Here is a 265973-nt window from a genome sequence, read left to right on the forward strand (position 1 = left end):
AGTGCCCGTGAGGCAGTGGGGACTGTGGGTTGGATGCTTCTCACAGCATTAAAAAAATCTAAAGATAAGAAAAACATGCCCCTGAAAGAGACATAAGAGATGTCAGCACAAGAACATGAACTGTGAACTGCTGTGGAGTCATTGAAGAATGAAATGGCATTGAGAGGAGGCAGCACAAGAATGCTGGCTGTGAGGTGCCATTGAGGAGGCAAAAAATTTATTGGTGACTGAAATGGCATCACCACAAGGTACTGTGGAAGAGGTAAAGGCCAGAAAGGACAAGGATGGACCCCTGCAGAAATCAAAAGAAGAGGCAGTGTGAGAATGTGAGCTGTGAGGTCCAGTGGAGGAGGTAAAAGATTACTTACAGAATGAGACAGCATTGCTGCCAGGTGCTCTGAAGGAGGCAAAGGCCATGGAGGAGAAGGACATACTCCTGAGGGAAGCACAGGAAGAGGTGTCATGAGAACACCAGCTGTGAGGCATTGTGGTGAAGGTAAGGGACCTACTGAAGACTGAGCTAGCATTTCTGCAAGGCATGGTAGAAAAGGTAAAGGATGTAGCAGAGGAGGCAAGCGGGGGAGTGGAGAGAAAGGTGCATTCAGCCCTGGAAATGGAGGAGCTGGAGAAGGATGAAGGGGTGGTGCTGGGGGCACTGACCCCTCCTGTATTGAAAGCATGCCCAGGGGTTATAAAGAAAATAAAGACACAGCAGCTGAAGGTTCCTCCAGGAGAGGTGCAGCCTCCTCCCCAGGTCGTGGAGCATTCTAGCTCCACCTCTACACTGAAGCTGAGCTGGTGGATTTAGGCTCCCAGTTTGGGCAGAAGCCCTTGGAGTCAATATCAACTTGACTCCTGTGTCTGTGGAATTTCAGGGTGATGGAATTGTTCTGTTGTGATCAGAGATAGGAAAGCTGGTTTCCCTGACAGTTCAGCCTGTCTTGAAGCAAAGATTACAAAATACACATCAGACTCTAGGAAATCACTCCCTCCTTGATTGGCTCATGGCTGCACTTTGTGCTCTGTGGCCCAATCTAGGAGATTTAGCATCCTCCCCTGGTAGATGGTAGGTGTATGCTTTACTACAACTGGTGTTATGGGAGCTAGGCATAAGAAATGCCATCTATAGCCCAGAGAATCATGGCCCAGATGAGGAGCCTTTTACTGCAGGGATGAGAAATGCTGTGTTTCAAATGGCTCCCATTTGTTTCAATGGTCTCTAGTGGCCATTCTTGCTCCTCACTTAGGGCAGCCCATTAAGTGAGGTGACATGTACAGTAGCAGACTTAGGAGAGGCCAAAGCAATGAGATCATGGAAAGAAATAGGTCTGCCACTCACATGAAGAATTTAAAGGGCCCCATGAAGGTTACAAGGCCCCAGATGTGGGTTGATTTAATATGGGCAGGAGCAGATGGAAGGAAATTAGATGGGAAGTCAAATAGAATCTTAAGGGAGCTGTGGCAACAATTGAAACCAGAGCAGCAGTTCCAGCCATTAAGACCAAAGAGGCAGAGGCCAGAGCCACAAAGACTGGCCTGTGTGTTTGCAAGACTTCCTGCTGGACAGCAAGCCAACCTCACTTGAACCCACACAGGAAGATGATTTGGGAACATGGTTTGACTGAGGGGAAAGTCAAGGTACCTTCCCTGAGGGACCAGGAGGGGACCGGAGGCCACATGTTGAAATAGCTATCTATTGGTTCCCAGTGAACATACAAGGTGTCCTGGCTCTGGTGGACATAGGGGCTGAATGTTCTCTGATTCATGGTAACCCTGAGTGGTTCCCTGGGACCCCATTATCCTAGATGGATATGGGGGTAAGGCTATCAGAGTGAAACAAGCCCAAATCCCTTTGGGAATAGGGTGTCTACCCCCAAAGGTGTACACTGTGCACATCTATCTGATCCTCAAATATATTTTGGGGATTGATATCCTGCAGGGTCTACGGTTGCAGACCACTGCAGGTGAGTTCAGACTGAGAGTACATGTGGTGAAGGCAGTTGTGAGGGGACATGCTAGGCACCTGCCCATAGCTTTGCCTGTGCCTCGGTGGGTGACTAATACCAAACAATACAAACTGCCTGGAGGGCATAAAGAGATTGGAGAAACTCTCCAGGAGCTGGAAAAGGTGGGTATTATAAAGCCTACCCATAGTCCTTTCAGTTCTCCAGTGTGGCCAGTAAAAAAGCCAGATGGCTCCTGGCATATGACTGTGGATTATAGAGAACTGAATAAAGTCATACCCCTATGCATGCTGCTGTCCCTACTACTGTAGTCTTGATGGATACCCTCAGCCATGAACTAGGAGTATACCCTTATGTGGTAGATCTTGCTAATGCATTCTTTTCCACTGATATACAGAAGGAAGGTCAAGAACAGTTTGCCTTCACATGGGGAGGACGGTGATAGACTTTCACCGTCCTTCCACAGGGATACCTCCACAGCCCCACCATCTGTCATGGACTTGTAGCCCAGGACTTGGAAGCATGGGAGAAACCACCAGTGCTGTGGCTATATTTATACTGATGATGTCATGCTCACATCTAATTCTTTTTAAGATCTAGAAGGTGAAGCACCTAGAGTGCTACAACATCTTCAGGAGAAAGGATGGACTGTGAATAGCACCAAGGTTCAGGGACCTGGTTTGTCTGTCAAATTCTTGGGGGTCGTCTGGTCAGGTAAGACCAACAATATACCAGAAGCGGCTATAGAAAAGTCCAGGCCTTTCCTACCCCTAGAACTGTAGCATTGTTACGGGAGTTTTTGGATCTTCTAGGCTACTGGAGAGTGTTTATCCCACACTTGGCACAAATTCTGAAGCCCTTTTAATGGTTGATATTAAAGGGATTGGGATGAGACATGTGTATCTGCCTTTAGTATAGCAAAATGGGTAGTCAAGGCCTTGCAGGTCTTGAGTGTGATAGACCCATCAAGGCCCTGTGAGCTGGATGTTCATGTGATTAAAGATGGTTATGGCTGGGGTCTCTGGCAGAGTCTTGAATGAGCTTGCCAACTTATTGGATTCTGTTCACAACTCTGGAAAGGAGCAGAGGTATGATACAACTTGATAGAAAAACAATTGGCTGCCATGTATCACACCCTGCTGGCTACAGAACCCATCATTAGAATGGCCCCAATAAAGGTAATAACCACCTATTGCATAATGGGGTGGGTACAAGACTGGACCCAAAGCCAAGGAGTGGTGTGGCATAAATTCCTACACTGGCCAACTAGCGTGCATACCTATGGGTATGCAGCATAGTGCCCTCTCTACTAGCCCCTTGAGTGAAGAACTCCAATGCTTATTGGGGCCAGTGACATATACTAGTGAAAAGCAGGAAGAATTTACTTTAGAACCATTAGTAGAAGAGAGTCCTTATCAAGAGGGAAGAGCCTCTATACCCAAAGATGCATGGTACACAGACACCTCCAGCCAAAAAGGTGCACTATAGCTTTCTGTCCTAAGACTGAGACAATATGGCTGGAAGACAGTGAAGGGAAGAGCAGCCAATGGGCCGAGTTGCTGGCAGTGTGGCTTGTGATCATCCAGGAGCCCACCCCAGCAGTTGTCTGCACTGACAGCTGGACTGCCTATCTGGACTTGATGCTGTGGCTACCGACATGGTGCCATGCCAATCGATTGGTCTGTCACCAACCCCTTTGGGGACATGAGTTGTGGCCTGACTTATGGGCCTGTGGTCAGACTAAAACAATTACAGTATGTGATATGCAGGTTATTTGCCAGTGGCATCCCCAGGAAAAGATGAAGCAGATAAATTGGTCCAGGTACATTGTCAGAGAGAAACCCTGCCTCTGATATAGCCCAATGGTTACATCAGTGTTTGTTGCATGCAGGGCAAAAGACAATGTGGGCTGTAGCCCATTGGTAAGACTTGCAGTTGACCTTTGAAGAAGTCAGCAGAGCCTGGCAGGAGTGCATTGTATGCTTTAAAAGGGACTTACACTGAGTCCCATAGCAACATGGGACAATAGCTAAGGGGTGATACCCCTCATTAGGTGGCATATAGACTATATTGCGCCTCTGCCCATGTCAAAAGGGTGCCAGTATGCCATGACTTATGTGTACACAGCTATTGGACATCTGGTTGCTTTTCCTACATGTTGTGCAGGCCAACAGATGACCAAAAAAGACCTTAGAATCTCTTTGCAGCCTATGGTCAACCACAGGTAATTGAGGGTGATCAAGGCACCCATTTTACTGGACATGCACTACAAGAATGGGTGCAACAGCTGGGAATCAAATGGAAGTTTCATGTGCCATACAATCCTACTGTAGCAGGCATGACAGAGAGATACAAAATTTGTTTAAAATCTGGACTGAAGTCAGGTATCAGTAGTCTGCAGGGATGGTCAGTCTGCTTATGGACAGTGTTACAGCATTTGAATGAGAAACCCCAAAAGGGAGCCCTGAACCCTGTAGACATGATAATGCATATTACTGCCTCCCCTATTCAACTGCAAGTACAAACCAAGGAAGAATTGTTGAAGCCGAGGTATGGCCACCAGAATTATATCTTGTTGCTAGCACCAACTGCACTAAACCCTAGAGACACATGGATCAATGATGGCTGCCTCTCCTGGCATCTTGGGGATAAGGCCTGGAAGCTGGCCTCCTGTGTATTCCTGGAGTAACAGCAGAGTGACCCTCAAAGATCGTAGTAGTATATCCTAAACAGCCAGAAAGTAGTAGCATCTTAGTTTTGGAGTTTTGTTTTATCATTATGGCTGGTGCATTCACCTCCAGTAGCACTATATATAGACCCCTCAGGAATAATCCCCATGGGGAGAGGAGTAAAGGTATGGTATGCTAGACCCGGACAGGATCTCCTTCCTGTCACAGTCCTATCAGACAACCACTCACTTGCATGTATCCTACCTGATGGACAAGATTTGCCTATGTTGGTGTCATTAAAACATGGTCTTACTGCCCTTAAGGTCTTTGTGGATTGGGCACACACCCCAGCAAAAAAAAAAACTGCTACTCGATAGAGTGCATGGAGCTCCCTATCTATACCAGTACTAAGTGTAAGTTTTGATCTCATCTAGGTAGAACTGGTTTTGTATATACTGAAATAACCTCCTCAGACTTGAGGATTATTATAATTTTTGTTACCTGTATCAAAATTTTGTTGTGCCATTATTTTTTGTTATTCTGTCTATGTTGTTGTTATCCTCTGCTGCTGTTGTGGAATCTGGTTACAATGATCCAGCTTTCTCAGACAGGAACCATTGCAGAAGACTGAGGGTGTGTAAATTGTGAGGTGAGAATCCTGGAGAGCTGGAGTGTGGATAAAGTGAAGGTTGCTATGGCCAGGATCCTCACCTGAACCTAAACTTGATGATGTAATTGGCCTGCTGCTAGGCTACTGCTTCCACACCCTAGGCAATGAGCTATTATTGATTGAGTCACTATATAAAGAGCTCTGCCCAGTGCTCCGAGTGGAGGCAGAGAGGGAGGAGGATTACAGACTACTGGATGCATATGTAATTCTAGTGCTCGACTCATCGCCAGGAGAACAAGCCAGGTAATAAACCATTTCACCCCAAGAACGTTCCATTGTCATTCCTCATTCTCACTGAATCTATAGTGAACTTGCCCAAGGCTAAAACCCATTGCCAAGACAATATGTAAGTTTCTGCAGCTTCCATTTTTACCCAACATTGTGTTTTTGATATTTTTCTGTAATCATGCATGCAGATTTACTTCAATAATTTTAATAGCTATTATAGTAATTATATATTATATATAATAATATTCCACTGTGTGAGTAAGCCATATATTAAGAAATAGTTCTGTTTTTCCATTTTTGTTGTTGCAAAGAGTGTTCAGTGGCCATCTTTGTATTGCATATATTTCTTTGTACATGTATGTAAAAGTTGAGTATGTGCATCATGTTTTTCTTTTTTACAATATCTTCCAGGAATGTATAAATGATTCACCTTTCTTTACGTCTCACAAAAATTTCATATTATCTGACTGTTGCGTGAGGGTTTTAGCCCCAGCTTTATTCTCACAGTGGGAGGTTGAACACTGGAATTATGTCAGCATCCAACAGTCTGCAGGTCTGTAATCCTCTTGCTTTATATAGAGCAATTTATATAGAGCTTTTTATATAGGGCAGTTTACCTTTTGCCCACATGTGCGTAGTGAGCTAGCTTACTAGGGCCAGGTAAGAATCCTGGCCACAGGAACCTTCACTTTATCCACATCCTAGTTTGCTAGGTTCGTTAAGTTATAAATATGCAGTAAATTTTATCAAAGTAGTTTTACTTCTACTTCAATGTTCATATAATTTTTTCTCATTTAATATATTTATTGTAGTGACTTATATTAGTAGCTATTCCAAAGTCATCTTTACATTTCTGGGTGAATGTATTTCTTAATATATTGATGTATTTGTTTATTTAGGATTTTCCTGTTTAGTTCATAAGATCTTCCTGTATTTTGCTTTTTTTGTTCTGATCTAGTTGTTACGTTAAAATTATACTGTCTTCATAAAAATATTTTTGGAACTTTCCCTTTCATCTTGTTCTTCTCAAGATCTCCCCTATTTTTCTGTTTCCTGCAGTTTTCTTATGCTGTACTTGTATATTAATTTCTTTTTGTCTGACTGTACTTTAAGAATAAGAGATTTTGTATCTTGTGTTAGCTCTGGAAAATTCTAAGCCATTAAAAAAATATTTCCTCTCCCTTATTCTCTCTGTTCCATCAATTGGGAACTCATCTGTTATTTCTGTTGGGCATTCTATTTTATCCTCAACATCTCTTAACTTCTCATTTGTAATCGCCATACTTTTATAATTTCCTCCACATTCCAGATAATTTCCTTAAGTCTATTCTCCAGTTCAATCATTCCTCTTTAGCTTTTATGTGTTTAATCATTTTAAGAATTGTGATTTTTTTGGTTCCTTCACATTTTTATTCTATTATCTCCTATACTTGTGGATATAATGCTGTGTATGTATCTTCTGACTTTGGCCAGTTCTGATATATTTTGAATTTTTTTAAATGAAAGCTATGTGTTCTACTACTTTTCTTTTTAAAAATAATTCCTTTCATATTTTAATAAAAATACTTAGTAAAACATAAAGTTATCTGATATTTTTACTTTCTTCCTCCAAAGAGTAGAACATCAGACTGTTTTAATTTAATTTTCACCAAATTTTCCCAAACTGAATATTATTATTTCATAGAGTCAATGTTTGTTTTGATTTACCCACTTGTGTATTAACAGTTTACATCCAATTTCTTTTTAGTTTTAATTTCTTTCATTTTGGGGGACATCCTTTAGACATCCTTTCTGTGATCATTTTTTGTTTGTCTGAAAATGTCTTTTATATTGCCCTCATTTCTGAATGATAGTTTAGTTATAAAATTCTATGTCGTGTAATTAGCTTTAGGTGGTTTGAAGTTACTATTACACTGTTTTGGCTTCTATTGTTACTGTAGAGAATTATGTTCTTAGCTGTTTTCTTCCTTTTCAAGCTGTGGTTAATCTCTAGATACATTTACTGTGTTTTCCATGTCAATGGTGTTCAGAAGCTTTTCTGACATATTTCTAGGCATTCATTTTGCTTTATTTATCTGCTTGAGTTACATAGTGTTTGTATCTATGTAAACTTGAAAATAAAAATTCGGTTCTGGAAAACTCTGGCCACTATTTTCTAAATGTTCCTTCTGTTCCATTATTTTTATTGACTCATCCTGGAACTCCTATATTTTTCCCCTTATTTAAAATATTATCTTTCATCTTTTCTATCACTGTGTAGTTCCTCAATTTACAAGACACTATTTTTCTGCTTTGCTGTTTCTAATATCTTGTATAATTGACTGATTATTTAATTTTAAGTAACACTTTTTTGAAATTTATTGATATTTCATTTTATTTTTGAAAAATACAGCCAGTTTCATTTTGTGGGTGAATGAGTTGTTACTTTCTAATTTGAAATAATTTAAAGATATTTATTTTATATTCTATATTTAATCATTTCTTTCTCTAACATTCTTGAGGATCTACTTCAAGAGTCTTTTATTTCTCTTGTGTTTGTGACTGCTTGGTAGTTTATTCACATGTTCTCTAATTTTGAATTGTAAATTGATGTACAGAGGTAGAGGGATAGAGAGAATAGAACTTGACTTGGAGCATATTACAAAAATACTGTTTTTATCATCTATGTAGACAAATGCATAATTTTCTTTTAAAACACACTTTTATGTTTGGGGTACAATTATGAATAGAAGTAATCGTATAATTTAATGATTAATTTTTGTTTGGGAAATATCTCAAAGAACATAATAAGAAATCATAATAGAAGCACTTGATATAAATAGAAAATTGTCCATATGTTGTGTAGTGTGATGACAGCTTTACAGAAATCACACAATAATTATTTCCTGCAAAAATGGGAAGGCAGCCAAAATATGGGGAATGTGCACTGTAGTGATAGTATTGAGTATTTCCCCCTCTTTAGATCATATAATTCATGTTTAAAGAGATTAAGGTACTTACCCAAGGTCTCAAAGCTAAGTGATAGACTTGTTCTCAAATTTCAGTTTATTTGACTTCAAAATCCACTTTAATCTCGACTCACGCTGACTCCCAGTAAAGCCTCCTATGTCAGAGGCTGCCAGGTATTACACATTGTTTGATTTTTAGCTGGGCACACGTAGCCAAAATACAAATTACTTTTTCTACCCCACTTTACATCTTGGTATTATCATGTAGCAGAATTCTCTTCAGAGGAATAGAAGTGATATGGTATGTGAGACTTTCAGATACTGACCTTAAAGAAAGAGGCATATGCTTCACTTCCTCTACTTTCATTCTTGCCGGAACACAGATGTGCTCACAGAAGATCAAGTTTAAGGATATGACTGTGTTAAAAAATTAGTTTTCATTAAGGAGGCAGACAATTTTGTTATTGCCATTGTTAGTGTCCTTTTACTAAAAACCTAGTTTAAGTCAGTTTTTAAAATATAAACAGCTTTACTAGGTTTGATCAAAAGTGCATTTCTCTCCCCATTTTATTATACATTGTTTTTTCAATAGAGAAGTAATGTTAATAAATTATTTTAAATAAATTAACATTAAATAGGAAATTACAGAGAAAAAAATCACATATAAAATTAACACCCTTTCATTTACATTTTGTGATTTTTCTTCCACCCATTTTTGTAAGCTTTATTTTTAAAAGAAGATATATAGACAAAACTACCAATAATAGAATGTCTTGATTTTTTTCTCATTTACATTTTAAATTATATTTTTACATATTTCTACCTTGTGGTTAAAATTATTTTAAGTGAGTGCATGACACTCAGTGGAGAGACATTTATTTAACTGGACATTTTATGTTGTCCAGGTTTTTTGTTGTGATAAATCTCATTTCTACCACATAGTAAATGTGTAAATTTTAGAAAGTCACCTCTGGGTCTCTCTTTCCTTCTCTGTCAATGAGGATAATAATAGTTCTTACATGTAAAACTCTAGAGAGTATTAAGTGCATGCGTGCATTGTTTAGAGCAGTTCCTTACATGATAAACACAAATAAAACAAAAAAAATTGTTTTTATCAAATTTTTTGGAATGGCTTAAGTTTATTCAACAACCCAGACTTGAGGAAGTGTAAGCAGAAACTAACTTTGTCCTTTCCCCTGTTCTCCCTTCCAACCTGTTCTTTTTTCTCTTAGATGGAGATCTCAGGATTTTACTGTCTCTTTTAGATAACATCTCTGTTTTGGTGATAGAAAGTATGGGCTAGTCTTATAATTATCCCATTATTGCAATCCAATCCAGTGAAATAATGAAAACTTTACATTCTTATCCAACTTAAAGTTTCTCTCTTCCTGTCCTTGTGCCTGATCCAGACCAGGAAGCCTGGAGTGGGAGAAAGGAGGTGTATTACTTCTTTCATAATATCCTATCTCTCCCTCCTCTCCTACTTTCCAATAAAAGTTGCTAAATAATGAATTATGTTGGAATTTTCCTTGTTTGCTTCAAATTCCCTTTTTTTTTTTCACCCATAAAAAGATACTGTGTCTGATTTAGGGCTAGAAGAGAAAAAGTCTATTAATATGGGCCTTCTTACTTCACAAGAAATGGTTAGTTTATTCTTTTCCTGACAATTAGCCAATCATTCAATTTTCTTGCAGAATTCTTTACAGTTTATCCATGGAAGAGTCACTAAATTTAAAAAAATTCCTGATGATTAGATGTGGGCTCATTATCAGCTGAGTAAAATTTTTAAATTGCAGTTTTGCTCTTCTTTTTCCCTATTCTGTTCCAAGTAATGTCTTTGTAACAATTGTTCTTTATAGCATACAAACTGATAATAAAATGTTACAGCAAAATTGTTAGCAATGTAGCTTTTACTCCAAGTTATGATTTTTATTTCTACTTAATATTTCCTAGTAAAGTCCATTTCTTTTGGATTACTATGCCATGTTTCAAAGCCATCTTTTGATCGTGGAAAACACGTAAAAAAGTCTAAGGTTTCTGGCATTCATAACAAGGATTTGTTTCAAAGCCGTATCTTTCATCAACAGTGGAAAATAGATTTGTGTCCCTGTACCCATTCCATATTCTATCTGAAAAATGGAATAATCAGTGAGGGGAAGAGTATAAAAAAAGACCCACTTAGCTGAGCTAAACATTTGAAATATGACTATTAGGAGACCACACAAGTAAGGTTAAATTTTCCAAAGCTTCTGGAGTTAATTTGTCTTATAAACCACTGGACTGATGAAAAACTGAAATAGTGCATGTTCCAAAATTTTGTGAAATTCTGTATCTCACAGATGATGAATGGAGCCATGACACAGGTATTTTAAATTTTTTGGCAGATTAAAAATTTTATTTTAACCGTTATTACAATCAACATAATCTTTTAAGGATCTAAGAAACAATGTCAAAAACTTTTGCACACTGTAAGATTCTACTTAGTGTTAATTATTATTAACAATTTTTGCAATGTTTTGCTAATGAGCACAAAAGTACAAGTCAGAAAAACAAAACTGTTAATTCATAAGAATATGTAACCTAGTAACTTATTCTATGTGTGTACTAATACAATTTATGAAAAGGAAAATCAAATTATTTTGCAAGATTGTTGAACACCAGAAAGTAAATTAATTTCTAAAGGTTTTCTTAGGTAAATAATTTTCTTACAGAAATACTTTAATTAAATTCATAGAGTAAATTTTTACAATTATATATAGTATCAGTTAGCCAAAAATATGAAACATCTCATTTCTTTCTTAAAGTACATTTATCACAGAAAACTGGGCAATATTTAAAATAATTAGAAAATCATCTATATCTGCATTATCTAAAAGCTATCTTCCTATTTGGTATATTTCTTCCCAGTGTTGTGTGTGTGTGTGTGTGTGTGTGCATACACATACGTATTTCAATATTCTTGGGATCATATTATATTTAACTTGGTACATAGGCATTAACATGGACCTTCTAGGCTATTAAAAAGTTTCACAAATGTCACTTTTAATATAGCCATAATAATAAACTGAATGTTTGTACCCAAATTTACATATTAGATCTAATTTTTTAATAAATATTTTAAAATTTCTGTACATAAAATTTATTTTACATTTAGCATAATTTCCTTGGGGTAGATTCTGAAAAACAAATGTATCACTATTTTTAAAGAAATCTTAGCAAGCATCAACAGACGTCATCAACAAAAAAGGCAACAATTCTCAATAATTAATATGCTTAAATTGTTTCTCAAGTATACCAACTCCTTAGAATCACGTGAGATGAGAAAAATCTTGCAATAATTTTCCTTGAACAAGTTTTACTTTTGTTTTCCCAAAGTAAACAGCAGTATCAAAGGGTCCTAGCCCTTTGCAGATGTTACATTAGGGCAAATTTTACATTCGAAGAACTGATTGAGATAAAGAAAGATGTATTTATCCTCTTATGTCAATACTATTCTTGTCTAGATCTTCTCTTTCCTATCTAGACTCCCTTTTTGTTTCCCTGGATTTGGAGTTAAGGGCTGTCATCACTCAAGGCACTTCCAGGTTTAGGGCTATATTCTAGCTGTGTGGGCTAAGGTTCCAACAGCTGTCTTGTGCTTTCTCACCCTTTGAATCAAAGGAGCTTCAATTACTAAAAAACAGTAAAAGAAAAGTAGAACATTTTGAAAATTTAGGTTGTGATGAAATTTTCCAATGTTTTACTCTGTGACTCTTTAATAAGTGAAGGTGAAAACCTATAAAAAGTAAAGTTCTTACAGGAAAGGAATTAAGCTGAATTTAGATGCCTACATTACACTTAAAGACAGTATAACATATTGGCAAATTAAAACAACAGGATTAATGGCTTAAATTTCCCACACAAACTCTTTTACTTTGGGCCACTCAAGGTTTTTGGTTATTTAATTTAGTGTAAGATAGATATAATAACATCCATACCCCCTACCAATATCATAGTTTTATTGAGAACAAATAATGTGTAGGACATGCTTCATTACAGGGATAAATAAAATTGTTACTCTCATACTCCACTTATTATTCTAACTTTTATGGTGAGGAGAAAATGAAGGTTCCTATGACCAGGATTCTCACCTGGCCCTGGTCGGCTTGCTCAAGACCATGGTGGCAGTGCTGAGGAGAGACTGAGATGGGGGTAGGGGATGGGGGGCAGAGGGGCCCAGAGGCAGAGACCAGCTTGGTGTGTGCAGACTCGCTCTGAGTGGATGGGATTCTAGTGATGACCTGCCACTGTGGGAATAAAGCTGAGTATAACCCTTTCACCCTAAGAATGTTCCACTGTCATTTTTTCAGTCTCATTGAATCCATAATGAACTTGTTCAGGGCTGAAACCCACTGACAAGACAGGAAAATTATCCTGGGTTATGTGGGTGGGCTGAATATAACAACAAGCGTTCTCAGAAGAGAAAGGCAGGAGGATCAGGGTCAGAAGATGTGCTATTTGACAGATGATAGAGTGATATGCTTTCAAGAGGGAGGAAGGGACCTTGAGCCAGAGAATGGAAGTGGTCTCTAGAAGCTGGAAAGGCAAGGAAACAGATTCTCCTCTAAAGCCTCCAGAAGGCAGGCAGCACTTCTGATACTTTGATTTTAGGATTTTTGGCCTTCAGTCAAATATTGCTCTCCTGACACCATCAGGAGGGTTGTAGGGAAAAATGGAAATTCCCATAGACAGGATGCTCATCGGACCCACTGCACAAATGCAATGCTATCTCATGCTTATGTAATACTTGGCCTACTGAGCAGGTGCATGCTTACACACAAGTTGGCAATGAGCTGATATTGTCTGTGCTGCTATATAAGGGCCTCTTCCCAGTGCTCTGTGACTGTGGATTACAGACTTGCTGCATGTGGATGCTGCCAATGTAATCGATTGCTCAACCAGCTGCTTGGAAAATAAAACTGGGTATGAACCCTTTTCCCAGTGCTTTGTTGTTGTTTTTCATTCTTGCCAAATCCAGAGTGAACCTGCCAGGAGCTGAAATCCTCCAGCACTGCAAGGGTGTTGCAGTAATCCAAGTGAGACATGATGGTGGCTGGGCCAAAAGTGATCAGATACTCTTAAGTTGAACAGGCAGAATTTGGTGAAAGACTGAATGTGGGCTGAGAGAAAGAAGAGCCAGGGCTGATCTCAAGATTTTGGCTTGAGTAATTGGAAATATGGAAGTGTCATCGAGAGGTGGGTGGGAGGAGCATGTTTGGGGTTATAGGCGCATACCCAGAGCTAATTCTGGTTGTGTTAATAGGGAAGAGAATCAGCTGATAATGTAAATTTGATATTTAAAGCCATAATACTGGATGAGATCACATAAGGAGAGAGTGTAGAGAGAAGAAATCTGGGGATTAAGTCTCAGAGTACTCTGTGATTTAGAGATAAAAGATAAAAGGAGGAACCAGAAAAGGAGTCTGAAGGGCCATCAGGTAAGAGGTAAACCAAGAGAATAGTATCCAATTAAAATATTTATTGAAGGAAAGATCACAAAATCCAACAAATACTCCTGGTTAGTCAAAGAAATTGAAGCCTGAAAACTGACCACTGGATATAAAAGTGTTATGTTATTAATCATGTCAACCAAAACAATTTTGGTGGAGAATTGGGTTCAACAATGTGATCGGAGTGGCTTCAAATGTAATGGGTGGAAAGGACCTGGAAACAGCAAATTTAGCTAACACTTCCCACTTTTTTTGTGAAAGAGAAAGAGCTGAAGACATGATCAATGAAGGGTTTTTAAAAGGTTGGAGATAAGACAGCATGTGTGTGTAGATGTAAAAAATTTTGGCAAAGAAGAAAAATTAATGACATAGAAGAGACAGGAATTACTGGAGAACATCCTCAAAAAGAGTAGGGGACTGAGATTTTGGGCACAAGTGGAGTGGTTAACCATCTTAGGTAGATGGTTCATGCATGGGAGCAGGTAGAGACTGGTGTGTAGGTGTGGTAGTGCGAGCATGTGAAAAGGCTATGGGTGCTTCTGTTTTGTTAGTGAAGCAATGTCATCAACTGAGGGTGAGGACAGGGTAGGGAGAGTACAGAGGTTTGAGGAAAAGAAAGGACTTATTATAAATGCAATTATTGCCCTCATATCCTACTTAAACATCCTTTTAAATAGTAGAAAATTTTTAAACAAAGTATTTTCATTGTAAAAGGTATGAAAAATTCAGATGAATGTAAAGTCCTCTGTGAATCCTGCTCTCTGGTTTCCACCCACCTACATTACTTTTTAGCCCACTACTAGTTAGATTGTGTGAAACGCTTTAGTAGCTCTTTCATAGACTGAGAAGACACCAGCTAAATATGGTAAAACAGAAACAGCACAACGTGTAAAGAACTTGGGCTCTGAAATCAGACAAAACTGGATCTGAATTGGGCTTTTCCATTTTCTAGCTGTATGACCATGGGTGAACTACTTAAGCTTCTTTGGGCCCTGGTTTTCTCATCACTGAAACAGGGATATCACTTTGCACAGCTATGGTGAAGGTTAGAGAAAAATATATTTAAAACCCATATCCCAGTGCCTGTCACCTAATAAATAGTAGCAATTATTATTGATGATAATGAGCACTGGTAATAAATATGCATGTGTGATCCTCCCCCTCCCTCTGTTCCCAGTGATCCCAGTGATCCCAGTGGCATCTAAGAATTGTTAGAATTGGGATACCGGAGAGAATGAGTTCAAAAGCTCAGAGATGAGGTTGAAGAGTGAGACAACTGAATTGAGAATGTGGAAATGTAAGGTATTTGATAATGACGAGGCAATGCATGACCACAGGTGTGAGTGGCTCACAGGGTGAAAGATGAGATTATTGGCAGAGGGGAGGGCTTGGAAATGGAAGGCCAGATAGCAGAAAGAACATCTGTGTGAATATTGAAATCACAACAGTTATTACATGGATAGTATTAGAGGAAAATCACAGTGATCTCAGAGTGGTCCTCAAACTATCGGCGCCAACATGGCCTGAGTACTTGTTAGAAATGCAAGTTCTCAAGTCACATCCAGACCGCGTGGGTGGGGTTTTGTCTGATACACACAGGATGGAGTTTGAGAACTGTTTGTACTGGTAGCACAGAAGATAGGAAAGTTAATTGCTTGGAGAAATAGGAAGAATTTTAATGAGGTAGCATTTAAACTACAGTTGAAGGTTTTGCAGTTAAGTGACAAAGGCCTTAAAATTAAAGATAGTAGTATTTGTCAAGAAAAGCTAGAATCATGAAAAGACCTCGGGTATGATCAGATGAAATTATGTGAAGGTGTAAAGTGTTAGCTGTCAATATCAGAAAAACATGCCTTGCTAAGAAGGCACTGTTTCTTTCGGAATCTTGATAAAACATCACAAACTTCTATTCATTTACTTTTTAGTCATGGATATTAGGCTCAGCATAGCGTGAGAGCCTGGACAGCAAGTGTAGCTGCCTTGGCATACCAGCATTTCCCACGATTTCCCAACATGTCTATGGAACATAGGAGAAATAGTTCAGTAGGGCAGCTACAACACAGTAGGCGACGAAAGGTAGCTTCCGCTCTCCGTCGCAGACCGCGGCGCCCGGGGTGGGTGTATTCTACCAACAGCCGGGCGCCTCCGGGGGCGGAGCTCACGCGGGCTGACGTCACTACCGAGCGCCGGGCGCGCTCCATTGGCGGCGGATTCGAATGTTCCAGTCGGGATCTCCGGGCCGGAGGGAGCGCTTGAGCGGCCGCGTTGTTCTAGTTGTTCCAGCGGGCGCGAACCCCGGCTCGGTGCTGGGGGATCTCGGAAGCTAAGGCGGCTGGAGCCTGAGCGAGAGGATGGCTCTGTCCGCGACAGTCTCCCAGAGAAAGCGGATAAAGCGGAAGGCTCCCCGCGGCTTTCTAAAGCGCGTCTTCAAGCGATGGAAGCCTCACCTTCGTCTAGAGTCAAGAGGCGACTTACTGGTGAGATTCTTTCCCTGGTGGGGCTGGGAGTGGGGCAGGAGGAGGTAGGGAAAATAACCCAGGCCTGCCTTTCGCCGCCCCGCGCAGGGATAGCTTTCAGGCCTGCATGATTAGGCAGGTTTGCCCCGGGCTGGCGTGGCGGCCCAGATTCCTGACGCTTAGTTGTGTATACAGGGGCTCTCTGAAATGTACGTTTTGTTTTGTTTTGTTTTTTAACCGGACGCTATTAGCCTCATCAATTAAGGAGAAAACGAAGCTCCTGCTTATAGCTTTTAAACATCACTATTTTAGAGCACAGTCAGGGGAAAAGTGTGAAAGATACAATCTTAAAATAGGTTTTGGAATTCAGGCTGGGTTATTTTTAACTGTTGTAAAAGGCGTTACTGCCATGCGTTTTAAGTGCCTCTCCTTGCCTTCCTCTTTTCCCCCTGTTTTTGCGTCGTTAATCAAACATATATCCCTATTCTACTTTAGCTTATTATTTTAATCCTTATCCAAAAGTTTATTTTCAAGCAGTATGCTTGGAACTGTGTTCATTTTCCTAGGCAAATAGAATGCCTGTTCAGTTTTCAAGCCAAACCACTAATACTTTGACTCATAATACCTGCAGTATCATCACCTAATAAATAGCTACAGCCATATCGCTGTGTAATATTTGTTTTGAAATAAATTGGGAGTGTTTGTGTTGAATGCCTGGGACATACATCCCTTCAGCAGGATGAACACTGTTTCTCTAGGTTTAAACCATAGGCACCTTCTGTCCTTGTCACAGAGCCCTTTGAGTAAAGGAGCATTGTTAAGTGGGCACCTAATTACCAGGAGGCCAAGATGAAAAACTGGCTAACAAAGGCATGTGGCATGGAGAGTGTCTTCGGAATGCATAATTCCATCTGTTCTTAAGCTACATTGTTTTCTTGCTTTACTGTCTCCCCATCTGTTGCCTACTTGCAGCGTTTCTTTTTTTTTTTTTTTTGTCTATACTACTGTAGAATTGTATTCACTCTTCCTTTATTTGGTGTCTGAAGCCAAAACTTTTTTTTTTCCTTGGAAAAGTAGCCCTTCTAATATTTCCTGCTCTCTTTTTTTGGTCCTTTCTTAGACCCTGTAAAAAAAAATATACTGTTTTGTGCACACTCCTATTCCCCTACCATGGTGGTAGTAAAGGTGGAACAAGTAAGCTGGGTTAAAGTGGAATTGATTTGCAAAACATTTTTAGGTTATTTATTCTGGAGTTTTCACTGGTGCTGGGATTCTAAATGGAGGGGGAATAAATGTACCTGCTCAAGAGTATCTAGGAGACTACCAGCTGGTGCAGATTGGCAAGTTTCTTAAAGTAGTCAGAATCCTCCTACATTTACCCCTATATGCCCCAAAGTGAGCTGATGGCAGGTGGATTCTATTATGGAGCAGGATCCAGGTGGTAGCACAAAGGAGAGGTGAGATTCCAAACAGTTGCAGTAGTAGGAGAAAGGAAGTTCTTTTGGCCATTATCTATTCCTTGTATGCTTGTCTTTAGCTTTCATTGTATTCATTTCTTTTCCATCGTCTTGTAGATACCATGCATCACCCTGGTTTCTTGGCTTACAGTTTTTTGCTTGCCCCTGACACTTCATAATCTTACCCAGCAGGTAGCCCACATCATTCCTAAACTTTTCTACAGTTAAGTAGTCAGTTTTTATCTCTGAGCTTTGATAGTTTCAAGAGTGTGCATCAAACAATTTAGCTGTTGGGACTCTGTTACTCTTCTCTAAGAGTTTCACATGTCAGTGTTGTCTCCCAGTATGCTGTCTTGCTAATGGGTTTCAGCCCCGGGCAAGTTCCCTATGGATTCAATGTGCCAAAGAAAATGACAGTAAAGGGATCTTGGGGTGAAAGGGTTAAACCCAGCTATATTTCCATGGTGGCAGGTCAATCACTAGAATCCCGTTCACTCAGAGCAACTCTGCATGCAGCAAGCTGGTCTCTGCCTTTGGGCTTCTCTGCCCGCAAAGCCGTCCCGCACAGCTGTCCCCTGGGCCTCTCTGCCTGCACAGTCGTCCCTTGCAGCCATGCCTCTGGGCCTCTGTCTTCGGTGCTGCCACCACTCCAGCTTCTGCTCCGCTGTCCTGCAGTCTTGCATCCATACCACCGTGTCGCCCAGACCGCTGGGCGGAGCTCTTTATATAGAGTCAATAGCAACGTATTGCCCACATGTGTTTAGTGAGCTAGCCAACCAGGGCCGGGTGAGAATCCTGGCCACAGGCACTTTCATTTTTTTCCTCAATGCTGTGCAACCTTTTGAGGGGAAGGACCTTTACCAGTCTCCTTTTGTGCCTACCATTATTTTTAACAACAAAAGTAATCAACTTTCATGCTCTCTTTTATATATGATATTTCTTCTGCCTGAAGATGTCCTCACTCTACTCCACTTTGCAAACACCATTTTCAAAATCGAGTTCAAGTGCAACTCTCAGTTAAGCCTTCCTTAATATTAGAAAGGGTCAACTTTATCTTCCTCTGTCATCTATCATCACACATTGTCTCCAATTTTTTTATGGGTTGGTTCTCCCATTGTACTAGCAACTTTGAATTGGGAACTTTTTGTGTTCCTAGTGTTTGTAATACCTGAAACATTCTGAGTGTACAGTTAATGCTGGGAATTCACCGTGTGTGTTTGGAATGCTTGATATACATATATATGGATTGTTATTTCTAAATATTGTACTCATAATTTCCTTGTGTTCATAGTTATTCTACACAGACTTTTTGTTTTATGCCTCATTTAATTGTGTATCCCCAGGGAGTACTAATGAGTACATCTGTTAATTGAAATAAATTGTTCAGCTTTCTCGTGGTTCATTTAGTTTTTAGTTACCACTGAAAAATGCTGTGCAAATATTTGGGTGCTTATGGTCTATGTAAAATTCAAAGTGCTATGATGAAGGGAGGAAGAGGTCAGGCTGGCTTAGTCTTTTGATCAGTTGAGACTGTAAAGAAATGTGTATTTCTTTGTAAATTATGTTTTGATTCACCTTTCAAGCAAACTAACCCCTTCCCCCCACAGTAAATTCATGATGGAATGGCTTATCTTCTTGAAATTTGAATACCTACATAATACCTTAAACTTTTATTCTGATCATTTTAATTTAAACCTTAGTGACCTTGAATGGCATTGCTCAGTTAACTGTTTATGACAGAAGAATGGGTTGCTTAAAAAATGCTGTGATATCAGAAAAAGTAATACTAATTTGTTTTAGTATCTATGGCTCATGCCCACGAAGAGGAAAGGACTTTCTATGTAGGTCAATAGCATGAGCCAAGTCTCAAAACAGAATGTAGTTTATGTGGGATTGACTTAAAAACTTTTTGCCTAATTTGGGGAAATGTGGAGGTATCTTTGTTCATGCAATAATAATTATTGACTATCTGCTATATACTGGCCATGGGCTAAAGGTCACTCGGGATACAATGTTGAGGAGATAGACATAGTTTTTGTCATTATACTATATCGAGGAGGACAGTGTATGGTGATAGGAAACTCAGGGTGCCATGGATCTACATAACCTTACATACTGGTGGTGGAGGTGGGGGTTGGACTTCTCAGAGTTTACAAACCAGTAGAATGTCAGTAGGCTGGTTTGCATTTGAATCCTGAAAGAAGGTCAGAAGACCTAGTATAGAAGTGGAACCTGAGAAAAGTGAGGTGAAACTGGAAAAGCTTGTCAAGTGGTGTTCAGTATTAAAGAATTTATTCTGAGGGCATCTGGAAGCTATCTTTAGAAATAGAAAATACAGATTAACAGAGGCAATTGTGCCATATTATGGAATAGTTTTTGTTGCAAAGGAAATGGTGATAATCATTGAAAGCTTGAAAAAAAAACTGATGTGGTATAATATAAAGAATTTGAATAGGGTGTTTTATCTCATAGTTTTTGTGAGAATTAAAGAAAACAGTACATCAAAAAAGTACCAAAAGAATATCTCCATCGGTAAGTTCTTTTGTCTGATTAAATTTAAATTCCAAACCCCTATTTTCACCAGATAATTACTAAAGCATTCTTAAACATCTGTAACAGTCAACTTAAGGTTTCTGCATAATATAAGTAATTTAAAGCACCACATTACCTAGTTAACATTTAATGAACTGTGGGGGAGTGGCTGTGTGCAGTACAAAAGATAGTGAATTAGGTTTTGTATATTGTTCTAACTGTAAAGTGTGTGTACTATTAAGTAAATGACCAAAGAGACTGTATGTTTAAAGATAATACTTTTTTGGATCCAAGTTGATAGTGACTTCAGGTATCTGATAGAAGCAAAGGATGGGGAAGATGTTACCAATAATTTGAATAGAAGAGCACTAGATGTGATCCTGGAGGGAGAATTGAGATAGGACTGCAGCTCAGATTACATTCTCTTGCTTGAATTTTGTGCACTAGTTTAACTGTTTTCAAGATGTGTGAATGTAGATTGAATAGCACTTTTTGGTTTGGGTGGTGACTTTTGAGTTAATTACTTAGCAAAATGCTCATGTACTTATGTAGATAGGTTAAATTGTGTGTGTGTGTGTGTGTGTGTCAAGTAATATACTTATATGTAAAGTAAAGTAAAAATATGCAAGAAATGGGTAACCATGGATGACTGGGGGATAATGTGGAAGGGGACTCTTTTTGACAATTTACCTTTTTGTAGACTCTTTTGCTTTATATTTTTATTTTGCCATAATTACAGATACACAAGAAGTGGCAAAAATAATAGAGAATCCCTATATACCTTTTACCCATCTTCCCACAATGCTAACATGTCACATAACCACAGTCCTTCATGGACTTTTAAATTTTGTACTGTCTACTTATATATTTTAAGTAATTTCTTAAGAGACTTAAAGATTATTAATAGTAAATATTATTTTGATATTGTTGGATGACAAGTAACTTGACTTCTATACATATACTTTTCAATTCAGTAAACTTAGAATTTCAATTATTAATGTTTTTGAATAGCTATTTCAAATTAAATATCTGGTTAAAAAATCTTTAGACCTTGGATTGTAGAATGAGAGATGATTAGCCTTAAGTAAAGTTGTCCGTATGTTTTGATTTTAAATTTTGGGGAAATTTTAAATTACATTATAAATTTAAATTTATTTGGAATTCGAAGCAGGAATTTGTGATGTGATAGTCCCAGATAAGTTTTGATATAATGATGCTTTACAATGTTACTGACTGTGGCCTTTGTTGGCCTTACATAGTCTTTTCTCATATATTGCAATAACTAAGTCTCTTTTGCAGGGAATCTAAGATGGACCCTATGTTAAACAGAATTTTGTGTTCCTTTAAATAGAAGTTAATTGACTTAATCACAGTAGTAAATAGTACAACATTAAACTTTGGGATCTTTTATTTTTAAAAGTCATTATTTCAAAGCACCAATGTTGGAGTTTAAAATTCTCAACGAATTTTGTCTCTTAAAGATGCATTTGAACTGTTTACTGTTTGTTCGTCGATTAGCAGAAGAGTCCAGGACAAATGCTTTTGAGAATAAGTGTGGAGTCATCAAAAAGGAGCATGTACAGGCTGCAGCAAAGGTAAAATCCTACTTTCTTTTCTTGAGGAAGAATTAACTTAAAAAGTGTCACCTGGTTCACCAGCTCTGCCTGATTTAGATTCCTTGCTCAGCTTTGTTAACTGGGTTGATGTTTTTGTTTTCATGTTAGTGGATTTTAATTATGGAGTTAGATTTATTTTTATTTTTTATATATCTTATAGATTACTGATAGATTCATGGCCCCTGCTTTATCACAATTTAGGGGAAAATGAATGTTTGCTGTCTGATAGGTAGTAGGCTATAATGTATAGCAAAAGTTTAATCACCTTGAAATTTATCAAAACTTTATTCTTGATCATTACAGTTTTCCTAATCACCTAAGTACTTGTTTTTCTAACCTTGTCTTTGAGATTTGAGATACTTATGAATCAAATCTCTTAAATAAGCAGAGGAGATGGCTTCTCACTGGTGTTTCTTTATGATGTAAGAATGTGATGCCTAGGGCAGAATTTTTCCCAAATACATTCTCCAAATTGTATGTTTCCACTTGATGTTATTAGATGTCCCATCACGAAAAGCTTTGGGGGTCCGATTAGTTTAGATACCATACTATTCTTCCTTGAATAGTCTCAATGTATTGTATATAAAGAGCTTGTTTCTGTAAGAATATGGAAGAAATTGGCAACCGTGGTTTACTTGGGGATGATGTAGGAGAAACATTTTTACAGTCCATTTCTTTGTAGAGTTTTTACTATTTTTTTATTTTCAAATAATTATAGACATGTAGGAGGTGAAAAAATAAAGAGTTCCCATGTCCCTTTATCCAGCTTTCCACAATCTGATTATCTTTTTTATGTAACTATAATTATGTAAAGTTATGAAAGGTTATGAGAAGTAGAGCAGTAAGGATACATATTGAACTTCATTTAATTTAACACTTAAAAGTTTTGAGTATATAAACCACCTATCATTTTGTAGAGCAGGGAAGTACTGACCTAGCGTATAGACCTATTTTTATCTTTGATGGCCTTTGTGGAAGCCTAGAAATGTGCATGACCTGGCATTTTTTTAGGGGTCATAAAATTTTTTGCATTAGTAAGCATCCTAACAAATTTCTAAGTCAATTTAAGTATTTTTCTCCAAGTAAAGCAAGGCTTAAGAGCTTGAAGGGTGTATGTTTTAAATTTAGAGTTTTTTTGTTTTTATTAATAAGTTTTAAGCATGTTTACCCAAAGGAAGACCAGTTTTTTAAAAACAATTTGGTTATGTTCTGGTCTAATGATTCCTGTCTTTTATAACTAAAGATCTTGTTTTATTTCTGTCATGGGCTGTATGTTTTGAAACTTGTCTACCTAACAAGTTTTCCAGTTTAAGATGACTAGTCTTGGTTTCTAAGGTAATGTAAGTCCAGCTAATACATGAGAAAGTTGGTGCTGGAGTGGATTTGTTTTGCTTTATGGTTGTTAAAACCTTGTTTATAATAGTACTTTAAGTTTTTGAACATTTTTAAACTTCTGGACTACTAAATTGTCTACAGACCTCAAGCTGGGAACCATTAATCTGGATACTTTTGGCTTAGAGTAGAAGACATTAATAAGTGTTCCTAAAACTAGATTTTGAGAATATAGGCATGTTTCACATTCTTTGAGAGAAGTAGATTGAGAAGTCAAGACCAAGTATAAGGCAAAAGATTCCCTAATCACCTTCCAAATTGATCTTACAAATTCAGTGTTGTGTATTATGCACATAGGACTATTTAACTTTTTGTTGAGGAATTATGTTTTATTTGCCATAGGCATAATATGAATCTTCATTTTTTTCCCCCCTCACAGGTAATTCTAAAGAAGAGCAGAGGTTAGAAGTCAAAAAAAGAGAAGTCAAAGAACACAATTTTGAAAATTATATGGTGTATTGTTTTAGGTGGTGACAGATTGTGAAAGCAGTTTTTATGTTTTCAGCTAATATTGTGTATTATTAAACTTGGTTAGTAGAGGTATGTGTGTATTTGTATATTTTTTTTTACCAGTATTGAAATATCTCAAGCATGTAGGACCATGTAACTTTTTTTTTTTTTGAGGCATTATGTTTCATTCATTTCAAGTGGCCTCTAGTTCCTTTTATTTCTATTTTGTTGGTATTGTAAATGTTTTACATATCAAAATGAAATCTTACTGCATTAAGTAGCTTGAAGAGATATATTTCATAGAATTTATAAGGATTTAGATTTAGCCACAACAAACTATGGAATCAATTTAATTTGAAGAAAGATAAGTACAGTGAAATCTAGGTACAGTTTAAGTATTTAACTCTTTAATGCCTTTGCATAAGCGATGTAATCTTCTTTTATGTTATGTAACTGTTCAACAGTAAACATCACCAAAAACTCATCTCCCTTCCCAAACCAAAAAAAAGTTTATGGAGTAAACTGACTTATTTTCCTCAAGGCACACATATTTAATAGATGGATATTTTATTTCCCTTAAGGAAGCCTTTAAAAACCTATTGTATATCATCTAGTAGTTATTATTTTTAATTTTGAAATAATCATAGACAGCAAAATAAATTTGCAAAGATAGTAGAGAGATCCCCATGTACTCTACATCCCATTTTCCCCCAGTGGTTACATCTTAGAAATTATAGTACAATATCAAAACCAGGAATTTGAAATCAGTACAGTATGTATGTAATTCTGTACCATTTTATCACATGTGTAGATTTGTGTACCCAGCATGACAAGAGGGAGAACTATTATTTCATTACCACAGAGTTCTCTTTCATGTTGTCCTTTTATAAATTACACTGAGACTCCTATGGCCTCTTCCCGCCTACCCTGCTCCCACTATACCTAAATCCTGGCAACCACTGATCTATTCTCCATCTCTATAATTTTGTCATTTTGATGGAATCATATGACTTCTGGGGATTTGTTGTTTTAACTCAGCATAACTTCCTTGAGATCCATGAAGTTGTTGCATGTAGCAGTTTGTTCCTTTTTATTACTGAGTCATATTCCGTGGTATTTACCACAGTTTGTGTAACTGTTCATCCATTGAGGGGCATTTTGATTATTTCCAGTTTTGGCTGTTAAATAAAGCTGATACGAACAATTGTGTACAAGTTTTTATACAGATACAGGTTTTCATTTCACTGAGGTAAATTCCCAAGACTGTGATTGTTGGACCAAATGGTAAATACATGTTTAGTTTTAAAACTGTTTTCCAGACTGGCTTTACCATTTTACATTCCCATTAGTAGTTTGATTTGAGAAATCTTTCTTCACATTCTCACATTTTGTTACTTTTTTATTTTAGTTTCAATAGGAGTATGTCTTATCATGGTTTCTAATTTTAATTTGCATCACATACTAATGATGTCTGTTTTCATATGTGCCATCATTTTTTTCTTCACAATCCATTTTTTCTCCAGTTAAGTATCATTTCTTTTTGGATATTTTCTTAATCCTGAATTTTGAGAGTTCTTTATTTTAGGTATGAGGGCATTTGTCATATATGGTTTGCAGATATTTTCTATTCTATTGCATACCTTTTATTCTAATAACAGGGTCTTTTTGAAGATCAGCTTTTTAATTTTAATGAAGTCCAATTTTTCTTGTCATTCTAGTGCTATAATGTTTAAGAACTGTTCACCAAGCTGTAGGTCCTGAATATTTTCTCTTATTTTTTAACACATTTTATAGTTTGTTTTACGTTTAAATCTTGGATCTGTTTTCAGTTAACTTTTGCATAAGCTGTGAGGTTTAGGTCAAGATTCATTTTTCTGTGTGTGTGTTTATGAATAATTGTTTCAGCACCATTTTTTTTTTTTTTTTTTTTGCAAAGGGTCTTTTCCTCCATTGAATTTCTGTTGCACTTGTGTCATTAATCCATTGTTCATAGTTGTGTGGACTGCTCCTGGGTCCTCTATATTCCATTGATGTAGTTCAGTCCTTCCCCCAATAATATACATAGCCTTTATGACTGGCTGAATAATTGGTATTGAAATCAGGTAATTTCTCTTGGTTATTCTTCAGAATTGATTTGGCTTTTGTAGTTTCTTTGCCTTTTCATGTACATTTTAGAATAATCTTGTTTGTAGCTACAAAAAAAATCTTGCTGAAATTTTGTTAGGAATTACATTAAATATGTTTATCAATATGGGGAGAATTGACATCTTTACTAAGTTGAATCTTCCAATCCAGGGATATGGAGTATTTCTACATTTATTTACATAGTTGATTTCTTCATCATTGTTTTGTAATTTTTATTTTTATCATTTATGTTCTATTTAGAGAACTTGTTATTCTTTTAGGGTAGGTCTGCTGGTGACAAAGTTTCTCAGTTTCCTTCATCTGAGAAGCCTTGATTTTCACTTAATTCTTGAAGCAAGTTTTTTGCTGGCTGTAGAATTCTGGGTTAACAGTTCTTTTAGCGCTTGAAAAATGTATCAGTTCCTTCTAGCTTCCATGCTTTCTGATGAAACTGCTGAAATTCAAAATGTTTTTCTTACATAGGTAATGCATTATTTCTCTGGCTACTTTCAAGATTTTTCTGTCATTTTTTAGAAGTTTGGCTGTGATGTGTCTTGGCACAAATTTCTTTGGGTGTATTGTGTTTGGCGGTCACTCTGAATCTTTGTGTTTATTGCCAGATTTGGGAAATTTTCAGCCGTTGTGTTTTTGAATACTTTTGGCTGCATTTCCTTTCTCCTCTCCTTCTGGGTCCACGAAGACACAAATGTAAGGTTTTTTTTTAAATTCCGTAAATTCCTGAGGCCTGTTTTTTATTTTTGTTTTTTGGTCTATTTTCTCTTGTTTAAGTTGGGTAATTTCTATGTTCTAATTCGCTGATTGTTTCCTCTGTTACCTCTGTCTTTCCCATTCTGTTGACCCACTGAGTTTTTGCTGGTTAGTTCTCAAAGTTCCATTTACCTTCTATATCTTTGCTGTGACTTTCTATTTTCTTCCATTTGTTTCAAATGGTTTATAATTACACGTATTTTATGATGGCTGCTTTGAAATCCTTGTTTGATTCTAACATATGCCATCTTTGTGTTAACATTTGTTTTTTATTCAGTTTGAGATCTTAATTGATTTTTGGTATGATGAGTGGTTTTTTATTGAAACCTGGGCACTTTGGGTATTATGTTACAAGACGATCTTAATTATTGTGCTGGCATAGGACTTCTTTGATACCATTCTGGTGGATGAAACATGGTATTCATTGTCTTGTTACTGCTTGTGTGGGTAGAAGTTCTGGTTCTCTTAACCTCTGTCAACAACCAGTGATGGGGAAGGAGAGGGCTGTCTGCCCTTGTTTCTGCTGGGCAGAGGTGAGAGTTCAGGTTTCCCACGAGGCCTTTGCTAATACCATCCAATTTGGGAGGGGGAGGGCATTTTGTTAGTGCTATCTGTCTGTTACACTGATGTGGGAAGGTAGTCATGTTACCCTTGAGCAGTAGGGAAGTCAGAAGTGTACTAGTCTCTGATACCACCCCATGGGGAATACGAAGGAGTTCACTGTTACCGCAGCATGGTGAAGGAACACCAGACTAATACATGGTCTTAACTGACTCTATGAGGGCTTGCTCTCATTATTATTGAGTGGTGAAAGTCCTGCCTCTCCCACTGGGTGTCTGATACCTCTCCAACAAGGAGAGGGTGAGGTTCCTTGTTACTGCTGGGTATGGATGAAATTCTGGACTCAGAATAAAATTCCCAGCTTCCCACTTGGTCTTCTCTGACACCACCTTGGTTAGGGCCATTTGGGATTATGGCCTGACAAGAGTAGTTTAGACTGTCTACTTTTGCTGATGGGGGTATGAAGTGGCTGCAGTTTTTATCCGTGGTGTTTGACTGGAATAGGTTGTTGCCTAAAAGTTTTCAGTATTGCTCGGATGCCCCTTATCTTGGTTAGAGTAGGTTTTGGGGGGCTTTTCTGTTTCACCTTCTTGTCTGTGCCCATTGGTGTTTCTGAGTTGCCAATTTGACTAGTATCCATTCTGGTATAAGGAAAAAAGAAACCCAGGGAACTCACCATTATTTTTTTCCATTGGTCTGAAGTTCCTATCTAGTCTGCTATGTTCAGTCAACTTTTCAGTCTCCTTATATTTGTTTTATATATATATATATATCCAAAGTTTATAGTTGAACTTGGCAAGAAGAACAGTACAGTTGCTCTACTTGAAAGTGGGAGTCCCAGTAGTTATTTAAGAAAAAGACGTAAAGGAAGTTGAGGAGCTAAGTGAAATATTTTATTAATTCAATTGACCCTTGAACCACACGGGTTAAGGAAGCCAATCCACTGTATAGTCAGAAATCTGGGTCTAACTTTTGACACCTACAAAACTTTATAGCTTGTTGCTGACAAGAAGCCTTGTTGATAATATAAGCAGTTGATAAGCACATGCTCTGTATTTCTATGTATTATATACTATATTCTTAACAAGCTAGAGAAAATCATAAGAGAAAATGTATTTACTGTATTCAAAAAATCTGCATGTAAGTAGACCTGCACAGTTCATAAACCATATTAAGTTTAAGGGACAAATGTATTCTGAAAACAAGAGTTGGTTCTTAGTTTTATTTAATAATGGTATGTTAATAAACTCAATTTTCTTTTTTTTCTGAAGTTATGTAACTGTTCAGCACAATTTGGAGACAATGAGAGTTCAAGGATATTATAAGGAGATTGAGATTCTTGAAATTACTTAAAATAATTTATTTGTGAGATTAACTGAACTTTTCGCTTGAAGCTTGGATCCTAAAACTAAGACAGTTTTGGCTTGCTCCTTTTAATGTTCCTTACATTAGAAAATGCCTCAACCCTTCCCATCATTACTTATTTTCCTCTTTCGTTCTGTCTGATGTGCATTGGCAGATGGGGAACCTACCACATCTATCACTAGCTCGAAGTAAGAATTCCTTATGTTAGTAAAACTTAATGGCCCCTGGACATGCAGTAGTTTTCTCTTTATTTATATCAGCTACATTAAAATGAAATACTTCTCTTGTTAGATAGAGTGAGGGATAGAGTTTTGAGATACTTATATGTAAAAACCTAACAGTTTGCCTTATTTTCTTGACATATTTCTATGTGCAATTTCCTTTTGTGAGTCTTGCAGTTCCTTGTGTCTTAACTGTGGACATTTTTTGCTTAGTTTTTATGTGATGCATGTTTTTCATCATGATACTTTCATACATTCTGTATTTAAAGTGTGTCTGTGGTAATCCCCATATACTTTGGCTTTTGTTCTTTTATCTAATATACTATCCTTAATCAGTAAATGTGTTTGTACCCCTTTTACATTTAAAGTAAGTGCTGCTACATTTGGGTTCATATTTACCATTTTACTATGTTTTCTATAGTACCCAGTTGCTTAAGTACCTTCCTCGTTTTTTTTTCTTTTAACTTCTATGTTACCTTCTGTTAGCCTAGTAATATATTCTTACACTAGAGGTTATAATATAAATTACTGATGTTGTAACCTTTGTTAGTCTGCTAGTTCTGTATGTAGTCTTATTAAAGATTATAATATTTGTCTTTTTTTAAGTTGAAATAGTGTTATACAATATTGGTTTCAGGTGTATAACAGTGATTCAGTAATTATGTATATTACTAAATGCTCACCACAATGTGTAGTTACCATCTGTCATACGAAGATAAGTATATACATACAAGTGAACAAAACAAATAAGATAATTACAATAGTATTGACTATATTAATACTTTATGCTGTACTTTCATCCCTTGACTATTTTATAATTGGAAGTTTATACCTGTTTTTCCCCTTCACCTGTTTCACCTGCCCTTCCCAATGGCAACCACCAGTCTATTCTGTGTTTATGAGTATTTCTGTTTTCATTTTTTTTAAAGTTTCCACATGTAAGTGAAATACAGTATTTGTCTTTTACTGTCTGACTTACTTGCTTTGCATAATGCCCTCCAGGATCAACCATGTTGTTGGAAATGGTAAGATTGAATTCCTTTTTATGGCTGAGTGAATTAAATTACATGTACCACATCATCTTTATCCATTCATCTGTCCATGAACACTTATGTTGCTTCCATATCTTGGCTATTGTAAATATTGCTGTGATAAACATAGGAGTGCATAAACCTTTTCTAATCAGTGGTTTTGTTTTCTTCAGGTAAATTCCCAGAGGTGGGATTACTAAGTTGTATGGTATTTGTTTTTTTAATTTGAGGAACCTGCATACTGCTTTCCATAATAGCTGTACCAATTTACATCCCCACTAATGGTGTATAAGGGTTCCCTTTTTTTAATTTTTAATTTTATTTTGGTATCATTAATCTCCAATTACATGAAGAACATTATGATTACTAGGATCCCCCTTCACCAGGTACCCCGCACAAACCCCATTACAGTCACTGTCCATCAGTGTAGTAAGATGCTGTAGAATCACTACTTCTCTGTGATGCACAGTGCTCCCCATGCCCCACCTCCCCACATTATACATGCTAATCATAATGCCCCCTTTTTCCCCACCCTTATCCCTCTCTTCTCACCCATCCTAACCAGTCCCTTTCCCTTTGGTAACCGTTAGTCCCTTCGTGGGTTCTGTGATTCTGCTGCTGTTTTGTTCCTTCAGTTTTTCTTTGTTCTTATACTCCACATATGAGGAAAATCATTTGGTACTTGTCTTTCTCCACCTGGCTTATTTCACTGAGCATAATATCCTCTAGCTCCATCCATGTGGTTGCAAATTGTAGGATTTGTTTTCTTATGGCCGAATAATATTCCATTGTGTATATGTACCACATCTTTATCCATCTACTGATGGACACTTAGGTTGCTTCTGTATCTTGGCTATTGTAAATAGTGCTGTGATAAACATAGGGGTGCATCTGTCTTTTTCAAACTGGTCTGCTGTATTCTTAGGGTAAATTCCTAGAAGTGGGATTCCTGGGTCAAATGGTATTTCTATTTTGAGCTTTTTGAGGAATCTCCATACTGCTTTTCACAATGGTTGAACTAGCTTTCATTCCCACCAGCAGTGTAGGAGGGTACCCTTTTCTCCACAATCTCGCCAACATTTGTTGTTGCTTGTCTTTTGGATGGTGGCGATCCTTACTGGTGTGAGGTGATATCTCATTGTGGTTTTGATTTGCATTTCTCTGATGACTAGCGATGTGGAGCATCTTTTCATGTGTCTGTTGGCCATCTGAATTTCTTTTTTGGAGAACTGTCTGTTCAGCTCCTCTACCCATTTTTTTAATTGGATTATTTGCTTTTTGTTTGTTGAGGTGCGTGAGCTCTCTATATATTTTGGATGTAAACCCTTTATCGGATCTGTCATTTATGAATATATTCTCCCATACTGTAGGATGCATTTTTGTTCTATTGATGGTGTCCTTTGCTGTACAGAGGCTTTTCAGCTTGATATAGTCCCACTTGTTCATTTTTGCTTTTTGTTTCCCTTGCCCGGGAGATATGTTCATGAAGAAGTCGCTCATGTTTATGTCCAAGAGATTTTTGCCTATATTTTTTTCTAAGAGTTTTATGGTTTCAAGACTTACATTCAGGTCTTTGATCCATTTCGAATTTACTTTTGTGTTTGGAGTTAGACAGTGATCCAGTTTCATTCTCTTACATGTAGTTGTCCAGTTTTGCCAGCACCAACTGTTGAAGAGACTGTCATTTCCCCATTGTAGGTCCATGGCTCCTTTATCATATATTAATTGACCATATATGTTTGGGTTAATGTCTGGAGTCTCTATTCTGTTCCACTGTTCTGTGGCTCTGTTCTTGTGAGAATACCAAATTGTCTTGATTACTGTGGCTTTGTAGTAGAGTTTAAAGTTGGGGAGCGAGATCCGCCCCACTTTATTCTTCCTTCTCAGGATTGCTTTGGCTATTCAGGGTCTTTGGTGGTTCCTATGAATTTTAGGACTATTTGTTCTAGTTCGTTGAAGAATGTTGGTAATTTGATAGGGATTGCATAGAATCTATATTGCTTTGGGCAGGATGGCCATTTTGACGATATTAATTCTTCCTAGTAAGATCATGGGATGAGTTTCCATTTGTTAGTGTCCTCTTTAATTTCTCTTAAGAGTGTCTTATAGTTTTCAGGGTATAGTTCTTTCAGTTCCTTGGTTAGGTTTATTCCTAGGTATTTTATTCTTTTTGATGCATTTGTGAATGGGGTTGTTTTCCTAATTTCTCTTTCTATTAGTTCATTGTTAGTGTGTTAATTTCTGTGTGTTAATTTTGTATCCTGCAACTTTGCTGTATTCTGATATTATTTCTAGGAGTTTTTCAGTGGAGTCTTTAGGGTTTTTTATGTACAATATCATGTCATCTGCAAATAGTGACAGTTTAACTTATTCTTTACCAATCTGGATTCCTTGTATTTCTTTGTCTAATTGCCATGGCTAGGAAAGGGTTCCCTTTTTTATATGCACTTTTAATTATTTCTAGAATGTTACAACACTTAAACTCCATTTATCTACTTCTGCCTTTTAACTGTTTTAATTTTACATATGTTAAACCACATAAGACACTAGGATTAGTATTACTTGGGACTTCCAGTATTCAGCAAATATATCATTTTTCTAATTACCTAGAAAACATTCTTTAATATTTTAATGTTTACTGTCCATTTCTTAGTTTAAATTCTGTTCTCTGAAAAAATATTTTGCCTTTAAATTTGGATGATATTTTCATTAGGTATAGAATTCTACGTATGGTAAAGTTTTACAGCACTTTAAAACTGGTATTCCATGCTCACTTTGGCAGTACATGTACCAGAACTGTAATGATACAAAGATGATTAGCATGTCCCCTGGGCAAGGATAGCGTTTAAATTCGTGAAGCATTCTGTATTTTTGCAGGAGAAGTTAAATAGAAAAAATGCAAAAGTTGAATTCTTACCAAGAAAGGATAATCTTTCATGATATGAATCTTGAATATATTAAACATTTTCCTTTGAATGTTTTATTTGCTTATTGCGTATTAAAAGTTTTTCTATTTTCTATTTAAAAAATGATATTCCATATCTTCAGGCTTCTGTCATTTTTTGAGAAATCTGTAAGTCTTAAAGCAGCAGTGCCTTTTTTATTAGTAAAGGTTTTCCTTTCTAGTTTTCAGGAATTTTTCTGATTAATTTCCCTAATTTTTGTTTTCATTTTTTCATTTGTCTTCCTTTTTTATACTGTTTGATGTTCCTGAATTTACTGAAATGGTAGGATGGTATCTCATCAGTTTTGGAAGTTTCTTGGCTTTTTTCTTTTCAAATACTGGTTCTGCCATATTATCTCTTTCCTTTTCTGGGATTCCAAATATGTGTTATTAGAATACTGACTTTACCCCATGTATGTATCTCTTAGACTCTTCTATATTTTACATTAAACTTTCAGTTTGGATAGTTCTGTTTATTTTTTGTCTTCTCTGTTTCATCTGCTTGGAAACCCACCTAACAGCTTCTAAATTTCAGATCTTATTTTTTCCCCAGTGAATGCCTGCATTTGATTCATCTGAAATTCTTAATTAAAGAAAAAATCTATCTTGCTTATCCTGTCCTCTGTTCTGTTGGGCATACTATTTTTTACAAGTAATTGTAAATGAATTCCAGTATTTGGGTTATCTGTTTTGTTACTTGTTTTTTTTTGTTTGTTTATTTTTATGTTGGTATTAATATACAATTACATGAGCAACATTGTGGTTACTTGATTCCCTCCATTATCAAGTACCCACCACATACCCCATTACAGTCACTGTCCATCAGTGTAATAAGATGCTATAGAGGCATTACTTGTCTTCTCTGTGCTATACTGTCTTCCCCATGCCCTCCCCCCACACATTATGTGTGCTAATCATAATGTCCCTTATTCCCCACTCCCTCCTTTCCCATCCACCCTCCCCAGTCCCTTTCCCTTTGGCAACCATTAGTCTATTTTTGGATTCTGTGAGTCTGCTGCTGTTTTGTTCCTTCTGTTTTTGCTTTGTTCTTATATTCCACAGATGAGTGAAATCATTTGGTACTTGTCTTTTTCTGCCTGGCTTGCTTCACTGAGCATAATACCCTCTAACTCCATCCATGTTCTTGCAAATGGTAGGGTTTGTTTTATTCTTATTGCTGAATAATATTCCATTGTGTATATATACCACCTCTTCTTTATCCATTCATGTACTGATGGACACTTAGGTTGCTTCCATATCTTGGCTATTGTAAATAGTGCTGTGATAAACATAAGGGTGCATATGTCTTTTTGAAACGGGGCTCCTGCATTTTTAGGGTAAATTCCTAGGAGTGGAATTCCAGGGTCAAATGGTATTTCTATTTTTAGTTTTTTGAGGAACCTCCATACTGCTTTCCACAATGATTGAACTGGTTTACATTCCCACCAGCAGTGTAGAAGGGTTCCCCTTTCTCTGCATCCTTGCCAGCATTTGTTCCTATTCTCTTCTATGTTGGCTATCCTAACTGGTGTGAGGTGATATTTCATTGTGGTTTTAATTTGCATTTCCCTGATAATTAGCAATGTGGAGCATCTTTTCATGTTCCTGTTGGGCATCTGAATTTCTTCTATGGAGAAGTGTCTGTTCAGCTCCTCTTCCCATTTTTTAATAGGGTTATTTGCTTTTTGGGTGTTGAGGTGTATGAGTTCTTTATATATTTTAGATATTAATCCTTTGTTGTATATCTCATTACAAATATATTCTCCCATACTGTAGGATGCATTTTTGTTCTGCTGATGGTGTCCTTTGCTTTACTGAAGCTTTTTAGCATGGTGTAGTTCCATGTGTTCATTTTTTATTTTGTTTCCCTTGCCTGAGGAGATGCATTCAGGCAAAAGTTGCTCATATTTATATTCAAGAGATTTTTGCCTGTGTTTTCTTACAAGAGTTTTATAGTTTCATGACTTACATTCAGGTCTTTCATCCATTTTGAATTTACTTTTGTGTATGGAGTTAGACAATCCAGTTTCATTCTCTTGCATGTAGCTGTCCAGTTTTGCCAACAGCAGTTGTTGAAGAGGCTGTCATTTCTCTGTTGTATATCCATGGCTCCTTTATCATATATTAATTGACCATATGTGCCTGGGTTTATATCTGGGCTCTCTAGTCTCTTCCATTGATCTATGAGTCTGTTCTTGTGCCAGTACCAAATTGTCTTGATTACTGTGGTTTTGTAATAGGGCTTGAAGTTGGGAAGCAACATCCCCCCTGCCTTATTCTTCCTTCTCAGTATTGCTTTGGCTATTCGGGGTCTTTTGTGGTTCTTGTTACTTGTTTTTACTTAGTTTTTGTTCATGTAGTTCTTTTGGCATGCCTAGAAAATGTAGCTCAAATGCCAGATACTTCTTTTAAAAGAAGTTCTCCAAAGAGGGATCATTCTTTCCTCCATTATGCAGACAGAGTAATGGCTGATAACCCTAATGTAATCACTGCCTATGTTAATCTCCTTAGTTGTAGTTCCGAAGAAACTCAGTTCACTTCTTGTTTGCCCTTGGCCTCCAGGTGTTTTAACTGGGACGTTGATACATTTTTTTGTGGCCCTTCTGGCCTGTGCTGAATGCTAGTCTTTGACACATGAGCATGCCAAAGACTGTGCTTCACTTGTCAGTCTTATCCGTTGAGAAAAAAATTATTTAAGTGTCCTGAAGGAAAAACTGATCTTGTAATTGAAAGTCCATGGTCTCCATCAAAAGCTCTGCTGCAACAGCCTGGAATCTCACCCTCCTTCCCTTATTTAGAATTAGCAAATGTCTCAATGGTAAAATCAGCTGCAATACTGGCTCATCTCTTTAAGGTTCTTCCATATGGAGTCGTAGTTCTTCCATTTCTTGGTTGCCTTAGCACATTTCACTTGTCTTCACATAAATGATTTCTGTATATTATCTTGTTTTTTTTTGTTCTTAGAACACTGGTTGGCCAAATTTACTCCCAACTAGGATGCTAGGTCAACCAGTGCTAGGTGAGAATCCTGGCCACAGGAACTCTCATTTTATCCACACCAAGTAATTCAAGCTGGCAGGGTATATTCTGTGTTAAGGCAATGACATCAGTGTTCTGGTGGATTCATAGTTAATGTGCACCATCGAAAAGGTTGAGGCACACTTGGGGACAAAAAGTTGTACTTAACTCAAGAAGTAACTTGTTTCATTTGTAGACACCATATCTTGATCTTGTGTTGTATTGGTATTTGTCCACTAACTCTTCAAAGGCAGATGTTTTTCTTTATTAATGGAGGTGTAAATTTTTGAAAGACTAGATTATCAGTATATGATATACATGATACATTCTTTGGTGAATTATCTGCCTTGTGATAGCTCTTGGGCTGTCTTAAATTATACTGTTGACCGTTGAATACGTGGGGACTTGGGAGCACTGACATCTCACAGTTGAAAATCTGTGTCTAACTTTTGGCTCCCCTAAAACTTAACTACTAATATCCTGCTGTTGACTGGAAAGCTTACCGATAACAGTCGATTAATGTAAATGTTGTATGTATTATATACTGTATTTTTAAACTAGAGGAAAGAACATGATTTTACTAAAATCATAAAATACATTTGTAGTATCATTGAGTCGATCTGTGCAGTTCAAATCTGTGTTCAAGGGTCAAGTGTATTGTATATTTTTTATTTTAGTTGTATATTCATTATTTTGCCAAGTCAAGCATAAGCTCTTCTAGTACAAGAGCTTTTAATTCTTTAATTCCTTAAGGCCCAGTTACAAATTTTTATTTAACCTCCATTACAACGACGGGATTTTCTTGATAGAGGTTTAGTTTCGATTTTTCTAGTTACACATAGCCAATGGTAATGCGTCTTTATATACATTCATGATTTTACTAAACTCCAAGGTAATCCAGAGGAAAGAATGTTACTGCATATTTTAAGAAATCCAGATAACTGTTTCAATCTTGCCACTAACTACACTTAAGCAAAGTAGTTTCAATTTCTTCCTCTATAAAATAAAGGATTTGAAGGCAATAGATTTTAACATCCCTTCTAAGTCCTCAAAAAATTTTTTAAAAAAAAGACTACTGGTTTCTGAGAAAGCTAACCTGGAGAATCTTCTTCTATGTGGATATATTAGAGCTCATATTGTCTTAAATCCAAGAATTGTACATGATTATAAGACTTCTGAGCTCCCTGTATCTTCAATTTTGCTTGCATTAAGAGCCCAAAAGAGAGAAACTTAACTGATAACTTTTCTTAAATTTGTTGCAGTTAGTTTTTTCTTATGTTCTCTTTGCATTTCTAATTCTTCCCCTATGATTTTCTTTAGAAAATCTTATACTGAAAGTAAGCTTTTTAGAATTGAAATCGCTCTTGATTGATCTAAGGCTATATGCAATAAGGAGAGGAAAACTGTGGGTGATAGATGTTTTAAAGATACATCTTGGTGAAGTTGGGATAGTTTTGTGTTGTATACTTAAATTTTATTTTAAAAATATTTCTAATTGTCACAGAAATATATATATATATATATATATATAATTTTTTTTTTACTAGCTGCCCAAGTACCAAAAAATTATGCTTCCGAAATCTCTTGATGTCGATTCCGCACGAAGAGCATACGAGCTGCCCCACGTGTGCCACTCACGACAGAAGCCCTTTTTAGAAATATATTTTAAAATAAAAATTGCCTATATCTGTAAAGCCTCATCTTGAGGATTCTTTTTGGACTCAAAATCACCAAGATCTCTTCTTTTGTGTACAGTAGCATTGCATAGAGATAATATACTCCTAGGTGGAGAGTATCTGGGATTGGTATATTGAACTCATAACTAGGAAATCAGCTGAGGAAAGTGGTCTATGTTCAGATTGGAGGGATTTCATCAGCAGGCCATCTATATAGGGTAGAATAACAGACATCTTAAACTGGTGGCCCAGGTACTGTATTTGGCCTAAATAGAAGTTTTGTTTGACTCACATAGTTTTCTAAAAATTAGATTTTAAAATTAAATTTCACGTACAAAGGTAATTTCTGGCTTTTTTTTTATTTTGAAAAACTAGGCAGAATGGCAATATATCCACAACAGTTCAACCTAAATAGCTTCTCCCTTCAGATGAAGAAATTTTCTGGTTCACTCTGCTTAGTCAGGACTGCTTTACTTATTAACTTCTACACCTCTGTAGGTATTTGAGTTACACTCTTTTGAAAACTTAAAAGTTGGTATTTTTCTTGACCTTGGCCAATTTTAGTGGCGTGTATAGCCAGGACACAGTTATATTCTCTTTCTTATCATGGTATTTTCCAGTATTTTTTCAAGTTTCTGGGACCAGTTTGTACCTCTGGTTCCAAAGCTTGCTCAATTACAAGTGCAATAGTGGCAGCCAGGTCTTTAAAGAATCAGGTCTTGGGCAGTAGTGCAAGGCAGAGTAAACTTACCCAAGTATATCTCCTATTAACGCAATATCCCATCTGAAAGGAGCTCAGATTTCTTAAGATTTCCTGTATCTACGCAACTTGGATTAAAACATGTCCAATTTGCAATTTCCCAAGGAAATGTTTTAGCCTCTCTGAATACAGTACATCGATAATAGTTATATATAAGATTTGCTTGTGTATATTCAGCTCCAAAGGGGCCTTCTCAAACTACTTATCTCAGTGTTTCTTTATCCTTTATGGTAGTGTATCAGGAACCATGAAAGCACAGTTATTTGTCTTGCACTCAATACATTGCATCCTGACTCCAAGAGTTTGACAGGCATGGTGAAAGTGCACTCTAGACTTAGTTCTAGGGAGTCTCCTAGAGGCATCTGTTACTAAACCTGAGATTTGGCATTCTGGATGATAGCCCTGCAAACATACTACTGTGCCTTCACTCAATTACATATTTGTGAATTGAATGAATGATAGAAGCTAAAAACTGATCCCTTTTGGCCTAATGTTGCCGTGTCACATTCAAAGAAACAGGAACCTGTCTTCAAAAGTTTTCAAGACTAATGCAGATGGTAACTAGTCTTTCTTAAAGGCACAGGATAGGGTTTACTCTAACATTTCACCCAGAAACTTCTAAAGTTTTTCTTCAGATTGATTTCCCTTTGGAGATTTGCTGAAGATTTCTGCTTTTACTCTCTAGAGTACTGTTACCACCATTTTTCTCTTGTGTTTAATAGCTCTTCCTCTTCCCCTGCACAGAACCCTCAGATATCCTAACTTGTGAGCACAGGACCCTCCGTGTCTGTTGGTGCCCCCATCTCACATCCTTTCTAAATGTAACTTCCCTGTCAAGATTGCTTTCATGAGTATCAGCTGTCTTGTGAATGAGTGAGTAAAACTGTTCACTTTATTACATGTTAAAGGAATCTTGAATGAAGGAAATTTAGTGTGTTTCTTACCTTGTTCCCCATCAAATCTCTCATCCATTCAACATGGCTTGAGAGACATGAGGGATGAAAAAGTGTGGGATATATAAGGTAAATTTGATACCTGGGAAAATCATGACAGTAAAACTTAGAAGACACCCTTATTTGTCTGATAGTTGAGGAATTTAGTCCTTTCTGATGTTATTTATAATTATTCAATTAAATCACAAGTCAGGAAACTAAGATTCAGAGAGAAGTAACTCGTAATCATGCTCAAAATTGCCTATGGTGGATAATTTTCATATAGACAAAAAGGCTGAAAATACAGGTCTTGGTGAGTCTTGAGATCTGGGTGATGTGAAATGACTGGGATTTATTTTGATAGAACCACAGGCTATTGGGATGGTAGTATTATAATGAAAGATCACCTAGCCTAATCCTTAAATTTGTAAACTTGGGCGTCAATGATAATTAAAATGGAATTGTGACCTAGTCTTTACATTTTCAGAAATTTACATGAGGTTAAATCATAACTAGGATATAATGGTATAAAGAAAAATGTGTATAAAAATATATACTTATCATGAAAAGAAACTATTCTAAAGCTACCATTTAGTATTTCAGTTACTAGTAAAGCAAGAAAAACATGTCTGTTTTTGTTTTCCCTAGCTATGATCCACCAAGCATTAAATGAAAATGAGCATTTTTATGTTTTGTGGCCATATGAGGTTTTTTAACCCATATTTTGTGGGTGAGGAAATTACTCAATTGTGAAGTCCAGATTTCTGATTAAGCAATTTGTTTTTAGTGGACTTTTAAATCAAATTTTATCTTTGTGCATTCAGACTTAAGCCCACCAAGATTTAAATGAGGAGGAAAACATTTCATTTTAATCACTACTGACATTAAGTTTTAAGACTTTGCAGTTATAAAAACAAATACTAAAAATGACTCAAATTTGAAAATAAAGTTGGAATTTAGTATGGCGTTCTTATATGTATATACTATGCAGGGAAAACAATGCAATCATAAGTTCTTATTCTATATATTTTTAAAAATTACCTTACTCTTTATATTATAAAATCCACAATATAAAAAATACTTCTTTTTTTTAAAAAGCTTTTTATTGAGATATAGTTGATACACAATATTGGTTTCAGATGTATGAGTATGATTAAAAAGCTTGTCTTCATTAGTTTCCTCGTGTAAACATTTTGATTAATGAAATGACAGTTTTTGAGACTAAAATTTTTAATTTTAGAAAAAATTTTGAAATTTTAGTTGTAAGTTAAACCACAAATTCTGTCATTAAAATTGTCATTTTAAAATATACTAATATATTTAGCTACAAATACTGGCATAGGGCACTTGGGGGATGAAAGGAACAGGTTGGTGAGGCAATCAGATTGGTAAACTGATTAAATGCTCCTAACTCTGTAATTTTGTTCATAGAGCACCCTCTGCTATCATTTGTATTATAACTAGTTTGTTCAGGTTGCCCAGAAAGAACATAACTAATTTCAATAAACTCTTACTTATTTTCAGTGATATATGTACATTTTTGGTTAATTTAGGTTTTAAGTGTATAAATATTAATGAACCATACCTGTATAGGTATGTTTGAGATCTACTCATGCCTTTATGAATGTTATTTTGTAAATAGTTGCTGAATTTGTAAGTGTATACCATACACATAATTTTAACTAGTTAGGACTAGACATTGGTAAATCATATCAGGTTTGTTTATTTAGTACTTGATACGTGCTGAGCATTCACTGAAAGAATATTCCTGCATTCAAGAAGTTTACCATCCAACTATAGAGAGTATTTACTGTTGAATTTGCTTAAATATTAGCAAATAAAAATTAAAAAACCTATGGTCACAGTAATCACCATGATAGAATTTGGATCAGAAAGGCTTTCTGATACAATTTTTTTTGGGTGGCGGGCAACCAAATTCAGACTTGGAAAAGTATAATGGAGGGTTGAAAGTTGGCAGAAAACACATAGGAAATGGTACAGACAAGGAAGAAGGAATAAACCATAAGAAGAACTCAAGATTAGAGTGCAGGGGCATGTACGATGATATGGAAGAGACTGGAAGACTTGCAAATGGTGGGAGACTCGAACCAACAGAAATTTAGTTGGTGCAGGGGATAGAAGGTAGTCAGTGAGGTTCTTTGAGCTGGTTTGTAAGTTAAGTAAGTTGTTTTCTGAAGATTATTGTAGTAACTATGAGTTGGTTATGAGATAAACAATGAGATAAAAAATGAAAAAGCTGAGTTTTGAGATAGCAGATACTAGATGTTGGAAAACAAAAAATCATCTTCAGTGTCTAAGTCATTTCAGCTTTTAATTTTAACTAGTTAGGAGTAGGTATAAGTGATTTAAAGCATGATCTAAAGGACTTTCTGAGATGTTAAGATAGAGGTTATAGAAATCGCAAATATAGCAGCTTAGACAAAAAGGGGGAGTGGGCAGTTTAAAACTATTACAGTGGCTCAAATGTTTCATCAGGGACCTGGGCTCTGTCTTTCAGACTTTGGGGTGATGGTCTGTCTTCATCTTCATGAATATTCCCATAGTTTCAGTAGCTGCCATGCTTCCATATATCACCTATGTATTACATACTAGGAGAAAAAGAAGATGAAAGGGTGGTGTCTATTACAAGAGAAAAAGCTTTTCATCTTGACTTGAACTTGTTATATCACTACCACTAGTATTCACAACTCTGCTAGTTGCAGTAGAATCTGGAGAAAATGATTTTTTAAGAACTTTATTGGGGAATAATTGTCAAATAATAATTTCTTTTTAAGATTACACATATAAGTGATACCACATAGTATTTGCTTCTGTATGGCTTATTTCACTTAGCATAATGCCTTCCAGATTTATCCATGTTGTCTCAAGTGGCAGGATTTCATTCTTTTTATGGCTGAATAATATTCCACTGTGTGTATATATCATATTTTCTTTACCCATTCATCTATTGAATATTGAAAGATATTTAGGTTGATTCCATATTTTGGCTTTTGTGAATAATGCTGCAGTAAACATGGGTGTGCAGATATATCTTTGAGATACTGATTTCATTTCATTCGCTGATATATCTTTGAGATACATTTCAAGGAGATATCATTTCCTTCAGATATATACCCAGGAGTGGGAATCCTGGGTCATATGGTAATTTGTTTTGTGTTTTTTTGAGGAATCTTCTCCATAATGGCTGCACCAATTTACATTGCCACCATCAGTGAATAAAGGTTCCTTTTTTTCCAAATGTTCTCCAACATTTGTTATCTCGTATTTTGTTAATAGCCATGCATCCTAATAAATGTGAAGTAACATCTCCTTATGGTTTTGTTCTGTTATTCCCTGATGATTATTGATGTTGAGCACCTTTTCTTATACCTAGTGGTAATTTGTGTGTCTTCTTTGGAGAAATGTCTGTTTAGATCTTTTGCCCATTTTTAAATTAGGTTATTTGCCTTTTTGCTATTGAGTTACATAGGTTATTCATATATTTTGGATAGTAACCTCTATTGGGTATATGGTTTACAAATGCTCATTTCTGTAGGTTGTCTTTTCAATTTATTGGTGGTTTCCTTTGTTGTGCAGAAATTCTTTAGTTTGATGTAGTCCTACTTGTTTATTTTAGCTTTTATTGCCTGTGTTTCTGGCGTCTCATCTAAGAAGTTACCAAGATCAGCATCAAGGATCTTTTTCCCTATGTTCTTTTCTAGGGGTTTTATGGTATAAGATCTTACATTTAAGTATTTTATCTATTTGGGGTTATTTTTTGTTTGTGTTATAAGACAGGGATCCAGTTTCATTCTTTTGCATGTGGGTGTCTAATTTTCCCAATACCATTCATTGGAGACTCTCCTGGTTGTGTTGTCTTGGTGCCCTAGTCAAAAATTAATTGTTTATACACATGTAGGCTTTCTATTCTGTTCCATTAATCTCTGTGCCTGCTTTTTATTCCAGTACCACCCTGTTTTGGTTAATATAGTTCGAAATCAGGAAGTGTGTTTCCTCCAGCTTTGTTCTTAGGTTTGCTTTGGCTATTCAGCGTCTTTTGTGGTTCAATACAAATTTTAGGATAGTTTATTCTATTTCTGCAAAAAGTTCCATTGGGATTTTAATGGAGATTGCATTGAATCTATATATATAGATCTCTTTGGGTTATATGGACATTTTGACAATATTAACTCTTCCATTCAAGAACATGGGATATCATTTCATTTATGTATGTCTTTAATTTCTTTCATCAACGTCTTACAGTTTTCAGTGTTGAGGTCTTTCACCTCCTTGGTTAAATTTATTTAAGTATTCTTTTTGACACTTTGTCTCGCTGAGACAATGTTTCTCCATTCTGTCATTTAAAGGATGGAGAAACATTTAGGTAGGTGTCTGGCAGAGGAGTTTTGCAGAGCCCACTGATTGTACAAAAAGATGTATTCAGCCATAATATTAAAGCCTTAACATATTGGGCTGAAGTTCTTTCAGTTGTTTTCAATACTGAATGAGAACTTTTGTTACTGGTTTTGATCCTATTGCTTTCTCAGACTGTGTGGCCAGAAGAAAACAAGATTACACCAGCAAGAAAGTATAGAAAATACATGTATTCTGAGCACCACTTTATAAATATGAAAAATACTACATAAATGTGTGGTTTCAAATATTTTTGCATTTTAAATTTACATTCCATGTTTATAATGGTTTTAACATTTAACATCTTAAATTATATTTTCAAAATTGTTTATCATTTAATTCTCTTTTTAATACCATCTGTGATCCCAGGTGAAGGTAAGCCTTCAAGAATCAGTATACTTATAGCAATTTTATAATAGGAAATAAATGTAGTCAGATTATCAGGTATACATAGTACACTTTGTTCCCCAAATTAGATATGTAATATAGGTGCAAAATTGTACAGCTGAAGGTACTTAGTCAATGAGATCACTGGTAAATATTCTTGAAGGTTTTAAGAATGGTACAATCAGTGGGCTCTGAAGGTACATGGTTGTTTGAAATATGTTTTGGACAAGTCTCCAGTGATACAGAAGAAGTTAAAATGTCTAGCTAAAAGATTGAATCATTGAAGTACAGAAAGAACCAGCAATGAACTTGCTAAGTGTCTTTTTGGAAATGCAATCATTTCATTGTTACATAAGTCTCCCAAAGTGCTTTGGGGTATTATCAGTAATATAGATTTTAGGCCCTTGAGTGATAAAATAAAATGTTACTTCTAGTCATTTGGAATTTTAAATGTTACTTAATTTCTAGGTGTAGCTGAGTCATTTTTCTTCTTGGTTTCTAAGGAAGGCCTCAAAGCAATACTTATATTTTAGTATAGTTGAATCACTATGTAACAACGCTACACATGAAAAATAAGGTGTAAGATATAAGAGATATCAAAATGTTTGTCAAAATATTTTGGAATCTGAAATCTTATCAATGTAACCCTCAAAGATTGAATTTTTTTTTACAAAATTATTTATACAAATTAATTTTATTCTAAAACTTCCAAGGGCCAAAATAAATTAGATGAACCTTTAAAGTACTTAATTTGTGGACAAGATAATAAACATTAATAAGTACCTACTATTTTTAGGGCAGTATGCTAGAGGGATGTAAAAACCACTAAAATACATTCTTTGCCCTTAGGAAGTTCATAGTTTGAGCAGATAATACACAAAACGACTCATGACGCAGGACAGTTTTAATATTTACAGCCATTCCAGCCATAAAAATCTATGCTGCTAACATGACTGTGTATTTTGTTTATTGCTGCCTAACAAATTGCCTGAAAATTTAATGGTTTAAGACAGCAGCAATTTTATTATTTCTTATGATTCTATGGATTGCTTGAGGCTCAGCTGGACAGTTCTGTTGGTTTCACTTGAAATCTCATACAATTGCAGTCAGATGATAGCTATACTGGTATGTACAGCATCACTTTTACATTCATTGTGTGAGGCCCTCTGGTCTTCTGCAAGTGGATTCTTTATTCCCATCATGTCTCCTCCTCCGGCACAATTTAATGTTGGCTCTTTCTCCAATGTTTTGGAATTGAATGCTTTACATCATGTATTAGGGCTACATTAGTGAGAAGGTGGATATTTTTAGCACTCTTAAGTCCTGGGATCAGAACATCTATTTTCACAGTGTTCTGTTGGTCAAGGCAGTCACAAGACTAGCCTGTGCTGGTGGGATGGGGTGGGGAAATAAGCTCCACCTCTTGATGTAGTCAGTGGAGGCTATTTTTGGAGATGAGCTACCGCACTGCCTGACTAGGTACTTAGTCAATGAGTACCTAGAGTCAACTCTCTAGGCCTTAACTGCTGTGAGAGTTCTAAGAAATAGAGGATTCTCTGAATTTGGGTGACTGAGAAAGTCTCTAAGGAATAGCTAAGTCTTGTTCCTGAGTCAAAAAGGCCGAGCATAGAGGAGAGAGCAGGGAAGGGGAGTGGGATTATGAGATCCTCTGTAGGAAAAATAGCAAATGCAAGATACGCAAATGATAAAGACATTAGAATAATAAGAGTTCTAGTAATAAACTTGATCCAAAGTAATAGTCATCATAGCTAGCTAGCATTGTCTGTTTCAACTAATATAGAAAGGACTGGTGAAAATACTTTGGAAGTAGATGTTTTTAAAGGCTAATAGAATGCTTAATAGGGGGCATTTAACAGCAGCAAGTCCAGTGACTCTTTAAAATTGAACTGTTATGGGCTTAGAAATAAGATGGTGAAATTTGATTTGGAAGAAATCTTGGTTTCCATCAGATTTGAGATTTTATTCAGGTAGCTGGACAATGCGAGAAAAATGCTGCATGCTATTTGAATATAGGACAAGTAAGAAAGGATAGGTGCTACACCTGTGGTGTGCGGGTTCATGGTGACTGAACTTATCATATTCATTAGTGTTGAGGTGAGATAGCTCAGCAAACAGTATGAATCTCTTGAGAACAAGTAAGTCTTGACCTTAGAGCAGTTATGTATGCTGTGAAATAAGAGTCTAGTATGAATTCTTAATAAAGCAAATCATTACAACTGCCCCCATTTTGGAATTTAAATAACAAAACCGATTCCAGCTATAAGCAATAATTCCATCCATCTACTTAACACTTTCATTGGTAATTTGTATGAATAGTTTAATACTGAGAAAATAAAACGTATAAACTTCTAATTTAAAAAAGTTCTTTATTAGGCTGGAAACTGTGTTCTTGTTACATGCATTGGCAATATTTCTGTGTCACAGATTATTGTTTTCTACAAGATATCCCTAAATCATCTGGAAAAACAAGCATTCCCACTGACCAAGTCTTTTGCACCCAGTGTTCTTCAGTTACTAAAGTTATAATTAAACTTTCATAATCATTTATTCACTCAGCAGACATTTATTGACCTCATCTATGAGTTAGACATGGTCAAAATGACTTTTGAACTGTACCTATGAGAAGGAGTCGGCTGTGGGCAGATTGGGGGGAGAGAGTTCCAACACAAAACACAAAGTCCCTGAAGAGGAAAGAAACCTAATGCACTCAAGGAACAGAGAAAGCCTTGCTGTAGCATGCTGAAGAAGAGGTGAGGCCAGATAATGGGTGGCCTCTCAAGCTGTAATAAGGACTGAAATTTATTCTGAGTGGGAGGGGAAGATGTTGAATGTTCGGAGCAGGGAAGTGACATAACTGTAATTTACCTTTTATAAGGATCACTTCTGATTATGGATAGAGGAGCAAGGGTCAGAAAGCTATTTCAGTAGTCTACAGTGGTGATGGCAACCTGGAGTAGGTAGAAGTGGTGGGATTGGTGAGAAGTTGGATGCTGTCTACCTCCCACCCGTTTGTCCACCCCATCCTTCTTGCCCGCTGACTGCCCCTTACCACGTCAGTGCGACACTGGTAAGTGCCTGTCCTGGGCCACACAGCTCTTAACGTCTTTTGATTCAAGTTGTTTCTTTTCCTTTTCTTCCTCTATTGTTTCCTGCCCATTTTTCTCTCTCTCTATTACTTAGCTAATATGCTGGCCTTATAAAGACCATCTTATTCCCATTCACTGATAGTCTAATCCTATACTTCTTTGAGGAAGCATATGAAATGGCCAATCTTTTCTAATTTACCCAGCCTAGGAAATTTAAAATATTCTGATCTGGTCTTTCTTTCCTATACAGGGGCCTATAGAACTGGTTCTCACTGTAGCCTTGCCTGGTACTGGAAAGGTCTCAAATTGTAGTGGCTCATCTAAGGAAACTATCAGTAAATGCAACACTCATGCCCTGAAGCTGGAATTGGTCTAGATAATTAACCCAGTTTTGGTTTTGCTGTGTTAAGAGTCTTGCTTGGTGCTGGGAATGAGTGAGTAAATAAATGAATGGATGAATGGAAGTAAAAATGGTGCATAAGAGGAAATTTTCACATTCTAGATCAGTGCTTGGGACCCAGGTGGACACATGTCAAGCAGCACACTCTTCCTGTGAAACTGGGTATCTTTCAAGGTCAACATATTCCTGACTTGGAATTTCAACTATCTCTAGTTTGATGCATTGTTTACATTAGTAATAATAGGGCTCGTTTGTCATCCTTGTCATCAGTGTTCTCAGGTAAAAGAAACGCAGGAGCCAGCTGGATTCCTCTAGTAACAGTACTAGAGTTGACAGAGCAGGGGTTCAGGATAGCTTAGAGAGTAGATACTGCAGCTGAGGTCCCGGAACTGGGTATTTCTTAAGACTGCCCACTATCAGAATTTCTGTGGTTAATCAGTCAAATGCTTTTAGCTGTATTATTAAAATAATTAAATATTCATAAAGGCAAACTGAAAGGCACATAATACTTAATCATAGGGATGGCAGCATAAAAGTTCCCCATGGTGAGGAAAGTGGCATTGATTGGTGAGAAAAATTAAGCCTGTGTGCATGTATCTGGAGGTAAGGGTGATGTTTTGTTTCTGTAGGTGAAAGAGCTCAGCAGTACATCCATTAAATTCATTAATTAAATTATATTTTTGTTTTAGATTCTAGGATTTTGCAGAGAGAGTGAGGATAAAAGAATGCAGGATCTTTATCCGAGTGGTATGGGGGGATATGTGCATTGAGGAGACAGAGCCCTTCTACCCAGACCTCAATTCACAAATATATCCCATTTGTATTGCTGTTTTTCAACTAAAGTTATGCAGATGGTTACAGAGATACAATTTAAGGAAAAGGATGTGTATGTTTATGGACATATGCATCCGCAGTTAACTGTTCACTACTTCACATATTCATCAATTAATTTTCTCCCCAGCCTCCTACTATAAAAGAAAAGTCCAGAGTTGCTACAGACTTGAGCTAGGTTAGAGTTGCTGCTATTCAAAAACTTTATTGGTAAAATGCAGTACCAGACAAGTGGTATCACCATCTACTTAATTTTCAAGAAGTGGTTCTTAAACTTTCCTTTTGTGGTTAAGTGGAGATGGGGAGGGACAGAGAAACCTGGTAACAGCTGTTGTGTTGCTAAACTCAGATTGCAGAAGGTGATAGTTAAGTACCTTGCCAGAATTTTTATCTAATGTTAGTTTCTTGTTCCACAAAATTGGAACTGCTAGGAACTTTTCTCAAAAACATTCATACTTCTAAGAAATGTACTTTAAATCCATCTTTTGAGTTGTTTTGCATAAGTAAACTACATGCTAACACACCACTCAGTGAAAGAGCACTAGCCAAACATCACAAAGTTTCAAAATCCAATTTCCAGCTCCTCTGTCAGAAAGTAAATAACAACAAAAGACTTCAAACATAAGTCAGCCAGAACATTGGAGAACCTTCATATTAACTTTCTTTGCATAACAACTTAAGGAAAATTTTGTGAATAACCCACAGTGGGGAGCACAATCCCATAATAATCAGAACATACTGCCCAAGTTACATATTATGACAAGGTAAACATTTGCTTAAGAACTCCATTAAAGCAGGAAGTGGTATGAAATAACCAGGGGATGCTCTCCCATCTTTGAAACCCCAAATTAGCTACAGCCTTGGCTGTGCCCAGCATCCTCAGGGTCTGAGTACTGCAAATTATCTCATCCTTTGGTTCAAAAAAAACAAATTAAACTTTCCACCAAAATACTTTTAATTATTAATCTACTAGAATGAAGGTAGGAATAGGTATGCTGCATGGATGCTATTTCTGACTCTCCTGTACTTCTTGCCATGTAAGTAGTATTTATAAGCTGGCCATACATTGGTGCAATTATTTATATATTCACTTAGTACTTTTCTGCTGAAGACCACAATATGATTGATCACTTGTGGAGTTTCCCAGCATGGATGCAATTCCCAGGTAATTATTATAGTACCATAAAACCATGGTACGCCAGCTTCATTATAGTAGTTTTACACTTAGCTATAACCCCACATACAAGGGCCATTAAAGTTAAAGTGTCCCTTGAGTTTCTAACATTAAGTTTGTTTCAACCACTACAGATGGAAGTAAAACAAAAAGTAATGTGCTGCCTTAAGCACTCTATGCCTGAATAAGGCAAAGCTATAATGGTGAGATGGAGATGTTTTATCATAGTGCTTCAAGACTCAGTTCTTGCTGTGATGTATTGCCCAGTGTGCGTTGCCTACTTAGAACAGCGATTAGTAATTAATCTTATGTTGAAGGTATGAAACTGAAGTTCAGAAGAGGATCAGAGCCATAGATACATAGAATGCAGAATGTCAGACCAGACATATTTATGTGACAATTTGAAAATACGGAGGAAAAGGAACTCCATCTCAAATTCTTTATAGGATAAGGTCATCTATGAGTAAGCCTGAGTAAAAAAGCAGCAGGAGAAGTTACCAACTAGCATTATAAATGGAAATACATTATATAAAGAAACTTAAAGAATTTGACCTATTAAATGTAGAAGAAATACTTTATTGCATTTTAAGTTATGTCTCAGCATTTTTCTTTTTGGCATATAAATAGTTGGCATTTTAGTATCTGGCCTTTTTATGCAGGTTACAAATCACATGTTACTCTTATTCACTGAGAATGAAAAAAAAGTTAATGCTGAAATACAAATAAGTTAAAGTAACTAATAAATCTATTCAATAAGCATTGAGTGCCAGCTTTGTACCAAGTTGTCTGTGTGTGGAATGTGGATTACAATCTAGGAAGGTAAGAGTCTCTGTCTCCAAGGAGCCCCACATTGCATGAAACTCGCAGTACAGGATCCCTTGATACCAGGAGAAATTCCTTTGTTGAAAGATTTTGAGGTTAAATCTTAAATTATGAGGTGGATACTTTACCTTTTTCTCCTTATAAGGTGTTCCTTCATGGAAAATGGGTAAGTTTATTGGAAGAACACTATAGGAGATTTTACTAATACTTGAGCCTGAGGCCTACATTATACAGGCCTTGGGAATAAAGGAAAGATACTGGCCTCCAGTGCTGTCAGGTTGGCCTTTTAAGTGAATTTAATGTTCTTGAGTTTTATTATGCTGCTCTGCTTCTCCTGAAGCCTACACTGGTTTATTACAACCAATGTGGTCTGAATTCCATCCAACATTTTAATACCATTTATCAGTGCTGAACTCAGTATTGCTTGATAAGTCAAATTTGTTGCAAATCACTTCCAGTTGTACAAATACATTATTTACTCATAACTGGTAAAAACTTAATGCTGTCATTAAATTAGTTGACATGCTAATGTAATTACCTGGGCTGGGAGTCTGGGTAAGTGTGATTATTTTGGAGAAATATACTATTGAAAGAATAAAAGTATAATTCCATGAAAACTATAATCTTTGACAGTTATAAAGTGGGTACTTTCCAAAAATGTGTTTCATTTTATTCTAACAATTTTTATTTTTCTGACTTTTTTTAAAGTCCCTATAACTTGTCTGAAGTTTGGATGCATTTAAATATTTCTGTCAAGCTTGTCCTTACCAGTTCCAAATGATCTACCCTCTAGATCGAGTTCATGGGTTATGCCACCAATCCCTAAAGTCATGGGTGAAGTTATTCATTGCCAGGTGAAAAGCTATGGCATAACTCCAATTTGGACAGATACTGGTAGTTGATTTAAGCTTAGGAGCAGAAGCAGAGAAGGAGCCAGATTCCAAGATGAAGTGGGAATAAGGCTGTCATAGTACTAAAATTTCCCAGATCCAGTGGGCTGCTCTAAAATTGTGTATTGAGTTTGAAGTAATGAGACCTCAAATCTGGTGCTAATTTAATCCTGAAACCCACCTGTAAGCTTAGTGATGAGCAATGGCCCTGCAGTTGTCTCTAATGCCTGTCAGGGCAGAAGGGGCTCTCTGCTTTAAGCTGAGTTGTCACAAAACACGTGGAAAGGACTGATGAAGAGACTGATAAATTCTACTCTGGCATGTAAATCTCGTCTCAGGTGTCTCCTTGAGGTCATGGGTAGGGGGTACCCCCTGTCTTAAGCTCATTACATAATGCAGAGTAGGCACAAAATATTTCATTAATTTATCTCATAAGTACTTACTAAGTTCCTATTATGTATCAAGTATGGTGCACCTAGTGTACAGGGTATATAGTAATGGCCTCCACAGACATACGTGCATGACATTGTGGTCCAGGGTTTGTTGTGTTTATTGATTTTTTTAAACTTTAATTTTGTTTGTTCAGTTTGTTCTGACATAATGATAATTAACACAGGAAACTTTGAGTCACTGTTGGTAGTGATATTCTTTCTCTCTGCATTATCTTAGGACCTTTACTGGCATCTGAGTCACTTCTGTTGCTGGTAGTACCAACCAAGAGGGGCTCAGCCCTGGGCCTCACACTTCTTTAGAGATCTAGCTGATAACTAGATATCCCAAACAAACACATGCACACACACACACACACACACACACACACACACACACACAATTTATTAAAGTACAAATGGGCACCTTTGTTACTCATGATCTAGTGTCCAGGCCTCATTAGAGCAACCAGGAACCTTAAACATCCCCAATATCCACTCTTAAGACTGTCATTTTTCAGGCCTCTTTTCCACTATTTTTTCCATATGTTCTGACTGCGTCTGAATGTGGTTAGTTTGTAGATTGTGCTGCTCTTCTTTGGAAATGGATATGGCTTCAAGGTGTAGGGAAGACTTTTTCCACAGCTTTATTGAGATAGAGATATAATTGACATGCAGTATTATGTAAGGTGTTTAATGTGTTGATTTGATACACATATTGCATTGTGATTATCACCTTAGTGTTAGCTAACACCTCCATCGCCCATTTGATTGGAAGAAGCATTTAAGTAATTGGGTAAAATAACTTGTCAAATCTGTGTTAGCATGAATAAAATCAATTTTTGTTAACATAATTTCATTTTTTGGTAGTGCCTAACATCTTTTTTTTTCTTTTTGCTGCTTTTTCATTCCAATTTGATTCTGAAGGTACAAATTAGTACAGTACTTATATTTACATGTGGCAGCTAAGGAATACTGTGCAGTATTTAGCAATTCATATTTCCTTAAATTTCTATATATGTAAGTACACATGTATTATGTATAAAATGTGATGTCAGTTATAACTAGACTGACACTGTGTCAGTGTTAAAATGAAGAATTGCTAATAGCTTCATTTTTATTAAAATATTTGATACATTTAATTTTCAAAAAATAAAATTTCAGCATTTAAATATTTTATTTAAATTTTTTATATGAATTATAATTTGTATGTTGCCCTTTGCATCCAATAGATAATTTTGACTACTTTAGAAGAAAGTGTTTTAAAAAATATGCATATAAGATAATTTTAATATTTTGATTTTTGAAGTTAGCTTAATTTAAATTTTTATAATATGCTCATATTTTGTACATACTTATAATTATATTTTTTAATTCTTAAATTATTACTTCCAAAAAGCATATTTGACTAACAGTGCAATAGTGATTTTGTTGAAGATAAGAAAAATGATTTTTAGAAAATAATTTATAAGTTGTATAGTTATTTTATTACTCAGTTCATCCACAGTCCACTTACACAACTATTTTAATTCTTAATTATTATACTGGCCTTTAGTCATATAAAAACAGTTCTACACATTTTTCTGTTAAGAAATTGTATTTGTCAAAGTAAGAGGATAGAACATACTTTACTTAAATGTTGCCTTGACTTCTAATTGTTAAATACATGGAATATAGTATGTTGATCTCCATTTGTATCCTTATCCCAGGGCTCTCCAATGTTAGGATTCACCAGGATAGCTGTTTAACTGGTAATAGATTTCATGATTTTATTTTTCACAGATTATTGCAAAATTGAAGTGATTTAAGGAAGAATCTTTCAAGGGTTTACTTCAGTTTGCTGATTTTTCTAATGTCCAGTTCTGATGGCCACCATTTTCAGGGCACTATCTCTACAGACCCCTCATGTGGCATGAGCTCTGTAAGAGTTGCCAAGATATTACTGTGGGTGTAGAAACTGCATGCATATCTGCCCCTGCTATCTTGCCTCTACTCTTTTCTCTTGATTGAGCTTCCCAGGATTCTGTTGATCTTGCTCCAGGATCTTTTCCTCTGATTTAGCCTTTGTATTGATGATGTTTTGGGGCAGTTGGCCAAGTTTTTAATTTGGCATCACCTCAAAGTGCTACATTTGGTACCATCTACTATGTAGTTCACTCACACACTTCCTGCCCCATCTCCTTAAGCCCCCAGTGATCATTCTACCCACTTCCCATTTGTGGGAGAAGAAAGAATTTTGAAAGTAAGCTGAACTTTTATAGAACCAAAATTCAATTGATAATGTGTAAAAGTCATAAATCAAGAAATTACAGTATAAATGTATTCTTTTGAAATACACGATTTTTGTCAAAGGTGGGAATGAGATTCAGGATTTGACAGAGCAACTTATCCATTTTAAACCACTCTGTACCATGTGAGTTTTTAAATTTGCCGCTCACATGATCTACATTAAGTTCAATTAATCTTTGGCCTTCTGCCCTTTAAGAATAAGAGCTCAAACACACACAGTCTATGTAGTTAGATAGGAAACAAAGGCTTTCTTCTTGGGTACTATGACATCTGCTCAATCAGGTTGATTGATGAAACTCCCAAAGTATATCGATGGAAGGAGAAAATCCCTTGAGGCGAATGTTGCCAATCTACTGCAACATTGTCCCAACCCCTCCTCAAACTAGCAGTGACTGAGTTAAAGTGGCAAAGTTCTTTGTTGCATATGCCCTGTATTATTTGACCATGTTAGACCCTATCCTCAGAACATAATGGTCATCAGTTCCATTTGCCAATTTCCACTGTTTTTTGGATCCATTCCTGTACACTGTTCACCGAGTCAGTGTATGGATATTCCTGTACACTGTGTCTTCTATTTTAATGGGCATGTGCTTCACAGGTAGGCAAGATTTTTAAACAAATTAGTGTTTATATCTTTAAAAAGATTAAATAGTTGGACAGTGTACACTAGAGAAATCATCTACAAATTGACTGGTTTTCCTTTTGTTTTCAAATAACTTATTCTTTCATTCAATACTTTGTTTTCCCAATCAGCTTCCTTTAGGTAGATTCTAGGGTCACAAAGATGAATTGATACGACCTTGATACTAGAATAACTCATAGTCTAATAATAGTATTTACAGTTTCTCTTGGTAAGTAGTATGATTGGTATATAATAGTGTGGGAGCACAACAGTGGGAAACAAGATTAAAAATGACATTCTCCACTTGAATGATGTAGATGTTTTTGGAATTTAGTTATCATAGTAATACCTTTGAACGTGATCACTAATTTAAAATCAATTACTTATTTACTACAGATAAATTACATCTTTTTAAATGAGTTAAGTAATTTAGTGTCTAGTGAAAGACTATGTCTGGACTATGAATCCTTAATTGTAGTTGTTAATTCAATAAATAAGAAAATGATTTTCTAGTTTTTCTTCCTTATAAATCAATTCTGAGTCTTTCTACTTTCCACTAAGAACCTAGTCTAACCCTATTTTTTTTTTTTTTTTTTTGGTACTATTTCCTAGTGAACTCTACCATAGCCTTTTTTGGACATGAAGTCTGTATCCCCAGACTAAGCCATATCCTGGCCACTCCAAATAAATGACAGTGAATAAAGTAAACTCTGATGTATGAAAAAGTAGTTAGAGGAATCAAATATATATATAATTTTGTGTTTTATATCCAGTGTACCTTCACTTTGGAAATTGTATGCAAATTATAAAGAGAGTTGCTTTTTTTTTTTTTTACTTGGGTTTTCTAACTAAAGAAAGAACCTATCATAATGACTTTGCTGTCTTCACCATATTAAAACAGTAAGTGCTTTCATAGATTTTAGTATACTTACTCTTTTCTGAATCAGCATCTAAAGTGAGAAAGAAAATACCTCTCTACCTTTGGATTTTAAGACTAACAGCACTAGTGTATGGACAGAAGATGTGAAATTAGTTAATATAATTAATTTCTTTCAGGAAAGGTGGTATCTTCCTAAACCAATAACTAAGTGGTTTCCAGCTACTGCAAGGCTTACATAAACTGCTTTGGGACTCCCAATTACTGACACGTATATACTTGTCAAAATGCCTAGATGAGTTTCTAAATCAGAGACTAGACTTGATCTGAATTGACAGTTGATATATAATTCATAAGGGCTAGCAAAATTGCCCATGTCCACTTTCTAAGCCCAACTACATATGTTTTTCCCTTACTACTCCAGTGTAAACCTGAATCCTAGACATTTTGAGACATATTAGACAGACCCCTACTTACTTGTATTAAACAGAATTGAGTGTAAATAATATTTATGACCTTGTAGACTACTTGCCTGAATTCACCTTAAAAGACAGTTTCATTCTGCTTATTCAGCAGTTTCACCATCTACAGTAGCACTCACGCACGCGCACGCGCACACACACACACACACACACACACACGCACACACAGAAAAGTACACCTGGACCAAGCCAAAAAGAAAGAAGAAAAGCATAATTCACCAAGGAAAGAAATGTATGAAGGAAGGTGACTAAACTGAGACTTCATACAACTGTTTATTTGTCATAAAACCATCCTTGAACTAAGATATAAGCACAAGCATTAAGTGAATGACAGTTGTTTTATTGTGTTTTCAACATTTTCAGTTGTATCTTAAAAAATACCAGATGCTGTCCACATGATGCCAAACATATGGCTTTTGGCTGTGCTCTTGTGATCTGTAGTAGATTGCTGTAATGAATAGAGCAGAAAAAAAGCGATTTACAGATAGCCCTGGCCTGAGTGGCTTGCAGCTGGAGCTAATTTCAGTGAACTGATGGCCTCTTCCCTCCAGCACCTTCTATTTTATCAAATGCCACATACTGTTTTTTGAAGTGGTTCTTGTAGTGAATATCACAGATGGAGAGCATATAGGACATTTTATTGTCTGTTTTCTGACTAAGGTCAGGGCCTACTGTTGTTCATGTTTGGGTGGAGGATGTGTTCCATGGGACTGTTCAAGAAAACTAATGAATTTCAGCTGTCTAAGAGATAATGTATAAGATGTTGCTCACTTGGTTGACATACTTAGAGGCCGTTAGAGTCATGTGGGCTCTTAGTCATTCATATGGTGCCTCCCAAGTGTGTCTTTGCACCACTTACTAACTGACATATCACCTGGAAAGAAGATAAAAATGGTAAGGAGGAGAATGAATAAGTGTTAATAATACACAATGTAATTGTGATTGTGTATGTAATTTTCTGCCTCTTCTACTAGATTTTAAGCTTCTTGAGGGTATAAAATATGTCTTGTTCAACACTAAATAGCCATACATAGTCCAGAGGCTGGTATATAATGGGACTTAAGTATCTGCTGTATGGGTGGAAAAGCAGGCATTCAAAGAGTTTCCATAGATTTGACAGTTATAGCAGGAGTCAATGACCAGTATATGAATAAGGCTGTAGATCTCTTCTGTCTCCTAATTTTTCCTAAAGTCCTTTTGTTTTAAGGTCCATCTTTGTTGCTCTTTGTTCATATGATGTCTTTCTTCTAACTGCAGCATAATACTTATGTGTGCATTTGCTACATTTTATCTATCACTCCCTAACTGATGGATGCCAAGACTTGCTCAAACTCCCTTCATCACAGGATAATTTCCAGCAGTCTCTACTACTGCCATGACATTGTGATAAAGGAACATGTGGGAAGCAATTGCTATCCACACTTGCAGATGGGCTGGTTAAGTCATACTTTCTGTTTTTCCTTTTTTAATTGGAGACTGTTCCATGAGGTTGCTACCTCCTTAGGCTTCACTTAGGAAACCAGGCACAGATTTCCCCAAACCATTTCTGGGGATTCTGTTGTCCACAGCTACCCCATCCAGTTATGTCCCAGAGATGAGGGTATATTTCTTTTTCCTTTCTGATACAGCTTCATTCAACATACTCAAACTAGTTTACATTGTCAAGGCAATTAATATATATATATATATATTTTTATGCCAGTTATCTTGACTTAGCTTTTTGAATTCCATGATAATAAGCACTAGCAAATCAAAACCAGTATCCCACATCTGTTCTTGCCTTATTATAATTCATTATATATAATGCAGCCAAATGTTCTTTTTTTTAAGGAACTTACTCAGTTTATTTTTATGGTGGCAAATATACATAACAAAATACCATCTTAATTTTTAATGTACAGTTCAGTGGTATTAAATACATTCATAATGTTGTGCAACCATCACCACCATCCATCTCCATAACTATTTTCATGTTGTAAAACTGAAACTCTATACTCATTAAACAATGTCTTCATTCTCCCTCCTCACAGCCCCACAAACACTGCTTTCTGTCTATGATGTTTACTATTCTAAGTAACTCATATAAATGGAATCATTCAGTACTTGTCTTTTTTTAATTCTGCATATAAGTAATATCATACAGGATTTGTCTTTGGATTATTTTATAATTTATACAATTCAATAAATTGTATAGTGCCCTCAAGTTTCATTCATACTATAGCATATGTCAGAATTTCCTTTTTTAACACTGGATAGTGCTCCATTTTTTGTATTTGCCACATTTTGCTTGTCCATTGTCAATAGACACTTGAGTTGTTTCCAAGTTCTAGCTGAATAGTGCTACTATGGGTGTACAAATACCTCTTTGAGAACCTGCTTTCAGTTCTTTTGGGTACATATACAAAAGTAGAACTGCTTGATCATATGGTAATTCTATTTTAATTTTTTGAGAAACTGTCATGTTTTTTTCTATATCAGCTGTATCATTTTACAATCCCTCCAACAATACACAAGGATTTCAGTTTCTCTGCATTCTTGTCAACACTTGTTATTTTCTGATATTTTTGATAGCCACCCTAATAGGTATGAGGTGGTATCTTGTTACAGTTTTGATTTGCACTTCACTAATGATTAGTGATGTTGAGCATCTTTTCATGTGCTAATTGACCATTTGTATATCTTCTTTAGAGAAATGTTTATTCAAGACTTTACTCATTTTTTAAATAGGATTGTTGTTGAGTTTTAGTTCTCTATATAGTCTGCATATCAGTCTCTTATTGGATATGTGATTTGCAAATATTTTTTTGCATTCTGTGATTTGCCTTTTACTCTGTTGTTACTGTCTTTTGATACATAAATTTAAAAATTTTTCATGAAGTCCAATTTGTCTATTTTACTCTTATTAACTGTGCCTTTAGTATCATATCCAAGTAATTTTTGCCAAGTCTAATGTTGTAAAGTTTTGCCCTGTGTTTTATTCTAAGGGCTTAATAGATTAGGTCTTACATTTAGGTCTTCAATCCATTTTGAGTTAATTTTTACATAGTTATGAGGTAAGAGTCCAACTTCATTTTTTTACATGTGGATATTTAGTTTTCCCAGTGCCATTTGTTGAAAAGACTGTCCTTTACCCACTGAATGGTCTTAGTATTATTGTACAATATCACTCGGCCATATGAGAAAGTTTATTTCTGGACTTTCTGTTCTATTCCATTAGTATCTATGTCTGACTTTATGCCAGTACCAAACTGTTTTGATTACTCTAGCTTTTCATTAAGTTTAGAAATCAGGTTGTGAGTTATCCAGATTTATTCTTCTTTTTCAAAACTGTTTTGACTATTTGGGACCACTTGAGATTCCTTGTGAATTTGGGGATGGATTTTTCTACTCCTGCAAAAATTCTCATAGGGATTTTGATAGCGATTTCATTCACTATATAGATTGCTTTGGATAGTTTTGGCATCTTAACAATATTAAATCTTTCAATCCATGAATATGGGAAGTGTTTCTATTTGTATTTTCTTTAATTTATTTCAGCTGTGCTTTGTAGTTTTCATTACACAAGTCTTTCACCTACTTGGTTAAGTTCATTCCTAAGTATTTTATTTTTTGATGCTGTTGTAGATGGAATTGTTTTTGTAATTTCCTTCTCAGATTGTTCATTATTGGTATATAGAAATGTAATTTATTTTGTTTATTGACTTTGTATCCTGCTACTTTTCTGAATCACTTATTAGTTATAACAGGTTTTTGGTGGAATCTTTAGGGTCTTCTACATATAAGATCATATCATCTGTGAATGGAGATAATTTTACTTCTTCCTTTCCAACTTGTAAATCTTTTATTTCTTTTCCTTGACTAATTTTTTTCTGGCCAGAACTTTTAGTACTATGTTGAAGAGAAGTGGAAAAAGCAGGTGTCCTTGTCTTGTTCCTGATGTTAGAGGAAAATATTTTAGTCTCTCACCACTGAGTGTGATATTTACTGTGGGTTTTTCATTTATGGCTCCTATTATGTTGAAGTAGTTTTCTTCTGTTCTCAGTTTGTTGAGGGTTTTTATCATGAAAGTATGTTGAATTTTGCCAAATGCTTTTTCAGTGTCAATTAAGATCTTATGTCTTTTTTCTGTCTTTCTGTTAACATAATTATTACATTGATAGATATTCATTTGTGGAACCATCCTTTCATTCCAAGAATAAATCCTGCTTGGTATTTACGGTGAATAATTCTTTTTTTCATTGATGAATTTGGCTTCCTAATATTTTGTCAAGGATTTTTGCATAAATGTTCATACTGATCTGTATTTTTCTTACAGTATCTTAGGCATTGGTAGCAAGGTAATGCTGATCTCATAAAATGAGTTAGAAAGTGTTCCCTTTTCTTCAATATTTTGGAAAAGTTTGAGAATGATTGGTATTAGTACTTCTTCAAATGTTTGGTAGAATTCACCAGTGAAGCCATCAGGTACAGGAATTTTCTTTGTTGGGAGGTTTTTGATTACTAATTCAATCTCTTTATAAGTCCAGTTAGATTTTCTATTTCTTTGTGACTTAATCTTAGAAGGTTTTGTGTTTCCAGGAATTTATCTATTTCATCTGGGTTACCTGATTTTTTAGTGTTCAGTTGTTCATAGTGCTGTCTTATAATCTTTTTATTTCTTTATAGTTGGTAACAATGTCCCAACTTTGATTTTTGATTTTAGTAATTTAAATCTTTTTTGTTTAGTCCATTTAGTTAAAGATTTGCTGATTTTGTTGATCTTTTCAAAGAACCAACTTTCTATTTCAATTGATTTCCTCTATTGTTTTCCAACTCTCTGTTTTGTTTCCTTCCATGTGCTAGCTTTGGACTTAGTTTTGCTCTTTTTTCCCCCTAGTTTCTTAAGATGTTAAGTTAGGTGTTGATTTCAGGTCTTTCTTCTTTTTTAACATAGGCATGTATAGCTAGAAATTTTACTCTGAGCATACTTTCACAACTTATAAAACTTACATCTCAAAAGTTTTAGAATATTGTGCTTTTGTTTTTATTCATTCCTAAGAATTTTCTAATTTCTCTTCTGATTTCTTCTTGACTGATTCTTCAAGTGTATGTTCCTTAATTTCCACATTTTTGTAAATTTTTGCTTTTCTTACTGATTTCTAAATTCATTCCTTTGTGGGTAAAGAAATACTTTGTATGATACCTGTCTTTAAAATCGATTGATACTTGGTTTTTTGGCCTAACATATAGTTTATCTAAGAAAATGTGCCATATTACATTTGAGAAGAATGTGTGTTCTGTGGTAGTTGGGTAGAGTGTTCTATATATGTATGTTTTGTTTTGGCTTTTTGTTTTCCAAGCTCTCCAGTTCCTTTCTGCCTCTGGATCTATCCATTATTGAAAATGAAGTATTGAAGTCTTTGACTATTTTTGTGGAATTATTTCTTCCTTTAATTTTGTCAATTTTTCATATTTTGATGATCTGTTATTAGGTGTTTAACTGTTTATAATTGTTATATCTTCTTCTATTGAAATTTATTAACATATAATGCTCTTTTTATCTTGTAAACTCTTTTTGGATTTAAAGTCTACCTTTTCTAATATTAGTTTATTCACTCTTCGCATGGAATATATATTCCATTCTTTCACCCTTAACCTATTAATGTCTTTGGATTTAAAGTGAGTTTTTTGTAGAGAGCAAATACTTGAATCATATATTTTTAATCCATTCTGCCAATCTCTGTCTTTTGGCTGAGGAGTTTAACAAATTTACATTTAAAGAGATTATTAATAAGAACGGATTTACTTCTGCCATTTTTCTGTTTTTTATATGCCATATAGCTTTTATCACCCCTCATTTCTTTCATTATTAAGTTCTTTTCTTTATTTGATACTGAAATATTTTGCTCCCCTTCTTCTTTCCTTTTGTATATTGTTGGGGACGGCCTTTGTCTTCTCACATGTTTGCAGGCAGAATGGGAAAGCACCTTCCCCTGTGTCTGAATGCAGCATGGGAAAGCACAAGCTTGAGAACAACTGGTGCAGCCCTTGGAAGTTATCTGCCCACAAAAACATATCTTGTCCTCGAAGACGAGCCAAGACTCCTCATTCTGAAAATAGGGAGACCTTGAGGATGTGTGAAAACACCGTCCCTGCTTACCAGGCAGCTTCTAAGAAAATCAACAAGGTGCTCTGGCCTGTTACCCCCTGAGATGGGAAAGATGAGTATAGCACTTGGCTGAGGTCCGAGAAAGGCAGTATAAAAATACAGATGCTGTGCCACTTCAGGGCTGCAGCCATTGTCTGTCTGTCTGTGTTGTCTGTGTTTTTTGTTCTCTCATTTCACCCAAAGAAGATGAGTGGCACGTTACATCTGGCGCCCGACGTGGGACGTCCTCTCAGAGTGAGTTGTACATTTATTCAGCTCCACGCCTCCCCTTCAGACTGTTCGACTTTGACAGCAGGCACCGTCAGTATATATTCTACAGATAATTGATTTGTTTTTATCATAAGGATTACATTTAACATCCTGATGTTATAACAATCTAATCTGAATTTTTATCCATTTAACTTTAATGGCATATAAGAACTCTGTTCCTATACAGTTCCATGTTTCTCCTTTCTGTTATTGATGTTACAGATTATATCTTTATATATCATGTGCCCCAAAACATAGACTCATAATTGTTTTTTGATGAATTTATCTTTTAACTCATGTAGGAAAATAAAAGTGGAGCTACAAAAAAAAAATTACAATGATACTATCTTTTACTGTTGCCCATGTGTTTGCCTTTACTGGAAGTCTTTATTTATACATCTGTGAGTTGTAGACACCTTTCATTTCAGTCTGAAATTTTTATTTTTATTTTCTAGCATATGTTTCAGGGCTTATCCAGTGGTAACAAACTCCCTCAGCTTTTGGTTATCTGAGAATGTCTTAGTTTCTTCCTCATTTTTAAGGACAGTTTTTCTGGATATAGAATTCTCAGCTGACAGTATTTTTCTTTCAACACTTTGAATATATCAACCCCTTGCCTGCTGGCCTTCAAGGTTTCTGATAGGCTGATAATCTCATTGAGAATCCCTTATATGTGATGAGTCACTTCTCTCTTGCAATTTTCAAAATATTTGTTTTTGCTTTTGACAGTTTGATTAAAATGTGTCAAGGTGAGTCAAGTATTTGGCCTGTAATTTAGCTGCTTGTTCTCATGAAGTTATCAGTTTCTTCTTAACTGCTTATCACCAAAATCTCCATTGTTTTTAGGAGCACCAATAGGCTTAAACTTCCCAGACCCTGTTTCAAATAAAATTAATCCTTTGGGCAGATTTTTAGATCTCTCATTCTTATGGACTGCCTCTCTGTCTAGGCAAAAAAACTACTGCTTTGAAACTAGAGTTCCTAAAGTAACCCCCCAGCTTTAGGAGCAGGCTGTTGGTTATGAGTGGGAGCTTCTGGTATTCTGGGCTTGCCTGTGCTGGCAGGAAACATCCACCCACTGAGTAATCTGGATGAAAGCTATTGAAGATCATTTTTTTAGTCTGCCTGCCTAGAGTGGAATCTCCATCCTATGAGTTGGGGTTAGGTGGAAGAAGGGAGTCCTGATCCTTTTGGCTGCATTTGCTTGGCTTTTAGCCTCTGAACTGTGAAGGTGGGCTATTGAGAAATGCAGGTGGCCTTCTTTTCCTGGGAGAGAATGTAGAATGGGAGGGAAGAAAGAGTCCTGTTTTCTTGGCTACACCTGCCTGTAGGAAGCTTCTATCACATGCAGCTGGAGTTTAGGAACAAGTGGAGTAAGTTATGACTCAAATACCACAGATTCTCACTGTTCATACTGAGATTTAGATTTTCTTGAATAAATATTTCTTCATTTGCTGTATGCCCTAAAAACAATTTCTAATTTAATTGATTATTTTAAAATAATTCCAACAGATATGCTTTTCTGGGGAGAAGTCTGTAGAACTCCTCGTGCCTCCTTTCTAGAAGTAATATCACCTACATGTCTCTTGATAAGAACAAGAATAGTAAATATTGGTAATATTTGTTGGCTATTAATTGTGTCCAGGAATTGAGATGTTTATTTCACTTAATTATCTCCTTGGATCTTCATTTGCTTTTTATATATTTTTTTGGTTTATTGTTTATTGCCTGTTTACTACAATAAAACTTAACAGAAGCAGGGTTTTTATGCTGCTTTATATGTCCTCAGTTTCCTGAAAATGTGATATGCTTGACACATGGTGTGTTCATACATATTGGTTGAATAAATTAATGAAAGACTAAATATATTATTAACTGAAGTAGAGTCTATTATTAGTTCCATATTTAGAAGAGAAAATTGAGGCTTATGGAAGTTAAGCAATATGCCCAAATCCATAGATCTTGTAAGTGAAGTGCCTGAAATTGAAAAGTAGGTTTATCTAACTTCACATTTTGGGCTTTTAACTGCCACTATATTTAGTCAATACTAATATGACGGATGATGTCTGCTTGATACTTCCTTTTTCCTGCTCAAACAAGAAGCATTTTTCTTCTTTCATTATTACTTTATTAAAAACACTTTGTTGATCTACACTTGGCACTAATAGAAGAATCTAGAGATCATACTGATAGAACAAGATGGAAAAAGAGGGCACAAGGAGTGGTTAAAAGAAGCAAAGGACCTCAGATATGAATACTGTCATCCCATCTTTTTTAAAAAACCATAGTAAGTACTGTTTTGTACATTTTTAGGTTAGTTTATAGCAACCTCCTTCAGCATGGTGAATTGGAGACAATTATATAAGTGTAAGGGAAAGGAAAAGTTTATTGTATGATAGACTAGAATATTTTCTTTTAGGGGCAGGAATAATTACTGATAACCTTATTAGGCACCTTTCAGTGTGTCCCTGACTATTGGAAATTTCACTGTAGAAAACAGTGCACTACAGGATTTCATTTCCATTGTTTATAATCCTCTGAATCCTGAGTATGCTAAAATATTACTGAAAAAAAGTTACTATAAGAATCTAGTCATCTTTTTTTAAGGGATGATGAAAGCCAAGCAGAAATGACATTTATGAGATGGGAAAGAGTTATATAAGAACATTAGGATTATTCATCTAAAGAGAAAAAAATTGTCATTCAACAATTACCTAAATGTTTTAGAAAAAATGTTTTGTGTTTGAATTTTAATTAATAAAATTCTTCTAAACACTGTGCAAATGAAGACAGATTATGGCTTTGCCCAGTAATGATCATCTTAAATATTTGTGAACACAAAAAACTGCTAATAACCCAACAAGGACTCAGTGGCTTTGAACGTGTATGCTATTTCTTTGGATAATTATGCAGCCAAAATAATCATCTATTTAATTAGTATCAGATAACAGATTGTTCATCTTCATTTGGATAAAACAGTAATGCTATGAAGTCATGTTCTAGAGAACTGATCTTTCTGGTGTTTAACTCCAAACACTGAGTTCAGCTCCAAGTTCTAAAATTAAAATGTGCTGAATCTGCAAAATCTAACACTTTTTGAGGTTTTTCCATGGCTACTGTAACTAAACACATTAGACACAGGAGAAATTGATGTACTAAAAATAGTTTTGGAACCCTAACAAATATATAACAAAAAATACCCTTCTTACCTATTTTCCAGAGAAGACTATTTTTTATAAGTACATGGAATACATAATGTGGAAAATAAAATGCCATGTATATAGGCTTTTGTGTGTGTAATTGCTTTATTTTTTACATGGTCATAACAACTCTGGTCATGGAATTTTGGGTTACTATTGTACTTTAAAAATATGACCACTATTTGAAAGTTCACTGAGTATAGTGCAGATGAATTGGAGAAACAGAATGGAAAAAGGTGCCAGAGCTATCTTGCTTAAACATTATCATCCATACCTAAGACACCTATGGAACAGCTAATAGATGATATTTCTTTACTATGGTATCCCAATTCTCCCTAAATAATATTTAAAAACTTTTATATCATTTGTTTCTAATTTCTAATCATTTTGTAGTCAATGCATACTCATATACCTAAAATAACTTTTTCTCTGAAATACACTTTTCTTGTTCTTTTCTCTCAATGAAGACGAAACATAGGTTATCCTGTTTAATGTGTGCAAAAAATTATATAAACACTTCTGAGTCATTTCAAGGCTAAAACGTCATAATTCCTTTAGTATTTCTTCTTAGATGAACTTTATTATCTAAATTTTAAATTCTTTATCTCCTACTCTTCCTTTCTATACTATACTTTTTAGTTTCTTTTTAGTTTCTTTCTTTCATCTCTCATAAAAAGGATATAATGACTCTTTAAAGCAACATGAGGCTAATGTCAAATAAATGTAAAGGTATTTGCATTTGGAAACCTCACTTGTTATTTCATCCTAGCAAATCCTGAGTTTTTCAATGAAAATTTGCCAGTGTTCAAATGATTTTGGCTTAGCTTCAAATATAAGTCTGATATTTTACCATCATTTTTATGTGTAGTCACTTATTTACCATTTTGTACTGGATAACACAGAATACTTGGAAAGTTACATAAAAAGCAGTTTATCCAACTCTTAATTATTTAGGGGTTTGTGAACTGGTTTAGTGGTTAGTTAAAAGAAAAGATAGTGTATTTATAAAGGAAAAAATATAAAAATTTTACAAATTGCCATGAACATTTCCTTATTGGGAAGAATTATTCTTTGGGTCATATACATCAAAAGATATAACAAATTATTCATCCACTCATGGAAGTACTCTGCACCACCGCCAGGGCCAATAACAGAACTATCAATACAGGGAGAGTGGAGATATGATGTGTGCAAGGGACACAAAAGGAGGGAGCACAAGGGGGAATTATAATGTGGGAAGAAAGAAAAAACTATATTTAGAGTAACATCTGAAAGGATAATAGATTTAGGAATAAATTAACAAAAGAACTGTAAAACTTATACTCTGACAACTACAAAGCATTGTTGAATGAAATTTAAGAAGGCTTAAAAGAAATGGAATTCTATCCCATGTTCATGGAATAAGACACTTAGTATTGTTAAGGATGTAATCCTGCTCAAATTGGTCTATAGTCTCAATATAATCCTCACCCAAATCCTAGCTAGTTTGTTTGGAAAATAGACTCTTTGATTCTAAAATTCTTATGGAAATTCAAGGGACCTCGAATATCCCAAACAGTCTTAAACAAGGAAAATGGAGGTATGCAAAAGAATTAAGTTGTATGCCTTTAGTCACATACAAAAGTTAACATGCATCAAAGATCAAAGTATGAGCTAAACTATTAAACTCTTAGAAGCAAACATAAGTGTAAGTCTTTGTGACCTTTGATTATGCAATGAGTTCTTATATAACACCGAAAGCACAACCAGCAAAAGAAAAATAGATGAATTGGATATCATCAAAATGAAAACATTTGTGCCTTAAGGGACACTGTCAAGAAAGTGAAATGACAAATCAAATAATGGGAAAAAATGTTTGCAAATCATATATCTGATAAGAACTTTTATCCAAATATATAAAGAACACTTACAATTAAATGATGTAAAAATGAATCACCAAAATAAAAAATGGGCAAAGGATCTGAATAGACATTTTTCAAAAAAAGATAAACAAATAGCCATATGCTTGTCCATGACTATTCATAGCAACATTATTTATAAGAGCTAAAAAGTGAAAAAGTAAATATCCATCCAGCAACTAATGAATTGATTTTAAAAATGCAATATTTTATGCCTTTGGAAGATGTACATCATACAGTAGAATATTTTCAGCAAAATATTTTTATACTTTTCTAGAAAAAGTGTAACTATGGAAACAAAGATCAGTGGTTGTCATGGGTCTGGGAAAGGAAGGAAGGAGTGAACAAATGTAATTCTAGGAATTTTTAAGGCAATGAAACTATATGATACTGTAGTTATATATATATATATATATATATATATATATACACACACCATATTGTATGTTTGTTAAAACCTAGAGTGTACAACACAAAGAGTGAACCCTAATGTAAATTGTGTACTTTACTTAATAAAAAAAGTATCAGTAATGACTCATCAATTTTAACAAATATACCATACTAATGCAAAATGTTAGTAATAGCATAAACTGTGTGGAGAGTGAGAGAGGCGTTACCTGGGAACTCACTGTACTTTCCACTCACATTTTCCATAGAACTAAATTACTCTGAAAACAAAGTCTATTGTAAGAAGAGGAATGAAGTACTGATTCATGCTGTAACCTGAATGAGCCTTGGAAACATTATTCTTAGTTAAAAGAGCCAGTTGTATGAATTTCATCTGTATGAAATGTCTAGAATAAGCAAATATAGGGCAGAAACTAGGCTGGTGGCAGGGATGGAGGAGTGCGTGGTTAGTTGAGAGGAAATAGGAAGTTGCTAATGGCCACCGAGTTTCTTTTTGGATTGTTGAAAATGTTCTAAAATTGATGGTTGTGTAATTGTGTATACTAAAAAACATTGAATGATACATTTAAGTGGGTGAATTTTATGGTATGTAAATGATATCTTAATAAATTCACTTTTTAAAAGTAACAGCAATTAAGTAGTTAATTGCTTGCAGTAATTTGCCTGTATTCTGCATAGCAAAGCTAAAGACTTCTGCTAGGTACTTCTAGTCCTTCTCACTATAGGTGAAAACAGAATAAATTCTAGTAAAGTCTGTGCATGCTCTTGTTTTTCCCTTTACTATCTTTTAAAATCAATCCAATTAACATCAACCTATGCAGTGACAAGTCCCTCTAGGTTATTTGAAAGTATTTGGAATGTAAAGATTATCAAAAGGTGTGCCAGGAAGTTTGTGAACCATAAAAGAGTGAATATGATAATTTAAGTCATTAGTATGTTTTTTTTTTTAATGAAATGGGCCAACTTCTCAGTTAAAATGTATTAAGACTTGAAGAAACATCTTTTGGGGTCATCCAGACATGCAAACTGTAGCTTTAGCCTTCTAAATTCTTGAGATTGGGATCCTGGGAAGAAAACCACCATCTGTACACTGGTATAGTGTTTTTGTTTGGATTTGGTAACAGCTTTATTGAACTGAAACTACAGTTGACCCTTGAATAATATGGGTTTTGAAGTACATGGGTCCACATATACATGGATTTTTTTTCAATAAATATATTGGAAACACTTTTGGAAATTTATGACAATTTGAAAAAACATTTTCTTTTCTCTAGCTTTATTGTAAGAACATGGTGTATAATACATTATAATATACAAAATATGTGTTAATTAACTGTTTATGTTATCAGTAAGACTTTTGGTCAACAGTAGGCTATTAGTAGTTATGTTTCTCAGAGTCAAAAGTTATACACAGATTTTTGACTGCACTGTGGCTGGTGCCCCTAACCTCTACATCGTTCAAGGGTGAACTATAGTGTTAATTAAATAAAAGGAGAGAGAGAAGCCAGGCAGAGTTGATAAGTTCATAGTGGCTAGAAAGAGGGAATAAGTCCTAGTGTGAAACCAAAGTGACGAAGATTGGAGAGATGATGAGAGAGTAAATGTTAGGAGAGGGTGGGTGGCAGGTGCAGTTTGAGGTACTCTGAGTCAACAAGAGGAAAGAGAGTTGCTATGTGGGATTTTTATAGGATTCTTATGGCTCTGGGCTTAAGGGGAGTAATTAAAAGCACTATCCTGGGATATATTGGAGTTCATGAATTAGAACAGACTTTGTAGCAAATCTGGTGCAAAATATCTTCTCTGTATTTTATTTAAGATTTTTATTCTTCAGATGACCTATGAGAAATAGGGAATAAAAGGAAAAATAACTGGATCCTGGCTTTAGAAGAGTTTACAAAATTTGAAATAATAGACTGAGATGATAAATATGAAAGAAGTGGATAATCATTGACTGAAATTTGTGTTGCATAATCTTTTTTCTTAAAAAAAACCTGACAGTGTAACATAGGTGGTTTCCTCTTTGAAGGGCTAAATATGTCTTTCTTATTGATTCTTATGTGTAAGCCCTAAATCTACTAAAGTTATTGGCTATACTTAGGCTTTTGAAACAGAATAAAGTTTCTAATATTTGTTTTCTAAGTTTGCAAATAGCTTTTTGTAATGTTCTATTTTGAGTATCTCACAATCTAATAAAGTTAATTTTTCCTTTCTTAATCATCTTTACTTGACAAGAATTGGGAAGGTTATAAATTCTGTATGTGGACAAGACTGGGATCAATTGCTGACAACAAGATTTTGATTAGAAATAATAAGAATCTATGAGAACACAAATGTGAAAATCTTCTGGTGGAAAAAAGATAACAAACCTAGGGTGTTCACTCCATCTCAGTCTTTTCAACCCTGTAACCCACCAAACCAACTCTGGAGAAGTTATGTCAGTGGTTAAGAAAACTTGGAATGTTGTTTTTGACATGGTCTAATGAATCCATCTCATGCAAGTTCATAAATAGTGTGTTAGTTGTAAGTCTATTAGTTTGTAAGTCTATTACTATAAAAAATAGAAGCAAAATTTTTTGTCTTATATACCAAAACTTACACATGTTGAAATATATTTTAAAATCAGTATTTCCAGGAAATTTTCACATACATATTCCCAGAAAAATAACCTACGATGAAATAATTTTTCAATACCAAGTAAATTCCAGATAAGGTGATGGCAGCTCCACTATCATTAATAGCTCTTAAAATAATAATGTCAACTCTGGCTAATTGAATCCCTGGAGCTCTAAAGGCTCAAATTAACACCCAGCAGCTTGTGCCTTGGCAAGGGATTGCCAATATCAAGGCAGAGCAAGTCCTTTTATAAGAGAGCTAAATAGGGATGAGAAGGAGCATATTCTTAGTATAGGAAATTCTAAATATGACACTCCTCTGATATGGAGATTGAAATGGTTGATGCACTTTTATCTCTACCAAACATTTCTTTTTCCTTTCACAGAAATCATACATGCATACAAAAAAGCAATTATTTACTCAGTCCAGTTTTATTGCATGCTTACAGTGTTCCAGGCCACTTCTCTAAGAACAGGAATGAATATGAAAAATAATACTCTTGACATTATACAGTTTACATTCTAGTAAGGGGAGATAGATGATAAACAAATAATTGAATAAAACAAGAAAAATGTCAGATAAGATATCAGATAGGGTACAGTTTTCTATTGATGCTATAACAAGTTACCATAGACCTACTGACTTCAAACAACATGTATTTATTATCTTGTAGGTGTGAAAATCAGAAGTCTGAAATAGATTTCACTGGGCTGAAATCAAGGTATCAACTGGGCTGTGTTAATTCTGGGGTATCTAGGTAAGTATCCATTACTTTGCCTTCCCAGCTTCTACAGGCCTCCTGCATTCTTTGGCTTGAGGTACTTTCTCCAACTTCAAAATGCAGTACTCCAACTTTTATTCCCATCATTTTATCTCCTTTCTCTGACTCTAACCCTCCTGCTTCTCTCTTACAGGATCCTTGTGATTATATTGGGTCTACCTCTTTAGTCCAGGCTTATCTCCCCATCTCAAGATTTTTAACTTAATCACATGTAAAGTCATTTTCATATTCATAGGGGGTTGAGAATTTGGAATATCTTTGAAGGGCCATTATCCAGTTTACCTTAGTGGTAAATGAGATGCAGTGAAGTAATGTGGATAGTTCTATAAAATGATTCTGATTTGCTCTTTTAGTTGGTCAAGAAAGTCTATGTAAACAGGGATATTTAAGCTGAGATCCTTATGATAAGAAGGAACCAAAACTTGGAAAATCAGGTGGTGGAGCACTCCAGGTAGAAGACAGAACTAGAAACAAGGAAAATAAAGAAGGTCAGTATGCTGGACCTTAGTTACCTACTAGGAAAGCAGTATGAGTAGAGATAGGAAATTGATATGAGTAGAGATAGGAAAGGTAAGTTGAAGTCAAATTATGTAGGATTTAGTAAACGGGGGTAAGCAAACAGATAAGTATATTTGCATCTGGTACCTTCTCTAGGCCACAATTCAAGAGAGAAATGATAGGCGCTGAAACTTTACATAACTACATAAGAGGTATATTAGGTAACCTGATAGAGAATAGCAACTGAAAATCAAAGCTGTGAGTTGTATAGATTTAACAAAAATAAGCTTAAAGTTTTGGCAAGATGTGGTATGTCTACTGACTTCTTGAAGTTGTCGAGTCTGCAGAATCTATACCAAATCATCTGCAAAGATTCACTAGAGGGTCAATTAAAAAAGAGGAGATTGACTTTAGAAATGGACACTGTGGCAATTTATGCAGTCATCAGGAAGAGACTTCGAAGTGAAGTTCCATTTCAAGGCCAAACTGGGAAGCATAGGTTTTTTCCATGAGGGATAGGACTCCCAGTCAAATGGATCCTTCAGTGGGAAAGATGTTTGACAAGTGAAAGTTGCATTAAAATAGGGACATATCACCATGGCTGAACTGCAGGTCCATTTTTCAAATTCTTAAGTCTTTCTAAAATGGCATCCTATTTTCTTTCTTAGGAAAATGGGAAAATAATTTAGGAACCTACCATTCATTCCTTCCTGAAATTTAGAGGGTTTCTGTGTGGGGGACTGAATACAGTTGGGATTGAAAATATAATCACCCTTTATTCTTTTTATTATTCTTTTTTTTATTAAAGTATCATTAATATACAATTTTATGTTGGTTTCGAATGTACATCACAGTGGTTCAACAGTTCCTGTGTGATTTTGAATTATTGTGCTCTTTTATCCCCCTTCTCCCCACACCCATCCCAACCCCTCCCCTGGTAACCACTAGTCACTTCTTGGTGTCTGTGAGTCTAATACTGTTTTGTTCCTTCTGTTTTGATTTGTTCTTATATTCCACATATAATTGAAATCATACAGTATTTTTCTTTCTCCTTCTGGCTTATTTCACTGAGAATAATACCCACTAGATCCATCCATGTTGTTGCAAATGGCAGGATTTCTTTTCTTTCTATGGCTGAATAGTATTCCATTGTGTATATGTACTACCTCTTCTTTATCCATTCATCTACTGATATACACTTAGGTTGCTTCCATATCTTGGCTATTACAAATAGTGTGATAAACATAGGGGTTCATATATCTTCTTGAATCAGGGATTTCGTTTTCAGGTAAATTCCAGTAGTGGAATTACTGGGTCAAATGGTATTTCTACTTTTAGTTTTTTGAGATACCTTCATACTGCTTTTCACAGGGGTTTCACCAATTTGCATTCCCACCAACAGTATAGGAGGGTTCTTTCTTCTCCACATCATTGCCAGCATTTGTTGTTTTGTGTCTTTTGGATAGTGGCCTTTCTAACTGGGTGAGGTGATATCTCATTATGGTTTTAATTTGCATTTCCCTGATAATTAGTGATATGCAGCATCTTTTCATGTGCCTGTTGGCCATCTGAATTTCTTCTTCGGAGAAGTGTCTGTTCAGGTCCTCCACCCATTTTTGAATTGGGTCATTTGTTTTTTGGCTGTTGAGGTATATGAGTGCTTTATATATTTTAGATGTTAACCCCTTATCAGATGAGTCATTATTAATATATTCTCTGATACTTTAGGATGTTTTTTTTGTTCTACTGATGGTATCCTTTGCTGTACAGAAGATTTTTAGTTTGATGTAGCCCCACTTGTTCAGTTTTGATTTTGTTTCCCTTGTCCAAGGAGACATGTCCAGGAAAAAATTGTGAGGCAATATCTCATTGTGGCTTTGATTTGCATTTCCCTGATAGTGAGTGATGTGGAACATCTTTCAATGCGTCTGTTGGCCATCTGTATTTTTTCTTTAGAAAAATGTCTCTTTGGGTCCTCTGCCCATTTTTTAATTGGGTTAGACCAATTATTTACTAAACAAATATGAAGTTATAAAAAACAAAAGTAGTAAAATAACTATACAGTTAGTCAAGGGATACACAAAATATGTAAATTATGACACATACATAAAATTGGGAAGAGGAAGAATAAAAAAGTGTACTTTTATATTATGTCTGAAATAGAGTGACCATCAACTTAACAGAGACTGTTACATACATAGGAAACAATCTATGAGACTTATGGTAACCACAAACCTAAAGCCTATAGTAGATACATGAAAAATAAATAAAAAGAAAATCCAAGCATAACACTAAAGAAAATCCTCAAATAACAAGAGAAGAGTATAAGAGAAGAAAAAGGGAACAGAGAGGAACTACAAAATAACCAGAAAACAATACAATGGCAATAAGTACATACCTATCAATAATTACCTTAAATATAATTGGACTAAGTCCACCAATTAAAAGACATAGAGTGGCAGAGTGGATAAAAAAACATTTCTATCTATATGCTATTGGTAAGAGACTCATTTCAAATCTAAAGACATACATAGATGAAAGTGAAGGGATGGAAAGATATATCATGCAAATAAAAGAGAGAAAGAAGAAGTAGCACTACTTATATCAGACAAAATAGACTTCAAAAAAAAAGTAATAAGAGACAAAGACATCACATAATGATAAAGGGATCAGTCCAACAAGAGAATATAACAATTGTAAATATAGATGCATCCAGCATAGGAGCACCTAAATAAATAAATATATATAATACTAAAGGACCTAGGATGAAATAGCAACATGATCATATTAGGGTATTTTAATATCCCACTTACACCAATGGACAGATCATATAGACAGAAAATAAATAAGAAAAGTTATTAAATGTCACATTAGACTATATGAACTTAACAGATATATACAGAATGTTCTACCCAAAAGCAGCAGGGTACATATTTCCCTCAAGTGCACATGGAACGTTCCCCAGAAGAGATCACATATGAGGACACAAAAAGAGCCTCAATAATTTAAAAATATTGGTATTTCAAGCATCTTTTCAGATCACAATGGTATGAACCTAGAAATCAATTACATGTACAATGCAGCAAAAGAGGTTCTAAGAGGGAAGTACATAGCAATACAGGTCGACCTCAAGAAACAAGAACAACACCAAATAAACAGTCTTAACTCACAACTAAACAAGCTAGAAAGAGAAGAAAAAATGAAACCCAAAATTAGTAGAAGGAGAAATATAATAAAGATCAGAGTAGAAAAAATAGGGAATAATAAAATAGAAAAATATCAGTGAAGAGCTGATTCTTTGAGAAGGTAAACAAAATAGACAAACCCCTAGCTGAACTTACCAAGAAAAAAAGAGAGGACACAAAATCAGAAATGAAAAAGGATAAATTACAATTGATACCACAAAAAGACAAAGAGTTATTGGAAGATTCTATGAAAAATTATATGCCAATAAATTGGGCAACCTAGAAGAAATGGGCACATTTCTAAAAAAATACAACCTTCAAGACCTAACCCAGGAAGAAACAGAAAATTTGAATCAACCGATTGCCAGTAACAAAATTAAATAGTTTTTCAAAAAACTAAGAAAATTCCAGGACCATATAACTTCAGAGCTGAATTCTACCAAACATTTAAAGAAGAGCTAATACCCATCCTTGAAGTATTCCAAAAAATAGAAGAAGGAATACTTCCAAATTCATTTTATGAGGCCAGTATCACTGTAATACTAAAACCAGACAAAGACAACACAAAAAAAGAAAAAGACCAAGATCTCTGATGAACATAGATGCAAAAATCCTCAACAAAATATTAGCAAAAAAATTCAAAAATACATCCAAATGATCACCCATCATGACCAAAGTAGGGCTTATTCTAGGGATGCAAGGTTGGTACAATATTCTTAAATCAGTGTGATAGAGCACATTAACAAATGGAAATGTTAAAACCATGTGACTCTCAATAGATGCTGAAAAAGCATTTGATAATATTCAGGATCAGTTCATGAAAAACTTACAAGAAAATGGATATATAGGGAACATAACTCAAATAAAAAAGGCCATATAAGACAAACCCACAGCAAACATCATACTCAATGGTGAAAAGCTGACAGCTTTTCCTGAAAGATCAAGAACAAGACAAGGATATTCACCCTCACCACTTTTATTCAAGTTAGTACTGGGAGTCTTAGCCATAGCAATCAAACAAGATAAAGAGATAAAAGCATCCAAATTGGTAAGGAAGAAGTAAAACTCACTTTTTGCAGATAGCATGATACTGTATATAGAAAACTCTAAAGACTCCATCAGAAACCTGTTAGAAGTAAACTGGATTCATGAAAGTGGCAGGGTACAAAACCAATATACAGAAATCTGTTGAATTCCTATATACTAACAATGAACTATTGGAAAGAGAAATAAGGAAAACAATTCCATTTATAATTGAATCAAAAAGAATAAAATACCTAGGAATAAACTGAACAAAGGAGGTGAAAGACCTGACTGTGAAAACTATAAGACACTGATGTAAGAAATTGAAGGAGATACAAATGAATGCTCATGGATAGGAAGAATTAATATTATCAAAATGGCCATCCTGTCCAAAGCAATTTACAGATTCAATGGAATCTCTATCAAAATTTTACTAATGATATTTTTCAATGAACTAGAGCAAGTAATCCTAAAAGTCATATGCAACCACAAAAGACCCTGGATAGCCAAAGCAATTCTGAGAAAGAAGAACAAAACTGGAGGCATTATGCAACCTGTCCTCTAACTATACTACAAAGATACCGTAACCAAAACAGTATGGTATTGGGACAAGAACAGACCCATAGATCAATGGAACAGAATAGAGAGCTCAGAAATATACCCACACATTTATATTCAATTAATATATGATAAAGGAGCCATGAATATACAGTGGGGAAAGACACTATCTTCAATAAATTATTTTGGGAAAACTGGACAGGTACATGCAGGAGAATGAAACTGGATTATTGTCTAACTCCATGCACAAAAGTAAATGCAAAATGGATTAAAGATCTGAATGTAAGACATGAAACCATAAAATTCTTATTTTCAAAAAAAGATAGGCAAAAATCTCTTGAACATAAGCATCAGCATTTTTTTCTGGACACATCTCCTCGGGCAAGGGAAACAAAAGTAAGAATGAACAAGTAAAACTATATCAACTGAAATCCTTCTGTACATTAAAGGACACCATCAATCAAACAAAAAGGCAACCTACAGTATGGGAGAATATATTCATAAATGATTTATCTGGTAAAGGATTAACATCCAAAATATATAAAGACCTCATAATACTCAACACCAAACAAACAAACAAACAACCTGATTTAAAATGGGTTGAGGATCTGAACAGACATTTTCCCATTTCACAAAAAATACAGTTGGCCAACAGGCAAATGAAAAGATGCTCTACATTGCTCATCCTCAGGGAAATGCAAATCAAAACAATGAGATATAACCTCACACAAGTTAGAATGGCCACTATCCAAAAGACAAGAAATAATAAGTTGGCAAAGATACAGAGAAAGGGAACCCTGCTGCACTATTCTTGGAAATGTAAATTGGTGCAGCCATGTGGAAAACAGTAAGGAGGTCCCTCAAAAAACTAAAAATAGAAATACCATATAACCAAGGAATTCCACTTGTAGGAATTTACCCAAAGAAAATAAATCCCTGATTTGAAAACATATATGCACCCCTATGTTTATTGCTGCATTATTACAGAAGCCAAGATATGGAAGCAACCAAAGTGTCAATGAAATGATGAATGGATAAAGAAGAAGAGGTTCATATACACAATGAAATATTATTCAGCCATAAAAAATAAAGAAATCCTGACATTTGTGACAACATGAATGGACCTAGAGGCTATTCTGCTAAGTGAAATAAGCCGGGGGGAGAAAGACAAATACCGTATGATTTCACTGACTGGTGGTTAACCATGGGGGAGCTATTGAGGTGAGTGGGGGTGGAGGGTGAAGGGATAAAAGGGCACAAAAATTCTCAATCTTAATTTAAATTGGTCATAGAGGTAGTATTAAGCATGTAGAATATACCTAATGATTCTGTAACATCTTCCTATGTTGAGATATAATAACTGCTCTAGTGGGGTGAGAATTTAATAATATGGGTAACTGTTGAACCACTGTGTTGTGTACTTGAAAAAATATAAGATTGTGTATGAATTATACTTCAATAAAAAGCTGTCTCAGCTTACTTCTTTGTTAATCAGATAGAACCACCAGTTCTAGCTTTGTGACTGAAATCACATTTTGCTGATAAGAAAGCGGAGAACAAATATTGTGGAGGTCACTATCATTATATGCCACAGCATCATTACAAGTTTTGTTTTTTATGTTAACTCTGCAGGTAATCCTGTGTTTAACAACTATATACCATTTTGTATTAGATTACTGGGGCTGCTGTAATAAAATACCACAGAGACAACAGAAATTTATTTTCTAATAGTTCTTCAGGCTTGAAATCCATGATCAATGTACGGCAGATTTGATTTCCCCTGTGGCCTGGCCTCTCCTTGGCTTGATATTGGCCATCTTACTGTGTCCTCATATGGACTTTTGTCTGTGCATACATGTCTTTGGGGTCTGTTTCTCTTCCTCTTCTTATAAGTATGCTTGTCATGTTGGATTAGGCCCCCACCCTTATTTATCCTTATTTACTTCTTCAAAGGCCTTTTATCTCCCAAATGCACTCCCATGTGGTAGGTAGGGCTTCAATTTATGAATTTAAGGGGAGGATCCACAACACTTAACACAGTCCAAAATACTCTTCCATTACCTGCAAAAGATATGCCAAACCTTCACTTTTCTTCATCAATCAGCTACCCATCATTTCTTACTGTGCTATAGAAATATATACCCTTGAGTTCACTCTCACAGAGAAATAGGGATTACCACATATGAATCTCTTTTTTTCTCCCCTTTTTTCTTCATTTGAAATTTTACCTTCAATTGCTTTCACTCATTTACTGTTTCCTCTTACTACAAGTTGAGTACTAACAACAGTAGCAGCTGAAAATTTCAATTTTAAAACATGTAGAATGAATAGCATCTTCTGAAGTAGAAAAGCTAGAACAGTGTCAAATAACCACCATTAATTATTTTCCCAAGGTTTGCAGAATGCTTTTCAGCACAGTAGGAACTTTAGCTTTCCCTGATGAAGGTAGTGTTTTGTTACTATATTCAAGGTAATGACAACTTTTCATGTTTTTCCTTCAGAAATAAATAAGTAAATCTTTCTAATTTTATCAGATATGTGGTTGTCCATCAATATTTGAATGACATCACAATGACATCTAGTGGCTGTAGAAATTTCTTTCATCTCTAAAAAATATATCTTTAAGAAGATGATATTTTTAAGCTGGAAATAAGAAAGGAGAATGAGTCATTATAATATAGTCATATTTACAATATGTTTTGTTTAGAACCTGCCTCTTTCCCTCCCTCTCCTACATCTATTCCATTATAACCAGACACAAAGGATGAAGAAAAATTTGACACCTGATCTAAAGTGTCATATTGATGTCCGGTGTGATACTTCTTGGAAACCCTCTAGAGTGTGCAGAAATGAGTGGCTTGATACAAGCATTGATAACTATCCTATAGAGTGACTTTCAGGTAAGAAACTGAGATCCACATCCATATGCTCTAGATAATTTTAATAAGAGAACCATATCAAAGTCATCTTTTATGTATTTGCTTTACATAAAGTACAAACAACAGGAAAATCTCTTCAGTTTTGGAGCATGGGATGGGTGGTGGGTGGTGGCAGTGGGTAGCATAAGATATTACCTTTTAGGAATATAGCATTTTCCAAATAAGAAAACACGGGATGAATTAGTAAAACATAGCAATCAGTAGCAGGTAAAATATATTTTTTATCACCCCAAGGAAATATGTATTTTAAGTTAATCTTAAATAGCAAATTTAGATTCTATAAAAGGATTACATTAAAGTTTTTATTTAACTCTTGGAAGAGATTGCATATTAAGAAAATTTCTTCAGATTCTTTATGTCCTTTTACTTTTTATAGCATGGTAAATATTATATATACAAGTTAGATTCTTAGCCTACCAACATCTGTTCAATCTAAAAAATTTTGACCAAAACGTCTGAAAAATATTCTCCAAATTTTGATGTCTTGTCAAAATAAATACTTCATTTTGTGAGGTTCATCCAGAAGACCACACAGAGATAGACTGAATTCCATTTAATTTATAATTTTTGAAGGACAAGGGGGCTGGGTCAATCATGATATTTGAATATGTGGTTGTACAAAGTCTAGATGATGTTTTAGACCACTTACACATGTTATTCAGCTAGGAATTATCCTAGATTACTACTTATATTTTCCAGTTGAATTTAGGGATTTAGAGTTTCATAAAGCAAGTATTGAGTTATTTCCCACAATCCCAAAACATAGTTGAAGGAATGACTAGGACATGTGAGTGTATATACCTCTGTGAACGTGAGATAATTTGTGGGGAAGGGAATTAGAATGACATGGGTAGATTCAATTCTCAGTTCCTCACTTTGTGATAATCTTTCCGTTTGAGCTGGAGGATAGACCATTTTCATCTGGAGACATGATCAATCCAGATCTGCACCACTATTGGAGGTGCTGTGCTTTTGTATTAAATTTTCAGAGGGGGTCATATTCCTATTCTTTTGTTGGATGATAATTTGCTGAATTATTTGACTGGATGAATTGTGCAACAATCTTTATGACTCTGAAGGTCATGCATCTGAGCTGTGCAACAAAAGCAAATACTAAGGGAAGGACCATCATCAGAGTTTGTAGCCCTCTTCTAAGCGAGGATCGTAGAACCCTAATTACATCAAGAGAATAGATCTCTTTCTCAATCCCTAGTGCCTACAGCAGCTGATATAGGGGCATAACCAAATTACATAAATTCTTATTTTCCTTGTTTATTTCCTGAATCTCTATAGTAATATTAAAAATTCCAGAGAGATTTGTAGGAGTATGACAATAGATATTCACCCTAGAGAGGTCAGTGTTGTATCTAATGTGAACTATAGTTTGAAATACTTCTTGTTCAAATTTTTTTCTATCTTGGTATCATTAATATAAAATAACATGAGAAACATTATGGGTACTAGATTCCCCCCATTATCAAGTCCCTACCACATACCCAATTATAGACAGTCCACCAGCATAGTAAGATGCTGTAGAGTCACTACTTGTCTTATCTACTATACTGCCTTCCCCGTGCCCCAGGCTACATTATGAGTGCTAATTGTAATGCCCCGTTTCCCCCTTTATCCCTCCCTTCCCTCCCACCCTCCCCAGTCCCTTTCCCTTTGGTAACTGTTAGTCCATTCTTGGGTTCTGTGAGTCTGCTGCTTTTTTGTTCCTTCAATTTTTGCTTTGTTCCTATACTCCACAGATAAGTGAAATCATTTGATACTTGTCTTTCTCAACCTGGCTTATTTCACTGAGCATACCCTCTAGCTTCATCCATGTTGTTGCAAATGGTAGGATTTGTTTTCTTCTTATGGCTGGATAATATTCCATTGTGTATATGTACCACATCTTCTTTATCCACTCATCTACTGATGGACACTTAGGTTGCTTCCATTTCTTGGCTATTGTAAATAGTGCTGTGATAAACATAGGGGTGCATATGTCTTTTTCAAACTGGGCTCCTGCATTCTTAGGGTAAATTCCTAGGAGTGGAATTCCTGGGTCAAATGGTATTTCTATTTGGAGTTTTTTGAGGAACCTCCATACTGTTTTCGACAATGGTTGAATTATTTTACATCCCCACAGGCAGTGCAGGAGGGCTCCCCTTTCTCCTCATCCTCACAGCATTTGTTGTTCTTACTCTTTTCTATGTTGGCCATCCTAACTGGTGTGAGGTGATATCTCACTGTGGTTTTAATTTGCATTTCCCTGATAATTAGCTATGTGAAGCATCTTTTCATGTGCAGAGCATCTTTTCATGTTCCTGTTGGCCATCTTAATTTCTTCTTTGGAGAAGTGTCTGTTCATATACTCCACCCATTTTTTAAAAGGGTTATTTGCTTTTTGGGTGTTGAGGCATGTGAGTTCTTTGTATGTTTTGGATGTTAACCCCTTGTTGGATATGTCATTTACAAATATATTCTCCCATACTGTAGGATATCTTTTTGTTCTGCTCATGGTGCTCTTTGCTGTACAGAGCACTTTAGCATGATGTAGTCCCATTTGTTCATTTTTTATTTTGTTCCTTGCCCAAGGAGATGCATTCATGAAAAAGTTGCTCATGTTGATATTCAATAGATTTTTGCCTGTTTTCTTCCAAGAGTTTTATGGTTTCATGACTTACATGCAGGTCTTTGATCCATTTCGAATTTACTTTTGTATATGGGTTTAGACAATAACCCAGTTTCATTCTCTTGCATGTAACTGTCCAGTTTTGCCAACACCAGCTGTTGAAGAGGCTGTCATTTCTCCGTTGTATATCCATGGCTCCTTTTTTGTATATTAATTGACCATATATGCTTGGGTTTATATCTGGGCTCTGTAGTCTGTTCCATTGATCTATAGTCTGTTCTTGTGCCAGTACCAAATTGTCTTGATTACTGTGGCTTTGTAGTAGAGCTTGAAGTCAGGGAGCATAATCCCCCCTGCTTTATTCTTCCTTCTCAGGATTGCTTTGGCTATTCAGGGTCTTTTGTGGTTCCATATAAATTTTAGAACTGTTTTCTCTAGTTTGTTGAAGAATGCTGTTGGTATTTTCATAGGGATTGTATTGAATCTATAGATTGCTTTAGGCAGAATGGTCATTTTGTCAATATTAATCCTTCCTATCCATGAGCACGGGATGTGTTTCCATTTATTAGTATCTTCTTTAATTTCTCTCATGAGAGTGTTGTAGTTTTCAAAGTATAGGTCTTTTGCACCCTTGGTAAGGTTTATTCCTAAGTATTTTATTCTTTTTGATGCAATAGTGAATGGAATTATTTTCCTGATTTCTCCTCCTACTAATTCATCATTAGTGTATAGGAATGCAACAGATTTCTGTGTGTTAATTTTGTGTCCTGCAACTTTGCTGAATTCAGATATTAGATCTAGTAGTTTGGGAGTGGATTCTTTATGTTTTTTTATGTACAATATCATGTTATCTGCAAACTGGGACAGTTTAACTTCTTCCTTTCTAGTCTGGATGCCTTTTATTTCTTTGTGTTGTCTGATTGCCATGGCTACCACCTCCAGATGTATGTTGAATATAAGTGGGGAGAGTGGGCATCCTAGTCTTGTTCCTGATCTTGAAGGAAAAGCTTTCAGCTTCTTGCTGTTAAGTATAATGTTGGCTGTGGGTTTGTCACATAGGGCCTTTATTATGTTGAAGTATTTGCCCTCTATACCCATTTTGTTGAGAGTTTTTATCATGAATTGATGTTGAATTTTGTCAAATGCTTTTTTCAGCATCTGTGGAGATGATCTTTTGGTTTTTGTCCTTTTTGTTGATGTGGTGGATGATGCTGATGGATTTTTTGAATATTGTACCAATTGCATTCCTGAGATGAATCCCACTTGATCATGATGGATGATCTTTTTGATGTATTTTTGAGTTTCGTTTGCTAATATTTTGTTGAGTATTTTTGCATCTATGTTCCTCAGTGATATTGGTCTGTAATTTTTGTTTTTTGTGGTGTCTTTGCCTGGTTTTGGTATTAGAGTGATGCTGGCTTCATAGAATGAGTTTGGGCGTATTCCTTCCTCTTCTACTTTTTGGAAAACTTTAAGGACAATGGGTATTAGGTCTTTACTACATGTTTGATAAAATTCAGCAGTGAAACCATCTGGTCCAGGCATTTTGTTCTTAGGTAGTTTTTTGATTACCAGTTCAATATCCTTGCTGGTAATTGGTCTATTCAAATTTTCTGTTTCTTCTTGGTTCAATCTTGGAAGGTTATATTTTTCTAGAAAGTTCTCCACTTCTTCTAGTTATCCAGTTTATTAACATATAATTTTTAATAGTATGAAAAGATCATAATTCTTTGTGTTTCTGTGGTGTCGGTGGTGATTTTTCCTTTCTCATTTCTGATTCTGTTTTTGTGTGTGGACTCTCTTTTTTTCTTGAAAAGTCTGGCTAGGGGTTTCTGTATTTTGTTTATTTTCTCAAAAAACCAGCTCCTGCTCTCACTGATTCTTCCTATTGTTTTATTCTTCTTGATTTTATTTATTTCTGCTCTAATCTTTGTTATGTCCCACCTTCTATTGACTTTGGGAGTCTTTTGTTCTTTTCCTAGTTTCATTAATTGTGAGTTTAGACTGTTCATTTGGGATTGTTCTTCTTTCCTGAGGTTTGCCTGTATTGCAATACAATTCCCTCTTAGCACAGCCTCTGCTGTGTCCCACAAATTTTACAGTGTTGAATTATTGTTGTCATTTGTTTCCATATATTGCTTGATGTGTGGTTTTATTTGGTCATTGATCCATTGATTATTTAGGAGCATGTTATTAAGCCTTCGTATGTTTATGGGCTTTTTGTTTTCTTTGCGTAATTTATTTCTAGTTTCATGCCTTTGTGATCTGAGAAGCTTGTTGGTACAATTTCAATCTTTTGAATTTACTGAGGCTCTTTTTGTGGCCTAGTATATGATCTATTCTTGAATATGTTCCATGTGTACTTGAGAAGAATGTGTATTCTGTTGCTTTCGGATGGAGTGTTCTGTAAATGTCCGTTAGGTTCAGCTCTTCTAATATGTTGTTCAGTGCCTCTGTCTCCTTACTTATTTTTGGTCTGGTTGACCTGTCCTTTGGAGTGAGTGTTGTGTTGAATTCTCCTAAAATGAATGCATTGCATTCTATTTCCCCCTTTAATTCTGTTAGTATTTGTTTGACATATGTAGGTGATCCTGTGTTGGGTGCATAGATATTTATAATAGTTATATCCTCTTGTTGGAATGACCCCTTTATCATTATGTAATATCCTTCTTTGTCTCTTGTTACTTTCTTTGTTTTAAAGTCTATTTTGTCTAGTACAAGTACTGCAAATACTGCTTTTTTCTCCCTATTAGTTACATGAAATATCTTTTTCCTTCCCTTTGCTTTCAGTCTGTGTATGTCTTTGGGTTTGAAGTGAATCTCTTTTATGCAGCATATAGATTGGTCTTGTTTTTTTATCCATTCAGTGACTCTGTGTCTTTTGATTGGTGCATTCTGACCATTTACATTTAGTGTGATTATCGATATGTATGCAGTTATTGCCATGGCAGACTTTAGATTTGTGGTTACCAAGAGTTCAGATGTAATTCCCTTACTATCTAGTAGTCTAATTTAACTCACTTTGCATGTTTTTACAAACACAACCTAAAGGGTTCTTTTTTCTTTCTTCCTTTTTCTTTCTCCTCCATTCTTTATATATTAGGTATCATATTCTGTACTCTTAGTTTATCCCTTGAATGACTTTGGGGGTAGTTGATTTGATTTTGTATATGCTTTGTAATTAATTGTTCTACTTTCTTTACTGTGGTTTTATTTCCTCTGGTAACATCTTTAAGATTACCATACCTTTAACATACCTTAAGATTACTTCCATCTGCAGCAGTCCCTTCAAAATGCACTGTAGAGGTGGTTTGTGGGAGGTAAATTCTCTCATCTTTTGCTTATCTGGAAATTGTTTAATCCCTCCTTCAAATTTAAATGATAATCTTGCCAGGTAGAGTATTCTTGCTTTGAGGTCTTTCTGCTTCATTGCATTAAATATATCATGCCACTTGCTTCTGGCCTGTAAGGTTTCTGCTTAGAAGTCTGACTATAGCCTGATGGGTTTTCTTTTGTAGGTGATCTTTTTTTCTCTCTCTAGCTGCTTTTATTAGTCTGTCCTTATCCTTGATCTTTGCCATTTTAATTATTATATGTCTTGATGTTGTCTTCCTTGGGTCCTTTGTGTTGGGAGATATGTGCACCTCCATGGCCTGAGCTATATCTCCTTCCCCAGATTGGGGAAGTTTTCAACAATTACCTCCTCAGAAACACTTTCTGTCTCTTTTCTGGTACCCCTATAATGCGCATATTGTTCCGTTTGGACTGGTCACACAGTTCTCTCAATATTCTCTCATTCTTAGACATCCTTTTTTCTCTCTGTGCCTCAGATTGTTTGTATTTCTCTTCCCTAATTTCTATTCCATTTTCCATCTCTTCTACTACATCTAATCTGCTTTTAAGTCCCTCCATTTTATGTTTCATTTCAGAAATGGCATTTCTTAATGATTGAATCCCCATCCTAAATTCATCCTTGAGTTCTTGAATATTTTTCTGTACCTCCATGAGCATGTTTATGAATTTTATTTTGAATATTGGTCAGTTCAGTTTCATTTGGACCTTTTTCTATTGCTTTTGAGATTTTTGTTTGAATCAGTTTCCTTTGACATTTCATATTTGTATGTGGTGCCCTCTAGTGCCCAGAAGCTCTAGTCTCTGGAGCTGCTCAGCCCCTGGAGTGATATTGCATTTGCAGGGGTGCAGTGCTGGTGCTTGGGGGTATGAAAGAGCTGTTTCCTGCTTCCCGGATGCTTTGCCAGTCTCCACTGCCAGAACCCATTGGGCAAGCACACAGGTGTAAGCCACTGAGCTTTCCATCTGTAGCTGCCATAGGCAGGGCCTCCCTCTGGCTGGCCTGATGCCAGGGCAGGGTCTGCCTGTTTGTGAGCTGGTGCCAGCAGGCCAGGAGGAAGGTGCAGCAGGCTGTGTATCACACTGGGCCTTGAAGCTCAGTAGCCTGCCACGGGAATGGAGCACCTGATGTTCCTGAAAGTTCCCAACTTGTTGGGCAGAGTGCACCCAGACAACCTTGTCCACCTATCCCTTCTCCTGCACAGCAAGCTCCATGCAAACCCCACCCTTTCAGCCATCCTCTCACTGCTAGGAAGCTTCTCAGACCGCCTGCCTTTCCTTTGTCCCAGAGTGACTGAATGTGGATCCCTGTCTTCTACAAATGGCTGGAATCTCAGTCTCTCCAAGTATTCTGCCTGTCTTAGTTTTCCAACCCCACCAATCTCCAGAACACCGTGCAATATAGGTTTGTGCTCCCAAAGCAAATCTCCAGGGCTGGTGTTCAGCCTTTCTAGGCTTTCACCCCCTCCCCACTCTGTCTGTTTCTCTACCTCCTGACAGTGAGCTGGGGTGCAGGAAGGGTTTGGGTCTTGGCGGATCAAGGCTTTGGTATATTACCCTGTTTCATTGGGTCTGCTCTGTTCTCAAGGTGTATGCAGTCTGGTGCAGTCTTATTTCCTGTTGTTCTTCTAGAATTACTTGTATTAAGTATATTTTCATATTATATTTGGTTTTGGGAGGAGATCTGTCTCCCCTCTCAGGCCACCATCTTGAATCCGTCTCCTTCTTGCTCAATTTATGAACATCTTGGGCAAGGGGTTTAAATGTCTTATAGAGACTATATAGTTCTGCTATTCTCACAGCATGTAGGACTCACCTCAGTCTTGGAGTCTTCCATATAGAGTAAAAAAGAGTTCTGTTAACAACTCAGAAATGTAAACTAGCAAAGAGGAAAGGAAAAACAACAAGCTAGGAAAATGGAGTGGAAAAAAACAAGCAAATTAAAGTGTGACAATCTGTAGTTATGGTCACTTGAATCTTAATCTGTGGGTCTTGTTTGGAACCTGCTCCTTCCTGTGGTTGTCCACTTGTTCCTAGGCCTTTTATAGATACTACCACCTCCTGAAAACTTTTTCTGGGGGATTCCAAAGAATTCTCACTTTTAAACTCCCAATGGGAGAGCACAGCAGATATCAGATGGTAAAATAATGGTGTATTTTTTAGCAGGGAGACATGGATCAAAATCTATGCCCCAGAGTTTGCGAGGGCTTGCAAGAATCTGTCAAGGTCCTTTCAAATGTAATTTTAAAGCATTTTTCTCTTCCAAAAAATGAAGATTCCAGGTTTTAGGTCATTTAGATGTGGTTTGGGAGAATGTCAAAGACAGCTTAACTCTTTTGGAAATAAGGCTGAGTGTATTACATGAGTTCTTTGTAGTACTTTGACATGTTGAATTGAAGTAAGATAGTATACAAAATTAGGGGAGAAACACTCAAATGCATAAATTGAGATGTAACAACTTTATATGGACAGAATCAGTAATTTCTGCCTTCTTGGCAACACTGTGGGTGTGACCATCAAGATTATGAGAATCAGAACATGAACCCTTGGCCAAAGAATCCCAGGAGTGTCAGCTAGTTTGGCTGGTTTGGTATTTTAAGAATCGACTTTAATGATGTGTAATTTACATACAATTAATGGTATACATTTTAAATGTACAGCTTGATGATTTTTAACTAGGATGCAATCATGTAACCTCCACCAAATCAAAATATAGATCATTTCCATTAACCAAAAAATGTTCCCCTATGCCCCTTTTTAGCCAATATTCCCCTCTTCTCTAAGCCCCAGGCAAGTTATGATCTGCTTCAACCCAGAAATGAGATTGTATTATCTAGAATTTCATGTAAGTGGGCTAATATAGTATGAACTGTTTTATTTCTGAGTTCTTTTACTCAGAATCATTCCTTTTAATTGCTTAGTCTTCTTCCTTTTAATTACTGAGTCTTCTTCTACTGTGTAGATACATTATACTTTGTTTATCTGTTTACCTGTTGATGGATGTTTGGTTTGTTTCTAGGTTTGACTACTTTGTATAAAGCTTACATGAACATTCATGTACAAGTCACATAATTTGTGGCCAGAATTATTTCAGTATATACTTTCTGACTATAGAGCCAATCATCAGCATTCTGTACTATTGTCTGTGCACATTCCCAGTGATTTGGCCTGTTGTGAATTCATGTGACATAAGGATTTTAGTGAGGGCTTCTGTTTGGCATAATCATTAACTGGGACATTGTGGTCACCTTCCAAGTGTTTATATCATTTACTTAGACTGTCTCATTGCTTGTATGCCATTGATAAGAACTGTCTCACATGGCCACTTCTAGCTTCAAGAGCATTTAAAATGTCTCATCCTTTATGATGTAGGTAATCAAAAATAGGGGGTTGGAATCATATAGTAGTTGAACCAAATTTTTGTCCATCACACAACTTTACTAGACATAAACAAATCTCTTTGTTTTGAGAGTATGATGTTGTTTTAAAACAATTAGTATACTAGGGAATAATTTGAACATAGTGTGTGTGACTTTCACATTTGCTAATGCATGATTTTTCTGCAAAAAAAATGTGTGAATGCAGAAAACTGCATGCAACCAAACAAAGCCATATAGAAATACAGAAAATGCACATGTGTAGACACTTCAAACATCTACCAACTACCTCAGTTGACTTTGTGTGTTATGAACCACATCTACCTGCAAATAGTGTTATAATTTTCAGTCTAATTCCAGGTAACTTTCATTATACTACCTCACAACAACTCATGAGCTGCAACCATTCAGATTCCTACTCCCACAAAAAAGCATAGGTCTTTTTTCAAAGTAAAGAGCCATACATATTGTAACCACTTAACAAATGTTGCCATTTTTGTTAAGTTTCTATCTTTTTTAAGGACTCTTTTCTTAAAGCAATTTTATTTACAATAAAGTTGAGAAGGCAGTATGGGGATTTCCCATATACCCCCTTTCCCACACATGAAAAGCCTCTCTCATTATCAACATCACTCACTGGAATGGTGTGGGTTTTTTTTTTTTTTGTATCATTAATCTACAATTACATGAAGAACATTATGTTTACTAGACTCCCCCCTCACCAAGTCCCCCCAACATATCCCATTACAGTCACTGTCCATCAGCATAGTAAGATGCTGTAAAATCACTACTTGTCTTCTCTGTGTTGCACAGCCCTCCCCGTGCCCCCCACACACTATACATGCTAATCGTAATGTCCCCTTTCTTTTTCTCTGCCCTTGTCCCTCCCTTCCCACCCATCCTCCCCAGTCCCTTTCCCTTTGGTAACTATTAGTCCATTCTTGGGTTCTGTGATTCTACTGCTGTTTTGTTCCTTCGGTTTTTCTTTATTCCTATACTCCACATATGAGTGAAATCATTTGGTACTTGTCTTTCTCTGCCTGGCTTATTTCACTGAACATAATACCCTCTAGCTCCATCCATGTTGTTGCAAATGGTAGGATCTGTTTTTTTCTTATGGCTGAGTAATATTCCATTGTGTATATGTGATGGAATGGTGTATTTTTTTTTACCAAGAATGAACCTACATTGACACATCATAATTACCCAAAGCCCATAATTTATCTAAGGGTTCACCTCTTGGTGGTGTACATTCAATGGGTTTGGATAAAATGTATCCATCATTATAATGTTTTACTATTTTCACTCCCCTAAAATCCTGTATGCTCTGTCTATTCATCTCTCTTTTCCCTACCCCTAAACATTGATTTTTTAAAAATTGTATCCATAGTTTTGCCCTTTCCAGAATACTATGTAGTTGGACTTACACAGTATTTAGGCTTCTCAGATTTCTTCTTTCATTTAGTAATGTGCATTTAAAATTCTTCCATGTTTTTTCATGGCTTGATAGCTCATTTCTTTATAGTGTTGAATAGTTTCCATTGTCTGGATATTCCACAGTTTATTTATCCTCTTTCCTTCTGAAGGACATCTTAGTTGCTTCCAAATGTTGGTGGCTATGAATGAGTGCTGCTATAAATTTCCATGTGCAGTTTTTTCAATCCTTTAGGTAAATACCAAGGAGTGTGACCTCTGAATTTTATGGCTAAGAGTATGTTTAATTTTGCAAGAAACCACCAAACTCTTCCAAAGTGGCTGTCCCATTTTGCATTCCTACTAGCAATGAATGAGATTTTCCGTTGCTCCACATCACTAACAGCATTTAGTATGTTTGTATTCTGAATTTTGACCATTTGAAGGTTTATAATGGTATCTTATTGTTTAATTTGCATTTTCCTGATAATATGTAATGTGGAGCATCTTTTCATATGCTTAGTTGTCATCTGTATATCTTATTTGGTGAGGTGTCTGTGAAAATCTCTGGCCAATTTTTTAATTGAGATGCTTTTTTCTCTTTTTGTTGAGTTTTAAGAATTCCTTGTATATATTGGATAACAGTCCTTTATCAGATGTGTCTTTTGCAAATATTTTCTCCCAGTCTGTGGTGTGTCTCCTAATCTTGATAATGTCTTTCATAGGGCAGAAGTTTTTAACTTTAGTGAAGTCTGGCTTATCAGTTATTTCTTTCATGGATGGTCTTTAGTTTTGTATCTAAAAAGTCTTTGCCATACTTAAGGTCATCTAGGTTTTCCCTGTGTTATTTCTAGTAATTTTATAGTTTTGCATTTTACATTCAGGTTTATGAACCATTTTGAGTTAATTTTTGTGTAGGGTCTAAGGTCTGTGGTTAGATGCATTTTTTTGCATGTGGATGTCTAGTTGTTCCAGTACCATTTGTTGAAGAGAGACTATCATGGCTCCAATGTATGGCCTTCACTCCTTTTATCAAAAATTGGTTGACTATACTTATTGGGATGTACTTCTGGGCTCTCTATTCTTTTCCTTTAATTAATTGGTCTATTCTTTCATCAACACCACACTACCTTGATTACTGTTGCTTTATGGTAAGTTTTGAACTTGTATAGCATCAGTCCTCTAACTTTGTTCTTCTATATTGTGTTGGCTCTTATGAGTCTTTAATTTTTCCATATACAATGTAGAATCAGTTTGTTGATAGCCACAAAAAAACTTGCTGGGATTTTGATTGGGATTGCATAGAATCCATATAACTGGCTTCTATCTTTTAAAAATGTGTAACTAACAAAGTTTTTGAGTAATGTGCTACAGACCCCATTTTCTCTGTAAGCCTTGTGTTTTTGTTGAACAATTTTGCACAGTGAGGTTTTTTAAGAATACAGATATGTGTTGTATCAGAACTCACTGTATGCATAATGGGTGGACTTTGTTGAAATCTGTAAGCTTGTTTTACATGAAACTATATTTTTTCACTACTGAAAGTCAAAAATAAAACTGCTTTTTAATTTGTATTCCTCTATCATTTTAAGGGAAGGAAGAACACAGACCTTTTAGAAGAAACCATGCTGGCATTATCTCACCTTTGTCCTAACAAAGTTTCCAAAAACTTTGAACTATCCTAGAAGAATATTCTTACTTTTTGGGAAGCTAATATTCCTCAGGAAAACCATATTTTCTCGAAATTATAAAGCTAGGCATTATTTCAATATTATTTGCTACAAGACTTTGATTATCAGAGTTAAACTCACTTTCCCACATACCTACATAATGGCACATATGTATCTTGGGATTTTATTTCATAGTCAGGTGCTAAACCGATTGGAAAAGCCCGTGCCTCCTCTGTACTCAGTAAACTACTACAGGGCTTGTTAGATTATGAGGAAAAATGCAGAGAACTTGAATGTATTTGAAAATAATATCATAGAATTTAGTTATTTGGTTGAACATGACTCTGTAGTTTGCAATGATGTACTATCAACATATTCTAGCAGCTTCAAAGAGTTAGTATGTTACTTTAGATCCTTAACAGAATGGTTGGGTGGAGGGAACTATCATAGAAAGGAGAACTCCCTGGAAGTTATCTTTTCAATTCTGTGTGTGAGGACACATAATCACATGGGAGCATTCAGCCTTGCTGAATGGGGCAACTGGCAAAATGAAGGAGGACAGCAACTTTGTGCTATAGTGAGTGATTATTATTTATGAAAAGAGAGTCTAAAGTCCTCTTCCTCTTTCAGTATTTCCATTTACTGACAAGGAAAATTGCTCTCACTAGTAGAAAGTACCTTGCTCTTGTCCCAATATAGGAACTGACAACTGTGCATCTGCTTTTTGTAAAGTTGGGTAAATAATTTTTCTTGTTATAAAATCATTGCATACTCACTTTAGAAGCTTAGAAAGTGCTTATGAACAGAAAAAGAAAATAAAAGCCACCATTAAATCTACCACCACTATAACTTCTGTCATTATTTTGTATGTGTTCTCATAATTCTGTGTATATATACAGACATAACTTTTTTTCAGTTAACATAAAGGGTACACATAAATCTCACTCATTAACTATTCTTCTTCAATATGTTTAATGAGTACATAATATTTTACTTTTTGTTTGTACAGTAATTAGCTTAACCTGTTACTTATTGTTGGACATGTAATTTTTTCTTTTTTTTTTTTTACTTCTAAATAATGCCTCAATAAATCTCTTTATTAGTATCTCTTACTGCAGGGCAATGATTATTTCCTTAGGCTGTATCTCAGGAAATATACAAAAATGCCCATTTTCTGCACATTCTTGCCAAACTAGAGTATCATTATTATTTATTTTCTTATTTGATCAGTGAAAATATTCTGATAATTGTTTCTTTGCTATCCAGTTAGGTTGAATTTTTATAGTCATTTTATATTTCATTAGTCATTTATATTTCTCCCTCTGCAGGTTTTTTGTGTGTGAAACAATTTCTGTTGGAAATTTCTTCAATTTCTAAGAACTCTGCTGAGTACACGGAGAATAAGCAATCCAGAAAATATCTCTCAACTGATGCCCCAAACTTGTTTCCTCTCTTGTTAAAGAAAACAGAAGTATTTGATTTTCACATATATTCTTCATGCCTCCATGCCTGTCCATGCTTGTCCTTCTGCCTGCAATATTCTTCCTTACTTGAGGAAAACTTATCCTCAGACTCTAAGGACAGCTCATGTTTATTCTCTCACAGTATTCTGTGGCCTCTGTTGTCTCACTTATCGTGGAATGCCTGGCTTTAGGGTTGGTGAACTTGTGTCTGTATCTGGAATAGATTGTGAGCTTTTTCATGCAAAGACATCTTATTCCTCCTGTGCCTCCTCCTATCCTTAATTTATTAGCACAGTGTCTTCAACATATCAGGTGTATGGTACATATTAAATTTATATTTACAAATAAGCGATGAAGGGAAATATAAGTGAAGCTCAATTTGTCATTTTATAACTCTCTTAAATGAGCTGAGCCTGTGCTCAATATAGACAAGGAAGATATTTAAACTTTAATTCGTTATAAGATTGCTTATGTATGACCCAGTCAAATAAAATATAAAAAAACACATGTCAGTGTGATTTACATATTTACACTGTTCATTGCCTCTATCTTGGCTAGACATTGGACACATGGAGCAGGGAGCATGCTATTTTGCAGATGGATCTAATATTTCCTCACTGTGGGTCCTGGTGAGGCAGCGATGTTCACTGCTTCAGGAAGAGTTTGAACTCTCTTCAAAGCAGTGGGTGCTGGGAGAAACTAGATGTTGCCATCTGTGTAGCTGATGTCTTCAGTTCATCTAGTGAATGTTCTACAAAACAAGAAAGACCATCATTTTATTATCTTCCTCGCCCCTGTCCTACACACTCGCACACAGACATGGTCAAGCCAGCTGAAATCATTACCTCAGGGGCAGGAGAGGTTTTCCCCCTATTTTATCCTAAGTATTCTTAAGGAAGCCAAGGAGACTGTTCAGTAGTATAATATTTGGATTTTTATGAGATAAACACCTGTTGACTTAAAAGTATATCATCTTCTAACCCACTGGATGATTAGAAGGAGGACCTTCTCTGGGGCCTGAGTTTGGCATATTGAACACTGACTTTCCCTTTTACCTCCCAAATGTTCTGACCCCAGTGTTTTTTTTTTTCTCTGAGTATGCTCATGTTAGATCACATTTTAAAAAGATGTACAACTGAACCAGTGAAATAAGACAGAGCAATGGCTGAGATTCCCTCATCCTTCAGGGATTTTTTTTCCTGGCCAAACAAAATGTCTGAAATTTCGGGATTGTTTCTCCAAACAAATGCTAAGCCTCATTATATTGTTGAAAAGACTACAAATGGTTCTCCTTTGTTAACATTGTTAACAATTTCAAGTAAAGTGTCTCTTGAGTAGTCCAGTTACTTGAAAGGTATTATGGAGGCTGTGTTATAAGTACTCTTTTTCCCTATCTAAGCTTTCTTCTACTTTTACTTCTACTCACCAAATCCCTTCTCTCTTTTTTTCTCTGAAATTTGAAAACTTTTAATGATTTGTTTCTTAACTATGTCAACTATGTAGCAGTGTTGTCAACACGTAAGTCATAAGTGAAACTTTACTGGGGATGAGATCTCCGAGGGAAAATGTGTGTAGAAAGATCTGAGGATACAAGATAATGCTTTGGAGCACAGGACCCTTAAGGGGTGAACAGAAGGAGAAATTAAGAAGCCTAAGATGGAGTAGCTGGAAAGTTAAGACAAAAATCAAGCTTATACAAACCAAATGAAGAATTTTATTAAGAAAGAAGTAGTGATTAATGCTGAGAGCACTTGACATTTTAGTAAATTTTCTGATTTCAAAATGAAGCTGGAGAGCTTACCAAACAATATATTTTTATGAGAGTCTTAACAAACTGCTCTGCTTGGAACTGCAGATTTGTCCTGAGTTCCTGTAATCTAAAATACTTTTAATCCTAGCTGATTTGTATGATAAATATGCAACTCATGTTGTTCCAGGCCAGAGCCACCTGGAGGAAGGTATATGGAGATGAATTTTAGAAATGAGCAATATTTCCTTAGCTCTCATTTTTATTTTTTGTTTTGAGACTTGACTCTATTCAGTCTTTCTTACTTATTTTGGGGAATTATGCTGGGAAACGTACATGTGCTCTCTAACAAGCTCTCAAACATCATTGGTAGTCATAACCTCTAGCCTGTGCACCCCAGTAGCACTGTTCTTGGGAAATACTGCCACTGCAGGCACTGTTAGCTGTGCACGGCATTCCACTCTCCGTGGATCTGGGGTATGGCTGATACCTGGTACCTGACAGTGGTGCAAGGCCATGGCGGAGTATTTTGTTTTCTCAGTATTTTTTTTCCTTAATGGGTACATCCTCAAGGATTGGCTTGAGCTTCAACATCTTAGAAATTTTTTTGAAAAAACAACTTTTTTAGTTTTGTTTTCTTTTCTAATTTGCAGTTCCTGTCTCCCTAAAAGAGATACATCAGGTTGAATCAGGAGACAAATCTGATTAGTAGCAGACACCTTGTACGCACTGTCACATTCAGTATCAACCCCCTTGACCAACTCAGTTGTTTTTTATTGAGTCAAGACTATGAACTTGGGTCTCTCCTCCATTGGGATGAACCCCAAGAAGGTCCTTTGCCCCTCACTCAAATAAACAGCTCTCTGGATTGTCCAAGTCTGTCAGAATTGGACACATCTTTCTGAATCTTGAGTTGTGCACACCACGCAGGCTCTGCCTGGGACCTTCCACATGTTGACAGTCTTTCTCTCTCCATTAACAGTATCATTGCCACATACATGGTTCAAACCTCCTATCTAAAATAACAGTTTTTCCTGCTACTTCAGATCAGGAGGCATTTTATCAGATAGTTGTCTTTTGAGTAAAACACATTTAAAAAATCTTTGGGAATTGTAGGGGTAAGTGAAAACAGTGTATTTGTGCCAACTGTCCTAGATTCATGTAAATTTGCCTAGCTTGCTCAACAGAGACCTGTTAGTCTCAATTCTTTGCTTTGCGATTCATTTCTATCAGTGTCAGTCCTAAATGCTAGTCTGTTGTCTTCAAAATGCATTTATGTTTGTAGATTATGCATGACATCAAATTCTGGGAAATACCTGATCTGTATATGATCTAATTTTTTTAACAATTTTTATTCTGAGAACTATTTTTCTACTGTATTTAGTTGTTACTCAGATTATAGAATAGGTTTTTCCATATTTAACTTCTTTCCTCCCTTCATCCTACTATGTATTAGGCTGTTCACTAGAAACTATTTGTCATGATCATTTAAATAGCCCAGGTTACCTGAGTGTCTGAGTAACTCTAGATTGGAAAGTATTCTGCATCCATAAGAAGCATTATTAATTGCGGAGAGTAGACTAAGAATTTTCAAATTATCCTGACTTACTAAGACTATTGGTATGACACATCAGAACGTGGCTGAGTTATCTCCTTAATTCTGTCATTTCTTTCCAGGTGCCTGAAATATGAAGAGTGGAGAACATGCTCAGGTAGGTACCCAGAGAATTCTTTAGGAATAAGGGGTTGAAGGTGGTGGGAAATGAATAAATAGAAAGACTTTTTAAAATATATGGAAATCAGTATTTTAGTCAGGAAGTTTAAGAAAATGCAGTGTAAAACAGCTTTTAACAAAACCTCTTATTGGGCAAAAGCCCAAAATAGCAGATTTGAGTCTTAAGACTCAACCTGTCCTGATTATGGGTAGGGGGGGAGGGAAGCTGAATATAGGGAAATTTGCATAGAAGATAATGATCATGATTGTCAATGTCACTCTAATCTTTTGCTCTTTTGGGAGAGTGCCCTCACATATAACACAACAAACATTTATATGGATGTTAGGATAGAAAACTTTGAAGCTGACTTGCAAAGGGGCCGTTTAGTTTCAATATTTTCTCTCTGGAAAAGATTTTAATAGATTTTCTTCCAAGATAGGCAAGCACTTGTAGAGGGAAAGTAAAGTGCTGGTATGCAGTTTCAGAAATCTGTTGACTACATGTTCCCATATGTGTTCCAGGAAATTCACACTTGGATTTCAGTACAACTCAGAGTTATGGTAGTGCTATCCAACACTTTTTTGGAAGGGAGTTTGCTCGATACCAACATAAGGCTTGCCAAAACTCAGCAGGCCAAATCCTCGTTCTGGAGCATGTGGGAACCAAGAGATCAGCAGTTAAATGATAAGGGCTGTATCATTTTCAGTTCTCTAAGGAAACAAATTCTACCTAATGGTTTAGAAAGTCATTTTGAATATAACCAATAATTTTTTTAATGAAATGTTTCTTTTGTGGCAATTTATAGGGCATGTAATATTTAATAATGAAACACACTATTACATTTCTGAATACTGGCTAAAATGTTTCAGTTTTTCAGACTTAATTACATCTGGCTGGACATGTGCAATTATGCTTACCTTTAGAAATGAAAACCTACTAGTATTCACTGTGATTATTAAAACTAAGAAATTCAAACATTTTGTACTAATCTGTGTCAAAACTGCAGGGTTTAAAGTGATGAGATTGGCATTGAACTCATTTGTTGAATACAGAGCTTCTCTTCTTTCTAAAAAATGTTTCTATTAACTGGGCAAAAAGTGTGTGCTAATATTACAATAAGTGTAATAAAATAAGAAATTGTAAACCACAGTCAATTGAAGAGCACCCATTTCTCTTCCTGAGAATAAAATACAAGGGCTAGAAGTGATCCTAGAGGTCATGGTCAAGTACTCAGGCTTTAACAAAGGTAAGGCCAAGCGATTCAAGATGAATTGTTATCTTTTCTATTCTTAAAGACCCTGATTACAGGCCCTTTCTTAACAGTCAGTTTCAATGCCTGTCCACATAATGAAACATTCTGCAATAATCCAAATTATGGCCTATCCTGCTAAGTTTTACAAGCATTTCTGCTGATGTTTTAAAACTCTTTCATCTTGTCATTGTATAGAACAATTGGTTAATATCCTCTTCACAACGGCCTTTCACACTAAGAAAGTTAGGTAAAGTGTCCTCTTCTTCATCTTAAGCTCTCCCAACTTCTTTAACTATGTGTAGTAAGAATTACTTTCTGTCTTTTTAATAGTTTTATCTTGGCCTCTGGAAATTTTTGCTTCTTTCAGAAAGGGGAAAACTAAAATTTGACAAAGCATTTTAATGAAAGTGTGAATAAATGACAAGTACGTTATTTTTCTTATCTTCATATTTATAAAGATTTTTTTCTTACCTTTATATTTATAAAAAAAAGATTTTGTAAATCTTTATATTTCCATATTAAGCTTGCTTTTTGTACTAACAGCATGTTTGACTTCTCAGCCATTGTGATTGTGTTATCTTTAGTTTTTCTGCCTTTCCGGTGCTCTACTAGACTTCATCCATCTTATGTCTGTTCATTTGGAGCAAGAAAGCTTTAGTAAAACTTTGTGACTTGTCAGTATACCAGTATATCTGTTGTGAAAATTAGATAGTTAATTTAAGCCCTGTGTTCTGCTATTAAGTAAAAATGTAGACTGGACATTTTTATGACTCCTACAACCCATATTATGTAATTAATTTTCTCAGATAACCATTATTATTCCAATTTTAATGTTTAAAAATATTAAGCAAGAGGCTAAGTTGCTTGCCTACAGTATTATGGCTTCTTATTCAGAATCACCTGGATACCTTTGGACCACTATGTTCCCACAAGGCCACAATGCTAATATTCGATTTATTTGTAGAGATTAATCTTTATACTCTAAGTGCTTCATTTTCTGTTCTTGAAAAAATGTACCAACAAATGCAGTGGAAATTTTGGGGAAATAAATACTATATTTTTCTGACATAACAATAATCTTTCAATATTACTGTGCTATCATTAAAAGGTATTTGAATGGCCTATAAATTATTGGGTATAATCAATTGAAATTATTCCAGTTAGGACCAATCTTATTGTTCAAAGTTTAGTGTTCTGGAGTTAATATAGATAAGAAGGCTTATAATGATAAATAGAAAGTAATTTCCTGATAATGAAATTTCTGGGATTAGAAGTGATTGATGTATTTTCTGTGTTTTTTTTTTCCCCACCAACTACATTTACTAAATAACCTAGGTGTAACCCTGCCTAGAATCAGGGAGGTGTACTAATCACTTTTGAAATACTTTTTCATCTATGGTTCTGTAACACTAAGCAAGGAAATGGTAATTTTAACAAGATGCTTTTCAAAGTTAAATTTTGTTTCCAGATTGTTACTGCTACATAAAGATAACAAGCAATCATGATTCTGTTGTTGAACTATAATTTATATGAAATCCCTATTACAGTGTCTTTTAGGGGCCTATCTTTAGTGAAGACTATAACACAAGCATTACTTACTAGCATTTCCCAGATATGTTATTTCTTCCCAAATTTTAGAGATTGATTGGCATTGTAAGGAAATTAATATTTCAAGTACTTTCATATGCTTGGATACAAATTGGGATTCAATTCCTGAAGTGTGAAGCCCAATAACAAAGATTGCAACTTTGGTAGATATTTTAAAAGATCAATGGTCTCATAAAAATTTTACTTTCCTTTAAAATGTTTAAAACCCCTCTCTTTTTTGCTAATATCTAAGCATACCGTCCTTTTTTCCATATGCCTCTATTGATTTTTATTCCTTTTAAGTATATTAGTTTATTCATAGGATAAAAGAGAAAAAGAACTTGAGGATATATAATTTAGTTTCTTTTAGACACGTGGTCTGCTTTGTTTTTGGTCCCCGATTAATTGATTAATTCACATAATTCTTATTAAGATGTAGGAAGTGATAATTTAAAGTTGGAGATTTATTGTTCTAATGTTACATGATGCAGAGGTCTATAATGGATATTGAACTTTTTTTGTTCATAGTCTTTGGCCTGTTAATTACTTAACCACATTACTTAACGTGCATATGAGTCACTGACATGTTTTCATTGATGAGACACACCGGAGGTAAATCTACAGCTATGACTTTTTACTTTAATGCCAAAGTTTTCTCTGGGACAAAATGGTTCATTTCCCTTAAGCAAAGTTCCATGAACAAATGTATTGAAAATTGCTTGCTGTGGAGAAATCAAGCTAAGTTTGTTAGAAAATTAAAAAATAATATACAGCCAGTTTATATTGAACTCTTAAAATAAATCTTTGCATACCATAAATTCTTGTGTAATACAGATATATCAGTATTATGCTGAAATTTTGAACCTGACCCAGTTGAAATTGGTTCCCCACCAACTCTGCAGAAGGCAACACCGTGTTCCCTGTTTCTTGAGCCAAATCAGACAATGAGCAGCCTCTTTGGCTCCTCGGTTGGTGGAAGACTTTGTAATGTTATCACTTCAGTTTGGGCAAAAATACAGTTTTAAATAATAGCGACTCCTAGATTTCTTCACCTAATTTTATCTACAAATGGAAACAAATGTATGTATCTGCTGAGTAACTGAGACATACTTTAATAAAATATTTTTCATTGTTTCCAAGAATCCAAAAAAAAAAAATTGGTAGTTACCATAATTTTAAGCTCATTGACTGTTTTTTCCAAATAATCCATTTTGGTTTTGTTCCAATCTCATTTTATTCCTGTGAGAATGCTATAGGCTGAAATACAGTTTTTCCAGTACTTCATTATGCTAATGTTTCTAGAACGTTCAGAATGATGTGAAGTCAGTTTACAATGGGAAGTTAGCATTAGAAAACACTGCAGTAAGTCTCTATGTAAACAGCTATATTGCTCTGGTATATGGACTCAGAAATATATTTCAAATTAAAATAAAAAAAATTACATAGTGAACATTTATTGATCCACTGACAACCTATGAGATAGACTTTTTTTTTTTTCATCCAGCACAATGACTTTCAAAATCCTCATAGTTAATTGAGGGTTTTGTATTGCTCTTCTCTTATCAATAACCCACTCTGGAGGAAAACATGTGATGTGAACATCCAGCAAAATATAAATGTAGTCTTGATTTTTTTCTTTCCAGACATTCTCTTTGAGCTTAGATTCAACATTTTATTTTATAAATTGCAAATAAATATATTTATTTAGAGGTTCTTTTCTTGTGGAAACCTAGATTAGACTGTGCTTAACAAAATAGGTAAAATTAATGAAGTTAATTCATTGGATATAAAAAAACTACATGAGAGTGTAGGTGGATGATATGTAACTGATTGAAAACTAAATAAAGTAAGGGCTCCAAATGACAAAGTTAAAGTGTAGGAAGAATCTTATCTGATCTCAACATGATACAGAAAGAAATCTATTTGCTGATAGAAAAAACTGATCACATATTAACATCTGGACTTCATGTGTATATTTGCTCAATAATTAGCAACAGTCCCTGTTTTGCTACATTCCTACATCTGGGAACAAAACATCATAGACACTAAAAATAAAGGCAAAGAGTAAAGTAAAAAATTGTCTGCTGTTAAATAGCATGATTGCTTTACATTGTAAATTAAAGGGATTTTGTCACCCTCTTTGGGTGCCAAAACACATTTTCTCTAATAGAAGACTAAGATACTACCTAGACATACCTTAATGCTATAATAAAACTAACATTTTATTAATTCAGAGGAAAATATTATAATTTTTAGTCATGATTTAGTGATTTAGGACTTAAAAGACTGATTGAAATATTATTAAAGGCATTTGTGTCCTGATACACTTATAGGTAAACAGAATAAATTAACATCAATTGACAGAATATTATCTCATGTATTTCTTCAGGGCAAAATAGACAAAAACTGTTTAAACTGCATTACAGGTGGCTTATGTAGGTACAAAAGGCACACATTGATTAGGATATTATGGCTAGCAAAATAATATATTTTTTGTTAGTCTTAAAAGGAGAAAAAAAGGAATATATCTACTTGTGCCTAAGAACAATCTGATACTGGCAAGTTTTGTGTGACTGCAATGCAATTTTTTAATTTTCTGTTAAATTGTAGATTCTATGGAAGATAGATTGTCTGGTTTCTCTAAAGTATTGTGGAATATGTACCACATGTTTTCTGAGGCTGCTTATCTTTTAATTGACCCATATGGTAAATACAATCTGGGCCTTTAGTTTATTCTAAGGATGGAAATATTCTCCAGAGATTTGAACTTTGCTTGCCAGACCCTTCTGGGCAAAATTGAAAGAGATTGGTCACTGTCAATGGGCATTGGCCCAATTATCTTGGAGCAAGAAGGAAGCCTGAAAACTGCCAGTCTTTCTCTGGCCTATCAAACTTGGTTCCTAACTGTGAGGGTGGCTCTGGGAGTTCTCAGGGGCCAAGACTATACTTTATAGTTTTGTAGTTTTCTTCTTTCCCTTGCTTTTATTATTATTTCTTTATTATGTTGGTTAAAAAGTTTCCACCCATCAACCAACTGCCACTGTTCTGAACCAACTGATCACTAATATTTGTACATGAATATTTGTACCAAATTGGTTATTTTGGCAATTTGAAAACAGCCTGCAGTTTAGCAAAACTGGGAAGCTTTTAAAATATTCCTGTTTTAGGCCAGTGAGCCCAAAATTTCTAACCTGTCTTTCCTCCTTCTTACACTCCAGGCCATTTCAAAATTGTATAACTAAGATCATGGTGTCCCCTTGCCTTCATTAAACCAATTGGATTTCATTACCTTCTGTATCATTTTCAAACCATTCATCCTTACTCTCAAGCAGTTCCTCTCAAGCAGTTCCTTCACCCCTTCCTTCATCTCTTTCCACACTACCCCATTCTTCAATTCATGGTGGTCCTCAACACATTTTATTTGTCCATTTGTTTCCTTTCCCATTTTGATTGCAAAGAAAACTATGAAATGTCTAAGTCAAATCACATCTGGTAGGCAAGGATAGATGAGCTGATGCACTTATTAACCCACTTTCTTGAGAAGACGAGAGTCCTTCACCCATTATTGAGATTATTTATAGTGAAATGATTTCATGTGTTTACGTGTGGCTGTCAGAAAAAAGGGAAAAGGGCTTTAATGAAGCAATTCTAGACAGAGGTGAGAACATAAATAAATATAGTTTGTATAATTTATTAAATTCCAAAAGTAGCCATAAACAATGAACAATGAGCTGAGAAGAGGAGGGACAGTGGACCTCCCCATTTTCAAGAATATGAATTTTGGAATTTGACCCTATTTTATAACAAAAGCATCATTTAGGGATTATTATTTTTGAAAACGTCATTTGGTAATACATATACTGTTTTATACTTTTTAAAAGTAGCATCTAACATATCTTAAATACTTTTCAAGAGAGAATTATTTTCTTAATGACCTTAAAAGATCATCTAAAACCAAAGTAAAAATTTAATTAAATACATGCTAATATGTTGTACATACAATATATTATAGAAGGCTACATAAGAAAAATGGATCTTATCAAGTCTAGCATTTATCTGCAAAGTCCTTTTTTTCATCAAAGTCAAATACAGTGGAATATTTTAACAGATGTATGCCTTTTGAAAAAGTCATCCTTCTGCTCTATTTAGCATTAGCTAGCTAGACACATTAAATAAAGGGGCAAGCTTAATAACATTTTAAGAGAAGATCTGAAAAGACTAGAGAAGCCTAGTAAGGATGAAGGTACTCAGAAAGGATGGTCCCTTTGGGGAAGATTAAAAGAGTCAGCAGGGCTGACTATTAAAAAAGGAAAACACAGAGTGAATTTAAGTGTTTCAGCAAACAATGGAAGACACTTCTTTTAGTTCACCTAGCAAGCGTTTGACTCCCTTCCAGCATAACTTTTTTATAATGGAGTCTACAGGGCTAAAGCTGTATTTCTCAGAATCCTTTGCAGCAAAGCTTCTACTTGGGACCTAGGTTCCACGAGCAGACACAGCCAATGGAGACCTGGAGGCAGAAGTGAGCAATAGTGGTTATGTGGAGATCAGATCAGTGGCAATTTTGATAGTGAAGGCACTTGCTTCTTTATGACAAACTTGGTTCTTTTAAGCTTCTGGGGTTTCTGAAAGCCGGTCCCTGATGTCTTAGTTGTCAAACAGCAAGATGATATTTGGCTGGCTGTTGTGTGCACACTAGAATAACCCTTGAGGTTTTGGGCATTTTTCTTTGATGCTCTATTCCTGTGTCTGCAGTATTCAAACCCAATTTTGATTCTCTCAAAGACTCTGTAAACTGCCTTACTTAATTTTTTCAATAATCCCCTTTTTCTAAAATTAACTATAAGTGGATTATGTTCTCTGTGAGTAAGGGCCCTATATAATACAACTACTAATAAGATTTTTATGTGGTAATAATAACCAGTGACTACTTTTCACATGTCAGATACTATCTCACTTAATATTACATCTACTCCCTCAGATTCCTTCTCAAAACCAAGTGGTCACTGACAAAAAGATAGTCAAATCCAGGCCTGTCATGATATGCCCATTTCTACAAATAAAGGAAATGGGTTCAAATGTAAGCCAAACAGAGCTCATTCTAGACATAAAAATATTTTACTACAAGACTAATTATGTCTATGGAATAGTTTCATTAGTGAGCTCAGTTTCATCCTTGAAGTGACAGGTTTTGGGCCAAGCAATTATTTATTTAGACTGGGTCTCATTTGATGTACTTTCTCACATTTCTATTCTTTATTTTTAATCATGGGACTTCTAAATTTCTATTTAATCAATGTCATATACCATTGCCACAGTGCTATAATACTAATTTCATGCTAGCATATTGGCAGACTAAATAATGTAGTTAGATAATTAAGATAAGGTTTTTATAGTCAGTTGTGTATTCTTTTCTAAGAAACAGAACAATATATTTAAAATCCCCCAATAATCCCTTAGCATATTTTTAAAAAAGTTCAAATTTCCTCCATTGCTTCATAATTAATCTTCAAGATTATTCATTCAAATCAGGATTTAAACAAAGTTTATACATTACCATTGTATGACATATATCTTAATTTTCTTTTGATTTATAAGCCCACTTCACTCCTTTCCTCCCTGGTAATTTATTTGTAGAAGCGACTGAGTTATTTGCCTGGAGAATTTCCCCCAGTCTGGGTTTTGCTCAGTGTATCCTTGTAGGATTATTTGACATGTTCTTCTTTCCCCTGTATTTTCTGTAAACTAGCAGGATTTAGAGACTTTCAAATTCAGGTTTTGTTTTGTCTTTTCCAGATAACAGAAATAATGTATAATAGTGGTATAATAATGGTAATGTGTACTTTTAACAGGGTACAAATATTGTCTGGTTCTTTTTTTATGATTTTAATTGCCATTGATAATTACTGTCTGTGCACATTATTTCATTAAGGGTTGGTGATATTCTAACTCTTAGAACTTTGTGTATTTTTAGCAATGGCTTTAAGGTAATTAGCAAGTTTATTCTATTTTCTATATTCCTTCTTCTCCCTATACATCTTAATAATTGTGCTGTGTATATGTCATCTGAACATATAGCCATTGTGTACTAAAATGTATAATAATGCTCCCCACCCATCCTTAGCCTTATGCCATTTTGGTTATCCACCATTCGTTCTCTAGAAAACTATTCAGGAAGGGTTCCATGGAGTCAGTAACTTCTGAATTCTTATATATTCATAAAAAGCTCAACATTTTTATTTGAAGGTCACTTTGCATATAAAAGCCTTGGCTCATGCTTTCTTTCCTTGAATATCTCAAATATGTTAAGATATTTCATTGTCTTCTGTCATAAAGTGTTCCTTTTAGAAAGCATGATGACAATCAGGTTTTCTTCCCCTTATAAGTAACTTTGTCTTTCTGTCTTGAGACTCGAGATTTTTTTTTTCCTTAAAAGTTTTACTGTAATAGTATGTGGTCTCTTTTGGTTAAATTTTTCTAGGTATGTGGTTTGCCCTTTCAATACGTACATAGCTTAAAGTTTTTGTTTATTTCAGGAAAGTTTTCTTGAATATACTTTTTGTTATTAAATCTATTCTATTGCTTTAGGTGTCTTGTTTGGGTACTTCTACTATATAGGTGGTGGACTTTGCCTTTTTCCATCTTTCATTTTCTTTTAAATTGTTTCATTTCTTTTCTTAAAAACTTAGATAGTTTTAAAATTTCATCTTTCTTGTCTATTTTCAATAAGGCATTATCCATGTATCCAAAGGCATTATTCATTATCCATGTCCATTTATTTGTTCCTGTATTCCTTCTAGCTTAATTGTCATTTCTGAAATGATTTTTACTTTTCATTATAAGTCTGTCCTGAGATCTGTCCTCTTCTCTTCCAATATTCTCTTTGCCCCCATCAGCTAATTTCTGAGTGTTTCTAACTCTTTTGGTATTCTTTCATAGTTTCTATTATTTTTTAAATTCTTTTAGCTTATTTTGAGATATTAGGGAATATTGTTTATCTATTTTGTAGGACAATTTTTGGCATGCCTCTGTTGTCTATGTGAAGATTATTCTGCTCATTATTCTTTTTCTTTATGAAAACTTCACATGGTATCTGTCCACAATGCCTTCCTCTTGATGATTTTAAGTGAGATGTGCTTTCCTGTGTGCAAAGAAAAGAAGCGTCAAGTAAGCTCTTTTAGCTTCTCAGCTCTGGCCTTCCATCCCATGCTTTTATTCTGGAGTTTCTCCTTCGCCTTAGTGTTTCCATCTGGCCCTCCTCCTAGCTGTTCTCCTTAGGCTGGACATTTATTTTGAAAGGGGCCTTAGGTTGGTCAATGGAGATTTCTTGGCATCAAGACTGCCCTGCATGATGTCTGCTCTGTGATTTCTTTGACTGACTCATAAATTACATCATTTGAAGGCCCTTCCCAGCTGTGTCTGCTGTTTTCAAATAGGCTGAGTTTTTGCACACATATAGGGACATCTCATCTTGGGGGAAATATCTTTTAGGAATTTTCTTTCTGGATCTCACCCTCATCAGAAGTGCTTTTGTCTTCCCTCCACTTTCTCCCATACTGTTGCTGATACCATGTATGCCTGATGTCAGGTCAAAGTGTGGGGGTTACAGGAGCACCCTTTCTCTGAATTTTGCTGTAGATGTTTGTCATGGAATTTTGTTTTGTTATTTTAGCTTCTCTGTGTTCTTATTGGAGGTTTGGAAAGATTAAAAAACTAAGTCAGTGTTGGTGGAAACCAATAATCAGTTATTCTTAATCTTATCCCGTGACTACCAGAAGATTTGACACTCTTTTTCCTTGAAGAGTTGAAAAAGTAGATTAATTAACAATCATTTTGTATATTTGGGGCACTGACCTGCTAAAAGTCCATGAATTCAACCATATGCTCTTTTAGATCATTTGCCATTATTATAACCTACATAACACAATTTAGTGACTTTAGAAAAGCTATAGCTAAATAAATTCTTAACTAGTAAAAACTTTATAAACATATTTATAACTTTATAATGTATGTGTTTATGAATATATACATGATTTTACTGTATGTAATTTGTGTTCATTCAGTGTACATAATAAAAAATATCAGAAATAAATTAGGCTTACAAATTCTTTAAAGATTTTTTTTAGTTAGAAGAAATGTGTAGATTTATTTTTGTGTATAAGAGACAAAAGCAATGCATTCCCCACTTTAATCATTTTTGGTTTTATCCTGAATGTTTTCTTCTCACCTTATAAAGAAAGGAAGGAATGTCTTGCTGAGCTCAATACCCATTTGGATCTGTGGTTTCTAAATGTCAAGCCCCAATCTAACACTCTGGAGTCTAACCTTGTTTGCTTTTGGCTAGAGTGGCTTCCTATTTCTAAAGGGGAGAAAAAGGATTCTGAAAGTTATTAAAAAGGTCACAAGGTTTTTCCAAAACCCAGTGGCTCACATGACAAAACACCTTGGTGGATTAGGTACAAATGAATCTGAAAATGTAAATTAAATTTACCTGTAAAATACAGTTGGCTTTATAAATTCAGAAAGGGAGAAGTAGACTGGGACCAAATGTCCCTGGGAAAAAGGCTGCAAGGATTTGGCCAAACCCAAGTATTTGGAAAACACTGCTGTTGGAGATGCATAATGAACCCCCAAATTTTTACAGTTTTGATGTTTTTCATTCTTATAATTTTGTTGTACTTATTCTCACAGCCAACTTTCAAATGACCCTCTATCCCCTCAACCAGTAAAAAAAGCCAGGGCAGCTGAAAAGTTTGCTTAAACTTCTTAATACTTTTAATCCTTACTTGTTATAATTTGATTGCTGAGACAGATTTTCTCCATAGGCCTCCTATTAAATCACTTTCAAGTTGAAACAAACCAGAAATCCTTTTAAATAACAGAACTAGTGTTCACTTTAAGCTGCTCAGAATTTATACAGAAACTGTAGACTGTCTCCTCTAAAATGCTGTAAATGTGCTCAGAGGCTACTGTGATGGGCTTCTTGCAAAACCTAACCAAAAATAAATAAATAAATGAACATGATGTTCTGGGCTTTAAAGTCCACGACAACATCACTCGGCCTTGTATCTGATTTTATTTATTTTCCATTTTTTTAGATATCAGTGCTGATAGATTTACCTCAAATTAACACGGGAGGTAGTTTTTCACTTTATGTACCCAAGAGTACAATTCTGTTTGGTTTGATATTATGAGGATATGGTCTAAAACAATCCTTACATTGCATACTTTACCATGGAAAAAACTGTTAATTGTGCTTAGATGTTTTTTAATGTTTTTCCCCCACTATTTTTGAGTCATTTCAGGACATCTAGGAGTGATATAGCTCTTGTGTCTTTAAGAAACTATTTTGAATCATTCACCTGGAAGGAGTGACCCAAGTTACTAAATTTATAACAGCTGAGGCCTCCCCAGAGAGGTGACAGAGTGGAAAGAGCAATAATGACAGTCATTCTCAACCTTCTGTGTAAACAGAAATCTCTAGTGAAAGCCCTTAAAAAGGCATATTCAAGAGGCTCAGCCCTAGAGATTCAGAGAGAGGGGGTGATGTCCAAGAATCTGCATTTTAAATGTGTGACACCGCAGGTTGTCTTCGGACCTTAGTTAGGGAAATAACTTCATTAGAATTTTAGCCAGGTAAAAAAAATCTAAGAACAATCTGGGAGCTCTGTCCAGGATAAAACTGATTTTTGAAAAAGATAATTAGCAGTTGTGCTCTAAACAGTGGTAGAGAAATAGTTGAGAAATAGGAACAAAAATTATGAAAATAACAGGTATCTTGATGGGTGAAGAAGACTGTTTAAACAGAGAATGGAAATATATTCTGTAAACTGTAAGGAGCTCCTTCTGAGTGAAAGCAAAAGAGGGGTTTATAGGTATTAGTATCTAAATAAATGGATGTGATGTTTTGAATGCCCATGCCAGCTTCTCTCAGCTTTTCCAGATAAGGTACCAAGCCCAGGCAGGACAACTTAAAATTGTGCCTCTATCCTCAGCAGTTTTCTCTGGACTACTTTATGCTTTTTTGTCCTGACCTGTTGCTGATTTCCTAGCTGGTCACTCCCTGACTCATTTTCCTGCTAGTAAGTCCTCAGAACTGGCTGTGACCTTTGGCTTCCCTTCTTTAATCACAGTTTTGATAGCTCTGGCTACCTGACTGTCACTGCCGTGGTCAGATCCCGCTTCCTCTACCTACTGCTGCTGAGCCAGGTCATGCCTTGAAGTGCTAGGACTCTGTAACTGGAGCCAAGGCAGGGCTGGCACCCTTGTGTTCACACCCGCCTGCCATCTCCACTCACTGTTCTGCTTCTTGGGTGGGTCCTTCTGGCACTGACTGAAGTAACACTTGGCTCTTGGGGATAGCTACCATTTGCTGCCTATTCCAGGGTCAACCCCCCATAACCTGGTCAGTCTCTATTAGCTTTATGTTTCTCAAAATTTTACGTTCACTGTAATTATCATGGATGTTAAAAATAAGAATTGTCAGACCCCAGTAGTTGTGGAGAGCAAAACAGCCCCGTGTTACCCACAGTTATCCTCAGACAGGCAGCATCAGCGATCACAGAGGAGCTTGTTCAGAGTATGAAGTCATGGGTTCTACCCTAGGTCTATTCAATCAGGCTTTTGGAGAGTAGAGCCTAGCAGTCTGTGTTTTAACAAGGAAGGCTTTCCCCTGACTTACTGATTTTGGGTGATGCTAGTGCTAGCTTTTGGTACTGAAGGTATGGTCTGATTCCAGAACTGCTGAAACAGAATCTGTAATTTAAAAATATACCCAGGTTTTAGAAGTACTGGTCCTACAACTGTGCATTTAACAAATTGCATCAGTGGTTTTTAGGCACAACAAAGCTAGAGAACATCTGCACTAACACATGCTCTGTCTCAAGGGAGAGGCAGTGCTGTGCTGTCTCAGCTTGGTGTTTCTCCAAGGGTTTGCTGTTTAAATACATTTTTCCTAGTGCCTCTATGGTTCATAACACCAACCTTGTGTTTCATCCATGTTTCAGAGCTGATTTGAGGCTTGACTACTTAATGCCTGTAAAACCTGTTGAGATCCTCTGGTAAATCCCAGGGTCAAAGAAGCATCCATGTATTTGAGGCTTTGCCGTTACTGGTACTATAATAGATTTTAACATGACGTTCATATAATTCCCTGCAAGTGATGACTCCATTCTCAAACCAGGTGCTAAGACAAAAAGAAATAAACCAAGTAACATAAGTAAAACACTAAGTCTATAACCATCCTCTCCCCAAAATGTAGAATAATAAGATGCAACAGAGTATCCATATATATTCTTTCATTATTCATTCAAATTGAATCAAACTGAATACTTAGTCAAACCTATCTTGCTGGTAACCAGAAGCTCTGCTGAGAGAGTTTGTGATGCCTTGTTTGTCATTACAGTAAGTTCCCAAACATGAAATCCAGTTTTTGAAGGAGTCAAACTGATGCAATGTTACCTTTAGAGAAAAATTGCAAATATTTACCTCAAAAATATGTGTAAAAGGAAAAACTGCTTTGATTTCTTTTTAAAGATATCACAACTCTTTGTTGAGTTTTTTAAAAAAGAGAAATGAGAACAAACATACTCCAATTTCACTGGAGGCCTTTTGAATGTGTAGACATATTTATCTCATTAGAGATGCTGCTAAAATTAAAACCTGTATCACACAATCTACCTTGTAATGTAATTACTTGTGCATGTGTCTGTTTTCCCACTAAATTGTTAGCCCCTAGAGAACATAGACTGGATCTTACTTATGTTTGAAATCCCTATAGTGCCTAGTGGTGCCCTGCAAAACCTCAATAAATATTTATAGAATGAAAAAATTGATGATTTCCTTGCTCCTTCCAAATAGTGGAACTTTGTTCATCCTGTCTCTCTTTAGTGTATTGCCAACTGAACTTCTGGCTAACCAGTAAGATTACTCAAAGCTCAAACTCTTAAAAAGCTACTTGACTGATATGGTAGGGACAAATTAATCCCTGAAGATCTATCCGTTTTTCTCTGCTCTGTCAGAAGGGACTGTGGATTAAGTAAAACTAGTAAATAACTTCACAAAGAAAATAACTAAAGTTGATCTTACCCCCAGTAAAAGCATACCTTTCTCAACTCTTGAAATTAATGACCTGAAAACCTCAGAATAATTTCCTATCCATCAAGCCTTCTTATAAATAAATAGCATTGCTCACTAATGTGGGGAAAAGGAAAGAAATACTGAAAAGAATTATGCTTGCTAAATTATGGGAAATGACAAGCTAGAAGAAAATAACCTAAGCCTAATAATAGGAAATTGCTATTTTCGTATGTGAGAAATGATTAAATATTAGCTATTTTCTATGATTCAACCTAATACCTTTTTGCAATTCCCATGCATGTTATATTTGAAATCCCCATAATGGCCAGTGGTGTCTTTCAAGTAAAAGACTGTAAACCATATGATAATTTCTGTCAACTCTAAAGGTTGAGTTCAGAAGGTTCATGAGTTTTATAGACCAAGGTTCCAAGGACATTGAAACTCTGTGGATTTTTTTTAAATTTGAGCTCTGCTTTTATTTATGTTTTAATACAAAGGTTCAAGAAAAATCAGAAGGAAATTGGAATATTTGACTATATTTTCTAAATTGTAGTTGCTAGATAAAATAGATTACTTTGGGTATTTGTTAAAACACAGTTTGTGTAGGCCTGATTTACTGAATCAGAATCTTAGGGTGAAGACCCTGAAGTCAGCATTTAAATATTTAAGATGAATCTTATGCCAGATCTGGGGAAATCCCACTTTGTATGGATAACTGAAATATAGAGACACCGAAGTGCTGTCATACAAGTAGTAAGTGGTAGAGTTGATTCTCTAATTCAGTAAGGTAGGATAAACTCCCTTTCCACTCTCCTCTCCTAATTATGTTTTCCCTTCTCTGTCTTCTTGCCGCGTAACTCTAGATGTGAGTGTAGTCGCAGAAATATGTGGCAGGATGGAGTACCTAAAATCCCAGCTTTCTGGTAGGAAGTGTTGAAAGGGGAGTCCAGGATAATGTGTATATACCCCAGAACAGAGTAAAAACTGACAGAGTAAAGGATGAAGTAGAAAAATCTACAATTATAGTTGGAGACTTCAATGTTCCTCTCTTAAAAATTAATAGAAATAGAAAAATCAACAAGGATATAGATAACTGAACAATACCACCAACCAGTGGCTCTAATTGATATTTCAGGGTGCTCCATCCAGCAACAACAGAAGGCACATTCTTTTCAAGTACACATGGGACATTCACAAAGACACACCACATTCTGTGTCATAAAACCATAACAAATTTTAAAAAATGAAAGCATACAAAGTATTTTTCTCAGACCACAGTGGAATTAAAGCAGAATTCAATAACAGATTATAGGTAAAAATAAAGAAAAGTTGACCACCATACCAGGGATCACCAAAAAGCTTTCTAAGGCCCAAGTACTGAAAGTTTCATTAACTCTGGGAGTCTTAAAATGGCCACTCTTGGTAACTTACACTTTCTAATTCTACAATAAAATCTGTTAATTAAAGCCAAGTTAAAGCTGAACAAAGTATTTAGCACATCTGTTCTCCTTTGCTTTCCAGATTTTTCCTCAAGTATGTAAGATAAGCCATGTTTGCCCTTCCCCTTGATGCCCTTTATTGCCTTGTTATGTATAGACCCCCAACCTTTCTTTTAGGATTGCATATATTATATAAATGGAGTGTACTCCTTTTAATATTCTGTCTTTCTTGCCTTCTCCCAGAGGATATAAAACCTTTTGTATGACTTGGAGCTCTTTGATACATTTCTCCTGTCCGTGAGAGTTGATATTTCTGGGCTCATATAAAACTCTGTCTTTATTTCAAGGTGACTTAAATGAATTTTTCATCAACGTAGCAAAGTCTCCAAACACTTGTATATTAAAACACTTCAAAATAATGGGTCTGCTGTTGGGAGATACAATCCTGGGAGATCTTCCTGCATGCCAGGTGAGACCTCCACCTAGGAGAGGGGTTCTTGACTCTGATCAAGAAAGAATTCATGAGCAGGTTGAGCAGGTTCAAGCCAAGAGTAGTTTAATAAAGCAAAGGCACACACTCAAGGAGGGAGTGCGGGCGTGCTCTGGAGGTGAGCAGCACAGTGTGGTTTGGTTTGGATGGTCTTACAGCTGGAGTTTAAGCAGGGGGTGCTTATTCATTGGGATAGGGAGGGGATTTCTGAGAAATAAGGTGATGCCCTCTTTTTGTTCTTAGACGGTCTGCCTTTGAACTGTCATGGTGTAGGGAGGTGTGATTTTTACTATTTTAATGAGTCTATAACATATTTAGAGGTGAAGTCAGAGTCAATTTCTCCTCCAGTTGCAACCAGTCAGTTTTGGCAAGTTGTATCTATACCTCCCTTCCCACTTCCCATGAGAAGAGTTTAAATGGAATGTTTAGAATATAAATGAGCACCTAGTCAAAAGCAGACACTGGTCAAAGTCCCCAAACCCTTCCCTGCTCATATCTACCTACTGTAATAGGTCACAGAGAAGATCTAATGGTATAGTAAAAATATTCTAAGTGGAATAAAAATGAAGATGCAACATGTGAAAAAATTGAAATGCAGCTAAGTATTTATTAGAGGGAAATTTATAGCATTAAATACTTTCATTAGAAATGAAGTAATGTGTCAAATCAATAGCTTCCAAGTGAGAAAAGTAAAATAAGAGCAAAATAAGCCCAAAACAAGCAGAAGCAAGAAAAAAGATAAAGATAAGAAAAGATCACTTCTCAGAAGTGGTAGAAACAAAATTCATGAACTCTTCCAGTCTACCAACCCCATGATTTCACACTTAATTACTAGGAGTTTACCCTAAGCATTGAAATAGTAATAAAGCATACATTATGCAACTTATTTAATTTTACATATCCACATCCTTTTTTGGTTTAGACAGGAGGCAATGAATGATGTAGTTCTGTTAGGGTAGGCAGTTATAGACACACACAAGCAGGAGGGGAGAGAGGAGGACAGCAGACCACCCAGTCTCCACTCAGAGACTGCCCTGTCTCCCTTAGACCAACCCCTTTTAACCCCTTCTGTAGTTTAGCAGAGACTGATACGCAAAAGGTATGGGTTGCAGAGACATTTTCAATTTTGGAGCATGTGCACTTAAGGAAAACTGTCCACTAGTAACCCTGAGGCTATTGTAACATCATTATAGTACCATTTACATTGGTTTAGACCCCCACCCTCCATGGCTTTTGTTTAGACGGTCACGGGAAGATGGTGGATGCAAGCATGCACAAATAGTTTGAAGGGGAGGAACCAAGGCAGATCCAAAGTGTGGTGTGATGACAAATTGGGAGGGAGGACACCAAATAAAACCCCATAAAAAACACAATGTAAAACATGGCAGGCTGCTACCCACCCTCAGGTTCAGCCTGCTCCTCTCTCTCTGGAGTGTACTGTACTTTCACTTTGCTAAATAAAAAACCCTTTGCAGCTTTAACTATCAAGTCCCTTGACTGAATTCTTTCCTTCATGAAGACAAGAACTGAGGAATTCCACAACCCACTGCCTGGTAACAGTTTTCTTATTGATGAAGACCTATCTAAGATTCCTTCATTAACCAGTGAAGCCACCTTTACTAGAATGTTTTCTCTCATCATTTTAAGCTTGTCTGTGTCTAAATTTCTATAACATTTTTTATCTGGACCATGATTTTTGCTATTTATTCCTAAACTATCTTTTATTACTTTTTAATTATTTCATATCTTACCCCCAAATACTGATATTTGTTCTTATTTCCACTGATCCATACCAATGTATTTTTTAGCTGTTCTGTGACCTGCTGTTCTGCAGGTAGATTTCTAATCCATACATGAACTAATTTTGCTATAGAATTTACATTTTAGGTGCTCAGTAGCATTGTAAAATGAAATGATAAAGAATCAATAAACTCCAAAATGATAAGTAAAGCTTAAACTATTGGTAATAATTTGTGAATGTAGTTATGATTTACTTTAAAAGCTGATTTACAAAATAAGTATTAGAAAATACCAATAATTTATTTAATATATTTAAGTTAATGTATTTAATGTATTTAAGGTTGGGCTAAGCAATTACTTTACAAAAGGATTTTTAAACATTGCATTCACATAGCAATTTGTGAATTGAATTATCAAGAGGAAAACTAAGCAAAAATGAAAATAATTTCCTGGGTCAAATGGTATTTCTATTTTTAGTTTTTTGAGGAACCTCCATACTGCTTTCCACAATGGTTGAGTGATGTGGAGCATGGGGTATGTGGTGAGGATTTGAAAATTGGGGGGAGTCTAGTTAACATAATGTTGCTCATGTAATTGATATTACTGATACCAAAATTAAAAAAAAATGAAAATAATTTCAAGGAACACACCAACAGGGTAAATAAGGTATGGCATCTTAAAAACATTTTGTATATTTCCAACTAGCATGCAACATTCCATGTTAAAGTTATCAAATTTATCTTGCAGATTTGAAGAACAAGTCAATGAATTAGCTGCATTATAAGCAAAGTCAAATCATATAACAACCGTAGCATTAGATTACATTACTCAACAAGTCATTGAACAATATCTTTTTTTCCCTAACTTTATGCTCCTAATATCCTTAAAATATTGGAACTTTAGGATGGTTATGTATTCAGACTGAAAAACTAATTCTAAGCATTAACAATGATTAGATGCCTCAAAATAATGTCCTGTCAATGTCAACATGTCTTTCTTTCAGCCAATTTATTTTCTTTTTGAAAGCTTTATTCTTTGGTGGCTGAATTTTAACTATTTGTTTCTTAACCAATAAATCTTTTTTGTGTGGGTAATTGCTGTTTTTTAATGAACAAAGATGAAGGATTGCTGTTCACATTCAAACTAGAGAAAAAAATACTCAAGTGATCATAATACTGAGTTTAGAACTTAAAGTTTTTGTTGACTTAGGTCATTATTTATATTTATCATGAAAGTCTCTAAACTCATAACCACATGTGTTGATGTGGAAACAATTTTGGATCTGGGGGTGGAGATTTGTTTTAAATTTGCTTAAGGAGAGAATTCTGAATTACACTTGTGACCTTTAAGACTTTAAAGTGTTTTCTGTTGAGTACTAATGTAACCAAGATTGTTTTCTAAAGGTTTTTAATATCCAAATTGATGTCTCAGAGAATTTGACCTGAAAATCATTGGAATTTGACTTTATTATCCATGATGTACAAAATGCTTTCCTGTGTAATGGAAGCACTGTAAAGAAGGGGAACCTTTTTTCTCTTTCCATCTTTCCAGCCTTGAGTGTCAATAGTCTGCCTTAACATCTTACCCCCTCATGTATTATAGGCCTCTTAAAAGTGCCATTCTTTCCTCTCAGCACTTAAGTTATTATATTGTTATGGCTTGATGTTTATCTCCTTAGTAATGTTAACAAAAACCAGAGCTGGATAGTAGTTAAGTCAGTAAAATCAGATTTTATTCTGTAACTATTATAATAGGAGAAAAAAAGACCTAAGTATAGAACTGATCTCAATTCCTAATGGAACATGGAAAGATGGGAATTTATAGTCAAAAAGCAGGATGGGGGTTGGTGTATGGAAAATTACGAAGAGGAAACATCAGGGGTGGGAGTGGTTCTGACCAAACCAATTTGACAGGATTCATGCCGAAGGCAGACCAGGGTGATCAGATACCAAGTGTGGCAGATGAATTTGATCAGATATGGAGGGTGATGAGATATCAGTGGCAAGGGATTCTCTCTGAACTGACTTAGCAAGATTTGTGCTACAGCTAGGTGATTCAGGCCCTATAAGGACCACTGGTACAAACACCAAGGTCAAGGCCTAGAGGACTTACAGAAGACTGACTGAAGTTTTGTCAGAGAGTCTTTGTCATGAGATGACAGCACAGATTAGGTGCTCAGGAATGTTTTTGAAGGAATAATGAGGGGTGAGAGTTAGCATTTACTGATGCTAAGTATATTACAAATACTAGGCTCTTTCAGAGAAATAGTGCTGCTTTGGAGTTAAACAAACTTGGATTTGAACCTGAATTTAACACTAGTTGTGTGACCATGTACAATTTAGGTAGTTTCTGAGTAGCTTATCTTTAAATGGGATAATACTACTTAGCTAAAAATTTTTAAGTGAAAATTAAATGTAAATACTATCTTCAAGTGGCTGTTTTGCAGACACTTTGCTACATTATCTCTTTTAGCACACATTCCACTATGTCAGGCTTCTTCCCACACAGACAATAATGGCTGTCATACAATCTTAACCTGTATTTCAAATAATAATAGAGAATTGTAATGCAATGAAAAATTCACTATGTGACCTTAAGCTAATCTCTTTATATACATCAGTAGAAAGAGAGATGTCACTATGATTGTACAGATGTTCATAGGATAATCATAGTGAACAACTTTATACCAATAAACTTGACAACTTAGGTAAAGGGGGACAACTTCTGTGAAAGACACAAATTACCAAAGATCACTCTAGATGAAATAGATCACCTAAGTAGCCCTATATCTAGTATACAAACTGTAATTATAGTTAAAAACTGTTCTACAAAGAAATCCAGGTCCAGATGGCTTCATTGGTGAATTCTGGTGAAGATTTAAGGAAGAAATAATACCAATTCTTCACAAATATTTCCAAAAATTTAAGAGGAGGGAATACTGCTAAACTCTTTCCATGAGGCTAGAACTACTGTAATACCAAAACCAAAGATATTACAAAAAGAGAAAACCACAGATCAAGAAATCTGTGAACATAGATTAAAAAATTCTGAACAAAATTTGATTAATTTAAACAGCAGTATGCTAAAGGATAATATGTAATGATCATGTAGAGTTTACCCAAGGAATACAGAGTTGGTTTAACATTTGAAAAACACTCAATGCAACTTACCATATTAAAAACTATAAAAGAGGAAATCATATGAACATACTAAGAGCTACCAAAAAACATATGCCAAATTCAACATGCATTCCTGGCAAAAACTCTCAGTAAACCAAGAAGAGAAAGAACTTCCTCAGTATGATAAAAGGCATCTGTGGAATCCATAGGGCTAATGTTATATGAAATGGTGAAAGACTGAATGCTTTCTCCTTAAGATCATTAATAAGATGTCCAAAGTCACCAATTTTATTCAGTGTTGTGCTGGAAGTTCTAGAAGTGTAATTAAGCAAGGAAAAGAAATAAAGGCATAGACAACTTCTATTGGACAGTTTTCTAGATCTGAAAGAAAAGAAGTAAAACTATTTCATTCAATAGTTTTTATTCAATAGACAATATCATCTATGTAGAAAATGCAATAGAATCCACTAAAAAACTGTACAAACCAGTAAGTAAATTTACCAACTCATTAGATACAAGGTCAATATACATAAATCAACTGTTTTTTGCACACTATCAAAATTATTTAAAATTTTAATTAAAAATTTAAGTTTAGTTAAAATAAAATTAAAATCATACTATTTATAATAATATCAAAAGATAGAAAATGCCTAGATATGAATCACTTTTATCTTTCAAAAAAGATAGGAATCACTTATACCTCTTTTTTTTATGTTTATTCCTTTTTTTAAGTGATACATTTTATTAAGGTATCACTGATACACACTCTTCTGAAGGTTTCACATGAAAAACATTGTGGTTACTACATGCACCCATATTATCAAGTTCCCGCAGATCCCAGTGAAGTCACTGTCCATCAGTGCAGTAAGATGCCAGATAGTCACTACTTGTCTTCTCTGTGCTACACTGTCTTCCCCATGATCTCCCCGCCACACATATCATGTGGACTAATCACAGTACCTCTCAATCCCCTTCTACCACCCTCCACACTCCACCCTTCCCCTTTGGTAACTGCTAGTCCCTTCTTGGAATCTGTGAATCGGCTGCTGTTTGGTTCCTTCAGTTTTGCTTCATTGTTATACTCCACAAATGAAGGAAATCATTTGCTATTTGTCTTTCTCCACCTGCCTTATTTCACTGAGCATAATACCCTCTAGCTCCATCCATGTTGTTGCAAGTGGTAGGATTTATTTTCTTCTTTTGGCTGAATAATACTCCATTGTGTATATATACCACATCTTCTTTATCCATTCATCTACTGATGGACACTTAGATTGCTTCCATATCTTGGCCATTATCAATAATATTGTGATAAACATAGGGGTCCATATGTTGTTTTGAATCTGAGATTTTGTTTCCTTTGGGTAAATTTTTGGGAGTGGAATTCCTGAATCAAATGGTATTTCTTCTTTTAGTTTTTGAGGAACCTCCATATTGCTTCACACAATGGTTGAGCTAGCTTACATTCCCACCAGTAGTGTAGGAGGGTACCCCTTTCTCCACATCCTAGCCAGCATTTGTTGTTCCTTGTCTTTTGGATGTTGGCCAGCCTAATGTGTGAGGTGATATCTCATTGTGGTTTTAATTTGCATTTCTCTGATGATTAGCGATGTGGAGTATCTTTTCATGTGCTTGTTGGCCATTTGAATTTCTTCTTTAGAGAAGTGTCTGTTCAGACCCTCTGCTCACCCTATTTTTATTTTTATTTTGGTACCAAAATCTACAATTACATGAAGAACATTATGTTTACTAGGCTCCCCCCTTCACCAAGTCCCCCCCACATACCCCTTCACAGTCACTGTCCATCTCTGTAGTAAGATGCTGTAAAATCACTACTTGTCTTCTGTGTGTTGTACAGCCCTCCCCATGCCCCTCACACACTATACATGCTAACCGTAATGCCCTCTTTCTTTTTCCCCGCCCTTATCCCTCCTTCCCACCCATCCTCCCCAGTCCCTTTCCCTTTGGTAACTGTTAGTCCATTCTTGGGTTCTGTGATTCTGCTGCTGTTTTGTTCCTTCAGTTTTCCTTTGTTCTTATACTCCACATATGAGTGAAATCATTTGGTACTTGTCTTTCTCCTCCTGGCTTATTTTACTGAGCATAATACCCTCTAGCTCCATCCATGTTGTTGCGAATGGTAGGATCTGTTTTTTTCTTATGGCTGAGTAATATTCCATTGTGTATATGTACCATATCTTCTTTATCCATTCATCTACTGATGGACATTTAGGTTGCTTCCATATCTTGGCTATTGTAAATAGTGCAGCGATAAACATAGGGGTGCATCTGTCTTTTTCACTGGAGTGCTGCATTCTTAGGGTAAATTCCTAGAAGTGGAATTCCTGGGTCAAATGGTATTTCTTTTTTTAGTTTTTTGAGGAACCTCCATACTGCTTTCCACAATGGTTGAACTAATTTATATTCCCACCAGCAGTGTAGGAGCGTTCCCCTTTCTCCACAACCTCACCAACATTTGTTGTTGTCTTTTCAATAATGCCTCTGCCCATTTTTTATTCAGGTTATTTGCTTTTTGGTTGTTGAGGCATGTGAGTTCTTTATATATTTTGGATGTTAACTCTTTGTCAGATATGTTGTTTACAAATATATTCTCCCATACTATAGGCTGCCTTTTGTTCTACTGATGGTGTCCTTTGCTGTACAGAAGCTTTTTAGTTTGATGTAGTTCCCTTTGTTCATTTTTGCTTTTGCTTCCATTGCCCCTGCAGATGTGTTCAGAAAAAAGTTGCTCATGTTTGTATTCAAGAGATTTTTGCCTATGTTTTCTTCTAAGAGTTTTATGGTTTCATGACTTACACTCAGATCTTTGATCCATTTTGAGTTTACTTTTGTGTATGGGGTTAGACAATAATCCAGTTTCACTCTCTTGCATGTAGCTGTCCAGTTTTGCCAACACCAGTTGTTGAAGAGGCTGTCATTTCCCCATTGTATATCCATGGCTCCTTTATCATATATTAATTAACCATATATGCTTGGGTCTATATCTGGGCTCTCTATCCTGTTCTTCTGATCTATGGGTCTGTTCTGCTGCCAGTACCAAATTGTCTTGATTACTGTGGCTTCATAGTAGAGTTTCAAGTAGGAGAGCATAATCCCCCCAGTTTTATTCTTCCTTCTCAGGATTGCTTTGGCTATTTGAGGTCTTTTGTCATTCCATATGAATTTTAGAACTATTTTTTCTAGTTTGTTGAAGAACATCATTGGCATTTTGATAGGGATTGCATTGAATCTGCATATTGCTTTAGGCAGGATGGCCATTTTGACAATATTAATTCTTCCTATCTATGAGCACAGGATGTGTTTCATTTATTGGTGTCTTCTTTAATTTCTCTCATGAGTGTATTGTAGTTTTCAGGGCATAGGTCTTTCACTATCTTTGTTAGGTTTATTCCTAGGTATTTTATTCTTTTTGATGCATTTGTGAATGGAATTGTTTTCCTGATTTCTCTTTCCGCTAGTTCACTGTTAGTATATAGGAATGCAACAGATTTCTTTGTATTCATTTTGTATCCTGCAACTTTGCTGAATTCAGATATTAGTTCTAGTAGTTTTGGAGTGGATTTTTTAGGGTTTTTTATGTACAATATCATGTCATCTGCAAACGACTGTTTAACTTTTTCCTTACCAATCTGTTTGCCTTTTATTTCTTTGTGCTATCTGATTGCTGTGGCTAGGACCTCCAGAACTATATTGTATAAAAGTGGGGAGAGTGAGCTTCCTTGTCTTGTTACTGATTTTAGGGGAAAAGCCTTAAGCTTCTCTCTGTTAAGTATGATGTTTGCTGTGAGTTTGCCATATATGGGCATTATTATGTTGAGGTATACTTGTCTTCTATACCCATTTTGTTGAGAGCTTTTATCATGAATGGATGTTGAATTTTGTCAAATGCTTTTCAGCATCTATGGAGATGATCATGTGGTTTTTGTCTTTCTTTTGTTTATGTGGTAGATGATGTTGATGGATTTTTAAATACTGTACCATCCTTGCATCCTAGAATAATCCTACTTGGTCATGATGATCTTTTTGATGTAATTTTTAATTCAGTTTGTTAATATTTTATTGAGTATTTTTGCATCTATGTCCATCAGGGATATTGGTCTGTAATTTTGTTTTTTTGTACCCAGACAGTTTTATCCACCTGTCCTTTCTCATCAGCAACAAGCTTTGTGCAATCCTTGGTCCTTTAACAGCCCTCTCACTATTAGAAAGTCTCTCAGAGTGCCCACCTTTCTTTTGTCCCTGAGTGTCCGGTTGTGGGTACCTGTTCTCCACAAGTGGCTGGAATCTCAGTATCTCCAAATATTCTGCTGGCTTAGCTTTCCAACCCCACTAATCTCCAGAGCATCATGTAGTGTAGGTTTGTACTCCCAGGGCATATCTCCAAGGCTGGGTGTTCAGCATTCCTGGGCCTCCACCCACTTCCTGCTCCATTTGTCCTCCTTCCACCAGTGAGTTGGGGCTGGGGATGGGCTTATGTCCCACCAGATCATGGCTTTGTTACTTTACCCTTTTCCATAAGGTCTGCTCTATTCCTCAGTGTAGGCAGTCTGTTGCAGCCTTTTTTTCCTGTTGTTCATTCAGGATTAGTTTTATTTGCTGTATTTTCTTATTATATGTGGTTTGGGGACAAGGTTTCTGTCTCACCTTTCATGCTGCCATCTTTAAGCCAATCTCCTGATGATTTTTAATGTTGGTGTTACATATACATATATGTGTGTGTATATATTATATGTATGTATACATACAATAATTTTGTCGAACTCTTATTAGTTCCCAACATTTGTCTGAGACTTCTGAATATTTTCCTGCATTTTCTAGGTAGATAACCTTATCAACATCACTGAGTAGTAGTTTTTTCCTCCTGTATTCCATAAAGTCTCCCTACTATTTGCTTTGGTTCTTTTTTTCTTATTTTTTAGCTAAAACCTGTAGTGAATATTTAAGAGGAGCAACAATAGCAGGTATCCTACTCTTCTTTTTGTCTAGAGCTCTTGTTCTTGGAAATGCTTCTAATGCTTCAAATGAAATATGGTAGTTTCTCTATGATTTTTGAGAAATCTTGATTAAGGAAGTTTCCATTACAGAATTATAGAAATACTCCTACTGGGCATGCTTTTCTCCTAATCTAAGTAATTAGATATAAGATTTTTCTTTTTCTGCATTCATTGATACAGTTACAGGTATTTTTTTCCTCCCTTCATTGGTTATGAAGGGTTTCAGAATAAATGCATTTTTGGAGCTGAACCATCCTTACATTATTATTATAACTATTTCTTTTTTGTCCTGAATACATTATGGGATACTTAAAATAAATAATATGCATATAATTACATATCTAATTCATATTTTCATCTTACCTATGAACACAGTGACTTGAATATGGAAAACATTCAAACATTTTACAGTTAAATAATTAATAGTTAATATGAGTTCAAAAAACATCTCTTACTATAATATCAAGATGTTAATTTCCGTAATGAAATTAATTGTGGGGTAAATTCTGACAAATGTTATGCAGTTATATTAGAAACCATATGAAGAAAGAAAATTTGTCCTTTTGATCAAGAAATATATGATGGCAAAAGGTAACAGAAAATAATTTGAAACTAGTTCATTTTGTGCTCTCTGACAAGGATACTTTTAAGACTGGAAAGTAGAACAAAAATTTGTAGGAGTAAACTAAAACTCTAGGTAGTTAGGCAGATTTAGAACACCTAATCAAATTAACTCAAGTTTTTACCCAGGACACTGTATCTTAAATTATTGATAGAATTTGTAGATGTAGTTGTAGCATACATAAATTTCGGTAATGACTAATATAGAACAATAGGACAAGGGTCCAACACAGGGAAAATTATTCCTGCTTTTCTAAAAAGAAGAAGAATATAACAGAAACTAGTGACTCATTGAATTTACGATAATTTCAGGAAAAGGCATTGCATTGATTATTAAACAAAGGACTGTGCAAAAATAAAGAGAAGTTATAGCTTGAGTTCACCATAGGTTCACTGTAAATACACCCTATGAAACCAAGGCTATTTCTTTCCTTTTATCAAAGGAAGTACTAAAGATGACAAAGGGAATAATAGGGACACCATATAAATGAATTTCTGCCAGGTATTTAATTTGATAGTATCTAACAAGATAGAGAAATATAGACATAGTGACAGTATAGATAGGTGTAATTGTATTGGGCCAAGTAGTTTTTACAAAAAGCACATGAATAATGAATTAATGTCACCATGAAAGAAGATCTCTTGGGATCCCCAAGTTTTCTTTTTGGTGCCTATTCAGTAGTTTTACCAATAACCTGAAGAGAGAAGGTACATACATATTAGTAATGAACATTATCTAAAGGTGGGAAGAGAATTAATACATTGAATCACATGCATCCAACTTATTGTAAGAATTAAATATAAGGTTGTTGGGGATTGTTTGGGTCCATCAAGCTTTGGGTCTCAACAAAATAATGAATTCAAAAATATTTCAAATAGTTAGAAAAATTGAATTAAATCTTCATGAAATTTGACAATCATAATTAGTGCTATACTTTGAATAAAACAAAACAAAAGCTACACATAAGGAACCCTACATGTCAACAGCATTTCAGGTGAAAAAGTTACACTCTACCTCATACAAGCTCCCAAATGACTACAAACAGCATTTTCTTTAAAAAACATTTAATGCAATCCTTGGCTGTATATACTTTGTGTATCACTCTGTTCTACTCTGGCCATACCCACTTGTAATGTCAGTGTTCCATTTTTACTTTTTTCATTTTTACTAGAGGTATAGATAATTGGAGCACAGAGGGAAAAAGAAAAGTCAAATTCTTTTTTTTCTTGAGGGAAGAATAGAGCAACTATTCCTATTTAACCTAGAGGAGACTCAAATGGCATGTGAAAACTGTCTTTAAATATTTAAAAGACAATTTGAAGAGCAATTAAATAAGTTTTGTGTGTCTCAAGAGGGCTTAAATGATGGGCCATTATCATGAAGCAGAATTTGACTCGATAGCAGACCTAGATCAATTTTAACCATATGAAAACTGAATCAGCTGATTTAAATGGGAGTGATTTTCATCTCACAGGGAAGATCACCAATTATTTTGTAAAGTGGATCAACCTAGGGGTTGGAACAGTTTTCCATGGTTAATTCTAACTCCAGTATATATTTTTCATTTTATAACAATTTTACTTATTCATGATGTCCTTTTTTTTTTCCTCTTAGAGTTTTTTCAATTGGTTGATATTCACTAGCAAATTTTTAGGGCAGATAATTTATAGTTTTATGACTTGGTAATCTTTTCATTGTCAAAGTTGGTAGGAGAAAAAAATCTTCAGCTCTTAGAATATCTTTAAGAGCTGAACTTGTTTTTGTTCAGGTTTAGTTTGAAAATACCTGTAATGGTGAAATTCTAAATATTCTGAGTCATCAGTTAGAAATTACTAATTTAACTATAGATTTCACTGTTACCATAAGTGTGAGAGCTCCTGAATACCTTTTTTCATTAAAGAAAGAAAAATGGCTTAGGAAACTAATCAGTGTAACAAAGTACAGTATAAGTAATCAGACTGTGTGTAAGCAAAATATGTAAGAAAAATTTTAACTGAAAATCATATAAAACAATTCAAATTGGTCAGTGCACAAAAGCTACTGATAACTGATCCCACTTAAATGTGTTTTTAACTATAGTATTATGTGCTTTAAACTACTATCTACACAAGGAAATAATTTAGAGTAAAATGCAAAAAAAGTAGATTTTATAATAACTCATAATTTTGTATCACAATTAAACTATTATTGATTTGGTACCTAAAATGTGAAAGACACTTTTACTCACAGATCATAGATTCTAATTGAGAAATGTAATCAGTAATCAATTAAGTATAACGAAGTATACAAATTTTCTTGGAATTTATTGTAATTGTATTTTTAGTTAAATGTAGTGTTGAACATTCTAAAAGTAGACAATTTTATTTTGAACACCACAGTATAAATCTTCCTGATTATTCGTTCTTCTCTGTGTGAATAGCAGAAATATTTTATTGCATGAACTTCATAACTTTATGTTAATTCCTCAAAAGATATATTTTCTTTTTTGCTGGGTTCTCATCTGTATATAACCAGAGCCCCAATTTAATGGTGTCTTATATAGTTTCAAACTTCATAACTTATTAGAATAAACAGAAAAGTAAAAAATACATTAAAGAAAAGGGCTGCTCAAATTTGACACACTGCCCAAAGCATGAAATGGTAGCCATCCTATCTTCGCAGAGGAGAAAATGAAAAAAAGGCACAAAATTATTTTATAAAGTAGAAGATTAGGGCTATTTAGTGTGAGCACAGTCATCCCTTCACATGTCAATCATCCTTTAAGAAAATATGGCTTTGTCTAACGATTAAAGTTCTTAATAAAGACTGAGTGATCTATCAATCAGTTCTTAAATTATGAGTCATACATTATTTAAGAAGGCAGAGGAAAATATAACTTAGAAACATTCCAAACAAAATAGTTATAATGATAAAATTCTTGAAGTTTCAAATATCTGATACCAGAAAAATAAGTTTTTATTTTAAAATTAATTGTTAATTCATGATTTAAAACCACTTATTGACCAATTTAGTTCAAACTACCAAATAATTCAAATTTGTATATTTTCCATCATTTTTTTAAATAAAAATCACTTTGTTTTGTAGAAACATTGTTTCCAAATTTAGAGGAATTTAAGCAGTACAAAAAGTACTAAAAAGCAGGTTGAGAAAAACTCACATAGAAATAACTGTCTGGTACAAATATAGAAATAGGGATGGAAGATGGATGAGTGAATGAATAAATAAAATTACCTGTATACAAATGGAATAGTAGATGTGTTTTTTTTTAGTAGATGTGTTTTTTAATGAAAATAATTACATTTAGTTTTATTTTATGGAAGTAGGAGAAATATGAAATAAATCTGAAGAAGTTACTAAGCATGATATAAATATTTATCGTGAGATACACTTCTTAGATCAGCTCAATTCTGAGATAGGCTTAATTGAAGCATTTACTATAATTATATTTTATCCAGTTTCCTTATATTGTAGTTCCATTTTATTTATTTATTTATTTATTGTAGGGTTGCATGCAATTTTGTGACTTTTTAAAATAGTGCATTTTATCATAATAAAATGTCTTTGCATACTGGTAAGTACATTTAGTTTAAAATAACTTTTATTGACTCATAAAATACATACTGAAAAGCCTGATGATTCTTCCAAATTCATCACCTGTGTAGCTACCCAAAACATCAAGAAATAGAAAACTATCAGCAATCCATAAAACCTACTCATTGCTCTTCCACTCACTGCCATCCTCAGATGTAACCAATTTCCTAATTTCAATCACTGTAGAACAGTTTGATTTGGTATTAATATAGATAGTGTATGGCTTCCTTTACTTGCTATGTTTGTGAGATTCACTCATTGCACTGTATGCAAAAATATTTTGCTCCTTTTTCCTTCCTGTAAAGTATTTCTTTAAATGAATATAATACACATTTACCTACTTATTGTTGATTGATATTTGATTGTTTCAGATTTTGTTATTATTAATAGTGCTGCTTATTCTTGTATCTTTTTTGTAGTGGGTATAAACACTCATTTATGTTGGGTATATGCCTAAGAGTATAATTATGGGTCAAAGGAATTATGGATCAAAGTAGATGGCCCCAGTTTTCCAGCATGGCTCTGGACTGAGTGATTTAAACTGCCTTTTGTATACCATGTGCAAACAATGGGATGTTTACATAGCTGCCATCCTATTCTCATTTGCTGAACTTTGCACAGAAATGTCTATGCTATTTCTGTGATACAGTGGATAAACTTCCCTTTATCTGAGAATGGTTTGTTTTCTCTGATGAGCTAAAACTTAAGGGGTGGTTATTTCATGTTTCATCCATTTTAGTTACCTGAAACATAGCAGAAAAGGGAAGAGCTCAGGGGCAGCTGTGCAGGAAGAGTTCACAGTTGCTGGGCTTCTCTCTCACTCCTGAGCTTCTATTAAATGCCTTATACCAGACATTGTTTCTATTTGGGATTGCATTAGATCCCAAAAGGGAATGCCCTTCACTAAATATAGTGCATAGCTATAGAACCTTCACTTCCATCCAAGAGTCAGCCTGTTGATCATTTCAGCATAAATGTACTGGTTACAAAAGTGTGCTCTATTAACAAATTGACTGAGTTCAAACTTCTACCATATACTAGCTCTATAGCTTTTGGTAATTTACTCAAACTCTTTGCCTCAGTTTTCTCAGCTGTAAAAAGGGAATATAATGATAACACAGTAAGTATATGAAAGAAATACGTTATTTATATATATATATATAAAAAGATTATTTAAACTACTTTGAAATATGTCTGGCACACAGTATACATTCAGACCTGCGTTATTTTTTGCATCTTTTATTTTTGTACTTTATTTGTTTGCTATGATCCATTACTTCTTAGTAAAATAAATAAATAAATAAGGCACAAAATGAGAATACAAAAGATAAGACATGTGTCTTCTAGTAAAAAATGAAGATGCCAAGATCAACAAAGAAATAGGTCAAATAAAAAATACTGTCAATGTAACTAAGGTAAAATTAGAAGTGGAATAAAATAGAATAGATGACATTTACAATTGAGTAATACACAAAGAGAAATTGAAGATAGCAAGCAAAATTAAAATTAATGAGAAAGAGTTTAAAGGATTAGAAGGATAATGGGAATATGGTGTGGGAGACAGGAAGATCTAACATAACAATTGGTCCAGTGAAGAGACTCAAAGAAAAAGGAACAGAAAATTTTAACTATAATTCATAAATATCTTACAGAAAAAAAGTCATGCATCTATAAATGAAATAACATAAAAAACTGGCATAGCAAAGGAAATACAGTCTACCAAAATACTGGTCTTCAAAAATAATGATATAATCTTTTAGGCCATTGGAGTTAAAACAAAAAAAACAATCAAGGCACAAGCTATGACAGGTTGTCACAGATTTAACCTGTGACAAGTTGAATTAAAGTAGGCCATTCTCACATTTCTCTATAAGAAGCAGCAAATCTAGAAGGTAGAAGACAGTGGAACAATCAATGACTATAAAATACTGAAGAAAAAAATGTATGGCAAGAATTTTATATGCAAACTACTGTTAAAAGAGAAAAGTAAACTATTTTGCACATCAGAGAACACAGAGAATATAGTTTCTGTAAGTTTCTAATAAAGAATCTACTAAAAAATAGAATTGAGCCAACCAAGAAACAAATTAAGCAAAATTAATAAAACAAAAAGTAAGGAGAAAATTTAGTTGTGCAACACAGTGGGAATGTTTTAAGAGAAGGTAGGGAAAGTTGTTAAGGGAAGTACAAGATAATTGGAAATTGATTACTTTTATTTTTAATAGCTAGGATTCAAACAATCACATTTAAAGCAGACAATTTGAGCAATAATAGTACAAGTACAGTTCTGCCACAATGCATGCTCTGTAGTGCAAGTTAGTCTGTGGATTACCATAATGGCAAACCCACTGGCTCAGAGTTCCATCTCCCACTGGATTACATCACTATCCATCAGGTCAACTCTAATTAAACTGCTAATAGCAGTTCCATTTTATTGTTTTGTGTATTTTAAATACCTACTGTGGTAGTCTCTAGTCACACTGTGCTGCTTAAAGGTTCTAAATTACCTTGTCAGGAACTAATCACTGTTTTTGTTACTCCTTTTGTTTACATCGGTTTGAGTTACCTTCTTCTAATCCTATTCTCCCCAGAAGTCTTATACGTTCCAGAAATCAGTCTTGTAGAACATAAATTACCAAAATTGAAGATAATGTCTTATAGCAGAAATGACTTTGTATTTGAAAATGTAAAGTTAATACCAAGGACAATAAGTTACTCAACTAAAATAAATGGTGTTCTAGAGGAAGAAAGAAGAGAAATTAAATTAATTCTATCTTTGATCATTGTAGGCCAGAGTTGATTTTAAAGAGACGGAGAATTGAGTGTGTTATATATATTTTAGTTATAAAGGTAAGCAGTAGAATTTAAATATATAATATCCAAATTATCAGAAGAAAGGCAGATAATTAAAACAAAAAAGAAAAAGAAAACACAGACCACATAATGAAAGATTTGTTTAACAAGGCAGAAAACTAAGAAAACACAGTATTATATAAATCAATAGAAATTAATCTACACTTATCATATCAATAAGAACAAATGGGATAAACTTACTATTAAAATAACTCTAGACTTCCTCTCCTTGCCATCATACATCTTTCAACAAACCAAACATCCCACCAAAAATAACTAGGAAAAAATGGAGAAAGTATACAAAACACCCGTTTGAAGATAATTAAAGCAGGCAGCATTTGAAAGCCAAAGATTTCAGAGAGAAGCAAAGCTCATAGAGATGAAACCAACATTTTTGGTCACTTTCACTGGAAAGCAAAAATGCCATAATTTGAGCAAAGCAAGGGTCTCATGAGCCAAGTGGAGAACTGAGCAGCAGCTGAGAGAAGCTTTGCAGTGTCACTGGGCCAGGAGAGACAAAATGTGGAGTTCAGCACTTCTAAAGTAAATTTTAAGGGTCCAAAATTGCTGCAGAAAAGAAGTGCATAGAAGGAAGATTGACTTTCACCACTGTTTTTTGTTTTTGTTTTTTCCTTATTTTATGGATGATTCCTAAGCAGAGCAAGTTGAATAAAAGTGTTTGGCTTTTACTGAAAGCTTAGTGGGTCCTTTGGCATTCACCACTTGAGGAAGATAATGAGGTATAGTTTGCACCAAAGAAGTTCTGGTAAATATCCCAGGCTCTCAGTTGGGACTACAGAAGTAATATACCTTAGAATAAAGGTAAACAAGAAATAGAGTAGAGCAAGTCTCATATAATTAAAACCTTAATTTGAAATAATCTGAACCTAAACGGACTGCTGAAAATTGACAAATTGTCTTTGGGTAAGGATAATATCATTCACAATCTAGACAATCTTATACAACAATGTATGGCCCTCAAACAAAGTAAACCAGCATTCAGGAACCAATACTGAGGTCCATGGGTGGGAGGAGGGGAAAAGGGTAGAAAGAGGCTAACAGTGATTCTAATATTTGTGTTGTCAGGTATGGTCTTTAAAATAGTTGTGATTGGTATGTCCAACAAAATATATAATTAGATGGAGAAGCATCTCTCCAGAAAACTAGCATCTAAAAAGATTATCAGGAAATAGTAGAATTAAAAAACACATTCACTGAAGTTAAAGATAAATGGACAAGATTAACCAGATTTGACATAGCTGAAGAGAAGATGGTGGCTCAATTCAAAATATATGAACTGAATCACAAATAAAAAGGATGGCCAAAATATGAAAGAACAAGAGAGACATATGTGACACAGGAAAAGATCAAATATGTCCTTATCTAGGACATAGAACATATGTCACTGTGAGTTTTATTTTTTTATTTTTTATTTTTTTAATTTTTATTAAGGTATTGTTGATATACACTCTTATGAAGGTTTCACATGAGAAAAACAATGTGGTTACTACATTTACCCATATTATCAAGTCCCCACCCATACCCCAATGCAGTCACTGTCTATCAGTGTGGTAAGATGCCACAGATTCACTGTTTCCCTTCTCTGTGCTACACTGTCTTCCCCATGATCCCCACACCATGTGTACTAAACACAATACCCCTCAATCCCTTTCTCCCTCTCTCCTCACCTGCCTTCCCACACCCCTCCCCTTTGGTAACCACTAGTTCCTTCTTAGAGTCTGAGTTTGCTGCTATTTTGTTCCTTCAGTTTTGCTTTGTTGTTATACTCCACAAATAAGGGAAATCATTTGGCACTTGTGTTTCTCTGCCTGGCTTATTTCACTGAACATAATATCCTCCAGCTCCATCCATGTTGTTGAAAATGGTAGGATTTGTTTCTTTCTTATGGCTGAATAGTATTCCATTGTGTGTATGTACCACCTCTTCTTTATCCATTCATCTACTCATGGACACTTAGGTTGCTTTCATATCTTGGCTATTGTAAAAAGTGCTGCAATAAACATTGGGGTGCATATGTCTTTTTGAATCTGAGAATTTGTATTCTTTGGGTAAATTCCAAGGAGTGGGATTCCCGGATCAAATGGTATTTCTATTTTTAGTTTTTTGAAGAACCTCCATATTGCTTTCCATAATGGTTGAACTAGCTTACATTCGCACCAACAGTGTAGGAGGGTTCCCCTTTCTCCCCATCCTCGCCAGCATTTGTGGTTCTTAGTCTTTTCGATGCTGGCCATCCTTACCGGTGAGAGGTGATATCTCATTGTGGTTTTAATTTACATTTCCCTGATGATTAGTGATGTGGAGCATCTTTTCATGTGTCTGTTGGCCATCTGAATTTCTTCTTTGGAGGACTGTCTCTTCATATCCTCTGCCCATTTTTTAATTGGGTTATTTGCTTTTATGGGTGTTGAAGCATGTATGTTCTTTATGTATTTTGGATGTTCTTTATGTATTTTGGATGTTAATCCCTTGTTGGATATGTCATTTACAAATATATTCTCCCATACTGTAGGATGCCTTTTTGTTCTGTTGATGGTGTCCTTTGCTGTACAGAAGCTTTTTAGCTTGATGTAGTCCCATGTGTTCATTTTTTATTTTGTTTCTCTTTCCCAAGGAGATGTATTCAGGAAAAAGTTGCTCATGTTTATATTCAAGAGATTTTTGCCTATGTTTTCTTCTAAGAGTTTTATGTTTCCCTGCCTTACATTCAGGTCTTTGATCCATTTTGAGTTTACTTTTGTGTATGGGGTTAAACAATAATCCAGTTTCATTCTCTTGCATGTAGCTGTCCAGTTTTGCCAACACCAGCTGTTGAAGAGGCTGTCATTTCCCCATTGTATGTCCATGGCTCCTTTATTATATATTAGTTGACCATGTATGGTTGGGTTTATACCAGGGCTCTCTAGTCTGTTCCATTGGTCTATGGGTCTGTTCTTGTGCCAGTACCAAATTGTCTTGATTACTATGGCTTCATAGTAGAGCTTGAAGTTGGGGAGCATAATCCCCCCAGCTTTATTCTTCCTTCTCAGGATTGCTTTGGCTATTCGGGGTCTTTGGTGTTTCCATATGAATTTTTGAACTATTTGTTCCAGTTCGTTGAAGAATGTTGTTGGTAATTTGATAGGGATTGCACCAAATCTGTATATTGCTTTGGGCAGGATGGCCATTTTGACAATATTAATTCTTCCTAGCCATGAGCATGGGATGTGTTTCCATTTATTGGTGTCTTCTTTAATTTCTCTCATGAGTGTCTTGTAGTTTTCAGACTATAGGCCTTTCACTTCCTTGGTTAGGTTTATTCCTAGGTATTTTAGTCACTGTGAGTTTTAGTTGCTAACATGTCACAACCACTCCCTTCTGAGAATTGCCCTTGGCTGATAAGAGCTCCTTATCCAGAAATCATAAAAGGTTACACTCTCTGCTAAGGGGTAGCTAGAAACCATGACTGGCTGATACATGTATATGAAAGGCTGGGTTTCATTACTAGAAAATGATACATTTCTGTCCTGTCAGTAGATGTACCATACTCCCCTCTAAGGTCAGGAAGAAGGTAGATTTCAGCAGAACCCAAATCTTTGCCCAGCTTTCTTTTACCTGTTAGTCCTGTTTTTCTCACCCTCCTACAACTTACACTTAGAAGCACTTCCTCAATAAATCATGTGCATTACTCTTCCCTATAGAGATAGGGAAACCAACCTAAAATACTAAAGTGCTTTAAACATATAGGGAAGGATGCACAAAATGCATAAAAATAAAGAATTTTAACAAAGTTGTTATCAATAAAAAATCAAATGAAAATTGTAAAACTGAAAAATACCTGAAATTAAAAACTTATTGATATGTTACAAAAACAGACTGATTGAACAGAAAAAATAAAACAGGTTAATGAACTGGATACAGATCAACAAGAAATTTCCCAACAGAAGCACAGAGAAAAATGTATCAAATTCTTATAAAATATTATAAGAAATATGTGAGACATGTTGGAAGAAGAAGGGAGGGAGTAAGAGAATGTGCAGAAGCAATACTTAAATTAAAAAGTGCTTAAGCATTTTCTAAAACTGATGAAAGACATCAACCCAAGATCTCAGGGAACCTACAGCAACATAAAAATAGCAAATGTAAGACATAGTAACTCATAGCTAAACTACCATAAAACAAACAGAAAGAAAAACTTAAAATTAGTGGGAAAAGAGATCCTTTAACTACAAAATAACAATAAGATTTATCATTGATTAAAAAAAAATCAATGAAAAGTGAGGAAAAGTAGAATGAAATATTTAATGTCCTAAAAGAAATTAAAGCTATCCAAAGAAGTTCATGCCCAGTGAAAGCATTCTTCAAAAATGAAGGAAAATACAATTCAAAATTACAAAAATTCTGAAAGAAAACACAGGGAAGTGTGTGTGACTTGGGATTGGTGACGACTTTTTAGATGAAACAACCAGAGCATGATCCATGAAATAAATTGAAAAATTAGACTATTTAAAATGTTAAATTTCTGTGAGAGACACTGTTGAGAGAATAAAAAGACAATTTGCAGATCAGGAGAAAATATTTACAAATCATATATAAGATAAGTGACTTATATCCAGAATAATCAAAGAACTCAGTATTATGAAACAACCTAATTAAAAATAGGCAAAAAATGTGAACACCTTACCAAAGAAGGTAACCAGAGAGAAAATAATCATATGAAAAAAATGTACAGTATTTGTCACTATAGAATTACAAATTCAAATAACAGTGACCTACAACTCACTACTAATACCATTATACACCTATTAGAATAGCTAAAATCCCAAACACTGACAATACCAATTGCTGGCCAAGATGCTCAGCAATGGGAACTTTCATTCATTGCTGCTGGGAATGCAAAATGGTACAGCCATTTTGAAAGGCAGTTTGTTAGCTGCTTACAAAGTTAATCATAATATTACCATGCAATCCAGCAATAGAGTGCCTAGGTATTTAACCCTATTGATACAAAAACTTATGTCCATACATAAGCTTGTATATGTATGCTTATAGCAATTTTGTTCAGAGTTGTTAAAAATGAGAAATAGAGAAGAAACTTTTCAATAAGTGAATGGATAAGCAAATGGTAGTACATCTTTACAATATATTATCCAGCAATAAGAAGAAATGAACTATGATTAGATGTAACAACATGAATGAATATTAAATGCACATTCCTAAGTAAAAGATGCCAAAATGAAAAGGCTACTTACTATATTATTCCATTTACATGACATTCTGAAAAAGGCAAAACTAAATAAATCAGTGAAAAGCAGATCAGTTATTGCCAGGGGTTTCAGAAGGATAGGGCTTATGTAGCTGAAACACAGAAGATAAATTAGGGTAGTAAAATTATTTTGTATAATGTTAAAGTCATGGTGACATGACTTTATGCATTTGTCAAAACTCATGGAACCTTACAGTGAGGAAGGGAAACTTAATACTTGCAAATAGAAAAAATCAATTAAGGGATTAGAAGCCCCTAGGAGAGAATGCAGACAACTGTGACAAAAGTATCTAGCCATATTAAAAAGCACGTGATATGACCTTACTGAAAGTGGTGATAAAAAAAAAGGTGCTGACTGAAAAACTTTGCTAGTGAGTGGAGACTTTAAGACTAAAAGCAAAATAAACTACAAATACTCTACTTGGTAAAGTTTCCCCAAAGAAATAAGGTTTAAAAATTCTGAAAACACTATACATATATATGGGGATTGAACAAATAAGTACCTGGGAGACAGATGATGGGAGCCAGGTTTCTTACTATTGCAGTGGGAGTTCACAAATAAGCAAGAGGGAAAGTATAAAATGAACCACATGGTATTTGAATAGAGTTGGAGATATCAATATACACTCATGTTTAGCTCAATAAGATACAGATATAGATGATGATAGATGGTGATGATAACTATATGGATAGATGGCTATGTATAGAAATAATTATAGATATATGTATATACATGGGTTAGTTTACACACAGAATTTCCTAGTCCTGACTGCTAAGAAGTCTTAAAACCAACAACATACTAGTATCAATGATCACCTTAATATCCTTACCTTAGTTTCTAATATCATTATCCAGTAAAAGGAAAGAGGATTACTTGGAGAAATGACTGATTCTAGGACTGGAGCAAGAATTATTTTAGATGAGCCTGGATCATCTTATAGTGCCATAAAGTAAGTGTACACACACACACACACACACACAAACACAATGGATCTATGTCAAAGAAAAATCCTACCCAAAATATTATCAAATTTTATCTAGTAGTATATAAGAAAACATAGGAGCTCTGAATGGAAAAGATGGAGCAGGAAGGCAAGCCTCCTCCCAGGTACATCCAAGCAAGCAACTACAGCAAATACAGCTAATCCTGAAAATGACCCAAAGCCTGAAGAACAGGTCATCTATACTTGGTGAAGAAGAGAAGACCACATTGAGAAGGGTAAAGTGACAGAGCCATGAATGATCCAGACCCAAGTCCTTCCCCCATCCCAGCCCACAGTGGGAGGGAAAGGAGTATAGCAGGGACACGATAAGCATGCAGGAATCCTACACACCTGGCCCTGGAGATGTGCTCTGGGAACATTGTCTAAATTGCCCTGGGCTTTGGTAATTAATGGGGCTGGACACCAGGGAGCTGGATCACTCTGGTGGACTGAGACTCCTGTTGTTTGTGGAAGACAGGCATACTCATTGGTCCCACTGAAACCCAACACAGAGGCAGCAGTTTGAGAGATTTACCAGTAGTGGGAAGGGTTCCAGTGGGATGGGTGTTGGAGCTCTTCCTAGAGGAGGAAGGGCAGGTGGAAGATGCTTACCCAGCCCTTCCTAAGCCCACTGGTCAGACACTAGTGTAAGCCAGCTCCAAATGCTCCATCTAACTAACCGGTGGCTCAGCCCCATGGCACCTACCCAAGCACCAGCCTGCCTGGCCCACTCAGCCCAGTAGTGATAAGACTTTTTCTACCTGGCAGGAGGGAGGCTTTCCAAGCCCTCCTTCATCCCAACTGATTGGGCACTTGCAGGAACCAGCTCCAAATACTCCGTCTCCTTGCTGGAGGCTTAGCCCTAAGGCAATTCCCTGTGAACACCCCTCACCCTCCCCACCCAGCCCAGCAGTTGCTGCTAAGGCTGCTTGTCAGGCAAAGGGAGGCTCTCCCCACAACAAATCCCAGCAGAAGCACTTCCCAGAGCACAAAGGGCACAGAGAGGTGAGCTATTAGCATCTGCTGACAGAGATCAGACACTGCTACAGGCAGGCAGAGAGGCAGTCCTGCTCACAGCCTACCAACAGCAACTTCAGATCTGCCAGAAAGAACCGGCCTCTGTGAGAAAAGAGTCTTGAGCTTCTGGGCACCACAGGACACCTTCATAAAGCCATTGTTTTCTGGACCAGGAGGGATATTGGATCTATCTAATACAAAGGAAGAAACACAGGAACCTAGACAAAATGAAGGGGCAGAGGAATATGTTCCAAAAAAAGAATAAAATAAGACAGCAGGAAGAGCTCACTGATCTTCTTGATAAAGATTTCAAAGTACCTGTCTTAGAGATGCTCACTGATTTGGGTCAAAAAAAAAAATTGAAGATCTCAGTGAAAACTTCAACAAAGAGACAGAAAATTTGAAAAAGAGCAACAGACTGCTAAAGAATACAAACTGAAATGAGAAATACAATGGTGGGAATAAATAGTAGACTGTTGGAAATTGAGGAAATAATCAATGTGTTGGAAGTTACAGAACAGGAAAACAAGCTGAAGAACAGAGAAAAAAGAATTTCTGGAAATGAGAAGTTGGTGAGCACTCTGTGACAGTTTCAAATAAAACAATATTCATATAATAGGGGTCCCAGGAAGAAAGAGGGAAAGGAGCAGAAAGTCTCCTTGAAGAAATTATTTCATAAAACTTCCCCAATCTGAAGAAGGAAATAGATAACCAGGTTCTGGAAGTTCAGAGAACCCCTAAGAAGACAAAACCAAGACAAGTAGTAATTAAAATGCCAAAGATTAAAGATAAAGAGAGAATATTAAAAGCAACAAGAGAGAGGCAGACAGGGGCTATTAGAGATAGCCCCATAAGGTTATCAGTAGATTTCTCAGCAGAAACTTTACAGGCCAGAAGGGAGTAGAATGAAATAATTAATGTATTGAAAGGGAAGAACCCATAACCAAGAATCCTCTATGTAGAAATGTTATTCAGAATTAAATAAGAGATTAAAAGTTCTCAGATAAGTGAAAGTTAAAAGAATTCAACTCCACTAAACTGGACTTACAGGGTATGTTAAATGGACTTCTGTAGGTGGAAATGTTCCTAAGCCTAAATATTTTTTCATCAGTGAAAATAACCCTACAGTAAAGGTAATAGACTGATTACCTACTTAGCAAACATGATGTTAAAAATTTTAAAAAGTAGTAAAATGAACTATACACAAAATTAGTCAAGGGATACAGAAAAGGTATTAATTATATCTTATAAATAAAGTACAGAGGAAGAATAAAAATGGTATTTATTTTAGACTGTTGAAAATACAGTGATTATCAACTTAATATAGGTTTTTAAATATTTAGGAAATAATCTATGAAACTTGTAACCACAACCTAAAGCCTATAATAGATATGCAAAAATTTAAAAAGAGAAATCCAAGTATAACACTAAAGAAAACCATCAAATAACAAGAGAAGAGTATAAGGGAGGAAGAAAGGAGCAAAGAGGAACTACAAAAACAATTAGAAAACAACTAACAAAATGGCAGTAAGTACATATATATCAATAATTACCTTAAAAGTAAATGGACTGAATGCACCAATCAAAAGACAAAGGGTGGCAGAATGGATAAAGAAACAAGACACTTCTATATACTGCCTACAAGAGACTCATTTCAGACCTAAAGACATACATAGACTGAAAGTGAAGGGGTGGAAAAAGATATTTCATGCAAATAAAAGGGAGAAAAAAGCAGGAGTAGCAGTATTTATATCAGACAAAATATAAGAAAGTGACAAGAGACGAATAAGGACATTACATAATGACAAAGAGATCAGTCCAACAAGAGGATGTAACAATTGTACATATCTATGCACCCAGTATAGGATTTCCTAAATATAGTACACAAATACTAACAGATGTAGAGAAAGAGACAGCAACACAATCATACTAGGGCATTTTAACACCCCACTTACATCAATGAACAAATCACCAGACAGTAAATAAGGAAACAGACATTGAGTGACACATTAGAACAGATGGACTTAACTGAAGATATATAAAGAACATTCCACCTGACACATTAGATCAGGTGGACTTACCTAAAGATGTATAAAGAACATTCCACCCCAAAGCAGCAATATACACATTTTTTTTCTCAAGTGTACATATAACATTCTCCAGAGTAGATCACATGTTAGGACACAAAAAGAGCCTCAATAAATTCAAAATGATTGATATTATATCAAGCACCTTTTCAGATCACAATAGTATGAAACCAGAAATCAATTACATGAAGAAAATAAACAAACAAAAAAAACCTACAAACAGATGGAAGGTAAACAGAATGTTTCTAAATAATCAGTGGATCAATGAACAAGTCAAAGTGGAAATCAAGCAATATATGGAGAGAAATGAAAACAAAAATACAACAGTTCAAAATATGTGGGATTCAGCAAAAACAGTTCTAAAAGGGAAGTACATAGCAATACAGGCCTACCTCAGGAAAGAAGAACAATCCCAAATAAAGAGTCTCAACTTACAACTAAAGAAACTAGAAAGAATAAATAAAACTGTAAGTTAGTAGAAGGAGGGACATAATAAAAATCAGAGCAGAAATAAATAAATAAAATAGAAAATAATAAACTAATGGAAAAAAATCAATGAAATCGAAAACTGGTTCTCTGAGAAGACAAATAAAATAGACAAACCACTAGTCAGACTTATCAAGGAGAAAAGAGAGGACAAAAACCAGAAACAAGAAAAGAAGTTACAACTGATGTCATAGAAAAACAAAAAATTATTAAAGAATTCTATGAAAAAGTATATGCCAGAAAATTGGACAACCTAGAAGAATTGGGAAAATTCCTAGAAAAATACAACCTGCCAAGATATACCCAGTAGCACACAGAAAATTTGAACAGAACAATTACCAGTAACAAAATTGAATTGGTAATAAAAAAAAAACAATAAAAGTATAGGAACAGATGACTTCATAGCTGAATTCCACCGAACATTTAAAGAAGAGATAATACCCGTCTTTCTTAAAGTATTGCAAAAATAGAAGAGGGGGGAATATTTCCAAACTCATTCTATGAGGTCATCATCACTCTAATACCAAAACCAAAGATACTACAAAAAAAAAGAAAATTACAGACTAATATCCCTAATGAACATAGATGCAAGAATCTTCAACAAAATATTAGCAAAACAAATTAAAAAATACATCAAAAGCATCATCCCTGGATAACCATTTATTCCAGGGATGCAAGGATGGTATAATATTCATAAATCAACTAGTGTGATACACCACATTAACAAAAAAGAGGATAAATACCATATGATAAATACCAATAGATGCTGAAAAAGCATTTGAAAAAATTCAACATCCATTCATGATAAAAACTCTTTAAAAAAATGGATATAGAGGGTACATGCATCAACATAATAAAGGCCATATATGACAAACCCAGCTTTTCTTCTAAGATCAGGAACAAGACAAAAATGCCCTGTCTCACCATTTTAATTCAACATAGTACTGGTTATCCTAGCTACACCAGTTAGATAAGATAAAGAGATAAAAGTCATCCAAATTGGTAAGGTAGAAGTAAAACTGTCACTATCTGCAGATGACATGAAATTATATATAGAAAACACTAAAGAATCTATCAAAAGCTTTTAGAATAACTGGATTCAGCAAAGTTGCAGGATACAAAATAAATACACAAAAATATGATGACTTTGTATATACTAATGATGAACTAGTGGAAAGAGAAATAAGGAAAACAATTCCATTTACAATTGCATCAAAAACAATAAAATGTTTAAGAATAAACTGAACCTAGTAGGTGAAAGGCCTGACTGTGAAAACTGTAAGACACTGATGACCGAAATTGAAGGAGACACAAATGAATGGAAATCTCTCCCATGTTCATAGATAGGAAGAATTAATATCATAATTCTTGAGAAAAAAAAAGAACAAAACTGAAGGTATGATTCCTGGCTCAAGCTATACTGTAAAGCTACAGTAATAAAAATAGTATGGTACTGGAACAAGAACAGACCCATGGATCAATGGAATAGAACAGAGAGCCAAGAAACATACCCATATATATATATATATATATATATATATATGTTCAAGTAATATATGATAAAGGAGTCATGAATATACAGTGGAAAAGACACTCCCTTCAATAAATGGTGCTGGGAACACTGGACAGGTACATGCGAGAGAATGGAAATGAATTACTGTGTAACTCAAAAGTAAACTCAAAATGGATTAAAGACCTAAATGTAAGACATGAAACCATAAAACTCTTAGCAGAAAACAGCAAAAAGTTTTTGGACATTAACATGAGTGAATTTTTTCTGGACATGTCTCCACAGGCAAAGGAAAAAAAAGCATAAATGAACAAGTGGGACTACATCAAACTAAAACTCTTCTGCAGAGCAAAGAACACCATCAACAATATAAAAAGGCAACCTACAGTATGGGAGAATATATTCATAAATGATTTGTCTCATCAGGGGTTAACATACAAAATACATAAAGAACTCATAAAACTCAACACCAAAAAAACAAAATAACCTGAATCAAAAGTAGGCAGAGGACCTGAACAGACATTTTTCCAAAGAAGAAATACAGATGGCTAACAGACACAGGAAAAGATGCTACACGTTGCTTATCCTCAGGGAAATGCAAATCAAAACCACTGAGATATAACCTCACACCATTTAGAATGGCCATTATGCAAAAGACAAGAAATAACAAGGGTTGGTGAGCATGTGGAGAAAAGGGAGCCCTCCAACACTGTTGGTGGAAATTAAATTAGTGCAGCCACTATGGAAAGCAGTATGGAGGTTCCTCAAAAATCTAAAAATATAAATACTATATGACCCAGGAATTTCACATATAGGAATTTGCATGAAGAAAACACAATCTCTGATTCAAAAATATATATGTACCCCTGTGTTTACTGACACATTATTTGCTATAGGCAAGATATGGAAGCAACTGTAGTGTCCATCAATAGATGAATGGATAAAGAAGTTGTACATATATAAAGTGGAATATTATTCAGCCATAAAAAGAAAAATTCCTGCTATTTGTGAAAACATGGGTAGACCAAGAGGGTATTACGCTAAATGAAATAAACCAAGTGGAGAAAGACAAATACTACATGATTTCACTTGCATGTGGAATCTAAAAACAAAGCAAAATAAAAGGAACAAAATAGCAGTAGACTCATAGACACTGAGTAATGACTGGTGGTTACCATGGGCAAGGGGCTGGGGAAAGCTGGTGTGGGCAAGAGGGATAAAGAGGTATAAGATCTCAACCATAATATAAGTTGGTCACAGGTATTATACTACAGCATGGAGAATATAGTCAGTGGTTCTGTACCATCTTTCTGTGTTGACAGATAGTAACTGCACTATTTGGGGGTGACAATTTAATATGTGTATAACTGTTGAATCACTGTGTTTTATACTTGAAACCATTAAAATATTGTATGTCAACTATACTTCAATTAAACACATCTATGTAGCAGTAAAATAATATTTCTCAAATAATATCCAACAAAAATATTAAATATAATAATGTTTTCATTTTTATGGGTTCAAGTTAATGGTCAGAGCTCATTATTTTAAAGATCAAGATTAAAGTTGTATGGATTTTGCAGGGGCTTGAAAATTAGCAGAATTGAAAACGTTTCTGAACTGAATGTACATACAAGTTGCTATTTGTAATCTGTCAAAGTTCATTGTAAGTGAATCAATGAAATACATCAAATGAGTAAGAATCAATCAGGTCTGCCACATTATGCCAAAATTGGTTCAATTATTATTTTAAAAATCCACTCAACTAAACTAAAAAATAAGATAGAAAAAAGAAAACATAGAATGAATAGAATGCCCAATTGGGATTTGTACTGTGATTGATTGCAAGGTTGTCTTAATGCTTAAAAAATCAACTGTATTTATTATTATCAAAACTTGTAAGCAATCAAAATGTACTTCAGCTAGTGAGTAGATAAAAAAACTGTGATAATTTCAGACAATGGAATATTATTCAGTGTTAAAAAGGGATGAGCTATCAAGCCATGAAAAGACATGAAAGAACCTCAAATGCATATTGCTAAGTAAAAGAAGCCAATCTGAAAATGCTACATACTGTCTGATTCCAATGATATGATATTTTGGACCATATGAAAGTATGGATTCACCTCTATCATTGCCAGAGATGAGGGGCAAAGTAAGGTCAGGGATATAAATAGGCAGAGTACACGAGATTTTTAGGGAGTGAAAATACTCTGTATGTTATAATAATGATGGATATTTCTCATCATACATTTGTCCAAACCCATAGAATGTACAACACCAAGAGTGAACCCAAAGGTAAACTATGGACTTTGAGTGGTTATGATGTGTCACTGTTGGTTTATCTTTGGTAAAATATGTACTGATTTGGTGAGTCATCTTGATAATGGGGATGACTATACATGAATGGGGGCAGGGGATATAAGGAAATCTCTGTACATCCTTCTCAATTTCACTGTAAACCTAACACTGTTCTAAGAAAATGAGGTCTTAAGAAAAAAAATATCAGTGTTATTCATCAAATTAAAAAGTAAAATAGAAATGACTTATAATAATCTTACAGATGTGGAAAAAGCATTTAATAAAATTCTATACCTATTTATGATTTTTAAAACTCAGTAGTTAGGAATAGAAGGTAGTTTACTAACTGTTAGAGGAATTTATCAAAAAATGCAGAACATAACATACAAACAGTGAAGGAGGAGAAAAAAAAAGAACCATTAGGTTGTGTTTGTAATAGCACATGAAGTGAGTTAAATTAGACTGTTAGATATTAAGGGAATTACCCTTGAACCTTTGGTAACCATGAATCTAAAGCCTGCAATGGCAATAAGTACATACCTATTGACAATCACACTAAATGTAAATGATCTGAATGCACCAATCAAAAGACATAGAGTCACTGAATGGATTAAAAAACAAGACCCATCTATATGCTGCCTACAAGAGACTCACTTCAAACCCAAAGACATACACAGACTGAAAATAAAGGGATAGAAAAAGATATTTCATGCAACTAACAGGGAGAAAAAAACAGGAGTTGCAGTACTTCTATCAGACAAAATAAACTTCAAAACAAAGAAAGTAACAAGAGACAAAGAAGGGCATTACATAATGATAAAGGGGTCAGTTCAACAAAAGGATATAACAATTATAAATATCAATGCACCCAACACAGGATAACCTACATATGTATATGTGAAACAAATACTAACAGAATTAAAGGGGGAAATAGAATGCAATGCATTCATTTTAGGAAACTTCAACACACCACTCACTCCAAAGGACAGATCAACCAGACCAAAAATAAGTAAAGAGACAGAGGCACTGAACAACATATTAGAACAGATGAATCTAAAGGACATCTACAGAATGCTCCATCCAAAAGCAACAGGATATACATTCTTCTCAAGTGCACATGGAACATTTCCAAGAATAGATCATATACTAGGCCGCAAAAAGAACCTTGGTAAATTCAAAAAGATTGAAATTGTACCAACCAGCTTCTCAGATCACAAAGGCATGAAACTAGAAATAAATTATGCAAAGAAAACAAAAAAGCCCATAAAGACATGGAGGCTTAATAACATGATCCTAAATAGTCAATGGATCAATGACCAAATATAAACAGAGATCAAGCCGTATATGGAGATAAATGACAATAATAATAATACAACAACACAAAATCTGTGGGATGCAGTGAAGGTCGTACTAACAGGGAAATATATTGCAATACAGGCCTACCTCAGGAAAGAAGAACAATTCCAAATGAACAGTCTAAACTCACAATTAAGGAAAGTAGAAAAGGAAGAACAAATAAGGCCCAAAGTCAGAAGAAGGAGGGACATAATAAGATTAAAGCAGAAATAAATAAAATTGAGAAGAATAAAAACAATAGAATCAATGAAAGCAGGAGCTGGTTCTTTGAAAAAATAAACAAAATAGATAAACCCCTAGCTAGATGGATCAAGAGAAAAAGAGATTCTACACACATCAACAGAATCAGAAATGGGAAAGGAAAAATCACAATGGACCCCACAGAAATACAAAGAAGTATTAGAGAATACTATAAGAATCTATATGCTAACAAGCTGGAAAACCTAGAAGAAGTGGACAACTTCCTATAATAATACAACCTTCCAAGACTGACCAAGGAAGAAACAGGAAATCTAAACAGACCAATTACCAGCAATGAAATTGAATCGGAAATCAAAAAACGACCCAAGAACAACCCCACCCAGACAGATGGATTCACCACTGAATTTTATCAGACATACATAGAAGACATAATACCCATCCTCCCTAAAGTTTTCCAAAAAACAGAAGAGGAGGGAATACTCCCAAACTTATTCTATGAGGCCACCATCACTCTAATACCAAAACCAGGCAAAGACAACACAAAAAAGGAAAATTACAAATATCCCTGATGAACATAGATGAAAAAATACTCAATAAAATATTAGCAAACCGAAATAAAAAATACATCAAAAAGATCATCCATCATAATCAACTGGGATTTATCCCAGGGATGCAAGGATGGTACAATATTCAAAAATCCATCAACATCATCCACCACATCAACAAAAAGAAGGATAAAAACCACATGATCATCTCCATAGATGCTGAAAAAGCATTCAACAAAATTCAACATCCATTCATGATAAAAACTCTAAACAAAATGGGTATAGCGAGCAAGTACCTCAACATAATAAAGACCATATATGACAAACCCACAGCCAACATTATACTTAACAACAAGAAGCTGAAAGCTTTTCCTTGAGGATTGAGAACAAGACAAGGATGCCCACTCTCCCCACTTTTATTCAACATAGTTCTGGAGGTCCTAGCCATGGCAATCAGACAACACAAAGAAATAAAAGGCAACCAGATTGGCAAGGAAGTAGTCAAACTCTCCCTGTTTGCAGATGACATGATATTATATATAAAAATACCCTAAAGAATCCACTCCAAACTACTAGATCTAATATCTGAATTCAGCAAAGTTGTGGAATACAAAATTAATACACAGAAATCTGTTGCATTCCTTTATATTAATGATGAACTAGCAGAAAGAGAAATCAGGAAAACAATTCCATTCACAATTGCATCGAAAGGAATAAAATACCTAGGAATAAACCTAATCAAGGAAGTGAAAGACTTATACCCTGAAAACTACAGGACCCTCATAAGAGAAATTAAAGAGGACTCTAACAAATGGAAATTCATCCCATGCTCTTGGGTAGGAAGAATTAATATTGTCAAAATGGCCATTCTGCCTAGGGCAATATACAGATTCAATGCAATTCCTATCAAAATACCTACAACATTCTTCAATGAACTACAGAAAATAGTTCTAAAATTCATATGGAATGACAAAAGACCCCAAAATAGCCAAAGCAATACTGAGAAGGAAGAATAAAGCAGGGGGAATTATGTTCCCTGACTTCAAGCTCTACTACAAAGCCACAGTAATCAAGACAATTTGGTACTGGCACAAGAACAGACCCATAGACCTGTGGAACAGAATAGAGAGTCCAGATATAAACCCAAGCATATATGGTCAATTAATATACAATAGAGGAGGCATGGATATACAATGGGGACATGACGGCTGGTGTTGGCAAAACTGGACATCTACATGTAAGAGAATGGAACAGGATTATTATCTAACCCCATACACAAAAGTAAACTCAAAATGGATCAAAGACCTGAATGTAAATCTTGAAACCATAAAACTCTTAGAAAAAAATATAGGCAAAATTCTCTTGGACATAAACATGAGCAACTTCTTCATGAACCTATCTCCCTGGGCAAGGGAAACAAAAGCATAAATGAACAAGTGAGACTATATGAAACTAAAAAGCTTCTGTACAGCAAAGGATACCATCAGTAGAACAAAAAGACATCCTACAGTATGAAAGAATATATTCATAAATTACATATCTGATAAGGGGTTGCCATCCAAATTATATAAAGAGCTCATGCACCTCAACAAACAAAAAGCAAATAAGCCAATTAAAAAATGGACAGAGGAGCTGAACAGACACTTCTCCAAAGAAGTAATTCACATGGCCAACATGCACATATAAAGATGCTCCACATCACTAATCATTGGAGAAATGCAAATTAAAACCACAATGAGATATCACCTCACACCAGTTAGGATGGCCACCATCCAAAAGATAAACAACAACAAATGTTGGCGAGGTTGCGGAGAAAGGGGAACCCTCCTACACTGCTGATGGGAATGTAAATTAGCTCAACCATTGTGGAAAGCTGTATGGAGGTTCCTCAAAAAACTAAAAATAGAAATACCATTTGGCCCAGGAATTCCACTCCTAGGAATTTGCCATAAGAATGCAGCAGCCCAGTTTGAAAAAGACTTATGCACCCCTATGTTTATTGCAGCACTATTTACAATAGCCAAGAAATGGAAGCAACCTAAATGTCCATCAGTAGATGAATGGATAAAGAAGATGTGGTACATATACACAATGGAATATTATTCAACCATAAGAAGAAAACAAATCCTACCATTTGCAACAACATGGATGGAGCTAGAGGGTATTATGCTCAGTGAAATAAACCAGGCAGAGAAAGACAAGTATCAAATGATTTCACTCATATGTGGAGTATAAGAACAAAGAAAAACTGAAGGAACCAAGCAGCAGCAGACTCACAGAACCCAAGAATGGACTAACAGTTACCAACGGGAAAGGGCCGGGGGAGGATGAGTGGGAAGGGAGGGATAAGGAGGAAAACGGGGCTTTACTATTAGCATGGGGCCACGGGAAAGGCAGCATATACAGAGAAGACAAGTATTGACTATAGTATCTTACTACGCTGATGGACAGTGACTATAATGGGGTATGTGCTGAGGACTTGATAATAGGGGGAGTGTAGTAACCATAATGTTGTTCAAGTAATTGTACATTAACAATATCAAAAATAAAATAAATGCATATAAGTTTTTAAGGCAAATGTATGGGAATAACGAATCAATATCAGTTATCAGCACTTCTGTTTAAAATTTAACCAACTATCCTAAACACTTCAATAAGGCAGGAAAAAAAGTTATATAAATACAAAGATAGATATGGAAGTCATTAGTCAGAGATGACTTGACTGTGTCTGTGGAAAATCGAAAAGAATCTACAAATTATTAAAATAAGTGAACTTAGCAAAGACACTAAAAACGAGGCCAAAATATTACAACTGAGTATATATTTTTAATTCTAGAAATAATTGAAAAATGAAATTTAATAGAAAAAAACATCACTTGCAATAACATCCAAAACATCCACTGCTTAGGAGCATGTTTATAAAAACAATATAACACCTCCTCCTTTAGAACTACAAAGCATGGGTGAGAAAAACTATAGAAGAGAAAAATAACTGGAGGGGTATACCATTTTCATTGACTGGAAGACAATATTGAATGTCATTTCTCCTCCAAATCAGTGTAGTCCCTATTAAAATCCCAGTGGGTTATTTTGTGCAAATTCACAACTTTATTCTAAAATGGAAATGGAAAAGCAAGACTTAATATAGCGAAGGGAGTATTGAAGAAGGAAAACTAAACTGGAAGAATTATACTACCAAATATGAAAAGTTATTACAAAGATAAAAATAATTAAAACAGTAAGGAATTAGCACACTGTTAGATAAGTAAAACCAATGGAACGAATTAGAGAGTCCAGAAATAGACCCACTCAAAAATATTAATCTGGATGTGATAACAACATTATCAAAGCTCAAAGTATAAAATATGATCTCCTGAGTAAAATTTCTGGATTCGTATGAAAAGTAATTAACCTTAAACCCTATGCAATACCATATATAAAAGTCTGTTCAAGAACCATCAAAATTTAATGGGAAAGTTAAAAACAGTAAAGCTTCTTGGAGAAAACAGTGAAAACTGTTTTCATGACCTTAGGGTAGACATTTCTTAAACAGGATATAAACACCATAAAAGGAAAGATTGAGGTATTAAACTTATATCAATAAAATATTCTACTTATTAAAAGCCACCTATGACATAGTAAAATCTCAAGCCACAGATTCATGTTGGGATGTGTGTGTGTGTGTGTGTGTGTGTGTGTGTGTGTGTGTGTGTGTTTGTGTGTATATATATATATATACATATATATGTATATATATAATTAATACTTATAAATCAGTAAATAAAATACAAACACAATAGAATTGAAGCCTTGGACAAATGGCTTCAATAGGAACTTCACAAAGTAGTATATTCAAATAACCAATAAGGAATGAAAATACATTCAATATCATTACTCATCTAGAAAATGCAAGTTAATACCAAAATATAACATCACTATATATTCATCATAGTACTAAAATTAAAATAATTGACCACACCAATTATAGTGAGGATGTGGAACAACTGTAATTCTCAAATGCTGCTGGTGGAAATTTAAAACTGGTTCATGCACTTGGAAAAATGTTTGGCAGTTTTACAGCAAACATATGCTTAAAATAAGACCCAGCAATTCCATTTCTGTACACCCACCCAATAGAAACGAGTGCTTACTGAACTATTTACAAGAGCCAAGATATGGAAGCAACCTAAGTATCCATCACTAGATGAATGGATAAAGAAGATGTGGTACACACACACAATGGAATATTATTCAGCCATGAGAAGAAAAAAAATCCTACCATTTGCAACAACATGGATGGAGCTAGAGGCTATTATGCTCAGTGAAATAAGCCAGGCAGAGAAAGAAAAGTACCAAGTGATTTCCTTCATTTGTGAAGTAAAACAAAAAGCAAAACTGAAAAGAACAAAGTAGCAGCAGACTTACAGACTCCAAGAAGGGACTAGCAGTTAACAAAAGGGAGGGGTGGGGAGGGAGGGATAAAGGGATTGAGGGGTATTATAATTGGTGCACATGGTATGATGGGGGTGTTACAGGGAAGATAGTGTAGCACAGAGAAGACAAGCAGAGACTCTGTGGCATCTTACTACATTGATGGATGGTGATTTCAGTGGGGTGTGGGGGGGACTTGATAATATGGGTGAATGCAGTAACCACAATGTTTTTCATGTGAAATCTTCATGAGAGTGTATATCAGTGATATCTGAATAAAAGGTAAATAAATAACTGTTTACTTTTATCAACTATAAATTTCAAAACATGAAAAAGTCCAGAATTTTATGTTTGAGGTCAGATAATCTGAAATAGAAACTTCAGTGAAATATTTTCCACCAAATATGAGAAAAATATAGGGAGAAGTAGAGAGAAAACAAATACAGTACCTAAGAGATTAAATAAATTAGTCAGTCACAAAAGGAGAAAGCAGTTAGACATACCCATTGTACGTGTATGCCATTGTAGTACAAACTCAAACTGGCTCTATTTGACACAATGATCGTATAACCAAGCTAGGTGGGGTGGTTGAGATTTTTGGCATTCTCTTGTTTCCTGGAGTAGAAGACTTAATGTATAAATGTTTCAAATCTGGTGAAATATAACACATTGAACGTTAATGTACTTGCTGGAAGCCACTCATCTGGCTTTAGAAGGTATATTTATTTTATTGAGCAGATCACATTTTGCTCTCAGAAATGTTGGACAGAGAAAATCAATCTTGATAAAATAGTCCAAGAAAACTATGGCATCCAATAAAATGCAAGTGAAAAATGTCTATTTTCTGAAATAAAATTTTTCCATCACAAGAGAAACCATTTAACACTAGGGAGTTTCTTCCAGAATTTTGGGATATTTTAAATGAGTACTTGCCTAGTGCTCTTCTTCCCATTCACTTTGTGGTGTTTGAGGTGACCTATCAATAACAAATTAAATATATTACAATTCTAAAGTAATCAGCATTTGTTCTATTGCCAACTAAACCTTAGCTACTATTTATTTTGTTTAATTACCACTCGAATTAACGATCTCCATGTCAACCAGAAGACATGAGGTAAGTGAAATGGAGGTATCAGACAATTTGTCCATGGCCACCCACAGAGTTAGTTTTCAGAGGCAGTATTAGTTAAGAAAACTTTCCGACTCCTTGCCCCATGTTCACAGACCACAAGACCATGCCTCATAACTCAAAATAATGAAATTAAGTATCATGAACTAAAATATTTTTATTTCCTCTAACCTTTTCCTTGCCACACTGGAATGTCTTATATTGTTCCTATTTTGTTTCTCTGTGTGTCTGTGTAGAAAAAAGATTTTTTTAAAATAATAAAGTTGAATAATAAACTGGGTCTTCTTTGCCCTTTTTATCCCAAAAAATGGTGGTATTAGAGGAGGAACTGGAAGAATAGGAAGAGAACTATAACCACCACTAACCTTTGTATGCTTGGTATGGGCCTCTGGTTCACACCCACGTCCTTTGTGCATGGTGGGAGGTCAGTTCGGTCAGAAGAACACTTATTATTTTTAAGACATTGAAAGCCATATATTAAGTGGTTGTGTAAGCAGTTAGGAAAAGCACTGGGAAAATTTTCCCAGGATGTTAAGGAAAAGGGGTAAAAATAAAATAAAATGAGGGAATCTGGAAGATACTTCTAAAATTATAGTGTTCTCAAGTAACAAGTGGAAGATTATGTATTTTGGCCAAATCTTGAGAGGAACTGAAAAATCCAAATATAAACCATTGCTTGCTAAAAAAGAAAATCAATCCAGAAAATGGGATTTGAAATATAAGAGAAAGAGGTCTGTGTTCTTTTTCTCCCACACCACCCACCTTTCTTAATATGCTGAAGAATATTTAGGAGATAGGGCACTTACAGAGTGACAGTCTATGAATCTGGAGCCAAAAAGAAAATCCAGGATGTGCCTCTAGTGTTTTGGGAAGTGGGCAATCACAAGAATGGTGATGATACTGGTGGGAGGGAGGATTTGAGGGAAAGAAGATAAATATGATGAGATCACTTCTAAAGGGACAGAATCTAGATACTCATGGAATAGCCAAGAGGTGAGTGTATGCGGCAAGTAGGTAAATGTGAGAGTCTAGAGCTCAGGACAGAGATCTGGGTTGTAGATAAAAATTTGAACATGACTTGTTTATAGATAGTACCTGATGACATAGAGCAGAATGGAGCTGCCTGGATAGGAAAATGAGTAGGAACAAAAATGAATTAAAGATATGGAGCTGTGAGACAACAACCTTTACAGAGAAAGCAGAGGAAAATCAGCCTACAGTGAAGATTGGAAAGGAGAACCAGAAGAGCAAAGAGATAAAACCAAGTAAGTGGGACACATAAACCAAAGAATAATTGTCCCAAGAAGAGGAAAGAGCAAACTATGTGGAGGAGGTCAAAGTCTCAGATGTGTGCAGGCCTGTCTGAGGAGCTAGTAGGGAGGTGCATGAGAAGCTCATCCAAAAGTTTTTAGCTACAGAGGCCTTTCTTCTCATATGCACCCTGTCAAGAGAGAGACAGATGCAGAAGCCAAACCATTTTCTTCATTAGGAACTCTGAAACATGGAGCATCAGCTGTGCTGCTTTTCATGTCTAGATAACAAAGGAAGAAGAGCCAGGAAGGTTCCCCTACTTCTTCACAAATCACAGCATGACTCTGAGACATCATGTTCAGCAGTCTTAGTGCTCTGGACATTTGGGGATATCATTATTGTGCAAATATCAAGGGTCTAAGCAGTAGCAGCAAGCAGTAGGAAAGCAATTGAAGTCTCTTTAAAAATGAAAATGGCAGAAACTCAACTGTAGCACACTTAAACACACATGGATTCTATGGATCATAAACCTGAGATGGACAGGACAAATACTACCTTCAGAGCACCTATTTTTCTCCAACTCTAGTTTCAGTTCCTCCATTTGTTGCCTTCACTCTCCTTACCCTCACAGGGCTACCTCCACACACAAGTGTTAGCATGTGGCTGCATGTGTGTATATTTTATTTGGGAGGGGATGAGGGTGGATGGCATCTGGCCAACTGAGGCTTTTCTTCCAGTTTAGTGACCTGGAAGAAAAATGAGGTACTTCTCTACCTGCTTCATTACTTAATAATCCCAAGGAAATCATCAGCTTACTCTGATTGGCCACCTCTTACACTCAACTCTGTGATGACCTGACTGGGTAAACTCTCCTCCCCAAATCAGTGGAGTCAGGGAGAAGCTGTACCTCCAAAGGGAATACTTTGCTGTTATCAGAGTAAGGGGGAAGGGACACTGGGTATGTAAAAATGACATTGAGCTTATTCCTGGGAACATGACCAATTGGCATCCATAGCCTGGTAAAGCTGGAGGAATTGCTGCTTGCATCAAATAAGGCAAGAATTGAAGAGTCTGTAGAATTAAGTAGTTAACAGAATCAGATTAAAGATGGCAGCATAAGAGGAGAGACAGAGGCAGAGGCTTCCTCCTAAAACTGTATACAATTAGAAAATATAGTTGGCGCAACTAATCCTGAGAGAGCAATAGGAAAGAGGATGGTGCCAGACTGCATACACCTGGAGAAAAGAGCAGACCTCACCCAACAGGGTAACGTACCAGAGCCGTGGTCCAGTGGGACCCAGGCCCTTCCCCCACCCCAGCTCACCGGTGGGAGGAAGAGAAACTGAGCAGGGAGGGAGTGGAAGGCTTGGGACTGCTGAATACCTAGCTCTGGAGATCTGCACTGGGAGCACAAACCTATATTTCATGGTGCTTTCATCATACTCTTCTGATTACAGGGTTGGAAAGCTGGGACAGGTGGAGTTCCTGGGGAGACTAGGATTCCAGCCACTTGTGGAAAGCAGGGATCCATATCTGGCTGCTCTGGAGCAAAAGCTTATATCTGTGTGCTTGTTCCACTAGTTCAGGCAGTGGAGACAGGCACAGTAGCCGGGAAGTGGGGAACAGCTCTTTCCTCCCCCCAGGCACCAAACCACTCCCCTGCAAACCCCAACATTGCTTCAGGAGCTGAGCAGGTCTAGAATAGAGCTTCTGGACACTAGAGGGTACCATATACAAATATGAAACGCCAAAGGAACCTGGTCCAGAGTAAAATTATAAATACAATTCCAGAGAAAAATTTAAATGATATGGACCTTGTGACTCTTCCTGAAAGGGAGTTCAAAATAAAAATCATTAACATGCTAATGGAGGTACGGAAAGACATCTAAGAACTCAGGAATGAATTCAGGTCAGAGATCCAATTGTTGAAAAGCACAATGGAGGGTATTAAAAGCAGGTTGGATACAGTGGAGGAGACAATAAATGAAATAGAAACTAGAGAAGAGGAATGCAAAGAAGATGAGGCACAGAGAGAAAAAAGGATCTCTAAGAATGAAAGAATATTGAGAGAATTGTGTGACCAATCTAAACGGAACAATATTTGCATTATAGGAATACCAGAAGAAGAAGAGAGAGAGAGAAAGGGATAAAAAGTGTCTTTGAGGAGCTGGTTGCTGAAAACTTCCCCAATCTGGGGAAGGAGATAGTCTCTCAGGCCATGTAGATCCAAAGATCTACCAACACAAGGGACCCAAGGAAGACAACACCAAGACACATAGTAATTAAAAAGGAAAAGATCAAGGAAAAGGACAGACTGTTAAAAGCAGCCAGAGAGAGAAATAAGATCACATACAAAGGAAAGCCCATCAGGCTAACATCAGACTTCTCAGCAGAAATCTTACAGGCCAGAAGGGAGTGGCATGATGTATTTAATGCCATAAAGCAGAAGGGCTTGGAACCAAGATTACTTTATCTGGCAAGATTATCATTTAAATTTGAAAGAGGGATTAAATAATTTCCAGATAAGCAAAAGCTGAGAGAATTTACCACCCACAAACCATCTCTACAGTCTATTTTGGAGGGACTGCTATAGATGGAAGTATTCCTAAGGTTGAACAACTGTCACCAGAGGTAATAAAACCACAGTAAAGAAAGTAGAACAGCTAATTACTAAGCAAATGCAAAATTAAATTAACTATCCCCAAAGTCAATCAAGGGATAGACAAAAAGTACAGAATATGATACCTAATATATAAAGAATTGAGGAGGAAGAAATAGGAGAAGAAACAGAAAAGAACCTTTTGATTGTGTTTGTAACAGCATACCAAGTGAGTTAAGTTAGACTCTTAGATAGTAAGGGAATTAACCTTGAACCTTTGGTAACCACGAACCAAAAGCCTGCAATAGCAATAAGTACATATCTATCGATAATCACCCTAAATGTAAATGAACTGAGTGCACCATCAAAAGACATAGAGTCACTGAATGGATAAAAAACAAGACCCATCTATATGCTGCTTACAAGAGACTCACTTCAAACCCAAAGACATGCACAGACTAAAAGTCAAGGGATGGAAAAAGATATTTCATGCAAACAACAGGGAGAAAAAAGCATGTGTTGCAGAACTAGTATCAGACAAAATAGACTTCAAAACAAAGAAAGTAACAAGAGATAAAGAAGGACATTACACAATGATTAAGGGGTCAGTCCAACAAGAGGATATAACCATTATAAATATATATGCACCAAATACAGGAGCACCAGCATCTGCGAAACAAATACCAACGGAACAAAAGGAGGAAATAGACTGCAATGCATTCATTTTAGGAGACTTCAATGCACCATTCACTCCAAAGGACAGATCAACCAGACAGAAAATAAGTAAGGACACAGAGGCACTGAACAACACACTAGAACAGATGGACCTAGTAGACATCTATAGAACTCTACATCCAAAAGCACAGGATACACATTCTTCTCAAGTGCACATGTAACATTCTCCAGAATAGACCACATACTAGGCCACAAAAAGAGCCTTAGTAAATTCAAAAAGATTGAAATTCTACCAACAAACTTCTCAGACCACAAAGGTATAAAACTAGAAACAAATTGTACAAAGAAAACAAAAAAAGGCCCACAAACACATGGAGGCTTAACAACATGCTCCTAAATAATCAATGGATCAATGACCAAATTAAAATAGAGATCAAGCAATATATGGAAACAAATGACAACAACACAAAGCTCCAACTTCTGTGGGATGCAGCGAAAGCAGTCTTAAGAGGAAAGTATATAGCAATCCAGGCATATTTAAAAAAGGAAGGACAAACCCAAATGAATAGTCTAATGTCACAATTATAAAAATTGGAAAAAGAAGAACAAATGAGACCTATAGTCAGCAGAAGGAGGGACATAATAAAGATCAGAGAAGAAATAAATAAAATTCAGAAGAATAAAAGAATAGAAAAAATCAGTGAAACCAAGAGCTGGTTCTTCAAGAAAATAAACAAAATAGATAAGCCTCTAGCCAGACTTATTAAGAGGAAAAGAGAATCAACACACATCAACAGAATCAGAAACAAGAAAGGAAACATCATGACAGACCCCACAGAAATACAAAGAATTATTAGAGAATACTATGAAAACCTATATGCTAACAAGCTGGAAAACAGAAGAAATGGACAACTTCCTAGAAAAATACAACCTTCCAAGACTGACCCAGAAAGAAACAGAAAATCTAAACAAACCAATTACCAGCAAAGAAATTGAAGCAGTAATCAAAAAACTATCCAAGAACAAAACCCCCGGGCCAGATGGATTTATCTCAGAATTTTATCAGACATACAGAGAAGACATAATATCCATTGTTCTTAAAGTTTTCCAAAAAATAGAAGAGGAGCGAATACTCCTAAACTCATTCAATGAAGGCAACATCACCCTAATACCAAAACCAGGCAAAGACTCCACCAAAAAAGAAAATTACAGACCAATATCCCTGATGAACATAGATGCAAAAATACTCAACAAAATATTAGCACACCGAATTAAAAAATACATGAAAAGGATCATACACCATGACCAAGTGAGATTCATCCCAGGGATGCAAGGATGGTACAATATTAGAAAATCCATCAACATCATCCACCACATAAACAAAAAGAAGGACAAAAACCACATGATCATCTCCATAGATGCTGAAAAAGCATTTGACAAAATTCAACATCCATTCATGATAAAAAATCTCAACAAAATGGGCATAGAGGGCAAGTACCTCAACATAATAAAGGCCATATATGATAAACCCACAGCCAAAATCATACTTAACAGTGAGAAGCTGAAAGCTTTTCCTCTGAGATCGGAACAAGACAGTAATGCCCACTCTCTCCACTGTTATTCAACATAGTACTGGAGGTCCTAGCCATGGCAATTAGACAAAACAAAGAAATACAACCAATCCAAATTGGTAAAGAAGAAGTTAAACTGTCACTATTTGCAGAGGACATGATATTGTACATTAAAAACCCCAAAGACTCCACTCCAAAACTACTAGAACTAATATTGGAATTCAGCAAAGTTGCAGGATACAAAATTAACACACAGAAATCTGTGGCTTTCCTATACACTAACAATGAACTAATAGAAAGAGAAATCAGGAAAACAATTCCATTCACAATAGCATCAAAAAGAATAAAATACTTAGGAATAAACCTAACCAAGGAAGTGTAAGACCTATACCCTGAAAACTGTAGGACACTCTTAAGAGAAATTAAAGAGGACACTAACAAATGGAAACTCATCCCATGCTCTTGGCTAGGAAGAATTAATATTGTCAAAGTGGCCATCCTGCCCAAAGCAATATGCACATTTGAAGCAATCCCTATCAAATTACCAACAACATTCTTCAACGAACTGGAACAAATAGTTCAAAAATTCATATGGAAACACCAAAGACCCTGAATAGCCAAAGTAATCCTGAGAAGGAAGAATAAAGTATGGGGGGGATCTTGCTCCCCAACTTCAAGCTCTACTACAAAGCCACAGTAATCAAGACAGTTTGGTACTGGCACAAGAACAGAGCCACAGAACAGTGGAACAGAATAGAGACTCCAGACATTAACCCAAACGATATGGTCACTTAATACTCGATAAAGGAGCCATGGACATACAATGGGGAAATAACAGTCTCTTCAACAGATGGTGCTGGCAAAACTGGACAGCTACATGTAAGAGAATGAAACTGGATCACCCCATATACAAAAGTAAATTCAAAATGGATCAAAGACCTGAATTTAAGTCATGAAATCATAAAACTCTTAGAAAAAAACATAGGCAAAAACCTCTTGGACATATCCATGAGCGACTTCTTCATGAATATATCTCCCTGGGCAAGGGAAACAAAAGCAAAAATGAACAAGTGGGATTATATCAAGCTGAAAAGCTTCCTTACAGCAAAGGATGCCATCAACAGAACAAAAAGGTACCGTACATTATTGGAGAATATATTCATAAATGACAGATCCGATAAAGGGTTAACATCTATGATACATAAAGAGGTCATGCACCTCAACAAACAAAAAGCAAACAATACAATTAAAAAATGGGCAGAGGAGCTGAACAGTTCTCCAAAGAAGAAATTCAGATGGCCAACAGAGACATGAAAAGATGCTCCACATTGCTAGTCATCATAGAAATGCAAATTAAAACCACAATGAGATATCACCTCACACCATTAAGGATCACCACCATTCAAAAGACAAACAACAACAAATGTTGGCAAGGTGTGGAGAAAGGGGAACCTTCCTACACTGTGGAAAGCAGTATGGAGGTTCCTCCAAAATCTCAAAATAGACATACCATTTGATCCGGGAATTCCACTCCTAGGAATTTACCCTAAGAATGCAGCAGCCCAGTCTGAAAAAGACAGATGCACCCCTATGTTTATTGCAGCACTATTGACAATAGCCAAGAAATGGAAGCAACCTAAGTGTCCATTAGTAGATGAATGGATAAAGTAGATGTGGTACATATACACAATGGAATATTATTCAGCCATAAGAAGAAAACAAATCCTACCATTTGCAACAACATGGATCGAGCTAGAGGGTAGTATGCTCAGTGAAATAAGCCAGGCAGAGAAAGACAAGTATCAAATGATTTCACTCATATGTGGAGTATAAGAACAAAGAAAAACTGAAGGAACAAAACAGCAACAGAATCCCAGAACCCAAGAATGGACTAACAGTTACCAAAGGGAAAGGGACTAGGGAGGACGGGTGGGAAGGGAGGGATAAGGGCAGGCAAAAAGAAATGGGGTGTTATGATTAGTATGTATAATGTAGGGGGGACATGGGGAGGGCTGTGCAACACAGTGAAGACAAGTAGTGAATCTACAGCATCTTACTACGCTAATGGACAGTGACTGTAATGGGGTTTGTGGGGGAGACTTGGTGAAGGGGGGAGTCTAGTAAACATAATGTACTTCATGTAGTTGTAGATTAATGATAACAAAATGAATTTAAAAAGAGGAAAATACTCAGCTGTCAGGCGGTTGATCACACGTGTGGAAAAAAAAAAAAAGAGGAAAATAATCATAAGCAAAAAAAAAAAAGAATTAAGTAGTTAACAATCACTGTTCATCTGTTGACAAAGCAACTTCAAGCCAGGTGAGAGCAAAAGCCAGATGGTGATGAGCTGAGGAGTAAATAGGAGGTGAAGTAAACACCACCAGGGTTTCTTTCTAGAATCTAGAAGCTTAGAGCTATGAAAGAAAAGAAAGGAAAAGGACATGCTGTATCAAAAGACAACTCGGGGGTGGGGGGATCAATTCTGAAACATGTTTTAAATGTTATCACTTAAAAGTTTCTTAGAAGACTTCTTATACTACTAGGATCACAATTATTTTCTTCACTCATACAAATTCAGACCTTTACACTTCAGGCTATAGAGTTCATTAGACTTGCCTCAAGTTGTAAATGCACAAAATTGAACAAGTCATTTATCCTCTTTGAGTCTATTTCTTTATTTGGAAAATGGAATAGTATTTATCACAGAGTAGTGTGTGAGAATTAAATGAGATCAATATATTATTTGCTAGCAGAGAGTTCTTAAAAATGGTTCAATAATTTCACAAATTTGCACATGTAGATGAATATATCATCAGCACAGGGACTAAAAGTTGAACATTAAAAAACAAAACAAAAAAAAACCTGTTAATGAATCTTCATTTTACCAAGTTCTTTTTTTTAGACTTAGTCACATGGAAAACTATTTTGGTTGTAATGACTTACAATTTTGCCATTTATTAATGTTCTTAATCATGTTTGATAATTAAAAAATAGCAGGCTAGTTTTTCATTATACCAGTGATTTTATTAGGGGAGTAAGAAAATTTTATATTGATATTGTGCCTTTTAAGGGACAGCTAGTGTTTGTTCAATAATACATTGGAGACACCATGTTAATAAAATTAAGTTCAGTGAGGGAAATGTGATCCAGACCATTGAAGGTAGATTTCAATTTTCTTTAAGTCTCAGTTATTTTCTAAGTCCCAGATATCCTCATGTTTTGAGTCTGGTAATACTAATTTCTTTAGCTTTTATTTCTCTAATAAACTTTTTTTTTTTAATTCGCTATAGTTCTTTTTCCCACTTACTATCTATAGAGAATTAAATTAGAAGGAGTCACTCATTTAACTGGTAAGGCTTAGTTTACACTCTTTCAAGCGTCTGATTTTAGACACTGGCTGTAATGATCACACAAAGAGATATTAAGGACAGCTACAATGAGTCTCTTAAAGCAGCTGACTTTGTGAATGAGAAAAGATTGCCTAACTTATGAAATGTCTCCTTCCAAAGAGGTTCATATGCACAGGTCATTTCTCAAACTGATGGCAGGATAACTGTCATAATCCATATTTATAAATGAGGGAACTTCAGCAAGGCAAAGTGTAAATGATTTATCAGAAGTTGCTGATAAGTAGCAAAATTAGGCTTCAAACTCCAAACTGGTACATATAGAGCCATTATTCTTCCCAATATACTAAGTATTTTGCTCAGGTTATTGAGATTGTTGACAAGGATTGACTAAAAATGACTCTTTGTATTCCAGCCCTTATACACTGAGAAAATGAAATTGGACTGCAACTCATGAATTCAAAGGACCTTTCACTTATTCATATAAAATCTTCAAGTAATTTGACTGATATAGAGTCACACATCATTTGATCTATTGGAGAGACACTCACAAGTTTTGAATTTTCAAAACAAATATTATTTTAAAACTGAGGTTAAAAATAAAAATAAAGAATTTTAGATATCTTTAATTTCAGAACTTTTAGTTATTGTGGGGGTTCTTTTAAAATTATTTTTCTCCAGAAGCAGATGTTCAAAAGGACTGGTTACACTGCAAAGTATTCACCTTCCACATGCCTCATATAATGTAATTATGAACCTTGTAAGATATACATGCTGGTGTAATACAACCTTGCCCTTAATAGCATACAACTAAAATTTGCTTTTGTATGAAGGAAAATAAAATTTATGGAACCAGATAATGTAGCAGTTTTATTTAAACCTGCTTTATTTTTACTAGCTAGGACTAATAAAATCTTCAATGGATTCCACATTTACTTTTAGAAGTCTTTACATGCCACTCTAGTTAGAGATCACAGGTGAACAGAGTGAAACAAGTGAGTTCAAGGAAACAGATGCCCGATGTGCTGAAGGGTAATGACGCCTTTTACATATGATTTGAATTAGAATATTTGCTTCAGAGGGTGATAAAAACTCTAGTCAATTTGAAAATGATAGTATTATACTATCGTGGAGAGTAGAATCTTAGAGAAATAGTTATTATAGGATATAAAAGATGAGAACTCTTCATATTGGCCCTAATAACTCTTTTGGAAACCACCTGTCATGAAAATATTCTAAGTTTTTTTTTGTTTGTTTGTTTTTGCTCTGGGCTACATACAAGAAGCCCCTATGCCCTTAGTGGGAAACATGAAAGCTGGATCAATGTGGGATCTCAGTAAATGGTTCAAGCCCTCTCCAGAATTTGTAAGCTTTTAAACCCACAAGATTTTCATGTGGAAAATTATATTGTTCTGGATCCTTAGCAATGAGTATAAAATCATTTAAAAGCCTAATTGCTCTTGCTAGGAATCCCATGTTGACTGGAAGTGGCCAGAGTGTGTACCCTTGTCTTGTTTCCATTCTTAGAGAAAAAGCTTTTAGTTTTTCAGTATAAGATATTAACTGTGGGCTTTTCAAATATAGCTTTTACTATGTTGAACTAATTTTTTTGCTATTTCTAGTTTACTGAGAGTTTTTATCATGAAAGGGTGTTGAATTTTGTCAAATAATTTTCTACCTCTATTGAGATGTTAATGTAGTCTTTATCCTGCATTTTGTCAATGTGGTGTATCACATTAATTGATTCATTTATGTAGAATCATCTTTGTATCCCAGGGATAATGTATGAACCTTTTAATGTGTTGTTGAATTAACTTAGCTAGTAATTTGTTGAGGAGTTTTGAATCTATGGTCATCAAGGATAGGCATATATCCTTGGATATACCCAATGATAAGTTTTCTTGTAGTGTATTTGTCTAGCTTTGGTATCAGACAGAGTAATGTGGACCTCATGAAATGTGTTTGGAAGTATTTCCAAATCTTCATTTTTTTGGAAGAGTTTGAGAAGGATTGATATTAATTATTCTTTAAATATTTAGTAGAATTCATCAGTGATGTAATACATCACTGTATTTGCTAGATGCATAAGGAAAATGTGGAACACACAATGAAATATTATTCAGACTTAAAAAGAAGGAAATCCTGTAACATGTGACAACATGGATAAAGCTGAAAGACAATCTACTAAGTGAAATAAGTCAATCACAGAAGGACAAATACTGTATGATTGCACTTATATGAGATATATGAGTTACAATTTGTTAAAAGGGTAGATCTCATGTTAAATGTCCTTACTATAATAATACATGAACAAATGAATAATACAAAAAGGCAGTCAAGGTTCACAGGAACACGTGTCGAGAAAACATGTTTGATTTAAGGAATAAATATTTTACACATATATGTGATTTCAAACCAAAAGCCAACATCATGTTAATCAGTGTTCATCCTAGATGCATTTCTATTAGAATCAGTAACAAGTCAAATATATTCATGATCACTATAATTAACATTGTTTTGGAAATACTAATGAATTTAGTTACATATGATACTATGAATTTATTCTATGAATAGTAACAGGTAAAAATGCATGAAGTTTGGTAGCTAAGGGTTAAGTTCTCCTTCCTTAAGAATGTTTATAGTGAATTGACTGAAAGGGCACAAGCACCATGTAATAAAGCATCTATCAATTTCTTCCATTTCTAGCAGCACACAGTGGCTTGCCCAAGAGCCAGTCTCTAGTAAGACTACCTGTAGCAGATGAAATATTATACAATGCACTGCTGCATGTCTACTTTGCTGAGGTGCTATTACTTGATTTTTAATTTGTTTCTGAGTAAATGTTCTTCTGAATGGTGTCAAATGTTAAAGGGGAATTGGCAAGATCTGATATTCACTTTCATAAGACATAAAAAAAGAAACCTATGCAAATCAGGTGCCATAACTAATCCAATGGGATACTTTGAATTGGTGCTTGAGCTAGGGGAAGTGAATAGAAATATACCAATTAGGATACTGAGTCTTGAACCTAAGACCTTCTGGGTGGGGCCAGAACCTTGAATATACATAGTACATTCTCAAGAGCATCTACTAAAGAACTGAAAAATAGATTGCATAAATTCTACACAAATAAAGAGTAAAAAATGAAATAAAGATAGAATTTCATAGTTTCAAAATAAAAGGAAAGAAAATATTAAGCGCAATAGTAAATACATATACTCCATTCCAGTGTTGATAAAACTTTGTTTTCTACTTTGGGTCAGTTGAAGTAGGATTGCTATATGCATTATGATATGCCTTTTAACTGATGTATGTATGTATTTGGGATATTCAGCAGTGGAATTAGAAATAGGATATAAGAATCCAATTTGTTGTAAAATAACTGCTTGTCCATTTCTGAAAATAGTATGCCAAAAGGTCTGGATGAACTTATATTTCAGTCAACAATGTATGAGTGTTTTAGTTGCTCCACATCTTCACCAACAGTGTATACATTCTGTCTTTGCATTATACTTACTCTTATGGGTGTTTAATATACCTCATTATATATTTTTAAGCAAGTGTTATTTTATAGGACAGTTTAGAATTTACAGAAAAAGTGCAAATAGTATAGAGAATTCCCACATACCCATTTCCCTTAATATTAAGATATTGATAATAAATACCTTGCATTAGTATGGAACATTTCTTAAAATTTAAAAACCAATATTGATACATTATTACTCACCATCCTTCCCTAAGACCTACAACCTCTTATATTTTTATTGTCACTATAGTCATGCACTTTGGGTTTATGATTGATTTGGGGATTATTTTATATGTGGTGTGAAATGAGAGCTTATGTCTATATAATACAGATGATCATACTGTCTGTGAACAAAAGTTTTAATTCTTTGTTTCTAATCTGGAGTCAATTTACCAATTAACAAACATTTTATCCAGCATAATTTGTTGAAAGAGCTACTTTTTCTCCACTGCACTAACTTTATACAATCAAAATCAATTTTCTAGTAACATGTGGCTGTATTTCTGGACTCTTTACTCTTTTCTATCAGTTAATTGATCTTTATGCCAATAACATGCTATTTTGATTTCTGTAGCTTTATAATAATTCTTGAAATCAGGTAAAGCTAGCCCTCCAATTTCCAGAGTTCTTTCAGCTAGTCTAAGTAATTCAAATGTCCATATGAATTTTATAATTAGCTTCCTAATTTCCACATACAGGGTAAAATGGCCACGAGATAAAATTGACAAGTTGGAAAGAAAAAAATGATTTGTTTTGTATTATGTATACATTTGAGACAGATTTGCAAATTTTGTGAGGTGTATCTATGGAGTATTAGTCATGGTTATGGCCTCTCTTCTACCACCTATTATATTCATTCCATGAAGCAGGGCATGGGCCCTGTCTTTTCCTACCCTATTGTTATGAGTCAAAATCACATCACCCAAAAATTCATATATTAAAGTTCCTACCCCAAGTACCTCAAAATGTAGCCTAATTTGCAAATAAGGTAGTTGAAGATTTAACTGGTTAAGGTGAAGCCATATTGTAAAGAATAGACCCTTAATACAATATAACAATGTCCTTACAGAAAGGGGAAATTTGGATACAGACATGCACACAGGGAGAACACCATATGAAGATGCTGACAGAGATCAGGGTGATGCTTCCATAAGCTAAGGAGCACCAAAGACTGCCAGGAAGTCACCAGAAGACATTTGGAGGCATAGAACAGATTCTTTCTAATAGTTCTCAGAAGGAAGCAATCCTATTGACACGTTGGTCTTGGTCTGGAATCCAGAACTGTAAAACAAAAAATGTCTGTTCTTTAAAAAATAAATTTCTACACACACTCAAAAAAATGTCTATTTTTATTTTTATTGGTATTGTAGATCAATCAATATGTTATTGCCATTTTAACATTGTTTTCTGCCCCATGTGAAAGTTATATTTACCATTTATAAACATAATCTTTAATTTCTCTCAGGAATATTTTATAGTTTTAAAGATATAAGTGATTCAGGGGGATTAAAGATGGCAGCATGAGAGGTGAGACAGAAACCTCCTCCCAAAACCACATACACTTTGAAATATAACAAACACAACTAATCCTGAAAAAAACAACAGAAAATAAGGATGAGCCAGACTGCCTACACCTGGGGAACAGAGCACACCTCACAGAAATGGGTAAAGTACCAAGTCGTGATCAGGCAGGATCCAAGCCATTCCCAGACCACAGCTCACCAGCAGGAAGAAGAGAAATGGAGCATGGTTGGGGGGGAGGCCTAGGACTTCTGAACACCCAGCCCTAGAGATCTGCTCTGGGAGCACAAAACTACATTACATGGTGCTCTGGAGATTAGTGGGGTTGGAAAGCTAAGACAGGCAGAATATTTGGAGAGACTGAGATACCAGCCATGTGTGGAGAACAGGTTTACACAGTCAGCCAGTCTGGGAAAAAAGGAAGGCAGTCACTCTGAGAGACTTCCTAACAGTGAGAGAACTGCTAAAGAGGCAAGGAATGCACAGAGCTTGTTGCTCAGGAGAAAGGACAGGTGGACAAAATTGTCCTAGTGTACTCAGCCTAGCAGGTTGGGAACTTTCAGGAGCTTCAGGTGGTCCATCCCCATGGCTACCTACACAGCTGTGAGGCCCCTCACCATGATATGCAGCCTGCTGCGCTTTCCATCCAGCCAGCACCTGCTCACAAATCAGCTTCCCCAGCTATTGCACCAGGCCAGTCAAAGGGCAGCCCCATCTATGGCAGATACAAGTGCATAGCATAGAGGATCCTCTCTGCACACTCAGCCCACTGGAACTAGCAGTGGAGGCAGGCACAGGAGATGGGAAGCAGGAAAGAACTCTTTCCTCCCAGGAGGCAACAGCACCACTAGCCTGCAACTGTTGCCATTGCTCCAGGGGCTGAGCAGACCAGATAATATAGCTTCTGGGCACTAAAGGGTGCCACATACAAATATGAAGCATCAAAGCAACCTGGTTCAAACCCAATTCCCACAAACACCAGCAAGAGGGCAAAGTTAAACTGAACTCACTAATCTTCCTGAAAGAGATTTCAAAATAAAAATCATAAACATGATCACAGAGCTACAAAAAAATATTCAAAACCTCAGGGAGGAATATAAGAATAAGACACAGACATTGAAAAACACAGTACCGAAATGAAACATACAATGGAGGGATTTAAAAGCAGATTAGATGAGGTAAAGGAGATGGTAAATGCAATAGAAATTAGACAGGAATACAAAGCTGAGGCACAGAGGGAAAAAAGGGTCTCTAGGAATGAAAGAATATTGAGAAAACTGTATGACCAATCAAAACAAAACAATATTTGCATTATAGGGGTACCAGAAGAAGAGGAGAGACAAAAAGGAATAGAAAATGTCCTTGAGGAGGTAATTGCTGAAAACTTTCCCAGTCTGGGAAAGGAAATAGTGTTCCAGGCCATGGAAGTTCACAGATCTCCCAGCACAAGGGACAAAGGAAGACAACACCAAGAAATGTAATACATAAAATGGCAAAGATCAAAGATAAAAGCAGACTAATAAAAGCAGGCAGAGAGAGAAAAAAGATCACAAACCAAGGAAAACCCATCAGGCTATCATCAGACTTCTCAACAGAAATCTTACAGGCCAGATGGGAGTAACATGATATATTTATTGCAATGAAAAAGAAGGGCTAAAACCAAAAATACTTTATCCAGCAATATTATCATTTAAATTTGAAGTAGGGATTAAACAATTTCTAGATAAGCAAAAGTTGAGAGAATTTACCTTCCACGAAACATCTCTACAGTGTATTGGAGACAGAGCTATAGAGTAAGTGTTCCTAAGGCTAAATTGCTGTCACCTGAGGAAATAGAACAACAATAAAGAAAGCAGACCAATTAATTACTAAGCAAATGCAAAATTAAAACAAGTACTCCCAAAGTCAGTCAAGGAATAGACAGAGTACATAATATGAAATCTAATAATATAAAAAATGGAGGAGGAAGAAAAAGAAGGGAGGAAAAGAAGAACTTTTAGATTGTGTTTGAAATAGTCTACTAAATGAGTTAAGTTAGACCGTTAGATAGTAAAGAAACTACTCTCGAACCTTTGGTAACCATGAATCTAAAGCCTGCAAAGACAATAAGTACATATCTATTGATAATCACTCTAAATGTAAATGGACTGAATGCACCAATCAAAAGACATAAATTTACAGAACGGATAAAAAAGCAAGACCTGGGAGGAGCCAAGATGGCAGTGTGAGCAGGGCAGTGGAAATCTCCTCCCAAAACCATATATATTTTTTGAAAATACAACAAATACAACTATTCCTAAAAGAGAGACCAGAGGATACAGTAAAACAGCCAGGCTACATCTAAATCTGTGAGAACTCAGCATCTCACTAAGGGGTAAGATACAAGCCGTGGTGGCGGGACCTGAACCCTCCCCCCACCCCATCTCATTGGTGGGAAGAAAGGAGTTGGAGTGGGGAGGGAGTGGAAGCGCAGGACTGCTAAATAACCATCCCTAGTAATCTACACCAGGAGCACAGACACACATTGCATGGTGTGTTGGATATTAGGGAAATGGAAAAGTAAAATCTGCCAGCAGGTCCCCACAGCTGGCTCTCCTGGAACAAAAGAAAAGCAAGTGGTTTTTGAAAGTCTTAAGGTGACAGGGGCCTCACAGCTGGACAGAATCATTCCAGCACACTCAGCCCAGCAGGCTGGGAATCTTGAGGAACTTCAGGCACCCCAGCCCCCTGGATGGCAACATAGCTCTGAAGCCCCTCACAGTGATAGGCAGCCTGCCATTCATTCCCACTAACCAGCGCGGCCCCACCCACAGTGGTGGAGTAGCTGGAGAGTGACCACGACCACAGTGGCAGAGCAGCTGGAGAGCGAATGTGCACACAGAGGCGGAGAAGCCGGAGAGTGGCTGTGCCCACAGCAACTGCCTAGAGTGTCCTCCCAGAGCATGGCTGCCCAGGCCAGACCCAGGGGTCACCACTGGCATGCAGTTGCCTGGTGCAGGCAGAGGAAGCCAGGGCAAGGAGCGAAGTGGTGGCAATCTCACAGGAGGACACACCTGGCATGCCTGCCACTCCCCATAGGGCTCTGGGCTGTCCTGATGGTGGGCCCTGCCCACAGCAGCTCAGGGGATTGACCTGGACTCTACTCCACGTGTGTGGGTAACCGACACAGGCAGTGGAGAAGGGCAAGGTGACCAGCAAGCAGGAAGGGACTTTGTTCCCCCAGCTGAGACATGGGCTACCTACGTACAACTACCTCTATCACCATGAAAAAGCAGAAGAATTTGTTCCAGTCCAGAATTACCCAGAGAACCCCTGAGAGAGGGCCTGGGGAGATAGATTTAACCAATCTTCCTGAAAAAGAGTTCAAAACAAAGGTTGTAACCATGCTGATGGACCTTCAGAGAAGCAGGCAAGAGCTAAGGGATCAAGTCAGGAGGGAGAATACAGAAATAAAAAAATCTCTGAAAGGACTTAAGAGCAGACTGGATAAAGTGCAAGAGACAGTTAATGGAATATAAATCAGAGAACAGGAATACAGAGAAGCTGAGGCAGAGAGAGATAAAAGGATCTCCAGGAATGAAAGAATATTAAGAGAACTGTGTGACCAATACAAAAGGAACAATATTCACATTATAGGAGTACCAGAAGAAAAAGAGAGATGAAAAGGAATAGAAAGTGTCTTTGAAGAAATAATTGCTAAAAACTTCCCCAAACTGGGGGAGGAAATATTCTCTCACACCATGAAAGCCAAGAGATCTCCCAACACAAGGGACCCAAGGAAGACAACACCAAGACATATAATAATTAAAATGGCAAAGATCAAAGACAAGGACAGAGTATTAAAGGCAGCCAGAGAGAGAAAAAAGGTCACCTAAAAGGAAAACCCATCAGGCTATCATCAGACTTCTCAACAGAAACCTTACAGGCCAGAAGAGAATGGCATGATGTATTTAATGCAATGAAGCAGAAGGGCCTCGAACCAAGAATACTGTATCCAGCATGATAATCACTTAAATATGAAGGAGGGATTAAACAATTCCCAGACAAGGAAAAGTTGAGGGAATTTGCCTCCCACAAACTACCTCTACAGGATATTTTAAAGGGACTGCACTAGATGGAGGCACTCCTAAGTCTAAATAAATGTCACAGAGTAAATAAAATCACAACAAAGAAATCAGACCAACCAAATACTAACTAAAGGCAAAAGATAAATCAACTACTCACAAAAGCAGTCAAAGGAAACACAAAAGAGTACAGAATAAAACACCTAACATATAAAGAATGGAGGAGGAGGAATAAGAATGGAGAGAAATAAAGAATCATCAGACTGTGTTTATAATAGCTTAATAAGAGAGTTATGTCAGATGGTTAGATAGTAAAGAAGCAACCCTTAAACCTTTGGTAACCACGAATCTAAAGCCTACAGTGGCAATAACTACATATCTTTCAATAATCACCCTAATGTAAATGAACTGAATGCCCCAATCAAAAGACACAGAGTAATAGAATGGATAAAAAAGCAAGACCCATCTATATGCTGCTTACAAGAGACTCACCTCAAACCCAAAGACATGCACAGACTAAAAGTCAAGGGATGGAAAAAGATATTTCATGCAAACAATAGGGAGAAAAAAGCAGGTGTTGCAGTACTAGCATCAGACAAAATAGACTTCAAAAGAAAGAAAGTAACAAGAGATAAAGAAGGACATTACATAATGATAAAGGGCTCAGTCCAACAAGAGGATATAACCATTATAAATATATAAGCACCCAACACAGGAGCACCAGCATATGTGAAACAAATACTAACAGAATTAAAGGGGGATATAGAATGCAATGCATTCATTTTAGGAGACTTCAACACACCACTCACTCCAAAAGACAGATCAACCAAACAGAAAATAAGTAAAGAGAAAGAGGCACTGAACGATGTATTAGAAAAGATGGACCCAACAGATATCTACAGAACACTTTATCCAAAAGCAACAGGATACACATTCTTCTCAAGTGCACATGGAATATTTTCAAAAACAGCTAACCTTGAACTTTTGGTAAGCACAAAGTTAAAGCCTGTAATGGCAATAAGTACATATCTTTGAATAATCATGCTAAATGTAAATGGACTGAATGCACCAATCAAAAGACACAGAGTAATAGAATGGATAAAAAAAACAAGACCCATCTATATGCTGCTTACAAGAGACTCACCTCAAACCCAAAGACATGCACAGATTAAAAGTCAAGGGATGGAAAAACATATTTCATGCAAACAACAGGGAGAAAAAAGCAGGTGTTGCAGTACTAGTATCAGACAAAATAGACTTCAAAACAAAGAAAGTAACAAGAATAAAGAAGGACATTACATAAGGATAAAGGGCTCAGTCCAACAAGAGGATATAACCATTATAAATATATATGCACCCAACACAGGAGCACCAGCATATGTGAAACAAATACTAACAGAATTAAAGGAGGAAATAGAATGCAATGCATTCATTTTGGGAGACTTCAAAACACCACTCACTCCAAAGGACAGATCCACCAGACAGAAAATAATTAAGGACACAGAGGCACTGAAAACACACTAGAACAGGTGGGCCTAATAGACATCTACAGAACTCTACATTCAAAAGCAACAGGATACACATTCTTCTCAAATGCACATGGAACATTCTCCAGAATAGACCGCATACTAGGCCACAAAAAGAGCCTTAGTAAATTCAAAAGGATCGAAATTCTATGAACCAACTTCTCAGACCACAAAGGTATAAAACTAGACACAAATTGTACAAAGAAAACAAAAAGGCTCACAAACACATGGAGGCTTAACAACATGCTCCCAAATAATCAATGGATCAATTACCAAATTAAAATAGAGATCAAGCAATATACGGAGACAAATGACAATAGCACAAGGCCCAACTTCTGTGGGTCACAGTGAAGGCAGTTCTAAATGGAAAGTATATAGCAATCCAGGCCTATTTAAAGAAGGAAGAACAATCCCAAATAAATAGTATAAAGTCACAATTATTGAAATTGTAAAAAGAAGAACAAATGAGGCCCAAAGTCAGCAGAAGGAGGGACATAATAAAGATCAGAGAAGAAACAAATAAAATTGAGAAGAATGAAATAATAGAAAAAAATCAATGATTCCAAGAGCTGGTTCTTTGAGACAGTAAACAAGATAGATAAGCCTCTACCCAGACTTATTAAGAGAAAAAGAGATTCTACACGCATCGACAGAATCAGAAACGAGAAAGGAAAAATCATGACAGACCCCACAGAACTACAAAGAATTATTAGAGCATACTATGAGAATCTATATGCTAAGAAGCTGGGAAACCTAGAATAAATGGACAACTTCCTAGAAAAATACAACCTTCCAAGACTGACCAAGGAAGAAACAGAAAATCTAAACAGACCAATTACCAGCAATGAAACTGAATTGGTAATCAAAAAACTACCCAAGAACAAAATCCCCAGGCCAAATGGATTTACCACTGAATTTTATCAGACATATAGAGAAGACATAATACCCATTCTCCTTAAAGTTTTCCAAAAATAGAAGAGGAGGGAATACTCCCAAACTCATTCTATGAAGCCAGCATCACTCTAATAACAAAACCAGGCAAAGACCCCACCAAAAAAGAAAATTGTAAACCAATATCCCTGATGATCATAGATGCAAAAATACTCAACAAAATATTGGCAAATCGAACTAAAAAATACATCAAGATGATCATACATCATGATCAAGTGGGATTCATTCCAGTGATGCAATGATGGTACAACATTCAAAAATCCATCAACATCAACCACCACATCAACAAAAAGGACAAAAACTACATGATCATCTCCATAGATGCTGAAAAAACATCCAACAAAATTCAACATCCATTCATGATAAAAACTCTCAACAAAATGGGTACAGAGTGCAAGTACCTCAACATAATAAAGGCCATATATGACAAACCCACAGCCAACATCAACTGAACAGCGAGAAGCTGAAAGCTTTTCCTCTAAGATCGGGAAAAAGACAGGCATGCCCAATCTCCCCACTGTTATTCAACATAGTACTGGAGGTCCTAGCCACAGCAATCAGACAAAAACAAAGAAATACAAGGCATCCAGACTGGTAAAGAAAAAGTCAAACTGTCACTATTTGCAGATGATATCATATTGTACATAAAAAAACCTAAAGACTCCACTCCAAAACTACTAGAACTAATATCTGAATTCAGCAAAGTTGCAGGATACAAAATTAATAGACAGAAATCTGTTGCATTCCTGTATACTAACAGTGAACCAGCAGAAAGAGAAAACAGGAAAACAATTCCATTCACAATTTCATCAAGAAGAATAAAATACCTAGGAATAAACCTCACCAAGAAGATGAAAGACCTATACCCTGAAAACTACAAGACACTCATGAGAGAAATTAAAGAAGACTTCAATAAATGGAATACATCCTGTGCTCATGGATAGGAAGAATTAATATTGTTAAAATGGCCTTCCTGTCTAAAACAATATACAGATTAAATGTAATCTCTGTCAAAATGCCAATGGCATTCTTCAACGAACTAGAAAAAATAGTTCTAAAATTCATATGGAATGACAAAAGACCCCGAATAGCCAAAGCAATCCTGAGAAGGAAAAATAAAGCTGGGGGGAATATGCTCTCGTACTTGAAGCTCTACTATGAAGCCACAGTAATCAAGACAATTTGGTACTGGCAGCAGAACATATCCATAAATCAGTAGAACAGGATAGAGAGCCCAGATATAAATCCAGGCATATATGGTTAATTAATATATGATAAAGGAGCCATGGATATACAATGGGGAAATGACAGCCTACTCAACAACTGGTGTTGGCAAAACTGGACAGCTACATGTAAGAGAATGAACCTGGATTACTGTCTAACTCTATACACAAAAGTAAACTCAAAATGGATCAAAGACCTGAATGTAAGTCATGAAACCATAAACTCTTAGAAGGAAACATAGCAAAAATCTCTTGAATATAAACATGAGCAACTTTTTTCTGAACACATCTGCTGGGGCAATGGAAGCAAAAGCAAAAATGCACAAAGGGGACTGCAACAAACTAAAAAGCAAAGGACACCATCAGTAGAACAGAAAGGCATCCATAGTATGGTTGAATATATTTGTAAACAACATATCTGACAAAGAGTTAACATCCAAAATATATAAAGAACTCACATGCCTCAACAACCAAAAAGCATATAACCCTATTAAAAAATGGACAGAGGGTCTCAACAGACACTTCTCCAAAGAAGAAATTCAAATGGCCAATAAGCACATGACAAGATATTCCACATTACTAATCATCAGAGAAATGCAAATTAAAACCACAATGAGAAATGACCTCACACCAGTTAGGTTGGCCAACATCCAAAAGACAAGGAACAACAAATGCTGGCTATGATGTTGAAAAAGGGGAACCCTCCTACACTACTGGTGGGAATGTAAGCTAGTTCAACCATTGTGTAAAGCAATATGGAGGTTCCTCAAAAACTAAAAGAAGAAATACCATTTGATCCAGGAATTCCACTCCCAGGAATTTACCCAAAGGAAACAAAATCTCAGATTCAAAACAACATATGGACCCCTGTGTTTATCACAACACTATTGATAATGGCCAAGATATGGAAGCAATCTAAGTGTTCATCCGTAGATGAATGGATAAAGATGTGGTACATATACACAATGGAGTATTAATCAGCCAAAAGAAGAAAACAAATCGTACCACTTGAAACAACATGGATGGAGCTAGAGGGTATTATGCTCAGTGAAATAAGGCAGGTGGAGAAAGACAAATACCAAATGATTTCCTTCATTTGTGGGGTATAACAACGAAGTAAAACTGAAGGAACCGAACAGCAGCCGACTCACAGACTCCAAGAAGGGACTAGCAGTTACCAAAGGGGAAGAGTAGGGGTAGAGGGAGTGTGGAGGGAGGGAGAACGGGATTGAGGGGTATTGTGATTAGTACACATGGTATGTGTGGGGGGTGTCATGGGGAAGAAGTGTAGCACAGAGAAGACAAGTAGTGACTCTGGCATCTTACTGCACTGAGCAACAGTGACTTCTTTGGGGTATGCGGGGACTTGATAATATGGATGAATGTAGTAACCACAATGTTTTTCATATGAAACCTTCAGAAGAGTGTATATTAGTGATACCTTAATAAAAATAGTCATCAGAATTTCTAAATCCTAATAGTGACTAATTAGAAAATGTTATAGATATAGTATTCACATAGCAACAAAACCTCAAAGACAATTGAAAAATATTTTTGAGGACATTACAGAAGTTCTGAGCCAGTGGAGAGCTATACTCATACAATGGACACAGTACTTCAGGAGGGTTTAGATTGAAGAGATACGTCCATCATACTCATTGTAAGATCCTGATTTAGTAAGCATGAAATACACAGAATTAAATGTTTTCTTGAAGTTTACATTCACACATTAATTGATTTTAACCTTTGGTGTTTTGAGTTGAAGCTGAGGTCCATAATTACATAACCATTTACTTGCAATTGAATGCTATATATCAGTTTAAAAATATACAAATCATGCCAAGGGTCAAGGGTCAGGTTGATGGGCAAGGAAATGCAAGTCGTTTTGTGTGATTGCTATGTCTACTCATTTTTTTTTTCAAAATCACTTCCAGTTCTATACCATTTAAAACATAAAAACATTTTTCTTTGTGAAGATTTTTGGTGGATTAATTTGTAGGTGGTTTATTGTTTTGTTGCATTTGAGAGTGGCATCTTATTTTCTATTTTATTTTCTTGGTGGATACTGAGAGTGGAGAAGAGAATTTCTATTTATGAGTTCATTTATACTTGTGAGTTTTCTTTTACCAAGAAAACTTGTTAAATGATCTGCTCTGAGTCTCTGTTGATTCAATTGTATTTCATAAAATTAATTTTTGTTTCATAGTATTTATTATTATTTTCACAGCTATGTTTACAGATATTTCCTAGTTTTTAAAAAATTTTGTATTTGTTAATTTGAATTCTGTCTTTTATTCTCTATTCTGGAAGCATGTGTTTCAGGATATATATATATATAATTACTCTTTATTAAAAATGTCATAATTTTGTCTTCAATATATAATTAAATGTTTGTAGAATTCAAGGTTGACTACTATTTTCTATCAGTTCTATAAAGCTGGTTTTCCAATGTCTTCTGTTCTCTGCTGTAACTCTAAGAAATTGATTCTAGTTTAAATGTCTTTATATACAGTTTTGTTTTATCTTGGGTTTGTTAAGACTTTTTCTTTTTGGTGCTCTACAGTTTCACTAAGTATGTCTAGAAAGGAATTTTGTTTTATTTGTCCTATTTATGATTTGTAGTCCTTTTGAAACTGGATTTTTGTCTCACTGCACATTCTCCCTCCTATCATCTCTTTTCACCTGTGAATCCTATCAGAAGTGAGTTGATCCTTTTGGCTTACCCTGCATATCTCTTAAACTCCTGTTTGTGTTGACTATTTCTTAATCTTTCTGTGCTTCATTCTGTGTAATTTCCTCCCACCTGTTTTGCCAGTTCACTAATCCTCTTTTCAACACTGCTTACTCTATTAATTTTTAAATTTCAATGACCAAGTCTTTCTTCTGTAGGGTTTTCTTTGTTTCTTTTCCACCTCCCTTTGTTCTTATTTCTGAGCAGTCTGTGTGTGTTTGTACACGTGTTGTGAGCTCTTTCTTGCAATTGCTTTATTTATCTTTGTATAAAACATATTTTATAATATCAAATTGATTAGGTTCCCTACTTAAGTTCTTAGATTTGTCATGATCTTGTTTTTTTCAGTTGGCTCTAGCTTACAATTATTTCCTTATGAATTTTGTAATTTTTTGTTGTGAATTCATCTTTGCTGTGACTTTCCACTGGAAATTGTGTGTGATCTGAGTTAATGATTTACCCCTGTGAAGTGGTAATCTCATTCTGCCAGGTTCCTCAGTAGTATCATCAGCCCACAATTAATTTTTAAATTCATTTCTTGACTTTGGATTTTCAAAATCATAAAGAGAATATAATTTCAAACTTCAGATTGACAGGGGATGGATGTGAGAATCCTCAGGTAGCTGTTTTGTTTTGTTCTGTTTGTTTTTAGTCACCCTGAGTCCTGGGAGATCACCTACTTCAATATAGCCCTGTGGTGCTAGGCAGAATTTCTCTAGTCTGTCCTTATATCAACACAATATCCCTTTGAAGATTCTGCTTTTATTTATGTTTTCCAGCTTCTCTCATGAGAATTTAATATCTCTCTTCCTGTTCTTATGTAGATTTTAAAACCAAAGTCTTTGGGTTGGAAATACTCATTACTACACCCAAACTAACCCTCTCACTGTACATTTAACCCATTGTGTTCACAGAAGACAGGATTTAGCTAATAGCTATTATATTTCCAGTACCCTCTTTTCTCCTCAAATCTATATTTCCCCTTATTTTTTGAAAATTCATCAACATGTTTATAATAGTTTTTCTCTTACTATTTTTAATATTTCTAGCAGAAGAATTTCAGGTATAACCTCTCTTGTCATAACTAGAAGCTATAAATTTTCTGTTGTTAATAATCAGTTGCTTTTATTTTGTTGTTCCTTTTGCAGAACCTTTTCATTTTCAGATCCTTAATTGCTTTTATCTTTGTCATAGTGTCACATTTTCCATTCTGAAACTTGTTGACTCTGATTATTCCCTTTCTGCTACCTATGAATCTTCTTCTCTTTGACTTCTATCTTGATTTATTAGTTTCTTTCTGCTTAAGAATGCTTTGTTCTCTCAAATAAGACAAAAATTAGATGTTTTCCAAATCCTTTCCATCTTCAAAAATACACTTTAAAAAAACTTAATACATGGTTGTTCGGAATCTTGTCTAGGAATTAAAACAATATACATCTACAGTGCATAGAACTAGTATTTTGATTTCAATTCTTTCATGACTCTGTAAGGGATTATAGACCTTTGTGAAACAAACTCCTAGCAATCTATGGTGGCTTGTTTGGCCTCTGCAGCTGGACACTTGGTTTATCAAAGATTCCTAGCAATACTACCTTTAGGTTAACTGGTCTGTTCCCTTCTTGATCCTTGATATTCTCTATGAGAATTTCTAGATATTTAAGTATTTAAGGTGTTTACCTTAGTTTCCTACTTAGGAATCATATCCAAAATTATACCATCCAAATCACAAAACTTGTGATTGTTTTAAAGGTGTGAACAGGAATGTCAAAAACCATACAAATCCCAAAGAACTCCTCTTATTTGCCTTTAATGCCTCTCATAGGATGACCAGGGCTGCTGGTCTGGTTGGACTATACATAATAATTCAGTACTTTAAAAATAATACACTATAACCAAACTTTAAGAATTCTTTAAAATAGCTGTACAAAAGTGCTTGGCTAAAAGGCAAAGATATTTGATTTTTTGGACTTATGATTAAATTCAGTATCACATGTGCTTGAGTTGCTTATAAAAGACAATTCAACAATAGATAATCAAATAATGTAAAACTGAGTGCAAATGTGATTTTTAAAATGTACTCACTTTCATAAAGGCATACAGCAAAGCTGTTTGTAGTGATGGAATGGCAGTACAAGAATAAAGAAGATTTATTCAAGGGTGGAAAAATGAAATTTTGTTTTTAGTGTCTGTGTATAACATAGAGAAATGTGCAATGAGAATTTTAAAAAGCAACACAATATGTTCTCCAGAACTTGTTTTAAAAAGTGCTATAACTAGTCCCAAGCTGCTGGTAATATCCTTCTCAATGATTGCTATAAAATCTCCCTAAAGCTTCTCTTCTGAAATGAAGGTGTTGCTTCATCTCACATTTTCTTTTTACAGCAAAACAATAAGAACTTATTATACTGAATGCTTATTATTAGTTATACAGTAGCAAATTATTATCAGTTTCTGTAATATACTAATTCCATTATTACACAATTTTTTATGTGTGTGTGTGTGCATGTGTGAGTCAGCATGGTTGGCCTGTTTAAATTATAATATGAATTGATCAGAGATGGTGAAATATAATACTTATGATTCTGCTGCCACCAATATTAGTCTCCTTTAGTAATATAAAATAGGCTTATTATTGTTACATTGCAAAAATTAAATTGAATTCATACAGTTTGATTTTAGAAACATGTTACAAGGGACATGACTGACTGTATATCAGCATTATCTTATTCTCAAGTTAATTTTAAGAGATCCAACTTTTCATATAGAGATTTTAGAAAAATGTTGATCAAACCTGGTTTTAAAAACATGTTCGACATTAACATGAGTAAGCTTCAATTATGTAGAAAAACTACCTTGATGTTGAACACTTGTTTCCCCAGGAATGCTTAGATGAGCAGAGAAATACTTTAATTGTGAAAGAATAAAAACAAACAAACCTGTTTTTTAAAATAAGTTTCTATTTGCAAGGATGAGCGAAAAATGGGTCATAGAAAATGCAGCATTCAAAGGTTCCATTCTTTAAACATTATGCAGCTTTTGAGGCTGTCCAGTGAGAAAATATGTCAAACAAACATTTTTCTTCACATGAACAACCAGAATAATTAAACCTCTGTGATGAGCCAAGAATACTGATCAAGTTTTCATAGCACCTTTTCAAGCAAGCGGCTTTCCCACACAATTTTTATTGAATGGAATAGTCAAGGTGAGGAAAATTTCCTTGCCAGCTGCCTTAAGCATATTGAAGCGGCAATAATAGACATGATTGTCCCAGCCCTTCCACTGTGTAAATCCAAGCAGGAGTGCAGAAAACATCAAAGGGGTTAAAGGGATAGTTGAGGTTTTGTGTCCCAACTTGTCTCTGTTCGCTCTGTGGTAGCTTACTCCATCTGTCTCCAAGAATTGAGTATAGCTTTTTATATTTTAAGTATTGTTCACAAGTCACCTAAGTAAAGATTAAACCTGTGGCTCTTTTCCCACATGTTCAGTCTGATGTGAAAATGTAAAAATGACCTGTACATGTACAAGTAGAGTCATAGACAATGTTACTCTGTGATCCAGAATCACAAATACATTACTTAAAGATATCAATATTTGAAACATTTTATTATATTTTCTCTTTTTAAAAAGATTTTAGAGATTTAGGTATCTGAACTGAGTGAATAATAGAGACTCTATGAGGTGGTTGTGAGGCTACAGATTTCATTAACCTACAGAAAAAACTTAGTAGAGTGACTGATAAGGAATAAGTAATAGTTGTGAATCATCATCATCTTCTTTACATAATGAGATTCATTCGCTGAAGAAGGGTGCTCTCAATGGAAGAGGATGTATTTTTATATCTACTAAAAACTTTACATGTTTTCTAATTCCTTTTTAAGCATAAGGATGACAGATCCCATACACTGAACAAGTACCACATATCGAGCAAGCTTTGTTGTGATCACTTTACATTCATGATGCTGTTGGCAGGTGTCTTATGATAAAATTTTTCATACCCAAGGAGCTACTTACTTAACAATAATAGTATTTAGAATTGAGAAACAATTGGTTCTGAATTCTTAGGCTAAGTTTAGGGGAAATGAAGAGTTGCTTGACACGGTCATTTAAAATATTTTTCAAATTTAAACAAAACAGATAAATTGCTTTTATGCTCTGTGAACCCTTCAGCTTTGTTCATTATAGAAAATGGGGAAGTACAAGCCATTTGATTGCTCTTTAACCTTTCATTATATTGACAATCTGTTATTGCCTAGCTTCAATTCTATACTTCTCAGAAGGTGGCTTGGCATTTTTGTGGTATTTTCAATCTAGGGAGATAAATTTGCATCTCCATCTGGATTGACCAGATGAGGCTCCCTTCAGAGCCAATTAACACTTTACCAATGGGGTCACCTCAGCATGGTATGAGGTGCTTTGCACCTCCAGGGCTACCATAAACTGTCTCCACAATGCCTCCAGATGCTCCAGGACTGGAAACCAATCAATCTCTTACGTAAGTGGTTAGCATGCCTACCCCAGGGTCCTGGGAAGAAACACAGCAACAACATGGAAAGATGTATATATATGGTCAAGGAGGAGCCTTTTGAATATTCTTTTGTTATCCTCTTCCTGAACTTGCACAGACTAAGAAGGATGTTCACAACTCACAAGAAGTTCAAACTAAGCTTGCACCTTGCCCCTATTCAATTTTGTAGTCACATACACATATAATTACAACTTCCTGACTAGTGTGATTGGAAATGTCTCTACAACCTCAATTGTGACAATTGAAAAGCCATAGATCAATGCCCCTTCCATTCCAGTGCCCAGTCCAGGGTGAGCGTTACAGGTCACACTTGTTAAGATGCTTAAGGCATGGCCATGCCAGCTCTGACACCACTGGAGGTAGCTTAGGACACCTTTTGTGGTATCCAGGCTGCACCTGGGATATCTGCGGCTATTTCTATAGGAATTTAGGCTTGATTCAGATTGCTGAGGCTTTTCTGCACAGGCGTCTGTCTCATTTAATGAAGCAGTTCTCTTTAATTCTGCTTTAGCTGGGAAAGAATGCAAATTAAATATTCTTTAGTAAGAAGGGTGGGAAGGGTGACAAGTGAAGGGGAAAAAATTTTTAAAAAGGCATGGGGGAGTGTGGTAGAGGCATGGAGTTCCCTCAGGTGGCTGGCTAACTAGCTTGGCCTTTGTATAGACACCGTCTGCATGTGGGATGGAGCTAAGAGACAGAAGAATGACAGTCTGGAGGAAGAAAGAAAGACAGTAATTATAGGATGCGTGCGATTAGTGTGGTAGCCAGAGAAATTAAGCCACAAGTCCTAGGAATCTTCCCTTCTCTATGGTACCTGCGGAGGGGGAGAAAAGATCTCACTACAGAGTTCGGCTGGAATCCACTCCCTGCCAGCTCAGCTTGATTGCTTTCTGGGTTACCTACTGTGGAGGTTCAGCAGCTCGACCTTCCTTTCAGCAGAGCTATATTGTCCTGCCCTGAAAAAAAAGCAGATTAAGAATTTACAGGGATCCCTCCATCACTGGTCTCTGACAGGAACACTTAAGGAGCTGATTTTTCATGGTTCAATTTGCCTGGGGCCAAGATTCTTAATGTAAAGTGCTATTGCAGATTTAAGAAATATCTAAATTCCTGTTAAACTTTCTCATTTCTTCCCCATTGTCCTCTTGTTTTAGTAGGTGGCATTCTTTCTCAACTGCTTTACTATTATTGTTATTCTTTGAGATATATATAAATTTGAGTTCAGGTTTATAGTTGAGCAGTAAATCATGTCAATTAAGAGGTTTATGATTATTTTGTAGGGAGGTAAATTGTATTCTAACTGTCTTGGGTCTGAGATATTCCTAGCTATAACTCAGATCACACTTCAGTTAATTTGATTTAAATACTTTAATTAAAAGCAATTGAAAACCATTTTTTGTTAACATGAAAGCTATTTAACTTCAAGAGGCTAGGAAGAAACAAAGGCTACTCATTGTCTTCTTAGTTTAAGATATTTTAGAGGGCTGTTTCAGATAGGAGAGGGGAGTCACTCAGATTTTGTCCCAGGGATCATGTCAGGCTTCTGTATGTACACTATCTCAGATAGTTCTGATCAGGTTGGAGTATTGCTATTTTTCTTGTTTGCCTCTTTTGATTATAAATAACTTGGCAGCAACCATTTTAGCATCCCTAATTTCATCAATATTTGTGCTGAAAATTTGAGGTTATGCTGTTAAATGACATAATTGTACTATGCTTGTGCTTAGTTCTGCCCAAATAGAAGAGACTCTTTAATACTGTATGTTTTGCCAACAGGGCAAGTAAGAAACTGGAAATAGTGTTTCTTAGAGACAAAAAAGCTTAGCAGATGGGCTGTAATGACTTTTCAAGAGAAGGAAATGAAACATCTTTGTCTCCTATTCATATTGGAACCACCTGGCATGGTTAGATCCAGAACAGAGGTCCTCATTAGCTGGCTCAAGAACAATGCCACTGACCATGATTTTTGATGTAATAATTTTGGATGCATTGTATTTTGTTATACGCTTTACATCTTCAGAACATGTAGTTTGAGTTTATCCATTGAAGTCCATTCTTTAAAAACATTCAATATAAAACACATACGTGCTCTTGTTCTACATAGGCTTACCTCATTCTGGAGGGATTTGCATCATTGTCCTGTTACAAGATCTTTAAACATAGATCTCAATCCCTAGTATAAGGAGTCTCTGTTGATGCGGAGTCTAGAAAATGGGTTTCGGAAGTACGGAATGATGATTCCATTCACCTGCTGTCTCTCGTACTTCCTATTTGTTTCATTCTCACTTTCCTTCTCACAATCTATAGGAGTATAAGGGACGAAGACTTACTGTTCAGTATCTCTGAATGACTTTATTTTTACACCTATTTATTTGTTAACAGTTTAGGGTGGCTCTTCAATTGAAAGATATAAATTATTCATTTTAGTTATTTTGCAGTATTCATTGATAATATACCTAAAAACCCAATGGGAACTCTCAATAAGTAACCCTTGTTTCTTGCAAGAAAGATCTGTCAGTACATCAGTCTCTGCGCATGATACTCTAGCAGGCTAAACTCTGATATTACTCTTTGTGGCATAAAAATTTTCAGATTTCCTTTCTAGATATTATTAGAAGGAATTTATTTTAAAACACCAAAATAACCAGCTGTAGTATTATTCTAAGTAATGAAAGCTTAAATGGGGTGGGTAGGGTGGGGAGCCTAAAAAGTAAAAAGGGCAGAAGTTAAATTTGAAACTGAAAGTTGGTTGGTAATAAATCACATTAAGAAGACAAAATATAGTGGATAAAAAGACTAAAGTGACTTGTTCATTTATATAGCTGATGCTAACAAATCATGTTGGGAAAATTGTACAAAGAAATCATGTTGGAAAAAGTTCTAAAATGTGATCATATGGCCAGGGCAACAACAAAAAAAGGTTACAGAAATGCTGCCAAGGCTGAAGGAAGGATGAATATCAACTCCAAGTTAGCTGGGACAGACAGCTATGATCAGACGCAGAGCAATGTCAGAGTGAGTACTGGGCGTGTTGTGATGTTACCAGTGTACAGCAGAGTGTGCTAGCATTATTAAAACAAAACTACCTAGTGAGCTCAAGTCTGTTAATGTAATAGCTGAGAAAAGAAAAAGAGCCAAGGGTGAAGAGGACAAATAAGGGAAATGGCTGTTGATAGCTCGTACACTATCAACTTGTAAGCCGTAAAGGACTTTTTGAAGTTCTAACAGAAACAGCCCCTGTGGAACAATGATAACAGGAGAGACAGACATTGATGTGTAAATGACATCATCACCCGAAGTTATTTTCACTCAACCAGAGTCCTGGATCATTTAGGATTCAAAGGGACCCTAATCTTACCCCATTCTTTTTTTTTTTCTGCTCAAGTTTTTGCCAGAAATGAAGGAAACACAGAGAGGCTTGTTCATGTCAGCTTTTCTGACTTGACCTGGAAACTGAGAGTCATATAACTCGACAAGAACTCTGCCGAGAGTTCACAGATTTTAGGATGAAGTTTGTGAAGACTTTGGCTTAGTTTAGGTAAAGACAGTAGTTGAAATTAGCGTTACATAAGCTTGAGCATCTATCTCAAGAGATGTCTAATGCTTTGAAAGAAACATGAAATTGCCTCAACAGTTTATAAATAAATGTGAATTTATCATGATGTTGCTAGAACTTTCCATGAAAGGAAAGCATTGACTTCTCCTCCTCCAGAAAAAATCTTTTCTCTTTATGAATAATTTGATACTATACAACTGATATTTTATAGGTCATACCAATCATCACTTCACTTTTGACTGGAAGATAAGCCTATTTAGCCACATGAAGAAGGTAGCTCCACTTTGAGTCATTGGCTGGAGCTCCTAGGGATCATCATCTTTTGAAGAAGGGGATATTAATGATACTTATATGTATCTTTACATATGTAGTATTTAATGTGGTGGCTCGATGGGGATGATGGTGCATAGCAGTGTGAGTCCCAGAACAGGACAATTTACATTGAAAGGACAAATCAAACAATGGCATTTGCCAAAGGTTATCCCTTTTAATAAGGACCATTGATTTGAAATGTCCCTAAATTCAAATGACAGAACCCTTTCTCGGTATAAAGTGTTTATACAGCACAAGCTAATTAGTATTAGAAATATCTGCTTTATTTCCTTTTCTCTGCAGCTTAGACATCTATCTGGGAGGGCGCTGAGTACATCAAGTGTTCCTTTCAATGTAAGCAGTAAGTAGTTCACTTCCTGTACTCTCCATGAACTTTGTAATGGTTAAATGGAGCTATATTCAGCATGAACTTGTGAATACCTTCCTTTTAATTTTTTTTGGCTAGGATTGAAATCTCAACATAAAATAGAAATGACTTGACTTTCTGTTTCAACACCATAACAGGTTCTTTAGTGGAATGATAATATTAATCAGATGTGGCAATTCATTATCATTGTAAGTTAAATGAGAATGCTGTCACTGTAGAATGTTGCATTAAGTTTGCATTATTACATATTTCTTCACTGTTAAAATATTATATGATAGTTGTGGAGGTCTTTAGTAAAACTTTCTACAGTAATATTCAAATATCAGTTTGGCTTCAGTATATACAGTGAGAGTCTCTGGGGGTGCTCTTTGGTTTTATTTTGAAGAAGAGGTTGCGCTGTAAGGGAATATGTTGCTATATGCTAATTTGAAATGGATATATGTTTGGCTAGGATTCTAGCTGGCAATCAGACAATAAGTCAAAGGCAAGGCTTAAGGTTCATATGTAACACCTGGTGAAAAGAGAAGAAAATTGGAAGTTAGAAGTTAGTGTGTAGTTATTGGAGGAAGCCAGCTCTGATAAGTCACAAAGCAGTGATGCCTGTAAACATGGTCTCTGCCTTCTACCACTGAAGCCTTCGCCTTTTACCCTGTGTGCTTTTAGCTATTGCATAATCTTTTGCATTCTTCCTCTTAATGAACCTGTACATGTTAACTCTACTTTCTGGATATTTCTCTATTCTCTCCTCCAGTGGCTCTCCTCTGTTCACTATTCTTCATCCAAGTTCTGTCAGATTTAACCCCTGAAAGCATTCTTTGACTCTTTATGCTCATCTCCATCTCTTCTTTCATTGCTTCAATTCAGCCTCAGTCACATGTTTCTCTGTTCTAGACAAAGCAAATTGAGCCTGATTTCTCTGCCTTTAGTTCATATACTATACAAGGGACAACGTGTTCTGCCTCATCTGTCCTTATTACTTTCCTTCCTAAGGTGGCTCTCCATGACCTAGAAGATAATCCACCCTCTTTATGATGTTGCTAGACCCCCATAATCTGGCTCTTGTTAATCATTCCAGCCTTGTCTCTGTCCATTTCCTGCCTTAAAATTTCAGGCTAGCAAACATGTTTTCAGAGTCTACACAGTTAACTTAACTAAGCAAAGTAGACTGGGAAGAAATAGGGAGTTCTGGGAACTGTGGCAATCTGAAGTACACAAGTCCTTCACCCCCAGCCAAAGCATTCAGATATATTTGTATATTTGTATCAGAGTGGTAAATCATCAGGGAAAAGTTTGCCTGGATTTACCAATTCCTGACCTCTGCTAGTAACACCAAACTATAATTGTCTGCCTCTATCATGTTATGTTTTTCATTCCCTAGTGCATTTGTTCATGCTTTCTCCTTTGTTCATAATGCTCATACAAAGTATATTTAAGATTTAGATCAAGTAGTCATCTCCTTAAAAATATCCATGCATGATTCCTATTTATTTCCTACAGGTTTCAAAATAATTTTCTACTGAACTCACTGTATTTATTTTAAGTAAGTTCCTGCCTCTCCTACTGTACTATGAATTCCTTGAGGGAAAAGACACCCTGTATTAATTTCAGTATTCTCAGGATATAGTAGAGGATCGGGTACTTATTAAGTACTAGACAAAAACATGAAGATTATATTGAGTCAAATAGAGCTACAGGTCAATGTCTTGGCTTAGCCTTGGAGTCTGTGGCTATGGAAGTCCCTGGAAATCTCAGAGTAATTTGATACCAGTCAGGGAAAGAAAATGACAAATCCTGTCTTATTAATCTTTCTATTCATGTAATCTAGAATTACATCCATCACACTGTAGAAGAAAGAAAGGAAGGATAAAAGGCAGAAAGAAATGAAATAACAAAGGAAAAGATTTATTTTCCTAGTCTGGAAGCGCTGTGAAGAAGGGGGAAAAAAAAGAAGGAGGCAGGGAAATAATTTGAGCTGAAGTGAGGAGGAAAGACAAAGCCTGTTTTAGAAGAATGAGGACTTTTAAGGTAGCCGTATGAGAAGAAGGCTGGACTAAGAACAGGTTGAACCCAGAAGTACTGAGCTGCTTTGAGTTACATTTAATGCACTATCAGAACATGGATGGATTCTGTTTCAATTCTATAAAACAATCTCTCCTAGAATTGAATGTGTACTCAAATATATTTTCTTCATCTAGTCATCATTTTTACTTTTCCCAATCCTTACTTTGCAGGATGGTGTATGAGAGAAAAGAGGGGGTATTCTCAAACCACATCAACTTTAAGAAGGTGTCTGTAGCATTTGGCAACAGGACTGATGATGAAGAGACATCACCTAAATGTAACGTTTCACCACAGTGGCACCCCTTGTTTGCCTGGTCATCCCTGCCATGAACCAGGTTCACACTTAAGATGTTCCTGAGAGATATGCCCTATAGCCATCCTTGATAAATTCAAAGTTCTTAGCACATACCTTTGTTTAAGAATGTAACTTAAAACATTGAAGTTTCTACATCTGTTTAACTCAGTGTATGTTGTAGGGAGAACAGGCGGAGCCTTAATAAGGTGATACGATATTTCTGGTTTTCTAGAGTGATTGAACAGGTCTGTCTGCAAACACACACAGCAAACATGGTGCTTGTTCCCTATCACGGCAAGTGCTATGAGAATGAACAAGACAGAAAGCACCTATAAGTCCTTGGAAGAAAGATAAATATAAAGGATAAGTATCTTCCAGTTCCCTCATAACCCATTCTCACAGAGCTGCCAAATGCCTCTACTGTTTGCCTCACCCCGGGGGTGTGTCAGTGATGTATTTTCACAAGTGCTTAAATACTAAGATAAAAAGTGTAGTGTGAGTGTCAAAGGTGGACTAAAATACAAAGCTCTGCTACTTGTTTTCACCGAAGATAAATAGTTTTGCTTTGTAATAACAAAGGATATCCACATCTCCAAGTCAGCTACTTTACAAATCAGGAAGTTGTTCTTAACGAGACCTCAGATTAGAGCTGACATGGCCTGATGGTGGTTGAGGGGTGATATTCTGGTTCAAAGACAACATATTGTATAATTCTGACATTTTAAATCAGCCCTAGCAGCATGACTACTTTTGGCAATCTGGTTTTGGAATACATTCCTAACTGAATCCTCTTTAGTATATAATCACCATTTTCCTTTCAGCCCCCAACTACCCCAGTCCTTAGGTCTGAATAGTAAATAGAAACATGTGCTAGCCAAATTCACTTAGATAACTACACTAGAGATCTGGTAGTCCTATTTTTATTTTAGCAAACAATAAGCCAGTTAAGGCAAATAATATATACAAACACAGAGACATATATATATTCAAAGACTAAATTAATAAATAAAAATTGTTACTGTTATGAGTTAAAAACTCACAGTAAAAGGTGTACAATATTTAAATGCCCAGAATCTCTGTAGAGTTATATGCTATAGATGCATAAGATTTGTAACTTGAGGTCAATAAGGGGAGACAAAATATAAAGAAAACTCTTGTAATTCAGAAGCATACAAGAACAACTAATCCATTGACTGAATGTTATCTAAAGGGGTTAAAAGAAATCAGACTTCCCTGTGGGTTGTGCATAGGGTATGCATTATGTTCTGTCATTAAAGTATTTTTTCTCTGTTAAGCAAATATCCCCTGCTGGGACATCTCTTTGGTTTAGTGAGAGTCTGGAATTATACACAAAGTGTGTGTTATCAGCTAGAAATTTGATTACTCCACATAAAAATTTAATGGTATTGTCCTAGCTATTTTTCAATTAGTGCATGTGTTTTATTCACATGACTTGGATTACTGAAAACATGAATTATAACTGTGGTAAAACATGATCAGAGGTTCCCCCCACCCGCTATAATCTTATGGCTGATGAGAAACTGAACAACAAAAATGAATATAATTAAAATAAATTGAGCCTTACTGTTGGCAATAATTCTGGCATGGTTTAGTATTTCATGTTGATTTGTGTAAGCCTTTCCTTTGGATTACCTTGAAAACTGTGCAACACCTTTACTTTTGATCCTAGGCCCTTGTGTTTAAATATATCAGAATCATGGAGCAGTGAGGGTTTTAAAAAGTATTTGAAAGTGCATCAAGCCTGAATATTTTGAGAGCACCAAGCAATATACATACACATGAATAAATATATTTTCATGGAGATTGAAACAGATTATTTTTTTCTAAGAACGTTATTAAAGAAAACCCTGGATATTTACAGAGGACTGTGGAAGCAGTCAATGTGTTGAGCTGTTTTGCTTAATTAAATCCATATCTTATTTCAAGCCTTCTGAAATACAGTAATCATTATTGAAAAGTATTCTTTTGTGGCATGAGATATTAATTTTCTTCTTTGTAAGACAAATTAGGAGATGTATCTTTAAAGAGAAGTAAGCATGTGTATTTAAAAAATATAATTGGGTGTAATTTGTTGGAGGTTATAATAGAATCAGATGCAAAACTTAGTTACATTTGTGCCATTCTTTGTGGTCTATTTTAATTCATACTTTTGTTAAGCATTTTTATATCACATATCATCTCTAGATGTAATATAAATGTTATAACAGATCATTTATTTGTTTTACATTTCTCTGAATACTTTAAGACTATTGAATGTTCTCCAACAACTTGAATTTAATCTAAAAATAACTCCAGGCAAATTGGTTTTTCTTAGTTTTCCACAAGTCAGATGAATAATGGCTGGATATGTGGATTTTTTTCTTTCTTTCAGAATTCTCTGTCTGAAGAAACAGATTAATTAAAGTGCACTAATACAGAGGTGTATTATTCCAATATCTCAGCATCCCATATATTGATCTACTTATCTTTCTTGTGTATGACTTAGAACAACAATTTTGACTCTCTATGATAATACAGCATCAATCAATGACACAATTAGGACCTTTTCAAACAAATTCATAGGCAGATGCAGATCTGATATGGTTTATGATGAAGTATTTTATTATTGATCAAGCCTACTATCTCTCTGAATCTGAGTAACATAACTTTCTTCTCCTTGGATTGTTTCCAGTGACCAAAGAGAGAGAGAGAGAATGCATGTGTGTGTGTGTGTGCATGTGTATGTGTGTGTGTGTTTTGTGTTAAACATATGCAGATATTGGGAGGACAATGTATTTCTCTTCCCTTTTTTTCCTTTGAGAAATTAAATAATTACAGAAAAGTGCAAAAAATAATATGACATGTGCTGCTCTTACTGCTCCTTTGTGTTGCTTTTGGTTTAAGTAAAAATTTCAATTTCCTAAAGTATGAATTTTATAAACATTAATAATAAATGGATTCTTACCTTTTCATCCTTCATTTCCTTAATCTGGGATATTGAAATTTACTGAGAGATCTAGATGAGTCCACAATGGAAATCACTAGTTTTCCACAAGAAAATTGAGCAAAGTTGATACTGTTGGTAGATTTGGAGCACTCATTGGGAGGTACCACACAGGACCTTTCATTTGGAAACTTCAGCACATTGTTGCAAAAGGAGATGTAAATCAGTTTGCATATTGCCATTTTTCCTCACAATTTTATTTCTCTTTCATACATTTTTTTATCCTTTTTGGAAGTAAAATTTCTCTATATTACTTTATTTTAGTTTTTCTAGGGGGCCTATGTCTGATCTCTTAAAATATTGTCAGAAGTGCTTAAATAATGATGCTACATTTTAATTCTTAATAAGATAAATAATTCTGTGACTGAGGTGGAGGGAAATTAGTTTGAATTGTCAAAAAATAAGAGTTTAAATGACTACTGGTCGAAGTCAAATTTCATTGTTCTCTCTTTGGAAGAGGAGCAAAGTTACTTTGCCAACTTTCAAATACGGTTCACTCAAAAGTTGTCAGCTGTACATATGGAGCACATCTCAGAATTAGTCTGGCTCAACTCAGCCATGTGGCTTTCAGTTTGCTATTACTTTCAGTTCTCTCAGTCCGAAGGAAAGAATGAATTTCTCAAAGGAATCATGTTTGTTCATTGTAAACACCTTTTCTACCAGAAAAATGTAATTGTGTGGTTTATGTTTTCCTGGAAAGGAGTGGCCCAAATGAAAGGTAACTGAAATTAGAAAAAAGTTATAAGAATACATTTTCTCTGTAATGTAAAATCTTTCCTAAAGAAATGTCTGTTTCCTTTTTCAATATAGCAGTGGCTTTATCTTATGAAGGATGCTAGATATGTCTCAAATTCTGTTCACTCTCCAGTAATTTAAGGAATAGATGCATGTTGTTATCACATATTCACGTATGGCTGTAGTTGACATTATTTTACATTTATGTGAGAGAAACGTGTGGGGAAATGCTCTTTCCAGTTTGCATGCACAGGAATGAATGTGCCCTTTGGCTCCCACTCTTATTTTCACGTCTGTCACAGGGCTTTTTTTGCATGATTAGATCTCCCCCTCCCTTTTTTCAAGGCAGGTGGTTTCTTATTTTTCAGCAAAAACTGAAGGAAGGTCTAATCTTGTCAGCTGGTAGATCACTAAAAATAACTTTTGATGATAGATCACCATGTGAATTTTGGCATGAAACACTGACAGTTTGAAACAATTTTGAGACATTTTTATCAAAATAACTTTTCTATTTCCATCTTCTTATTTTATGAACTTTTTCTATGATATATTATATAAGTAAAAAATAGGATAGAATGGATATGTCCTGTTTCATCCCAGTAGAAATGATATTTACTTGTTAATAATGAACCAGTTGTAGAAACCTCCCTCATTTGTCACATTGAAATGTTATTACTTTCTATTTATGTATTGTTTTGTTAGAGATGTTATAGTAATAAAAGACTTCCAAGCATACAAATACATGAGATAAAATTATGTTGTGGAAGTGGACATATGTTCAAGATAAAAAAACTAACAATACATAAAATTTAAAGGAGAGATTATCTATGTTTATTAATATGGATGAGAGTTGTAAACATCAAGGTACCACTAAGGTTCTATTTGTATATATGCACAATAATGATGTAACAACATTATTTTAAAAACCAACATACTATTATCTTGAAATTGTATCCTTTGCAATTATTTAGATTTCTAATGACTAATTTAGATGTTAACTTAAAAATATGTGAAGAAGTAGCTAGTTCTCAAAATTCTTTTTGAGCTTGTGAACTAAAAAGTTTGAACACCTCTAACCTATGCCAAATACCAGCCTTGTTTGCCTGTGGTTTGCCATTTGCTTCACCTCTCATCCAACCTTTTTATTTGAGCTCAGAATCATGATGCAGACCTGAGTCTGTGGATTAGCCACTCTCCTTTGGAAATTTAAATTGGAAATTTATCACCTCTTCTCTCTGGTTCACACCCATTTCTCAGTTATTAGGAAGTCTTCTATTAGAAGTCTAGCACTCCTTGAATTACAAACCAGAAGTCTGCTTCTTCTTTGGTATTGTGTATAGTCATCCCAGTCAGAAGAAATTGCTCTTTCCTCTACCCCTTTTTAAGAATTAGCTTTATAAAACTTATCTGACACTACCTTTGGGTAGATTCTAAGCATTTTTCTCTCCCACATAATTATGAGCTCTGATGTGGACAGACAGTGCCTTTCTGGAGTGTATATGCCTTATAGTGCCAAATATAGAACCTAATATATGGGAGACTCATTTGTTAAATGGTGTATGAATAAATTAGATATATTAAAAAGGAAATATTTTCCACTATATCAAAGTTCCTTTGATGTGGCCTCCTTGTAACTTCTGTCTTGGGAATCACAGGGGATACTGAAATCAGTTGAATGTGTATATAGCCCAGTCAGGGAGATAGAGTCAATGCTGAAGAAGCCATACTAGGGAAAATATTTTAGGTAGCTAAATATATTGAGGTTGGGAAGAAATGACATCAGGAGGAGTAGAGACTAGGGGGGAAAAAAAAGGCATTTTCAATTTAATATGGCACAAAGTCAGGTAGGAGTGATTTTCAGTGAGATGGGAGGGAAAATGAAGAGCTGAGCCAATAGGGAAACACCTAGGGAAGAACATCAAAGGGACGGAAGAGGCATGGGACGTGGTCAACAAAATTTTTGTTTTTCTGTTCCAGCTTGTAAGAAGCCAGTCTAAGAAGTGTATGGTTAGAACAGCTGTACCTTTAATTGTTTTATTACTATTTTTTCACAACACGAGTTCCAAAGTAATCAAATTACTTAGACAAATATAAAAGGCTTTTTCCATTCCGTTTTCTCATAAGGTTTTTGTTTTGTTTAGTTTTTATTGAGGGGTAAAATATTTCCCAACTTTTCTAAATTTTAAAATAATGTTCCAGAGGACAGCTATCTATAATCTAGAACCTATGAGTAGATTCGTTCCTCAAATAGTGCTTTTAATAGTCTCATGACACTTGAGCCCATGTGACTCCCAGAACCGAAAGTCCTGCGCCGTTTAAGCAAAGGCTTTTGCGGATCCGTCAATGTCAGATACTGTGTTTCAACATGCAGAGCCCAGGTTTCTGATGTGGAGGGTATATTCTGGAAGCTAATCTGCCATGAGTTCTTACAATTTCTCTGTTTTGGAAGAGGGCAGTGATAATTTTAAAATGACTTTCGTTTGCTTGCTGAAATTGCATTCTTGAAATGCACTGTATTTGGCAACTGATAGCAAAAGCCTAAGCATTTCAACAGAAAATTTAATTACAGGAATAACTAAAAGAAGCAAAATCTGGTGAGGAGTTCCCAGTAATTCTATGACACTTACAAGGAAACAATAACAATTAAATACCAAATTCTGAAAGAAAAATTACCTTTGAAAAAGATTTGTTAATGAAACTCTGCCCTTCCTGGAATATATAGAATTTATACTGAGATGTCAAGGTTTTGAGATCTGTATTTTAACAGAGAAGCATGTGTTCTCCTCTTCCCCATCTCCTCCCCACTTCTAGAAATAGAAACCCAAGAAGAGAGAAAAAGATACTTAAAATTGGTAGATTTCTATCTATCTGTCATCTATAGATATGAAAATTGCATGCATACACATATACAATTCTGTCTGAGTTTGTGACCTTGAGTTTAGATGATGGAACTTGATTTATATTATATCCCACGCAAATGTAAAGCCATTTTTTTTCAAGAAGACATTTTAAGAATGACTCAAGAAACCATTTTTTGAAGAGGTCACACATCAAGATAGTCTTATTTTAACATACAAATTAACCAGCATGATTATGAAAAACCTTTATATCAGAGTTGATTCAGGAAAAATGAAATATTTTTGGCCACATTTTTATTAATTTATGATAAAAATAACTACTGAATCTCCTGGGGGTTATCATTCTCTTATAATTTGGAATATTTATTTTATTAAATAGAACAATATGTATAAAAATTTATGTTCTCAAAGACCATTTCTTTATTTAAAAATTATTTATTGAATACCTACTTGAAGTTGGATACTATTCAACTGAACAAAACTGACAAAAATCTCTGCTCTTTTATAGCTATATCCTTGGTGGCAGATGGAAATAGACAATAAATAAAAGACCTGTACAATGGACATAAATACTCTGACAGCAGCCAGGATAAAGCAATGGTGAATGATGGTTCCAAATGAATGTTCTTTCCTGTGGGTTCAGACAGGGAAGGCTGCCCTCTGTCTCCAGAGTGAGAGAGGATGTCTGGCGATATCTGGGAACCAAAATTTCAGAAGGAAGCAGCCGTAAGGGCACACCTGAGCATGTGTTCTAGAAAAAAAATCCAAGAGGCTAACTGGCAGAGAGTGAGCAAAAGGGAGGACTGAGGAGATAAAGCCATAGAGGGAGCTAGCAGGGAAAATCTTGAAGAACATGGGTAGGACTCTGGAGTTTATTTGTAATGAGCTGGACTCATTGAAGGATTTTGAGCAGATAGGTGATATGGTCTAATGCTTGGCTATGCAAAGATAGACTATAGAGCAAATTAAAAGCAAGATGCCCACATAGGGGCCATGGCAATAATTGGTGTAAGAAATGAGAAGGCTCTGGGCCAGGATCATTGCAGTCAAGGTGATAAAAACTGGTAGGACTCTGGATAGCTTTTGAAGGGATAGCCAATGGAATTTTGAGGATGTGAAAGGATGCAGAGAATATATTATTTATGCACCTTTCCTGCAGAAAATATGCCCCGATTTGGGAATACTCATGATGAGTCCTAACAAACAATAAATGAAATCCCTGTGGCTATTCTGAGACTAGGGACCATAAAAGAGAGAGCTGAAGCCAGGGAGACTAATTAAGAGGTAATTAAAATTAACCTGGCAAGAAATAATGGGTATTTAAAGCAGGATTTCAGGGATAAGAGTGGTGAGAAGTATCCAGATGCTGATATGTTTTGAAGTGGGTGCTGACAAAAATTCTGATGGAATGACTATGGGAGATAAGACAATGAAATTGAAATTATGCCAAGAATTTTTGAGAAAGGAGATGCTAAAATCTAGACAGATTTATAATTGCTTGTCCTGAATTAGATATATCTCCATTTTTCAAAGCTGGATGGCCCATGGGTTATTCATAACTGGTTCTTAACAAATATGAATGTTCAGATTTTCTACACATATAATATCACTTTTGACCCTTGAAGAACTGTGTGAAGTTAGGAAGGAAAAATTTATTGTTTTAATTTTAGAGATGGAGAAGATGAGTTGTGGAAAGGCTGCATATCTTGTCCAACGGTACAGTTCTATTAATGGGCACTAATGGACAGACTGTGAATAAGAATCCAGCTGGCTGGCCCTAATCATAAAAGACATGCTGCCTCATACTCTGTTTATTGAACTCACTCTGTCGGATTTGAAACATCCTTCTGAGTATAACCTTAAGGAAGGCAGAGATCTTTGTTTTGTTCAATGATAAATCTCAGAAGCCTGGGACATAATAGCAGGCCACTCAGTATTTCTTGTACGAAAAGAAAAGCTGAAATCTTGCCTGATATGTTGATATGCCTAGCTCAAATGCAATTTGAGCATTAATCAAAGCCAAAAATGGCTTAAGTTCTCTTTGAAAGGCAAATTAATTGCTTTCATAGGGTAATTAAAAATCTTTTGTTTTTGGTCACAGATTAGTACTGTGACTGTGCTCTGATATCCTATTTCCTGCTCTTTTGTCATCAATTATTCTATAATAGTGTTAGTGCTATTAGTTAATCATATGTGAAGAGAAAGCTAGCTGATCACCAAAAATTCATGCTCCCTCTTCCGTAGGGTTGTCCAGCCAGGAATTATAATTCACATTTACTATCGCAGCCAGGTATAGTCACATGATTTGTACTTACCACTGAATTATTAGAGGAAACGGTATGCACCACACCTGGGTCTTTGTTAAAGGAGCTGGTAGGGCATCTCCATATTGTATTTCCCTGCCTGATAGCAGAAAAACTTACTAGATAAGACTAGGACACAGAGTTATCATCTAAAAGGAAATGGAATATTATGAGTAGAAAATGAACATCTTTTGTCAATGAAATTTTTTGCTGTTAGAGCTTGTAGTGTTACTTAACCATTTTGGTACTGAAAATGGGGTTGCCCCTTAAAAAAAAAATGTAGTGTTGACCTGAAGAATGGATGGTGATAAAACAGATATTAGAGGTTGGGAGAATGGCGATGTATGTTTTGCAGTAGTAGAATTTGTGATAAAACTATTGCCTCTGATAACTGTGAAGGCAGGCTGTATACCTCTCAAGCCTGTGTCTCTAGACCCAGAAGTTGGAAAACAGCATATTATTGTTGGTGTTTGTTGTTATTTTCTTCATTTTATAAGATATTACAAGAAAGGGATGAATGCAGGCAAAACTTGACTGGTTTTGAGAACATAAATAAAAGGGAATCGATAAAATCCAGAAATCTCAGGACTCACATAGTTGGAAAAGCTTAGGCTCTGGACCCCAGTTGATGAGATAAGATTGATAAAATCCATTATGACTTTAGCTGAACAGCTGGGCTCAGCTCTGTAGTGAGGATAAAAGAATTTTTATTGTCATTATTGACACATGCAACTCACTGGAAGCAAACAAATCAGAAGCCTACTAACTTGGAAAGAATTGTATTTGCAAGGGAATTTTGAGCCAGAGTCTAATCAGAGAACTTCTATCATTGCCAGGATAGGGGTTTTCACAATGCCTGCCTGGCAGGACTTTATTATTGTCACGGACCAGGGATACCATGTGTTTCCCATTCTTCCCTTTTCCCACTGGGAATTTTATGGTGAGTTTCCTGTCCTGCTACAGCATTGCGTATTAGATGTAAGGGCTGTGCAGGGAAGACAAGTTGCCTTTTAGTTCGTAGGTCTCCAGACTGTAAGTTGCCATATACCGATCTGATGGAAAGGACTGTGTAGTACTCAGAGTTCCTACACTTTGTGCTGGATGTTGTGACGTGATGGAACTTTGAATTACAGCTGAGGGTGGGGGGTGAGTTTACTCTGGTGGGAAGAAGAGTGCACACAATTATTTAATAGCCAAAGGGGTGGCATATGACAGAGAAGGCTAGCTGTCCATATAGAACCTATGTTTGCCCTTCAATGTTGAACTACCACTAGAAGGAAGCTATTCCATCAGGAACTACATTGCCCAAGCCCATTTACATCCAGGTACATCACAGAATTAGTTTTTAGGTGATGGAGTATGTATGTGGAAGTGATACTTGTTCCCACGTGGCAAGAGGTTTTTTCTGCAGTATTTCCACAAGAGCTGTGGTTTCCACTGTTACTTTTCAGCGCTGACCACATTCCCTAAATCTTTTTTTTTTTTAAGCCTTAAAAAAATTGACATTTTACTATACACATCCTCATAAGCTTGATCTGGACAACTGACCGTCGTACTTCAAGATGTGAGGGTTGAGTATGGATGCTTACTTATACCCTACACATTCCAGGCCAGCTACTCCTGCAGGATGAAGAGTGGGGTATGTAGATGACAGACTTGCCAAAGTCTGAGCCTCTGCAGCTCCCCGAAACAGACTCTAGGCCCTAGTAACAGCGTGCCTCTTCCTCCCAGTAGTCCTAAACAATTCATGCCAATGGCTTTTTAGGGGTTTATACAAAGTCTATCCAGACTCTTCTGTCTCAGTCATCCCTGGCTTGTACCCAGTGACACAGTCTGCAGATAGGCTCATCAGCATAAATAAATGGGCTCTCAAAACTAGACATCTTGGTTCCTACTTCTCATAGATCTAGCCTTCTTCTGATCATTCTCATGCTATCAAATGTGTTGATAAGAAAGAAAAATTTCTTGCTATTGTCTCTGTCTCAAGAGAGATGATAGACATATCTCTTCTATATTGTTTCTACATATCAAACACACTACTTGATACTTAGATTAGCATTAACTAAAAGCACAGAAGTAGCATTCTTTTTTAAATGATTATACTTGCCTGTATCTAAAAAATTAGTAAAGAAGCTTGTTTTGTCTTTGAAATTTCTTCACTTGGAAAATTCTAGTACATTTTTGGATTGAGTATAATTTTTTTGCCTGATATTACTGTTTCTTCTTATGTCTGCGGCCTAACAAAGAGCTCTTTTCTTTTTTTATTTTCTTGCTGTCTAGTGTGCAGCTTCAATGCCTAGCATCCATGTCTAGAGTTCTAGGTATATCTAGAAAACCTAAATGTTTACTGTAAGCAAGCATTCACTCAGTTATTAATAATTCATTCTGTCTAGTTGCCTTGCAAAACAGAAATTAAGAAGAACATTTATTGAGGGGCTCATTCTAACAGGGATGACAAACTGATTATCATATAATGTAGGAAAAAAGTACAGCACAAGATGCTATACAGTAAACACTGGTTAAGTGATTGAGCTGTGATACATGTGAAGAGGAGGAGATGATGTGTTCAGTCAGTCAAACTTGGGAGTATGGTGGAGCCGTTGTGACAAGGACCAGAGAAGGACCAGAGAAGATCTCTTAGAGAGACAGGAACTTGTAGGATGAGAAGTTTTCCAAGTGGAGAATAAGGGAATTGGCATCCCCTGCAGAGGGAGCTGTAAAAGCTTGATTCTAGACTTAAAGATATTAATTCATAAGCATAGGAGGTAGGCTAGAACATAGATTATGTGCATTGGTTGAAGGGTGGCAGAAAATGAGATTTAAAAAGCAGATTAAAGCCGTATTGTTACCAGGACAGGTCCTTGGTCTCACTGCAAGAAAGAATTCAAGAACAGATGCAGAAAAGCCATTGAGCATTGAGAGTTCATTGGAGAATTAGAGTTTAAAGAAAGGTGAGAGTATGCACCCCGGAGTTAGGGCTCTGGGAGAACCAGAGCGGGTTGTGCAAGAAACAACTGGGAGCCTTTTTTATATAAAGGGAGATGAATGTTCACTAAGTGAGATAAAGTTTCAAAGGGAACAGGTGGAATCTTCCTGAAATTTGGGCTTGTTCCACCTTCACATCAGGCAGGGGAATTTTCTGGTTCTCCTTGGAGCTGTCATGGGGAGGGCAGGCATGATTTTTCTATGTTAATGAAAGAAGGGCATGAATTTTACTATGCTAATGAGTGTATAATGTATTTGGAGGTGAAGTCAGGGTCAACTCCTCCATGCTGGAACCAGCCAGTTTTGGCAAGTCTGTCATCTACATACCCCACTCTTCATCCTGCAGGAACAGCTGGCCTGGAATGTGTAGGGTGTAAGTAAGCATCCGACCAAAGTTCCCCTCCCTCTCCCTGCTTATGTCAAGCTGTCTACCTCTTCTAATAATATCATAAATTTTATGAAAACTAAAAATAGCGAATGACAGCAGAATGAAGTGGAAAGCAGAGTTCTTGACAGAAGTTTACTTCATCCTACTCCTCTACTAACCTCTTAGTCAACACTTCATGAATCATATAATAGTAGTAACTACACCAATATTTATATTTACTTACCACTTTTTTTTGCATCAAATACTCATAGAGAGAGCTCATGAAATAGTTACGTTCTTCATTGTTAATCCTTGGCTCTACGGAATTGAATGTAAACCAATGAGAAGACTTTGGGGAAAAGATGAAATATCCTGCTGACCCTTGTGTTCACTCAGATGAGCTTCCTTCCTGCCTTTTTCTTCTTGATGGTCCTTGATTTTCCTCTGACTCTCTGATCTCTTTCACAGCATATGGAGCTCTAGAACCTTTTATTACACCCTGCTTGCTCAAGTTTGTCTGACTCTTTGGCACTTACTTTATAAGAATTTGGAGTTGTGTTTGAATTTTTGTACTATGGGTAAGGACGGAAAGTATTTGCAGACCCCTTTCCCATCATGATGGGCCTATACCCATATACACAAAAATCTCCAGGGTAAGTATATTAATTTCCATGGCTGCCATAACATGTTCTCACAAACTGGGTAGCTTAAAACTACAAGAACTTATTCTCTCATAATTCTGGAAGCTGGAAGTCTGAATTCAAGATTTTAGCAAGGCCATGGTTCTCTAAAGGCTTTGGGGAGATTCTATTCCTTTATGTTCTAGTGTCTGGTAGCCTCAGACATTCTTTGGACAGCATCAGTACAATCTTTACTTCCATTTTCTCACTGCCTTCTCCTCTTCTGTATGTCTTCCTCTCTGTGGAATTTCCCTCTGCTTTCTTATAAGCGTATGTGTGACAGCATTTAAGGCCCACTCATATAAAGATAATCCAAGGTAATCATTTTATCTCATGATCCTTAACTTAATTACATACAAAAAGAGGTTTTTTTTTTTTTCAAATAAATTACACTTATGTGCTCCAGAGATTAAAACTTGATATCTTTGGGTGGCTGTTATTCAACCTACTCTAGAGATTCTGAGAGACTAAAGTAATTTGCCAGAGGTTTAATAGCTAATAAATGAAATAGTCAAGCTCAGACTATACTGACACCAAATGTCTTTATTCTATAATGTTATTTCCTTTCATAAGCATTATGTATTAAGCTCCTACTATAGACCTGCTATGTCCTTTCACTTCAACTACTACAACATCCTGTAAGATATTTTTAATACTATTTTGTTTTTAAAGGCTCAGAATGATTAATTAAATTGGAAATGTAATAATTTACCCACAGTCATTGTCTTCCAGAGCAGAGATGTGCCCACAGGCCTATTATTCCATTAATGTTTCTCAATGTCTTTATTCAGCTTTTAAAATGAGAACACAAAAAATAGCTACCTCTAAAGTCCTATCTAGCTTTTAAAAAATCTCTTTTTCTTCTCCTGGTTTAAAAAAATTTTCCTTTTTGTACAACATCCTTTGTAAAATATATCTATAAATGTTTCCATGTATATTGGATTAAGGTAATTTCTTTCTCTTTTGCTATTTTTTTAGAGGAATAGCATACTTCTGTTCCAGAATAAAGTTCAAATAAAATCACCAAGTTTTAAGGTCTCTTTTGTTTTAAAATATTTATTATAAAACCTCAGATTTCTTTTGGCAGTAATTTATTTTGCATTGGATTATGGCACTTTTCTCATTTTGCTATAAATGTTTGGGTGACAGACACATTTTTTTCTATTTATACCTGCTACACTTAAAACATCCTTAGCTCAATAACTACTGAATCTGTAGTAGATTTCTAATACTGGGAATACATGATAAATAAGACACAGTTCAATTCTGTAAGAAGCTCATAGTCTAGTTGAGCAGCCAGGCAAATAATTATGTTAGTAATAAATAAGTAAATCATTAGATAATCTTGTAAGGGCAGTGATAGAGAAGTGCACAGGATGCTACAGGGCTCTGAGCAAGGGTTTAACTCAGCCACAGAGAGGATTACCACAAATATTTTTGTTTTTTTAACAACTGAAAGTGACTTCATAGTACTTTTTTGAATTCCTTTGTTGTGAACACTCAGTAAATATAAGTTAGATAATTTAATGTTTTCCTGCAAAATAATACTAAATACCAAGCCAGATATGAATTGACCTATAAATTCTGATGAATATGAATGAATACAATAGCGACCCATAGTAACAGTTCAATGGTTTTATGATGTTTACTGCTAGGAAATTCTTTCTTCTATTTAACCCAAATCTTTCATGTTGATTTCCAAGTCAATTTCCTTTTCTTCAGACTTTGCAGATGGAGTTTACCAGGATTAAAAGCTCATTTCTCTTCTTCCTTTCTAAGCATTCTTCCAGAGACTGCATGTGACTCAGTTTTAAAAAATATTGTATCTATGGAGGCTAGTTTAGTAAATCATTTTATACTAGCTCTTCCACTAAATCTTGAATTCACTGCAGCTTCAAATTAATGCTGATAATTTCTGAGATGAAGTGATGTTGTTTAGCATATAAATCAAACATCTGAAGTGTATTATAAGAAATAGTTGATTAGTGAGATATACCTGGTTTTATGGATGCTTTCTTTAATTGATTTGGAATAAGCCACTGATTTTTAAATAACTGAGGATTTATCAAAGGATTTATATCAAAAGATCATTCTTCTGAAATTAAGATATAATTGTTCAGAACCTAACTTTGATTTTTTCAGACTGTATTATCTCATATGACAAGTGCAAAAGATAGACTCAGCTAAAACATAAAATTACATAGAAAAGATAATCCTTGACAATGCCTTGCATTTACTGTTTTAGAACTCAGTGTAAGAAATTTAAGAAAAGTAACTGAAATTATTATTTTTTTGTCCTAAAATTCTTTGGAAATTGTTGCCCTTCCAGAATCCCACTGAATTTCCCTGAGACTTATATTTAAAGTGGAGGAGGCACTCTAAAGTTATAGATTTTAACCTGAGCAGTGAACTGGAGACTAATTATTCTTTCTCTTGCTTTCTTGTTTTCACCCTTAAAATCATTTATTAAGCATTTATGTTGTTTTATACATTTGGAGGCTCTGGAATTGAAACAATTTTACTAGACACAGGAGTTTATAAACATCAATAATGTTAATAAATTACACACTGACATATAGTTAATGTAGGTATTACCTGATCGTGATTTGTTTTTTGGAATAAATAATTGAGGGTCTCTGTTATATGTGCTACCTAAAATTAAACAGTCCTTAATTTTTCTTCTAAAAATGAGAAAAGGGTGCTGTTTAAATATATGTTACTTTAAACTGAATATGTTAAAGAGAACAGAATTATCACATACTAAATTCCTGCTATTTTTTGTTCTACAACTATGTATTTTATACATGTAGTGTCAGTCAATCCTTAAAACAACAATGCCTTACAAAAAATGGTAGTTTTTAATCCTTTGCTTTTTTCTGCCAGGCAGAAATATATTTCCAACTTTCCGAGGACTTGCCTACTACATGCAAAGTTCTCCATTCTTGTATGGTATTTGTGAGAACAAAATTATTTCTATGGAAATTTTAGTAACTAAGCATGGCTCTCACTGTATACTTTTCCTGAGAGTCTATACTAATTTCTAACTATATTATATTAATTTATTATATGTTATAATTATATTAATTTCTTATTGATTAAGTCAATAATTCTGTAACATCTTTCTGTGTTGACAGTAACTACACTAGTTGTGGTGAACATCTAATAATGTAAATGACTGTCAAATCACTATGTTGCATACTTGAAACTGATAAAATATTGTATGTGAACTATAGTCCAATACAAAAAATATTATTTTGAAGTAGCTATCACAACAGAACCAGCAGTAGAGTGGTCTTGCAGGGTTCCCCCTGCTTTGCTTGTCTCCTATAGGAAGTGCCATGTCCCACAGGATCAGTACTGCATGTGTGTTCTGAGAATGTCTTGTCACTGATTTTAAAAACTGCCTCTTCTAGGAAATGTACTGTCTTTGTCCTTGGAAATTTTCCTGATGCTCTGCTAAATAGTTTTTTTTTTTTTAATGAGAGTGATCCAAGCTGAGTTTGGCTTAAGATTGCAGATATCAATGATATAATATAAGGAGGAGTTCCTTTCTTTGTCCTTGTTATATATTATAATGCTGGAGTTATTCTTTTCACAGAAAACTTATATTTTGTTTGGTAAATGCTGAGAGAACAGCAGGAGAAAAATGTTTCCGAAATGAATGAGTTTTGGCAGGCACATGACTTGAATACTGTTGCTGGGGAAGGAAAAACTTACTCTGATCTTGCAGTGCTTTTTCCGAGAGTCTCCTTCCTAGTCATCTTTTGTATGTGTAGAAGTAGTCTCGTCTGAGACATTGAGTGGAAACTTTAGGTCATACGAAACAAAAATTCCTTCCTCCACTTGTTAGATATGTTGATGAAGTAAAATTATTTGGTGGGATGCTAGTTTTCATTACGTATAACATATAACAGCTAAATGGAGACATGATCTTAAATAGTACTTGGGTAGCTGCCCAGGTGTGAGGAATCCGTTGGGATTAAGGGTAGATGATAACTGAATTCACAGTAAAATCCATCAACTAAGAGGATTTTTTAATTCCTTGGGATGCATTCCTAAGTCTGGTTAGTAGTTAGTTTGCCCTGTTAATAAACAAACTTCAACAGATTCAGAAATTAGGCTTGAAAAACAACTCCCAAAATTTAGCACTCTTAATCTTAACACTGATCTAATCTTTTTTAGAGTTGTCTAAATAATTTCTGTTTCTTCCCAATTCCACAGAGCATTAAAGTTACTTAAGATAGAACCTCTTGAGGCATAATTATAGTTTTCTTGCTAATTCTGTCTTTGCTGAAGACTCAGTGAGATCTGAATGACAGCGGGGACACAATTCACCTACGAAGCAAGGCCCTACTCAGTTTCTCAACATGTGTGACTTTTTCTAATATATATGATTGTGTACTTGCTGTATCTTGCTTTTGTGGGCAGAAATATCTGTGTTCTTTTTAAAGTGGCTAATTTGTTTTCATCTCATTTCTTTTGGTTATTTTCTTTTCTTGGAACAAAATTTAAATAACCTACTTAACAGTTGTGTTCAGCTGAATCCAACATTGCTTGGTTTTTGCACTGTCTGTAAGAAGGCCAGTCTGCTGGGACCATAGCTCCTTTTTGATGAAACATCTGTACAAAACAAAACAAAAAAGTGTGGTGGTAGTCAGGCAGTCCAAGTATGAGTCTGGGTGCGGGGGAAATTCAGAGGTCAGCATGAAAATAGGAAAGCCCCCTCTGGTGTCAGTTAGCAACATTTTAGCAAATGGTACAGTATCTGGCACAGAGACCGAGTACAGACTCAGCTGAGAAAGTAGCAATGATGGAGTAGAAGCCACTGAGGCCTGTGTCAAAAAGAATGGAGCATAGTAGAGTTTGAATAAATGGTGGTGGGAGTGTTTAGGTATACTATGGCAGTGGTTTTAGCTAAAAAAGCCTCATTTTATGACATACAGAAAAACAGTGTTTCTGTTGTAAGCCTATTATGATTCTGATATTTCTTTTAAAGAAATCTCTCAGTGACTTGGGTCACTGTCAAGGTCCACTGAAGAAGCCAATCACAGAAACAATCTTAGGGAATTCAGAGTAATAGTTCCCACTTGCTCTAAAGGAAATACCTAGCTTATTGTGCAAGAGGTAAATCATCCTCTTCAGGGAGCTTGAGGAATGCGTGGTCCACAGAAAACACCCTTTCTGTCTTCAGCAGGCCAGTAACTGTCTTTTCAGACTAGATGAGACCACCTGAGTTGAACAGGGGAAGCCTTGATCTGCTATGAAAACCAGGCAGAAAACTGGTACGCAGCTCTCTCTTCTGGAAAATACATCCTGGTGATGCAGGCCAAGCCCTGGGCTTTTGAGTGTGTGTCTGGGGACTGCTTTTCTTTTTGCTCCCTGCTACTTCCATTTGTTTCCCCAGAGTTCTGTTTTGAACTTTTGCATATATGATCATTCCTCAGCTTAGCTCACTACTTCTGGTTACTCACTGCTATTATTTGCTTACCAAATCAATATTCATTCAGTGTAGGTAGACTACAACATCCTTCACTTTATAGAAATGAGAAAAAAATTTTGCTTATTGTAGCAATGACCACAATTAAAAATTTCTAATTGGTTCTAAAGAAAAATACTTAAGGCAAATAAATTTTGAATCTATATATGTTTTAAGTATTTTATTTTGATCATATTGCAGTCCATATAGCTATATAGACATCATCCTGATTTAAATCAAAGTAATTTGAGAATATTATTAACTTGATCATTAGAGATTCATAGAATCTCAGAAATAGAAGCTAGTCATGAGGTTTCAAGATTTTTAAAAACTCTATTTTTAGAAGGTCATTATCTCCTTTCAGCCTAAATCTCTCTTTAAAATGTCATACATTTTTTGGTTCGGCCTTCTGCAATATGCTGAATTTATTCATCACATGATTATTTTTTAACTATTTGAAATTTTCATCTTTCCCAACATTGCCTTTTTTTCTAAGCTTAAAAATGTTATTTACTTCAATGCTCTAAAAATATTATTTACTTTTTTGTTTATCAATCATTTATCTTTTGACATGTTTTTCAGAAGCTTTATCTTTAGTTATTCCTAGAATCCTGTCTGTTATTTCCTCTAAATGTATGTCTACAGAACTGAATGCCAAACTTTAGTCAGTGTAATATCATGTCCCTTTTTCTAGGTAATTCCATTTCTATTAATTCATCCCAACATCACACTCATTTTGTTTATTTAGTTTGGTTTTGGTTCTGATTTTCAAGAATGATATTACTATTTGGCTCATGTTGAAATTATGCTGAATTTTGCCTTTTAAACAGAAAAAGCTGTTTAGTTAGATTTTCTTCATCTTTAAAGGATGGTATTGTGATTTTTTAAGGTATACATTCAGAACTGGATTTTTAATAAGTTATTCACTCATTCATTCACTCAACAGCACAGGATATAAAAGCTAAACCAGAAAGATAGTACATTCTCTACCTCGTGAAGAAGTTATATTAGTTAAGTTTCATTCTGTTACATTCACTTCATTATTCTAGGGTGGTTTTGTTCCCAGGGAACAAAGGACTTTTTTGTTTATCAAATTTGAGATTAGGGGATTGCTATTAATATCTAGTCTGTAGAGGCAGGAATCTACTACATATCTATGATGGACAGGACAGCCCCCCACAACGAAGAATGAATTGACCCCAAATATCAATAGTGCTAATAATAGTACTAATAGTCCTGTAGTGTACAGCAGAAGATATATTTCATAACAGTGTATCAGCAAATATAATGAAACTGTCTTTTTTCAAGTAGTTTTAAAAATGTTTACTAGAACCCAAGCACAAAGGGAATGACACAACCTTAGAAAATCCTTTCTCTGGATTGAGTTTTCCCCATTAATTCAATACTCACAGGTCACACACTGCAGTCAGACCCTAATTTATTTAATGGTACCATCATCATCCTGGCCATATTTCTTCTTGTCAAGGATATCTTAAAAGACTTAGAAGTCTTCCAAAATCAAGACGTTTGGGGCTTACCACCTTAAAGAGTAGAAAGAATAACATGCAGTTGCTGTTCACTATTCTCTTACAGTATGTGAGTTCCTAGTAGATCATGGGATTCTTCAGAGGTACCCAGCACACTTCTTTAGACTACCACCACACTGTTTTGTTTTGTTTTGTTACAGATGTTTCACCAAAGTTACCTTCCAGAATCTCCTATGGATTAATGTTTAATTTGCTTTTCTGAAAGCCTCTTTACATCTTCTGAAAATATTTTTTCACTTTCCATATTTTGACAGGTTTTCATTTTCTTAAGATTCCTTTTTGATTACTTATGTATTTTTCCAGTGTCAGTTTCTGGGTAAACCTCAGATGTGCCTGGTTCTGTGCTTGGTTTTAAACAGAGGTGATTGTTGCAGGGTATTCATTCCTCATAGTCTATGGCAGGGTCTAAAATGTTAATAGCTAACAAGAGAATAACGACAAGTGCTCTAAATATACATGCAAACTAACAGTGAAGTCCAAAAATAGGACCTAAAATCCTGGGGAATTCCAAGCAAGGCTCCCTAGAGGAGAAGATAGTTGAGTACATCATTAAAGGAGGAGTAATTTCTTTAGGTAAAGAAAGTGTTTGGCATTTCAGTCATGGCAAATACCACAGACAAAAATTAGAATGGCACCAAGTTACAAGGTGTTTTTGGGGATGTATCAGATAATCCAGTGTGGCTAGAGCATGTGGGTCTAGGGAATTGTGGGAAATGAAGTTGTAGTTGTCACACAGCCGTGAATGAATAGCCTTGGTGCCAAGCCAAGGAGTTTGGGCTTTATCATTGGTGTGCCTTTTCATATTAAGATCAGTAAAAGGGAAAGGCAATTAAAATTTAATTAACATATTCTAATCCTCAAAGCAACTCTTTTAAGTAGTTATTAGCTTTAATTTAATAAGTAGATAGTACTTTAGACTGAATGTTTGTTTTCGTCCCCCTGCCCCACTCACATGTTGAAGCTTAATTGCCAACGTGATTGTACTAGGAGTTGGGGGTTTGGTAGGTTATTAGGACCTGAGGGTTGAGTCTTCATGAATGGTATTTTGTGTCTTCATAAAAGAGACCCCAGAGAGCTCTCCTAACCCTTCCACCATGTGAGGACATGGGAGAAGATGGCTGTCTGTGAACCAGGATGTGGGTCCTCACCAGACACCACATTTGATAGCACTTCGATCTTGGACTTCTTAGCCTCCAGAAGAGTGAAAAGTAAATGTTGTTTAAGCCACCAACTTTATGGTATTTTGTTCTAACAGCCTTAGATTCACTGAGATTAATTTATTTCCTAAGGTCGTGTAACTTTCGTAGATCTTAAAATTAGGCTTGTGTGACTAAAAGGCTGCCAATTTGGTTAGATTTTCATCATAGGAAGATAATGGCTAAAAACCTGCCAATTTGGTTGGGTTTTCATTATAGGAAGATGATTTTGGTAAGAATGATTTGATAAACTGCAATTTTTTAGGAGTGAGTGGGAAAATATCACATTCTTATTTCAAATATAAACACATACAATACTTGAAAGAATGCTTGAAAGGAGATGCTCATTTTTTAAATATGTTTAGCTTTAGTTGGAGGAGATTTATCCAAAACTTACTTATTAAAAAAAGTTTGGATTTTATTTTGGAGAAAAATATCAGGTAAAGTTTAGAATAGCAGCAACAAAATTCATTACTCACCTTTTTCCCACACCAGTCCAATTCTCCATTGGTGAAGATTCAAAAATAATCCTTTTAAAATAAAACTTACAAGCTCCAATATCTTAGCAGATTCACTTAATGGGGAGAAATTTGGCAAATTTATTTTTGATAGCAACTCCTTTATTGAAATCCTAAGATATCTGATAAAATAACTGTATTTTCAGTCAGGTTCTCCAGAGAAACAGAACCAATCAGATATATAGGTAAATGTAAGAGGAGTTTTATTATAAGGATTGACTCCCATGGTTAGGGAGGCCTAGAAGCCCTAGCGTGCAGTCTGCAAACTGGAGAACTGGGAACTGGTGATATAATTCAGTTGGAGTCTGAAAGCCTGAGAACTGAGGGCCAGTGGTATCAGTCCTGGATTTTGAAGATGTGAGGCAAGAAAAGGTATACATCCTAGATCAAGAAGAGAGAGAGAATTTGCTCTTCCTCCACTTTTCTGTCATTTGGTCCTCAGCATTCTATCCGCCAATGATTATGCCTGCCCTTCCTCCCTATTGGTGAGAGCCAGTCTCTTTTTACTCAGTCTACTAAGTCAAATGTTAATCTCTTCCAGAAACACTCTCACAAACACACCCAGAAATAAGATTTTACCTGCTGTTTGGCAACCCTTCGCCTAGTTGAGCTGACATAAAATTAATCATCAGAGTAACATTCTTTCCTAAATGGTGCAGTAACACTTGAACTAAGGCAAGCTTCTGAATAAATAGTGAAGTTCAGAATGAGAGCCCAGGGAGAAAATATAGTTTGTGAAATTTGTCTGGATGCCTGCATAGGTGATGCATTGGAAGTCATGATCACATAAATAGTGCCTAGAACTGCTCAATGTGCATTCATTTATAGACGAATTTTAATGGTAAATTGATGAGTAATAGACTAACATAAGCCTGGATTTATACCCATCATTAGTGAAGATATCCCTTCTTTACATGTGTCTGCTCGTGTGGTGACCAGCCTTCAAATGGCCCCCAGTGCTTCTCAGTGTTTCCTGTTATTCACACCCTTGTGTTGTCTTTTATCACATGAACTATGGCTGACATGTGAAACCAAAAGGGTATTAAAGAAATGAGGGATTTGTGATTTTTGAGACTGGTCGTAAAAGACACTGGCTTTTGCTTTGCTCCTTCTACATCACTTGCTCTGGGGACAGCCATCCGCTGTGTCAATGTCAGGGAGCCCGTGGAGAAGTCTGTGTGGTAAGGAACTGAGGCATCCCCAAAGCAACCAGCGCTGACTTGAGGCATGTGAGTGAGCCACCTTGGAAAGGGACCCTTTAGCCTCCATCAAACCTTCAGATGCCTGCAACCCCTGCAGACTGGCGAGCTCATGAGAATGAGACTGTGGTCCAGGAATAGCCCAGGTAAGCCATTCCCAGATTTCTGACATGTGGGAACCGAGCTAAAAAATGTTTCTTATTTTTAAGTTGTTAAGTTTAAGGGTAATTTGTTATGCATCAATAAATAACTAATACAACTGGCCTAACTCTTCAGGTTAGAATCTGGCATAAAAGTGTTCACTGTCTATTAAAATGGTTTAGTCATATTAAATTAAAGTTGGTCACTGCCTCCAAGTTTACATTTTATATAGAAAATGTCTCAGGTCAGCCAACAGTCTCCTAACTGCTTCAGTCTTTTCTCAATAACAATAATAATGCCATTTACTAAGGTGTTATTGCTTAAAATTTCATATGTTTTATGTGTTGATGGATTTAAAGCAAAAATATTACTCATGTTTAGAAAACTGTGGTCCCCATTTTCATGTTTTCTAGCCATTATATAATGGATATTTCAATGTAAGTCTTTATAAATGGACACTAAATGCCTTCTTCACTCTTATGGGTCCTTCATGATTTATAAATTATTTTACCTTTCTTTTTCTTGGGAAAGACCCAGGCCACAGTATACACTATATGTTAGAAAAATGAGGATGATTTTCTTTGTACTATATCCAGTGGAACATATGTAATGCTTCTGAAATGTCTTATTACTTTAGAATTTCTAAAAACAAAACACATACCAAAACCCCCCCAAACCCTATATATCACCATAGACTAGATTTTCAATCTCAGAAATGATCAGCTCTTGAGTCCGTAGTGTTTTCTAAGAAGGCATATGTTAACTCTAGAAAGTGCCAAAAAACTAACTAAAGAAATAATGTGAATAATGTTCTAACATTTCTTTGAAAGAGCTCATTTAATCATCTATAATTAAGACACTAATGAAAGAAATGATCTGGTGTGGTCTGAAATGAAATTTTCAATTTTTCTGCAGTTTTTGACTCCCATTTTGCCTAGAAAGGGGTGGGAGGGATGGATTGGCCAAACCAGGTATTTTATACAAGAGTGATTACTGGTGCCACAGCATCCACAACGTGCAGTATGAGAAAGAGCTGAAATGCTACAAACATTTAAGTTTCTTGCCCCTAGAAATATGCCCCAGGGTTGATTCTGGGAGCATTCTACATACAACACTGCAGTGGCTTTGTCCCTGCATGATTGGAGATAGATCGATGATGCAGTTTAGCACCTGTTCCTTAGCTATTACTAATAATATAACACCAATAAAATAGAACAAGAAATGACAAGATAGCTGTCTAATGAGGTAAAAGTTAAGGAGTGTCAAACTGTGCTAGACATTTCCATTTGTGGCATTAAATTATGCTGCCTGCTCCAGTGCTCTCCCCCTGAAGGCTGATGCACTGTGTTGGTCTTAGGCAATGAATGCATGCAGTCCAAGAAGGGCATGCATGCCTGTCTTTCTGGGATGTGAGGTGCTGGCAGCCCAGTTAATAGCAGCCCCATAGTAAACCATGATTAACAGCAGTCCAAACAATCCACCTTCCCTGTTTTCCTCCTTTTACAGACCCCACAGTCTTCTTTCCACACAGCCATGACTTGTCATATTGTTGGTCAACATATCCCTAGAACAATGTTGAGTCTTGTACAGAAATAGAAACAGATTTTTTTCCCCACAATATTCTTGCTTCTTCACCATGGACCTCTTGGAGGGGAGAAAAGCTAGGCATGTCGTACTTTTCTCCTGTGTCATGAGTAGGAAATGAGGGGAACACTCTTCATTCCCATGAAGAACTTAGTGCCAAGCAAAGTGGACGTTATGCTATCACTTAACGAATAATCACTGAGCCTCCATAAATGCCAGGTACTGTGGATACATTGGTAAAAAAAGATACTCATGGCCCTTGCTTTTTTTTTAGTTTCAAAGTGGTGGAAGAGACATATTACAAGTCTGTTAAGTGTTATAAATGGTGAAGTTTGGGATGCTATGGGAGTAGGTGTCAAGGACCAAACCTAGCTCAGGAGATTTCAGCTTATAGGTGTTATTAAGTCAAGTGTTACCTCTTTTCTGATACTGTTATTGTTCTTTGTTTTTACATGCGCATGGGAATCACAGTGGGGTGGTGATATGATGAACGGGTATATGCCAATTGCCGTGGTTTATGTAAGAGTGTAATGACAAAGAATACCATCATCTGTTTGGAAATGTTTACGTGAAGTACGAGGCATTGTGGCATGCTTCCAGTAACAGTTTTAGTAGTGATTCTCAATCTTGGCTGCACATTTGAATTACCTGGGGAGCTTTTTAAAATACTGATGCCTAGGGCCACCCACAAAAGCAATTAAATCAGAATCTCTGGGGCTGAGACCCAAACACTGCTCTTTAAGACTCCTGAGATGATTCTAATGTTCAGCCAACTTAAGAACCACTGAGTTATAGGCTTCCTAGGCTTTCCAAGATAGCCCACAAGGACCTACAGCTGCCAATTTTGCCACTTTTGGCTAAAAAAAAAAATCACCAGGTGCAAGAAGCTCCTCTTTGCCATCCTAAAGTTTTAACTGCATTTAAAAAAATTAAGTATACTCACACAGTAAAACATACAGATCTTAAGTGTGAAGTTTGTGAATGTTGACTAAGTATATACTCATGTAACTGACAAATCAGTTGACATATAGAGCATTCTTACCACCTTGCAATATTCTTAATGACCCTTTTAATCCTTTGCCCCTTCCCACTGAAAGTGAAAATTATTCTAATTTGTATTAGAATAGTAAATAGAATTAGGTAATTAGAATAAAAAACTAATCCATAGATTAATTTTGGCCATTCTCAGACTTCATAAAAAATGATTCATCCAGGATGTTCTCTCTTGTTCTGACTTCTTTCCCTTAGAATAATGTTTTTGAGATTCATCCATATATTAGTACTTTATTCCTCTTTATTGCTGAATGGTATTCCATTGTGTGAATATACTATACTTTATCATGTCGATCAACATGTGATTTGTCTCCAATTTTAGTTAATATAAATAAACCTCAGTGAAAATTCTTATACAAATTTGTGTGGACATAGGTTTTTTATTTCATTTTTACTGTTCATAAAACATTAAATGACTGTCAGCTATATTATTAAACTTAAATAAGTATAATTAACATAGTTGAAAACCATCTTAGCTAGCATAGCTGAGTGAAATTTTTGGGCCATGGAGTAACTGTATATTTAACTTAGGAAACTCCCAATTTTGCACAGTGGTTGTACCATTTTATACTCCTGCCAGCAATGAATGAATGATCCAGCTGCTCTGCATCTTTTCCAATATTTGGTGTTGCAAATTTCTTCTAATTATTGTTTTAATTGTATCCATTCTCTTGAGCATGCAGTGATAACTGCAGTTTTAATTGCAGTTCCCTGGTGACGAACAATGTTGGGCATCTTAATGTATGTTAGTTGGCCATTCGAGTATCCTTTTTTTGTGAAGCATCTGTCCAAAACTTCTTCTCATCTTGGTATTCAGTTGATTTGTATTTTTATTTTTCATTTGTATGACTATTTTATGTAATATTGATATGGTCATTTTTCAGAATATATATCATCAGTATTTTCTTCTTATACTTGTTTTTTCACTTTCTTCATGGTGTCTTTTGCTGAACAGCAACTTTTATTTGTGTCTGTCTAGGAAATTTGTGCCTATCTCCAGGATTTAAAAATATTTTCTTATGTTTTATTCTATAAGCTTGACTTTTTTTTTAGTTTTTACAATTATATCTGTAAGCTGTCTAGGATTTTGTGTGTGGCATTACGTATGAATCAACTTTCTATTTTTTCTTTATCTAGCTTGCAACATCCAGGAGGCTGGTATCACTCATTTAAAAAGTTCTTTCTGCATTGAATTATACATGCAGCTTTGTTAACAAAAAATCCTTTGACTATGTATGTGTGCTTCTATTTCATCTCTATTCTGTTCCATTGACCTATTTACTTATCATCTATACTTATGACACATTGTATTGCTTACTATAACTTTATAGTAAGTCTTGAAATCAGGTAGGACAAGTTATCTAATTTTCTTCTTTTATAAGATTGTTTTGACTACTTGAAATAATTAAATTTTCATATAAATTTTATATCAGCTTCTCAGTATCTACAAATAAACCTATTGGTATTTTGATCTGAACTGCATTGTGAATAGTTTAGGGAGAATTGGTGTTTTTATAATATTGACTCTTCCAACAGCATTGAATCTTCTCAGCAATGCTTTGTTCTTTTAAATCTTTTGCTAAATTTGTCTCCAGATGTTTATTTTTTGAATGCTGTTGGAGTTAATTTTTTAATGATGTTTTGTTTGTTGGTTACTTGTATGCAGACATACTACAGATTTTTGTATTTGACCACATATGCTGAGACATTCATGCATTCACCTACTGGGCTTAGTGGAGAATTTGTTGTGCCAATTCCTTTGACTTTAAAGACCTATAATTATATCGTCTACAAATAAAGATAGCTTTACTTCTTTTTTTCTGATATGTATATCTTTCATTTCTTTTTCTTGTCTCATTTCCTTCAACAGACCTTCACATGCAGCATTAAAACCAGAAGTGGTATGAGTGCTTTTCTTGCATTGTTTCCAATTTGAGAGTAAATGTTTCAGCATTTCATCATTAAGTATAATGTTAGCTACAGGTTTTTCAAGTTCTGTTTATTCCTAGTTTGCAGAGACTATTTGTTTTAATCACGAATAAACGTGGGTGTTTTACTTAAGAATAAATGTGGGATATAATCAAATACCTGCTTGTATCTATTGAGATAATCATGATTTTTTTCTCTTTCATGTTAAAAGATTTGTGGTATTTTGTTTTTTTATAACTTCAAGCTCCCTACTTTACAACTCTGAATTATGCTTGTCTTCTCACCAGAAGGAATTAGACAGTTAGAAATAAAACATAAACTGTGGGACTGAACGCATTGAGCTTCAACTTCCCAGATAGTAAGCCCTCCAAGTAAGACCAGACTAAGTAGTTTTCTTTCAGTAAGAATGTATGGGGTTTATGTATGGACCATGTGTTTTATGGAGAAATTTTTACCTAGTCAAACTATAACTCCTACTAAAAAATATACCATATCTGAAAGAAAGTTGGATTTACAGCCAAGTACTCATAAATAAAATTTCAAAAAATACTTAAGTGAACCATTTGTCTCCTTTACATTTTCTGTTATTCTCAACCCACAGTCTGTGCATCATGGTCTTAGGGAATTTAGAAAGCCCACTGAAGTAGTGAATTGTTAATTTTGAAGACATTTGCATTTAAGATCTATAGGTTTCATTAGATTATCAAAGAGATCTATGACCCAAAACAGGCATAGGGCACTTTCCTAAAAGATTCAAATCCAATCTAGTAGTTGATCTTAATTAATGTATATCAGGATTTGTTTGATCCAAAGTGTCTGTTATCTGTCTAGATTATCCCTCTTTGGAATCATTTTAAGTAATAGCAACATAATGGTGGGAGGGGGATAGGGAATTAGACTTGAAATTGCCTTAGTTTTCTGCTACACTTTTCAGCCACACACAGAAATATCTATCATTGGATATAAAGTTCCCAAGAGTCTTTCTTTGGCCAAAGAATAGCAGAAGCAGAAATCTTCGTACTGATTACCGTGAAGAAATTATAAAGTGAAGCTCAGTGCTCGTCAGCTGCCTTCTTGATCTGATTCTCTGCCCTTTATCATTTACCTTATCAAAACTAAAGAGATTCAAGACAGTCTTTATTTGTGTAACTTGCTCAACTATAAAAGATATTCAATTCTATGAACTCTAATCAAGTCACATTTAAAGGTCCTGTAAATAAAGTCCATCTCTACCAACTGCTTCTGCCAAATAAATGCTACATCATTTACTGACCAATAAGAGAATTTATGTTCCAATGACCACCAAGAGAGAGCCTTGTTAGAGTCAGAGGTCAAATACTTATGTCAGAAAGACTTTATTGAGTAGCAGTAAAAAATTGACTAAGCATCAATAAAGCCCTATGGAGCCATATAAGAACCATGGGTTTTTGACATGCATGTAGAGTAAGCACTTATTTTTTACACAGGCATTGAGGTATTATAGTCAGCAGTTTTCTTTCCCAGGATCTTTTTATGCCATCTTCTCCAAGAAAAATAACAGTGGCTTCTGTTTGATAATTTACATATAATCCAGAAGGTATCATAACATGGAGCTTTTTTTTCTATAAGAAGAAAAACATTGAGTAAGCAGGTTAGACATATATATATTTTATCAGGTTGTAGTGGGCTGGGGAATACCATTATTAGCTAGTTATCCAGGGACAGTGTTCTCATTAAAAGGCTGTAGAAATTCAGCTAGAGTGGTGTGTATAAATGATTTTTTAAAATGTAAAGTGGGGTGTTTTTACTTAAGATCAACAAACATTAATTGACACCTAGTGTAGTCTAAGTCAGAAAAATCCTCACATGAAATAAACCATGGTTATCCAAGGTAGGGTCCAGAGACCAGCACCATCCAGGAGCTTGTTAGATATGCAAAATAAGAAAAAAAATTGAGACACTATACCAGATCTATTGAATCACAATCTACATTCAAGAAGGTCCTTAGTTAATTTGTATGCACTAAAATTTGAGAAGCAAGGCTTTCAACTTTATTTGCATTAGAGGAGATATTCAAGCTGTGACTCAACTTTCAAACCTTTATTAATTCAGTTTGTGGCAAAATTTGGAAAATTTGTGCAATTTATTTACTTTTTTTTTTTTAAGCTTGCCCTATTTCAAAAGGGAAATGAGACCTTAGGGAGTAATGAGCTTTTATTTTGTAGAAAAACAAGAGTTCACTAGCAGAGCAAAAGAAGGCAGGGACCTAAAGGTCAGAAAAAATTTGTGCTCACTTCCCAGCCCAATTCTCAGCCACATGATTCATCATTTGAATCAAGAGCATATTTCTGCACACTCTGGTAGTACAGGCAATCTCCAGTTTAAGAGCTGGTTGTGGTCCAAATGGTTATTTGTAAATTGTAAATTGGTGATTTGAAATACTGAATGTATTTTCCTACAGAAACAGTGTTACACACCGTGAGTAGGTTTCCTGGCAGCCTGCAAACCTATTTAGCTTACAATGTGCTGAGTGAAATGTTGGGAGGTCCTGGGGAAAAAGAAGCATATTAGAATGACACATTCCCAAGATTATATTTGTGCTTCTCTCTTCTCCAACTCTTCATCTGCGACAAGTTGTTTAGCCTATTTATCATCTGTGAAATAAATAACAATTCCCTCAAAAAATCTTTGTAAGAGCTAAAACGTGTCACCTGCTGCTGAATTACCTAACTTGCATGATTGGCCACGTAGTAAGAGTTTAAAAGACATTTTACCATGTAATACTGGTGAGTATGAATTAGGGCACCTGATCCATGGAGAAAGAGGGTAAAGACTTGCCTACAGAAAATGATGCCTTGAAAAGCAAGGAGGTAGATACGTGGGGTTAGGTAGAAAATTTTCTAGGCAGAAGTTTTGGCCTAGAATTGGATGTGTAGAGTTGTAGAAGATGTGTATGTGACATGTACAAGAAATTCAGAGGGGGTGCAGAGTAGAAAACAGGGTGTTCACTGGATTTGGGCTGGAGACTCTACAAAAAGAACTACTGCTGGTGTTTGCCCTTCTTTTTGTTTCTCCCTTGCCTTCACCTATTTTGATACTGTCAGCTAACAGCAAGCTCATCATAAGATCAATAAGAAAAAAAGGCCCCCACTTGGTTGGGTAGTCTCCATTATGAACCCAAACAGCAAGAGAGAATGCGGGGGGAGGGATAATAACTGTCAAGGGTACAGCAGGGTTGGGAAGCCAATGCCTGTGGCTCTCTCCTCCCAGCAATGAATATCCTTGTGTTGAACATAGCACCTTGGATGACAAAGCATTAAGATTGACAGCGGTGATGTATATGCCACCCACCTCCTTATTATGAAATATTACTTTAGAGTGAGGAGTCCATCTAACATTTTACTTCAATTTGAACCATAGGTGACTGTGGCTCAAGGATTATTTTTGACATGATACTGATTTTTGATAATCATATTTCATATTCCTCTTACCTCTTTGTGGCTGTTTTTTGCTGGCGATGCCATTTTAGCAAACCCAAATTGTGTCTTCATTCATAAAACTAAGCAGAGAATTGAGGCAATTCTCTTAATATCACAGACGTGCTGTCAGGATTCTAGCCCCCCAGACTGAATTATTCTGATTGCTACTTGGTATTTCTTTTGCTTTTTCTGAGGTGGTATCAACCCAGTTTTTTCTTTTCCTCTGAAGTTGTTCATCAAAAATTGATGTTATTTTTGTTGTCTTCTCACAGAAGTGTGATTCATTATTTTGTGATATTCAAGTATATTCATGATAATAAGTGGAGTTACACATGCAGATAGTGACTAACATTGACGAAATGCTTCAACATACATTTTTATTATTTGGCATGTATTATTACTCAGTGAGGTAAGCTGGACCTGGACAGGTATTATTGTCTTCTTTCCATCTGAGAGAAGAATTCAGAAAAGTATAGTGATTCACCTAAGGTCACACAACTGCTCAGCGATGGGTTGAAAACTCAGATTTTCTGTTTTCCAGTCCAGTACTCTTTCCACACTTTCAGTATTTCTGCCCATTTTCCTGTAGACTCCCACAGTCTGATCCACTGATACCTAACTACCTTTAGTCTCAGATTCACCCTAATTCTCTGACCCATTTGCTCAAAACAGGATGTAGATATACTGCCTCAGTTCCAACTTCTAAGAAACTTGCTTAGTTACCACTCCTGAACTTGCTTATGGCTTCCATCATCTCTTTGCTGACTCTCCTGTGTCCCCTAGTGTAGCTCTTGCGTGCTTTTATTTCCCCATTCCCATAGGATGGCTCAGCCCTCAGGAATAGGATACTGTCTTGCTTTCTATTTCTAGGACCTGACCAGGTACCCAGTATCCCAGTATCCCCAGTTCCTCCTGGGACTGAAGCTATTTGGGGAGCCCCAGACTATTGACTGTAGCCAGAATTCCAGAAAAATGACCTAAGTTTTGGGAAAGATGGGAAAGATCATACTTTCTCTCCTAGTAATAACAGCTAATAAATTCTTATTCCTGTTTTATTCTGTGCTGCCCAAACTGATCCATTTTCCAAACTGTCATCTCCTGTCTACTTTCAGAAATATCTGACATCTTTTAAGAACTACCACCTGACCTTGTAAGACTTAGTAATGAAGACTTAGTTAAACTGATAGATCTACATGTACTGCATGGTATTCGTTTGTAAAATAATTAGGGTATAAAATCTTAATTCTATTTTCAAAAATTTGCTTTAAATAAGATTTTTTGAATGATGTCAGTTATTACTTTTAAATTCACTGCACAATTGTGGATCCATAGAATTAATTAAGTTTGGTGACTCAGAATCCTTCCACATCCTGCACGTAAGACTTGAGTCTAGGGAACTGTCTTGTCAGATCCGAAGTCAACTGGAACTTACTCTGATTGACCACCACCCTTAATAAAAATGGTTAAGAATTTCACCCCAAAGATCTATGAGCTTATGAGAAAAAAACACTCCTAAGTCATTATATCAACACACATTTTCAAAACTCTTGTTTTTTGCTAGGCAATAGGCTAAAACTTTTTGGAAATAGATGAATTGGAGGAGGAAAAAAATGTCCTTCAAGGAGCTTAAGATATAATAGGAGTAATTAGACAATATGCTTAGATAATTAATGATATATATAAAGCTAAAAATAATTAGAAAGTAAAAAGCTTCATGAAGTGGAGATTAGCTTCAATTCATTTTTAGCCACAATCTGTTATTTGGTTCAGTTATACAGTTTTGATGCCATTTTTGCTATCACTGACCTGGTTTGTTATTAATATAGTGTGACTCAGTGTTTTACCACTATATCTAATTAGCAAAGCAAGGTAATAATATGAATAACATTATCATATAAACCAGTTATTAATTATTGGATAGTGATTTTTAAATACATGTAAGGATTCCATACAAAACTTGGAATGCAAATGTATATTTTTAAAAATTATTGTGGTAAGAACGTTTAATGTGAAATTTACCCTCTTAAAAATTCTAAATATACAATATGTTATTGTTAGTTACAGGCACAATGTTGTATAGCAGATCTCTAGAACTTATTCATCTTACAGAACTAAAACTTTATACACATTTAATGGAAAATCTCCATTTTCCCCTCCCCACAATCCTTGGCACACACCATTCTACTTATTGCTTCTATGAATTTGACTGTTTTAGATACCTCATATAAGTGGAATCATTCATTATTTTCACCTCTGTGACTTATTTCAGTTAGCATAATGTCCTCAAGATTTCATCCCCGTTGTTAACATATGGTAGCATTTCTTACTTTTTAAGGTTCGATAATATTTTATTTTCTGTATATATCACATTATTCTTATTTCTTCTGTTGCTAGACATTTAGGCTGTTTTCATATCTTGGTTATTGTGAATAATGCTTCAGTGAAAATTATAATGCAAATCTCTGAGATCCTGCTTTCAGCTCTTTTGGGTAAATATCCAGAAGTAGAATTGCTAGGTATATGGTGAGATACATATAATTTTTTGAGAAACCTCCATACCATTTTCCATTCTCACCAACAGTGTACATGGGTTCCAATTAATCCACATCCTTGTCATCTTTTGTTTTTTTTGATGAATGCCATCTTAGCAGGTATGAGCTGGTGTCTCATTGCGGTTTTGATTTGAATTTCCATGATAATTAGTGATGCTGAGTGTCCTTTGTATGTCTTATTCAGAGAAATGTCTATTTAAGTCCTTTGCCCATTTTTAAATTGGGTTGTTATTACTATGATGTATAGGAATTGCTTATCTATTTTGGATATTACCCTTATCAGATATAGTTTGTATAGTTTCTCCTATAGTTTGCCTTTAACTCTGTTGTTTCCTTTGCTGTGCAGAAGCTTTTTAGTTCGATGTAGTCCCATTTGCCTAATTTTTCTCTTATCATCTGTGCTTTTGGTGTCATATCCAAGAAATCACTGCTAAGAATAGGGCCATTCCAATGTCATGAAGCTTTCCACCTAGGTTTTCTTCAGGGAGTTTTATAGTGTTAGTTCTTATATTTAAATATTTAATCTGTTTTGAGTTATTTTTTTAAGGTATAAAAAATGGTTGTTTTATTCTTCTTCATGTGGGTATCCAATTTTGCCAACATCATTTGTTGAAGAAATCATTCTTTCCCCGTTGTGCATTATTGTCACCATGTCTCAGATTAGTTGATTGTATATGTGTGGGTTTATTTATGGGGTCTCTATTATGTTCCATTGGTTTATATGTCTGTCTTTATGGCAATACCATACTGTTTGGATTGCTGTGACTTTGTAATGTATTTTGAAATTGGGAAATAAGATGTCACCAACCTTGTTTTTCTTTCTCAAATTTGCTGTGGTTATTCAGAGTCCTTTGTGGTTTATGAATTTTAGGATTGTTTTTCTGTTTCTTTAAAATTGCCTTTGGATTTTGATAAGGATTGCATTGAATTTGTAGATCACTTAGTGTCATATGGACATTTTAACAATCTAAATTTTTCCAATCCATGAACACAGGGTGTCTTTTATGTGTGTCTTCTTTGATTTCTTTTATCAATATTTTATAGTTTTCAGTGTTCAAGTCTTTCATCTTCTTAGTTAAATTTATTCCTAAGTATTTTACTATTTTTGATGCTATTGTGAACATCACTGCTTTCTTAATTTCCTCTTTAGAGATTTCATTATATAGAAATGTCACTGATTTTTTTATGTTTTTTTTTTTTAATGCTGCAACTTCAACTTGCTGAAGTTGTTTTAGTTCTAGTAGTTTTTTGATGGAATCTGTAGAGTTTTTCTAGATATAATATATCATCTGCAAACAGAGTTTTGTTTTTCCTTTCCAATTTGGATGCCTTTTATTTCTTTTTCTCACCTAAGTGCCCTCGCTTGAACTTCAATACTATATTGTATGTAGTAGTCGGGTGAGCATCCTTGTTTTCTGGATCTTAGAGGAAGAGCTTTCAATTAACCATTGAGTATGGTGCATGTTGTGAGCCTTGTGATGTAGTTTCCCTCTATTTCTAGTGTGTTGGGGTTTTTATCATGAAAGGATGTTGAATTTTGTCAAATATGTTTCTGTCTCTATTGAGGTGAAATATGATTTTTATCCATCTTTCTGTTAATGTGGTGTATCACATTTATTGAATTACATATGTTGGACCACCCTTGCATTCCAGGGATATAAATCCCACTTGGTCATGGTGTGTAAGTCTTTTAATGTGCTGTTGAACATGGTTTGCTAGTATTTCATGGAGGATTTTTGCATTTTGTGTTCATCAGGGATATTGACATGTAATTTTCTTGTGGTGTCTTTGTCTGGCTTTGGTATCAGGGTAGTGTTGGTTTCATAAAATGAGTGAGAAGTGTTCCCTCCTCTTCAAATTTATGGAAGAGTTTGAGAAGGGTTGGTTTGAATTCTTCCTTAAATGATTGGTAGAATTCACCAGGAAGCCATCTGGTCCTGGGAATTTCTTGGGAGGTTTTTGATTGCTGGTTGGATTCATTATTTGCTATTGGTGATTTAAGATATTCTATTTATTCTTCATTCTATTTTGATAGGTTGCATATTTCTAGAAATGTATTCATTTCTCCTAGTTTACTGTTGGTAAATAATTGTTCATAGTAGTTTGTTATGGTGCTTTTTAATTTCTGTAGCATCAGTTGGGATATCTCTTTCTAAGGCAGGTCTAGTGATGATGAACTCTCTCGTATTTTGTTTGGTAAAATCTTTATTTCTTTCTTGTTTTTGGAGAACATGTTTGCTAGGTGTTGAATTCTTGACTGACAAGTTGTTTTCTTTCAGCACTTTACATCTATCATCCCACTTCTTTTTTACCTGTCAAGTTTCTGCTGAGAAATCTAATGGTCTTACGGAGGATCCTGTAAGTTTGTGAGGGGCACATTTTTCTCCTTATTTATTTATTTCCCTTTTTTTGTTGATCTCTGCACATCAGAAAAAACAGCCACTTCTCCCAGTCTTCAAGACTGGCTTCATACAGGAGAAGACCCTCAACAATAAGTCCATCCTGAGATTCTTAGGGCCTTTCTTACCTTTGTGCTAGTCCTAACCACTGTTCCTCTTAGGAGTCTAGTGTTATGATGGGTACTATCAGCTCTCTAAGACAGACAAAACAGAAATCAGTCCTTTGAGCAGCCCTGGAAAAGTTGGGATGCTGGACACATTGTTTACTTCTTCCCTTCTCAGGGGGAAGTCGGGATCTGGGCCTTTTGCCCATTTGTTCTTTGCTGAGAGAGGAGGAGGGGCTATGGCTAGTGCTTGCACTCTGGTTCAAATCACTGTCTTTGTTCTTAGTGGCCCTAGACATCCAGACCCTGCTGGGTCCCATTAGTGCTCTGAGACAGGTAATACAGAAGCCAGTACTTGAGAAGCCCCTGGAAAAAGCTGGAATATTGGATACATTGTCCAACTATTTTCCTCCTCAGGGAAAAAGCTGAGATCTGTTTTTTTTGCCTGCTCATTCTGCACTAAGCTAGGAAGAGATGATATGGTGAATATTTACATGCTAATTCAAACCAATGTCTTTGTTCTCAGTGCCCTCCCAGATCCCTCCAGGCATCAAAGGTATTCTAGATTCCATTAGTGTTCCAAGACAAATGAGACAGAAGCCAGTCCCTTGGGCAGCCCCAGAAGGTCAGATAATTGAATGCATGATACAATTCTTTCTCTCCCTAAGGAGAAGCTAGAGTTGGGAGTTTCTTTCTGATCATATGGTCCTGGGTCAGTGGTAGAGATTATGGTGAGAGGGTGTCCTAAATTTTCCTACTGGGTCCAGTGTGGCTTACCAAGGGTTCATGAGATCTCAATTAGATTTTTAATTTCTTAAAAAGAGAATTCACCATGTGTTGTTGAATTGATACATCTATAAGGGGGAAGGAGGGCCTAGGGCTTCCTAGTCTACCATTTTATTCTGTAAATTTCTTTATGTGCTTTATATGTTGAAATTCTATCATTTGGTAAAACTATAAATAGTATTTATTAGTACAAAGGGAAACTGGTGTAAATAGTTACTGATAATTGTTAAAGCTATTAAATATACTTATAAAAATACTTATTAAATACTGACAAAAAAATAAATATGAAAACTAATTGACAGGACAAATGACAGGGGGTGTTAGACAATTTTATGAAAAACATAATATATTTGAGCCAAAAAGCTATAAATAATTAAGTTATATGAGACAGAATAATAGAGATCAGATTATGATATAATTTTAATTTTATAAAAGTGGTTTTGGACTTGTACTCATAACATTAGAATAATCTATAAGAACTGGCTTGAATTTTTACTTGTTTAATTCCTTTTTAGCTATGAGTCATGCAAAAAAAGGTTTATTTTAGATTGCTCCATATCATGTGAAGATTAATTAAAAGCTGAATGTCAATATTGCCACCTCAAAGTTTCAACAGAAAGAATAACTCAAATCATGTATAGTAATATCCATAATAAATTTTCTTTCAATATAAACTATAGAATATAAGGAATATAAGGAACAGAAAAAAGAGATACTCAAAATACAATTTGTTTTCAGTAATTAAACTCAAGATGCTAGAGGAATTCTTTAAGATAGGTTTTAGTAGTTTTGAATCAATCATGACTAAATTTTTACAAAAGGACATAGTGAAAATAATTGCAATAGAATGGCAACCAGGAATCATATTAAGCAGGAGCTATAAAGATGGAATGAGATCCCTTACTTTGGAGATATTCAGTCTATTTAAAATATAGGTAAGAATACAATCACAGAAAAGTGCTAAGTACTATGAAAAGGGAGAGAGGGTCATATGTTTCATGGAGGAGATGCTAATATACCAAGTCTACAAAATGTTTTAATGAATTATAAAATTAATTTGATTCACAATAGCAAATTTGGAGGAAAAGAAATGATAAGTTAATTACCTTTACTTCCACTACTGTTGCAATAATTCTTAAAGACTGAAAACCAGTCATGAAAGAGCTTCAAGGAGAGGATGCAGTGCATGCAAGTTTATGCAGGAAGGAAAGACTGATAATGTTAGGAAACTGTAAGTATGTTGTAAAGACCAGAGCAAAGGATACCGGTTGTAACAATTGGTAGACAAAGTTAGAAAGATAGACATGAACCAGATTTTAAAGGATATTGTAGGTTATTCAAAAATAATTGAAAGTATATCTTTAGTTTATTGGCAGTCATTAACAGATTTTAGTCAAAGAAGCAACAAGATATATTTTGTAGTTTAAAATTATTCCTATTTCTAAAACATAGAATACAGCCAGGTCTTATAAATTTTAGTGCCATGCTTTGCTAAAACATGTAGTTTAGTAGAGATATTCAGATTGAGAATATAAATTTTGAAGTTTAAGTACTATGTATAGTTAATATACATTAAATTATGATGTAAATAAATGATATGATGAATGATATGATTAATATACATTAATTTATGATATAAAAAATGAATGATATGACGAACGGAGAGAAAAGTAATGAAGTTTGAAGATTAAGTCCTAAGTACTCCAACATCACAAAGTGAGAAAGAAAAGGAAGCAGCAAAGGTTAAGAGTCTTGGGAATTTTGGCTATTTTCCTTCAATGTGTACATGATGGAATCTAAATATGATTGCAGGTGAAAATTTTTATTAAAGTAAGAACATTTAACATGAGATTTAACCTTCTAACAAATTTTCAGTATACAATATATTATTGTTAACTATAGACATGATGTTGCACAGCAGACCTCTAGAATTTACTCGTCTTCCATAACTGAAGTCTTGTTACTCAATTAGTAATAGTTTATCCAGCTAATAGCTCAGGGCTTCTTGAATAAAGTTTGGACTCATTTGCATTTCCTCAGCAGTAATACTCACATTTCACATTAGCATCTAAATACATAGTATAATTTAAAGACTAAGGGCTGTGGCTTTCTCCTAACTGCTTAGCTGTGGCTAGGTTAGCAATGTCATCCTTGCTGCCATCAAGTACATGGTGGGTAGCCTCAGGACCAACTCCAGTGTCGTCACAAAACTTGATGATGTCAGAGAATGTTCTCAATTTCCCTCAGTATCATGTTTATTTTTCCTCATTTTAAGCTTATGCTTCAGGCTTTCTGTTTTTAATGACAAATTCATGTATCTTGGTTGCAAACATTATATAAATATAAATAATATATATGATGTTCATGCATACACGTATATAAATATATAAAAATATATACACACACCCATTTATGTATTTTTAAAATCTTTAGACAACTGGAGAATGTAAGATCCTGAAAAACTGAATTTTTGTTATTTGGGGTTATTCTGAAACTTACTGTGGTGGGTAATAGAATTGAGTGCATTATCATACATAAAACATAGTCAATTTTTTCCTCTTATGAAAAATTTAAGAAAAATAATAAACAGCATAGCATCCTTGCAGTGGCTTTTTTCTTTTCCTTCCTTCCTTCCTTCCTTCCTTCCTTCCTTCCTTCTCCCTGAGCCCCCACCCCTTATATCTCAATCTCTCTATTCTAGCTGTGTAGGCGTGTCCTAACCAAGATAAACCATAATGTATATGTTCCTAATTTAGGAACTTTACTAGTAATCCTGAAAACTAGTGAGGTGTTAGTCTAATCTGAATTTGTTCAGGGGCAAGTGCTATTCCTATTCATTGAGCTGAAATACTAAGAATACTGGGTTAATTTATAATTCAGTGATTCAAGTACTAGAATTGCACTCTGCACAGGAAGTTATTCTCTGGTGTTTCATATGGACACACAAAATTGAACATCACAGAATATAGCAACCTGTTGTCTTTGCCTTGACATTTCTGTGGCAAAAACTGAACAGTGCTTAAAAACTAAATTCTTCCAACTCTGATTAAACTTGGAAATCTATGGAGATGTACCATATTTATATTTGATTTGTATGAAGTGCTTGACATATTATGTAGTGCTCTGGAGTTAAGCACACACATATTGAGAAAACAGGATTTTCTTAATTCATAACGTTGGCTTTTAACAAGCACTTTAAAAGAATTGATATACAATCTTATATTAGTTCCAAGTATACAACAGTAGTTCAACAAATTTCAAAGATTTATTTCAAGCTTAAACTAAGGCAGAGTGACAAAATAATTAAAAACATGGTCCTCAGAGTCAGACAGCTTTGGATGATCTGAATTTAAATCATGAATATGCCATTTGAATCATGGATCCCTCAAAAGTTACTCATTCTATGTGTTTTTAGTTAGTTTATTTGTAAAATATGTATATCATAAATTTTGAAAAGTTGAGGTGTTAACTAAAATTTTTGCCTAGTGCATCATTACCAGGTATTGCCCATGACGATTAAGTATTTCAGATTTCTTGAGTCCAGACTGTTCTCTTGACATGAATTCCAATTTTTTTCTTTTTTGTACATTGGCTCTTTCAGTCTGTCTACAGTTCTATTATTTTATTCCCTTATGATTCATGGTTTTTAGTCACAGATGCTTGAAAAACTTATTTTTCTTTCTTGACAGCATGTACTGGGTTTTCCCCCAGCTTTTATAATGAAGCCTAAACATCTTAACTCACTGGAAATTGGCCCAATTATTCAGGCTATTAGTAACAGCAATAGATAAAAATCATATAAAAATGCACATGCTATTTTTGCATTTAACTGGAAAAAGAAAGCTAGCTGGTAAATTTCTTTTTATTTACCTCAGAATGATATCCAAAAGAAGAAGATTATTTTCACTCATTTTGCTATATTTTAAAACCATTACTTTTAAATAATAGTGTTTTGGGATTTTAATTCATTCATTATTTTATGTTTGAATAAATTCCAAAGTGTGTGGTTAAGGACATCAGACTGTTCTGGGATTCCTCCTTCCTCATCGTTGGCTCTTTCTCATTGCTTTAGCTGATTTCTCTTCCTTCTGACCTCATTTTACAGTGCTGGAGTCTCCATCCTAACTTCTCTCCTTGGTCCTCATTCATTATTTTGATAAACTCATCAAGTCCTTGGTTTCAAAATACCATTTACATGCTGACAAATCCCAGCATGCTTGCTCTCCCAAACTCTGTTTTTCATATTTAGCTATTTGTAATCTCCACTGAATTTTATTCAGTGGTATTTCAAATCTGGCACTGAGTTCCTGAATGCCCCATTCAAGAACTTGTTCCACTCATCGTCTTTCCCTCCTTAGTAAGTGGTGATTCAGTCCTGGTTACAGAACAAATTCCTTGGTATTCATTCTTGATTCCTCTCCCTCTGACTTCACATTCTATCTACTTTAGCTTTACGTTCTAAATATAATCTAGTGACTTCTATTTACTTTCACAATTTCCATCCTGGTCCAAGTCACCTTTTAATTGGATTATTGCCATAACCCCTAAGCAGGTCTCCTTGCTTATACTCTTGCCCTTCTCTGATCTATTATCAACACAGGAGTTTTAAAAGAGTGAATTTTTTAAACCTGAAATCATATGTCATACCTCTGTTCAAAACCATCAAATGGCTCCACCTTTCAATAAAGTCCTTACAGAGCCCTGGATATATCAGTTCATCTCTCAGCCTCCAGCTCACTCTGCTTTGAACTCACTGGCCTTCTTCCTTTAGCATGTTAGACCTTCTCCTCAGGACCCTGGCACTAACTGTTCCTTCAGCCTAGAATCCGGATATCTTTTCCACTCACTCCCTTAGCTCCTTCATATCATACCTGTTTGATGACCTCTAATTCCTCTATGTGTTATTTAGTGCTACTTGCCTTTTCCCACTTGCTACACTCCTGACTTCCATGCCCTGCTTCAGCACCTTCCAACATACTACATAATTTATTTATTGTTCAGTTATATTGTATATTGTCAGACTCCTCCTACTACGTAAGTACTGTAAGTTCTATAAGGGCAGGGATCTTTGTCTATTTGTCCTCCCCCCCACCCTCGATATATCAATACTCTCAAATATTAACTAGGCATCGATGAGTACTTGTTGAATGAGTAAAAGATTGCAGATGATCTTCCAATTTTATAGAAAAATTCTGATATTGTGTATGCCAGAGATACCAATGAAAATTGGGCCCATATTTTTGCAATAAAACTTTGTTATTATCTAGTATTTACATAATCTTTTTTCTATGTTCTCAGTTACTGTTTTTGATAGGTAGCTTCATACTAACTTCAATAAAAATGGCTATTTGTTTCACAAACACCTGATACTTACAGATTTGATTGATGGATTGATCATAAACACTACATAGTTAGAGGCAGAAACTACTTTCAGGACCTGGCATACTCCATTAGTCACTCATGGCAGTCACCTTTACCTTTATAAATCTATCATTGATCTCCCTATCATCTATTTATCTATATGTCTGTCTACCTATCTATGTATCCCTATATATCTGTATCTCTACCTATATATGTATCTGTATGTCTATATATCTATTTTTTTATCTGAAGGTAGATCTAGTCCAGTGAATTTAGGAAACTAAAGAAATATTAATTCTCTTTCTCATTGTTATCTAAAAATGTCAATCAGAACCAAGCTACCCTATGCAGAACCAGTTTCAGAACTTTTTTCTGGGGCATTCTTATCTCACTTCCTTTGAATCTAAAAATGCAGTCTTTGTATTATATGGCTTGGCTTTGCTATGCTATTTCAACATGTTTTTCCAGATGAATGATTGTTACTAGCAAGCTAGAAAATTTTGAAACAGCTGACTATAGTTTCAGACAATAGGTTGAACTTTTTATAGTTTTATAAAACATTCCAAATCTGTAAAAAATCAGTTGAAAATCACGTGAAATGGGATCTTAAATCACTTTGGTAGTTGTATCACAACATAAAAGGGATGCCATATTGAAATGAGGTGTGTAGCTGGGGGCGTATGTGCCCAAATATCCTCCAGCATTGTATATAGGTGTGTGAAATGCAAAGGGAGATCTAAGTTTTTATATGTAAAAACCTGACTTACTGAAGTTTTATGTGAATGAATGTATGTCAGTTTTATTACTCAGTTCTTTAATTCTAAATTCTATGTTTTTTGTGGCAGCTATTTAAAATTGGAAGGATACTTTTTTCTCAGGCTTTTCAGTTGTATAATTTAACCTGGGTACACAGTCCCTTTTCTCTCTTCCTTTGTCTAAATTATCTAGATAATTAGAAGAATGATTAATATACCTCCTGAATTGCTCAGATTGGGTAGGAGGTTTTCAACTCACTGAATTATTCCTGACTTCAATTTTTGCTGACATAATTTTCTCTTGTCAATATCAATTGGTTAAAATAATTTAGATCACTAACAGCCTCCTAAATGTCTTCTATTAATTTTGTGATGCAAGGGTAATTTTCCTTGACTGTTTTCTAAGTAAGTAAATCACTTCCCTTCTCAGAGGTAGTAGTTGCTCCTAATTTTCTCTTGTCCAATAAGTCCTTGAATTAATGCACTAAAGATCAGTTGAATTTCTTTTTGAAATATCTAATTTACTCTGAGCTTTCAACTCAGATTTTCTGACATGGCTAAGCCATCCTGCTCTTTGTCCCTTTGTACAAAGCAATTTCCCTTAGCATTTAAATTCAACTAGGTCCTCCACGCTGCAGCTGCATCTAGAATAAAACCTAAGCCCATATTCAGGTTCCAGAGCTCCACAGGATCCACACCTGCCTACTCTCCTCCTCAGCTGGTACCAGCCTGGCCCTGCAGCCCTTTCTGTTCCCCAGATCCATGAAGTTTCTTATTTTCTTTGCTCCAAAGGTCTTTGCTCCTTTGCCCTTTGCCTGGTATATCATTCTACATAATAATAATGCTTATTAGCTAACATTTATTTAGCCAACATTGTGTACCAGGCACTCTCCTAAATTTTGTATTATGTATCAACTTATTTAAACCGCTAGGTACCTGGATAGGTGAATAATATACTGATTTTACAGGTGAAAAAAAAGGCATACATAGATAAGTATTTTTTTCAAAGACACATACATTTGGCACAAAGTTGAGAGTAGAATTCAAGCAGATGCTCCTAGCTTGAGAGTATCACCAATACATTGCACTCTTAGCCATTTTGACTCTGAGGATTGAAGAGAATTTTTATTCATGTTAAGGAATACAAATTGAAATGTAATTAAAATTATATAAATATTAAAAAATTTTACTACAGAAAATCTTTCTGGAGCTAATTTTATGAAGCTTATTGAATTTCTTGATTAATTTTCTACCACTGAGGACTTGGCTACTCTTACCCTCATCTTTCTCTTTCTCTTCTGGATCTGTTTTTATCCAGGCATAGAGAGGAACAGTTTAGGGAAAAAGGCAACTTCCCTCTTTGTTGATTTTCCTGCTCCTCTCTTTAAGCCCTCTTCGTGGCAGGCATTTAAATGATGGTCTCTTAGGTGCCTCATGAGTTGATTCTTTGGAGGCATCTTTGGGAAGTTCTTCATTCATCATTCATGGATAAAGGAGATAATTTTCTGGCTTGACCTCTTCTAACATTTTCTTAGATGGTCTCATCTCTATCTGTTTATCCCTAAACTTTTGCCAGGATCTTTTGGTGGGATACTGAACAGAGGGCTAAATCCTACTTATCCATATTGTCCATTTGACAATCATAAGGCACACACTTATTGCCATCAAAGAAATGAAAGTGTAGGTTGTTTCATCGCACTTCACTGCCCTGTTTTGCTACTTTGCCATATATACTCAAATTCTCTACCCATCCTATACTCCTTCCTTGCTTCAAAAAGACAGATGCAGACTAACAATTCTGCTGTGTAAACAGATGCTCAGATGAGAAATTAAATGATTGCTTTTGTTGCAGCTCACTTATGTATGTATATCTCTAAGGAATCTCCTCATATATCTCTGGTCTTTTATGGATGTGCAGTGTTTGGTGATAGAGGGAGCAGGGATTTCTGCCACTGTTTAGTAGATCTTGTATAAATATATATGGTGGCTTTTCTTAATCTGACCCAAATCCATAGTTCTTTTGGTGGTTACAAAATTTTGGAATGAATTTATTTTTTATAATATACCATTCCTGAGCCCTAAACTTCCTATACCTAGAAGAGTGTGGTCAAATTATCCTCACATTTTTTCTCTTGCCTAAAGAGAGAAGTGTCAAAAAGTTGATTTAACTTTGAACTTTTTCACCCAAACAATGAGATAAGGATTTCATTCAATTAACTTTTATTTTGTTTTTGGGATCAGAATGGATCTTGGAGTATTTTTGCTTTTTTCTGTTGATAAAGAGCTTTTCATTCTTTAGTCTACCCCCCAACCCCCAACCCATGAACAGGCAACAGCTCTCTTTCAAGATTGACTGCTTTTCCTAATTAATAACTCTTACTCTGCTAAAAAAAACTTATTTCCACTGTCCTCTCCAAACAAACTTGGAACATTCCTTGTTTTCCCGCTGCAGATGACAGTCTGTGGGGGATGGCAGGTGTTGTCATGACCAGTACTTCAGAAAACAGAGAGTTTGATGGGACATCTAAAAAATTAACAGAGAAGAAAATATTTCTGTTGCCTTAAAAATCAAAAATATTTTCAAAATGTTAGCACTTAAAAAATCATATAAGAAAAAATCTGAGATTTTTTTATTGTCTTTTCCTTAAAATGCTATGTCCTGCACTTACTTATCATTTCAGATGACAAACAAAAGTGATTTTTATAAAAGTAATGACTTACATTGAATAAAATACATTACCTAATGTTTAATATAAGCACTATGTCATTTATTTAAGATTTGGTTCAAACTTTTAGTTGAACATCTAATGGAGTAATAGAAATGATTCCCCAGTTACTCATATATTTTGTACAAGTATTAGTGAAAAGTCTTATATTTGTACAATGCTGGGAACCCTTTCAGAATTGAAACTGCAATAGCCATTTGGATTCAAAGTTTGAGTACTAAATAATCTACATATGATTATGCAAAATGTATTGAGCTCAAAGTAATAATCTCTAATTCACTTTTGAATGATAAGTGCAACTGCTTACCTGGAAATTATAAAAATAATTGAGAAATCTGAATAGAGGCATTTTTGTAATAAATATGAATATATATTTTGGAGCAAGATGAATTTGAACTCCAGTTTTGGTGACTAAAGGTGAATGTATTCTGTAAAAGAAATACTTAGGAATTTCTTGTTTACAAATTTGACATTTTTTTCCTGAATAGAGGAAGAGCTTACATTTCAACTGAGTACTTTATAAAATGGATTTTGAAACCTGGCATGGTATCAAAGTGAAAAGTAAGGAAAATAAGGCAAGTGCTGGTGCTTTCCACATACTATCTCACTTAACCTATTAGTCACCTATCTGAATCCACACAGAAAATTTAGGCAATTTGTCCAAAATCATAGAGCTATTAAGTGGCAAGCCAGAATTAAAATCAGAATCTGTGCATTCCAAGAGGGTGCTTTTCCCCAATAGGCTACATGGTCTCCCAGGAAGTAAAAGGACATGGCTTCGGGAGTAGGATGGAAGGGAACGCTGGAAGAAGACATGAACACAGTGCTTCCGAGCCTCACTGAGGGGCTCTCAGGGGGCAGAGGCCAGGGAAAGACCACTAGAAAATATTTCGGGATTGAATGGGTTCAATGCCTTTGTCAAATTATTTCCTTATAATTCTTCAATGAAGTTTAAAAAGTGATTGAAAAGGAGCCATTTTAAGAGAATTCAGGACAAAATACTCAGGAAGACAAACCAGAAACAACAGCAAAGGTTCAACGTAGTGTTGGCCTCATTTGTACTACAGAGTCAAAATCTTCATCTAATATAGATGCAGAATTTCTGGTCTCATATATAAGAATTTATAGATTGAAAGAAGGAACAAATGCATAGGGGTGGGGGTGTGTACCTCATTTGTATGTAAACTTTGAGGTCATAAAATATTTCTTTTAAAATATTTTATTGTGTTGAGTGTCTTTCTCCATTCTTTTTACTATTCATATGACCTAGGAGGATGATACATCTCTTTTAGTCACCACTCTCCAAATCAGAATACATTAATAATATATATAAAATAACTTGTGTCACTTCTTAAATTGAAATTGCTTTCTCAAGAGTAATCTTGACATTGGAGGATTTGTGAGTTGATACTTTAAATTTGCATCCTCATTTGTAGGGTGTCTTCTCATTTACCCATTTAACAAAATAGAAATTATGTACATTTTGGTTCTGATGGCTATGTTAATATAGTCATATAGTTAGTACTAGGAAGAGTAGCTCAAACATCTGTATTTAAAAATAGAAAGGGTCAGAAAATGAACACCATTGTAATAGTAAGTAGGATCATAACTAGTGAGGATAGCTTCCACTTTAATGAAATACTAGTAATAAATGTAGCAGGATTCAATACAAGAGACAAAAAGCTGAGTGTCTACAATCTCTAACATTATCATTTTAGTCTTAAAATATTTCCATTGTATCGCAAATAAGTCTTCTATAATTTTGGAAATAACTTAGTGTTTTTAATATTTCAAATTCAAATCTGTGCAGCTAAATTTAATCTCCCACAAACTGCTCTGATTTTCAGCCTTTAATCAAATCAACTGACACTTAGAAGTTCCAGGGATTTTTTTTTTCTTTTCCAAATACATCCTTAATTTTTCTTCTTTGCCTCTTTCATTCTGTGTTAGTCAACATGCGCCCCAAACAACTGCTTCATTCACTCAATTCAGTGAAAAATAAATCAATCAAGTCAGTTGCTAGATTCCTTGTAGACAAAATATGCAGCTGATTGACTAGATGTTTCACTTATTGATTGTTTGTTTGGGTATTATTTAGACATAGCCTTTGTCACCTTCTTTTCTCCCTTTATTGAATCTGCTCTAATTGCTTTTGTATTATCCTTTTTGGCATTCTTCTAGCTTCTCCCTTCCACTTTTGATTGTTTAAACAGTTCTATTTATAAATGCATTCTTTGATCAGTCTGTATGATATGTTTTCTAAGTGGTTTAGCACAAAGTATATAGGCTATGTGTCCTGATATTCAGTCTGTGCTCAAATAACATGAGTCAAAATTTGAAGTGGAATGAGATTCAAGGCCGCATGTACTAATTTTATTTTTTTATATCTGAGTCAGCTTTCTAGTATTTTTTGAATACATGGGTGCTGGCAGAGAGAAAAAAAGTCAGTTATCAAATATTCAAGTACTGATAATTTGCTTCTTTATAATCTCACTTTTATCCTTCTTCTCCTAGTTGGTGGTCCGGACATGAGTCACACCCATCTGATAAAACCTGGTACCAATGAAATACATATTTCAGTTTACTTTCTAAGTGTACTTGTAGAGCAAAACTTGGCTAAAGAGAAGCACACAAGTGGTCAAACTGGACTTAATTTAAATCTTGAAGGGATACTTCAACACTTCTGGGTACCACTACACTTGCCTAGTAAATTCACCTTCCAATTTTTTTTTTCCTTAAATTTTTAATAATCTCTTCTCTTTTAACATCCCTATGATGACTTCTCCAAACATTCTCAAAGAAAACAAATGTAATCTGATGGAAACAATATCTCATGTTCCGTCACCAGTTATGAAAACGTGCCTTCGTCTGCACAACTTACTCAGCCCTCTGTCTGATTATGAAAGAGAACGTATCTCTGTTCTTCAGGCCAATTCCTCACTTAGGCCCTGGGCCCCCTTTCTTCTTTAGGGCTCTGCTCCTGCCGTTATATAATCTCTTCCTCTGTGCAGGATTAACCCACACACACAGGATTAACCCCCCCACACCTTGATGTCACTTCTCTTTAAAAATCAAAAACAAAACTCATTTTTTGACCCTACATTATCCTCCATATACTACTCTGGTATTGTCTCCTTCCCATTCAAGATTCCTCAAAAAGTTAAACTATTCTTGCTCTCTCCACTTTCTTACTTTCCATTCTCCCTTCAACTCATTCCAATAAGACTATTTTTTTCCTGGTCATTTGTTGGTTTGTTTTTCCAAAGATCTACTGAAGCAGAAACAAGTTGGTCGGATACTTGATGGGAAAAAGCAGTTTCAATGGTATTCAAAATATTTTTTAAAAGACAGTATAGCACAAGACTTTGAAATGACCATTTGAGGTGGCTGTCAACCAGAAGGCATGAATCCAGAATGGTTTCTTTCATGCTCAGAAGTTTGGAGGAGGCAGAGAAACCCTGCTTTTCTTGCCTTCCAGCAGGTACCTGTTTGGGGGCAATCTGAAAATCAAGGTTGTGCTATACTGTTCTGCAGATCCTGATATTCATAAAGGTGGCTGGCCATTTCTTACTTTCTGTTCTGAATCTCATTCTGCAGAAGGCCATATGTCTTGGTAGTTAGCAGCTTCCACAGCAAAGTTCTCCTCCATTTTGTGCATCAGAGACTTGTTAGTTCTTTTAAACCATCAACTTTGCAGTTGAGGAACTGACCCTGTCTCCAGTTCTCTTTTTTCTCCCCCCTTTCACCTCCCTCTATCACCCCCCATTTCACCCATCCCTCTATCACCTCCCCTATGGCAACCACCAGTCTGTTCTCTGTGTTTATGAGTCTATTTCTGATTTTCTATTTTTGCTCATTTGTCTTGATTTTTAGATTCCACAGTAAGTGAAATCACATGATATTTGTTTTTGTCTGACTTATTTTACTTTGCACTATATCCTCTAGGTTCATCCATGTTGGTAGAAATGGCAAGATTTCTTTCTTTTTATTAGCTGAGTAATATTCCACTGTATATATGTACCACTTCTTTATGATTCATCCATCAGTGGACACAGGTTGCTTTCATATCTTGGCTATTGTAAATACTGCTGCAATGAACACGGGAGTGTATATGTATTTTTGAATGAGTGGTTTTTTTTTTCCCCTAGGTAAATTCCTGGAAGTAGAATTGCTAGGTTGTATAGTATTTCTATTTTTAGTTTTTTGAGGAACGTCCATACTGCTTTCCACAGTGGCTGCATCAATTTATATTCCCACCGACAGGGAGAGTTCCCTTTTCTCTGCATCTTCCCAACACTTGTTATTTCTTATCTTTTGAATAATGGTTATTCTGACTGGTGGGAGGTGATATCTTATTGTGGTTTTGATTAGCATTTCCCTGAAGATTGGTGGTGTTAAACATCTTTTCATGTGTATGTTGGGTCATCTGTATCTCTTATTTGGAAAAATGTTGATTCTCTCTTGAATCTTGCTCCCCCTGATACAGGGCATCATTGCTCTAGTTCAGATAGCAGCCTCACAGTGATCAGCAAACTTGGAATTGTACCATTCTTTAACCTCCCAAAGGTTCTTGGCAGCCACACTTTCATTCTGCTGCCACACATCACCCAGAAAGCAGAGGTCAGGCCCATACCAGTTTGCCCATGCTACTCCTGATCTGGGCCTACAGCTCATAGGTTTCATCACAGTGCAGTTTTTTCAAAAAGTCAATCTCTTCTTGCAAGGAGTCCACTTTACATTCAAGGTCAAAGATCTCCAAATAAACATTGCCAGAATCCTGTCTTAAAGTTTCCAGGGTGCTCTGAGCTTCTCTATGAGCTTCTCTCTGAAACATCTCTTCCTGGAGCTTCTCCTGGAGCTGCATGATGTCCCTGCATGATGTTCCTAGCCAGCTTGTCATGCAGAGCCTGCATGTGGACCTTGTCATTGCTGAACAGGTCCACCTGCTGCCACAGCTCCTGTATCTCCTTCTCAGAGAGGTCCTCAGGTATGACTTCCCTGGCCCTTGAGCTTGGACAGCAGAATCTTGTTCTGCTGCTCCAGGAAGTACACACTGGAGATGCAGATAAGGTGATGTAGTCATTCAGTTCCTGCAGCTCAACCTTGTTGTTCATGTGGGTATTCTCGAACTCGGTGTTGATGGTGTATGGCCTAGGAGGGTATGGTGTACATGCCACCTTGGAGGCAAGGTGTGGGGGCTGTGTCTGATTCCGGGGCTTAGCATGCTGCCCAGGCTGTACGTATGATGGAACATGGTCACCGCACTTTGCCTGGAGCTAAGTAGCTCATGGTGTTGGGGTTGTAAAGCTCCTGAAGGAGGAGGAGGAAGTGGACTTGGCTGTGGATGGTGGCTCCTCTGAAACAGCTCTCATAAAGGTGACAGGCTGCTTAAGTCAAAAGCCAAAGCCAGCAGATTTTTGTTCTCACCATCCTTTACCTCCCAGAGGCAGCTGAAAAGGCTGACCACTGCCCATTTGATGAATGCATAGGTGTTTCTCTAATCTTCTGACATGCTTGGTTTCTCTTGCCATTACCCCTTCTCAGAAACCTTTATGGCTCCTCTTCTGTCTAACCTAGCTCAAGATATTAGAGTGAGGGGCAACTCCATCATGTACCTTCTCTGCTTATGGAAAATCTCATTCTTATCTGTGGCTTCAAATACTATCCATATGTTGATTCAAAAATTTTAATCTAGAGTCTAGTTCTCTTTGAGCCTGCAAGTCATCTACTGAGTAGCTTCCCTTTCATCTCTCTTGGGTCTTCAGATTGTTGACATGCCCTGCAGATCTTGGGTCTTGCCCACTTCCAAATTCCATTAACCAGTTCCTTATTATAAATCTCTCAAAATATGCATTTTCTGTTGGCTCTGTTTCTCTGAAGAATGCTGCTTAGTACAAATCCCAAGAAATTTTTGTGAATTCATATAAAAATTGCATTATAGTCTATAGTGTGTGTGTGTGTGTGTGTGTGTGTGTGTGTCTAAATAGAAAACAGTACTTTAATTATCATCAATAAAAAATTTTCATAATACTTCTTGGATAATAGGATTCTTTCTTTAATGGGTCTGTCAACTTCAGAAATTTGGGCTGAATTGAAGCGAACTGACACTTATTTCAGGTTCAACACTGAACAATTTCTCCTTGCTTCTTGATCTTGATGTCATAGTATATTGAGAATAGTCGTTCATATAAACATGTCAATTCAGATAACAACTTGTTTTTTCTGGTTTCCATACCCTGCAGAGGCAATCAGCAAAGACATGCACTGAAGTTATCACCTCAAATGTACTGTAGAACATTTTCTGGCTATTTGAACAGAAATATTGAGAGGTATGTCTTCTTGAGAGGTTCAGTGGTTGCATGACAATGTAGATTCACAGGCACTCAGGGAAAAGACAGTTTGCTGGTAGTTAGTGATGTTCTTTATTTTACGCATAATGCTATGATTTTCATCTCATGCAAATTAAAATAAATTTAAAACCACTCATTCTCACAATCAACTCTTTTCATCTAATGCTCAAATTCCATTTCATTTAGCATGTCTTTTAAGGAGAAAAGCAAAATACAATTTTATTGTTGTTTTTACTATTTTTTGTTTCATTTCGTATCTGCTAAATATGCCATCCATATGTCATTTTTTTATTATTGAGGTAAAAAAGGAATTCTATCTTCTTTAATAAAAAATCAATTAAAACATCCAAATGATCAGTTTCTAATTATTTTCTCTAGCTCTAAAATAAAGAACCAAGTAATAAAATAGTATATAAGTACATTAAAATATTTTACACTGTCATCCAATAAAAACACCTTTTATGAGCACGAGGTTTCTTTTTAGACCTAAAGATAGTTGATCCTCTGGATTATCAATATTTCCCTGTTATGGAAATTTTACTTTCCTGATTTGAAACTGGTTTCTATGGAAGCATCAAGCAACTGGAAAACAACAGCTGGTTTGAGTATCATTTTTATTGATTTATCTTTGACAGGGCTTTTCTCTTTAGGTGTAAAAAATCCTTTATAATGCCAGGACTGGATTTTAAATGTGGTTGTCAGAATGAGGACTTCTTAAAAATATTACTCAGTTTTATACAGTTAAGATTAGTTGCATTCTGTAATATAAGAAACATGTAAAATACATGTTTCTTATATTGGCTATTTACTAACAACCCCCTGATTGTTATGAACGACACCCTGAGAGGGTGGGGCTGTCATTTTCATATCACGGGTATTTTGGGAAGCCTCAGTAATAATTCTTTTCTATTGAAAACATTAAGGACTTTAGATTTTTGAAGTTTTTTCTGTCTTTTATGTATTTTGTACTTATTTTAAGCTTATACATCAACCTTTCTGTTTTTAACCAATATGTGCATGTTATATCTAAATATAGTTTTAAAATTAATATCCCATAAAGTATTGTAACAATGACAGCAAAAAAAATACACTTTTGTTTATTTTTTTATTTTTTACTTTTATATTATCAGGGAACTTGCTTCTGTAGGAAGTGAAAGTATGCTTTTCAGTGGTATCAAATTTATAATTGGGTCAGGAAATTAAGTTGATTTGTAGGAGCCAGTTGTTTTATAGATACTTAAAATAACAAGTTCAGACACTGGTTCATAAGGTGACACATTAGCTTAAAAATATAGCAGTGTGGACCTGCTCTGACTCATGGATAAAGCATATGGGTTAGCAATAGCCAAGTGGGCAAAGACTTTGGATAATCTGACCTTATTAAATTTTCTTCATATTAATATAACTATAACTGTAATAAAAACAGGCTTCACTGTACCAGAGAATATCAAATAAGTATTTTTTATAGTATGCTGTACATTTTTTAAAAATTGAAATTCCTTTGAAAATAATGTCTGTTTAAAGAAAGACCAACCTGGACATTATACTGTATCTTCATAAGTGAAAACAAGAATGGAAATATATATTACTACCAAAAGTTCTCCCAGGAGACGGTTTGGTTGAGCATCACTTTCTTATTTTAGTTTTATAAATACCAAGAATGGTTTTAACTACATATCTTAATTAGTGACACTTGGTAAAATCATAACAGCATAGAGAAAAACAGCTCCAGAACAAAATACTTTAGATGTGCCATTTCAAATCCAGTGTTCATTTTGTTTCTGGTGTTTGCCTAAACTGCATAAGATATAGACACTGTGCCCATGTAAGTAATCTATTTTTGGTAAAAGAAAAATAGCCACTGTCACATAATCTTATCTAGGCAAAACCATTATTATTTTGCCTTATGTGATGTGTTTGAGTGATATGACAATAAATGAAAAGGTCAGAATAGAATATTAACATTTTTGAATGAATTTGCGATTCAGAAAGTTACTGTAGTGACAAAGGAATGCAAACATCTCCATTTACACATCCTGGCAGAGAACAGAGAAGTAGGGTTAATGTTCCTGATTATAGAAAGAAAAACTGGTATTTTTTAGACCTAAAGGAGGAAGACTGCATAAAAATAAAATTATAAAGCTGTACTTCAAGTGAACTTTGAACAAGTTCATAATCCAGTACTGAAACTGAACACTTGATATAAAGCAGTAACTGTCCTGCTGCAATTTCATGCAATACATAGAAGATTAGCCAAACCTTGGTAAAGAGAAATACAATGTGGAACAGAAGAGCAATCAGTCACTTAACCACATCATGTAAAATATTTTAACCAGGTTTATAGTGAAAAGGAGCAGTAAGCTCCAGACCTCTGCTATAGAGCTTTCAGGGATGGTTTTACAGGTTTGTTCTTTTAAGCAGTTCAGTAACATGTGTGTTTTCTCAATTTTAATTTGGGTTTAGTAATTCTCAATGACTCCTTTGATTTTATTAATAAGTCCCAAAGGAAGAGTCACCATCATTTCTGAATTCTGGACCAAGTTTATTCTACTTGACCCTCTCAGTCAAGTTTTTAGTATACTAAGTACAAACCCATGTGAGACCTGATCCTAAAGCAGTATTTATTTCTGACCTCATGTGTGTATTAAAACATGTGTATGCATATGTGCATGTGAAAACACACACATGCACATTGACTTAGAGTAGGTTACCATTACATTCAGTCAAGTTCGCCTTAGTTTATAATAGACATCCAATCAATATAATCAGTTAACCATTATTTTTAGTTGTTGGGGCCATATCAAATGCTAAAAACTTAAACTAGGAGGAGAAGGCAGTAAGTGTACCAACTATGAATCATATGAAATTTCAGTTTAGATTACCCAAAATGTCTGGGTGTCCTGAATCTTTTAATAAGGCCTTTGGGTACCACATACATTAGGTGAAGTTCTTAAAACAGTCTAGCCTCTAAGATGAAAGTGGCACATATATGTTGACTTGCAGGAGCCCCACTCACAGCAGTACTACTGTGCACACTGTGTTTTCCCAGACTGCCCCCAGCTCACAGCTACCTCTTTGAAAGCACTGTATCTGCAAGCAACAGAGGGAATTCTTTCTAATGGAGGAGAGGTCAGATACAGTGCAGTACACACCATTAACAATAAATAAACATAATCTATTTGGGAATAAATTCTGCTACCATGTACTAAACATTATGAAAATATCTTTCTTATAAACTTTGTGTCATGGTTGTTTTAAAGAAAGCAGCTTTCCTGCTGTATACAGTTCAGCTTTCAAGAAGGTGAAACCTCCACTTCTCAAACAAACAGTGAAATGTTGTGTGAAAGTTTGTGGCTGAGAACGTCTGTCAGTTGACAGTAAAATTTGTTTAATAATAGGAGTCATTTAATTTCAAAATGCTTTCACTTGCTGCCTTCTGAGCATCCTTGTGCTCTACCTCTGAGAAAGAAAGGGACCAAACAATCTCAAATCCCATCTTTCCCCTCTGTGATAATTTGGCCCGAGGGTGCAAATAATCTTAGGGATGTTTGATAATGGGATTTTCATTTTGTGCTATAAAGTTTATTAAAGAAAGGAACAAAGTGCTGTTTTAATGAAAGATTATTCCAATTTTTCTCTTGAATATAAAGGGTCTGAATATAGAATATTTGTCTTTCAATTTCAGAACTACAACACCAAAATGGCTCCTATCTAGAAAAATGTGAAGAGCAGGGAAGCCACATTTAAAACATTTCAAAAGTTATATTCAGTGTGAATTTACAATATTAAATGATCTATAAATGTCTTTGTTTCACATGCTGTTATGAAGATATGTTGAGATTATTTTTAATATTTAAATGAAATCTTTGGGTATGCAAAGTAGAAAGTGAGTGAGGGATAAATCAAGTTTTAACTAACACAGGTGTTTTTTTTAACTAGCTATAATTAATGATGATTAACTAAGGATGATTAAACAAGGAATATGGGTATTTATTTCACTGTCTTACCTTAGAGAAGTTTAGGCTAGTAAAGCTCTTGTAATTCTAAAACAACCTGGAGTATAACTGAATCAAATTTATGCACCACATTTGACAGTTCTAATCTCCCCATGTGGTTCCTCAGGTTACTTGTTTAGTAATAACCCTTTTAGCCTAATCCACTCCCCACTCACCCAACTTCTTCTGCCCCTGCTCATCCCCACTTCCACAGCCATCACCCAAACACACACCAAAGGGCTCCTAGAAATAGCTGCTGCAAAATGCAGTTGGCCAGCATTGCTAGCTAACATTGGTACCAGTCTTCGTAATCAAGTTTAATTTCTTGAGGAAGTACTTAGCGCAATGTGTAGAATGGACATTAAATCTGAGAATGCTAAAATTTCTGCCAAAGTGTTCATTTTACTGGTGGCATACTGTGCATATGCATAAAATTCATTAGCCTTGGCAGGAAAACCAAACTGGAGATGTGAGAGCAGCAGAGGGTGGTATTGACCATTCTAGAAGCCGGAAATTCAGTATCCTTGATCACAGGGCTATTCTCTGCTTCACGACCAAAATTCACTCCAAGGGGCTAAGCCCTGTATAAACTGCCTGACATTTACTGACACACTCCCTAATTACAATAGTTCTACCAAAAACACCACTCTCATTTCTGCAGTCTGCCCTGTTTTCCTTTTTCAAGGATTTCTCAGTGTGCCTGAATTTTGGGGCAGAGGTTGGTGACCGGTCAGGAAAAGTAACTTGGGTTCTTTGAGGGCACGTGGCATGAATTTGTTCTGTTCCTTGCAGTACTTCTCCCACTGCCAAACCTTCATTCCCTGCTCTGCTCCATTCCCACACTACCCAGTCCCCCTTCATTTGAGTTTGCATGTTGTGCGTTAAGTTTTATATGCCTTTAGTTCCTTTTAGTTGACACTTTTACAAACATTACACAAATGAGGTTCCTCAGGCTACTTGCTTAGCAATCCCCCTTTTAGCCTAATGCCTTTTATGGCATTACACCGATGTATAGTTTTGAAAGTGGCTGCATGATTCATGTATTCACAGCAGTGAAGATGACTTTCCTTTGATAACTCTAAATTGGGGTATTATATTAGCCTTTGTTTAGCTATTCCTAAACTAATGCAAGTGACAATAAAAAAATATGACACAATTTGGAGCAATGTACAAAAAATATTAATGAAAACATATATGTGATTGATTGAACATTCCATTTCATATAAGATAACAACATTACCAAAATAGTTACCTGAACTCTGCTTTTCTAATAGTACTTTTTCCCACTTCTCACTTGTGGTTTCTTCAAAGGTCATATTTAAAAATTCCTTCATTAACTACATATTGTATGATCCTATTCATATTTTATTCAAGAACCAGAATATCTAATACATGGTAATGGAAATCAGAGGATTTGTTGTTTATGAGGAATGGAGATTGAATGCAAAGAGCCAGAAGGGAACTTTCTAGGATAGTGGGAATGTTCACTGTTTTGATGGTTGCGTGGATATATACATTTGTTAAAACTTTGAATTGCACACCTAAGATAAGCGCATTTCACTCTGTATATTTTACCTTATTAAAATGTGAAAAATTGTTTTGTATAACTGTAATTTTTCAAAAGTATCAGTCATGTGTCTTCCCCATGTTATGTCTTTTTCATTGCTTTAGCCATTTTCAAAACATTGGAAAATTGTCTTGAATTTTCTGCTTTTTATTTGGATTTGAAGCAATTTTATTGTATGTAGTTATCTTCTCATTAATTCTTAACTTTACTTAAAATAGCAAATTAATGTAATTGTTGTAGTACATCACAGATATTTCAAATATAACTCTGCTTTTCTAATAGTACTTGTTCCCACTTTTCACTTTTTTGGACAGATTGACTTTTACTGTATTGACAGTGCTTTAAATTCACTCCTATTCCTTCAGCCTTCCTCCCACACATAGAAAATGTGTTCTGTAAGTTAGACAACCAAATTCTTAATCCTGAGTACTCATGTTGCAGTCCCAAGCAAACACTGGACTTTCTGAGTAAGTGACTTGACATTTTTTCTAGGCTGTGATACATTTACCTAAGATGTTCCTGCAAGTCTTTCAGAGACTTAATTTGGGAAAATTACATTCTGAATCCATTCTAAGGAAACATTATATAAGAGGCACATAGAAGACACTAAATATAGAGGGCATTGTGTTTTAACCACTTCATGGTAAAGACAGAGCAGTGGCTTATGATTTTGTGATGGTAACAATAATGATGATGATTGCTGGTGGTGATAGTGCTAACTCTGTGCCATTCGCTCCTTTAAATATGTTACTGCATTAAAATCTTCCTGACAGCTAAGGAAATAGGTATTATTATTATTATTATTATTTCAAAGAATAGGAAACTAAATCTTAGAGAAGTTAATCAGTGTGTGGCTGGCTTGTTCTTGCGTAGCTCGCCTAGGAGTGCTGCAGTTAGAGTGAAAGCCTTCTAAGGAATCCTGAAAAATGGATCCGTGCTCATAGAAAGTAAAGTGCCGAGAGCTGCGAAATCCTACCCATCTCATCCTACGGACTACTTCCTCTTTTTAGGAGAGCAAGGTACAGGTTTTTATTTAGAGATCAAGTGAAAGGACAGAGCTCCTAGCTCACGCCAGGAAGAGACAAGAGAGTCCGTAGTGGTGCGTTGTCTAGGGGGTTTTAGAGGCAGTTAAGGATTTTTTGACAACATGAAAAAATACTTAGGGGTGTGGACTTGCATCACCTGCCTTGCCCTCAAGGTGGGCTGGGCTTTTGTCTGTCTGCTAGGGCTCTTTACAGTGAAGTCACAGGTTATGCTGAGATACCCTGGCGGAACACTCAAGCATTCCAGGCCAAGTTGCTCCAGGCCTTTTGACCTTTAACTGATCTCACTGAAGATGTCTGTATTCTTAGTCTGGTATCTCTCCTTAGAGAATTAGTGTAACCTTGACTTTGCATAATGCTTAGTGCAGAGTTTCAATAGGGACTTCTTTGCCCATTGTTACATTGCTCTGACTGTAAATATTCCACCCTGCTTTTCACGGAGGCCCTCACCCTACTCTGATTACACCCACAGTCCCTGTCTCATTTTCCCCTCTACAGATAGAAACCCTAGATGCTGCTAGGGAAAGGGGGCGATAACTGCTGTGGCTGCTTCATGCTGAGAAGGGGCACAGTAAAGGGCGCAGTTAGGTCTCCATCAGTGGTCAGTTGAAAGGACCTCAGAAGACTGGCGCTTCCATCTTGGGTTCCATTTCTAATATTATTTGCAGTTTTATGGCTTCTCCGAAGTTATTCCGGACGAGCCACCAAAGATGATGCCGGAGTTCTTGTTCACAAAGCCAAAGAATGAACTTCACAAACACTTAAGGTAGGAGAGCAAGGAACAGGCTTTTATTTGGAGATAAGGTGAAAGGACAGAGCTCCCAGCTCATGCCAGGAGGGGACAAGAGAGTCCCCTGGCTACTTCTTATAGTCTCTATTTATATTTGAGCAAATGAAAGGAAACAGCAAAGCACCTGCAAAGAGTAAGCTTAAGGTCAATTGTTGCAGAGAAAAGAGAGGCACTGAGACTCCAGAATGAATCAAGAAAATTATGTTTGAAAAAATGGAAGTGGTACTAGTAGGCTGTGCACCATTCTTTCCTAATAATTCACCTAGACTTTTCTCAGCAGAACCTGGATGCTGAGCAGTGTGTATGATAAAGTGGAAAACACAATGAAGAACCTAACAGGGTCTTACTTATAGGACCTTATAATCATGTTGAAAAGGAAAATCTGATTAATTCAAAAGCATCTAACACTCATAATAGAAATTAATTATGAGTTAGTATCATAACAAACTATATTTTTTCAGGAATGCAGAGGAGGGGAAATAACTTTTGGTGGGGAAGCCACAGAAGGCTGGATTTTAAAGGAGGAGATAAGATACAGATATGAGGACAAGATTATGGTTATAAAGTAGAGTGGGAACAGGGCAAAGAATATGCAGGGGAGAGGAAAAGAAGATATGAGATTAAAGTACCTGTTTTCCTACGCATGTTGTAAGTCACCACTGTTAACAGTAACAGAAAACTTTCCTTTTCCTAAGATCTGGGAACATGATTGTTGCTTTAATTTCACTCAAGGGAATTAGCATGTGTTTGTAATGTTTATTAGAGGTGCATGTGTGTGGGGAAAACAAAATGAAACACTGTGTTGACAAGAGCTGTCTCTAAATGTCTAGGTTTGGACTGGCTCCAGTGCTCTTGGCTACATACTTCTGGCATGTACAACTCAGGTCAGAAAATGTTACTGAAAGGCTTAAAGTGATAGTGTTTAAATGAAAAATTACATGTATATTTCATTAAATACAAACATTTACTTTAAAATGTGTGGAGAGCTTCCTTTTTCACTATTTGCACAGTACTTTTAGAAGACTTGTAATATTTTCATATTAAAAATGTTCAGGTTTTCATTTGTAGTGTGCAACAGTAGAAAAAGAGGGGGAAAAAAGGAAGAAAACAATCACCAAATGCATTGCTCTTCAAACACGACCTCTACTAAGGTTTTCCTTAATTTCTTTCCAGTCTTCCCACAAAGAGAAATTTGGAGTGGCAAGATAAGAATACTTTTACTTTTGGAATCTATGTTTACACCTAAATAGAGTAACCTGTGTGCAAGAGAAGCATATATTTTCAATTTTTCATAGTTCCCTATATCCTTTCATAGTTTCCTATATCTCTGTGCATAGGAAATTTTTTGGCAAGGCTCATACCAAACTATTAACAGTGATTCTTCATAGAAAGAGTTTGAAGTAGGGAAAAGGGAAATACGTATGCACATGAGCATATGCGTACACACACACACCTCTTGTTAGATGCAGTACACACTACTTCTGAAATTTAAAAAAAAGTCAAAAGCCAATCCAGCACCTGAGACCTTGACCATGAATTCTTTTTGTGACTTAATAGTTTAGTGTGAGAATAAAATAACTAAATATTTTTATAGTCTATCAATTATATAAAAAAGTATGTCTATCCAAATATTATAACTAATAACTAGTTAAGGTACCTAGAAAATATTCTTTAGTAGAGTAATGCTCATCTTCATGCCTTCCTGCATTGAAGGATTAGCCTCTTCCGATACAGGCAAGCTCTTTAATTAAGAAAACTTCACTACAAGATCGGTTTGGATTAGCAGGAGCATGTAATTTCATTAAAAAAAAATTTAAAGCTTTTTAATAATGTCAAATAGATGTATAACCCTATTAGTTAAATCATTTCAAATAAATGTGTTATGAACTGTACATATTTTTAAAAGTATATGGATGATAAGGATAAAATAATTCTTAAAAAAGAATGGTTTGATCCCCCCAAAGGGCATGGGGCAATGTCAGAAGACATTTTCGATTGTCACAACTCAAGGAAGGTGCTAGTGGCATCCATTGGGTAGATGTCAGGGATGATGTTAAACATTTAATAAGGCACAGGACAACCCCCTATGACAAAGGATTATCTGGTCATGAAGAATTATCTTCCCATAGCTTAATCTCCAATTTAATTGTGCTTTATTATCCTGATTTTTAAATATTTCTTGTACTATCAATTTAAATTTAGTTCTAGTTGGTAGTTATTTTTAAAATTTCAGAATTTTAAATATGTATTTTCAATTAGTAATACCCAGGAAATGGGCATAGGTGTGACAAATTGAAACGGACCTACACTATAATTTAAGCTCTAAATTGGCGCAACTGTGGAAATGCATATAAGTAGCTTTAAAATAAACACATCTTCAACTCAGATTTTATCCATTTAAAAATTTTAAAACTTCATTATATAATATAGTCCATCGATATATGATATATCTATAATCTATTCTCTTGTTATTCAGAGAATTTAAAAAACTTTCCTAGCAAGTTTACAAATTCATGGTATATATTATCCTTCAATTAAAAGAAAAACCTTTTTTATAACTTACGGGTAATTAGAGACTGATTTACTGCTAAACTACAGTTTTGGTGAAATCATTCTGAAATATATCTGTATAATATTATCAATAGTAAAAAGGAAAATTACCAGCTACACATCTACTTTACAAATATTTTGAATTTTGAAAGGAAAAAACAGATGAAAGAAATTCCTGGGGAATATGAATAAAAGAAGTTTTTAAAAAATTGTTCTTCTTCTAATAACACAAATGCAGTAACAGGAGTAGTATTTTCGAAATGCAGTAACAGGAGTAGTATGTCAGGCTTTTAAAGAATCAACGAGATGCAAAGGTTGGAACATTTTTATATATTTCAAACTGTATGAATGTTACATTACCAAATATTAGGACAAGTACAGTCTTGTATGAAATGACCCCTTTCCTCCAACAACTCCTCTCTCCCAGATATCTTTGTTAACTTGCTCCAATCTGGACAGGTTACTGCTAAGGACTGAGGAAGTTGTCATCCTGGGACTTTTCTGGGCTGAATTTACTGTTCTCTGAATCATATATCATTCTTTTTTTTGGTTAACCTCATCATTTTGATGCTATCTTCAAGAAACTTAAGAAAGGGTTGTAAATTTTCTGATTCCTTACTTGCCTGGAAAAGTCTTTATAGTAATTTACTGATTGATTGACACTTTTTTATTCCTCATAATTAATCCTGTAAGATTCGAGCATCTTTTAATTAACTTTGATATTCTGAAATGTCATGAATTTTTAAATCTTTGTAAAACCTATTTATGTATGTGTGTATATATGTATGTATTTATTTATAGCTACTAATTGCACTGAGCATTTGGTAGCCTTCCTTGTTAGCAGTCTGTATCCTTTAAGTCTTGGAAAGCCTCCCATAAGATCTTTGAAACAATTTTAACTTTTGTTTGTTCCAATATGTCTTTTGGGACTTTAATTGTTTGGATATTGTGCTTTCTAAGTATGCTTTCTGTCTTAGGCCTCTTACGTTTAATCTTTTTGTTCTTACATTTGATCTCCTTGCATTTTTATATTCTACCTTCTGAGAAATTTCCTTAATGTTATTTTTCACCACCTCTATGGGAATTTTTATTTTTGTCAATGCTCCAAATTTTTTAAAGTTCACTCTTCATCTCCTTTTCATATTATATTTACATCACTCCTTTTTAAGTATTATCACAATTAAGAGTATTTTGTTTTCCAGGATCATCTTTTATGATTTTTAGTCCTAGGTTTTTCTCAAATTTTTTTGTTATACTTTTGGTCTCTTCACTTTTTTAACAGTGAAATTTTTAAAGCTGATTATGGGCTACATTTATGTTGGTAGGTATATTATTTGGTCCGCTTTGCTTTGACATGATTGACTGGAGTGCTTTGTGGGGTACCCCTACGTGGTGTAATACAGAGGTCTGATCTTTCAGGTCATTTGCTAGAAGGAAAACCATAGCTGCTGCTGTCTTTATGTAGCACAGTAGACAGGCCATGTTTTTCTTTCTTTTTTTTCCTTTCTTCTTTGGGAGTCTCATCTAAGAAAAGCCAAAAAAGTTATGCTACAGTTTGTTCAGAAAACTTTCTGTTACCCAAAGCAACAGCTTCAGTCTTCTTTGGGTACCAATTCACTGGCATAGCTGAGTGAAAAGTCCAGATTTATAGAGATGCCACAGGTCTCTTGAGTTGCCTATTATCTGAAAAACTCTCATATCTGTTTTCCTGTGGATTCACTGCACTTGGTACTCTTCTCCTTCTACCTGGTTTTCAGAAAAAGAAAATTAATCTCTAAGAAGGAGAATTCTAAAATGTTGATAAAATATAATTAATATTTCTCAAAAGACCAAAGAAGGCAAAGTTTGAAAGTAATAAGGACCTATGTTCAATTAAAAAAAAGGAAACGTAATTAATGACCAACATCATGGAGAAATGATTTGCTGATGGTGAAATGGGAAAAATGAAGATTTGTGTAGCAACGGGAGTTTTTCTGGTCCTTGTTAAGTTCCAATAATTCTCAAATTTCCCTGATAAGTAGATGTGAACAATGACTAAGTGATGGTTTCCAATGAAAATGATAGACACCACTAAGGTGTTTGTTTTAGGTACTCAGCAAGGAAATCATGCTATTTGGGGGCATAAATGACAAGTTACAGGAACAATTGTTAGGCAAGTAAACAAAAGAATTAGGCAAAACCTCCTTAAACATAGTTGGAAATTGGTTGGACTTAGTTGTGTACAGAATAGCTATGGTTTTGGAGTGGTAGTTGTAATTCGGGAAGTCAGGGTGGAATTATAACTTAACATTCTTGGAGACCCAGTGCTCTCTACCCAAAAGGTCAGAGGGAGCTTCAATCAGTACCCTGGACAGCTCCCAGCGAGGGCAGTAGCCCTAAAGGCTACATCATATTGAGGTCCTCGTTGCTTCCTTCTAGTTGATGGAATTCTCTGCACATTTTCTCCCTAGTCACCAATAAGTACATTAATATTACAATTTCACCTGTTTTTTTTCTCATCAAATTTGCAATGTCAGATCTTCAGAATTGATTTTGGGCTTGACAGAGTGTATTACCTCCAAAGAATTAAGCAGATCTTCTGGGGAGAGAAAGAATATATTCTCTAAATGGTTTATCTCCTGGAATTTCTATTAATTTGGATGATTGTTCTCTTATTTTGGAAAACGTACTCAACTTTACTTCAAATTAAAGGAATTTTAATTAGGGATATAAATTGTTTTTGTCTTTGGGAAACATGCAGATATTATCTAGTAATTGAGAGGCTTTGGAGAAATAGGCTCTTATATGCAGAAAAGTAGAAATTTCAATAACTAAAAGTAATTTGAAATTTAAACCAGTAATTACTCTAGTTAAGGAAATGATCAGAAAACTATAAAGAAAATATACTTATGAACATTAATTACAAGTTTGTTGATTATATACAAAAATATAAATTCATCTTGAACAGATTATTGGTTAAAAATTAATGGCACATTCTAAAGATATTAAATTCATAATGTAAGTGCTCATATGTTTATCTATAGACATTGAATGATACTCACAACGTGAAAACTATTCATAAGGTATTTTAAAACATAATATCTTGTATAAAAAGTATAAAACCCATACATACACCAATAATACATATTTGTAAGTAGGAGGAAGTTTTAAATGGTTGTCACCATATCTGAATATTTGAACAGTGATTGCTTCTGTGCATGATATTTACTTTATTTAGCATAGGTGGTTTTTTCCAATTTTCCTAAAATAATTATGTATTAATTTTGGAACGAATACTTTATAACTGAGTATTTTATATAAATCAGTGACTCATTTTTTTATTAAATACTTACTGACCATCTGCTGCTACTCTCTAGGCACTGGCTTGGGAATAACAGTAAGAGCTATGGTCCCTGACATCCTTGAATTTACCATCTAAGAAAGCAGAGAAAATACTCAACACATATCATACACAAAATATACAATAACAAATAATTATAAGCTCTTTGGGGACATGTAATAGTATCAATGAAACCAATGGGGAAGGAGGGGACACATCCTAATTTGTAGCATTTTCCAATTTATGTGATTGAAATACTTCCACATGGCCAGTTGCAAGCTGCCAATTGAGAATAAATGTTCATCATTTGTCCTGGAAAGCTAGTATGATCTGGCTCCGGCACACCAATGAATGACAGTATAAAACAGCAAGGGAGTGTAGGAGTGGGGCGGGGGGAAAGTCAGGAAAACTTAAAGATCATGACATTTACATTGAACCCTGAAGGATGAGAGATGAATCAAGGAGAGAGAATGAGAGTGGAAAGGTGTTAAGGGGAGGGAAAAAATTGAATTGAAGGGTAGCAAAAAGAATGGTCCATGTGAGAGTTATTGGTGGACTATACTGGAATGGTTCCAATAGATTTTTTGAGAGAATTCAAGACATACTCAAATTAAACAATAAGAATAACTTTGTTTCAAAATTTACTGGACCTCTAGGTTTCCTTCCAACTTCATAATGTTGTGAATATCAAAAGTATTGTCAAACTAAGGTAATCTAGATACATGCATTTTGTCTGTATTCTACCTTTTGTTAGATTTAAAGTATTCCAAATCTGAGCACTTAGTTGAAAAGTTACACGGACACAAATGGGCAAAATGAATGTCAGTCACTGTTCATATGTGCTCTTTTCCCAAGCCACCCAAAGGAACAGTCATTATAACTAGCAAAACAAAAAGGTGGAGTTTTGCTTATTTATTGCAACTATGAAAGAGGTCAGCAAAATATTGACAGCAGCAACATCAAAAGATACTGAATCAAAATATCGAATCAAAGCAACTTGCTGGGTATCTCTCCTCTCTCCCCCTCCCCCTCTCTCTCTGCTCTCTGCCAGATGTCAGCAATCACCTTGTTTAAAAATTCAGGTATTGACAGCCTAAGTCCTTAGATTCTTCACAGACTTAGAATGTCTTAATTTAGATAAAGTTTTCTTTATCTGGCTTGGTAAGGAGACAATTATTGCACAATGGACATCAGTTTCTCTCCTGATATATTTATATAATATTCCAGTGTCCAGTATCTATGTTTGTCCCAGGATTAGGTTTGGAGTAGTTTGGAAAGCATATTTTCCATGAGGTATAATACTTTGCTTGATGTTCTCACCCACATCTATTTCATCAGCACTATTCAGAGTGACAGGGATTTCTTCAGCCACAGTAGCTGGTCCCATCTTTGGGTTGATAAGTTCCACTACTAAGAAAAGTAGGAAAGCTATTGATAACAGTTCTCAGCTCCTATGCAACTCCAGGCTAACATACGAAATTTTTAGTACCACCATCTTGTTGCATTGTTAGTGGCTATATCCAAAAAGCTAATTCTCAATATTTGGAGAATTTGCTGAACTTAGATTAATATCAGAAAAAGCCTACTGAAGTGATTTTTTGGTGCTTCAATTACAGGTTTTTCCCTCTATCTTCCACCATTACAGACTTGTTGTCTACTTTTTGTGGAAGCTACATCCACTCTATATACTAGGGAGAAAATGTGGATGGTTTTTTCAGAACATTGTCTCTGATGCTCTGGTTAGTAAGCCAAGCCAAGTTCACTGTATTTTGCTGCATAGTGGATTAATAGTGATTTTGTAACTGAGAAAGAATGGCCCATGTGAAGTCCTGTGGCATTATTTTCTAATGGATAGGATTAAAATTACTATCTGGGTGACAGGGCCTCTGCAATCACTTGTGGAGGCTGTTCTCTGCCCAGGGGCCACAGGACTGAGGATGACAGTGGCACTGGGTGCATCCTGTCCTCCTTTAATTATGGCTCTGAGGAGGTCTGCAGCGGCCTGGAGGTAGGCCCCCAGTGAGTCAGTGGGTGGTCTTGCAGGCTGGAAGAGATCTTGGCCATTTTCCCGGCTGGTTGGCAGAGATACTCAGGGATCTCAAATGAAGACTGATGAACATATGAAGCACTGGGTACAGCTGCCTTGTCAGAGGCTCTTCCAGTGGAGGGAGCATGCTTATCCCAGGAGAAACCCCACCAAGCTTGAGAGAAATGGAGAGGACAGAACTAAGACATACTGCACAGCCTGAGGTGGCACTGGTTTTCCAGAAATGTGAGGCCTTCATGGTTTAGGCAAGGGGCCTGGCAGCTTATGTAGTTTCACAGGGGGGCCCATTTGGAGGCTCATTATTGCCTCCCCTCATCCCTCTGCCTCAGTCTAAAAAATTCTCCAAGCTGAACCAGAAGGGAAATGGAGGTGAGAACCCTTAGCAGTTTCAACCACTGCCTATTCAGACACATGATTTTTTTCTTTTTTTGGTTCTACAATTCTTAACTAAATGAGAGGAGCACTTTTCTCAGAGTATCTCAAGCCCACAGAGGCTGAATGACACTGTCGACTACTTTTTAATAATCTCCTAACCACCATGAATATTAATTATGATAGAAAGTCTATAAAATAGTTCAGACTTGGGTTTGATGGGAAACTTGGTTGATTAGCCTCAAGTGAAAAAGAAGGCAATGGTAATGTTTATAACACTATTTTTGTCTAAATCGAGCCCTTTGGTTGTAGGGTGTTGAACTTGAGGAAATTCAGGTGTTATTTTCATTTAATGATTTTAATTCCTGTACTGTAACTCAACTAGTTCCTCCTTTTCCTCAACTGTTCTTTAGCTCTTTGAACTGTGATGGCAACAGAATATAGAATTCACATAAAATGTTGCAACATGAAATGAGAAAAATCACAGGAAGACCCCAAATCAGAGTACTCTGAGACACTAGACTGGAATTAGAAACAGGTCTTGGTTTTATCCATCACTTTGTGCCAAACTTAAATAGAGATCATGTTATAAGCATAAATCATACATGAACATAGTACTCAGATGGTTAAGGCCAGGGTTTGTATGATTCAAAGCTATACTATAATAAAAGGAACCTTCATGTTACATGCAAGAACATTGTGATTGCTGGACCCTCATTTGTAGAGGTAATAAGGTCCCAAGATATGTATCTGACCTAGTTTTCTAGCTGTCATATGATAATGTTTATATGTTGTGGGTGAGAAAGGCATGAAAAATTCAATGTAGTAGTTTTATCTTGAGTTTTTTGGAAGTTTCTGAAAAAACCCAACTTGAATAAAAGATGTAAACCTCTGAAATATGTTTGTTCATTGTCTTTGTTTGAGGGTGACCTTATTATATCCGGATAAGCTTAAAATAACTATGAAAGGAAAGGAAGTAGGAGTGTACTTTTGATCTTAATATAAGGGGAAAAAAATCTATGTTTCTAAACTGTCCATAATAGGCAAAATATCATTAGCCTTTTTGGGAAGATAATCTTACTAAACTTATTATCTGATTTTTTTTTTTCTGGTTGATTTTTAGCGGCTATTTCTTATTTTATGTCTCATGTGATACCTCTGTTTTGACTCTGAATTACCCTAGAGCAGATTCTTCTAATTATGCAGATAGGAGTGTGGCTACCATTCACATGGCTATGTTACGTAAGAACCGTTGATTTAATCATGCTAAGTAGCATTTACTATCTGATCTTTTGCTAAAAATATGTTCTTACGGGCATCCATGATTTATGACAGTCACTATTATGGCATAAGGATTAATCATTTGTGAAGTGTGGATTTAAAAGATACTTGTCAGTTCTGTAATATGGAAATTTCTTAGCCGTATATTAGGGATGAGATTTGATTGTTGGGACCTTTTGCCTCTTTTAGGCCTGTGACGGCCGCAGACTGGAGGTTTCCATCCTCCCTGGTTACTTCTGCGTTCATGGCCTAACTAGCTTCCCGCTCTTACGCTCTAGGCCCTAACTCCGCCTCCCCACCTAACCCAAAACCTGCCTAAGACCCTAGTGACAGATGAGATAATCAATTCCCATTGGCTTTTGCTACTTCCTTATCTTCCCCTGTATAACTGGGCTTCTGATGCAATAAAGCTGAGTTTTGCTGCGCCTCCAAGGCTGACACATCTCCCGGCTTGGTGTGGTTTGTGTTCCCCCTGCTTCAGAAGGAGGGGGAGGATCAAGTCCTCAACACTTGCCCTCTCGCTCAGCCCCAGGGAGCAACACGCTGGTCCTGTTCATCTCCTTTGCGCCATTGTTGCAGAGAGCAACATTTGATGTTGAGTTTAGGACATTTTTATCCAGCAGAACACCACTAGTGACTTATCATCCAGGGCTTGATTAAATAATGCTTTCATCCAGTAAACATTAACTGTGTTATGAGAGATGTGAAAGTAAGACACTTTCTCTACAGTGAAGGAATTCACAATCTCATGAGGGTAATAACTGCTACAGTGAAAATTGATAATGATGATGATATTAGAGGAGGACAGAAGAAGGAAAAGCTATAATAGGCACTAATTACATGTCAGTCACTGAATGAAATACTTCACATGCATTATGTCATTTTTTTTCCCTTTTAGTATTCATATGCAGGAGACTGGAGACTCTGTTATTTTCTTTTCTACAGATGAGGAACCTGGGATTCCAAGGATTAAGTAAATTGCCTAAGGTTAAAAATGGTCAGTCTGAATTCATAGTATTAAATTCATACTATAGATGCCCTATCTTTTTCAGTATCACATAGTGATTAAAAGAACAGAGATCATGTGGTTAGTACCCTAGGCAATTATGCCTAATTGCCAACAGATTTGGGAAGTCTAGTTTTTATTTTTAGGCTCTGTCATGGTCTTACCTAATAAGTGCTTGTTGGTTTATTACAGAATCTTTCCATATTCTCTAAGTAATAATTATTTTTATATTTTATTCCCTATCCACACAGTATTAGAGAAAATTGAGTTCAAATAAGAAAAGATAAAAAATTGATGTGTATTTTTGGCAATTGTCCTATTCTTGTTTCAGTTTAATAAGGTAGATGTTGTTACTCATGCAATGGCCCTTAACTGGAAACTTTTATTCAATCACTGTGCTTTCTAAATTTCCATAAAGGCTGCAGTTTTGGACCCACCAAGTGCTAAAATTTATTAAGCAAAAAACATGATTCTTGATGTTGAAAGCTATATTGGAATAGCCAAGCAGGTCCTTGTATATCTTAGTCATGCCAATAAATCCAACCAGAAAATTCCTTTGTTGCACGAGTAGCTGATATTTTAAGAAGACACCCACACAGAGGGGAGAGGTACAGGAAAAAAATCACATTTTTGAGGGCTTAGTAGGGGAGTTTGCTCATTCTGTTAACCTCTACCTGCAGTCTAAACAAGAGGGCTGGTGCTGAGTGCAATAGCACTGCATGCTTCCTTTATGTATTGTGTGGGATCTGATAAATTTTTCAGGATCCAGTCCAGCTGTGCTCTCATCACATTGATTTAATGGCCCTTAAGAGAAACCATAAAAGTGCTTTCTGGTTAGTGGGGCCCAGCTGTTTCTCATAGTATTGCATAAGACAGCAAGCTGAGTTAGCTATAGATTAATCATATTAACAATTCGACTTTTTCCATATCATTCTCTTTGCAAGCCAAAAAGTCTTAGAGCAAAATGTAATCTGTTAAGTTAGGTTATTGAGTCCAAAGTTTCAGGACCCATAGAAATGATCTGATTTGATCCAAATAAACTAATTGAGGCACCCAAATAAACACCAAGTCATATTAACATATCTAGTATGTGTATGAATGTGTGTGTGTGTGTGTGTGTGTGTGTGTGTGTGTGTGTTCCCAAAGGGTGATGTGAAGGTGATGGCTGGAGGGAGGGCTCTATTTTCATTACCAGGCAGTTATAGGATCACAGAACTTGAAAGACCCTGCATAGCAAACTTTTGTGAGATGAAATATTTGTATTTTAGATAGAAAATAATTACCTTTACATTATCAGTGAAAAAAAGATTTTGCTAAGAAAAAGACAATATTTTTAGAAGGAGTGCATTTAAACAACTTTGAAATATCCATTTAACTGTAGAGCTTGATATATATTCTTATCTACTCATTAATGTGGTTTTATGTAATAATTCTTTGACAGTTTATTTCAAACTTTCATTGATTTAAAACATCTAAAAGTTGTATATTTCAAATACAAGGATTCCTTTTTCCACAAGTTTAAACACTAAAGATAGTTTTGTGTTTTTTAAAGGTTCTTCAGGGCTTAAGTTAGCTGTCTTAAAATGATACCTGCTGAATATCTATGGCATATGCAATTATAAGGAAATCTGTGGAACTGTTCTCTAGGTGGAGAGAAAGTGGCATATGTGTATAAAACTGGTGATGATTCAAGGTCATATATATCCATCAGTGTTTTTCCTCTGGGGTAACTGAACAAAGACTTTGGACTTGTTAACATGCACCTATGGACAGAACTGGAGTAAGAGAGATGCTATTATTAGGGGTGTTTTAAGGTCAGTATTTCAGTAACTGCTGTTTCTGATTAAGTATCATGTAGACCAGTTCCTGTCTACTGAATAATATTAGCTTGAAAAATCAAAGGCTTGGTGGCCTACTGTGGATAAAATGAGAGTTCCTGTGGCCAGGATTCTCACGTGGCCCTGGTTGGCTAGCTCACTGCACACATGTGGGCAATACGTTGCTATTGACTCCATGTAAGGAGCTCCTTCCAGTGCTTTGGGTGATAGGGTAGCATGGCTGCAAGGCTACAGGAGAGCAGAGCAGAGGCTGGAGTGGTGGCAGCGCTGAGGACAGAGGCCCAGAGGCCATCTGTTCGGGATGACTGTGCAGATAGGCCCAGAGGACTACTGTGCAGGCAGAGAGACCCAGAGGCAGAGATCAGCCTGCTGCATGCAGACTCGCTCTGAGTGAATGGGATTTTAGTGATTGACCTGCCACCATGGAAATAAAGTTGGGTATAACCCTTTCACCCCAAGTGAATCCATAGTGAACTTGCCCGGAACTGAAACCCGTTGGCAAGACACCTATGCAGACAATAACCAATATCTTAATTTTGCTAGGTACCCCTGTGGGAAACGTTAAGCCATATTAATATTTATCACTGTGACAACTCTAACCAGTGCTCTAAAGGCAGAGTGGAATTGCTTGGCCATGATGAGGGAGTGGTGAGAAGGTGACACCTTCTGTTCTGCTGATTGACAACAGAGCCAAGGTTTTCCGTGGCCACCAGGAACAGTTCAGCGTGGGCCCTCCGTGGTTCTCTGTGACTTGCATTTAGTCCTGAATTCCAAGCCCAGGATAAGAAAGTGGATGACAGCCAGCAGCATGCAAGTCAGGAAAATGCCAGGCTGATGTAATTCAGGCTTCTATTTCACTTCAGAATAAAAATTTAATGTTCCCTGAGAGTGTGCTACAGAGGAATACATTATGCTTATCTTACGAATGATGGGTTCTGAAAAATAATTTTTGCGCTGCATATTTTTGTGACTCTTTCAGAAAATGCATTACAAGAGGCAAACAGCCAGCAGCATGAACCATGCTTAGGACAAAGTGTGAGAGAAGTAAAACTGGTTCAGCACAGACTGAGTTTCTGTTTATTTCTTAGGGCAAAGGTAAAAGCCTGTGTAGTGTAGAGCATGTGCTTTTGGGAGGAGTTCCTGATCAGGTACCATTCTGTAAAGATGTTTCCCTTCTCTCTTTTGCCCTTCACTCTGGGCAATTTAATCATTTTGAATTTTTGCTAATTAGTTTTGCTATATGCACTCATTTAAAAAACCTGTAAAACAAAGAAAAATCAAAAGAAGAAAGAAAAATATTAACCTCACCATATATATGTAAATATTGTTAACACATTGCATCAATCTCATTCCAGTAAAGTCCTTTTTTATATATAGGCTTTAAAAACATAATATGTTCCTGATGATATCAGATCAAAATAAAAACATATGATCATTATTAGTATCACAATTTTCTCACTTAGCACTAAGTTGTAAGCATTTTTTTCGTATGTATAAGAGTTGTTTCCAGATTCTCTCGAACATTAATACCCAAATGTTAATAGCCCAGAATCTCATATCATTCAATTAGCAGGAAGTCTTTTAGCAGGCTCCATTCTCCAAATATTTCTGGGGTCCTGGAGGCACACTCAGATATTTTTACATCCATCCTGGTTGTTGATTATCACCTTAATGCTGTATCTACTCTTGGCCTTAACTCAATTGCTGGTTTCTCTTGTCGTTTTATAATCGACATTTCAAGCCTGCATTAATTCTGTCCTGACTGTCACACCTCAAGAATGAACACATGCTAAATTTCCCAAGTAAGAACTAATACCAAGCAATTAACAGGTGATTTGAATTTGACAGTTATCAGAAACTAAAATGTAAAGAATTTGATGGTTACCAGAAACTACAGTGTAAAAGGGAAAGAAAAGTTAGAATATTTAAAAAGCTTATTAATATTCTATTGAGGAAAACAATCCAGAATTTCTTAATTATGTGCCTGTTGTTGAGCATTCATGTTTTCAATTTTTCACTTTTTATAATAATTCTCATACATATTTTGATGCAAAATTTTTATAATTCTATTTTATATACCATCTCTGTGCAGAAAATATTTTTAGCTCTTGAGATTTATCAGAACATTTTGTGGGGAAGAAGTACTAGAGGAAGAATTTCTAGATCCACTTATTTTATCAGTTAACAATATTTTGTGTTCTCTATTTTCACTTGAGTCAAATTGATCAATTAAATTTTCCTAAGAATTTGACACTTTGGTCCAAGTTTTCATATTAACTGCCTTAATCTGTTTGCAATATTCTATTACTTGTCCTATTACTGTGTTATTATTTCTCATTTTTTGCTCCAATATTATGTTATATTTTGTTCTAAGCACTGCTTTGCTGCACCAGATGTTTTCATTTGTAGTGTTCTTGTAGGTTGTTTGATTTTGTAGTTTCATTTGTAGGTCCAAATATATTCTAATTTCCATGATAATTTATAATTTCTTCTGTCCTTTTTAAAATTTAGAAATGTTACTCTCAATTTCTAAACTTAGGACTTTCTAGTCATCTTTTTGTTGTTTTGTAACTTGATTGCATGATGTAGCATATATTATACTAGTATATATTATGTATTCTATAGTGTATGTTATACCAATACCTCATATTTTATGTATGTGTGTGTGTCTATTATATATGTGTGTGTGTATATATATATATATATATGTATATATACTAGTCTATATTCTACAGTATATATTATACCTATCCTTTGAAAATAATTGAAAGAAGACTTGTGGCCTATTATATGTTCAGCTTTTAAAAAGCGACTCACATATGCTTGAAAAAAAATATGACTTCTACAGTGGCTGAGTGCAGTATTTTAAAGATATTTCCAATGGATCAAGTTTACTAATCATATTGTTCAAATCTCATGCTAATTTATATTTTTGGCTTTTTTTTTATTATCACTTACTGAAAAATGTGTTAAAATCTTCAGTATAATACTGAATTTATTTCCTTATTCTGAAAAAAATTGTTTTATCTATTTAAAGCCTGCATTATTAAGTACATAAAAGTGTAGAATTGTTTCAAATTCTTCAATGTACACTAAAAAGTTTCATCATTATGCATTGACCTTCTTTATTTCTAGTAATGCTTTTCATTTCAAGTCTTTTTTAACAATATTAATATGGCTATTAGTTTTGTTTGGTTAGCATTTGTTTATCATTTTATTGTTTTTCTTTCGTATTCCTAGTTTAGAAATGTCTCTAGCTCACAGAACACAGGTGGAGTTTTAAAATTTGAGATTGACTTCTAATTTATCTTTGTCTTCTAATTTATCCTGTTTGAATTAATCAGTTTTGCTGAATTTGTGAACTCACTATGAATTCTAGTTGGCTGTATGTTGGCTCTTTCCATTCTAATCCCATATCCCTTCATCTCTTTATCATATTTTCCACATCTGTTTCTCTGAAATACATTACTGATATTTTTTTCAGATTCATCTACTAATTCAAGAACCATCTCTTGGGCTATACCTATCTTCTGTTTAATACATAAGAGGTGTTCTTCATTTCAATTATACTATTTATATTTTTATTTCTAAGTTCCTAAATGCTAAAAGCATCCTACTCTAATACATTCTAGGAGACCCAAAGAGGGTCCTACTACTCAGGTTTTATACCTACTGGTCTTTGTTTTCAGATAATTCATAAAGCTCTCAAGCAAAGAGATCCCTAATACACAAATGCAAAAGGGGATTGGAAAACGTTTCCTCTTACTGTTGGATTTTCACTGCACTCAAAATTAGTAAGTGAATTTTAAATTCACTGCTGTTCTCAGTAGTATGTTTTAACTTTTAGTGTTTTTCCAAGATGAAAAAAATGTTTAAAATTCAAATAAAAGACTAAAGCATATGATTACTAAGATAGGCAAAAACTACACTCACACTTAATTAGATATGCTATGACTCAATTTCTCTTATACTTGACATTCTATTTAATTTATATAGATCTTTGTCACTTATTAAGTAGTTTAGGAGAGATAAGATTATAAAGGAGAGCAGGTGGGTTGTTCTTCTAGTAGAAAGAAAATTTCGGAAAGACCCAGAGGCATGTGTAGGGACCGTATGAAGATCAGAGTTTAGGCATTTGTGTAGAAGACTGACAGGAACCAATGTGAACTGACTTGCTCCAGGATAAACAATAAGTCTCAATTTCCAGAACTAAGAACTTCTATTTTCAACTACATTGGAAACAGTAATCACTAAGATCAAGTTATGTAATTCTAAGTAATACTGTTAACTTGGTTTCCTTCTGGGGAGAAAGGGGAGTCACCATCTCTTTTCCTGGGAACTGAAAGAAGAATGGCTATGGAAATACATTTTGAGGTCAAGATAAAAAAAGATGAGGAAGTAAGTGCCTTAGGGTAAGTAAAATAGGGTAACAGTAGACATGTATTAATGGGTATCAGGAACATGGGGAAAAAATGGAATTCAGATGAGCCAGAGATGATTTTGTTAAGGTATCCTCCCTATGAATGCTGAATTGTCCAAGACTAGTTAAGTAGCAGGACAGAAACTTGTGAGTTTGGCACTAGAGATCTCCAGGAATCACAACTTAACTTCAAATACATACAAAAATTACACTGTACACCCTCCACACATTGTTAATATCACAGTTTACATCTTTTATATTGTGTATTCATTAACAAATATTTGTAGTTATAGTTATTATTAATATTTTAAGCTTTTATACTAAAACTAAGTTGATTTATGTATCACCATTACAGAATTATAGTATTCTTTCTTTGTTTAGTTTTATATGTGAGTTTTATACTCTCATTGTCTTTCATGTTACCTATTAATGTTTTTTCACTTCAACTTGGAAAACTACCTTTAGCATTTCTTGTAAGGCCTGTCTAGTGGTGATAAACTCCCTGAGTTTTTATTTGTCTGGGAAAGTCTTTATCTCGCCTTCATTTCTGAAGGACAGTTTTGTTGGATACAATGTTCTTATTGACAGTTTTGTCTTTCAGCACTTTGAATATATCATCCCATTTCCTTCTGTAAAACTTCAGTGCTACAGTCCACAAAGTCTTACTTGGATTTCTTTGTATGTGCTGAATCATTTTACTCTTGCTGCTTTCAAAATTCTCTTTGTCTTTGATTTTTGACAATTTGATTATAATGTGTCTTGGTCTTGGTGTCAAATTCTTTGGATTCATCTTTTGACTCTCTTGGATTCGTTATTTTCCTTCTCAGATTTGACAAGTTTTCAACTATTATTTACTAAATAATCATTCTGTCCTATTCTCTCTCTTTCCCTTAGGGGCTTTCCATAATAAATGAATTGGTTAATCTGGTGGAGTCTAAGTCTCATAGGCTGTCTTCACTCTCACTCATTTTTCTTTTTGTTTCCTGTCTGGATAATAGCAAATGAACTGTCTTTAGATTCCTGATTTTTTCCTTCTGCTTGGTCTGTTCTACTATTGGAACTATTGAATTTTTCAGTTTAATTATTGTATTTGTTAGCTCCAGAATGTCTGTTTGAGTCTTTTTATATTTTCTATTCCTTTGTTAATATTCTCATTTTGTTCATATACCATTTTCTGCTTTCTTTTGCTTATTTGTGTTTTATTGTATCTCACTGAGCTTCTTTAAGACATTATTTTGGATTCTTTTTCAGGCTATTCATAGATTTCTGTTTCTTTATGATCAATTACTGGAGATTTATTTTGTGCCTTTGGTTGTGTCATATTTCCCAGATTCTTCATGTTCCTTGTAGCTTTGTGCTGATGTCTGCACATTAAAAAAAAATAGCTACCTCTCTCTCTTTAAGGGCTGTCTTCAGCAGAGAAAGTCCTTCATCACCCTGCCTGGCTAGAGATGCTGAAAGCCTCTTAAACTTTTCTATATACGTTCACACTTCACTTCTCTCCTTCACTTGTGGGGAAAAGTGTTAGGTTGTGCCTCTTCTCCCATTTCTCAGAGCCCTGCTGGCAGCAGTAAGCCATCCACCCTTTTCTTTTCTGTTAGCTACCTCCA

At 35.5% G+C, this 265973-nt stretch overlaps 1 protein-coding gene, 1 long non-coding RNA gene, 1 other non-coding gene and 2 pseudogenes across 5 annotated transcripts; 3 read left to right on the forward strand and 2 right to left on the reverse strand.

Annotated features, from left to right (window-relative positions):
• Positions 1 to 16136: 16136 nt before the first annotated feature.
• Positions 16137 to 23960, forward strand: CENPW (centromere protein W). 2 transcript variants are annotated; one of them, XM_036993840.2, is made up of 3 exons: positions 16152 to 16445; positions 21895 to 22008; positions 23801 to 23960. In XM_036993840.2, the coding sequence occupies exons 1-3, from the start codon at positions 16320 to 16322 to the stop codon at positions 23825 to 23827; spliced, it is 267 nt and encodes an 88-aa protein (XP_036849735.2). In that variant the 5' UTR covers positions 16152 to 16319; the 3' UTR covers positions 23828 to 23960. The 2 variants fall into 2 exon arrangements, with proteins under 2 accessions (XP_017531714.1, XP_036849735.2); XM_017676225.3 differs by lacking the exon at positions 23801 to 23960 and having other exon boundaries at positions 16137 to 16445; positions 21935 to 22012.
• An 8747-nt stretch (positions 23961 to 32707) lies between these two features.
• On the forward strand, positions 32708 to 32814 carry LOC118967821 (U6 spliceosomal RNA). The gene has a single exon (XR_005055052.1). It is a non-coding gene; the product is annotated as a U6 spliceosomal RNA (small nuclear RNA).
• A 4583-nt stretch (positions 32815 to 37397) lies between these two features.
• On the reverse strand, positions 37398 to 37557 carry LOC118967826 (U11 spliceosomal RNA; annotated as a pseudogene).
• An 8835-nt stretch (positions 37558 to 46392) lies between these two features.
• Positions 46393 to 166235, forward strand: LOC118967440 (uncharacterized). Of its 2 annotated transcripts, none has more exons than XR_005054463.2 (4): positions 46393 to 46842; positions 71183 to 71266; positions 96812 to 96846; positions 165986 to 166235. It is a non-coding gene; the product is annotated as an uncharacterized lncRNA (long non-coding RNA). The 2 variants fall into 2 exon arrangements; XR_012124697.1 differs by lacking the exon at positions 46393 to 46842 and adding an exon at positions 46850 to 47159.
• A 70756-nt stretch (positions 166236 to 236991) lies between these two features.
• LOC118967783 (vimentin pseudogene) lies at positions 236992 to 244348 on the reverse strand (annotated as a pseudogene).
• Between the last annotated feature and the right edge of the window lie 21625 nt (positions 244349 to 265973).

The sequence above is a fragment of the Manis javanica genome, chromosome 13 (genome assembly GCF_040802235.1).
Source record: "Manis javanica isolate MJ-LG chromosome 13, MJ_LKY, whole genome shotgun sequence".
NCBI classification, from domain to species: Eukaryota; Metazoa; Chordata; class Mammalia; order Pholidota; family Manidae; genus Manis; species Manis javanica.

Coding starts and splice junctions, on each gene's coding strand:
- CENPW (XM_036993840.2), top strand. CDS start 16,320: ATGGCTCTGTCCGCGACAGTCTCCCAGAGAAAGCGGATAAAGCGGAAG. Junction 16,446..21,894: donor AGTCAAGAGGCGACTTACTG/GTGAGATTCTTT, acceptor TGTCTCTTAAAG/ATGCATTTGAACTGTTTACT. Junction 22,009..23,800: donor ATGTACAGGCTGCAGCAAAG/GTAAAATCCTAC, acceptor CCCCCCTCACAG/GTAATTCTAAAGAAGAGCAG.